General features: G+C 40.3%; 7 protein-coding genes and 3 long non-coding RNA genes across 12 annotated transcripts; 6 read left to right on the forward strand and 4 right to left on the reverse strand.

Annotated features, from left to right (window-relative positions):
* Positions 1–4474: 4474 nt before the first annotated feature.
* On the reverse strand, positions 4475–25247 carry LOC124258974 (E3 ubiquitin-protein ligase RNF34-like). Of its 2 annotated transcripts, none has more exons than XM_046693039.1 (7): positions 25148–25247; positions 22530–22709; positions 19916–20209; positions 18557–18643; positions 15645–15855; positions 14239–14271; positions 4475–6310 (listed from the first exon to the last, which is right to left on the reverse strand). In XM_046693039.1, exons 2-7 carry the CDS (start codon positions 22650–22652, stop codon positions 6048–6050), a joined length of 1011 nt encoding a protein of 336 aa, XP_046548995.1. In that variant the 5' UTR covers positions 22653–22709; positions 25148–25247; the 3' UTR covers positions 4475–6047. The 2 variants fall into 2 exon arrangements, with proteins under 2 accessions (XP_046548995.1, XP_046548996.1); XM_046693040.1 differs by having other exon boundaries at positions 25145–25247.
* A 4800-nt stretch (positions 25248–30047) lies between these two features.
* Positions 30048–40340, forward strand: LOC124258969. The gene is made up of 3 exons (XR_006893719.1): positions 30048–30289; positions 39559–39876; positions 40277–40340. It is a non-coding gene; the product is annotated as an uncharacterized LOC124258969 (long non-coding RNA).
* An 11-nt stretch (positions 40341–40351) lies between these two features.
* LOC124258968 (semaphorin-5B-like) lies at positions 40352–49793 on the forward strand (the record flags this gene model as incomplete). The annotated part of the gene is made up of 5 exons (XM_046693035.1): positions 40352–40499; positions 43687–43959; positions 46248–46445; positions 48637–48709; positions 49395–49793. Coding segments are annotated over 5 exons (1002 nt in total), but the record flags the coding sequence as incomplete, so codon positions are not given.
* Positions 49794–91735: 41942 nt separating this feature from the next.
* LOC124258961 lies at positions 91736–95259 on the reverse strand. Its single transcript, XR_006893717.1, has 3 exons — positions 95122–95259; positions 94483–94659; positions 91736–91837 (listed from the first exon to the last, which is right to left on the reverse strand). It is a non-coding gene; the product is annotated as an uncharacterized LOC124258961 (long non-coding RNA).
* On the forward strand, positions 91846–106268 carry LOC124258959 (A disintegrin and metalloproteinase with thrombospondin motifs adt-1-like). Of its 2 annotated transcripts, none has more exons than XM_046693027.1 (7): positions 91846–91943; positions 101335–101667; positions 102292–102510; positions 103285–103557; positions 103982–104188; positions 104618–104696; positions 105242–106268. In XM_046693027.1, the coding sequence occupies exons 2-7, from the start codon at positions 101352–101354 to the stop codon at positions 105450–105452; spliced, it is 1305 nt and encodes a 434-aa protein (XP_046548983.1). In that variant the 5' UTR covers positions 91846–91943; positions 101335–101351; the 3' UTR covers positions 105453–106268. The 2 variants fall into 2 exon arrangements, with proteins under 2 accessions (XP_046548983.1, XP_046548984.1); XM_046693028.1 differs by having other exon boundaries at positions 104624–104696.
* Positions 106269–112062: 5794 nt separating this feature from the next.
* LOC124258965 (A disintegrin and metalloproteinase with thrombospondin motifs adt-2-like) lies at positions 112063–157060 on the forward strand. The gene is made up of 6 exons (XM_046693033.1): positions 112063–112378; positions 153619–153837; positions 154596–154868; positions 155422–155628; positions 156064–156136; positions 156667–157060. The coding sequence occupies exons 1-6, from the start codon at positions 112063–112065 to the stop codon at positions 156875–156877; spliced, it is 1299 nt and encodes a 432-aa protein (XP_046548989.1). The 3' UTR covers positions 156878–157060.
* A 4821-nt stretch (positions 157061–161881) lies between these two features.
* LOC124258967 (A disintegrin and metalloproteinase with thrombospondin motifs adt-2-like) lies at positions 161882–184402 on the forward strand. The gene is made up of 6 exons (XM_046693034.1): positions 161882–161960; positions 162060–162197; positions 163085–163306; positions 164069–164314; positions 172191–172217; positions 184251–184402. Exons 1-6 carry the CDS (start codon positions 161882–161884, stop codon positions 184400–184402), a joined length of 864 nt encoding a protein of 287 aa, XP_046548990.1.
* On the forward strand, positions 172802–174240 carry LOC124258960. Its single transcript, XM_046693029.1, has 3 exons — positions 172802–172976; positions 173412–173484; positions 174012–174240. Exons 1-3 carry the CDS (start codon positions 172808–172810, stop codon positions 174220–174222), a joined length of 453 nt encoding a protein of 150 aa, XP_046548985.1. The 5' UTR covers positions 172802–172807; the 3' UTR covers positions 174223–174240.
* Positions 184403–205112: 20710 nt separating the features above from the next.
* Positions 205113–221649, reverse strand: LOC124258971. The gene is made up of 13 exons (XM_046693037.1): positions 221548–221649; positions 220957–221008; positions 219485–219590; positions 217736–217921; positions 215678–215807; positions 215152–215275; positions 214427–214530; positions 212742–212880; positions 210298–210466; positions 209686–209810; positions 207457–207577; positions 206648–206767; positions 205113–205346 (listed from the first exon to the last, which is right to left on the reverse strand). The coding sequence occupies exons 1-13, from the start codon at positions 221588–221590 to the stop codon at positions 205245–205247; spliced, it is 1521 nt and encodes a 506-aa protein (XP_046548993.1). The 5' UTR covers positions 221591–221649; the 3' UTR covers positions 205113–205244.
* A 38935-nt stretch (positions 221650–260584) lies between these two features.
* LOC124258977 lies at positions 260585–264343 on the reverse strand. The gene is made up of 2 exons (XR_006893723.1): positions 264028–264343; positions 260585–263977 (listed from the first exon to the last, which is right to left on the reverse strand). It is a non-coding gene; the product is annotated as an uncharacterized LOC124258977 (long non-coding RNA).
* Between the last annotated feature and the right edge of the window lie 22190 nt (positions 264344–286533).

Raw genomic sequence — 286533 nt, forward strand, 5'->3', positions numbered from 1 at the left:
CTAACCCTGAAGAATAAGTTTTGTAAGAATAACTGCAAGTCAAACTGAATAGTCTGACCAAAATTAGATGTATAAACGCATTTGACCATATGAATCTGCAACGTGATCTTCTGCAAGTGAACAAAGAAAAATGTGATCATCCCGTTTCTGATGTATCTTTAGGTAATGCAAAAAATAATCACCTCAAACCTGCCTCCTATTGAATAAAGAGAGAATTTCCCATGTTTAAGCAGCCAGGAAGTTTAAGTGTGAAGGTTCTCTTTCCACCAGAGAATGGGAGATGGGTGGTCGTGTGTTTAAAGTGTTAGCTCATTGCACGTAAGACCAGGGTTTGATTCCCAACATGGTATCCCCTGGGTGACTTGGCCGGAATACTGGAAAATGTTCTGCAAAACTTATTCTCTCTCACACAGACACACAAACACACAGACACTCCAACAGACAGACACTCCAACAGACAGACACACAAACACACAGACACTCCAACACACAGACGCTCCAACACACAAACACACAGGCTCTCCAACAGACAGACACTCCAGCAGACAGACACACAGACGCTCCATCAGACACACAAACACACAGACGCTCCAACAGACAGACACACAAACACTCCAACAGACAGACACTCCAACAGACAGACACAAACACACAGACACTCCAACAGACAGTCACACAGACGCTCCAACAGACAGACACACAGACACTCCAACAGACAGACACACAAACACTCCAACAGACAGACACACAAACACTCCAACAGACAGACACACAAACACACAGACATCTCCATTCTCTAAATATCCTTGACCTCCACTACAATAACAGTGTTTTAAGCCATATTTGAAGTTTTGGAAGTTGGGGATTTCAGTTACCAGAATAGTGAAAACTTTCAAACTCCCTTTATATGTCTGAATACAAGGTAATGTTTTGAAGCCACAGATTCCAGTAATTCGTCTGTCTCTTTACAAATGTGATTCCCACTAAAGACCAGTGAGACGCTGAATGCCATCGTACAAAGCAACCATAACGCTGCGTCAGCCGTAAGTCTATGTTGCAGTATTGGAGTTACGATCACCTTAGCGCTACGATCGCTTTGTACAATGGCATCCAGCTCTAAGGTGACCGTAACTCCCATATCTTAACATAGACTTAAGGTAGTCTTAGCGTTAAGGTTGTTTTGTACAATGGCATCCAGCTCTTAGGTGACCACAACTCCCATATCTTAACATAGACTTAAGGTAGTCTTAGCGCTAAGGTTGTTTTGTACAATGGCATCCAGCCCTAAGGTGACCACAACTCCCATTTCTTAACATAGACTTAAGGTAGTCTTAGCACTAAGGTTGTTTTGTACAATGGCATCCAGCTCTAAGGTGACCACAACTCCCATATCTTAACATAGACTTAAGGTAGTCTTAGCGCTAAGGTTGTTTTGTACAATGGCATCCAGCTCTAAGGTGACCGTAACTCCCATATCTTAACACAGACTTAAGGTAGTCTTAGCGTTAAGGTTGTTTTGTACAATGGCATCCAGCTCTAAGGTGACCGTAACTCCCATATCTTAACATAGACTTAAGGTAGTCTTAGCGTTAAGGTTGTTTTGTACAATGGCATCCAGCCCTAAGGTGACCGTAACTCCCATATCTTAACATAGACTTAAGGTAGTCTTAGCGCTAAGGTTGTTTTGTACAATGGCATCCAGCTCTAAGGTGACCGTAACTCCCATATCTTAACATAGACTTAAGGTAGTCTTAGCGCTTAGGTTGTTTTGTACAATGGCATCCAGCTCTAAGGTGACCGTAACTCCCATATCTTAACATAGACTTAAGGTAGTCTTAGCACTAAGGTTGTTTTGTACAATGGCACCCTGTACATCAAATATTAAAGAAGGTACTGAATTTTGTCCAATTTTGTTTTAAGTCACTGTTTGAGGTAGATATCTTTTCATCCAGTGAGAGAGGAGTCCAATGACATTTTCTGGAATACTCTGTTCTCTTCAAGTGAAATGTCTTTCCCCCCTTAAAAACACCTCCTACCTTGCCACCCCAACCAATCCCACAAACCCATCCCACAAACCTACCCACCAATACAGAGGTTATTAAACTTGGCCCTACATTTCACAAATCCTGTGACCACTTGCACAGATTCTGGCGAGTTAAAGCCAGTGAGTTAAAGTCAGCCATAAGACTGGCACACATACTGAAGCAAACAATCTGAAACAGGGGCCTTATTCTCGAAACGTTCGTAGCCCTAAGAATTCTTAACTTTGATCGTAGCCAATGTGTTAAGAATGGGCTTAAGAAGTTTGTAGGGTTACGAACGTTTCGAGAATAGCTAGCCTGGCTACTAAGGATAAGTGGAAACAAATGAAACTAACTGCAGATAATATAGGATTAGGAAAATACACTGTTTACAAATGGACTGAAAAATATAAGAGTACTATTATGCTTCTTGCTAAGGTATATTTCATATAACATTCTAGCAATACTGGTAACAAACTTGGAGTGATGTAAATTCCTCAATAAGATCACAGCTATCTTATACAGTCATGTTCTTTGTCCAGTGTCTTGAATCAGGTGTATATTTCATCATTGAAGAGAGATATCGATAAAAGGAATTACGTCATAATGCTTTGCAGACCAGTATGACATCATATACTATGACATCACAATCAAATGACATCACTAATATCTTTGCTATTGAAGCAGGTCAGCTGAGCATTTCCCGAAAATGCAGTCTAAGTAAACTTAGCTCAGTATTATTCGTTACGCTGCTATACTGAGTCTAACAAAACTTAGTAGAAGGTCGTGGTCAGCTAACCTTTGAGCAACCTATGACCATCCAATCAAATCTTGAGAGATGGCGAACAGATTTAACCAATCAGACAAGCGACTACTTGTTAGGGTTAAGGAGGGAATTACAAAACGTTTTTGGATTTTTTTCTTCCATGGTCAGCTGACACTGATTTATCAACAAAAGCGAAAATCTGCATAAAACACAGATATTTGACCTGCAGTATATATGCTTATGGGTTTCTAATGACATGGTTACTATTTGCTTATATTTTTGCAAGACAGTTTTCAGCTGACTGTTTATTCATTAGCGTGTATCACCGGAAGCCATCATGTGAAAAATAGCAATCGGAATCGTTCGAGTTTTGGAGGTAAAAGGCTCAAACAGTGCGTGCGAATTTTAACTTTCATGATTTGGTAAGCTCTGTTCTGATTGGTCAATTCAAAAAGTTAGCCTACGCGACCTTCTACTACGGTTTATTAGAATCAGTATAGCAGTGTAACAAATAATACTGAGCCTAAGTTTACTTAGACTGTTCGTTTGGGTTAAGCTAAAACTGCAGTTTTCTGTAATCACGCAGAGTTACGGAATTTTCACAAGAGACTAATATTGTACTAATTATATCATCCATAACATTTATTACCTGTAGGTCACTTGGATAAAAAAATCTTTCAGAGGTCGGAATATATACAAACACTAAAATCTGAGCAGCTTTATCTTGAAGAAATGTATCAAATTTCACATCTTCTGTACTCATCAGGAGCCAGTATAGGCATCATAATTCAAACTGTGGTGCGGTTCACAAAATCTCTCCAACAGCAAAATAATTTCAACAGCACCATAGAGCAAGTAATCAGATCAAGAAAGAGTAGATTGTCACAAATTATGTCGTTCCAACTCATTGACTCAGAGGAGCCTGATCACAAAGATCATAAACACCAACCATTGTATTTGACTTAGAGTTGGGCGCTTACCGTTACATACTCTAATTCCAGAAGTCTTTGACAACAGCCAATCACAAAAAGGTTATACTGAATCCACGGCTCATTAACATAATAAGTTGTTTCTCACTGAACATCAAACAAAACTGATTCTAACATATTTGTTTTCAATATTTTTAAAGGAAAAACAAGGATTTTGCATAATTCTTAAAAATAGGTATTCATAAAATTGGAATGCTTTGAATAGCATCCACAAGAAGAAAGATAAGGACTACATCATCTGAATATTTTTTGAAACCCATGAAGTTGGATTCCATACATACAATACTATACAATTATAGACTCTTGTAGAGGTCGATATCGGTTTTTATTGACCTGAGTAAAACAATATTGTATTGTTTTTCTCAGGTCAATAAAAACCGATATCGACCTCTACAAGAGTCTATAATTGTTTTATTATATAATGAAAGAGAAACAGGTTTTAACATAAACTTTTAATGCACACACTGTGCCATCTATCCAAGTGATATGATTGGCTGAAAAGCGCGGGAAGCCCCTTTGTACGGGATTCCTTGTCTATTTTTAGTAACCCAAGTCAATATCGTAATTTATCAGAAAACTCAAGTCAATATCGTGTTTTGTAGTCAATCATGTGACGGTCTTTTGACCAATCGTGGTACAGGAAAAATACTACCTATATAATAAAACATTTTATACACCGTCGTCATGGTTGAGCAACTGGGCCAGGGTCACGATGCACAAATGTTTGTAGCGCTATGACATTTGCAAGCCTATAATAAACTATAGAGTTACAACAGGTCGTAACGTTACGAACGCTTCGTGGATCGGGACCCTGGAGAATCAGATATCTGAATACTAGGAGCCTTTACATGTTTATAAATGGCCAGGACATGCAAAAAACTGACAATATAAACTCAACAAAATCTATCACATATCTATCAAAATCTATCACATATCTATCAAAATCTATCAAAATATCACATATACATATGAAACACTATATACTTCACTGGTTCCTACACCAGCGCCAGCTCTAAAAACAACAGAATAATGTGTAATGTGTGGTAGGTGAAAAATCACACAAGGTTTATATATAGCATATATTTGTCTATAACCTTTTATAGTACATAATATTAGCCAGTTGTCATCTGTGAAGCAATTCAGAAATTCATGCAGTTCCTTATGCAAGTCTGAAGACAAAAGGCTTCAGTTGGATTGTTTTAGATTTAGACAGTTCATTTTGTTTATGCTGCTGTACAAATATTTGGTAGCACCACGTTTTCTAGCTAGTGTTAATACATGTACACCCCATTCTCCAGTAACACCCTATCTCCAGTAACACCCCGATCTCCAGTAATACCCCGATCTCCAGTAACACCCCTATCTCCAGTAACACCCCGATCTCCAGTAACACCCCTATCTCCAGTAACACCCTATCCCCAGTAACACCCCTATCTCCAGTAACACCCTATCTCCAGTAATACCCTATGTCCAGTAACACCCCGTCTCCAGTAACACCCCAGGTACTCCCGGTGACAAACAGCGTTTCATATCTTTTCGAATGGTCTCGTAATTGTCAGTTAACAGAAAGGAACTGATAATCCTTGCAGGAATAACAATTTTGCCGATCTAACCATCCCCAAATTAACCAATTATTACGACTGTCAACAGCTTTGACAGCCAAGCATGGTTGTACCTTGGTCCGGTCTAATAAAGTCATATTTGGCGGTTACGCAATTTGGAACCAGAACTGGTTCTTGAAAATACTGCCACCGAAAATCTGGTACCGTATCGCATATCGCAAGTTGCCGTGCGCAAAGGAAGCCGGGAACCAGCTTAGTACCGGAAGTAGCGCCTCACGAGACTTACAGGCCTTATAAGGACATATCTCGGATCTAAACTAACAATGACAGGGTTCAGGCACAACTCGGCACCTTGGTGCTGTGGACGCCCTTATCATCTCAGTTACGAAGATGAAGATTGCACCTAGTTGCAGTGTATGGACATAATGGATGGAGCATGTCTGACGTCAAGGATGTTTTATACCTTGGCTCGCATAAACAAAATAAATATATATTCAAAATATTGAAGAAACAACATACTTTTATCATGCTCATGAATTATGACGACAAAAGTCCATTATTAGTCTCCCAATGAAGAATTTCTAATACAAATGATAAAATACTTAAATGCCATGCATCTTCGTAATACTCCACGACAAAAACCTTTGATAACTCAATTCATCCGAATAGATTTGTTTGTAAATGTGATGACAGCAAAACTTGTCACACATTATAAAATAGTTGATGATGGTCGGATTAGTAATGACTGGCTGATGATGAAAGTTGTTCTGTCTCCAAGGCCACGATTAGGGCTATGACCGAACGCGATGTGGACAACGCAGCACCACATACTGTCGGCACATGGGACATTCAGCGAGACGCTGTCGCGGGAGGTGCATGTGATCATGTGACCACATTCCAACAAAACACAGTCAATAGTATTGTCCATGCATATCTTACACAGGTCCTGCTCCGAACTGGCAGTCGTTCCTGCTGAAATGGAAGAAGCAGCCATGACATAGTGAGTGAGTATTATATTACGCCGCTTTTAACAATATTCCAGCAATAACATGGTGGCGGACACCAGAAATGGGCCTCACACATTGTACCCATGTGGGGAATTGAACCCAGGAATTCAGCGGAACTAGCGAACACTTTAACCATTAGGCTACCCCACCGCCCCACATCACATGACAAATGCCACACACTTATCATTGATGGATACATACAAGTAGGACGACTCAATATATATACTTATATCTACCAATCAAAGGAAGAAATGCCAGACTTTTTCCTAAAACTACATTTAATCTGTTAAACTATCAAATGATAGTATGTCATAGTCATATATACAATTACAGAATGGTGATGAGGTCAATACCTGTTTTTATGGACCCGCGAAAAGCAATAACAAGTCCATAATTGTTTTATTATGTAATTACTGAAAAAAAAGCTTCTAAAAAGCAAAACATGTCCATTTACTCAAGAAAAGTAATTTTATTTTCGCTACAAACCAATAACGTTATGTCAACAATACTGTGACATGTAAACAATAGAATGATGTCATAGCTTGATGCTTCACATAAACAAAATCTATTTTTAGTAACTCAAGTCAATATGAATTTTGGTCGGACCTGGGTTGGAGTTAATAGGCTTTTCTGTCGACGGTCACATGACCGCCTCTAGACCAATCAGACAGCCGGAAAAATATGCATACATAATAATAAATAATATCTCTATTCAGAAGTACACTTTACAATTTTAAAAGTCATAGTTGAGACCCATATTCAACTGGAGCATTTACAGACCCAGTATATGCTGAACAAAGACTAAGGGTGCTTTGCAAACTGGGAATCTCTTAGAGTTAGCAAATGAATCACTTATCCCAGGCTTGCAACAGCTCGAGGTGTTTCTCACTCTTCCAAAATGGCGGAGTGATTACTGTTTGCCCTAATGAAGAATGTATTAGAAGAGTCTCGAGTGATGAACTTAGATTGTTAATGACTACATTGAACCTGTGGAACAAACTGAGGATGCTTGGATGTAAGCTGTTTTTGCCAATTTCCTAAGTTAAACTTTTCAAGTCAAACGATTTTTGTTCAGCCATCAAATTCAAATTTCCCAAAGCCACCTTTTGGGTTGGAAACGAAGTGACCTCATCAAACGATTGGTGCGATTGCAAGCGTCTGAAAGTTAGCTCTCCGTTGTCTGGTGAATCGCTGTACATCGCTTGCAAGTGATTGGTTGTTGCAATGCACCCAAAATGTACCAGCAATAGCATCAATGACCCAAGCAAATCAGCAGGGCTCCAGATAAGGGAAATAATTTAGTAAAATCTAAATATTTTTTATATTTGTATACTTATCCTGCACTACTTACTTCCTGCACTTATTGCTTACGGCTCGAAAAGCGTGGCTTGCCAGACGATGTCAAAAAGACGTAGAACTGCAATCACTTCCTGGTCTCGGCTGCTTACTCGTCTGCCCATGCGTCACCGGAAGGTGACGTCAGCCACCTCAGATTATTGCTTAGAAATCCCACAGATGGCAAAACTAAGCGGGGAGGTAGCTGATAGCACAGGGTGGGCCCTTATCATAAGTAGTGCAGGATAAGTATACAAATATAAAAATATTTAGATTTTACTAAATTTTTAACTAATCCTGCACTACTTACTTCCCGCACTTTATCCGACAGGCTGGAAGGTGGGCGTGTCATCTGAGGGATCGCTCGCTTACGTAATAGCAGCCAGCTCAATCCGTAATCCCGTGCTCGGAAGGCGTTGATAACGCCTATAACAGAGAGCGAATTAGCGAAAGTGACGATCAGGTAGCGGTAATTCGCAAATAAGACTTCGTCTTAAATGAAAAGAACCCACTAATTTTAAAGCTGGCGAAGCTTAAGGAATGCAGCAAAAGCATGGACTTGAAAAACAAGGATAACTCCTTAACTGACATACCTAGTTGTTTGTGAAGAAAACAACTCATTCCCCACATGGTGGTCCGTGGAAGGAAACACAAGGCAGGAGGGTCACTTTCTTGGGGAATGGCGAGTTGCTGAGCAACCACCAATGGTCGAAGCTGTGGACATCATTAACGCCCTTGACAGCCATGTCACGCAAGTAATGACTGGCAAACACTGTGTCCGACCGCCAAAACAACCTTGCATAATGGATGACACAGTGCAATTACTGTGAAGTGCCATAGTCGAAAACAAATGCCTCAATCTCGTGGGGATGAGAGGACGTGGGAGGGGTCCAGCCCAGCCGCTTTATACGCCTGAAGAATGGTTGTTCTTAACCATAAGGCAATAGTGTTTTGCTGACATCTGACTGCGGACCGGACAGTGGAAGAAATAAACGTTTCCTTGTACCACACGAACGCCTTTGGTGCGCGATCAATGTAAGTTTTGAGGCATCGAATCGGACATAACAGTAATTCCGCGATCGCCTTCAGAGCCAACAATAGATGATAATGGCGGGATGGAAAACTGGCGATCAGGGTTGTCCTGGTAGTTGGTTTTAGCAATGAAATCCCAACACATACCTAAGTGCACAGAACCATGACGACGGCGCTCAAACTTGATCCTAGTCACGTCAAGGCGTGAACCTCACTCCTCTAGCCGCGGTAAGCTAATGACAACAGAAATGCCGTCTTCCTGGATAAATCAGCGAGGGAAGCGTTATCAAGAGGTTCATACGGTGCACCCACGGAGATGGTCTAAAACAGTGTTGAGATTCCATGCCGGGCGATCTAAACTTCAACTTCTGGTCTTCAAGTCGGAATGAGCCGAAGCATGGCCTGTAATTCTGGGATTTTGGAAATCCTTCTGTCAGTGGGAATCGCTAAAACAGAGCTAATTGCCGCCAAATGCGTTGGCAATGGTGCCTCCCTTCAGACGCCTGGACGTTAGGAGATAAAGTAAGAAATCTGCTATGAACTGAGGAAGTCAGCGGATCCTGCTTCTTAGTAAAACAAAAACGTTCAAACGACTGCCACTTGTCGCCATACAAATGTCTAGTAGAAGTTCTGTGCGCCCGTCGCAATGGCTTTGGCTGCTCTAGCCGAAAACCCTTAGCACTCAGTGCTTTCTGCAAATGGTCCATGCGTGCAGATTGAATCGGTCTGGAGCCGGATCGCGAAGACGGCTGTGAGGGTGCACTAGAACGTTCCTCCCGCGGGTAGAGGGAAGGGATCTCCTACCACTAGACTTTGTAGAACGGAAACCAGTTCCTGGCTGGCCACCAAGGCGCGACCAAAATTAGTCGTAAGTAAGCAAGTTGTCTCCCTTGACTTTTGCGAGAACTTTGGGTAATAGAACTGGTGGCGGAACGATAATGCGCGTGAAGTCCCCTCCCATGATAGGCTGAGAGCATCCACCGCCCAAGCCGCTGGATCTGGGACTGGGGACACATACACTGGCAGTTGATGGTTTTGGCTGGTGGCAAACAGATCTATGTTTGGATAACCCAGTGCGTGACTTAAAAGAGTGAAGGCCTCCTTGTGTAGCATCCACTCCGCGGGGAGCAACTCTGTCGGTCTCGAGAGCGCGCCTGCTAGTATATTGCGGCACCCGAATATGCCGAACTCTCAACAGAATGTGGAGATCGCCGACCAGTTGAAAGAGCCGAAATGTCTGATCGAGGAGAAGCTGTGAGTGTGTCGACCCTTTGCCTTCGATGTATGTACCATATGCGACGCGTGGTGTTGTCTGTAGCCACTAGAAGACAAGTTCCTCGTGAGTCGATGTGCCCAATGATGAATAGCGAGGATCACGGCCTCCAACTCCAGACTGTTTATATGCCAGTTGATGTGTTGACCGACCACAGGCCGGAGGCTGTCTGGTCGTAAGTGAGCTTCCAACCCTGCAGGGAGGCGCCCACTAACAGTTGGCAATCCGGAGGCTGCTCTGTCAAAGAGACTCCTCCTAAGACGCTCAATGGGCGCAGTCCACCAAAGAAGATAGCGATGTAACTGAGGTGGAAGGCAAAACCGTTGATGAACGCCTGCCCGGATTTAATGTATGGTTGAAGAAAACGCTGCAGAGGACGGTTGAAGACGCCTCTGCTGGTAAGATCCTGCGCCGACGCCAACAATCCCAGAAGTGACTGCCACTCTCTGAGGGACAGAGGTTGGGAGAGTGCACGACGGGAATCAGAGACTGAATCTTGTCCCACCTGTCCAGGGAATCTGAACTAGGTTCTTGTCCGCCTGGAAATGGCCTCCGATGAACGCCAGAGTGTGAGTCGACAAGCCTCGATTTGTCCAAGTTGACCAGCCACCCTAGTTGGCGCAACAGACGAAGGGTGAAATCCCGCTGTTGTATAAGAAGTAGACGGTCTAACAGGTGCATAAGGCAATCGCCCAGGTACGGTCGAAATTGATGCCCCTCAAATGTAGATACCGGGAAATAGGAGTTGTGATACGCGGTGAACAACCACGGGCCGCTTGAAATTCCAAATGGGAGGACAGCCCATTGGAAATGTTGATTGTTGAAAATAAAGCGCAGGTACTTCCTGTCGCTGGGGCGTATTGGAACATGGAGGTATGCATCCTGTAGGTCCAGGCTGATGAGAAAGTCGCTGACGATACCATAGATTTGAGGTATTCGAGGGACGCCATTCGAAGTGCGGAGGACGCTCCAGGAAAGTCTCGCTGAAATAGGACAGATTGTGAATCATCCTCATTTTCGGACCCTTTCTTCGCACTAAGAATATTGGAGAATAAAACCCTGGTGTTATGATGGGATACGGAGGAGTTCGATGGCTCTTTTCTCCAACAAAATCGCTATGTTCTCCGCTAGAAGGTTGTGTTGAACCTGAGAGTGATTGTGCCGGAGCGGAACATTGTCAGAGGTGGATCGGAGAGGAGGGGAGCCAAACCCCTGCCTCAATATATCGGGTGACGATGGATCCTCTAGGATGGACCAATTTTCCCAAAAGATCCCTATTCTCCCACCTACCGGTGTAGGATAAACTGGGACGACTGGAGGTGGAGTGTCCAGTCGCATGCGGTCCCTCACTTCACTTGCCCTACGCCTCGCCGCCTCTGGGCGGAGCACGGCGACGCTGATATCCACCCCTGTCTGATCTAGGCTTGGCACCACGCCCCTGCCACGAGACGGCGCTGAGTTTCTGGCACTTAACAGACGGTCGCCGAGGCTGGTAGGTGTTGGATGACGCGGAGGCAGGACGCTGTCCCTTTGAAACGCTTTCAAGGCAGTCTCCCCTTTGGCAAAATCACACACCTGCCGATAAACATCATGAATGGCATCGCTAAACAGTGACGACGATGACCAGGGTTGGTGGAATAATTTCCGCTGAAATTCAATCCCATGAAGAAAAGGAGAGGAAGCCTTGTCGATTTAATTACGCACGCTGCTGGCAAGCCCGACCTAAGGTGTTCACGCAGGTCAGTGATCACTTTACCCTGCCATAGCATCATAGTTGTAAGATGATCCAGTCGATCCGGATTTATTTCCTTAAGATCCTGAGTGATGGCATCAGTCGCTGACGCCAATGCCGATATAGGGCGGAGCATACGCTTAAGCTCTAAGTCCAAAGCCGCCGACCCTTTGTATCCTGAACTTTATAGGAGGACACAGAGGAAGAACCTGTCACACGCTTCATTTCCTCATCCACCTTAGTCACTGTCTGGGCAAAGTCCAAGCCATGAATAGGATAGTCATCACGACGCACTCTAGGCTTTAATAGTTGGGTTGAGAGACATTCCCGCCAAATCTTCATCAAGGGTAGAGAGAATCTCTGACCGCTTCATGTGCTGGTAACATTAAGGAAGGCGAGTCCCAAATAGTAAGTGACTTTGCAACATCAGGGCCTGGTGAAGGGACTGAGGCTATTAAACGATCAGCAATCCAGTCAAACACGCGGATCAAAGCCAAGGTGATTAGAGCCCGCGGTCTTCCTCATAGTCTGGGGCAAAGTCCCTCTCAGAGGACGGTGAACTAAACGCAAAGGGGAACGGCTACGGCAGACGACGCCTTTAGCAGAAGACGCTTTACTACGAGGTCTCGACCTATGTTCGCCTGTCGAAGACGTGGACGAACGGGAGACGTTAGCGAGGCACAGGAGCAGACAAAGTTGACAAGATAGGCACCGATGCTGGAGGGGGCAGAGGCTCAAATCGCCGGAGGTGGCAAAGGTGGCAAAGGCGCTGGAGGCTCGTGAGGGGAGAGAGGCTCGATGTAGCTGGTGGCATAAACGCATAGGCGCTGATGTACCGGGCTTGACCTGATAGTAAAGTCAAGAGAGTGCTGAGCGTGGATACATCAAACTGCTGGTGGTCGATGGCGCTTTGCATCATAGACTTGAGGCATTGAAACCCCGTGATGTGGTTGATACGCATAAGGCGCCTGCCCCGGAACACTGGCTGGGGTGTCTGATACGGCGCAAACTGCTGGCCCATCGGTCGCTGTGGAGATGACATCGGCAACAGCGAGGAGGTGAGGGAGTGTGCTGCCGAAGCGCCAGGCCGCCGATCCAAGCGCCGACGGCTGCAAGCCAAGCCGCCAAACGCTGCCAAACACCCGCGACATAAGCGCTAAGACATAATCTGAATGCTGGTGACAGGCGATTCGCTGACACAGTTGACGCCGCAACACTTGACGACGAGTGGTCGCCAAGACCGTGTCGAAGTAGTAGACATACTCTTCCGCCTCTGTTGTCCCAGGCTTCTTAACAACCTGTAGATAAACGGAGAAACTCTTGGGTGATAGCACAGCGCAGCTGGCACATTTATGGCCAGGGTACATTGAGTAGTACATTTCAAACATCGGGATGAGGGTCTTTACGAGACTTCCCACCTCGACAATGTATACAACTGGCGCTGTACATAGATCTGCAATGAAGCAGAAACCCAGTAAACGCACATACAAAGTAATGAATATAACAGCAAAGTTGAGAACAAAAGTCTCAAAATAACTGAAAGTTTAAGAGACCATAATACAGGCACAATAAATATACCACTATTATATGGTATAGTATATAAGCCTGAACCAAATGAAACACAACGACGTATCAAATAATGCAAAGTGTTTTAATGGCGAAGTGAAAGTGTGATGACGGGACCGTATAAACGAATCCACATCACTACACAGAACTACTGAATGACAAAAAGAAAGTGAAAGATAATACCTACACTTTCGTGAGAGGTACAAAAACAAAATACACACAAAGTCAGTCTTTATTAATGCTTCACAAAATATAATCCCGTAGGATACAAGTTGAGCTGGCAACAACACGTCTAACGAAGCGTCCGAAAAGCAATAATCTGAGGTGGCTGACGTCACCTTCCGGTGACGCATGCGCAGACGAGTAAGCAGCCGAGACCAGGAAGTGATTGCAGTTCTACGTCTTTTTGACATCGTCTGGCAAGCCACGCTTTTCGAGCCGTAAGCAATAAGTGCAGGAAGTAAGTAGTGCAGGATTAGTTAAAAATTTAGAAAACGTAGCAGATACTCGCACCACGGCAATGGTGCACGGTCTTAGAATCATTTACGGACGTATTTATCAAAAAAAAGTATTGTTTATTGACCTGTTTACGCAAGACTAGCAATGTTGTGGTGCATATATGAAACGAAACACAAGATTACTGATACTCCATTAAATTCCACTCAGTACTCTAAATGTACTCTTAAGGTTTTCCAGTACTCCTATATTGAAAAAATAAGGAGTAAGTACTCCTGATGTTGAAAAATTGTCTGCATCCTGAAGTCAGTGAGTGAGTATGGTTTTATGTCGCTTTTAGCAATATTCTAGCAAAATCATGGCAGGCAACACCAGAAATGGGCTTCACACATGGTAACCATGGGAGGAATCAACCCAGGTCTCCAGCATGAAAAGTAAATGCTGTAACCACTAGGCTACCCACCAGCCCTAGGCATCCAAGTAAACTATTAATACTTACTTAATTTATCTGCATTCTCTCTCATCTTGTCAGCTGTAAATAGAAGAAAGAAGTGTGAGAAGGTCGCAAACAATGACCAATATACAGATCCATAGCTCTGTAGCTGTCATGGTGTCACTCAAAAATATTCAAAACCATTTCCTATCCAACATATATTCTATGCCGAAAACATGTAACACAGTATCCTAACCACTCATAGGCGGAACCAGACAGGGCTGCCCACCCCATCTTTTGTCCTGCAAGTTTATAGTTTAATAAAATGACCATTGAAACTCTTGTGAAAATGGATGAAAAGGAACTGTGCACCTCCCCACCCCCACCCTTTCTGAACTATGCAACGCCCCCTCTCAAAAAGCTGTATCCGATCCAACCACATAACAGTTTGGGACAATGCTGAAATGCTGAGATGCTGAAACGCATTTGGGGAATCAAACCCAGACCTGTGGCATGATGAGACAAAGTTTCAACCACAAGGCTACCCAAGCGCCGCCATCTATTGCCTACTGTCTGTAGTCTCCAGTAGTGATGATGCTCGGTTAAGTCACATCAACATGCAATCCCACCTGGTACCCATTCTCAGATGCCATACTCACTAACTTGAATAGACACCACATGTTATCACAAACCATCTCAAATGTATATTCACATGACTGGCGTCAAATGGTGTCACACATGAAGATGTCATGTCCACAGATTTGTCGTTAACAAATTTAACTTGATTGCGAATGTCTGAGAACTTATTTCATGATTCAGTTTCAGGAAGAGTTAATTTTGGATACTTTGTTTGCATGGTGGACACATGCTGTTGCTGCATTTACAATTGTTCTACCTACAGAATGCAACCATAATCTGGGCTGAGTTACTTCCCTTTATATTACATCCATGTTTACATCTTGTTTGTGTTATTTATTTGCCTTGAATCTGAATAAGTTCACTGAAAAAGACTTGAATTTTTGCATATAAATATAAAACAGAATTTCATGTGTAGTTAGAGTATAATTCCAGGATTTTTAAAGTCATTTTCAAGAAAAATGCTGATTGTTGGCCTTTTCAAGACAAACTCTACAATTCAAGGCTTTCCTAGTCACCATGGATGTGAGTGAGTGAGTGAGTGAGTGAGTGAGTGAGTGAGTGAGTGAGTGAGTGAGTGAGTGAGTGAGTGAGTGAGTGAGTGAGTGAGTGAGTGAGTGAGTGAGTGAGTGAGCGAGCGAGACGAAATATGGTCTTATGCTGTTTTCAGCAATATTCCTGCAATATCACAGCATCAGACACCAGAAATGGGCTTCAGACATGGAGAATTGAGAGCAGGTCTTCGGCATAACCAGGGATCTTTAACAAATAACCTGACCACCCACAATGTGAACCCAGCTGTCCTGGGGACAGAAAACACTGCGTTCCCCAGTTACCTTTGTCTTTGTTTAACTGCTCTTCATTCCACAGCCGCTTCACTCGTTCAGTGAGTTCCGACTTTTCACAGCACCCCTTGTAATCGACAAAGTTATTTGCAAGGACCTCTTTCAGTTGCCTGACTGTCAGCGTGTCGACCTCCTCCACAGACGAAATATTATCCAGCCTCATACGGGGAACTTGATCTAATACTGGCGAGTCCTGCAATACCTGAGGGTAAGAGATTCATGGCAGTGTTTGAACCCTGCATTTGATTCAGTAGGTATATATGACCTAAGTCTGTCACAGCAGAGTGACTACTAGAACATCTTGAATGAATGCATCTTGTAAAAAACAATAACAAGTATCCAAGTTTGTTGGCTGTCTACCTCTCAATATTTCAGCTATAAGATGGCAGCCTGTAAGATTTTTGCTGCAGAGAATAAACTATGAGGCGAATATGAAACATGTGAGTGGATAATTGTAACTATATATTCTTGGATACGTTTTGTTCATGCTGACAACATGTCATGGTAAACATGTGTTCATTTATTGCAATGATGAGTGACCACATAAATTAAATATGTGAGGTGAAAGTGGGTTTAACGTCGTGCTTGAGAATATTTCGCTCATATGACGACGTGCATGCGTGTGTATGTGTGGCTGCTTGTACTAGGCCAGACTGAAGCTGGTTTTATAGTGCTAGCCCACTGAGATACCATGCCGCAGTGAAGCATGAATACCCCACTCAGACACATTATACTGACTCCGAGCCGACCAGTCCTTGTTGTACCCATTAATGCTGAGCGCCAGGCAGGGACCAACAAGTACCATATTTTAACATCTTTTGGTATTACGCGGTCGGGGATCGAAACCACGACCTTCTGCTCTCTGGGCAGACGTTCTAACCACTACACGGAGGCGGTCAATTAAAATATGGAAGAGTGTTGGATTCATCCTGCTGGGCTTGGATACATTTAACTTTGCATCTCTAACTGATATAAGTTCACATTTCAGTAAAAACTCCCCTATTTAAGAAACTCATCAACTTGCAATTGCGAATAATGAACTGAATTGATGAAGGGATACGGTTCAATTCACAGAATACGCGAGTGAATTATAACAGCCCCAGTCTAAATCCATATTTTGAGCAACAATCCATGCAGTCAGGTCACGACGACATGCAATCAACCAGTTTACCAAGCACGACCAGCAGATCCATTTCATTGCTTGTTATGGTGATCATAGGTCGCTGGGACGTTTTCTAACCCAGAGTCTCTACAGGGAAATACTGAAGTATGATATGTGTTACCATAGGCCATATCCAAGCTGACTACACCACCATCTCATTAAGGGCTACTACAGATTACCAGTCATCAAACTTTAGGGTCTTTTCAAGGCCAAATCAACAATTTTAGGGCCCTTTAGAAATGCATATAAAACATCCAGACAACTTTTGTGTGTGTGTGTGTACTTACACCTCATATTGCAAATGGAGGTGTACTGAGAATTTTGAAGGAGTACTGACATGTTTTCGTGTGAGAGAGTTGGTGAAGTGGTTTGTCTGGACGATTCATCGATCACTATTTCCAACAATGGGTGCAACTTCTACCAGCTCTTTTCAGTCACGGTTTGTAACTTGTACCCGCCCTTGTGGCCACTGGTCGCATAACCAAACGTAATAGTTCATTGATTAATTCCTCCACTAATTTCGTCGATGAAAATGTTTCTGATCCCGATTTAGACCCACTGTTTCCTCGTTATTTGTTGACATGTTGGATGCTAGCCCCGATTCTATGACGTTTCGTCCTACTTTATTTTCGCATAATCGATAGATTTCTGTTGTTTTTGTCTATTACTTTTCAAATGAATTGTAAATATTCTAATGGTGTATGTTACTGCCTTGCATATGATAATACCGACACAATGTATGCACAGTTCTCAGTAACAAAGTGATATTTTAAATTAGTGTAAATAAATTTGAAGATGAGTGAGAAATAACAGAGCGACTGTTTGATGAGCGAAATATCTGGTCCGACAGTGTAGGGTTTAGCCAATCGAAAATTAGTGACGCCATATTGTTGCATGGCAACGCAAGGGTGAGGTGAGGTGAGGTGAAATTGGGTTTAACGTCGTACTTGAGAATATTTCGCTCATATGACGACATGAATGCGTGTGTATGTGTATGTGCGGCTGCTTGTACTAGCCCAGACTGAAGCTGGTTTTATAGTGCTAGCCCACTGAGATACCATGCCGCAGTGAAGCATGAATACCCCACTCAGACACATTATACTGACTCCGAGGCGACCAGTCCTTGTCGTACCCAATAATGCCGAGAGCCAGGCAGGGACCAACAAGTACCATATTTTAACGTCTTTTGGTATGACGCGGTCGGGGATCGAACCCGCGACCTTCCGCTCTCCGGGCGGACGCTCTAACCACTATACCACGGAGGCGGTCTGGCAACGCAAGGGATTCTCACTGCTGGGGTTTCCTCATGTGTCAAATCGCGTTTGGCAAAAGAAACTCTTGACACCAAGTATTGATCCGAAATAGATTTCCATTTGCACGATACGACCAGAAATTAACTGTTAGACGTACAAAGGTATTTATGTGCGTACATGATGCGTTTGAAATCTTACTTTGTGTCATACCTCATTGATTTTGAGGCGAACATTACGCCTGATGCCCCTTATCTGTAGCCCTGTATAAGTGGTTGAAGAAACACAGGGTTGATCGATTGTGGGGCCGACAAAGGGAGGTAACTATTCGCTACATCATGGCACTGGGAAGGTTTTGTCTCATGATGGCAAATTAATTAACACACATTGCCATTGCAAGGTATATTCTATTTTCTATAACTTGACAAATTTTGCTAAATTAAGGTCTTTAAGGTTCAAATCACCATTGCTGATGGGAGTATACCCAGTACCTGCATGGGCTCCTCTGTGGGAGTGTCTCCATCTGTCTGTGTGTCTGTTGGTGGCACATCTGGCACAGTATCTTCTCTCATCCGCTCCTGTGAACAAATAAGGATGCAGACAAATTCATCTTTAAAACAAGACAAACAGTAATACAGCTATCTCATGCCCTTCCTCCTTGAGTTGACAGATATACGCCCCTCCCTCTCTACTCAATACAAGCACGACTTACCACCAGCTGATGTACAAGTCTCTCATGCTCCGCCTCCTTGAGTTGATGGACAGATATACGCCCCTCCCTCTCTACTCAATACAAGCAGGACTTACCACCAGCTGCTGTACCAATCACTCATGCTCCGCCTCCTTGAGTTGATTGACATATATACATCCCTCCCTCTCTACTCAGTACAAGCAGGACTTACCACCAGCTGCTGTACCTGTCTCTCATGCTCCACCTGCTAGTTGATAGACAGACATAAATCCCTCCCTCTCTACCAAATGCAAGCAGGACTTACCACCAGCTGCTGTACAAGTCTCTCATGCTCCGCCTCCTTGAGTTGATTGACAGATATACATCCCTCCCTCTCTACCCAATACAAGCAGGACTTACCACCAGCTGTTGTACCAGTCTCTCATGCTCCGCCTCCTTGAGTTGATGGACAGATATACATCCCTCCCTCTCTACCCAATACAAGCAGGACTTACCACCAGCTGCTGTACCAGTCTCTCATGCTCCGCCTTCTTGAGTTGATGGACAGATATACATCCCTCCCTCTCTACCCAATACAAGCAGGACTTACAACCAGCTGCTGTACCAGTCTCTCATGCTCCGCCTCCTTGAGTTGATTGACAGATATACATCCCTCCCTCTCTACCCAATACAAGCAGGACTTACCACCAGCTGCTGTACAAGTCTCTCATGCTCCGCCTCCTTGAGTTGATGGACAGATATACATCCCTCCCTCTCTACCCAATACAAGCAGGACTTACCACCAGCTGCTGTACAAGTCTCTCATGCTCCGCCTCCTTGAGTTGATTGACAGACATAAATCCCTCCCTCTCTACCCAATACAAGCAGGACTTACCACCAGCTGCTGTACCAGTCTCTCATGCTCCGCCTCCTTGAGTTGATTGACAGATATACATCCCTCCCTCTCTACCCAATACAAGCAGGACTTACCACCAGCTGCTGTACAAGTCTCTCATGCTCCGCCTCCTTGAGTTGATTGACAGATATACATCCCTCCCTCTCTACCCAATACAAGCAGGACTTACCACCAGCTGCTGTACAAGTCTCTCATGCTCCGCCTCCTTGAGTTGATTGACAGATATACATCCCTCCCTCTCTGCCCAATACAAGCAGGACTTACCACCAGCTGCTGTACCAGTCTCTCATGCTCCGCCTCTGAGTTTGAGACAGATCCTCGGCTGTAGTGGAGTATCACAAGGTCAATGAGGTCATGTTTTTCACGGCACATATTGGTAGGAATATTGTGGCTGTCAAGGAAGCATCTCATGTCCTTGACCTTCCACTCTTGCAAGATTTGGCGGCTAAAGTTCCCAGAGACAATAATTCGGCACTTTTGACATTGTCTATCACGTTTATTTGCTTCTTTTGGCAGACACGTTGAGCAAAATTGACGTTTACAATCTCTGCACATTTTCTGAAAAAAAAAGAAAAGAAAAACAAAACATTAGAAAAGGCAATGACTGTCTGATGGATTATTTCATATTTGGTGTACCTATTTACACCATTACCTAAATTACATATTGTTATGAGAGTGTGTTTTTTGTCATTTGTAATATCACATTGATTAAGTGATAGTTATTATGGGTCACAATGTTTAAAGTTTTGAGTGTGGGTTTTGGCTCACATCTCGCATCATATATGTTCAATGGCAATAGTATTTGTAGCGGAACACCTTTTTGATAGCGCTTCAGAGTTGCCTCCCTTGGCAAGTATTTGTTTTGACTTCTGGCTTTCATCATGTCATGTGCTCGAGAAAATCCCGCATCGTTCTGCGAGAATAATGATGGAGGCTAGCTTTGCCAGAATGCTCGAGAACTGTGTAAGAGCTATATAAAGGCTGGTAGTTGAGTTGTGCTGCACGGGACTTTCACATGACTGGATTTATACACATCTGTCTGACATCATCAAGTTGTTCAACGTGCTTGTCTATTCAACTGCTGCCATTGTAAACAACCTTCAATCAGTATATCTGTTCTGACTGTAAATGTCAAGACTCTAGTGAGTTAATATTTTATATTTGTGACCCAATAGTTTATATTTGTGACTCAATTGCATTGTACTAGAAATCTGTATTGTCATTCATTGTTTGTTCAATATATTATTGAATATTTTAGAATTGTCTGTGTTCTATTTTGCTGGTTCAAAGGGGACGCTTAAACCTTTTGTCACAGTAAATTATTAACCGTAAGAATATTTTATGGAGGGAGAAAAAAGCTCTTTGGGTTGTTGTTGAACTCATGTAAAACTCACATACAGCGATTAGTCAGGTCAGTCAAAGTAGAGATCCATAATCTACTGATCATGTTGGACATTTCATTTATTTCCAATTTCATATAGACTACTGAAACATACAACATTATGGAGGACAACTTATTGTATATTGCATAGAGCGATGTTTCGATGTAGATTCTTAGTTATCAAGCTAAAATAACAGTGAAAGAATCTACATGGAAACGTCGCTCTATGCAATAAACAAGAAGCTGTCATCCATAAAGTTGTATGCTTCATTTTAACTAACCAACTTCTAGAATGTTGATCAAACAATCAGATAAACTATCCTTATTACAAACACACCTATAATGAACTACAGATATAACAAATACAACTAGAGATCCCTTTGAGATTGATATAACTGTAGTTTACATTATTATTTACATAACATTTATTTGCATGTTGATATTTATCTTAGATGTCGATTCATAGGCGGATCCAGGAATTGTCAAAGGGGTCTTTAGTCATTTTCAAAACGGTGGGGGTGGGGTTCGAACCCCCTGAACCCACCCCTTGGATCCACCAATGCGGTTAGTGTCATGTTTGTTTGTACATGTATTTCATTATTTTGATAAACAAATTACTTCTTACAGCTCAAGAAATAGTTAAGATATGGTTACTGGGGCTTTTGGAAGGGACATAGAAAGTACATGTAAGAATCTTGTCAGTTCATCAATCTAAATCTTGATAATGGGGAACATGTCAACAATGCTAAACTTTCAAAATATCATTTCTTATTTATATTCTCTACATTGAATAAAAAAATAAGTGAGTTTATGTTTCCATCTTTCTGACTGAGAGTAGCAGCACCAGGTAGGAATGAGGTGTTAGAAACTAAAGTAGAAATAACATTTAACAGTTCTGGGGAGTGTTCAATATTAAGGGGCCCTTTGGGCCTTCAAGTGCAGAGTAATGCTCATGATGTCAATCACTGGATTGTCTGGTCCAGACTCGTTTATTTACAGACTGGAATATAGCTGGAATAACGCTGACTGTTGCATTAAGCAAGAAATAAAAAACTCCAGCTTTAATTTTAACATTTGGGTAATTTATGTTATTTGTTTTTGATTGTTTGTGTTTAATCCCAGCACCCAGTAATATTCCAGCTATATGGCACCTTTCTGTAAATAATCATGTCTGGACAAGACAATCCAGTGATGAACAGTATGAGAATCGATCTATGCAATTGGAAATATGATGGCATGTGTCAAACCAAGTCAACGAGCCTGACCACCCGACCCTGTTGGTCGTCTCTTATGACAAAGCATGGGTTGCTGAAAACAAATTCTAACCCGGATCTTCACAGCAGACAAGCATGGCTTGCTAAAGACCAGTTGTAACACGGATCTTCATGGGGGGTCAAACATGGGTTGCTGAAGACCAGTTCTAACCCAGATCTTCACAGGTATGTTATGTAAGTTAAGCAACCACAGAGTTGAACCGTGAACACTGTTTGTACATACCTTCCGTTTGAAGATTGTGAACTCCGTAGCACATGATTCACATGCCATGGTTTTTGACAAGACTTCCTGATTGGTTACAATTGTCCCTTGATGTTGCTGGCCTCCCACGGCTCCCGCCCCCATCCGACCACGCCCGCGTCACCCACAGAGCATCAATGCCCACAGCTTAACACACCAGTCCTGTATAAGAAAAAACAAATGTCTACAAATGAGCAGATAACCACGGGATTCGAGATATGGTGAACCCTCGAAGGAGTAACTCTAGGAAAACCCTCAGTCAACTTTGACCAATCAAAATACAGAATACAAGGGTCTCTGAGCCAATGATATAGCAGCTTCTTAAAGTATGAACCTTCATGATCTGACTGACATCCTTGACTACAATGTCATGGCTGTTCTTATTACGTTTTAGCGGAGACCACATAACAGAGGGTATATGGTCTCTGGTTTTAGTGTAGTAGAAATAAAACAAAATTCTTTGTTTTTGACAGGAAGATGAAATTTAAATGGAATGAGCACGGTCACTATTATTCTCTATCAGGAACTGTCAGTTTATATTATTTTTAAGACAGAAAATCAGATAAGCTTCCTTGAATTCTTCACTTCTTCATACTGACAAATAACAGACTATGCTGATTGGTTGACATGACAATATGAAGTCCTTGCTGGATCTGACTCAGTGACTGATAACGGTGTATCAAACATAGCCTGTCCCATCGTCCTTGACGGTCTATTTTTGTAATGGGTGGTCTATTAAATAAGTAAGGCTGTCCTTTGGTCGGGGGAAATATTTGAAAAAATAAACTTAACTTGGCTTGAACTTTGTCTTATCTATTATTTATCATTGTTTTAGTTTTTTTGGACTGGCTATGTTTGTTCAGGACTGATCACTTTTTTGGACTATTTTATTCACTGCTGATAAATGTGCTGATAAGTTGAGTATCAGGTCCGATCCTAATGATTAAAAATAAGCATTGTTTCAGCAAAATAGTGACAGAGATTGTAACTCAGTAGCTTTGTGATGCCTTCTAATACAGAAAAGTAAAAGTAAAATGGTCAAAATCATTATTACATATAATAAATATATTTTAAAAGTGCAGCATATTTATTGTCACAGAAGACATATTGTCACAGAGTGAGTGAGTGAGTTAAAATTCATAGTCACATCAGCAGTATTTCGGCAATATCGTGACTAGAACACGTCCTACATGATAACCGAAGACAAATTAATGAGATAAGTGGTTTTATGTTTCCCCCAACCTATGTGAGAATCGAACCCGGGTCGTCGGCATGACGAGCGAACGCTTTAACCACTGGACTAACCCACCACCCTAACAGGATATGATACAAAATGTGAATTATGACATCCCTCAGTATACTTCACATGTTTTGCAGCACACAGTGACAACTAAATTGCGACATTTTATTCCAGAAATATTTCCAAGTATAAACAATCAGAGTAGTTTGAAAATATTTATTTCTTACCACCTGCCATTCAGATCTTAACGACCGCCTCTGTGGTGTAGTGGTTAGAGCGTCGTCCGCCCGGAGAGTGGAAGGTCGCGGGTTCGATCCCGACCGCGTCATACCAAAAGAAGTTAAAATATGGTACTTGTTGGTCCCTGCCTGGCGCTCGGCATCAATGGGTACAACAAGGACTGGTCGGCTTGGAGTCAGTATAATGTGTGTGAGTGGGGTATTCATGCATCACTGCGGCGTGGTTTCTCAGTGGCCTAAGCACTATAAAACCAGCTTCAGTCTGGGCTAGTACAAGCAGCCGCACCTACACATACACATGCATGCACGTCGTCATATGAGCGAAATATTCTCAAGCGCACGACGTTAAAACCCAATTTCACCTTACCTCAGATCTTAACTTTGAAACTACAAATTTTCCAGGAAGACATTTACCTTTAACAAATGATCATTTATGAATATAAACACACGCATGTAACCAGGGACAGTTATTGGAAAGTGCAATTGATATCAATTTCATATTATTCGCTGGGTATTGGCAAAATAGTTTGGGTATTGTAGTGGACTGACCGAGCTATTGCACACCTGTTTGTGGTTATCACTAGCCGAGATCTGTGAAATGGCCCTACACAGTCAAGACATAACGCTGATCATGGTTGAGGGGGTACAAAATAATAATATGCATACAATTATAAACATATATCGACAGTGACTAAATATCGGTGATGATGAATGTAAAGTGACTTTACCTGCCTAACTAGGTCTGCGTCTAAATACCCTACTATTGACCAAAGAACCCTCCCTGGAATACAACTTACAGACAACCTGTTCAGTGCCAAATGTCTATCCTGTCAGTACCACCTTGCTGTAAGTATCTCATCAATATTTGTATCAAGGTGTTCACAGGTGAAAATAGCTCATGGTGCTTGAATAATTTAGTATATTTCTGCTAGGTCACCGTGATAATTATTTTGTCAAGTTTGTGATTGTAATCACATGATCAGTAATCGATGATAAAGCTGGTCAAAATAGAAGACAATCGTCAAAATGGGGGGTCGAGCCAAACATCTAAAGTTACGACTCCGGTCTGGATAATTTCATCCTCTAAACACTACGTGAAGAGTAAATATCAGACATATTACCAACAATATCTATTCAATCGTCAGTCCACGGTCGGTGTGTCGTCTGTTTCTTCCGTCGCTCTAGACCTAACAGGAACTTGTATTCACCATTTTGACTGATTGACGTCACGCAAAAGCGAGAGTTGTCCTCCCTTGACAACCAAAATGCCCCATCTAGACTTGCCGCGGGTCTTATCGCCTTGTGAAAGTTTTATCGACTCTAGCGTTGTTATAATATCGATTCTTGTTATGTGCGAAAATATGACAAACCATTCAGAACACGCGTAATGGTTGCAGTGCTTTGATAAAAAATAATCCCGACTACTTAATTCGTTTATGGCATTATGTTATTGTTTAAAAAATCATGAAAAATATATATCGTCATATTGAAAGAACGTATCTAACAGAATTGTGCTGTCTAATGTGAAGTGTTTGATAAGAATCATGCGATTGACGGTGAGAGATTCAAATACACGCACATTCGTTTGTTGACATAACGGTTGTCACTGGTCCAACTGAGTGTATTTCTGATGATCTTGCGGGCTTGTTGTGGTGATTGTACGTGCGCTTTCAACAGTTTGCGGAACTAAAATTATATATCGCTACGAGCTTCAAAACAATAATATTATATCTGTATACATGTAACAAATCAACTTTAATCTTTAACATTGGGCATATATTTCACTTTTCTGGGAATATTTTAGTCTGACTTTTTGGGTAGACATTCATATATTTTCCAGCGAATTCATTTAAAATTCCACTTGGGGTATGACAGCAAGGTTACACGTATGTTCAGTTATTTTTGAGTTTCTGCTTTGGGATTTAATGTCGCGGTGTTTTTTTATAAATCTTATTCAATAAAAGAAATCCCATTTGTGATTATTAAACCCTTTTCAGAAATATAATAGGAAATATAAGGTGAACATGTAATAATTACGTCAGAATATGTCTTTAACAAGAGAGAGAGAGAGAGAGAGAGAGAGAGAGAGAGAGAGAGAGAGAGAGAGAGAGAGAGAGAGAGAGAGAGAGAGAGAGAGAGAGAGAGAGAGAGAGAGAAACACTTCATTGGAGGAGTCTTCTGAGGAAAAGGGGCGAGTGGTGACGAATGTCATTCCCATTCGTCACCACTCGCCCTTTCCGTAAACGCCAAGACGACTCGTCCCCGTCTCGATGCTTGTTATGTGCGTAAATACATCGACAGGGGCGAGTCTTCTTGGAGGTTACGGAAAGGGGCGAGTGGTGACGAATGTCATTCCCATTCGTCACCTCGCCCCTACCGTAAACGCCAAGAAGACTCGTCCCCATTCGTCTTACTCGCCTCTTTCCGTAAACGCCAAGAAGACTGGCCCCGTCTCGATGCTTGTTATGTGCGAAAATACGACAAACCAATCAGAACGCGCGTAAATGAGTGCGGTGCTTTGCTATAAATAATCCCGAGTACTTAAATCGTTTATGGCATTGTGTCATTTTTGTAAAAAAAATTATGAAAAATATATATCGTCATATTGAAAGTACAAAGAAAGTAGCTAACAGGGTTTTGCTGGCTATTATGAAGTTTTTAATAAGAATCACGCGATTGACGGTGAGAGATTCAAATAAACGCACGCGCGTTTGGGTGTGTTGACATAACGGCTCTCATGGGTCCAACTGAGTGTAATTATACTCGCTACGAGTTTCAAAACAATAATATCGCATTTGTATGTGACTAATCAACCTTAATCTTTAACATTGGGCTTATATTTCACAGCTCTGGGGATATTTTAGTCTGACTATTTTTACTAGTCATTCATATTTTTTCCAGGTGTGTGACAGCAAGGTTACACGAATGTTCAGCTTGAGAAATATTTTAAAGTCATTTTTGAGTATCTGCTTTGGGATTTAATGTAGCTGAAAAATATTATTTTATTTGTATATTCAATAAAAAAAATTCCCATTCGTGATCATTAAAGCCTATTTAGAAAATTTACGTAATTAGAATATGTCTTTAACAAATATGTTTTTCTCCTTCTTTTAGTTGTATCAAAGAGGTTAATAAAATAAAAGTTGAACAACAAAGGGAATAACAAACATCCCTGTTTCAAACCTCGGCTCACCTCGAACCAGGAAGTAAACGAGTCATTCACTCACACACTACATTTAACTTAAATTTAATGCCTCTGGAGTTATCAACCTCATTTCTGTTCCCCTTCTTGTGAAGTGGGAAGATATTACTCTGTGACCAAGAAGAGGGAAAATCTCCAGAGTTAAAAATACAATTAAAAGTACATGCAAATAAGGTAGTGAAATATGGCCTCCGTGTTTCCACATTTCAAGATTCGGGGCATGTGAGAGGTCACCGATTTGCGGTTCTGGTCAGTATGTGGATCAGTACAGGATTGAAACACCCGTTCTAACTTCTGAACTGTTCAGCAGTGATACCCATTGTAAAACATTGACTTTGACTCTTTTTATAGCGTCTTGTGATTATATTCGAGAGAGGGCCCACGTGAAACGTTAGTGTATTTTTGACGATCTTGTCTTCGAGATTGTACGTGCGCTTTCCAACATTTTTTTGGAAATATAATTATAAATCGCTTCAAAACAATGATATTTTATTTATATATAACTAATCAGCTTTAATCTTTAACATTGGCCTTATATTTCACATCTCTGAGGATATGATAGTCTGACATTTCTTCAGGTCATTCATATTTTTTTAAACGTATTCATTATCAAATACGGGCGGTGGGGTAGCCTAGTGGTTAAAGCGTTGGCTCGTCACGCCGAATACCCGGGTTCGATTCCCCACATGGGCAATGTGAAGCCCATTTCTGGTGTCCCCGCCGTGATATTGCTGGAATATTGCTGGCGTAAAACTAAACTCAGTCAGTCATTATCAAATACCGCCAGGACCATGGCAGAAATTTCTGCTTTGGGACTTAATGCAACTGAAAAAGATTATTTTATTGGCATATTCATTAAAACAAATCCCATCTGTGATTCTTCAACCCTATTCAGAAATACACATTTGGAAATATAATGTGAACAGCTGGTAATGATTACATTAGAATGTGTGTTTAACAAATACTTCCCCCTTTAGTTGTAGGCGTTTTAGAGGTTTAATTCGTTAAAATAATTAAATAAAAACGAAAACAGGAACATCCATACAATATACGAGTGCTGGCTGATATTAAGTACCATTGGAATCAAACGTCATCATCGTTAATGGGGTGTGTTTGTTCGTTTAACAATATTCCAGTTGTATGGCGGCAGCTTGCGAAAGGAGGGACGTTGGGTAAAAGCAATGGATAAGCCTTGGCGTTGAAACTAAAGATGTCCGAACCACCTTTAGCAAGACTAGACTAGATGTCTATATCAACTAATCCAAAAGCTGCTTTCTCGAACTTTACACAACTCGCTTCAAGTGAGTGAGTGAGTGAGTTAAGATTTTAAGTCACATCGGCAATATTTCAGCCATATCGTGACTACAACAACTCGCTTCAAACTGACAACTTCCATTCAGGAAAAGTTTTGAAATTTTTGGACAAAGTATATCGACTGTATGAATTTAACTGAACGGTAATTTCCAATAATTATAAAAAAACAACCTAAATGAATCTTCGTTAAAATCTGCAACACAATGTTTCTACTTTGTATAAGATAGATTCAGAATTGCTTCCTAGTTTGTGCTATTTATGTATCCAATGACATCTCATCGTCATTATCGCCGTCCGGTTTGTCAGCACCGCCGAGGGGAAACACTTGAATAACTTCAACTATTTTTGACGATCTTGTCTTCGAGATTGTACGTGCGCTTTCCAACATTTTTTTGAACTATAATTATAAATCGCTTCAAAACAATGATATTTTATATATATATAACTAATCAGCTTTAATCTTTAACATTGGCCTTATATTTCACATCTCTGAGGATATTATAGTCTGACATTTCTTCAGGTCATACATATTTTTTTATCGTATTCATTTATTTTAAAATACCACCAGGGCCATGGCAGAAGTTTCTGCTTTGGGACTTAATGCAACTGAAAAAGATTATTTTATTGGCATATTCATTAAAACAAATCCCATCTGTGATTCTTTAACCCTATTCAGAAATACACATTTGGAAATATAATGTGAACAGATGGTAATGATTACATTAGAATGTGTGTTTAACAAATACTTCCCCCTTTAGTTGTAGGTGTTTTAGAGGTTTAATTCGTTAAAATAATTAAATAAAAACGAAAACAGGAACATCCATACAATATACGAGTGCTGGCTGATATTAAGTACCATTGGAATCAAACGTCATCATCGTTAATGGGGTGTGTTTGTTCGTTTAACAATATTCCAGCTGTATGGCGGCAGCTTGCGAAAGGAGGGACGTTGGGTAAAAGCAATGGATAAGCCTTGGCGTTGAAACTAAAGATGTCCGAACCACCTTTAGCAAGACTAGACTAGATGTCTATATCAGCTAATCCAAAAGCTGCTTTCTCGAACTTTACACAACTCGCTTCAAACTGACAACTTCCATTCAGGAAAGTTCTGAAATTTTTGGACAAATATATCGACTGTATGAATTGAACTGAACGGTAATTTCCAATAATTATAAGCTGGGGTTAATAGAACTTAATACTGGGTTGCAAACGCCAGAAAAGGACTCCCGTTCATTTCCGCAGTCCCGCCAGCCTCCCTCCGGTGTTCAATCCAACCAAGTTGGAGATGGGACTTGTCCCATGGGGAACCCGTCTAAGAATATCTTTGACTCAGCAACTCTACTCACTAACGCTAATAAAGTTCGACAGTTGGAAGACTTTTTTCAGAAAACAAACACTAAATGCATCTTCGTTAAAATCTGCAGCACAATGCATCTACCTCGTATAAGATAGATTCAGAATTGCTTCCTGGGTTGTGCTATTTATGTATCCATTGACATCTCATCGTCATTATCGCCGTCCGGTTTGTCAGCACCGCCGAGGGGAAACACTTGAATAACTTTTCCTGCTAATGTAGCATATAGTGAATCTCAATACTGTTTGACAGGGGCTTTCGAGTAACTTTTGTTCGCTTTCAGAGAATTTGTTTGTTCGCCGAAGATCTCTGAGAAGACAAGTTGTAGAATTTTTAAAGCCTAAATTGTAGCTGGGATCCAAGAGTGCGCGGACGTCGGAGAACACTGACCAGGTGAGAATGTTTTACGTAATACGATGACCCACGTTCTGTAATCTCCCACTGTCCTATTGTCTTGCCCATCTTGTTACAGGATAAATAGAGGGCATAGTGGAGGGGACAAGTATTATTATTATTATTATTATTGGATATTTATATAGCGCACATATCCACGCACTAGTGCATGCTCAAGACGCTGGTATTTTTTTCCATCGATCATTGGACGTCAATCTCAACGGCACATCTTATTATCAATCTCAACTCCCTGGGGAGCATACAACTCTTGCTACCACAAGGCGCACAGAGTTATTGCGGCTTTCCCATCCTTATGAGGTACCCATTCACAGCTGGGTGGACTGGGACACATAGTCACAATACTTGTCCAAGTTCACTGCACGTTGCTGTACCCGCAACTAGGTGTTTGCGCGTATTCATGTGGCCACCATCTGGTCATATACCAACGGATTCGTGGGTTCTTTTAAGTGCACAGGGTTGTGTACTGTACACTAGAGGTTATGACAACATTGAGAGAGTCTGCACACAAAGTTGACTCCAAGGATTTTACACCCGGTCACAGGTGGGCTCGATCCCGGCACCTCATGCTCGGTGGATCACTAGCCTAGCGGTTCGGCCAGCTCGCCCATCACACCCCCGAGTAAGACTAAACGAGCATAGACATGGGAGGGTTCAATGATGGAAGGACAATAAAGGGGACAGCTTGATAGAAGTGATGGATAGGCCTTGGTGTTTAAACTGAAAGGATGGTTGACGACAAAATATTAAGCGTAGGAACAGAAATCCCTGAACGTGTTCCAACAATACTGCACACACAAGAAACACAGAATGGAGTTTACTGGACGCTAACACACACCACTACTGACACTCCACTAAATAATACCCAAACCTCCATAGCCTTAGGTATATTTCGAACCGCATATAACCCTACTTAACCCACTTGTACAAATATAAACACAAACCACGCACAACACACATAAAAAAGAAATAACAGATAAATAAATACAATTACCAGCATTACCACCTCCCCCCGTTCTTCCTACCACTTCTGGCAAATACCAGAATTCAAAATTCATACCTAAATAAAACAACGGTCATAATCACACCTTTTTTATTAAACACTGAATAGCCTGATGGGACACATGAATGTCGGGGAGTGCACGTAAAATCTATAAATCATCATCATCGTAATGGGTACCGCTTTTGAAGTGTTTTGATTGTTTAACACTATTCCAGCTGTATGGCGGCAGCTTGTTGAGTGAGGGACGCTGGATGAAAGCAATGGATAAGCCTTGGCGTTGAAACTAAAGGGGTTTAATGTAAAGTGTAGAGGATAGACGTGGAAGAATGAATTGTGTGGTAGGAGGGTATTGTTCGTTTGCTTACAGTATTTAGTACACGTGTGCGTTTACAACCACAGGGGCGTGTCTCGCTTAGAAACACCGTTAGGAAGGCATATAGGTATAAAGACCCCACCCTATTACCGTATGAAAGACACCTATATGTCTTCCTAACGGTGTTTCTAAGCGAGACACGCCCCTATGTTTGTAATCGCACACATGATACTAAATACTGAAAGGAAACGAACAATGTCACCACTCGCCCTGTTCGCAACCCCCAAGAAGACTTGTCCCCCTTTCGATGCTTGTTATGTGCGAAAATACGACAAACCAATCAGAACGCGCGTAATGATTGCGTGCTTTGATAAAAATAATCCCCGGTACTTAAATCGGTTATGGCATTATGTATTAATATATCATGAAACTATACTCTTCAAAAAAATAAACTTGACATTGGACAAATTTGAATTTTAGGAAAATATTTGACACACACCAATCCATGTTGAATCCCAGCCTGTGGGGGAATGGTTGCCGACGACAAAAACGTTTGTAAAAAGAAACGTTTAACAAAAAAGTTAAATGCTCGACCTCACGTTGCACGTGTTTGACAGGTCTTCCTCCAGCAATGTTAGTTGTTACCTCGGCCTTCTCGAACACCGGATTTGTTCCCTTTTGAACATCTATGGGATACTCTTGATTGACGCTTACGCCAGCGTAATCCGCCACCTCAGGCACTTCAAGAACTGCACACAGCACTTCAGCAAGAGTATCAAAACATTCCTGAAGACAACATTCGGCATCTCCTTTCTTCTATGGGTCACCGCTGCCAAGCTGTTATCGATGCTCATGGTGGTCACAACAGATACTGACATTTTACTCTGATCAAGTGGCTTTAATAGCTCTCTGTGGTTTTTTCCAAACGTTTTCTGGATAATCATGTTTTGGAAATTTGTAAAGTGATGATTTTACTGTAACTGATCAAATGATGTCATGTTTGAATCAGTTATATGCACTCAGTAAGTAAACTCCAAAACAGCAGTGCAAGTTTCTTTTTTTGAATAGTATATATATATATATAGCGTCATCTTGAAAGAATACATATACAATTAACGTAGCTAACAGAACTGTGTGGTCTCGTGTAGTTTTTAGTTAGGATAATGACATGGATGATGAGAGATTCAAATGCACGCATGTGCGTTTGTTTACATAACGGCCCTCATGGTTCCAATTGAGTGTATTTCTGACGATCTTGCGAGCTTAATTTTGAGATTGTACGTTCGCTTTCCAACATTTTCAGAAAATGTAATTATAAATCGCTACGAGTTTCAAAACAATAATAATATCTCTACAAGTAACTAATCAGCTTTAATCTTTTACGTTGGGCTTACATTTCTGGGGATATTTTAGTCTGACTTTTTGGGGTCATTCTTTTTTCCCCAGCAAATTCATTTTAAAATTCCACCAGGGATATGCCAGCAAGGTTACACAAATGTTCAGTTTTAAAAGTATTTTAATTTCATTTTCGATTATCAGCTTTGGGATTTCATGAAGCTGAAAAAAGATTATTTTATCTGCATATTCAATAAAACAAATATATAGAAATATATATTTGGAAATATAAGGTGAACAGCTGGTAATAATTACGTAGGATTGTCTTTAATAAATATGTTTTTCTCTTTCTTTTAGTTGTATCAAAGAGGTTTAATTTAAAATATATAAGTAAAACAAAATCAGCAATACAATGTGAGGATGCCTCGGTCATATTATGTACCATTGGAGTTATCGTTCTTGTTTAAAGTAGTTCTGCTGTTCATCCTTTCAGAGGAGCACGAGTGCGCATCCCCTCTGGATCCGCCCCTATTGTTGCTTCCCCTGTGGTACTCTCGCTGAGGTATTTACTCACCAACATTTACATTCTCACATCGAACAGGCCAGCTCTCATCGGTACCTCGTATCTTACTGTAAGATGCATGTACCCGTATCCGCTCATGCTTGCGGTTCAACTGTACTTGTCACTGACACCATTCTGTTTTGAACAATACGAATCAATAACATTACTAAATATTAATCTGTACGAAAATAGTTTAATTAACTAAATAATACTAAAACTCCGTAGGGAAGCGGAGGATGTGGACTTTTCTACAATTCTGTTCTGAAAGAATTATGTGAGACAATCGAGTCCACCACCCTCCCTCTTCCCTGAAACGTTATCAATTCAAATGGGAGGACATGGTTTGATTAACATGGAGGGTCTTCATGACAGAATTTGATTGTGCACTTTTGCACACATTTACTAACCTGATGATCTTGTAAAGCATGTCAAATCTCATGATGAAAACTAGTCATCACATGAAAATACAGCTATCTAAAAAGGGCCAAGGATGTTGGACAGACGCCAAAACTCTGCAGTGCTGGATGTTACAGAAACTGAGTGTCAATCAAGTTAAGTGCAATATCAGATCAGGACGACCGCTGCACCTAGTTTACTTGTGTGTGATGAGGAGAAGAGCAGCCCTGTTGAGTCCTTTGTTTGGATGAAGTCGGCTGGCCGGAAAAGGAAAACAGAAGGCTTTCTGTTTGCTGCTCACAATCAGTCACTCCCCACTCGTAACCGTCATTGTGTTATTTTACGTCAAAATGTAACTATACTGGACCACAAAAGAAATGTCGCACCGATAGCGGTTTCTTTAGAGCACACACTTTAGTTCACTCCAGTTAACAATCAAATCGGAGGACTGAGGTCTAACTTGACAATTACGGTTAACACATTTTCGGGAATAACATTTAGAGGTCACACAAACAAAATCACTAAAAATGGTACCATTTCAGATATCCTAAAGTCAGTATCGTGTGTGGCCTCCATGCGCATCGATGAAAGCGTTGCATCGTCTGTACATGGAATGAATTAGCCTGTTGATGAAGGCCATAGGCACTTGGGTCCATACTCTGTGAAATGCCTGATCGAGTCCAGCCGCAGTTGTCGGCCTTGGTTTGAGGCCATTCAATCTTCTTTGAATCTCGTCCCAAAGGTGTTCTGTTGGAATTCAATCCGGACTGAGTGCGGGCTATGGTAGGGTTTGGATGCCATGTTGTTTTAGGAAGTCCAATGTTGCTCTGGACGTGTGGGCACGACCGTTGTCTTGCTGGAAGATGTGATTTCTGTAACGTCCAAAATGTGTCAATATAGCGAGCAGCTGTCACGTCATTTCCTCATCCTGGACCAAGATTCTGGAACACCACAGTGTCAACTAACTGGTTCAGACTGACTGCACCCCACACTATGATGCTTGGACCACCCCACTAGTCTCTGTCAAGAATACACTAATTGGAAAACATTTCCCACGCCTTCACCATTCTCTCACTCCGCCATCGACTGTCGAAACACAATATCAGCTTTCATGAGAAAACACCAGTTCTCCATTGTCGATAACGCCAATTTCGATGCTAAGTTGCCCATTGCAGTCTGTGTTTCGGCGGTGATGAGGGGCGAGGACAGGACTACGATAGGGTCTGTGACAGCAGTGGTTTCTTCCGCGCAAACGTCGGCGCACTGTACCGGCACTGATGGGTCTGTTGTTAGTCCCAGTAGTATGGCGTGCTGTATCCGTCGCCCTGGGGAAGCGATCCTGTAGATGGTGGCGCACTATCTGTCGGTCTTGTTACTGAAGGTCGCCCATTGCGTGGACGGTCTTGGATGCTGTTAGTGACCCGATACCATTCCTGCAGTCGGTAGATTGTCCTAACATGAACATTCAAATGATTGGCACCCTCCGAGCAGTCTGGACATCTTGCAATCGTCCCAAGACGTGCATCTTCTGTTCTCTCGTAAATCATGGCATGGTGATTGTGCCAAAACAAAAAACTGATTTCAGGCGAATTTGGGACCGCTTTCTATGGTAGGGTTGTCACAACATGCACGTGCATTTCATTTTCACGAATGTCATACGGAACCTTTTACCATGTCTGCCTTTTCGGTGCGTTTGGTCGATATGCTTTTTAATCAGAAAACACACTGATGTTGGTATTAACTGTCAATTCGGATTGAAAAACATGTTACCAAAACGTTACAATCATAATAAAAACACCACCTAGCAAGAACAAAATTTTGCAGTTGGTTTTGAAAAGCGACGTTTCTTTTGTGGTTCAGTATATGAAACGTAGATTGTATGATGAATTTTATGAGACTGTCCAACACCTTGTTAGTGGATGCCCAGTACTGGTGCAGACACAGTATTGTAAGCAACATAATGCATGACTTTCTAATGACGTCTATGGAATAGGCCCGTATACAGCCCAAGACACATCCAAGCCAACATACCGGCTCTTGTCCTTTTTGACAAAACAAATGGAATTATACATATCAGTGAGTTTTTAGTGAGTATTTGACAGCAATATGTATTTGACAACATGGCAAATATGCGAACCTCGCCTTTGACCTCGCTTGCAACACAAGCACACTGTTGTCCGACTTCCCTTTGTTCTTAGAACCCTTGGTTTGGTACCTCCTAAGTGCCAGGGTTCTCCACCGGGAGCACAATCCTTCCGATACTCTGGATAATGCAGAAGGCTGCATTGATGTCAAACAGTTTGAGAATCATATTGCCGAAACCGGTCTTCTTGAACAATTTTTTGAGGATGAAACTTCAGCACAAGAAAGGTTTACGCTAATCTTGATTCCGTGGACGACAAGTTAAAATTCTTAGCAACAGCCCCTGTCAAATACTGAATAAACATGGTCTTTTAAGGACAGGAAAACTTAAATCCCGAGTTGTGTCCAGTTGGAAACAATGATTAAAACAAAACATGAACGGCGAGCAGCAGAAAGAAATGTCGCCAGACTAAACTTGAAGCTTTGAGACAGATATATTGAGCATCAAGAATCAAACTGAATATCATTATTCGTCAGAAAAAGCTCCAGAAAGACAGTGATGCACAGCTAAAAGAATTCAAGACAACTGATTGCCATCACAAAGAAACTAAGAAGTCCCAAGTCGATTGAACGGTCTAGGACTGATACAAAGACTATGACAAACTCAGTTGCATCCTTTTTGATACAAAGAAGTGGAAAATATGAGAAATAACGTTATCACTGAATCGGAGAATGATTTAATGGAAATTGATATTCAATTTTCAAGGTAACCTCAGCTATTATTCCAAGCTACTTGGTCCATGGAGATGAAATCAATAATTGATGCCGGGCGCAGCAAACCGTGTTGCATGGATCTTATTCCTGCTTTGATTTTGACAGGATGTGTAGAAACTAGTCCTGCAGTCTCATATTTGTTGGACTCATCATGGCTGGAATAATCCAAACTATCTTCAAGCACAGCCTTCATAACTCCACTTCTAAAGAAGATATCGTTAGACACAAGTGTGCTCAAGAACAATCGTCCTGTGTCTAACTTGCCTTTTGTGTCAAAAGGACAGTGGACCAAACCATCCTTTTAACACCCCCAGCAGACTCTTTGGCAATTAAAGATACATCCTTATCCAGTGGAACTGTTGAACCTTCTGATCAAGTTCACTGTCTGGGAGTAGTCTTTGAGAAGACAATGTCATCAGAGGAACAAGCACTGACAGTCGCCAGATCAATAACTTGTTGGTGGGACCACAAAGTTCCTTGTTCACAACTATGTTCTGCTTACTCCCAACTCTATCACACAGTTCTGCAGTTACTCATTTACAGCACTGCCGTCTGTATCATTACCATAACTAAATCCATACAGCACACCACACCAATACTATAGTGCTTTTCTGGTTGGAAGTCATGTGCAATAGAACTTAATTATTATAATCGATTATGGTTCCTTTCTTTCGAATAAATGCATGTTAATGAATGTTCATTAAAATACATAGCAAAATAGTGTCAGACATCTCTCACATGCATATTCATACCACTTTGTTTAACCGAAATTGACATGATTAAGGTATAAAGACATTGTCATCCATAAAATCCATGATAATGTAACAATAAACAATCTGCACTGATGTGAGCGTGGTAGCAGTGGGGCATTAAAGGCTCCAGATGATGTAAACAGATTGAGGATGTTGTTCAAAATGTCAACCAATGATTAGCTCAGCTGAGCTTGCGTTACCGGATAGTTCTTGTCGTAAGCCTCGTTCCCTCTCATCGGAAACCTTTTCTATTCTAAAGAAACAGATGGCCGGCAGTAGTGGCCTCAAAGAGGTGAAGGTGCCTAGCATGTATCGACACACTCGCTACTGACCGTGTGAACTTGCTTCTGTAAAAATCCAGTCGGACAACTAAATCTCCACGGTCACTGGCCCGACTGGTTAGTGAATTTTCATAGGGTCAGTTTGTAAATATATCACTCTCTCCGACTTGTTAAGTTATAATACACTTTTAAATCATGCAAGATTATGGTCTGATATTAGCAGCTGAATGATGAAATCCGTGTCTATATTCAAATTCGGGCTAGTGAATTATTTTGTGGGCTAGTAACTTTCAGGCATATCTAGCCCGACAGGCTAGCAAAATTTGTAAACTATTTCGCACACTGTTCTGAACCATACCTTAAGTGAGTGAGTTTGGTTTTACGCCGCCTACAGTAATATTCCACCAATATCACGGCGGGTGACACCAGGAATGAGATTCACACTTGTATCCATGTAAGGTATCGAACCCGGGTCTTCAGCGTGACGAACTTTAACCACCAGGCTACCTCACCACACCGATCCATACCTTGAAACATGTCTTTTCATGTAATAGCCTTTCGTTCGAGGTAGAACACTGATACTCTGTGGTTATGGCAAGTCACAACAACCCTTTGCTTTCGAGTACATAATATTCCAAAGTTGATTTGATGAATGTGTAAACCGCTGTGGCAGTGGCACTGGTGGTGGACTGTGTAAATCAAGGAGGCTTATAACATTTTACCATTCCCCACCCTCGATAATCTCCAGATACTACCCTGGATGCATCTACGGCTCGGCCCGATGATTTAACTGCCTCTCTTGGTTGGCTCCGCATTTTCACAGTAGACAATCAGATAAACTGCCGTTACAACCGAGCTTGCAAGTGTCAACAAAGATAGCGGTCGTAACCGCGAAAGTTTGTTCGCAGTGGGACTCAGATTTTGGGGAAAAACATACAGACAAACTGACAGGTCTGAAACCTTTAAAAATATATGCAAGAACTCCTTCTACCTCTTTCAGAGTACCTCTGCAACAATATATTATTGTGTTGCCAAGTTTAATCGGTTAGATAAATTAAAAAAGCGAAAGTGAGTTGTGATTGGTACGCTCAACCTCCCAGCGTAGACCGCTGATTGGATAAAAAGCCAACCAAGGGAGGTAATAAAATCATCGGGCAGAGCCGTAGATGCATCCACGGTCTTTAGTCCGTTTGGCTCAAAAGCGGACCGATGAATTGCAATCTAACTCGAAAACTAATAAACATAACATACTCAATGAAACGATGAAACGATGATCATAATCAAAACATCATACCCACTCTGTGAGGTTTTTGCAGAATTTTTGTCCTAAAAATAATAAAGTTGTTTAACAAACTATCATTAAAATATTGACACAGTTCACTGTTTGTTACGAGGGAGGAGTGCAGAAAAAGGGACAGCCAGGTGTTCGAGAAGCACGTTCACAGACAAAGTTATTTATTCATTAACCTGTGCTGTGCCGTCTCCATCCGTTCTCGAACACCTGGCTGTCCCTTTCTCTGCACTCCTCCCTCGTAACAAATAGTGAACTGTGTCAATATTTTAATGATTATGATCAGCGTTTCCGTGAGTATTTTATGTTTATTAGTTTTCGAGTTAGATTGCAATTCACCGGTCCGCTTTTGAGCCAAACGGACTATAGTGGAGAGTTATCGGAACGTATACCCAGGAGATTATCGAGGCTAACCATTCCCAAGAACCTGTGGTATGTATATGTTCTCCTTTTATCTATCAGAGATGGATCTAGTGAAGGTGTGTATGGCCGTGGTGCTGCCTCTGATGGTGTACTGTGTGTGTGAACCCGGGCTTCAGGCCTGTGAGTGGGAGTCTTGGGGTGTGTGGAGCTCCTGTACCAGAACATGTGCTGGGCTGAGAACCAGAACACGGAAGATGTGCTGTGGAGTTCATGTTCCAGACTGTATCGGTAAATGTCGCCGACCCAACACGTCTGTGGAGACAGAGCCATGTGCGACACACTGCCCCAATGGTGGAAGTTACATTGATGGCTACTGTCACTGTCCTCCTCTCAGATATGGAATTTGTTGTGAACGAGGTGAGAGTTATAGGTTAATAATCAGGTTTTCGATTTCACATTAAGTTTATTTCTTGTTTACCGGGGCCTGTTATTGCCAATGTGAATTTTTAATCAGTGATTTGAATAACATTACGTCATGTCTGGTGTCTTTGGTAGTGATATTACAAGGCTTTGAATTCTTCTCATGTGTTGTTCAAAAAGGTCATTGCAATAAAGATGTTCATTTCTTGTTCATAATTGTCCATAAAGACTTTTAGAATGTTTGTCAGTAGATATACAAATTCTGGGCGAATTTTGTCTTATTTCAAACTATTCTTGAACTGAGCTAGTGGACACACCACAACGTCAGATAAATAATAAGCGATGTAGGAATATCTGTAAAATTTGTGTACCTGTTTATTTCATGACATGTTTACAGACGAGACGGCTGCGCGTGGTGGCTGTGCCCGACACTGCACGTGGCTCAACTGGTTGTCATGGGGGAGACTGCAGCACAGGCTGTGGCTGTGGAACACGAATCAGGAAAAGATTGCCTTGTGGTCGAGCAGGACTCAGCTTTTCTGAGCGTATAGAGGATTGCAACTTCCGGGAGAAGAGTACTGAAGAGAGGGTCTGCACCACACAGTGCACCAACCTGCCAGGTAAGAGTTGGTACTGGGTGTATGGGAAATTTCAGCAATCCAATAGAGTGAATCCAACAGTCACGATTTCCATTAAAGTGTATGTCTATCTCAAATGCGATGCCTTTTAGAAAGTGGTCAAATGCAACAGATATCAATTTTGGGATTACCGCTGATTTTATGTGATGGCGAGTGTGAGTGCGAATCCCGGATGGGACTCGACCCGAAAAGGTACTGTTCTCTGTTCTTAACGTAGACAGTGTAATTCCAGATATAACAGATGTTCAATAATTTTACCTGTATTTTGGAACAGATCTCACTCCGAGCAACCTTTCACAAGAAGGGGTGTTACAATATCTAAAAAATAACATCTTTTTAATATATTCACATGCAATAGTTGCGACACAAACAGCAAACAGAGTCAGCGTTTTTTCCAGAATGAAATGTTATTACAATGTACATGGACAGGCAAGGTACAATAACGATTAACAGAAAGTGCGCGTGGCATAATATATGCAGAAGAGCCAGCGTGTAGCCCTCGTCACGAGGAAGACCCAGGGTTCGATTCCCTACATGGGTTACAATGTGTGAAGACCAGTGCTGGTGTCCCCCCACCGTGATATTGCTGAAATATTGTTAGAAGCGGCATAAAATTACACTCACCCACTCACTAACTCACTAAAGATGGGCGTTCACCAGTAAGCTCACACGGTCAGTAACGAGTGTGTCCACTTGAACGTGCATTCTAGCACGACATTGTGTGATACTCGATTCTGATTGGCTGAGAGCTCATCAAAACCGTACTTAAATGGCAGTTTATGACCGCTATTAAAGTGACCGATTCACCGCGTTTGAATACAACGAACTCGTTGACCCTATTCTTTGTAAACAAACATGTCGGACATCGTTTATTTCTATCTCGGCAGCATCTTTGGTGTTTTTGAAGTACTGACTGACTGAGTTTAGTTTTACGCCGCTTTTAGCAATATTCCAGCAATATCACGGCGGGGGACACCAGAAATGGGCTTAACACATTGTGCCCATGTGGGGAATCGAACCCGGGTCTTCGGCGTGACGAGCCAACGCTTTAACCACAAGGCTACCCCACCGCCCCTGTTTTTTGAAGTAAAGAGCGAATTGTTTGAAGAAGAATTTCTTGACCCTAATAACAGTGAAGAAACTACGAAGATGGAAAATCCGCCAGCAGCGCAAAAGCGGCAGTATCTTCAAACCGGGTCCAGATCTACGTATGTTGACGCCGACAACACATGTCGGCCCACACGTCCTAACCTGACCTCTCCCGTCCCGGCCGTAATGCCCAGTCCTTCCATTTCCACCGTCCTTGTATCCCACATAAAACGTGGCATGTTAGGTCTTTTCCAAATTGGGAATAGTAGGGTGGTTATCAACAATTATTTCCGTGAATAAAGTTAGCGGCGACTAAACTTAGAGAGTTCACGGCTTGAATTTGGGCGAGTCGATTGTCATACAGTAGGGGAGATCAATAATTCGTTTGAGAAAAATCAAATAATTGTACTTGCTCACAGTATAAACTGTATTTCTTTTATTTATGTATGCTACTTGTCACAAATACAAGCATTCTGGTTTCTGAAATATAGCATTAATGTTGTTGAAAATGTCTTATTTTGTTCATTACACAACCTGTCCCTCAAAGGGACGATTCCAAGCAATTTCCAGGAAAAAGGGCCCTTCGCGCCTTGCAATTGTGTTCTTGCGCGCCAAACAGTTCGGTTTTAAAACACTTATCAGTCGTGCTTGAATGAAGATAAAGCTACTCTGTTTTCAATTTTGCGGTCCTTTATCGTTGAATTAAGACCACTAAATGTTTAATTTAAATTGATTCATGCAGAAGCCACCATCGCCTTATTGAGGCCAATGGACATTGATGAATGTCTTCAACTTGATTGCTTTGTTGGAAACATTACCATAAGTGACAGATTGTGTTTTTATTGACGTTGCATCGACGAGCAACGTGGCAAAGGACGAACAGAGAATTGTTTACTGCACTTCTTCAGACTCTGAGTGAAAATGACAAAAAAATGTCATGTTGTCTGGTCTTTCAAACCGAAATTTGCTGGCCATATTTCTCAAATATGTCCTCCTTCTTGGAAATTGCGAACATCAACTGCTCGTTTGCATTTTTTTGACCGTGGACTCCTTTTCTGGTTAAAGAAAAATCATTCATAGCATTACCAATATAACGATTCCACGTCACAAGAGCTTTTGCCTCTGGGTATATTTCCTACAGCTGATCTTCAAATCGAAACGAGTGTCGCCTCTGGAAATCCAACACACACGAATGGCTAAAAAAGGTTTTCTTGTTACCAATATCATTCTTTTGATCGAACGCCTGTGTAAGCTGGCGGCCATCCCTTAAAATGAGTGTTTTTCATGATCACGGCTATTTTCTCATAATACGCCCATCAACGTGGACTACTATATCATTCAGATGATTGATACGTTTTCAAAATGAACTGTTTACTTGCATTTAATATGCATATTATAGTCGCCGAAAGGGAAGTTGGGAAAGGCTACGAAAATACGATTAATGTGCAGCAAGTAGGGATGACCGCTAAACAATGTTCTCATTTAGGGACAGTTCATAAATAATGGCTAGGGTGGGGATGGGGGGATGATGATGATTCTTATGGAGAAGCATGTACAATGTGAATGCCCCCCACCCCCCCCGCTTAAAGTTTATGTACAAAGTAAGTGACCCCGCCCTGCATGTCATGTACAAAATCAATGACCCCCCCTCCCTTCCCAAAATGTTTTAGCATATTTTTAAAAGAATTTTATGTGCAAAATTGATGACCACATCCCCCTAGTACATGTGTACAAAATTGATGACCCCCCTGCCTCTCCAAAACAAAATGGGTGACCCCCTTAAAATCATCATCCTCCCATTAATTATGAACGGTCCCTTACACAGAGTTCGTGAGTAAATCTTTATTAAAAGTGAACAAAAATATTACTTTAATTCATTTTAGATACTTAAGTATTGAACATGTTATTATTGGTTGGTGTGGTTAGTAAATCCCTGACGGGGTCCATTCCAACGATTTAGCACCGGATCCAAGAGGTACTGTACTTGAGGTTGACGTTCAGGATTTTGACGGTACCTTGTGTTTTTCTAGTGCTGTGTTGACTTACTTATACTTACTTTTACTGAATATTTATCGTACAGATGGCCAACCAAGCTGCTCTTTATGTTCATGGAACACATGGCAACAGTGGAGGGGCTGTAGTAAAGATTGTGGTGGAGGTTACAGGTCAAGGTCAAGGTCACCATGTTGCTGTGAAGGTCAGGACGTCGAGGACTGTCTGTCGGACTGTGGACTGTCTGAAGAGGACACACTTCAGTCGGATGCTTGTAATGACGTATGTTACAACGGCGGTAGTTTCTCCAACAGCATGTGTAATTGCACACAGGGGTACTCAGGCCAGTGCTGTTCTGAAGGTACATCTTTATGTTTGAATCTGATTAAGCGCTTTAGTGAAGAATCTGACAATGCGCTTTAGTGAAGAATCTGACAATGCGCTTTAGTGAAGAATCTGACAACGTGCTTTAGTGAAGAATCTGACAATTTTAGTGAAGAATCTGACAATGCGCTTTATTGAAGAATCTGACAATGCGCTTTAGTGAAGAATCTGACAATGCGCTTTAATGAAAAAAGTACTGTGTATTTCACTTATAAAAGGACTTGGCGCTGAGAGAAATGTGAAAAACATTATGCGTGGACACATAACAGTTTGAACAAGTACTGGTACTGACAGGTCAAATGTCGTGATTCGGACATCATGGATTTGAACCATTTTGGCCTCAACGTGAAGAAGCACGATTTACTTGCTGAAATCTATGTAAATATCTGTATACATTCTACACTCCACAATGTATGACGATATACGATACCCAGCCTTGGTTTAGCAGAAACAGATTTATGACCAGATAGGTTAATGCTGTTTTGTTAAATGCCCATGCAGATGTTGATGGTACAGAATGCTGTTTTGTTAAATGCCCATGCAGATGTTGATGGTACAGAATGCTGTTTTGTTAAATGCCCATGCAGATGTTGATGGTACAGAATGCTGTTTTGTTAAATGCCCATGCAGATGTTGATGGTACAGAATGCTGTTTTGTTAAATGCCCATGCAGATGTTGATGGTACAGAATGCTGTTTTGTTATTACCCATGCAGGTGTTGATGGTACAGAATGCTGTTTTGTTAAATGCCCATGCAGGTGTTGATGGTACAGAATGCTGTTTTGTTAAATGCCCATGCAGATGTTGATGGTACAGAATGCTGTTTTGTTAAATGCCCATGCAGATGTTGATGGTACAGAATGCTGTTTTGTTAAATGCCCATGCAGATGTTGATGGTACAGAATGCTGTTTTGTTAAATGCCCATGCAGGTGTTGATGATACAGAATGCTGTTTTGTTAAATGCCCATGCAGATGTTGATGGTACAGAATGCTGTTTTGTTAAGTATCCATGCAGGTGTTGATGGTACAGAATGCTGTTTTGTTAAATGCCCATGCAGATGTTGATGGTACAGAATGCTGTTTTGTTAAATGCCCATGCAGATGTTGATGGTACAGAATGCTGTTTTGTTAAATGCCCATGCAGGTGTTGATGATACAGAATGCTGTTTTGTTAAATGCCCATGCAGGTGTTGATGATACAGAATGCTGTTTTGTTAAATGCCCATGCAGATGTTGATGATACAGAATGCTGTTTGTTAATATGCCCATGCAGGTGTTGATGATACAGAATGCTGTTTTGTTAGAGTGCCCATGCAGATGTTGATGGGTACAGAATGCTGTTTTGTTAGAAGTACCCATGCAGGTGTTGATGATACAGAATGCTGTTTTGTTAAATGCCCATGCAGGTGTTGATGATGATACAGAATGCTGTTTTGTTAAATGCCCATGCAGGTGTTGATGATACAGAATGCTGTTTTGTTAAATGCCCATGCAGGTGTTGATGGTACAAGAATGCTGTTTTGTTTAAAGTACCCATGCAGGTGTTGATGGGTACAGAATGCTGTTTTGTTAAATGCCCATGCAGGTGTTGATGATACAGAATGCTGTTTTGTTAAATGCCCATACAGGTGTTGATGATACAGAATGCTGTTTTGTTAAATGCCCATACCCATGCAGATGTTGATGGTACAGAATGCTGTTTGTTAAGTACCCATGCAGGTGTTGATGGTACAGAATGCTGTTTTGTTAAATGCCCATGCAGGTGTTGATGATACAGAATGCTGTTTTGTTAAATGCCCATGCAGATGTTGATGGTACAGAATGCTGTTTTGTTAAATGCCCATGCAGATGTTGATGGTACAGAATGCTGTTTTGTTAAATGCCCATGCAGATGTTGATGGTACAGAATGCTGTTTTGTTAAATGCCCATGCAGATGTTGATGGTACAGAATGCTGTTTTGTTAAATGCCCATGCAGATGTTGATGGTACAGAATGCTGTTTTGTTAAATGCCCATGCAGATGTTGATGGTACAGAATGCTGTTTTGTTAAATGCCCATGCAGATGTTGATGGTACAGAATGCTGTTTTGTTAAATGCCCATGCAGATGTTGATGGTACAGAATGCTGTTTTGTTAAATGCCCATGCAGATGTTGATGGTACAGAATGCTGTTTTGTTAAATGCCCATGCAGATGTTGATGGTACAGAATGCTGTTTTGTTAAATGCCCATGCAGATGTTGATGGTACAGAATGCTGGTTTCAGAAGTGACTGATGGAAACTGCTCCAAGTGTTCATGGGGAGGGTGGGGAGGCTGGAACACCTGCGACACATCCACCAGAAAGGTGTCCAGGGACAGAGAGCCGTGCTGTCGTATTGGACAGAACAACAGAGGGTGTTTTGATGAATGTAAACTTGAAACTAAGGGAGCCAAGCAATGGAAGTCGTGCCCCTTTCTTAATGGTGAGAAAATCCTCAACATTGTGGAGTAGAAACTAAATTATTTCAAGCTTTCAAGCATCAACGTAATATAGAGAGGTAAAATTACTAAAACAGTGATTTGATTCTTTGATGTTAAGACATCCTGCTAGATAATGGAATCAATGTGGATTTAATCGAAAATTAGGAGTCATTGTGAATAAGATAATGTATATATGTAAAGTCTGTTGATTCTGCTTCTGAAACCAACATATTGGGGTTATTTCTCTTATCTTGCTATAGATGGTATAAAGCTTCGGTGTGATATTGCATAGTTACCTATTGTTTAAAGCCACACTCAGCAATGTGTCAGCTAAATGATGGCGATCTGTGAACAGACCAAGCAATCCCGTGATTGGTATCATGAACCTCGATCTGCAAAATAGTGATACGTAAGTCAGCGAGCCCGAAAGGCACCTCTTACGACAGGCATGGGTTGCTGAAGACTAATTCTAATCCGGATCCTCATGAGAGACAAGGTTGGGTTGCTGAAAAACATTCTTATCCGGACCTTAATGGGAGACAAACATGGGTTGATGAAGACCAATTCTAATCCGGATCTTCAGGGGAGACAAGCATGGGTTGCTGAAGACCAATTCTTATCCGGACCTTAATGGAAGGCAAACATGTGTTGATGAAGACCAATTCTTATCCGGACCTTAATGGGAGACAAACATGTGTTGATGAAGACCAATTCTAATCCGGATCTTCAGGGAGACAAGGTTGGGTTGCTGAAAAACATTCTTATCGGACCTTAATGGGAGACAAACATGGGTTGATGAAGACCAATTCTTATCCGGACCTTAATGGGAGACAAACATGGGTTGATGAAGACCAATTCTTATCCGGACCTTAATGGGAGACAAACATGGGTTGATGAAGACCAATTCTAATCCGGATCTTCAGGGGAGACAAGGTTGGGTTGCTGGAAAACATTCTTATCGGACCTTAATGGGAGACAAACATGTGTTGATGAAGACCAATTCTAATCCAGATCTTCAGGGAGACAAGGTTGGGTTGCTGAAAAACATTCTTATCCGGACCTTAATGGGAGACAAACATGTGTTGATGAAGACCAATTCTAATCCGGATCTTCAGGGAGACAAGGTTGGGTTGCTGAAAAACATTCTTATCCGGACCTTAATGGGAGACAAACATGTGTTGATGAAGACCAATTCTAATCCGGATCTTCAGGGGAGGCAAGGTTGTGTTGCTGAAAAACATTCTTATCCGGACCCTTAATGGGGAGACAAACATGTGTTGATGAAGACCAACCCTTATCCTCGGACCTTAATGGGGAGACAAACATGTGTGTTGATGAAGACCAATTCTTATCCGGACCTTAATGGGAGACAAACATGTGTTGATGAAGACCAATTCTAATCCCGGATCTTCAGTGGAGACAAGGTTGGGTTGCTGAAAAACATTCTTATCCGGACCTTAATGGGAGACAAACATGTGTTGATGAAGACCAATTCTAATCCGGATCTTCAAGGGAGACAAGGTTGGGTTGCTGAAAAACATTCTTATCCGGACCTTAATGGGAGACAAACATGTGTTGATGAAGACCAATTCTAATCCGGATCTTCAAGGGAGACAAGGTTGGGTTGCTGAAAAACATTCTTATCCGGACCTTAATGGGGAGATAAACATGTGTTGATGAAGACCAATTCTAATCCGGATCTTCAGGGAGACAAGGTTGGGTTGCTGAAAAACATTCTTATCCGGACCTTGGGGGAGACAAACATGTGTTGATGAAGACCAATTCTAATCCGGATCTTCAGGAGACAAGGTTGGGTTGCTGAAAACATTCTTATCCGGACCTTAATGGGGAGACAAACATGTTGATGAAGACTAATTCTAATCCGGATCCTCATGAGAGACAAGGTTGGGTTGCTGAAAAACATTCTTATCCGGACCTTAATGGGAGACAAACATGGGTTGATGAAGACCAATTCTAATCCGGATCTTCAGGGGAGACAAGCATGGGTTGCTGGAGACCAATTCTGACCCGGACCTACAGGGGTTGCATAGTGACCTACAGTTGCGTCAGTGTTCCTTTTTCAAAAATACAGTTTAAGTTTAGCGAGAACATTAAGTAATAGGCAAACGTTCTGAAGTTTTTCGTTCCAAAGAGTGCGGGCGTTCATGCTTATGTTACTGCTTTGTGTTCCAGACCCGGCCCAAGTTCACGTCATGTACGCTGTCATCGCCTCCGTGGTTTCAGTCATCGTCACGTCGCTGATCTGGTAGGCCTACCTGATACTATTGTAATAGAACAGACATTTTAACATAATTAGTCCGTATGACGCGACGTGAAGGGATTTACTAAATACTAAACACGATCACGCCTATGTAGAAAGTACGATGTGAATCGGGATTCATCTGGAGCACACGTGACCAGCGACGGTTATCTCAGTTTCAACGACGTTGGCATGCTAACAACGTTGCAGACGCCACAATGTTGGTCCACACACAGAACATGAAAGCAGTCAAGTAAATCACACCTGTATGGCTGGCAGAACTTATACCATTAGCCAAAGTAATGATCCTCAAAGTGTCAGCATCAGGAATGACGCTCAACCCACGTGTGTAGCGCACCAGGTCTTGCTCTTTGTCTTGAACACTTTCCTTTGTTCTGATACTTGGTATCAATATCTATAATTTATGATCCCCTTCTTTTCAAGAGAAGAGTATATTTTTATAGTCCTGTGCAGTATATAGACAGTTCGATGCTATTGACATGACGACAAATATACCTTCAGACGTCTTACTGTCTTCAGCAAAGCTGTTACATTTCATCAAAATGGTCAAGCAATATATATATATATATATATATTCCAAATCGGGGCAGTCGAGAACTTAGTGTGGGTGTTTGGAAAGAAACACATTGTCACAGGTATGGACATGGAAAATGTCTTTTGTGTATTGCAGGACTGCTTGCTACTGCGCACATCGAAGAAGAAACAAAGATGGATCCCGACCTTTCAACGATGCTATGGATCTGACGACTAGCGGTCCTGGTGCTGGAAACATTTACACTAACAGTGGGGTCCTGGCAGCTCTGGGGACCTCTGGGGATAGAGATGGTGATGTTGCTGGGAAGATCCAACCAGGAGACGGAGGAATCCGAAGACAAGGAAATCCGACCTTGAATGGAGCTTGGGCGAGAGACATCGCCGGAGATTGTTCCACTTATGAGGATCTCTATGATTCAGTCGAAAACATCTACGTCAATAATTAAATGGAGTAGAGAAGATGAACCCGTGAAGATCCGGGATAGAACTGGACTTCAGCAACCCATGCTTGTCTCCAGTGAAGATCCGGGATGGATTTGGTTTTCAGTAACCCATGCTTGTCGTAAGAGGCGACTAACCCAATTGCATAGATCGATGCGCATGATGCAAAGCACTCGATTGACTAGTCCAGTCTCGAGTATTTACAGACTGCGGCCATACAGCTCGAATGGTGCTAAGTGTGGCGTTAAACAACAAAGAAACACACAAAAAAGAGAAGATGAACTGTGCTGCTTGTAAGATATTCATCTTTGCAACAGAGTGAGTTTAGTTTTACGCCGCACTCAGCAATAGTCCAGCTATATGACGGCGGTATGTAAATAATCGAGTCTGGACCAGACAATCCAGTGATCAACAGCATGAGCATTGATCTGTGTAATTGGGAACTTACTACTAAGCTTGTTCAGCAACATTGAACTTTACTCAAAACATTCATTATCAGTATTATTATGTATGTATGCATTTACATAGGCATTCAGTATAAACTATACTTCGTATGTATATCGTTATCATCATCCATTTTATAATTTTTATATTATGCAAATCTTGACGAGAGACTGCAGAATGATGTACAGTTGATGTCTTAACTGGAATCTCTCGTTTAGCGGACAGTGTTTGTTTGTTTTCGACAAGTTGCATTTTTCAGATCATGTCACGAGGAAATAGGTCAATCTACGTGAGTGAGTGAGTTTAGTTTTACTCCGCTTTTAGCTATATACCAGCAATACCACGGCGGGGGACACCAGAACTGATCTTCACACATTGTACCCATGTGGGGAATCGAACCCGGGGTCTTCGGTGTGACCAGCGAACGCTTTAACCACAGGGCTACCCCACCATCCCAGGTAATTCTACGACCCATAGATATTCAAACACTCAGTAATTTAAAACGATATAATTTAATGGACAGACCGTCACATTCGAATTCAACTGAAGTGGAAGTAAATGTACCAATGGGTCATGCACTAGAAAGCTGAATTTATAGATCCAGTGCCCCTCGAAAGAATCCTAGCCCTAGGATATTTAACTTTGATCCTAGGGACTAGGATAGGTGTCCTACCTTATTCTCGAAAAGTATCCTAGCGCTAGGATATCCTAACTTAGGACAAATGGTAGGTTAGGTTCTGACTTGTCCTAAGTCTATCTTACTGGAAGTCACCATGGCGGTTCTTGTTTGTTCACCAATTTTGACGTTGTCAAACAAAATAACTCGCCTAAATTACATTTGAATTTACAACAGCACACAGTTTGGATAAGTTAAGAGTTTTTTGTGTGTTTATATTATCAATTTATCGGTAATGAATAGACACACTTGTTGCAATGCACATATTCTTTAGATCTACAAAAGAGATTTGTTCAATTCTTACCTATTCTCGGCCTTTTTAATCACAACATTGCTCTTTTCTGTCACATTGCCGTGAAATGTCAATGTCAAGGCCAAATTGATAGGAGAAGTAACTCCTGTTTATTTCCTAGATGAATTTTCAGTTTGTGAGATGACGCATAATGAGAGTTCAAGTCATGATTTTCATTAAAAACAAATAAAATGAAAATATTTTTTTCACATATCTTATTGCTTTTTTTGGCAGACTTTCAAACTCTGAAGTAAAAATGTTATCTCCTTGTCAAATAAATGAATTTTCAAAAACTTCAAAACTACTATAATGTGATGAAAATATCGAATATATTAACATATAACAATACTTTTTTCTGGAAGTATGGTAATTCGAACAAATAGATGTGAAAAATCTCATTAAATATTTTAAATCTATTCAAGTACTAATTCACTCTATTTTTCTGGATACAAGATGTGTATTTTAATTATAACTATAATTAATTATAATTTCTTCTAGATCTACTAAGTCCACCAAAAGCTGAATTTCACTGCTTTCAAGCTTTTACTTCGATTTCTAGTCCATTTATCTTGTAAAACGAGATTGTAGTTATTTTTTTTGTGGAATGATTCATGGGTAATATTTAGGGGAATCCCCAACTTAATGAATGTTTTTCTATCTCACCTACTGAAGAGCTCGCTATCCTAGCAAGGATAGGTAGCTCAAGTTATTACAGGGATAGGGTCGTTTCGAGAATGGGTTTTATCCAAACGGTAGGATGTCCAAACTCCTGTCCTAACTTGTTAGGATCTGTCTTAGCTGGGACACCTTGGAGAATAGGCACCCAGGTTGTTAAGATCTACCACATCGATCAATAAAACCAGAATGATGTAAATGTGATGGGATTTATTATTTCAAATCTGTCCAATGGTCGGGTGTTTGAACTGTCAATTGTTCTATAGTCGACCTCCTGTTGACAGTGCTTTACTGAATTGATTGTTTGTGATAAATATCTAAATTTGTCAATTGGAAGTCTCTATTTTATACGTACAATTTAGAGAAACCTGGTGTGCGAAAATCAGCGTGCTTTACTGAATTGGGTTTCAGCGTGAGGTTTTGAAATATTTAGTCGCCATCAATTCAATAAAATATGTCTCTGATTTTCAAACACACTAGGGTTATCTCCATTCTATGACCCATTTAAAATCGAACTTCCTCGCTCTGCGGAAGACACTGCGTAATCCGGCATGGGACGAGAGGCGAATTGAACTCGTCTGTGAAGGGGCGGTAGGTGCCGTTCGTATTTTTTAACATTACAACATAACAATATTCTGTCCAAAGAAATCAAACTACTGTTTATTCAATGCAATTATGTAATACCCGAGATCTTGGTTTTTCCATCCCAACTCCACACGACTAAAACCAGCCTATTGTTTTGTGTGCCGTGAAACTGTACCCCCCTGGCCACACTATAATGGAATCGTCTGACCTACTTATTTTCTTCGAAGTAGACAGTTACGCAACAGTTTGAAATGGCGGACGAGCCAGTGTTTACATTTTGCGAAAGGTTGAAATTTGAAGTGACAGTGGACAATACTTGACTGACTGTTGAATCTGAACCCTGCAGAATCGAAGAATAGATCCTTTCCTGATCAACCTACGACCTGTAACTCATCAAAGACTGTTGATTTTTATGACCGGCCGATCATGATTTCACGTACTGCCTCCACCCCGGCATGCGACAAAAGAGTCACAGTGCTGCTGCTTAGTGTACATGCGACTAACTTGTGATTCCTTGGAACTTTGTTTCATCGTTTGGGACTGGACTGTGTCCATTCGTTTTCAAAGTAGATGAACATAACAGTGACAACCAAGGAAGCTGGCAGAGAGCAGAATTATTCTGTGAACGATGCAGCGGGATATGATGGAGTATGACTATGAGTGTCATAAATGTGGTGTTTCGCCAGACCCTTAGATCTATCTTGCAAATTTCCCATTCTAAACGGAATTAAATATACCATTTACCAGGTAGGTAAATATTTACTAATGTTTTGCTGCATATTTTGTATAGATAGGGATGTATTTTACAAGGCTTTCTGATTTATATGTTAGATATTGTTTTGTTTATGTTTGGGGCTGTGTATTGTAATTGAGTTTGAATATTTTTATAATAGAAGGTAATATGATAGTGAGGTTCCCTCATAATTGTAGGGGAAAATCATATAACTGTATTTTTCGAGTTTAATAAATGTTTCATCAGCATTTCCATCACGTCTGTTGTGTTGATATTAGTCATGTTGGTGGTCAAGCTGAAGTAGTGGGGCAGTGTTCTATACGTGCGCAGTGAAGCGCAATGAAATCAAACGCATTTTTAATCCAAAAATTTCCAATTGCCTATGTGTAAAATTCGAAAGTCAGCGTCAAAATCCATGGAGTTGTTGTTATGATCCGCCATCATTGTGGTCAAACGGAAGTAGTTCTCACAATAAGATTTGTTAATGCGCGGTGAAGCGGCCCAATCAGATGAGCGTCAATCAATCAGATTGATGCGTCTGATTTTTCTGAACAATTGAATGTAGTATTTTCTTGATTCATGGTAGAATACATGATTGCATGTATTTCATATTATGAACTTACATTCCAAATGCTTTTTACTATTTTTACTCTCTGTAGAGGATGTTTGCTATGAATTTATACCCAACCGCACGATAAAAGAATCGCATCATTATGGAAAATGTGGATTGTATTGTAGAGCACGTGTTAATTTCTGAATGTTGTATGTAAATGATTTGATAGTTAAATGTATCAAAAGATACTTAACACCATCATTAACTTCATTATATCTGGTAAGCCATTTCCACATTTGTTTGCGAAATAAGCGATGTCATCAATTGTTTTAAAGACATCTTGAATAAACTAGCGATTGCTGGAATAAACTTTAAGAGACTTAGAAATCAATACGAGATATCCCAATTATAGATAATAGATATCTACAATAAGATTAATGATATCAGGAAAGTAATGACGGATATGTTGAAGTGATTTAATGATATCCCGAAAAGACTTGCCCATATCGTAAATTAGATTAATGATATAATGCCAGGATTTAAAGATATTATGTGATGTGCGATAATTCATGTTTTGTAATGATGTCAGTTTTCAATATCTGATTTCTTGCAATGAAATACAGATTTTTATAAATTAATTATTGATATCTTGAATTGATGCTATTATCAACGACTTCCACATTTGTTATATATTTTCAGAAACATCGTCTGTAAATTGGTGATTTAATATTTCTAATAATGACGTGATGACATGCGACATTTGTCAGTTTGTTCCCGAGTAGTGCATAACTTGCAGTCATTTTCGAACGGGGAAGAATCTACGGATGTCGCCGGGAATATTTGAAGATGCATGTAAACCATTTCTGGCCATTTTGGGACCGAAAGAATTCGTCTGCGGTCTTTCATTTTACAGATATCTAATACAGATATCAATAATTGATGTCAAGATATCTGCAGAATGATTGATGACATCTTATATTTGATTTCTGAATTCTGTCACGGCGAAAATATACTATATATTGAGTCAAGTTGAATTTTTACCTATATTGATACCATTAATACATATGTCGCTGACCATTGAGAAAAATTGCAGCTCCCTCAAATCATGCACCTATCATTACATCACTTACCAGGTCATCTCACATGTGTTACCTCTCATTACACCACTCATCAGCTCTTATCTTGCTTTCATGTAACATACTTTTAATTTCATCGGTCAATGACGGTTTAACAAGTTTCCGTTTCCGACAACTGGAAAAATATTACCCACTGCCACGGTAACCGCTAGGGTGGGTATTGCAGACAATTTTCATATTGCGATATATTGCGATGCGAAAGCATATCTTGTGATATGTATTGCAATATATTGCAAGAAGTTAATGCTTGAATTATAAAGCAAAAACACAAGAAAAGCACTATTCTTGATTAAGCTTTAATAAAAACTTTTAATTTACTTTACCATTGCGTATTTTACATACCGCGTTACTCTTATCAATAGTTCCATCTACCGTGAACTTTTCAACCCAAAATGCTGCCATACTGAAGCCTCTGCCCTTGTATTTGGCACCACAATAAATTGTTCGTTGTTGGGGGTCGCCATTTTACAACAAACGCGTGACTTCCGGTGTGAAAACGGAAATATCCGAAGATTTCCGAAAGTTACGAAGTTTTCCTGAATGCAAATACCGGTTTTCGATCGACGTATTGCAATACGTATCGTTTTCTATATCTGAACTGGTATATACCGGTAAACCGGTTATTTTGCGCAACCCTAGTAACAAATCCAAGCTCTCCGCCGAGAAGCTGAAGTGCTAACAATCGTATGACGTCATAATATGACGCATGCCGTGCCCGGAGTTCGAAAACCGTTCGATCAGCTGTCTTTGTGTTCACTTTGTACAGATTTATTTTACCGACTTTCACTGCTTTATTTAAGATATTTTATGCATTGAGTGGTTTGCACACTCGGTTTATGCATAATTAAGAAATAAAAAGCAGTTTTATGCTTGTCTGAATATGTTTCACTGATGTTAAAAATCCAGTCGAGAGGAAGACGCCATTTTGTTTCCATGTCATATAGTCGGTAGCGATCAATAACATAAAATATAACGGTGTTTTGTACATTTAACATGGCGTAAGATATAGTATGACCAGAAATTATTGAGAATTTTAGGAATATGTTTAATTGGATATCTAGTATATAAACAACCTTGACCAGCTATCAAGTGCTTGGTTTCATTCAAGAGAGACAACTCCGTTAATCCTTTTCATTAGTTTGTGAAGAGTTATCTCCCTTTGTTTACTTGCTAGCAAACGACATTTTCAGTGATCCTCAAGAATAGATGATTTGAGAAGAGGAAGTTGATTTTAGAGTATTATAACGAGGACATCAGATCAGCTAAAGTGATTTCAAGTAGAACAGGCATCCTTTGTCCACTGTTTATCGTGTTTCGAAAATTATTGCAAATGGATATGGCACCAGGGAGGCGCAGGTAGGCCCAGAAAATTGACTGTCGGTGACAGGAGGCGGCTTGGTATTCTTGTTTCTAAAAACAAACGAAGGAGTTTAGAAAACTTAAGGCTGGATATGATTGATAGAGGAACTGTGGCTGTCTGTAAGGAGACAATTAGAACTGAGCTGCATGCAATGGGTTGGCAGAAAAGTCGAGGAATTCCATCACCGATCATGAAACCTGAACAAAAAGGAGCGAAGGTTGAACTGGTGCTTACAGCATAGAAATTTTAACTGGGACGATGTGGGATTTTCTCAGATGAAAGTTCTGTGTGGCTGTTTCCTAATACACTGAAAGTCTGGACCAAACATACTGAAAAACCCTTGTATCAGCGCCCAAAGTGCAGTCCGGAAATTTAACGTGTGGGGTGGCATATCTGTGTTAGGGGCAACGCCCCTCTGTGTATTTCAGGGGATATGAACAGTGAGCGGTACACAGATATTGTCGAGGGACATTTACTTCCATCTGCTCTCGTGTTCTATAGAATTCCTTTTAATTTTCCAGCAGGACTCACCAGGTCATCTCACATCACGTACCTCTCATTACATAACTCACCAGGTCATCTCACATCACGCACCTCTCATAACATAACTCACCAGGTCATCTCACATCACGTACCTCTCATAACATAACTCACTAGGTCATCTCACATCACGTACCTCATTACATTACTCACTAGGTCATCTCACATCACGTACCTCTCATAACATAACTCACTAGGTCATCTCACATCAAGTACCTCATTACATTACTCACTAGGTCATCTCACATCACGTACCTCTCATTACATCACGCACCAGCTCATCTCACATCACCTACCTCATTACATAACTCACTAGGTCATCTCACATCACGTACCTCATTACATAACTCACTAGGTCATCTCACATCACGTACCTCATTACATAACTCACTAGGTCATCTCACATCACGTACCTCATAACATAACCTACCAGGTCATCTCACATCACGTACCTCATAACATAACCTACCAGGTCATCTCACATCAAGTACCTCATTACATCACGCTCCAGCTCATCTCACATCACGTACCTCATTACATAACTCACAAGGTCATTTCACATCACGTACCTCACATTACATAACTCACCAGGTCATCTCACATCAAGTACCTCATTACATAACTCACTAGCTCATCTCACATCACGTACCTCTCTCATTACATAACTCACCAGGTCATCTCACATCAAGTACCTCATTACATAACTCACCAGGTCATCTCACATCACGTACCTCTCATTACATAACTCACTAGGTCATCTCTACATCACGTACCTCATTACATAACTCACTAGGTCATCTCACATCATGTACTTCATTACATAACTCACTAGGTCATCTCACATCACGTACCTCTCATTACATAACTCACCAGGTCATCTCACATCACGCACCTCTCATCACACACCAGCTCATCTCATATCACGTACCTCATTACATAACTCACTGGGCCATCTCACATCAAGTACCTCATTACATAACTCACTAGATCATCTCACATCTCGTACCTCATTACATAACTCACTAGGGTCATCTCACATCACGTACCTCCTCATTACATCACACACACCAGCTCATCTCACATCACGTACCTCATTACATAACTTACCAGGTCATCTCACGCCTCTCATTACATCACTCATCAGGTCATCTCACATCACGCACCTCATTACATAACTCACTAAGTCATCTCACATCAAGTACCTCTTATCACAGACAAGGTCATCTCACATCAAAGTACCTCATAACATAACTTACCAGGTCATCTCACATCACGTACCTCTCATCATCACACACCAGGTCATCTTACATCAAGTACCTCTCATTACATAACTCACTAGGGTCATCTCACATCACGCACCTCTCATCACACACCAGCTCATCTCACATCACGTACCAGATTACATAACTCACCAGGTCATCTCACATCACGCGCCTCTCATCACACTCCAGGTAATCTCACATCACGCACGTCATTACATAACTCACCAGGTCATCTCACATCACGCATCTCATTACATAACTCACTAGGTCATCTCACGTCAAATTACCTCATTACATAACTCACCAGGTCATCTCTCCACATCACGTACCTCTCATTACATCACACACCAGGTCATCTCACATCACATACTTCTCATCACGCACCAGCTCATCTCACATCACGCACCTCTCATTACATAACTCACTGGGTCATCTCACATCACGTACCTCATTACATAACTCACCAGGTCATCTCTACATCACGTACCTCATTACATAACTCACCAGGTCATCTCATCACGTACCTCTCATTACATCACACACCAGGTCATCTCACATCACGTACCTCTCATCACACACCAGCTCATCTCATATCACGTACCTCATTACATAACTCACCAGGTCATAGCACATCACGCACCTCTCATCACACAACAGCTCATCTCACATCACGTACCTCTCATCACACACCAGCTCATCTCACATCACGCACCTCTCATCACACACCAGCTCATCTCACATCACGCACCTCTCATCACACACCAGCTCATCTCACATCACGCACCTCTCATCACACACCAGCTCATCTCACATCACGCACCTCTCATCACACACCAGCTCACCTCACATTACACATCAATCATTCACCTCACTTCAACAACATCAGACATAAATCATTTCACATCACACACACCACGAACCCATTCATCTCATCTCACATCACATCACTATCTGCCTTTGTATTGAACAATGTTTGCCTCGTATCAAAAAAAGGTACAAAAGACACAGACATGGCGGAGCGATCATGTTTCTTTATACTGCAGACTACAAGATGCTGCTTCACAGAGGAAGAGCGGCAGTGGTTGTAACAAGACCGGATGACCGAAGGATGTAGAGGTGCACCTTCCCCCATGTGGTGAAAAAGGTGTACTTATCACTTGCAGGCGGGGGAGCAGCTCCTAGGAAGTGGAAACCATCGTCAACAATCATCATTATCACTAGATATCTTCATCATCAACAACATAGCCACAACCAATTATCATTATCATAAACCACCACTCAGAAACAACCATCCTAATCATAAGCCACCAGCATCATTAAGAACAATCTCTATAATTAACCACCAGCGTCAACAACAATCCTAATCATTATCCAGCATTATCAACAACAACCATCCTAATCATTAACCAGCATTATCAACAACAACAATCCTAATCATTAACCAGCATTATCAACAACAATGATCCTAATCATAAACCAGCATTATCAACAACAATCCTAATCATTAACCAGCATTATCAACAACAACAACAATCCTAATCATTAACCAGCATTATCAAGCAACAACAATCCTAATCATTATCCACCATTATCAACAACAACAATCCTAATCATTAACCGGCATTATCAACAACAACAATCCCTAATCATTAACCAGCATTATCAACAACAATAATCCTAATCATTAACCAGCATTATCAACAACAATAATCCTAATCATAAACCAGCATTATCAACAACAACAATCCTAATCATTATCCACCATTATCAACAACAACAATCCTAATCATTATCCACCATTATCAACAACAACAATCCTAATCATTAACCGGCATTATCAACAACAACAATCCTAATCATTAACCAGCATTATCAACAACAATAATCCTAATCATTAACCAGCATTATCAACAACAATAATCCTAATCATAAACCAGCATTATCAACAACAACAATCCTAATCATTTATCCACCATTATCAACAACAACAATCCTAATCATTATCCACCATTATCAACAACAACCATCCCTATAATTTGCCACCACCATCGGCATCAACAATTCTTATCATTAACCACTATCAACAACATCGAGAAATGAACATTTACCACAACCATCAGAAATAATCATAATCATAAACTACCATCATTATAATCAACACCTACCAAACATAATCATTAACCACCATTACCAACAACAACCATCCTAATCATTAACCACCATTAACAACAACCATCCTAATCATTAACCACCATTATCAACAACCATCCTAATCATTAACCACCATTATCAACAAGACTCCTATTCACTACCCACCATTATCAACAACAGCCATCCGTATCATTAAACACTAACAACAATGACCAAAATCAGCAAATCGACATAACAGGTCATTATAATCTAAAATAATCCGATCATCGTATTTCTGAACAAATTCCAATAATAACACTCACACGTGAATATGTTGACGCACTTACACAATCGAGACTAATTTCCTGCTCCAATAAAATACAAAATAATAAATGAGAAAATATATGTATACAACACAGCACTCATACCTGCAGCCAGTTCACTGGTAGCCATATAGTTGTAGCCCCATTTGGAACACTTGTCCTGAATGAAGGGATGTTGCAGTTCAAAGGCGCTTTGACTGGCGGCGTTCAAGATAGCACCCACTGTCTGGTAGCTTTTCTCTACTGTCGTGTCTAGTACTGTCTGAAAGAGTATAAGTACAACCGTTTATGTACCACATGAATGTCTGTCTGATCGTAGTGGCCTCTCCCGGCGTATAGTATTAAACCCGTAAAGATCCTGTTTAGAATTGGTCTTCAGCAACCCAACTAACGGGATCAGGTGTTCAGGTTCGCTGACTTGGTCGACACATGTCATCGTATCCCAATAACGTAGATCGATGCGCATGCTATTGATCACTGGATTGTCTGGTCTAGACTCGTTTTTTGAGAGGCCACCGCCGGAATGTTGAGGGTATTAGAGCGGAATAGTGAGTGAGGTCTGGGTATGGATGTGCACACCCCTCCTTTTGACAAACAGAAGAAGAAAATGTGACATATCATTTGGTGACGTGTTAAAAACAAAACAATGAACTGACTTATGCTTTGCACTCTTATTTATTTTTATGGAATGTGACGCTCTGTTTCAACAGCTGTAAGACCCCACCCCGTTTCAAAAAGTTACATCCGAGATCGAACATTACTCACCAGCGCCTGTAAGGCGGTACTTGTTTCATTGAACGTGCCTATGAGGGCAGGTGCCACGTCGAGTAGGAAGCAGGTTTTGCCAATATCCCTTCGTAGCTTGACTGCGAGCTTAGCCTGAAAATAAAAAAACAATTCAAAAGATGGTTTAACTACATTTGATATATTGGTAGCGCTGTGCCACATTCTGTGAGTGAACATGCAGCTGTGGTCAGCACAGTCCACCTTTATCAATGGTTGAGAAAAATGAAACACACGAAGTCAGCGCACAGTGCCACATTGAAACCACTGAGTGATATCAGGTAATGGACCCAGTAAGTTTGACCAGACAATGAATCCAGTGAGTTTGACCGCACAGTGAATCCAGTCAGTTTGACCAGACATGATTCCAGTAAGTTTGACCAGACAATGAACCCAGTCAGTTTGACCAGACAATGAATCCAGTCAGTTTGACCAGACAATGAATCCAGTCAGTTTGACCAGACAATGAATCCAGACAGTTTCAGTTTGACGAGACAATGAATTCAGTCAGTTTGACCAGACAGTGAATCCAGTCAGTTTGACCAGACAGTGATTCCGGTCAGTTTGACTAGACACTGAATCCAGTCAGCTTGACCAGACAATGAATCCAGTCAGTTTGACTCAGACAATGAATCCACTGTTTGACCAGACAGTGAATCCAGTGAGTTTGACCAGACAATGAACCCAGTCAGCTTGACCAGACAATGAATTCAGTCAGTTTGACCAGACAATGAATCAAGTCAGTTTGACCAGACAATGAATCGAGTCAGTTTGACCAGAAAGTGAATCCAGTCAGTTTGACCGGACAGTGATTCCAGTCAGATTCACCAGGCACTGAATCCAGTCAGCTTGACCAGACAATGAACCCAGTCAGTTTGACCAGACAATGAATCCACTGTTTGACCAGACAGTGAATCCAGTGAGTCTATCCAGACAATGAACCCAGTCAGTTTCAGTTTGACCAGACAATGAATTCAGTCACTTTGACCAGACAATGAATCCGGTCAGTTTGACCAGACAGTGAATCTAGTGAGTTTGACCAGTCAATGAATTCAGTTAGTTTGACCAGACAATGAATCCGGTCAGTTTGACCAGACAGTGAATCTAGTGAGTTTGACCAGTCAGTGAATCCAGTGATTTTGACCAGACAATGAACCCAGTCAGCTTGACCAGACAAAGAATTCAGTCAGTTTGACCGGACAGTGAATCCAGTCAGTTTGATCAGACAATGAATCCGGTCAGTTTGACCAGACAATGAATCAAGTCAGTTTGACCAGACAATGAATCCAGTCAGTTTGACCGGACAGTGAATCCAGTCAGTTTGACCAGACAATGAATCCAGTCAGTTTGACCAGACAATGAACCCAGTCAGTTTGACCAGACAATGAATCCAGTCAGTTTGACCAGACAATGAATCCAGTCAGTTTGACCAGACAATGAATCCAGTCAGTTTGACCAGACAATGAATTCAGTCAGTTTCAGTTTGACCAGACAATGAATTCAGTCACTTTGACCAGAGAGTGAATCCAGTCAGTTTGACCAGACAATGAACCCAGTCAACCTGACCAGACAATGAATCGAGTCAGTTTGACCAGACAATGAATCCAGTCAGTTTGACCAGACAGTGAATCCAGTCAGTTTGATCAGACAATGAATCCGGTCAGTTTGACCAGACAATGAATCAAGTCAGTTTGACCAGACAATGAATCCAGTCAGTTTCAGTTTGACCAAACAGTGAATCTAATGAGTTTGACCAGTCAATGAATTCAGTGAGATTGACCAGACAATGAATCCGGTCAGTTTGACCAGACAGTGAATCTAGTGAGTTTGACAAGTCAGTGAATCCAGTGAGTTTGACCAGACAATGAATCCAGTCAGCTTGACCAGACAATGAATCCAGTCAGTTTGACCAGACAATGAATCAAGTCGGTTTGACCAGACAGTGAATCAAGTCAGTTTGATCAGACAATGAATCCGGTCAGTTTGACCAGACAATGAATCCAGTCATTTGACTAGACAATGAATCCAGTCAGTTTGACTGGACAGTGATTCCAGTCAGATTGACCAGACAATGAATCCAGTCAGCTAGACCAGACAGTGAATCCAGTCAGTTTGACCAGACAATGAATCCAGTCAGTTTGACCAGACAATTAATCCAGTCAGTTTGACCAGACAATGAATCCAGTCAGTTTCAGTTTGACCAGACAATGAATTCAGTCACTTTGACCAGACATTGAATTCAGTCAGTTTGACCAGACAATGAATCCAGTCAGCTTGACCAGACAGTGAATCCAGTCAGTTTGATCAGACAATGAAACCGGTCAGTTTGACCAGACAAGGAATCCAGTCAGTTTGACCAGACAATGAATCCAGTCAGTTTGACCAGACAGTGAATCCAGTCAGTTTGACCAGACAATGAATCCGGTCAGTTTGACCAGACAATGAATCCAGTCAGTTTGACCAGACAATGAATCTGGTCAGTTTGACCAGACAATGAATCCAGTCAGTTTGATCAGACAATGAATCCAATCATTTGACAAGACAATGAATCAAGTCAGTTTGACCAGACACTGAATCCAGTCAGATTGACCAGACAATGAATCCAGTCTGTTTGACCAGACAATGAACCCAGTCAGTTTGACACAGACAATGAATCCAGTCAGTTTGACCAGACAGTGAATCCAGTCAGTTTGACCAGACAATGAATCCAGTCAGTTTCAGTTTGACCAGACAATGAATTCAGTCATTTTGACCAGTCAGTGAATCCAGTGAGTTTGACCAGACAATGAATCCAGTCAGCTTGACCAGACAATGAATCCAGTCAGTTTGACCAGACAATGAATCAAGTCGGTTTGACCAGACAGTGAATCAAGTCAGTTTGATCAGACAATGAATCCGGTCAGTTTGACCAGACAATGAATTCAGTCACTTTGACCTAGACAATGAATCCGGTCAGTTTGACCAGACAGTGAATCTAGTGAGTTTGACCAGTCAATGAATTCAGTTAGTTTGACCAGACAATGAATCCGGTCAGTTTGACCAGACAGTGAATCTAGTGAGTTTGACCAGTCAGTGAATCCAGTGATTTTGACCAGACAATGAACCCAGTCAGCTTGACCAGACAAAGAATTCAGTCAGTTTGACCGGACAGTGATTCCAGTCAGATTGACCAGACACTGAATCCAGTCAGCTTGACCAGACAATGAATCCAGTCAGTTTGACCAGACAATGAATCCAGTCAGTTTGACCGGACAGTGATTCCAGTCAGATTGACCAGACACTGAATACAGTCAGCTAGACCAGACAGTGAATCCAGTCAGTTTGACCAGACAATGAATCCAGTCAGTTTGACCAGACAATGAATCCAGTCAGTTTGACCAGACAATGAATCCAGTCAGTTTCAGTTTGACCAGACAATGAATTCAGTCACTTTGACCAGACAGTGAATCCAGTCAGTTTGACCAGACAATGAATCCAGTCATTTGACCAGACAGTGAATCCAGTCAGTTTGATCAGACAATGAAACCGGTCAGTTTGACCAGACAATGAATCCAGTCAGTTTTACCAGACAATGAATCCAGTCAGTTTGACCAGACAGTGAATCCAGTCAGTTTGACCAGACACTGAATCGGTCAGTTTGACCAGACAATGAATCCAGTCAGTTTGACCAGACAATGAATCTGGTCAGTTTGACCAGACAATGAATCCAGTCAGTTTGATCAGACAATGAATCCGGTCAGTTTGACTAGACAATGAATCAAGTCAGTTTGACCAGACACTGAATCCAGTCAGATTGACCAGACAATGAATCCAGTCAGCTTGACCAGACAATGAACCCAGTCAGTTTGACCAGACAATGAATCCAGTCAGTTTGACCAGACAGTGAATCCAGTCAGTTTGATCCAGACAATGAATCCAGTCAGTTTCAGTTTGACCAGACAATGAACTCAGTCACTTTGACCAGACAGTGAATCCAGTGAGTATGACCAGACATTGAATCCAGTCAGTTTGACCAGACAATGAATTCAGTTAGTTTGACCAGACAATGAACCCAGTCAGTTTCAGTTTGACCAGAGAATGAATTCAGTCACTTTGACCAGACAGTGAATCCAGTGAGTTTGACCAGACATTGAATCCAGTGAGTTTGACCAGACAATGAATTCAGTTAGTTTGACCAGACAATGAATCCAGTCAGTTTCAGTTTGACCAGACAATGAATTCAGTCACTTTGACCAGACAGTGAATCCAGTGAGTTTGACCAGACAATGAACCCAGTCAGTTTGACCAGACAATGAATTCAGTTAGTTTGACCAGACAATGAATCCAGTCAGTTTCAGTTTGACCAGACAATGAATTCAGTCATTTTGACCAGACAGTGAATCGAGTTAGTTTGATCAGACAATGAATCCGGTCAGTTTGACCAGACAATGAATTCAGTCATTTTGACCAGACAGTGAATCCAGTCAGTTTGACCAGACAATGAATCCAGTCAGTTTGACCAGACAATGAATCTAGTCAGTTTGACCAGACAATGAATCCAGTCAGTTTTGACCAGACAACGAATCAAGTCAGTTTGACTAGACAGTGACTACCAGACAATGAATCCGGTCAGTTTGACCAGACACTGAATCCAGTCAGTTTGACAAGACAATGAATCCGGTCAGTTTGACCAGACAATCTATCACCCGAGAGATCACAAACTGGTCCCAGTCAGTCAATCCACACTATGAACCCACTCAGTCAGATTACACAATGGACCCAATCAATCGGATCACATAATGGACCCAATCAGTCAGATCACATAATGAACCCACTCAGTCAGATTACACAATGGACCCAATCAATCGGATCACATAATGGACCCAATCAGTCAGATCACATAATAGACCCAATCAACCGGATCACACAATGGACCCAATCAGTCAGATCACATAATGGACCCAATCAGTCAGATCACATAATGGACCCAATCAATCGGATCACATAATGGACCCAATCAGTCAGATCACATAATGGACCCAATCAATCGGATCACATAATGGACCCAATCAGTCAGATTACACAATGGACCCAATCAGTTGATCACACAACGAACCCATTCAGTCAGATAACACAATGGACCCATTCAGTCAGATAACACAATAGACCCAATCAATCGGATCACACAATGAACCTAATCAGTCAGATCACACAATTAACTCCAACCAGTCAGATGACATCTGATAACACAATGAACCCAATCAGTCAGATCACACAATGAACCCAAACAATTAGATCAGACAATGGGCAGATCAGGCCTGAATCCAGTAAACCTGATCAGACAATCATTCCGATCAGTTAGAGGAGACAGTGAACCCACTCCAGTCAGATCAGACACTGAAGCATCCTTATGAGTCAGACGACGATCATATGATACAGTGGACACGCTCCGTCTCTCCTCCCCTCATATACACTACCAGCACGCCTTACCTGATTGAATTCCGTAAAGGTGCGGCTCCTAGTGATGCCTGACCCGACCAGATCCTTGGTTCGGGACATCAAACCGATCCCAGATAACGCATCCCAGATGTACGCGTACTGGGTGATGTTGAGGGTGGGGCTCACTACCCGCAGCCACTCAGCGCTTGTGGAACCCGGCTGAAACAAGGGAATTTAAGTCAGTGACTGAGCGTTATTTTACGCCGTTTAAATACACATACAGCCATATCACAGCAGTTTGTGAATATTGCGGCGTAAGATCACTCCCATCCCCCACCCCACCCCTCTCACAGCAGTTTGTGAAGAGCCGTGTTTGGGTAGGCACGCATTCCGTGGAGATACTCACCTTGTAATACCTGGACTTCACCCGTGAAGTTATCTATATGGAAATTGTCTCAGGGAACAATGATCATGAAGTCAAATTAACATTGAGCACAAGTCTGAATATATTCTATACCACGGCCGCTTTAGCACCAGGATGGGTTGTAGCGATAATAATATTTAATATATACATTCGTGTGTGATTTCCTGTCCTATGTTTTGACTTCGCGTTTGAAGAAAGAAAGAAACAGACAAATCATCACATTTTGAAGATCCTACTTCCTATTCGTGTGGTTGATGAACAATTTGTCTGGCATTCTGTGTATTGCCCTACTGGCGCGTTTTAGTTGTTAACATGCACGTTCGAATGAACAGTGAACTCCTCGCCAGAAATAAACAGCTATAAGAATGGCATGCCCTCGTCGTAATGGTTTAAATGGTCAGAGAAAGTGGTTTTGTGGAAGACAATTCCGAGGTGTTCACCACGAATGTAAAACTAGTCCGTCTGTGTTAACATGATATTATCAGTAGCAATACAATGTGAACACCAGCGCTGCGATCATGTTACCGAGTTCTCGTCCGCTAAGTATGCCGCATATATCGCGTAAACTTCATATTTAGTCAATTTCTGTGGATATTTATGTTTTGAATTAACAAAGCTTCATATTAGCTCGGTGTCAAGTTATATTCGCTTCATCGTGGTAATACAACGACAAGGTGCAGTAATGTTCACAGCATGTACGCCGTCGTCGCCTCTGTGGCCTCAGTTATCATCATGTCGCTGGTCTGGTAGATGTTCCGGACACTGAAAACATCACCAGTGTTGTACCGGAATAGAAGAGGACAAAACTTGTCTTACAATCAGACCGTATAGCACAGTATGTAGTTATGTACGAACTATAAACAGAACTATAAATATTTTAGTAACAGTCGTAGTGATATTGGACAACAATAACACATATACTGCAAATCTAGATAGCATTTACGGTTATTGAATTTTGGACAAAATTTGGTATCTGTTTGCACAGATATTAACACTTTATGATGTCAGTAGTCCCCATCCCACTTAATGTCGGACTAGACTAACACCGGTTGTACTTAAGTTAATGCTCACTTTTAATGAAAACGTTAACGTATTTTTGAGGTAGCAGACTGAGACAGTTATATCTAAAGCAGGAGTGGTGTCATGAATGATGACATGCGTACCTAGCCAACTTGCTCTGAAGGTTACCCTCACAAGTTAGGCAAGTGGACAAGGCGTCGCAACTGAGATTAGAGGGTAATTGGCTCAAATCCACCACAGAACTAAGACCTTTATGGCAGCTAGATATCGAATTTCAAACAAATTTAACGAATTATAGGCACTAGGATATGACGGACTGAGGTAGAAATCTTTCTCCCATTATTCACATACACTTTCAGGGCAAACGCATTTCCTTTCTCCAAAATCAGCCCCGTACACCGTTTATCCAGATCAAACAAAACAGATAAAGCATTATACATGATAAATAATTACCGCCATGGAATCAAAGTATTCGTAAGACAATTTGTTTCAGAATACGATTTTACAAATGGCAAATTATAATGAATCCGTTATTTCCTACTGTCAGCATATGTGTACCACGTTCAGACTTACCCGTGCCGGCCACTGAGACAAACCGTTTCCAACCAGACACACGAATACCGCGAGGCAAGGAAGTAACCCATGATGACTGGGCTTCTTGCTAACTTGCAGACAAAATAACGTGTTTGTGTATGGCAAGAGACTGTCCTGCTCTTATATACTGTGTAAATGCGTCACAGTTTTAATTTTCGCCACGAATTTATCTTGAAGCATGACGGAGAAGAGTAATTATCAACATGAATACCAAATCTGTATTTTTAATGAAGTCTATATTTTGACCTGAAGGAAATAGAACGACTAAATCCAGAGCCGTACGATAATCTTGACTGTGATACAATGCTGTAGACAAATGATGTATGCTTGAGGTAGTCGAAAATGTCATATAGAAGTTTAAAAAAGTTACACATTTAAAATCACGTGGAATTGTAAATTACTGAAAACAATAAAACGTCTAACATTTGTCATGAGTACGTTACTTTGGAACACATGATTTATCATATGATAAGTAGTTATTTTGAAACATAGATCTAATTTTAGGACATCGATGTCACAACGCATGATGTTAACTTATATTCCAGCGATACTTATATATAAATAATTTTGATCCAGCGGACCATGCGTTCACAAACACACAATTCAATACACGGAGTGGTCTTCCTTGTGTGTGCAAGAGCCCTGTGATCGTCCAGGGCTCCTTTCACGAAGCAACCTTTACTAAAGGTTAACCTTAACTCCCATTCTTTAAAATTGCACTAAGGTTACCTTAGTGACTTACGATCACCTTAGTGCTTTGTGAAAGGAGGCCCAGGTCCGCATCGATTATGCAACTATCCCATCGACTCTGCTTTTAGTGGAGATGCCCTACGGTTATGGAAAGGGTTTTGTCGCTTTTATTAATTTTGAAAATACGAAAATTAAGACATCACTATCATTCATTCATAAACTCACTCACTCACACACTCACTCACTCATTGGAGAAACAAATCAAAGGATTAATCTTTAAATCGAACACTTATTCATTCTGGAGCTACGTTTATAGATGAAATGAAAGCCTTTGCTTTAATATTAAGCTTGCAATCAATACTAAAATATTTGTAAACATTTCAGATTGTAAACAAGCAGGCCAAGGCGGCTTCACTAGTCTCCGATAAAGTTGGCAAATATTCTTTGAATTAAACATTGATTTATGTGACGGTGCAGGGTATTTTTTTAACCTTTCACATTAAATTTTAGGCTTGGCACATTCATATGCATGTCAATTAGGCCTGTCAGATAACCATTGAACAACCACGGTATAGTAAATCCGACAATTGGTAAAGAATCACAAAGATGCAGCCGGTCCACTTTTTTCGTGAGTCTTTACTTGAACCTCTCCTGTAGAAAAGTGTGCTAGATATTAGATATTCATGACACAATCCGAAGTTAAACGACGATCTTCGAAAAAGCTATGTTCTGATGCACACAGGTTTGTGGTCACTGTAAATATACATAAGTGAAAAAGCATTCAGCAATATTCCAGCTCTATGGCGTTGGTCGGTAAGTAAGCGAGTCTGAGCCAGACAGTCCAGTGTTTTACATCATGAGCATCGATGTCAGTAATTGGACGCGATGACATTCCTTGTTGAAGACCACTTCCAACCCGGATCTTCCAGGGTTAGAAGAAATGTTGTGCTTATCCCAAGATGGCAATTGGACATACTATGTTCGTCATCAGCTGTACGAATGTGTTGACAGTCACTGATCATCTGCAAGGTTGCCTTCCAAAGGTTAGTTCGCCACGTTCTCGTGTGAAGGACCAAAACTACATTATTCAAATCCAAAGCCACAAACATTACTGTTGATTATTCGCTGTAGTTTGTTGACGTTGACTCAGGATTTAGACGTCAGATTTTCCAGATGTAGTACAATGTATGCCAGGAGCATTGCATCTAAATGTTTTAGTTTCTTTGATGCAGGGATGATGTTTTGCCATGGATCACATGCAAGTGTTTAGTTAAGGTTGGGCTAAACATATTTTATTTATGGTTCCCTATTTCTTTTACATTTGTGGGACTGTGTGTTCATCAGCAGGGCGGTGGGGTAGCCTAATGGTTCCAAGGGGACGGGTTCGATTCCCACATGGGTACAATATGTGAAGCCCATTTCTGGTGTACCCTGCAGAGTTGGAATATTGCTAAAAGCGACGTAAAACTAAACTCATTCACTCAAACAGCAGCGTGAGTGAGTGAGTTTAGTTTTACGCCGCACTCAGCAGTATTCCAGCTATATGGCGGCGGTCTGTAAACAATCGAGCCTGACCACCCCATCCCACTAGTCGCCTCTTACAACAAGCATGGGTTACTGAAGATCAATATTCTAACCCGGACCTTCACCGGTCAAATTACAACACGATGGCATATACAAGTTGTAGAAATCTTGACAATCTTTTATTCAGGACATGTATCATATTTTTGCTTATATTTTTGACATGTTAGGCCATTTGAAAAAATAATCACTGATCAAAAGATGCGGATATTGAAAGCATTGTGGGATACCACAGATACTTAAAATGTCTTTGATGGAATTTAACCAAGAAATAAAATACCCTTGTGTACGTAAACTTTACTTATCATGTAATGTTGCATAAATGAGGCAATTGTATTGATAGGATGAGAACAAGATACTTTGCACCAGTATGCTTTAGCACGTTTATCTATTTTGTTGCAGTTTAGAATTTGTCGTGATAAAGGCTTGTGAGTCCCCTTTAAACCAGCAAAATGAAAACACAAACGAATCTATAATATAAAATAATTCTTGTAGATGTACTGATTGAAGTGTGTTGACAGCTGTTGAAAGTTCAATGTAGACGAGACCTTTCGAGTGGTCGGTCTTGAAACGTCGATGTTAGCAGACAGATGAACGTAAATCGAAAGTAGTCACCCGAGATACATCTCAACAAACCATCCCTGATACACCTAGGATACATGCCACACCACAGTCCCCTCATAGCTTACAACATGACACCGAAGACCGGAAGAAAAACAAACGAAGGGGAGGTAACTCCTTAGCTTACTCTTAACAGGTGAAAATACATAGCCTAAGTTCAAGGTGTGAGTTCAAATCCACACTCAGCGCTTTAAACCTTTTGTGACCCATAACGACTAAATCTTAATTAATGTGACATTACAATTTAACAAAACACACCCTCGTAATAATTTGTATGCGCAACGGTTCCCTCCCAAATTCATCGTAAAACCATCTAGTTGGATGTTGACAGACCAGACTTAATCGTAGATCGTAGATCGTCACGAATTGAACCAGAAAATTTGCACGAATCCTCATCAATTTTCACGAATCCTCAAATCCTATCAACTCGTGGAGACTTTGTGGGATTCCTGGTCTGTGTGTGGAATAGGGGCATTAAACAGTCTTCTCACGTAATTGTTTCATACATCGAGATAATATATTATGTTCAATAGTATCTACCAAAAGGGTATATTCCCAGGAGAAATGGCCTACAGGAATAATAACAATACCTTTTCACAGAATGGTGAAACTTCTGGCCCCGACAACTACAGAGTAATAAGCCTCCTGAGTATTCTCAGCAAAGAATCTTCACGTACATTCTGAATCAGAGATGTGCCGAGTAAAAACTCTGAGTGTCAGTCAGGTTTTCGTAAAGGTTATTCAGTGGTTGACAATTGTTTCCTTTTGCATTCTATTATACAGCATCATCTTCACGCAAAGGTGGTAAATTCTATATAGCGTTTGTTGATTTCTCGAAAGCTTTCGATTCTGTTCATAGACATTTACTTTGGAAGTTATTATATAAACATGGTTTGAGTTGTAAAATGGGTAAAATGCTAGAGTCTATTAACAACAATGTAAAATCCTGTGTTCGTTCAAGTAGTGGGTTTATCTAGTGTATTTGGTTGTCCGATAGGAGGAGACAAGGGTGTATGCTCAGCCCCCTTTTGTTTCAGATTTATACATGAATTAGTTAATGTAACTGGAAAGAGAATGTTCAGCTACATCCAGATGTTATTAATATATTTTCCTTCTCTTATTGCCGATGACCTTAGTTTGTTTAGGACCAGTGTGAGAAGTCTATAGGTTAAACTAGACATTCTCAGCAGGTATTGTTCAGAATGGAAATTGTCAGTCACTAAAACTAAAATTGTAGTTTTTAAGAATGGAGGCGGCTTTATCCTCGGTTCGAAAAGTGGTTTTATAATGGTAGTGTTGTTGAAGTTGTTTCATGACATTGTTATCTTTGATTGTATTTTAGTAATAAGTTACTGTGGTCGAAAGCGTTTGACCATATTTCTATTTAAGCCAGAAAAATGCTGTCATTACTTCTCAGTAATTTGTCACTTTTCGCCATTTCTTACGAGGGGGGAGACACTTGCTGGTAGAACAGCCAGGTAATCAACAAGCGTGTGCAGTGAAATTTCAATGTCAAATGTGGAACTTGCACACCTGGTTGTTTTACCAGTAAGTAGAGGGGTGACTGTGTGGTCATGTAGAGTGACATCATTGCCTCTCTCACGGGGTGTATTAGGGAGACACTTTCAACCAAGTACTCGTACAGAAGTTTCTTAAATGAATATCGGTCAACATATTTAGGACCGTTCATAATTTATGGCTGGGGGTTGAGCTGGGGTGGAGGTGATATTGATTTTGATGTAGGAGAATGTACAATGTGACTGACCCTCCCTAAAATTTATGTTCAAAATATGTGACCCACCTGCATGTCATGTACAAAATCTAAATTATGAACGGTCCCTTGGGGGTATTCCACTCGCTTCTCTGTAATGGACATATGCAGTGTTTTACAACATGTACAAATTGACTGTGACCTGTAAGCCACAATCAATACACTTTAAAAAAGGTTTACGTAGTAATACCAAAACACCCGGTATGTACTTTCTTGTGAACATAAATCCTACATGCCCCAACACAAAAGTATTCTGCTTTTATCTCCAAACGACGAAGTTGTGTTACAGCGATGCCACTTCACACAACTCACTGAGTCATTTCCCATCGCATCACACATTGTCAAATCCACCCGCATGGGTTGAATATTGTTTGTCAAATCCACCCGCATGGGTTGAATATTGTTTGTCAAATCCACCTGCCTGGGTTGAATGTTGTTTGTCAAATCCACCTGCCTGGGTTGAATGTTGTTTGTCAAAACCACCTGCCTGGGTTGAATGTTGTTTGTCAAATCCACCTGCCATTATTCAATAATGTTTGTCAAATCCACCTGCCTGGGTTGAATGTTGTTTTTGTCAAATCCACCTGCCATTATTCAATAATGTTTGTCAAATACACTTGCTGAATTGAATATTGTTTGTAAAATGTAAATCACACTGACTCTGCTGTCGTCTCGTATCAAATGATGGTACAAAAGAAATAGACAAGGTTGAACAATCATATGACTTTATACTAAAGTCTACAGGATGGTGCTTTACAAAGTAGGGGCAGCGGTGGTGGTAGTGGTGGTTACAAGACCAGTTGACCGAAGGATGTAGAGGTGCACCTTCCCCATGTGGTGAATACTGTGAACTTATCACTTGCAGGCGGGGAGCAGCTCCTGGGAAGTGGAAACCATCGTCAACAATCATCATTATCAGAAAACATCATCATCTAAAAAAGTCATCACCTAACCGCCACCACCACAACAATCATGCGTATCATTAAACACTGACAACAATGAACGAAAACCGGCAATCGACATAACAGGTCCCTAAAATAATCCCATCATGGTATTTTCGAACAATTTCCAACATCATTAACAATCATCTACACGAATTTCAAAAGTCACATGTGAATATCTCGACATTACCTACAGAACCGAAATAATACTGTAATGAAGACATATCTATTTTAAGACGGTCCTTTAAACATTGTAATAAGAGCTATACTTGTGTTTATGCACAGACTTGGTCTCGTCGCTATATTGCTGAAATAATGTCTATGCGACGGAAATGTTTAATTCATTAACTCACTGGAATAATGTCCACGCGACGGAACAGTTTCACTCACTCACTCCTAATTACAGAGTAGGGGCGGCGGTGGTGGTTACAAGACCGGTTGACCGAAGGATGTAGAGGTGCACCTTCCCCCATGTGGTAAAACTGTGAACTTATCACCTGCAGGCGGGGCATACATAATAATAAATAAGTAAATAAAACACAACACAAGTACCTGCGGCCAGTTCTGTGGTCGCCACATAGTTGTAGCTTCTGTCAGAACATTTCTGTTGAATGTAAGGATGTTGCAGATCAAAGGCGCTTTGACTCGTGGCGTCCATGACCGTTCCAACTGTCTGGTAGCTTTTCTCTATGGTGGTGTCTAACAATGTCTGAAACAGTATAGACAGAGTAGTTTATAAACCACTCAGAGCAAGTCAAGCTTCTATATCTCATTCCAACATCAAGACTGTGAGATATGGACAGCGTTCCTTCTCATGTGCAGCAGCATTAGCCAGGAACAGCCTCCCAGAACCAATCAAGAAGATCTCCAGATCTGGTGTCTTCCAGACGTCATCTCAAGACCTCTCGCTTTCAACGGCTCTTAACTCTTTCTATGTGCCTGTGCGCTTCGAGTGAGTGAGTGAGTTTATTTTTACGCCGCACTCATCAATATTCCAGCTATATGGCGGGGTCTGTAAATAATCTATTCTGGACCAGACAATCCAGTCATCAACAGCATGAGCACTGATCTGCGAAATTGGGAACCGATGACATGTGTCAACCAAGTCAGCGAGCCTGACCACCTCGATCCCGTTAGTCGCCTCTTACGACAAGCATGGGTTCCTGAAGATCAATATTCTAACCCGGACCGACAAAAGAAACTCTGTTTGTGCTAAAAATGACAGATAAAAAGATACGCACAGGCCAAAATAGGAAATGTATTGAACGTATTTTAGTGTTCATAAGATGATTCAGCTTGGACTTGGATGAAGGAATTTCGACGCATGGATGAACATATGTATTGTTGCCATTGTCAGCATTAATTCCGTTCACTCACTGGACATGTGTGGACAAAGGGGCGTTCAGGTCCTGGTGACACACCCCTTGCAGCCGTCAGTGCTCGACACCGATGATCCAGTGATCAACAGCATGAGCTTCGACCTATGCAATCGGGATACGATGACACGTGTCAGCGAGCCCGACCACCCGACCCCGTTAGACGCCTCTTATGACAAGCATGGGTTGCTGAAGACCATGTCAAAGCCGGATCGTCACGGGTCCGTTCCATATTGAGATAATAGGAATTCGAGGAATGAAATTACAAGGTATTGTTGTGAGCTGGCCACCTGTTTGTCGCCTCTTGCGAAACTCTAACTCTGATCGTAATAGGTTGCATAGTATTGCATATTCCAACTACAGAATAGCGAGGCAAGCATGGTTTGCTGAAGACCGATTCTTACTTGGATCTTCACTTTCTCCACAAAGCGTATATTTAAGTTTGAACATTACTTACAAGCGCCTGCAAATCGGTACTTGTTTCATTGAATGTGCCGATGAGGGCAGGTGCGACGTCGAGTATGATGCAGGCTTTACCGACAGATCTTCTCAGCTTGATGGCAATCTTAGCCTAAAATTGATCACAATCAGAAAATGGTTACACGTCCATTCCCCTTTCGTTCTAGGATTCCAAACCCTATAAAACTCCTTACAGATATATTTTTGAGTCCAGTAAATGCACACACAAAGCCATGTCTCAAAGATTAAACATAATCGTAAATAATATCGATGGCTTTCGTATTAAAGAAAGTATTTGAGACGAGTGGAAGAAATACCTTATGGATCTCAAAACCTCAAAGGATGCGTTCGAATTCTTACAATCTCAGAACCCAGTCAGTTTTGTTACAACATCTCCTAATTTTCAATTTTGACACATCTATCCCACATGTCAAATCTAAGGAAATAATTCAGTCCTTGATCTATGGGGCATACGTAAGTAAACGTAGTCAGCAAACATATAGTCAAATATATTTTTAAGAAGTTCAGTACTATTTGTCTAAACTGGAAACACATGTCATATGAAGTTTTTGAGAACAAAGTATGTTCAGTTCTGGATTTCTTTCATGATAGAATATAGCAAGAGTTCGGGGTGACATCCAGAAAAGAAATAAGACATCTCCATGGGCAATGATTTTTGCTCCTTCCTTGCCAATATGATTCTCTATGCACATGAATCATAATTGATGAAATATTGAATTGGCAAAAATCGAAGCAAGGCAATTTGACCAAGAAATCCATTTTGGTTTATCGATGATCCGACTTCGTTCAATAAAAATCAAACAGTCTATTCCATCCCACTGATGTACCCAAATGAAGACCAGTGAGTGTTTCACATTTAGATCTATGCATGGAGATTCACAGTGACAAAACTCTTTTCAAGGCTGTGTCAGTCAGATGAGACAACGAACCCAATCATTCAGATCAGATACAGACCCCAATCAGGCAGATCAGATACATAGCCCAATCAGGCAGATCAGATACAGAACCTACACTAAAGCAGATTAGACAATAAACCATGTCATCATTGGCCACCCCAGACATTGACATTGACATTCTTCACGTGTAAATAATGAAAAAATGTTTTGGAAAATGTCGCGGGTTGGTCCCATTCCTTAATGGTTAACACTGACTGTTTGAATTGTAGAAAATGTGTGTTCTTGGCTGCCCAATTACTGAAATAAACCTATCTGTCTGCCTATCAATGTTTGGTAATTAAAAGCAACTTACCTGGTTGTATTCCGTGTAGGCGCGGTTCCTACTGATGCCAGTCCCATTCAGCAGCTTGCTTCTAGAGATAAAACTGATCCCAGAGTCAGCGTCCCAGATGTAGGCAGTCTGAGTGACATTGAGGGTGGGACTCACCACCCGCACCCATGAAGCCTTTACCGAACCCTTCTGAAACAAGCGAAGACTTTGTGAATGATTGGCTGTTATTTTACGTACTTACATGTACAGTCACATCACAGCTGTTTGCGTATTCACGCACATTTGCACCATGTATCACCGGGACCTGACTTTCTTCTTTGAGTGGCATTTAGAAGTTTGGAAGTACAATATGAACCAACTTTTGACTAACAACTTCTTTTACTTCGTGAGTGCGACGTTTCGATACAGTTCCATGTACCGTTGTCAATCAGGAAGGATATTGGGTTTCTGTGGTTGGGCATTGGGGAAGATATTGCTGATCTGGTGTCAACTTTTTTGACCGGGTGCTAGTTGCTCATTCCTGCTTGACAACGGTATAGTCCTTTTGATAAGGGTCTTACCTCCCTGAATTATTACCTTCCTTTGTATACTCTTTTGTTGTGAAAACAGTGTGACCTTAATTCCGGCGAGCAATAAGGCCACTTCTAATGATCACCAGTCAAAAGTGAAAACGTGTAACAGACATTATTGCTGTGTGTGTTCCAACTATGGTTGGGAAATAGAGAATGGCAAGGTGATTAGCCTTCATAGATTTCCAGCAGATAAATCGGTCCACGCTGCATCGCTGCAAAGAATAAAAAAGCGTGACCCCAAACTTTAAGGCCAATCTGAAGAATGATCGTCTCTGTTCTGCCCACTTCAAAAACGGTGTATTTGTGAAAGGAACTGTGAGGATTGCTCGCCAGTGCCAAGGGGGTAATTTAGCCAAGGAGGTAATACCCTTATCGTAAAGGACTATAGGAATTTGTATTGACACGTAGCACTCACGACATACAAGAAGTTGTTATCCATAACGTTTGTTCAAAAGTGCATTTCTAAGTGACCAATCTGATCACCACCACACACATTTCGCTTACACACAATCGAAAACAAGGCGTAAAGCCATCCAAATCTTTCTCCTCTTCTGTAACTGATGATATATTTTACTTTTGTTGATATCTGTATAAGACACAGATATACAGATATCTCCTTGTATTTCAATATGAACACAATCAAATGTATTCGTGAGACAGTTACCACAGAATACGATTTTAAACATGGCTGTCATATATGGACATATATGTTTAGGCTTGCTTAATCTGAATACGCATTTCGACAATTACAAACAGCAAGCTGAGAGAAAACAGGTAGATAAGCGTGTCCGTTATAAAAGTAGTCTACTGTACATGCCTATATTTGGTTAGGTCACATACGTATTCCATTATTTCTTACTGCGAGCATATGTGTACAGTGTGCGAAATAGTTTCCCGGTGAGCTATACTTGAAAGTCAGTGTCCCACAAAATCGATTCACTAGCCCGAAGTGTGAATGTAAACACGGGTTTCATCATTAATATATTTACAAAATGACCCCATGAAAATTCATAGTTTTCAGCCAGTCGGGCCAGTGAGTGTTGAGGATTTACTGGCCCTGCTGGATTATTATTATCCACTGGCTAGCGGGCCAGTGGCTATTTCGCACACTGTATATGTACCAGTTCAGACTTACCAGACCGCTCCACTGTGCAACACCATTTGCTAGCAGACACACGAATACCACGAGGCAGGGGAAGTAACCCATGATGTCTAGGCTTCTTGCTAACAGTAGTTTAACGTAAGTATTTTGTTTCACCGGACACAACCATGCTCTGTTCTTTTATACTGTGTAAATGCGTCATGGGTTTAGTTTTCGCCATGAATGTCATTTTAAGTATGACAGAAAAGAGGAATTATTTTAAAACGAATACCAAATCATTCCTATGTGCTATTATTTATGTCTTTGGACCATAGGGAGTCTATATTTTAACCTCAAGGAAAAGGTAAAAGAAATACCAACGTCAAGTAAAAGATTGGATGAAAATGTCTCCTGCATAAAATGGACCATTCAGCGTCGCCGACATGAGATTATGTTTCGGGCTGTTGCAAAAGTGACATGGAAGTTGAAGAAATTTACGCATTTAAAATAAAATCACGTACACCGCCAAATGTTTGTCACGAGAATGTTATTCAGTTTGAAACTCGTGATTTATCCTATGAAACGTATGCATTTTGAAACTTGATGCAAATTTTATGCATGAATGTCACGATGCATCATGTTTACAAATCTTTGAGGAAATATATCTTTTACAGCAATTTAATGCATTCATCACAATCTGAATTTGGTCGAGAATTACGATGTAACTAATTTTCATTCATTCACAACCAAATCCATAAATCCATAAATCCATAACCAGTATTCCTTTTTAAGGCAATGGGTGAGTGAGTATGGTTTTATCCCGCCTTTGGCAATATTCCAGCAACATCACTGCGGGGACACTCAGAAACGGGCTTCACAAAGTGTACCGATGTGGGGAATCGACCCGGATCTTCGGAGTGACGAGCCAACGCTTTAACCACTATTCTACCCCACCGCCCCTTTTAAAGCAATGAGAGAAAGAGATCTTTTGTTAGGCTGAACATTAATTCATTCTCGCCCCAAGATTAGATTGTACCAACTCCGTTTAAGCATATTCGAAAGATAACAAATTCTATGACTCTATGTAGATTTTGATCTGACCATATTATGTGATATTTAAGTTATTTACAACAAAAAAGATTTTCAACTACGCTTTTGTTGTTTATTTACATGGCTTCGTAAATAGTTTATATTTAAGTATTCCAGTATTATAACTATTTAACCTAGCTATGTTTCTTCGTCTATTTTCAACCTCAGCCCTACCAATGTATTTCACTGTTTCCGATCTGTTGATAGGGCGATATTCGTTTCAGAAGCGAATAAACTTTTAAACTGTCTATATGTGTTATATCTAGAACTGTGTTCTATAGTACTGTTAGCTAACATTGATGATAAATTGTTTAAACAGTTTAAGAAATCCAACTTCACCGCCAACACACTGATCAATCCATACGAATCAAAAATTCATGTGAAACAAATTTGATAAAGTACGTACGGCAGAAACATAAGCTTGATATCCACAGTTATAGTATATACGCATATTATAAGCTTTCTTATGGATTTTATCATTGTGCATATGTTTAATATCCACAGTTATAGTATATACGCATATCATAAGCTTTCTTATGGATTTTATCATTGTGCATATGTTTGATATCCACAGTTATAGTATATACGCATATCATAAGCTTTCTTTATGAATTTTATCATTGTGCATATGTTTAATATCCACAGTTATAGTATATACGCATATTATAAGCTTTCTTATGGATTTTATCATTGTGCATACGTTTAATATCCACAGTTATAGTATATACGCATATTATAAGCTTTCTTATGGATTTTATCATTGTGCATATGTTTAATATCCACAGTTATAGTATATACGCATATCATAAGCTTTCTCTTATGGATTTTATCATTGTGCATATGTTTGATATCCACAGTTACAGTAAATACGCATATCATAAGCTTTCTTATGGATTTTATCATTGTGCATATGTTTGATATCCACAGTTACAGTATATACGCATATCATAAGCTTTATGGATTTTATCATTGTGCATATGTTTGATATCCACAGTTACAGTATATACGCATATCATGCTTTCTTATGGACTTTATCATTGTGCATATGTTTGATATCCACAGTTATAGTATATACGCATATCATAAGCTTTCTTATGGATTTTATCATTGTGCATATGTTTGATATCCACAGTTATAGTATATACGCATATCATAAGCTTCTTATGGATTCTATATTGTGCATTTCTGACAACTTTAAGTTGTCGTAAAATATACAATCACATTGGGTGTTCGGTAACAACGTTGCTGAGAAATTTCTTTGCAAGCAGGAAAGTACTCAGTTTCATTGTTGCCTAATCTGTTTTATACCTTTACACCCTCAGAGCCATTAAAAGAATTGGTTGATTTTTTGTGTCGAAAAACGTCTCAAAACAAGGATGGGTCAACCATACCAAGTTTATACAAATGACGCATAGAAAACTGTTTTCCCTCTTCATCACAAAATGTGAGTGAGTTTAGTTTTACGACGCTTTTGAAGCAACAATTCACAGCGGGGGACACTACATAATTGGGCTTCACCACATTGTATCCATGTGGAGAATCGATCCCGGTCTTCAGCGTGACGAGCGAACGCTTTAACTACTAGGCTACCCCATCGCCAGCTGCTTTGAATGAAATGTAAGACCTTTTTACCTTTTTATAAAACTATTTTACGTTTCTCGATAGACGTCAACCTTTTCAAATGCCACATTTGCCATGTCCAGATTTACCTTCAGGACTCCAAGCATCCTCATATATACTTGAAGTAATGAGGTGTTTCTGTAACCCTGATACTTCATCAGATGCAACAAGAACATCACCTACATTAAGGAGTGTTACACATGAATGGTGAACAGTTATGGATGTGGAACATCTGTTTACGAGGAGAACATTAAAAACAGATATTGTTCATATAAGACCCATGTGGGAACGTGTCACCTTGGTATGACCTTTTGTTTTGATGTTTGTGGTGAAATGAAAGCTCAGGGCACGTGTCACACAATGCAGATTCATAACAGGTTAATGAATGATCTCGTGTTTACGCGAGCCGGTGTAGGTAGTTCAACCATCAGATCGACTCCTCAACCCTCGGTTCGGTCCGGCGTTTAATCAGTCTGAGCTTTCTCGATTTGTTTGTTTGGAAATGAAACCTGACTTTGAATTGATTCCGGTTTGATTAATCGTCAATGACAGTACATCACCGTCGGAGTAGGATATTTAAGCGTTACAGGCTTGTTATGTGATTCTGCAGTGAAGCGTCCTTTGTGTCCTGCTAACCGGCCGCACTGAACAACATTTTACATCCACACTCCGCCGAAAGGCAACAACAGCAAAGCCGCTAGCAGCCATATGATGTATTATTATTATGTCATTGTTTCGCATTCTCATCCTCCTTGTACCCGTGAAGATCCGGGTAAGAATTGATCTTCAGCAACCCATGCTTGTCGTTAGAGGCGAATTTGGTCAGGCTTGTTGATCTTTAGTTGACACATACGTCACCGCATCCCAATTAGGTAGATTGACGCCTCATGCTGTTGATCTACTGAATTGTCTGGTCCCCAGGCTCGATCATTTACAGACCGTCGCCATATAGTGGAATACATTAGCCGAGCGCGTAGTTTAACTAACACACAAACCACCCTTCTTGTTTACCAGTGCAGTCGGTTTCTGGTGACAGCCGTCATACATCTTTCATCACTGATTTCGGTTATCTGTTAATGGCAAACTTCGTAATTGAATCGAGGCTCATCCACCCATGCTGTCGCTAACATTAATTTTAAACTCCGGAAAAATTCCTTCCTGGTTTCCGCGCCTTGCATTTTCTTTCTGCTGTATGACGTGCAGTCCATGGCAGCAATATTATACCGTCCACGGAGTAAAGGTGCCGCATATTATGCATGCAGTATTTGTGGGCGCGTGACACAGTGTTTGATGTGGAGTGCTAGATGCGATAGCCATTGAGGAAGTGGCCATTTTATATGTGCAGAATATTCTTCTCAATATTTATATTTGCAACGCATGTGATGCTTTGAATATATTAACATGTCAACTGGTGAAGTTTATAACCACAGGTTCTCTACTCCCCCACATACAGAGAGTACAGCCCTCAATTATTATAATTACAGCTCGAGGACGCTTGCATAATAGTAATCAGTACAGTGTGCGTGGAACCAAATTTATGCTTAGAATCTAACTCCTGTTTTGTTTGTTGTCCAACGCAGCACTCTGGGGCAATATTTTCCTTCAGCTTTACAGTGTGGACAGCGGTCTGCTAGTAATTACATAATAATATCATTCTGGACCTGGATAATCCAGTGATCGACATATCATGAGCATCAGCTGGGATTAAGATGACATTCAGTATACTCAATCCCGTTAGCCGCCCTAACAAGCATATAGCATTGACTGATCTCCACTGTGTCTGTGTGTCGTGTTTTATTAGAACCGTGATGTTTAAAGGGGCTGGTGCTATGAGCACATGGCCTTGAACAGTAGTCAAATGAGAGTGACCTCCCTTAGTATGTACAGCTAACCTGCAACTAATAATACTATTAATAATACTATGTTTGAGTGATGAATCTCAGTTCCACAGACGCTGTACATATGTTACAATGTTCTGGAGTCAAGAGTAATCTGGAAGGGAGTCAGCTGGATTAATAATGCGCGGTACAGAAACTTCTGGAACATAATACAATCCAACCTAATGACTGGTTATAATGTCCCGCAGGTAACTTTCATATCAATTTTGGAAACTGATTCGTTGTCTGACTTTGTTCAGGTTGGCCTTACTCACTGCTGTTATGTTTAGCCACGCAATGTGACTCATGAATGTTGTCCAGCTGTCTAGTCATGGACCACACGTGTAATGGTGCTGGGCTTCACCGCATTAGCATTGCATAGATATAAAGGGGGCAATCCAGACATCAGATTGTTCTGTATTAAATAAACTTATCATTAGCATACTGCCATGTATCTTTCATATCGAAAACTATTAGTGACATTGTTGCCTTTTATCTCTGATATCGCAAAAATATTCTTACATTTATCAGTGTTTGGCATACATTGTGATCCTGCTTTACGTTACGGAGTTCACAAAATATGTTTGTGAGAATTATATTGCCGACATGATGGTTTAATCGCCACCAAATGAGCACGTGACTTCCTCTGAATATGCTTAGCATGCATGTTTCTATTGATGGTGAATTATACATAATTATACATAATTGATGAATACAATATGGCTTTGGGAAAGTTGTCAGATGTAACATATGGTATATTTGGGGAGACAGTTTGTAAGTAACGTAAAGATCGAAAAGTACTTTGGGTAGTTGAGAACCATCCTAGATTCGAACACACTCTCTCTCAGAGTGAGCGCCAAGCAGTCTGCAATCTAGTTCTAATAGCTTCCAGAAAATGGTCTAAAAACTGGCACAGATTGTAGTGCCCTTTAGATCGCTGACCTATATTAAACATGGTTTTTGTGAATATATTTGGTACGCATTCTATTTTATACATAGTGTGTGGAAATATGTTGTATATTCTATGTTAAACACATTGTATGAGTGTGGAAATATGCCATCATTCTATTTTATACATAGTGTGGAAATATGCTGTACATTGTATTTTATACATAGTGTAAATATGCTGTACATTCTATTTTATACATAAAATGGGTACAACAAGGACTGGTCGGCTCCGGAGTCAGTATAATGTGTCTGAGTGGGGTATTCATGCTTCACTGGTGCATGGTATCTCAGTGGGCTAGCACTATAAAACCAGCTTAAGTCTGGGCTAGTACGAGCAGCCGCACATACACATACACACGCATGCACGTCGTCATATGAGCGAAATATTCTCGGCGTGCGACGTAAACCCAATTTCACCTGACCTTATACATAGTGTGTAAATATGTTGTTCCCATTTTATTTTATACATAGTGTGTGGATATGTTGTACATCTCTATTTTTATACATAGTCTGTAAATATGTTGTACATTCTATTTTATACATAGTGCGTGTAAATATGTTGTACACTTTATTTTATACATAGTGTGTAAATATGTTGTACATTCTATTTTTATACATAGTATGTAAATATGTTGTACATTCTATTTTATACATAGTGTGTGAATATAATAATATAATGTTACACAATAATGGACATTTAAGCGTTTGTACGCACTTGTGCATGCTCAAAGCGCTTAGACATTATTATCAACTCAAGCTGCCTGTGAGGCGCGATGGAAGGTTCCACAGGACTTAACCGACCTGGTACCCATTCACTGCTGAACAGAGACAATTTTGAACAAACTCACATGCCTAAGCTGAGACCACATGCGTTACATATGTGCTTCGTTATGGGCATTGCTAAAGTCGTAGAAACACTCAGGAGTCACGCTCACCCATCCAAGGACTGTCCGAGACGAACGTTTGCGTAACGTTAGACTGATGTGTGGCCTGGGCTCTAGCCACACAAGACCACAACGACACCATATGTGTATGTGTGTGTTGCATAGTATATAATATTCATAGTGTATGATATGTGTGTTATATCATATATTACACATAGTGTGTGAATATCTTGTGTATTAATATTATATACCGGAGACCGGGGTCAATTGTAACAAAGGGCAATTACTCTAAAGCGTTTTCGCTCAAGCATAGTGTAGGTGAGTAGAGTTATTTCCTTTTACTTTCCTGCGGTACTCATCCAGGCGTTTTTCATCTGCTCGCTTATGGCGAGATACAGTTGACGAAAAATCGTTTTTTCACATAGGTAGGTAATTTTTCACAAACGTATTAAACCGTTCTTAATGCAGTAAATGTGTTTGATGAAATTAACTTTTCAAGTGTAAAGTTTAGATATTACGACATATTTGGAAGTAGTCATTGCATTTGATACGTAATAACTTTGTAAAGACATGATAGTGAACTTGAAACGACACTGAGGTTTAAAGCCAAGAAGCCAATGTACTAGTTAGTACCGATTAACCTTTGTGAGCGGTCGTCTGGGATCGAACTACAAGAAGTTAAGTAATAAGTGTTACAGTTGACTCCAGTCTCCCCTATAGTGTGTGAATATCTTGTGTATATGTCACAATATCGCTGAAGTACTGCCGATGTGATTAAAATCTTAACTCACTACCTCCTATTAATATTTATGTAACACAATACACATAGTGGGTGAATATCTTGTATATCATTTATGATATATCGAGAGTGTGATATCATTTATATTACGATAACATACATAGTGGGTCAATATCTTGTATATTCTTTATTTACTCATAGTGGGTGAATATCTTTTTATATTCTATGGTATATTATGACACAAACGGATGCCATTGTATAATCCAGTTTTACTCGAAATAAAACTGCAAACAATATATACTGGACAAAGTATGTTAGGGATATTGGTTTTTTATGAGATTAATATTTTATCAGTGTGTGTCAATGAATAAATAGATCATTATTCATAATTTCAAATTTACGTATATCCCTAACTGATTTTGTCCAGTATAAGGCCATACCCAGTCCTGACTGTCCGCCAAACGTTAGCATTTCCATTCAGTATCGATGACATTACCCTAACATGTCAACATAACAAAGTGTATGTTATGATGATGGAACGTCTCCGACGTCAACGTTTTTGGCTTTTCATCTGACAGTTATGACGGGTTGTGATGAAATGTGTTTAAAAACATGAATGTATTTTTCCAGTTTTACCTTCATCTGGGAACAATGGAACACCTTAAGCTTGCGTCATGTATTTGAATGGTGAATGGCTATTTTGCTTCCAGCTCATTATGTAACTAGACCATATGGTGTTCTGCGCATGACACAACTTCAGGGCATCCCATGAATCAGAGCATGAATTAGTTATGTGTCGTTCGTTTAAAACAGGGTATTCTTTTGTGTTCAAGATATTGAATGCATTAACCATTGAATTGGTATAGTGAGGTTGAACAATTTATCAATCCTGAGACATGAAAATATGAAATTCCGAATATGACAGACGGACACTCTCAGCAAAAGATCTAAACATTCAATTTTCACGGATGTAAGTTCGCGGCTTCTAGTGAGTGAGTGAGTATGTTTTTACGCCGCTTTTAGCAATATTCCAGCAATATCGCGGCGGGAGACACCAGAAATGGGCTTCACACATTGTACCCATGTGGGGAATCGAACCCAGACGCTTTAGCCATTAGGCTACCCACCGCCCACCCGACATACAGTAGAAATGAAAACACACAGTGATGTTTAATGATCCATAGCGAACTTACTGGTAAATAGGCCCCGGAACGCTGTGGTGTCACCAGAGTAATCCTGTGTTAAATGTTTACTACTTTAGCCACTCATTTGTCATGTCCCAAGACTCTGTCACCAATACATCGCAAACATAAGTCAAATCATGTAAGTACCAGCACAGCCATTTCCAGTGGAATCTCTTCTGTTACGAACTGGCCTGGGACTGACTCATTTGTCCGGATTGCAAAGTAGTCAGGAGTAGACAACTTTGTCCGTTACTATCCCCACTGCCAGGATGGGGTTACCTCCCTTTGGACAACCAACGTCTTGAATCGCTCTACTTTGTTTTTCATTTATACTCAATATATTGTTTATACTTTCATCGGAAAAAGTCTGTTAACATGAATTGATTCAGCCTCTGTAAATTTCCACGTAATACAATGTTTTCAGTCATTAACCATTGTGAACAGAATAACAGAGATGTTTATTCAACGGACTGTTATTTTAGTCAGCTACGTCCGGATTGCATTGTTCTCATACAAGTGCATTGTCGGGACTGTTATTTTAGTCTGTAATCCGTAACTGAGAGAGTCCGGATTATAAAGCACGCTTTAATGATAAATTAAGAACAATTTGGCCGGGACTCAGAGAGAAGTCCGGATTATGGAGAAAATCGGATTACACAGAGTCCGGTTTTGACAGATTTCACTGACAGGTGTATTTGATATTCATCAGAACATTCCAGCATACTGTTCATGGACTTGACTTCACAACATATTTTATGGCGAGAATTACGCTTTCCGCGAATCTGTGATGTCATAAGTGATTGTAAGTGATCCATTCATGCAATATTCAGAGCTCCTTCCTCTTTATACAAAAGCAACATGTTTGTGAGGATGGTCAAGCAACTGATGTTCAATAGTGACTTATCGATTTCGCGAATATCTGGTGTCATAACCGATTTTCAGGGATTCATTCATATAGATATAATTGTCACCAAAATGACTGTTCTTGCATTCACGTTCAACTGCAATCGTTGCAGATAATCAAATGATATTTTTCAGTTGTTAACATTCTGCATTGACTTGGAACCTGCACGTCTAAGTCATCCTTAACTTTCTTTCTAAAATGTGACCATATGCTGACGTCATGGAATGGATACAACAACAACAATGTTCTTTGGTTGACCTCTTTATTTGCATCCCACACTTCACAGTCAACATGTATGATGTACAACATAATGGTGGGGAGAATGTCATATGACCTGCTTGGTTTGAGAAATAAGCAAACGTTTTAGAAAGCGACGTGAAAGTATTCATGTGTTATAATGAAAGTGAGTCTGACGTAAATACGGTGAACTACCGTTATAACGAACTCAGAGGGAACACGGAGATTAGTTCGTCATTCGGTACAACCAACACACGGATGTAACGAACTGTTTCTGCCCTGGCCACTTTCTGTATATTTTAGCCAAAACTACGGCTACAAGTCAAACCATTCATTACACAACAGTCTCGTTTCCTGCTGACTGGGTTTCGTCCTATTGCGCAACATAGTATAATAACCAGTCCAGAATGTTGAGACCAATTCATTCAACTAGATACATATAATATTAGTCAGTATTAGTTGGTACATCTAAGCACTTGTATATTGCAACGCTACGCTTCGTTTAATTCTTACAAACACGTCGTGCAGCGTGCACTGTTGTACAGCGTGCTCTGACAAACGGAAATCTGGAAATCGTGGTAATCTCAAAACGAGGCTCTGCCGCTAGAAAGGTTTGGCGATCTGGTACGGACTCGATATTATATCAATCGCATTGTGCGTTACAAAACTACACTTAATTAGCACAAAGACTGACCTACTGAGTTTGGCTTTACGCCGCTTTTAGCAATATTCCAGCAGGGGACAGCGGGGACACCAGAAATGGGCGTCACACATTGTCCCGATGTGGGATTCGAACCAGGTCTTCAGCGTGACGAGCCAACGCTTTAACCATTAGGCTACCCCACCGCCCCATGTAGCACAAAGAACACATAACAGGTGTAACCAGTGAGCCAGATGAAATGTGAATCATTTTACGACCTCATCTAACATGGGCAGTCTGTGACGTCTTAGTTAAAGTCATGCTGACAACCCCTCGCCATAAAATATAGAAATACGATGTTATTAAAGTTTTCTTACGTAACAAAGAATTGGAAATCAGTGTTACCACAGTTGTTTGTGGAGTCTCTTTACACTTTCACACGAGAAACTTCGGATCGGCTGAAAAGTAGGTCATTGTTTGAATAGATTAATGAGACTCATGTTTCAGTTTGAACGAATTAATATTCGTGTTCCCGTGAGTTCGTTGTAATAGAAGTTTATTATAGTATTTCGGCTAAAACATACAGTCAGTGGCCAGGACAGAAACAGTTCGTTATATCCGTTTTAAAAGAGTGCTCGGTGTACACGTAGTATACTACATGCGTTAGTAAGTCTGTGTCCTTGTGAATTCTTTTTTTCAACACGAGCAAATTTTTGATAATTTCATTGTCAGATGTATATGTACTGAATATGTCTACCTGTTCCACAACAGGTACATCTGGCACAAAGCGGAAATACTGCCCCATTTCGATTAAAAGATACAGCCAGTGACCAGGAAGAAAACTAGTTCGGTATGTGTGTTAGTTCGTCATAAATGTACTTAACAGGACTCGCTGTCTCAAACGAACCGTCAGCCACGTTGTGTCATAGAGATAGGTAGATTTTTCACCTTCTCAATATTCAGTTCAGGTACATATCAACATATCCTCTAACCTCTGTGTTTTACAGGTTCTTGTAGATGTGTGTGTTCGGGAACAGTAGAGCTCATATAAGAAAATTAACACCGAATGATTGGTTGGTTGGTTTGTTGTCTAACACCGTACCGCACCGCCGCGGTCTGTAATAATCGAGTTTGGACAATCAAGTGATCAACAGCATGAGCATCGATCTATGCAACTGGGATACGATGACATGTGTCAACCAAGCCAGCGAGCCTGACCACCCGATCCCGTTAGTCACCTCTTACGACAAGCATGGGTTGCTGAAGATCAGTTCTAAACGGATCTTCACGGTCACAGAGCACAATAAAAAACACTTGTAACACGATTACTCTTGTTGCCAACACAGGGTGATCATCAAGGTTATCGGCTCAACAATGTGATCATAAACTAGCCACGGTTTCGGGTTCGTTTTTAGATATAGCTAGAATACAATTTTATACTTCATTATCCTTTTCATCAGAAACATCGCTCATAAGGTCAAATTCTAAAACTGTTTTGGCGCTGTTGCCACATAAACACAAGTCATCACATCACATACATACACTCAGTTTATACAAAAATATAACCACCTGTCATTCTCATGACAACGCATTCAATGTGGATCTGACGTAGATGGTGACGCTTCCTCTAACCGTAAGAATTGTTAATGGAAACTTATCAAGCGTGTCTGTCATATCTGAAAAGTAAAAAAGCATAATGTCACTGATTCCTTTGAATAGCATTCTCTTTGCTTAGATTTTAAAGTATTTAAAGGCATGTGGAGTATATTTACTATTCAAAATATAGAGTGAGAGAGTTTTAGGTCGCTTTTAGCAATATATCAGCAATATCACGGCAGGAAACACCAGAAATGGGCTTCACACATTGCGCCCATTGTTCTTTATCCTACGACTATAAGTGATTACATTCTACCAAGAAAAGAAATGTTTTGTTTTCTAAATAAATAATGCAGTTGTTGAACATAGTAAGTTGGTAACTATCTGAATAAAAAAAACATTCTGTGTGGATACAGATTATGTCATTGGGCAAAACTACTTCTTGGATACACTTACCAGTCGCAGGTTCGGTTGCATTGAGGATATCCATTTTCAGACATTTTCTGGCAAGATAAGGACTGGCAGACTGAAAGGCTTCTTTCTCTGAAGTTGTCATCGCAATGTCAGATGTCATTGCAAATTGGCCGATTTCAACAGTCTCGTTTAGCCTCTGTTTCTGAGTAAAAAAAGAGTGATTGTCATGAGAAAAATTTAAGATACCAATAACACAGGGATACGCATTTTCAAAAGTGAGTGAGTGAGTGAGTTTAGTTTTACGCCGCACTCTGCAATATTCCAGCTATATGGCGGCGGTCTGTAAATATCGAGTCTGGACCAGACAATCCAGTGATCAACAGCATGAGCATCGATCTACGCATCTTCATAAAGCGTCAATATATCAATGTTTATTTTCTATTTTATAGAATCAGTCGTCAAGTGACCATTTTCGTATGAATGCTTTCAACGGCAACGTTTTGACACAATATGTAAGTTACAAATAACCCCCGAAATAGGAACCATTGAATCAATATAAATGGATTTATGAATATCAGCGATGACACCGGGTGTTGACAAGCTCACCTTCCCTGGCCAGTATGTCATTCATGGTGGTATTGAAGTCGTTGGTGATGTTTCCTTGTAAAACGATGCACTTCCGTCTGCCTGACACGTAGGCCTTAGTCACCATCAAGTCCTGTAGGATGTAAATTTGTCATTTCCATATATTCAACACTTTGATAATACAGCAAACATTTGGGTACAGCCCTGCAGCCCAGACACTCGGAGGTCGGAGTCGTCAGGTAGATATGCTCTTGTTTTCTCCTAATCGGTAATATAGGACTTGTGTTGGAACTAGTAAATGAAAATTAAAGAGTGTGATAGAGAGAAGTAAATATACGTACATGACACTTAACTGCGTCATACCACGAATCCGAATTTAATATCTCAGCTAATGAACTTAATATTATGATTCGGGACTTTTTTGTCAGCTTTATATAATGTTACTCTTTCAAACATAGCGTCAAAGCACTTGTGGCTCATTCGTAGTGAAAACGGTTTCAGAATTATTCAGATAAAGTTCAAAGTACATGGGCTCGTTTGTTAAAGTGATGTCATTTGGGCTGTCGAATTTATATCAAGTTATAAATAGTTTGGGACTAGCTTTGCGCTGCTACTAAAGATATTGTCGGACAAGTATTCCTTATTGTAAGTGTTTAAGAATGAACAGTCTAAACTGAGGTCACTATTTCACATAATGATGTTTTTTCTGTGATATAACTAAATAGAGGATATTATATGAGTGCCCATGTCATACTATCTTCACGACACAAGTGCCTAAATGTTGGTATTTCCCGAGCGATAGCCGATATTTAGGCACGAGTGTCGTAAACATAGTATGATATGGGCACGAATATGATATTCTGTTTATTACCGAGGTTGTCAAATTGAGGAAAATAAACCTAAATCTACTTTCAAACATAGGCTGGCTACCCGCCGTCACCGCATGTAGAACGCAACGTCACGGAACAAACGTGACGTCATAGCATTGTTCATGACAATATTTTCGCACTCGTAGGTACGAAAATAATGTTCACATCACACATCTGGTTGACGCGTAGTGATATAACTAAAATAATGTTCACATCACACATCGGGCTGATAAATTAAAGGATGTATAGAGTAAAAAGTCCCTAAGGACATAAATAATTTAGGAAACATTTTGAAACAAACATGTATTTTCAAAGAAAACATACTAAACTCAATGAGAGTAACAAAAACATATAATTAAATAAAGCAAGCATTAAAAACTACAAAGTAAAGCCATTAAGTCTGAACAAAGCTCCTACTTTGATGTTTATTATGGAACAAGTCATACATGCTCGCCTCAGGTTAAGGCGTTATGATTTAGGTTAGAAAAAATTTATTCGACATCTCTTTCCTCTGTTGTTATCAGTGTCAAACATATTTCCACTACTTTCCTGTTTGGCCTTTATCACTTTATCAGTATTATTGTCTGAAAGGATATGATCTCGATTTTGTACTTCTCTGAGTGGCATTTTTAGAAGTTATATAAAAAAGAAACTGATACAAAACTTCTTCAATCTGTGTATGATTTTATCTTGATTTGAGATAGATTTAAACCGCCGTACTCTTGACGTGTTACTATTTCGTTCCCGCAAGCTGTGTCTCTGTATTCCCTGACTCTTTATCTTACTTTCATGTAAAATACTTTAATTTCATTGGTCAATGACGATTTATAAAAGAACGTTTCCGTGTTACTCCTCCCAGGAGGATGACAACTGGAAGAATTATTACCCGCTGCCACGGTAACCGCCAAACTCTCCGCCGAGAAGCTGTATCGCTAACAATCGTATGACATCATAATATGACGCACGCAGTGCACTGAAGTCGAAAACCGTTCGATTAGCTGTTTTTGAGTTCACCAAGTACACATTCACTGTTTTATTTAAATCATTTTATACATTGCATCGTTTGCACACTAAACTTAAACATAATTAACCATTTTTATAGCAGTTTTAAGCTTGTCAGAATGTTTGACTGATTCGAAAAATCCAGTGGAGAGGCAGACGCCATTTAGTATACATGTCATATCGTCGGAAGCGAGCTTATCGATCTTCAAAATAAAATACAATGATATTTTGTACACTTTACATGGCGGTAAGATAAATAAGTCGTAAACTTCTCCCTCGGGAAATGCGGTCTGATGTACGCCGCTTTGTAGCAGTGTTATTCCTCGCCTACAGGCTCGGGTGACACTGCTACAAAGATACGTACATCAGACTGTATTACTGTTTAACATATAACATTTTTATATCCCTTTTAATAAAATATAACTCGTTAGTATACCTGAAATATTGTTAACATTAAAACACCAAACTGACGCTTAGCGAACCCCCCCCAGAAGAAAACAAAACAAAAAACAAAACAAAAACAAAACAAAACAAAAAAACGAAACAACAACAACAACAACAAAAAACAACAACCCAAAAACAAAACAACAACAACAAAAAAACCATCCCAACTGTGCAAAATGACAGTGTGATCAATTGTGACTAAGGACCAGTCGTGAAGATCCGGGTTACAATTGATCTTCAGCAACCCATGCTTGTCTAAGAGGCGACTAACGAGATCGGGTGGTCAGGTTCGCTGACATGTCATCTTATCCCAATTGCATAGATCGATGTTCATGCTGTTGATCACTGGATTGTCTAGTCCAGACTCGATTATTTAAAGACCGCCGTTATATAGCTGGAATACTGCTGACTGTGGCGTTGAACAACAAACTAACCAACCGCCTAAGGCTCCTGGTGTACTCACACTGCTATAGTCGATGTAGGAGTAGGATCGGGTGATGTTGAACGCCGTCAGCCGTCTGTCAGAGGATCGGAAGAATATTCTCTCTTTGGATTTCAAAATGGCGGCCGCTTCTTTAACAGTTACGTTGATGTCTAGGTCACGTGACCATCTGCTCCTTAAAACCTGTGCCCGGCGTCGCTGCAAATACACAGACAAGTCATTTGTGGATGTTTCATATTAATTTACATTTGTATATACCCTCCATACATAATATTCAAATAAAACAATATGTTCACTGAAAGAATAGAACTGTCATTCCCTTCACCCCCGTACCCTGAGATGCCAGATACATTGTGATAATTACCGACCAAGAGTGTCATGATTTCATGACATCCTTTGTATTGCGCGTACACGCACGCGCACACATGCGGTCACATACACACGCATTCGCATAAATACAAAGACATACATACATACATGCGAGCGCACACACGCACGCACGCACGCACGCACGCACGCACGCACACACACACACACATACATACATACATACATACATACATACACGAACGCACTTCATTCAGATGAATTCATTTTGGTTAGAAATGGCTGTGGTGAAGCTATTTCTCGGTGGTGGCTATTCCACACCGTAATCCCTACACGTTTGTGTGCAGATATCTCCGATGGAAACCTCTGATACAAAAATAGCTCCTTGAAACACACGCGCACATACAATAATCAACTCTGCCAAGGTTCCTGATAGGACGAACTCAACTGGTTGAGGTTTGTGAGTCATTTCCGAAGTGAAAGGATTGCGAATTATTGAAATACATAAAGCTCTGTACCTGTTGCCGTGTTTAACCTTGACCCATACAGCTGCACAAGGCAAGCCCCAGAATGACGACCAGTGTTTCAGTGACCCTCATGGTGATATGTGACAGACTCCAATACAACCCTGAGCCTGTGTTTAACATTTATAGCGCCCGGGCTGGACAATGCCGTTTGTTTCGATGACCATGGGGCAGTTATGTCACTGACGGATCTGACACAGATTGATCAAAGGCTCTCCTGACGTCAGTTGTGTTTTCGTGAACATTGATTAATGTATGCACGCGGTGAGAGCCAGGTTCATTTACATCCGTCATCTTGTCTCATAGCTGCCCTATTTGGTTCCATCAATGTCTTCACCCTTGTTAAATTTATTATTTAAAAGTAGATAAGTTCCTCTTCGGATTATTTGTCCCAGACGAAGAAATGGCGGATATTGTCGCCAAAAAGATAAGATCGCAAATTCCTATTAGAATTGGACAATACAAACAGAAATTGATCCGTCCGCTAAATACATACTGTAAATCAATAAAATAATGCGAGGTACTTATTAATGCGAAAAATGCGACTATATATGAAGCGCCTTATTAAATATCGCATTATTATATTGTCCTTTGCACTCGATATCGTTATTACTAGTATTTGGGTCATGATAACCCAGTGAACAAAGACGAACGATTGATTCACAAAAATTCCTTTATTGGCATAATAACATCGACATTATATTATATCAACAAGTAAAACATATTATGGGGAAGAAAAATTGAGCGTTAATCATTTAAGTTGTAATACAATCTTTGAATAAACAGTCTAGTTTACATTGTTTGAACTCACTGGACCACGTCCAGCAGACTTGCCAACTGCCATCCACGTAAGTTTTACCTCACGATTTCTGCCTACCTTTTCAATTGCGCTCTGTATCAGAGCATGAACAGGTTTCATGACGCTAACCCTGAAATCAACACGTTTGTGATCGTCTTTTGTATCTACATCTCTATGATTGAAATGGAGAAAACAATTGATCACGAGTAGGACTAATGGTTTGAACACGTTTTAAGTAGTGCTGGTATTGGCATACAACCTGCGATACGATACATTACGATACTAACATTTTAGTCACCTCGATTTATTGCCAAAGTATCGTGCACTTAAGCTGCAATACGATGCGAATCCCGATACAAGGGTGGCGATAAGATACGTATCACAATATTAAAATTTTTAAGTCTAACACCAACTGTAAAACACATTAAGATAAAAACAAAACTATTTTAAAATTCGTCAAATTGCGCCAGCGGTTTTTTAATGTTCATTGAGAAATGAGATAATAAGGTTTATACACTGACTTTGTGAAAGTTAATAAAATGGGATCGCTATGTTTGACACAGTTCCTGACGCAAGAATTTCCGAGAAACTTATGAAGGGAAAATAAGTATGCATATATTTTAATCATCAAACAAAAGTGACAGATATCGCTATTTGGCAATATTCAAAGTAAAACATCGATGTATCGTGTCCCATTTGAAGTATCGTATCGGGATATACGACAACGTAAAACTTTGTATCGATTCACTTTATCGGCGGCCCATGGATCGATGCATCGATGTGTATCGATGAATCGTCACACCAGTAGTTTTAAGTTTTCAAGTTATCATTGTACATGTGATTGAAGTGAAGAGTGATTGAGTGAGTGAGTCGGCTTCAGACATTGTACCCATCTAGTCAATCTTACTTGGAGTGACAGTCAATTGTTCAATACAGAATAAATCAAGCCATACAAACATGTCCATAGTAATAAAAACTGTGACCATTGTCATGATGCTAAACACGTGATGCTAAATGATGCTAACACGTGCTCTCGAAAACCGTTTATAATTACACTGTACGGATATAGACGTAATACTGTAAAACATGCATGTCGTTTAACTGATGAGATTATGAAAGCTAATTCTGTAAGCATAGCCACATCATGCCTTGGGTCTCCAACATTGGGACAACCTTTCCCTAGTTAGACAATACGTCGCTTAATTCAGTCAGTGTTACTTGTTTACGTGTATGATTGGCATCGGCAATATGTAGCTCGAGGGTTTCCGGATTGCGCAACGTGTCAAACACATGGCCGACTTGTCAGTGATTTGCCGCGTACAGGCAACACCGTGAAGGATTGTATCTCGGTGGGCTAGCATTCATTGTAAAATCAGCATTTGTCCAGCAGCAGCAGCACACACACACATACACGCAAGCACGCAGAGACAGAGAGAGAGACAAACACGTACATATACACACACGCACGCACGCGCGTGCACACATATACTCTCACACACACTGACACAGAGACAAGAATTCTCAGCACACACACACAAACACACATATATACCCCACAACATCCCCCATACACCCCCGACCCCATACCAACACCAACCCACCCACCACATCCCCCTACACGCATACACCCACCCACAGCCACACCCATATCAACACACCCACCCCACAAACACACAAACATACACACGACCACACAAACACACACATCCGAGACCCAAACCCATACCAATATCCCACACCCACCCCCACCGACCCCCACACACATACACACACACTCCCCACCCTCCACATCTCCTCCAACCCCACCCCACCCCACCTACACACCCATATCCACACACCCACACCCCTTCCACACACACAGGGACACACAACACACAGAGAGAAACACATACATCCCGAAGTATGGACGAAGTATGGCAACTAACGGGGTCGGTGGCACATGTCATCGTATTCCAATTGCGTAGTTAGATGCTCATGATGTTGATCACTGGATTATATGGTCCAAACTGCTGGAATATTGCTGAGTGCGTTAAACAACAAACAAACACACTGACAAAATATAGATATGGATCTTATTCAACAAGGAAACAAAACCTTGTCGTTTAATGCACAGAGCGACGTTACCATGTACACTCTTCAAAAAAAGAAACGCATAGGTGATTTTGAGAATTGTTTTACTCATGTAGCTGCGGCAAAAACCATACAAATGTACTATTACTTTACAAAACGTCATCTTTGCGTAATTGTAAACAGCTGCAGTGCCAAAAACGCGGCAATTTTAACCCACACCCTCATCCTCAGAGTCTGGCATCTAATCGCCAACACACAATTAGCTGCCTGACTCTGAGGGTGTGGGTTCGAATCCCGGATGGGACTCAAGCCAACAAAAGTACTAAAATTTGTACTTTACTAAGAAAGTGTAATCCCAAATGTAACATTATGTTATATTTGACCACTTTCTAAATGGCATTGTGTATTCACAGCTTTCGGCTGTGGGAGTCGTGCCAATTATCAGACGCTTATCAGAGGGGTACACAAAGTCCGCAGTCTAGACTACCAGTTGTCCGACATCTTTTTTTGTGGAAGCCGCCGTGGCTAAGTGGGTTAGATGGCTGACTTTGTGTGTTAGCGATTTGGTGCCTGAATCTGAGGATGTGTGTTCGAATTCCGGATGGGACTCATGTCAACAAAAGTCTTGCAATAGCCTCAAAGACTGCACACCCCATCCCTATTTGAGAAGAATTTCCGACCAAACTGTCAGGAATCGATTACGTGAAAGGGGGATTCAATCAACAAGGCCATTTGCTTCCCTTGTTATGAGAGACTTCTATTGGCGCATTCGCGTGCGGTGGTGTCCGGAGCTGGAACCTTAGAAACTGGAAGCGAGTCTGGTTCAGGGATGAATCACGATTTCTTACTGGCGAGATGGAAGACAGCGTGTTCACCATCGACGCTTTGCCCCTAATTGCATTCGAGACGTCGACGTATTCGGTGGAGAGATTGTCATGGAGTGGGGTGTGACATCCAGCACATAAGGATCTGATTTAGTGCTGGTTCAGGGGAAGTTGACAGCAAATCTGTACATCAACGAAGTCCCTGCACGTCACATGCTTCCGATTATGGACCGACAGAGGGAGTTGTTCCAGCATGACAACGCTACTTCACATACAGCACGTGTCACGGTCCGCTACCTTGCCAGTTCTAACGTCAAGGTCTTGTCATGGCCTTCCCGATCACTAGATTTAAACCCGATAGAACACATGTGATGAACTCGATCGACGTGTACGTCAACGTCAAAACACGCCTCAGACACTTCCACAACTCGCCATCGAATTGCAGAAAGAGTGGCCAAGAATTCTATGTCTGTGCCGAGACGGTGCCGAGCAGTAATTGCTGCCAATGGTGGTCATACAAAGCATTGACTTGGACGCCATCTTGTGGACTCAAGTAAACAGAAATACAACAATAAAAGCTGTTGTTGTGTTGGCGAACTCTTTGTCTATGCACATGTGAATTTACACCCTTTTAAACAGTGAAATCTTTATTTTTGAAGAGTGTATATTTTTACACCTTAGTTTGATAAATGTACAGGATAAGCTAAGAACGCCGGTCATTGAAATGCAAAAGAAATAAAAGGTTGTGTGTGGTTTTGTGCATAGAGCCTAGATCGCAAATCAGTTGAAGTTAAGCAACGTTGGTCGCGGACAGTCTTTGGATGGGTGATCGTGTTTGGCAACTTGACTGCTGAGAGTTTCTAGGACTTCATTCCTGCCCCACAACAAAGCACACGTGACAAATGTGGTCTCACCTTAAGCAGGTGCGTTTGTTCATGAACTGCCTCTGTTCACCCAGCAGTGAATGAGTACCCGGTGAGATAAGTCATATGACGGTTAACCTTCTGGCACCTTGGCTTATCCGGGGTAATAATGCGTAACCGCTTTGAGCATACACAAGTGCATGGAAACAGGCGCTTTATAAATGGTCATTATTATCATTACAAGAAGTTGTTATCCATAAAACTGCGTGTTTCCTTATTTACTCACAAACTTGTAGAATGCCGATTAAACAGTTAGGATGTTTTTTGGTTTTTAAAAAAATGTTTTTATTGGTTCCCAAGATTAAAATATTACAGATATACAAAACCGTATTACATACGGCTTAAAGTAATATGGCTACATGATGTACAGGTGAGATATAACGTATTAATATTTTTATAAACATGCATAATTCATTAAATAGGTAATGTATAGATAATGTCAGGCACAAATTAATACATTTTGAGTCATCTAAGTACTGGGGAGAGAAGGTCCATTTATGATGGAAATTATTTATTTATTATTGTTTTTGTTGATATATGATTTTCCACAAAGAATACTTCTTTTAGAGTTTTTATATATAAAGTTAGATTTGGAAGCATATTTTTAATACTGCATAAGTAAATATGTCTCTTCGAAGCAATGATTATGTGATTTAGTAGTCAAAGCATGTTTTTTGATAATTTCAATGAATGTGGATAAAAATTGTTAAGCCATATTTGTAGGTTTATCCAAAAGGTTTGAGTCTCCTAACATTCCTAGTACATAATGCCTTGTAGAAATCTATATTGAAAGTCTATAAGCTTTGTATCTTGCAATCCCTTTCTATATACATGTACTGTGCTTTTGATTTATCTAAATTTATTTTCGAACCTGACATTTTATAAAATGCATTAATTGTGTTGATAGCAACATATAAACTGTCCTCAGTTCCATCCAGAAATAGTTCAGTATCATCATTGATATTGATCCAGTTTATATTCCTTATCATTGATGACAATACCTTAATGTTTTCATTGTTTCTTTAACAGTTAGGATGTTATTAACATTGATTATTTGTCCACGGTGGTGGACTGAGTACCACCAATAAGTACCACTATTGACGATATTTCCGATTATCGATCATCGAAAAGCCAGCCCTATTCCACCACCGTGGCCTGTCTCTATATTATGCTCAGGATGATGTCATGGAAAAACATGTCACCACTCACCAGTACTCATAGTTACGTCTCCGATATTCTCGGTAATCGATCCATATTTATTTATCGATTATCGATATCTAAGATCTATACTGATAGATCTGTGAATATGTAATACATGTATACCCAAATAACCAGCATAACATCAGTATTATGTTTATATCATTATTGTATGTCTTCGACAAAACGTTTCCTCCTATTTCCTTAAGATATTCAATGTCCTGAGATGGGTCTGGTGAAGGTGTGCATCGCCATGGTGCTGCCTCTGGTGGTGCACTGTGTGTGTGAACCCGGGATTCAGGCCTGTGAGTGGGAGTCTTGGGGTGTGTGGAGCTCCTGCACCAGAACATGTGCTGGGCTGAGAACCAGAACACGGAAGATGTGCTGTGGAGTTCATGTTCCAGACTGTATCGGTAAATGCCACCGACCAAACACGTCTGTGGAGACACAGCCATGTGCGACACACTGCCCCAATGGTGGAAGCTACATTGATGGATACTGTCACTGTCCTCCTCTCAGATATGGAATTTGTTGTGAACGAGGTGAGAGTTATAGGTTAATAATCAGCTGTTCGATTTACCGTGGAGTTTAGTTCTCAAGTCACCAAGCCCTGTTTGTTGCTAATATGGATTTTTAATGAATGATTTGCAGCTTTGCATTTATCTTGTGTACCAGTCAGCATCTGTTTGTTTTAGATGAAATGTCTATGATGTATAATCTATATGACAAATATATTTATCTATATTACGTCTGTGTGTGTCAGCTCCACACGTGGGTCATACCCGCATCGTATACGGACAACAACGGTATTAGTACGACCTCGCGAAGATGCCCATATTTCATCATGTACACAGAATAAGCTCAACATCGTTCATAAATTCTCTTCTCTAGTGCCAACCAATGTACGGAGAACGTGTTTGTTTACCCTGTTCACACTACACAAAGCGGCAGTGAAATATTATTGGAAACACATAACATAAGGTGCTTTAATGCAAATAATCTGAATAGCTATTATCTTGAAAATGTATGCGGTAGCTAATGCAATGTACTAATGCAAACCCAAGTTAGGAGAATGGTTAGTTGAGCTAAAAAAAATGAAGATCAGATAAACACCAATGTAGTAGCTACAAGGTTACCCTAACAAACATCCTATTCATGTTTACCAGACGAGACGGCTCCGTCTGGTGACTGTGCCCGACACTGCACGTGGATTAACTGGTTCTCATGGGGAAACTGCAGCACAAACTGTGGCTGTGCAACACGAACCAGGAAAAGATGGCGCTGTTGTCAAAGGGGGTTGAACAGTACTGAGTGTACAGCTGATTGCAACTTCCGGGACAAGAGCACTGAAGAGAGAGTCTGCACTAAACACTGCACCGGGAATGGTAAGGGGTGGGGTCATAGACTGAAACAGTTATACTGTATGTGTCACATAATATCCTAAGCGTTTGTCATATACAGGTCGAATTATTGATTTATTGAGACCTTAATGTTAACAATAATACAAAGAGGTTGTTTATTCATATATTGTTATCCTTTCTTACTGCTCCAACTTCTAAATGTCCCTCAAACAAGCTAATACAAAGACCACCAGGCATTGAAAGTTAAGGCCATGCTGTCAGTGTGTTGTAAGTGAGAACTGTCATATGTATATATACATGGTCACGATCTAAATGAACATTTGGTTGAAGCCTTCCTGAAGGCCACACTATGAAGAAATATGTAGTAGACAGTGCGAGAGACATCGTATGGCAGTCATCAAATGGTTACCACAGTCAACCGCGTTCCTGCTACAATTCACCATTTCGCGTCAATTTGTGCAATTTGCTTACAGTTTATCCCTGCCGTCTCTAATATGCGAGGTGCCATGCTTGTCGTAAGAGTCGACTAACGGATCGAACTCGCTGACTTGGATGACTCGACAACAATGACATTAACAATAGTATGGGAATATTGACAAACGTAATGAGTGCATTTAATAAAGTGAAACGACTAAACCCTTTCCACATCCATAAGAAATCTCTGCTAAATGTCGATTGTACAATTGTGACTATGTTATGAGCATATATTTGTTTCAGCAGTATTACAGCTGTATGACGTTGTTGTAAACCAGTAACAAATGAAACATATCAAATCCAAGAATATATATCTTCACGTAGACCAGAGTCAGACTTGCCAACTATGTTCCTGGAACAACTGGCAATCATGGAACAGTTGCAGCCAGACGTGTGGAGGAGGACAAAGGTCAAGGTCACGGTCACCTTGTTGCTGTGAAGGCCAATCCAATAAGGACTGTCTGTTTGACTGCCAGTTGTCGGAGAACGACTCAGTTCAATCCGAGAACTGCAGTGAAGTTTGTTTCAACAACGGAAGCTTCTCAAGCAGCATCTGCCACTGTGGACAAGGCTATTCTGGACCTTGCTGCACTGATGGTAGGATGCTTCTTTATCTTTTGATTGCTGAGTATGGATCGGGTGGTCAGGGATGCTGACATGGTTGACACATGTCATCGGTTCCCAATTGTTCAGATCGATGCTTATACTGTTGATCACTGAATTGTCTGGTCCAGATTCGATTATTTACGGACAGCCGCTATATATCTGGAATATTGCTGACTGCGGCGTAAAACTCATCTCACTTACTCTTAGATGTGTACGTAGTACACGAAAGGTTGTCACTGATATAGAATGAACTCCGACTGTGTCCTAAACCACACAACGGCAAGGAACAGCCAGAATACATAGTGCTCATGTGAAAGGTCTTCTTCGCCTCGAGGACTATGAATAGAATTCGTATCCCTTCATTATGGCTTTTTTTTATAGAATTTTGAATGAAACCTTTCTAATTTCATTTCAGAGGTAACTGATGGCAAGTGTACAAAATGCACCTTGGGGATGTGGGGACGGTGGGGATCTTGCAATGACTCTAAGAACGGGGAGGTAACGAGAAGGCGATCCCTCTGCTGTCGTGTGGGGCAGAAGGAGAACGAGTGTGACGCCCAGTGTAAGCGAGAGAGACATGGAACTGTCGACGTGAAACAATGTGACCTTTTTATAGTGAAAGGTAGGTCAACTGTGAAAGAGTTTAATATATTAACCATGAACGCCGTCACTCTTATCATGGTCGTGTCAGATGGTATAAGGGGTGGTGGGGTAGCCTAATGGTTAAAGCGTCCGCTTGTCACTATGAAGACCAGGGTACAATTCCCCACATAGATACAATGCCTGAAGCCCATTTCACGTTTCCCTTGCGGTTTTATTGCTGGAATATTGCTCAAAGCGGCTTAAAACCATACTCACTCACGCAGATGGCACGACTGTCGTGTCGGACACACTGTTAGTATATACCCTATATGTTCCGTACTACCATTCCAGAACAGAGTCAACATAGATCATCTGAAGTTCCTGAAAGGCATTTAAATGTTGGACGAACACTGTATACTTCAGGCTGTAATGGCATATTATTTAATGCGATGTATATATTGGTTAACAGTTTCAGATTCAACCCAACTTCACTTTATGTACACCATCATCGCCTCTGTCGCATCCGTTGTCTTCACGTCGCTTGTCTGGTAGGTATGATTCTGAAATGTGTACCTTTCCGAGTGAGTGAGTGAGTGAGTGAGTGAGTGAAAAGTTTATGTCCATTGTATGATTCCGACTATGTTCCGACACTACTGTCATGTGTGTGAGTGAGGGAGGGAGGGAGAGAGAAGGGGGACGGCTCAAGGAGGGAGTGGGCTCCACGCATTGTTCCCATGTACCCATCTGACTTAATATTATTCAATTCGAATATGTACTTAATGAATCTAACAATACAAAAAAATTCAAAAGATCCCACGGGCATAAGAAATGTGTATGTCTGTTGTACGATTTTGACTAAATTGTAATCATAAGCCTTGTTTATTGACTGATATACATGAAGTCAGCTGCGCCAGACGCTGTAGTTAACGCAAACCTCACAACTGATTTCAATCCAGACAAAGCCTCCAAGTCTACAAATACAGATACAGATACAGAGCGTCCTACTGACGAAAAGACAACACAAGGCAATATCTCAATGTAAAGTAAAATATAAGAGATGCTTCTTTAGATAATACGAATATTCTTTTTTTAGGACTGCTGCTTATTGCATCAGGAACAGGAAGTGCAGGGGGCCACCAGGCCAGCAGGGATCATGTGATGTCAACAGTCCAGCTGAAATGGACATCTATCCCAGTCTACAAGCTGATCGGAGAGACGTAGCTCGTAACGTCAACCAGAATACATGCTGTGACAGTGATGCATGTGAGCCCGTGTATGAAAGACCACAAGACCTGTTTATGTAATGTGCCCATGTTGGTGTCCCCTGCCGTGACATAGCTTGGATGTTGCTAAAGGCGACGTAAATCTCAACTTGCTCACTCACTCACTTTTATGTAATGCCGACTATTTTTTCGGTTAAACGTTCGGTTATAACTTGTTAAACATTTATCAATCACAACACGGCTCGGATCAGAATATGGAGGTTTTGAAGGTTTTCGCCGCCGTTGTTCAAATCCCAATTGCGTAGAGTGATGTTGCTCATTGGAATGTCTGGTCCAGATTCGATTATAAACAGACCACCGCCTATAGCTGGACTATTGCTGAGTGTGGCGCTAAACGAGCAACAGACCATTTTCCGTAAGAAATCTCTGCTAAAAGCAGGACGTGATGTACAATTCCGACAGTGTCTTGAGCCACACGTTGGCATGAGGTAGCCAGAATGAACTTCTGTCATAGCACACATGTGGAAAGTCTTCTTCGCCTCAAGGGTTATGTTGTCTCAATACAGATTGTGTCAATGTGTTTGTCATGTTTTCGTTTTGGGTATGATAATAGTACCAAAAGGAGGTTCAGTGGTTAGATATAATTATTGTGGACCTTTCTTGACACCGAACCACGTGGAAGTTCATAGATGATGTTTAGTACTTCAGAATGCTTTGGGACGATGCATATCCGTTGTTAGGAACAAACAGTGTAATTTTGGGGTAGTTGCGAGGTAAGTACTATGAACCGTTTTCAAAGGGAGGTTACTCTAGTCTGTGCAACTTCGTGTGTGTTTAGACTGTCCGGTCAAGTTGTTTCGTAACATGACTACAAAATAAAGGCCGCTGTGAAAAGCTTTTTCAGCTGTTTTTAATTCGGAAAATCCTCTACGCCACTACGGTCTTTGAGTGCAAGCAAAAAACAAATGTGAACTGTCTGGCTGTCGTGTCATTACGTTATGGGTGTATTTACAAAAGCGAGACCACAGCAAGGAATGAGCGAGTGAGTATGGTTTTACGCTGCTTTAGTCATATCCAAGCAACATCAAGGCGGTGGACACCAGAAATTGGCTTTGCACATTGCGCTCAAGTGGGGAATCGAACTCGGATCTTCCATGTCACGAGCAAACGCTGTAACCATTGTGCTACCCCACCACCCAGGAAGGAAGGGAAATAGTTTAAACACATTCTTACGCGAAAAGTAAGATAAACTAAACCCTTCAGTCGTAGCATTACGTTTAATTCACGAATAATGTTAATACAAAGTTAATCAAAATATGGTGATTATGATTTAAGTACCATACTATCGTTGAAATATTTTATAATTTTTATCTTCTCAGATTCGTTTCGATATTTCTGTAAATATAGATATAGAGCAACCTTCCTAAATTCTATTAAGAATGAAAGTTAATCTTTCAGACACGGAATTTTGAGACACATGTGCTGGACCCAGCAAGTTATCTATCTTCGTTTTATAGATGTCTTTGTTAACTCGATTTACGATTTGTCTTTTGCATTTGTTATGCTGTTAACCTTGCCTACTTGTTACATAAGTAATGAATTGTCTTGTCCTTATCAATGTATACAGCTTGCTTGTTCAGCTTGACCTGAGCTACTCTACATATGCATGACCCAGGAGGTCATATGGCACAAACGGCAGGTCGAGTTAACCTCATTAAATAGGGGAGCAGAGAATGTTAAACGACGACCTTGTCTCGGCTGTTGGGACATGTTGACACCTGACAGAGATGCACCCCTTCACAATAATAGACCCAACCAGCTTTGACACGGTCATGCAAAGCATTAGTATTCACTTGATCAGGTCAAGCTGAACAAGCTGTAGGTTGTTGCTGTTCTTGTTTCCAACTTGTGCCCTTGTAATCAGCGCATATCAAACACCATGTTCAAACCAATTAGGGACCAACCACTTTCTCTTCCTCACACAGAAGTTTTATTACCCCAAAACACCTTTTATTTCCTCACCAATAAAATGTCCAGTGCACGTTCCGTTTTGAAAAAACCCCCCGAAATCTTACTATTTCTCTTAGAGACATTGCATAGATATGTGATCAAGTACAGTGTTAACAAAATAAGAATAATATACCAATAATGATCACGTAACACAGAAGATAAAGCGTGTATAATGAATAGACATTTTCTTCAGCGACAAGCCGGAAGTCAAGAAGCGTTTGTGCATAATATGTCCTTCATTGTTTCTTACAAAGTTTCGAGGCTGTTTTTGTGTGTCTATTTTGAGGATTCTGCCAAGAACGGGCAAACAGATCCATAAAATGCCTTTGTAAATAATGAACAGGTTGTTATCAAAACAATTGTCTTCGCTTTCACTGATCTTTTAACTAACAATTGTAACAAAAACATCAGTGACAATTCCGAAAGCCAATTTTCAGTTTGTCTATTTGACTTTGTACTCAACTCGCTACAAATATCCTGTTCAACATTCACCACATTCACCACATATATTGTTTATAATCTCTGTCATCTTTAGAGGTTTTTTATTTACATGTTAGTTGTTATTATCCACCCACCACCTTTATGTGTCAATACCTTTTACTTTTACAATGTGACCCATGCCTTCAGCATGTTTCACCGCGTTGATTTATAGGCTGTTTGCCATTCACCATCGATATTTATCTCTGTTACACTTGCCAATGCAATGTATCGTATAACATCACAGTTTTAGTAGTTTCCGTTTATGCAGATTAGAACAATATCTGTTGGGCACTGTTTACAATAGTTTTGGTTAATTGTGTTTCATTTTTGTATCAACTATTTTCATTTCTGATAATTAAACTACTTGTATTCCTTAAACACGTGGGTTTTCTGATTTGTTCTGGAATCACGGCTGTATGGACAATGTGTCTATAAGGAATCAATTGTCTACATTACATATACTTTTCTTCGTAGCAGTTAGGTCATGTAGGCAACTTATATAGATGTGATATGTTGGCTTGTTTGACAGTACAGACGGTGATATTTTTTCAGAACAAAACATATTTTCGCACTATTCATATCAGTTTGTTTTCATCCCAGCTACGCTTAACTGAGAACAAATACGCTGTTTGCTAGACTACAGCTGTATCTGGAGAGGAAGTGAGAGCGTGTGTTTGGACGACGTTTAGATCCGGGTTTGAATCGATAATCAGCAACCCATGCTTGTCGTAAGAGTCGACTAACCGGATTGGGTGGTCGTATCCCAATTGCATAGATTGATGCTCATGTTGTTGATCACTCGATGGTCGGGTCACGACTCGATTATTTGCAGACCGACGCCAAATAGCTGTAATATTGGCGAGTGCGGGGTTAAATAACAAACAGTTATAACACAGTTATTTTACCTGTAGGTCATTTATCCATGGATAGGGTGGCCGGTATTTTATCTGTTCATGGGTGTATTTGTTACTCTCATTGTGAAAGATTAGATTCAGTTTGAAGACAGGTGTCACGTGAGAAAGTCAAAAGTGAAATCAGATATTTACATGTAATATACATTCTATATAGTTTCTATTCCACACCAGCTTGATGTTGTGGCTGACATGTATCAGGAAATGCTAAAATAAAACCCAACTGTCGATTATCAGCCAAAACTGTTTGCGTAAAAGGCAAGATAGCGGTATTTGCAACACTGTACATAAATCTTCTGTTCTGTTAATGAACACTAATAATACAGTTGATATTTGCCAACTGGGTATGTATATTCACCCTGCGATTGCATACAAAAAACACCGTCTGTACACAGTGTGACTGTATGCCATTATTGTCATCTGACTTTATACTATAGTCCTGTGGCTTCTTCAGTGCTGGAATAAAAGCGACTTGACATGTACCAAGTCAACGAGCCTGACCACCCGATTTCCGTTAGTCACCTGTTACGACAAGCATGGTTGGCTGAAGACTAATTCAAATGTAATAGGACTTTCTGAGCCACAGTGCTTGATATAGTGAGTGAGTGAGTTTTAGTTTTACGCCGCACTGAGAAATATTCAAGCTTTATGGCGCGGTCTAGAAATAGTCGAGTCTGGACCACACAATCCAGTGATCAACAGCATGAGCATCAATCTACGCAATTGGGAACCAATGACATGTGTCAACAAGCCAGCGAGCCTTACCACCTGATCACGTTAGTCGCCTCTTACGACAAGCATGGGTTACTGAAGGTTCATTCTAACCCGGACTTTCAGATAGAGTCCCTGTAGTTATATCTTTGTTCAAACAGGTTAACGACAGACTTTCCTTGTATACAGTACTTCCTTGTTTCGATAGATATGGGTATTTTCCTCATCGCTGTGAAGTTACTGACACATGTCCAGGCTACAGAACGGCCAGAAGCAAGTATGTTTATGAGTTCGCCAGCTGTTACAAACACCCGAGGCAAAGGGTAGGATAGAACACACAGGCTGATAACAGGCACTGGGGACTATTTTAAACATTTAAGCACTTTGAATTAATCCCTTGGCCCAAACTGATGTGTTTTTTTATGTAGATGAAAATTATACAAAGGTAGAATAAATGTTTTGATTACTTCTGTGGCTAAGTCGTCAGACAACTGTTATACGAGTGTATCACATTTGTATGGGACAAACTGAGGTAAGGGTTCCCAAATCAAAACGATTACATGTATTTCCAATTCAAACGAAAACGAAAATAACTCCGTTTCTTAACTTCATTTTTACATGTTCTTGACATATGCCAGATCCTAACTCAGTAGAAGGTACTCATGATAACATCCTCCCAAAGTAACGAGGTCACATTTACAACAGTAGATGTATACACGTGCGATAAATGATTTAATGGATATAGCACAAAATCAAACTGATTTAAACGTCAACGGTTTCATGTCTTGCATAGACCATCCTATTACAAATGTGATTTGTATTTAAAAAGGCTTCAAAGGAAATGCCCTATACGTATGCATTTGAAGGTCTATCATGTTCGTGATATATACATAATTAAAAGTGTCAAGCATATGCTGTAATTTGACCAAACATTGAGAAACATGTTCTACGATTTAAAAATATAGTGTAGAGTACCGAATCCTCCCGACACATCTACGTGCTCTAGGTGTTCAAAATTTTTCCCCATTCGATAATCAACTTACACAACATGCAAGATAGCAACAATGATCAACAATTAACTAGGACAGACGTGAGTGATAAAGTTAGGAAATACCTTTAGTAAACGAAAAAGAGTTGGTGAGAATGATTTTACGTCGCTTTTAGCAATATACCAACAATCGGCTGGGGACACCAGAAAAGGGCTTCCCACAATGAACGCTTTAACCACTAGGCTAACGTCACTGCCCCATAAACGATAACGAAAAGCAGAAAGAGTAATTTAAACATCTCTTGATCAGAGCACAAGTGACATACACGATAACAACAACGAGGTTAAAAAGGTACAAAAAGACAAATTTGATAGCATACACAATCCTAAACAAAAAGCAACCAATCGGCGTGAATAAAATGTTTTTCACTGCCAGGCATTAGATTATATGAGGGAAAAATACATTTCACGGATGGAATACAGAATGTAAGATTTTAGAACAAAAGATTTTAGGAATCATTCATGGAATCTCGGGCGTATTTTGAAGGAAAGAATCTTTAACTTCTTTGCATCACCTCAAAAGCGAATCCTAAGATGGTAACATTCATCTCACTGCAACAAGAGTCAAGTGTATCTAAGGAAAGAATGATTTCCACACAATTGCTGGTCGTCTTGTAACATGGGATGTAATGTGAGACGATAAGCAAGATTTAGCTCCCCTAGCGGGTCAGAACATAATGGAAAGGCCCACAGATTTGTAGTAACCAGTAGTACTTTCCAGAACACCGTCTAAACATTAAGTCCAAATATAGCAGACCACTGTAACCCCCGCCCTAGCTACAATGTTATACACGTGGAACATTGGCATTGTTTCCCAGTGAACAACACTGCCACACATCCGTACACTTATCTCGAGTTTGTGGTCTGACGTTCTCTGCCGTGATATTCTGTTGCCGTCACGTTCTACGTTGTATTCATGTGGACGCTACACTGACGTGCGACGTCACGATCCGAGCATTCCCTTAACCCATTTTCTATCATTGTTGCTTGTCGTGACATGATCTAAACTATGCACATGCTACACTCCGAACGAACTAGCCTTTTACAGAGAGCATTTGAAGCAGTCCTGAATATTGTTTGTTACTTCAGCAACATTTGTTTTTAAAAATTTATTGGATTTTGTTCACATCAAGTTTCATAAATGCATGTGTTTTAAGGCACGTAATGCTTACCCTTCTGCTAACACCCGGTGTCATCATTCAGTGGTCCGTTCGTGTGATTTGTATGACTCTTTTGGTCCTTCACAGCAAATGGAATCGACTTCTCATGATAGTCAAAACTTGGTAATCTGTTTCACTGACTTTGCATATTTTCAGTTGAGGATAAAAGGCAACATATCTGTGTCATAAATAGTATCCACAGAACACTATAAACACAAATCTGATACGAATTAGTCAGCATCCCTAGGAAGAAAGCCATGGATATTCAGTGAGATCAAATAAGACTAGATAAAGCGAAAGATAAAATGTTTTCCTCATTTGAGGGAAAGTGTTTTCATTGTCCGATAACGAGGTTAGGTCACAATAACGACATGACCCTCCTGAAGGTGAGCATCGCCGTGGTGCTGCCTCTTTTAGTGGACTGTGTGTGTGAACCCGGGCTTCAGGCCTGTGAGTTGGAGTGTTGGGGTGTGTGGAGCTCCTGTACCAGAACATGTGCTGGGCTGAAAACCAGAACACGGAAGATGTGCTGTGGAGTTCATGTTCCAGACTGTATCGGTAAATGTCGCCGACCCAACACGTCTGTGGAGACACAGCCATGTGCGACACACTGCCCCAATGGTGGAAGCTACATTGATGGCTACTGTCACTGTCCTCCTCTCAGACATGGAATTTGTTGTGAACGAGGTGAGAGTTATAGGTTAATAATCAGCTTTTCGATTTACCAATGAAGTTTGTTTCTTATGTTACCTAGCCCTGTTACGTCATGCCTGGTCTCTTTGGTCGTGAGATTATAGGGCATCGTAGGCTTGTTTGAGTTGTTATGTGCTGTGAGTAAAGGTCATTGTAGTAAACATAGTAACTGCTTGTTCATAATTCTCAATAATTACTTTTAGAATGTTTGTCAGTACATTTCTGAGTGTGTTTTTGTCATATTTCGAACTATTCTTGAATCGGGCTTGTTGGAAAAAGAAGGCGCATCTTCCCGTCATTCATGACAGACCATAAGATTGGATACAGTTTAGGATGGTAGACAACAGACGGAAGACAGCGGCAGCCATGTTTATAGTGGTTGGGGAATAATGGTCGAAATGGTACAAGTTGATGGTAACAACGTGACAGAACGCACACCGGAGCCGAGTGGCCAATATACATGGGGTGGAGATCCGCTCTGTCACTTGCAGATGTTGGACGGTGATTGTTCATCGACGCCTAGGCCGACGCCACGACTAGCAGCTCAATCCGTCAGCTTCTGTCGATGATCTGGGCCAAAATCCAAGACTGGAGACCGTATCTCCGATTCGTCTCTCTGACTGATTTTGTCAGTAAGGCCTAATACATAAGGACATTACGCCTTGTTGGTCAACCCACTCACAATGCAAATGTACAAACGTAAGATCCGATAGCATTGAGACTTAACGGTTCAGCCCGGAAGGGGAGTTATGATAAGATGGGATACACCGAATGTTTGCTGAATACATTAAACAGACAAAGAATAGACATAGAATTTCGGTGCACTTTGGACATAGATTGAAACAAACAGGTCGTTTGAATAGAAGAAGTTTGAAAGAAATGAAATTGTTTGATCAATGACAATGCTAAATAGTATAGGCTGGGCTGCAAACGTCCTGTACCGGAATATTTCATGACATGTTTCACAGACGAGACGGCTGCGTCTGGTGACTGTGCCCGACACTGCACGTGGATGAACTGGTTCTCATGGGGAAACTGCAGCACAAATTGTGGATATGCAACACGAACCAGGCAAAGATGGCGCTGTTGTCAAAGCGTGTTGAGCAGTACTGAGTGTACAGCTGATTGCAACTTCCGGGACAAGAGCACTGAAGAGAGAGTCTGCACTAAACACTGCACCGGGAATGGTAAGGAGTGGGGTCATAGACTGAAACAGTTATACTGTATGTGTCACTTAAAATCCTAAGCGTTTGTCATATACAAGTCGAATTATTTATTTATTGAGACCTTAATGTTAGCAATAATACAAAGAGGTTGTTTATTCATATATTGTTATCCTATCTTCCTGCTCCAACTTCTGAAGGTCTCTCAAACAAGCTAATACAAAGACCACCAGGCATTGAACGTTAAGGCCATGCTGTCAGTGTGTTGTAAGTGAGAACTGTCATATGCATATATACACCGTCACGATCTAAATGAACATTTGGTTGAAACCTTCCAAGAGGCCACACTATGAAGAAATATGTAGTAGACAGTGCGAGAGACATGGTATGGCAGTACTCAAAATGTTACCACAGTCAACCACGTTCCTGCTAAAATTCACCATTTCGCGTCAATATGTACAATTTGCTTACAGTTTATCCCTGCCGTCTCTAATATGCGAGGTCCAATGCTTGTCGTAAGAGTAGACTAATAGGATCGGGATCGCTCACTTGTTTGTCTGGACAACACGCAATAATGACATTAACAATAGTATGGGAAAATTGACAAACGGAATCAGTGCATTTAATAAAGTGAAACGACAAAACCCTTTCCACATCCATAAGAAATCTCGACTATAACATTGTGACTATGTTATGAGCATATATTTGTTCCAGCAGTATTACAGCTGTATGACGTTGTTGTAAACCAGTAACAAATGAAACATATCAATTCCAAGAATATAATATCTTCACGTAGACCAGAGTCAGACTTGCCAACTTTGTTCCTGGAACGCTTGGCAACCTTGGAGCAGTTGTACCCAGACATGAGGAGGGGGACAAAGGTCAAGGTCACGGTCACCTTGTTGCTGTGAAGGCCAATCCAATAAGGACTGTCTGTTTGACTGCCGGTTGTCGGAGGATGACTTAGTTCAATCCGAGAACTGCAGTGAAATTTGTTTAAACAACGGAAGCTTCTCAAGCAGCATCTGCCATTGTGGACAAGGCTATTCTGGATCTTGCTTCACTGATGGTAGGATGCTTCTTTTTCTGTTGATTACTGAGTATGACTCAGACACCTGATCATACTGTTAATGCCATAAAGAGCATCCTAGATGTGTGCCCGTGAAGCTCCGGGTTAGAACGATCCTACAGTAACCCATTCTTGTCGTAAGAGGCGTCTAACGGGATCGGGTTGTCAGGCGCACTGGCTTGGTTGACACATGTCATCTGTTCCCAATTGCTCAGATCGATGCTCATACTTGATCACTGGATTGTCTGGTTCAGACTCGATTATTTACAGATCTCCGCAATATGCTGACTGCGGCGTAAAACTAAACGCACTCACTCCTAGATGTGTACGTAGTACACGAATGGTTGTCATTGGAATAGAATGAACTCCGACTGCGTCCTAAGCCACACAAGGGTAAGGGACAGTCAGAATATTCTTCTTTCATATTGCTCATGTGGAAGGTCTTCTACGCCTCGAGGGCTATGAATAGAATTGTATTCTTTCATTATGGCTTTATATTTATAGAAGTTTGAATGACCTTGTGACCTGTTTGTAGTGAAAGGTAGGTCAACTGTGAAACAGTTTAATATAATAACAATGAACACCGTCACTCTTATCATGGTTGTGTCAGATGGTATAAGGGTTGGTGGGGTAGCCTAATGGTTAAAGCGTCCACTTGTCACGCTGAAGATCAGGGTTCAGTTCCCCACATGGATACAATTCGTGAAGCCCATTTCACATTTCCCTTGCCGTTTCATTGCTTGAATATTGCTCAAAGCGGCATAAAATCATACTCACTCACTCACTCAGATGGCACGACTGTCGTGTAGGACACACTGTTTGTATATACCATATATGTTCCGTACTACCATTCCAGAACGGAGTCAACATAGATCATCTGAAGTTCCTGAAAGGCATTTAAATGTTGGACGAACACTGTATACTTCAGTCTGTAATGGCATATTATTTAATGTGATGTTTATATTGTTAACATTTTCAGACTCAACCCAACTTCACTTCATTCACACCATCATCGCCTCTGTCGCATCCATTGTCCTCACGTCGCTTGTCTGGTAGGTATGATACTGCCATGTGTTCCTCTCCGAGTGAGTGAGTGAGGGAGTAAGTGAAACGTTTATGTCCATTGTACAATTCCGACTAAATCATAATGTCACCTGCGGAAGACGCTGTAGTTACGAGGGACAGTCAAAAAGTGATCGGCCTGACCTTGTAAATGATACAAATGCAGCTGTTTTTATGTTTTATTTTTCTACATATTATCTGTCAACCTCAAGCAAATTGGTTTTGCTACATTCCAGCCTTACGATCCCCATTTTGTTTGGTACCCCCCAAAAGCGCAAAATCTGCAATAAATGCACCACAAACTTCAGGTAACAAAATATGCAAGAAACATTTTGTCTGTTTGAGATAGGCAGACGTCCGCTAGAATCGAACTTAGATATTAAAGTGTATAAAAAAGCAATTTGAAAGTACAATCGCTTGTGTTTACTGAAACAGCTTGTTTTGGAGATACTACCTACCCCCTTTCAGACGACGACAAGGACATAACTTATTCTAATGTTTTCACTTTTTCACACATGATGCTAAAGGTTCAAAGTAAATACTGAATGGTCACACAAGTGTCAACTCTCAGTATATTGTAAACAGGGCCAGCTTGAATATCTAGACACAATGTTTTTGAAAGATTAGAATTGGGGCGTCTTTAAAAGAAACAGCCCCCGACTAAATATGAATCAAGCAATCGAAAGCTGCATTGTTTCTAGAAATATTATACCCCAATGTGTTGTGATGACTAATATCTCGTTAACCACATTACTCACATATGTGAATTTTTTTTATATGGCCTCGCTAATGATTCCTACAAACTAAAATGGAAGCTTTCCAAAAACATTGGACATCGAGAATATAGTTAGGCCGACTACGTTTTGACCGACCCTCGTACCACAAACCTCACAACTGATTTCAATCGAGACAAGGACTCAAAGTCTACAAACCAAATGTGCTGTTTTAGATAATGTCAATATTCACTTTTCAGGACTGGTGTTTATTGCATTAGGAACAGGAAGTGCAGGGGGCCACCAGACCAGCAGGGGTCATGTGATGCCAACAGTCCAGCTGAAATGGACAACTATACCAGTCTACATGCTGACGGGAGAGACGTAGTTCGGAACGTCAACAAGAATACGTGTTACGACAATGATGCATGTGAGCCCGTGTATGAAAACCCACAAGACGTGTTTATGTAATGCGCCAATTTTTAGGGTCCCATGTCGTGACATAGCTTGAATGTGGCTAAAGGCGGCGTAAAAATGCAAATACTCTTAGGTTTTAGATGAAGTTTAGCTCTGTAGAATGCTTTGGGACGATAAATATTCATTGCTTTGAACAAACATTGCAATTTGGGGGTAGTTGCGAGGTAAGTATTATGAATAATCGTTTTCAAAGGGAGGCTACTCAAGTCTGTTCAACTTCGTGTTTGTTTAGACTTCCGGCAAAATTGTTTCGTAATATGACTACAAAATAAAGACCGCAGTGATAAACGAAACAAAAGCAATTTTTAATTCAGAAAAGCCTCCACGCCACTACGGTCTTTGGCTGCAAGCAAAAACAGTGAAACTGATCTGCTGTCTGTCTGTCTGTCTGTCCTGTCATTATCCTTTGTGGGGTGCTGGCAAAAGCGAGACCACAACGGGGAAAGGCTGAGTGAGTGAGTATGATTTCACGCCGCTTTTAGCAATATTCAAGCAATATCACGGCGTGGGACATTGCAGTCAAGTCGGGAATCGAACTCGTATCTTCGATGTAACGAGCAAACGCTTTAACCACTTTGCTACTCCACCGCCATGGAAGGAAGGAACATAGTTTACACACATTCTTACTTAAATAAGATAAAATAAACCTTATAGTCGTAGCATTACATTTAATACACGAATAATGTTAAATCAAGTTAATCAAAATAAGGTGCTCACGATTTGGGTAATTGAATGACATTTGTATAATTTCTCTCTTTTCAGCGTCGTTTCGTTAGTATATTTTTAATGTTGATAGCAGGATCTGAATTCGGATTGTCACTGTCTTTGTAAATATATGGAGCCACCCTTCCTTAATTCTATTAAGAATGAAAGTTAGTCCTTCAGACACGGATTTGATGCACATGTGCTGGACCCACCAAAATATCTATCTTGGTTTTGAGAAGTCTTTGTTAACTCGTATTTGCGTTTTGTCTTTTACATTTGTTATATTGTAAATCTTGCTTACTTGTTATATAATTAATGCATTATCTTGTCCTAATGTATAGGTTGTTGGTGTTGTTGTTTCCCACTTGTGGCCTTGTAAACATCGGATATCAAACACAATGTTCAAACCAAATAGGGACCAACACTTTCCTGTTCCTTCAGAGAAGCTTTATTACCCTAAAACACCTTGTATTTCAGCACCAATAGAATGTCCAGTGAAAAAAAAAAGGAATCATATTATTTTTCTCAGACAGATATCCATCATTGCTTAGATATGTGATCAAGTATAGTGTAAACAATATACCAATAACATACCAACAATGATTATGAAACATTGAAGATAAAACGTGAATAATGAACAGACATTTTCTTCAGAGACAAAGAAGCGTTTTTTGCATAATACTCATTGTTTCGTGGCTGTTTTTATGTGTCTATTTTGAAGACTCTGCCAAGAAGGTGAAGACAGATCCATAATTATTATTACAAACAATAAACAGGTTTTTATGGAATTGTCTTCGTTTTCACCCATCTTTTAAGAACTTAAGAGACAGTCCTGTTTAACTAACAATTGTTTCACATAAACATCAGTGACAATTTAAAAAGGCAATTTTCAGTTTGTATATATCACTTTGTATTCAACTCGCTACAAATATCCTGTTCAACATTCACTAGTTATAATATATGTTTACATTTATTGTTTATAATCTCTGTCATGTTTAGAGGCTTTTATGTACATATTGATTATTAATATCCATCCACCACCTTTGTATGTCAATACCTTTTACTTTTGCAATGTGACCCATGACTTCAGCATCTGTTTCACATCTTTGTTGTATAAGCTATTTGCTATTCACCATCGATATAATCGCTGTTACACGTACAAATGCATCAACAATGTATCGTATAGCATAATAGTTTTATTTGTTTCCGTTTATGCAGATTAGAACAATATCTGTGGGGAACTGTTAACAATAGTTTTGGTTACATGTGTTTCATTTTTATCAACTATTCTTATGCCTAGATGTCTCACAATAAAACCGCTTTTATTCCTTAAACACTTGGATTTTCTGATTTGTTCTGGAATCACAGCTGTATGGACAATGTGTCTATAAGGAATCAAGAGTCTATATTACATATCCCTGTCTCCATGGCAGTTAGGTCAAGGACAACTTGCAACTTCTATGATATGTTGGATTGTTACACAGTACATTGTTTCAGAATAAAACATATTTTCGCATTATTCATCTTAGGAGTTTTTTTCATCTAAACTATGCTTAAATCAGAACAAATAAAGTGTTTGCTAGACTACAGCTGTGTCTGGAGAGGAAGCGAGAGCATGTGTTTGGGCAGTTTAGTTGTAGATCTGGGTTTGAATCGGTCTTCAGCAACCCATGCTTGTCGTAAGGGGCGACTAACCGGATTGGGTGGTCGTATCCCAATTGCATAGATTGATGCTCATGCTGATCACTCGATGGTCTGGTCACGACTCGATTATCTGCATACCACCGCCAAATATTTGGAATATTGCTGAGTGCGGGGTTAAACAACAAACAAACACAATTAATTTACCTGTAGGTCATTTATCCATTGATACGGTGGCGTGTATTTTAATAATTCATGGCAGTATTTGTTTCTTTCATTGTGGACTTTGTATGTATATATACACACATATACATACATACACACATATACATACATACATGCATGCATGCATGCATGCATTCATACATACATACATACATACATACATACATACATACATACATACATACATACATACATACATACATACATACATACATACATACATACATACATACATACATACGCACACATACAGACACAGATACCCTGCATACAAGACCATTTAACACAATTCAAACAATACAATGAAATACAATACAGTCATACAATACACGGTTGCATACGTACAGCTTATACAATACATAACATTCGTACACCATGTGATACATTCATCCAGCATTAATGAATGTAAAATATTAACATTTTAACTGAAGATGCAAGCTGTGTATAACCCTTTAGATAATGATTGACGCCGTTTAAACATGCTTGTTACTGTATCACGGTGATGGACTATGTCTGGTGTGTTTAATACATAGATGCGTAAATTTAGTAACTGAAGATGAGTTGTTGAAGGGTGGAAATACATCAGATTGTTGCATAGTTGAGAACAAGTCGTATCGAAGGTCGTTGTACATATCACATTCTACAAGGAAATGGATTTCACTTTCTATCTTATCCGGGCAGATGTGACACGCCCTAGCGTCGAGAGGTACTGCGGGTCGACTGTACCAGAGGTTTTCTATGTTTAATTGCAGGCTGCCACAACGAAGAAGTGCGAATATCTTTCTTGAATATCGGGGAATGGGTCTACACAAAAAATTAGCTTCAGGCTTCAAATCTTTCTGGGTTAGGCGGTATGTGCGAAGTTTATTTCCGTTTGGGTTGACATGGTCATTCCAGAGATCACAAAACCAACTGTATTCAACTGTATCCATGATATGAATCTTTCGTCGAAGTTGTGTTATGTTTACTGTAGATTTGTTAATTTGCTCATAAACATTGAGTTTTTCTAGATTGCTTAAAAACATTTTTTTCCAGAATCACTTCTATGGAGAGACCAATCATGGATACAACTTGGTAGTCTATGATGGGGCATACTCTTCAGGCGTTCCAGGAATCTGTATATTTCTAGTCTCTGGTTGGTTACACTGGTGGTCCACCTATGTCACCCCTTGCAGCAATATCAGAGGTACCAACAAACACAGTTAATTAAGATGCAGGTAATCTATCCATTGATATGGTGGCCTGTATTATACTAATTCATGGGTGCATATGTTTCTTCCATTGTGGACTTTGCCGATTAGATTCAGTTTCCAGATATATACTGCGAGAAATAACTAAAGGATCACAGGAATATGCAAGCATTCCTTTATTTTCCACTTTTCATCACCATGGCGCTATTCAAAGCTGGTGATGAAAACTGGAAAATATTGAAGGAACGCTTGAATTTTCCAGTGATCCTCTATTTGTTTCTCTCGGTATATGAAGACAGGCGTCATGTGAGGAAGTCAAAAGTGAGATCAGATATTCACACGTGATATATTTTATATCATTTCTCTTCTACACCAGTTTGATGTTGTGGCTGACATGGATCCGGAAATGCAAAATGCAGACATACTTCTGCCCTTCTGTTCTCTTAATGAACACTTATAATGCAAGAAATATTTCCAAACTTGGTATGTATTCAGTACTGTAATAAAAGAGACTTAACAACAATCAAGTAAGCGAGTCTGACCATCCAGTCCGGTTAGTCATCTGTAACGACAAGCATGGTTGGCTGAAGACCAATTCTAACCTGGATATTCACGTATATATTTCCTGCAACATACATATAAGAGGACTGTTCTTAGCCACAGTGCTAGATGGAGTCCCTGTATGTTTATAATCTCTGTCACATTAAAAGTTTTTTATTTCCATTTTAGTTATTATTATACATCCACCACCTTTGTGTGTCAATACCTTTTAGGAAGTTACTTTTGCAATGTGACCCATGACTTCAGCATCTGTTTCACATTTGTAGATTTCGCTGTTCAAAATGATATGTTAATGATTGAATATAGAGTCCTAATTCAAATAGGGATATTGAAAAGATTAAGAGCATAATCAGTGCCCCGAATCCATATCACTGCAGTTTGTAAACACTCAACGCTGACTCATGAAACAAATGTTCAAAGCATGACCATATGTCATTGACATACGTCGACTCACAGTTAGCTCATATCCATCTGTCAAAAGTCGTATTTAGCAATCCGTTTTGGAATGGTATTGCCATAGAAACGAGTTATAGCATAAGACGTTGCCACATTTGTTTAAAATTCCTTTGCCTTGCTGTTTGAGTTGAGGATATAATATTGCTTCAACGATAACGCAGTACAGTGTACACAACACAAATATTCACAGATAGATTATATCGTCATATTGTAACAAAGAGGTTAACGACAGACTCGCCTTGTATACAGTACTTCCTTGTTTCGATAGATATGAGTATTTTCCTCATCACTGTGAAGTTGTTCACACATGTCCAGGTTACAGAACGGTTCGCCAGCAGTTACAAACATCCGATGCATAAGGAAGTATAGAAGACACAGGCTGATAACAGACAATTTTATACGAGTCTTTCACATTTGTATGGGACAAACTGAGGTAACGGTTCTCATATCAAAACGCCTATTTCCACGAAATCGAAAAAAAGGGCTTCCCACAGTGAACGCTTAACCGCCAGGTTACCCCCACTAATTTAAAATCTCTTGGTGAGTGCACAAGTGGCATACACGATAACAACAACGAGGTTGAAATAGTACAAAAAGACAAATTTGATAGCATACACAATCCTAAGCAAAAAACAAACATACTGCGTGAACAAAATGTTTTTCACGGCCAGGCAAAAGATTATATGAGGGTAAAATCACGGATCTTATCACGGATCATAGATTTCACGGATGGAGTAAAGAATTTTAGATTTTAGAACTAAAGATTTTAGGAGAAGACAGGACAAGATTTTATTAGGTCAAAAACCAAAATAATACATTTCATTGACAATATATTGATCTTCAGCACATGGCAGGATTATGCACACTGTATAAATTGGTATTAATATGCAATGATTATGACACTGTCAAAGAGTAAGGGTATATACATGTAAAGTATACACTTATAAGTATTCATGTCTATTTCTTTCAGTCATAACATAATAAATACCTTTGGCAACGTTAAACATAACGTTATCATTTTCACTTTTCAGCACTCCGACAAATTTAAACATATTTGCATTTTGAAGGAGGGTAAAGGATAAATAACGCTGATGTATTTCCTTATATTAAAGACAAATAAGTAATACATGATACTCGTCTTCAATGTCCTGTTGACATATCAATAAATGGTATGTTCGGTGCACTCCATCTACCTTTCTCAATAATAAGCATGTGAGAACTAAGACGAAAACGTGTCATGGCAATTCTGTACTTTTTAACGTCAATATTAGATAAATATTTCTCGAAGCAAAGAGTTTCCTTAATATAAAGATACAATCTGGTTTCACTTAGAGTTGACAACTGGTGTTTCCACATTTGGGAATATATATCTCTAACCCTCTGTGTAAATCCTTCCACAAAAGCATCGCTATTGGAACAAACTGAGCAACCCACACATAGCCAAAAACCGAACCTATGTTTCATGAAATTTTGATTGTACCCTTTCAATGGCATCGGCTTCCATAAAACCCCAAACCTCACAGCCATAAGAAAGAATGGGGCACACAACTGATTGAAATAACTGACATTGTACATCAGAAGTAATATATGCAATTATATTAAATATTTGATATAAAGAACCAATTGCATTTTGACCTTGGTCCGACAAAGCTTTCTGAGCCGGGGAAAAACTTCCACCTATTGAAAATATTTGACCAAGATGTTTAAAATTACTGACAACCTCAAGATTTGAACCATTATATGTCCAAGTTTCCATCTTTGCCTGCCTACCTCATTTGCGAAAAATAACAATCTTAGTTTTTTCAGTATTAATATTCAATCCCCATTTTGAACAATAATATACACATCATATCCAAACCATCTTGTAACCCTTAAATACTATTACTGAAGATGACTATATCGTCGGCAAATAACAAGAGGAGCAAATGCACATAAGAAATAACAACACCCAGGTTGTCAACAGTAGATAATTCATCTACCATACCATTATAAATAACGAAAACAATATTTGTGACAAATTTTCCCCATGTCTAACACCAATGGACGACGTAAAAAAGCTCGAATGAACATTACCGGTTAGCTTTGCACAAGACTTAACTTCTTTATACATAATTTGGGCTAAATTAAAGAAAAATGAACTAACTCAAAGTTTAAATAACTTGTATCAATGTGCATGTCAATTTACATAATCAAATGCTTTTCGATAATCAACGAAGGCACAAAATAAGTTCTTAATTGCAATATTGATAAACCCATGTAAAACAAACATACCATCAACAGTGCTATAAGTTTCCCTAAAACCAGTCTGTTCCTCAATTATCAAACTCTACATTTCACACCAAAAGTAATTCTTGAATTCAATAAAGAAGTAAACAGTTTGCTGAGACATGACAATAAAGTTACACCTCTATAATTGTCCGGTATTGACTTACTACCCTTCTTATGAACAGGAACGATAACTCCCTCAGTCCAACTGGACGGGCAATACCATATTCTAAAACTAACATTGAATAACTTAGAACTGGAAGTAAAAGAAATTCACCATAAATAAAAAACTCGTTCACAAAACCATCAAAACCTGCAGACCTGCCCATCCCAAATTTCTTAATAGCATTAGAAACCTCATTTGGACTAATTTCGACACCCATTTCCTCTCTACCCATCTCTGTATATTACCAAAATCAGTCTCCCTTGCAACATCGTTATCTATGTCTGGGACTATCTCAGGATTGAACAAACTTCTAAAGTGATCCTCAAAGTTACAATTACCAATACTACTTGACTTCTTTCTGTGGTGCTTTACGGTTTTCCAAAACTGCTTAATGTCCGTTTTGCTTAATCGTGATAAATCATTTGCTGCTTTCTTTTTGTAACATTTAACCTTTATTCTACAACATCTTCGATAAGCAGATCGACATCCAACCATATAAACTCTATTCTATCAATGTCACTACCAGATAAGGTAAACTTAGCCTCTGCCTCTTTGAGGTTTGACCTCAGCTCACAGCACTCGTCGTCGAAACAACACTTGTCACGTAGAGCACGTGCACCCGGGTTGATCACATGACCACTACCGGCATGTAACAAAACATCATTGATCACAGTTGTCAATATCATTCTTGTCAATATTTACATCATCTAAAATATGATCTTGGCTTTGTGGAACATCCTTTGAATAATCATCCTCCAGCAATTTCTTAAATTCTTTACACTTGCTATCTTTCCACTTGTTTCGATCTCTAAATTCACCAGTAGGCTCCGCTGTTTGTGAATAATGAACAGCTTTAAACACAAATGTAGAGAACGGTGATCTGAAAATTCAGAATTCTTTCCAATTGTAAAATGATTAATCAAAGGAAACGTATCAGTGGTTGACAAGAAGTAATCCATAACACTTTCACCCTGACGGCCACAAAATGTGAAATTACCGACATCATGATCGTTACCGACTCGTCCATTCACGTTTCTTAGCTGCAATGTTTTACATAATTCTAATAGTCTACTTCCATTTTCATTAACAATTTTGTCCTATGATACACACTTTAATGGAACTCCAATATTATCCATAAACGATGTCTCGGATTCAATGTCATCAACAACATAGTCCTCTGGAAGAGGAATATAATCAATGTTTCTGGTATCCTCCTGTTCAACATTGTCAGGTTTTTCTCCGGTACGGCTGTTGAGATCGCCCATAATTGTAATGTCACCAATTGTTTTATGTTCAGCAACATGTTGAAATAACAGTTCAAAAGTATCTAAACCCTGATACACGTTTCTCCTACTAGAATTCGATGGAGTTATATAAACAAAGAACAAATAGAGACCTTTCTCCAACTGAAAAGTTACCTTGTCAAAACGAAAAATCATGATGTCCTCACAATCACTATGTATGATAGCGTGTTGTGTATATACGCCACCATTCCACCAGAGTTCCTGCTGGCCCCTCTCCTTCTCTGTCTGTGTTTACTGTAAACTTCATATCCGTCCACATTCACTTCACTCCTCTGGTTTGTCCACGTTTCCGACAGCAGAATCACATCATGTTGTTTTATTTTACTTGCAAAATCCACGTTCTCCAACTTGTCAACTAAGTTACCGTTCACGTTCCAGGCTGTGAACGACACGCCCCCTGGACTCCTGGACATCCGGTCCTAGTGGTTCCCTCATCCTTTGCGAAGACGTCAATCTCACGAACAACTTTAAGTTTTCACAATATACAATCACATTCGCTGTTTGGGTAACAACGTTGAGAAATTTCGTGCAAGCAGGAAAGTGCACAGATTCATTGTTGTCTAATCTGTTTATACCTTACACCTCAGAACCATTAAAAGAATTAGTTGAATTTTTGTGTCGAAAAACGTCTCAAAAAACAAGGATGGGTCAACCATACCAAGTTTATACAAATGACGCATAGAAAACCGTTTTCATCTTCATCACAGATGTGAGTGAGTTTAGTTTTACGACGCTTTTAGCAACACCACAGCGGGGGACACCATAATTGGGCTTCGATCCCGGGTCTTCAGCGTGACGAGCGAACGCTTTAACTACTAGGCTACCCCATCGCCAGCTGTTTGAATCAAATGTAAGACCTTTTTTACCTTAAGTTTATAAAACTATTTTACGTTTCTCGATAGACGTCAACCTTTTCAGAATGCCACATTTGCCTTGTCCAGATTTACCTTCAGGACCCAAGCATCTTCATACAATTCTGAAGTAATGAGGTGTTTCTGTAACCCTGATACTTCATCAGATGCAACAAGAACATCACCTACATTAAGGAGTGTTACACATGAATGGTGAACAGTTATGGATGTGAACATCTGTTTTACGAGGAACGTTAAAAACAGATATTGTTTATATAAGACCATGTGAGAACGTGTCACCTTGGTATGACCTTGTTTTGATGTTTGTGGTGAAATGAAAGCTCAGGGCACGTGTCACACAATGCAGATTCATAACAGTGTAATGAATGATCTCGTGTTTACGCGAGCCGGTGTAGGTTGTTCAACTATCAGATCGACTCAACCCTCGGTTGTCCATGTTTAATAAGTCTGAGCTCTCTCGATTTGTATGTTTGGAAATGAAACCTGACTTTGAATTGATTCCTGTTTGATTTTTTTAATCGTCAATGACAGTACATCACTGTCGGAGTAGGAAATTAAGCGTTACAGGCCTGTTATGTGATTCTGCAGTGAAGCGTCCTTGAATCCCAATGGCCGCATTGAACAGCATTACATCCACACCTGCTGAAAGGCAACAGCAAAGCGGCTAGAAGCCATGATGTATGATTATTATGTCATTGTTTCGCATTCTCAACTCTTCTTGTACCCGTGAAGATCCGGGTAAGAGTTCATCTTCAGCAACCCATGCTTGTCGTTAGAGGCGACTTGGTCAGGCTTGCTGACTTGGTTTACACATGTCATCGTATCCCAATTAGGTAGATTGATGCTCATGCTGTTGATCACTGGATTGTCTGGTCCAGGCTCGACTATTTACAGACCGTCGCCATATAGCTGGAATATTGCTGAGTGCGGCGTTTAACTAACAAACAAACCACCCTTCTTGTTTACCAGTGCAGTTATTTCTTTTCACACAGCCGTCATATATCTTTAATCACTTACTTGTTATCTGTTACCGGCAAATTTCGTACTGAATCGAGGTCATCGACCTACGTTGTCATAACATTAACTTTAAACCCGAAAATTCCTTCCTGGTTTCTGTGCCTTGTATTTTCTGTTGTGTGACGTGTGCAGTCCATGACAGCAATATCATAACGACCCCGGAGTGAATTGGTGCTACATATTATGGTGGCAGTATTTGTGGGCGCGTGACACAGTGTTTGATGTGGAGTGCTAGATGCGATAGCTATTGAGGAAGTGTCATTTTATATGTGCAGAATATTCTTTCTCAATATTTATATTTGCAATGCATGTGATGCTTTGAATATATTAACATGTCAACTGGTAGTTGAGAGCTACAGGTCGCTCTACCCCCACATACAGAGTACAGCCCTCAATTATTATTAATACAGCTCGAGGACGCTTGCATAATAGTAATCAGTACAGTGTGTGGAACCAAATTATGCTTAGGACCTAACTCCTGTTTGTTTGTTGTTCAACGCAGCACTCGGCACTATTTCAGCTATGTGAGAGCGGTCTGCTAGTAATTACATAATAATATCATTCTGGACCTGACAATCCAGTGACTGACATCATGAGCATCAGTTGGGATAAGATGACATTCAGTATACTCAATCCCGTTAGCCGCCTCTAACAAGCATATAGCATTGACTGATCTCCACTGTGTCTGTGTGTCGTGTTGAAATACATCATGTATTCCCGTTAGCAAAGCTTCAAACATAGCTTTTTGTAGGAGTTATAATTCTGAAAGTGACGTTTGAGCTATAATTCTGGACGTGACGTCTGAGCTATAATTCTGAATGTGACATCTGAGCTATTATTCTGGACGTGGCGTCTGAGCTATAATTCTGGACGTGACGTCTGAACTATATACTTCTGGATTTGACGACTGAACTATAATCCTGAACGTGACGACTGAACTATAAATCTGAACATTACGTCTGAACTATAATTCAGAACGTGACGTCTGAGTTATAATTCTGAAAGTGACGTTGTAGTTTATTACGTCAAACCTCAACTCATTGTACTCAATCGCAATGTGAAACATTGTTCCTGTTCCTGTGCTAGTTACTGTATTTAGACTCGTAATGATATTACAAGCAAGAGATTCGTGTTAGAAAGCTTTATTAGGAACTGTGATGCTTACAGTGGCTGGTGCTATGAGCACCTGGCCTTGAACAGGAAGTCAAATGAGAGTGACCTCCCTTAGTATGTACAGCTAACCGACAGACAGACAGACAGATTTATTCAGTATAAGGCCTTTGGCCCAAAATACAGACAATATAGGGTTACAAAATATCCCTGCGCATAATACATATTTACATACATTTCATAGCATAAAACAGTACAAATGCATGATATGAATATATTATATATTACTTTGCCTTATTTGTTGTGCTTTAAATAAAAAGATTGAAGTGTTATGCAAAATATCATAATTATGAGAAGCGATTATAGAATTAAAGTTATGTTGAGAGGTAGTATTGATGTATTTACCAATAAGTGTATTACGGAAAAAAACTATAAGCTTCACAGATTAGAAGTACATGATATTCATTTTCAATCAAATACTTTTTTTGGGGATAAACAGAGAGGACAGAGTCTTTCTTCATATGGTGTAGCTTGATGTCTTCCAGTGTTGACAGCTATTCTAAAGTTACTGCATCTGAAGCGCGATAAGATCCTTTTTAAGCGAGATGGAAGTGATGAGTTCAGATAGTATTCAACAGTCAGTAGGGATTTATATTGTTTATATGACCAAGAGTCAGATAGGTTATTAACATTTACACTCCAGGTTTGTTGTAGATTGTCAAATAGTCTCTGCTTAAACATTGATAAGAAAATGTTTTTGTCTCCAACATCTTGGGAAATCCATGCATATCCAAATCCAAATCTGAATAAAATATTTTTAATATTAGTAGCATAAGTGGTGCGTCTCATATCATCAAGGGCAGTGAGCATCCTGTAGCACTGGTGGGGAGTCTCTCTCAGGGCCCATTTGTATTAGCCTACACCAGTACTTGACAGCTCTTGTCATATATGTAAGCTGCAGTTGAGCTCTACCACACTCACCTAGCACCATTACATTACATGTATTCTTTGACACTTTGAGAAAAGATTTGCACATTTTCACATGAACATCTTCAATTATTTTGCTGTAATTAAATCCCCAAATTTCAGAGCCATAGCACAGGATAGAAGTAACAATACTGTCAAATATTTTGAACAAATCTTTACAAGGAATATGACCAAGTGTCCTCTGATATCTGTTTATAGCCACCACAGCTTTAGAACTCTGGGAAGCTAAAGAAATTTGAGCCTGTGTCAATATCAGTTTGGGTGTATACATAATGCCTAAATATCTGTAGAAGGGTACAACTTCAATGTTTTCGCCATTATAGGTCCACTTTTCATAACTTCTGAGGGGTCCTCCATTTCTAAAGACCATGACTTTCGTTTTCTTCAAGTTCACTTTCATTCCAGTTTCTAAGCAAAATAAGTTCAGAGCATCTATTTTCTTTTGGAGTTGAATGGCTGAATAAGCTACAGATGACACATTATCTGCAAACATTATGGCAAAAACATTTTTAAAATCTTGTGAGATAAAAACACCTTCTCCTCCAACATCTTCCAGTTGTTTTAAAAGCTTGTTGATGAATACAACAAATAGCTGAGGGCTCAAAATACAGCCTTGGCGGGTGCCAATATTACACTTGAAGTAACCTGTTAATCCTCTTGAACCCCTCACACAGGCACACAGGCTCAAATACATAGAGATGAGAAGATTATAGAATTTTCCCTTTATTCCCACATCCTTCAAACTTTGTAATAGAATATCATGTCTTATAGTGTCAAATGCCTTTGAAAAATCCACAAACAGGCAGTAAAATCTCCCTTTCTTTTTTCCGGTATATTCCTGTATCATTGCTTGCAGATTAAATATATTGTCAATAGTTGAGTAGTTTGATCTGAAACCTGCTTGTAGCTCATCAATAATCATATTGTCTTCACAGAAAGTCTTGAGTCTCCAGTTTAATATAGAAGTAAATATTTTACACATAGTATCAATTAATGAAATTCCCCTGTAGTTGTTAACATCATTCTTATCTCCAGATTTGAAAACAGGGCAAATAATACTTCTGTTCCAAGCAGGAGGAAATACACCACTGTCAAATATCTGATTGAACATGGCTGTAATTGTGGGTAAAATAGTACTTGTTGTATTTTTAAAATATTCCGTGACATATCCATCAGGTCCAGGTGATTTATTATTTGCTAACTTTTTTATATGTTGTTCAACTTCTTGGCAGCTAATAGGTTGATTTAATTCCGCCCTGGTACCACTGTCATCTTCATCTATAGTAGGAGGTAAAGAAGGTGGATTTTCTGTTTTGAGGAGAGAAGAAAAGTGATCTGTCCATTCCTGGGTACTGATTCCATCTGGCATGTGTGATTGTCTTCCCTGTTTCAGCAATTTCCAGAAAATTTTAGGCTTTCCTCTAGCATCAATTAGTTTTTGTTTCTGTTTGTCCTGGTAAGATTGTCTCTTGATAACAAATGCTTTCTTGAATTTAGTGCGTAGCTCCCTGAATATGTTAAAGTCCAAGTAATGGTCTCTATGGCCCCTCAGTGCGCGATAATTCTCATACTTTAGGTATTCAAGTTCACTGTCCCACCAGGGAGGTTGGCTGTATAATTTAGACTTGGAATTATGGTTAGAACTAGTGAAGTAGACTCTCTTGTTTATAGATGCTGCTTCTTGATAAACATCGACAAGTAAACATAATGCAGTGTTCACATCTGTTGGTTTTAGGTGATCAATTTCATCCTTTAATAGATAAAATAACTCTTTAAACTTAGATTTAAACACTGCACTGTTTTCCTCCTTCCAGAGATATCGTGACCAGGGAGTTGCTTCATTGACACTTGTCTCACACTTGTCAAGGATTTGCATATCATTTAAACCTTGATGTTTGAAATGAAACCTACAGAAGACTGAAAAGTGATTTGAGTCATCTCGTGTACCAATACCAAAGTCCGAGATAAATGGATATAAGCTTTGCGAGGCTATCATATAGTCAACAGTGCTGGCCCCATTATGTGTGATACATGTATATTCACCTTGCTTGTCTTGATGACATCTCCCGTTCAAAATATGAATGCTGAATAATTTACACAGTTCAATCAGCTTCTTACCAAAATTATTACAAGTATCTGAATCCTTGTTGTTCCTGGGAGCTGCAAAGCTGTCAGTAGGGTAGTCATCAATGCCTTGCTGTATGAAGTCAATGTTATCTTCCGGTATGTAGTCAAGGAATGTTTTAGTCCTAGCATTCAAGTCATCGGTTAAGAAAAGTTCTTTATCTGGGTGGTCATAAACTATCTGAGTCAAATAATCCTCCAAAACAGACATGCCATCTTCATCAGTATCCTCATAGATGGGAGAGTTTTCAGGTGAAAGATATGTCAGAATCAGTACTGTATAGTTTACACTACCTAATCTCGATGTTTTGAACAGGAAAACCACAGTATTTTTTAAATGTTCATACATTCTAGTTAAATATCCCCCATTCAGCCATGATTCTCTGATGAAAATTGTTACGCCACCACTGTGTCGACCAAATGTCTTAGTTTTTATATGTGCACTGTTACATGATCGAAAACCGAACAGAAAGCTTTTAAAATCATCTGCGCTACGAGCAAAAAAATCATAAAAGGCAATCAAGTCATAATCAGCGCAAAAACGTTTTACCTGCGAATCTGGGGTATCATGTTTATGTAATCCTTCTATGTTCCATGAAAGAATGTCAAATGTGAGGCCGTGGCCACTTCTTCAAGTGTTTTGTTTTGAGACGTCGGCATGGGAGTTGCCTCCCCTTGGAGTGGGCGTTTCCCTGTTTCCGGGTCCAAACAAATATTCCCATGTGCGCTTATTGCCTGTTGGTTGTGAGCTGTGTGGTTGATCGCGTGAAATATTCTTGACGGATTTAGACATTTTGTCATACACGAATACTTCCCCCTCAACTATCAACTTGTTTAGACGCATTTAGGTTGTTTTCCCGCATCTTGCGCTTTCACAAACCAAGGCGATAGTGCTCGTCGATCCTCGCGCACTGACTGTGGAAAATCTTCTGTCACTCGTGTCCTGGCTCCTCGTTCCAGTGATTCCCGGGCTTGTTTGAAGATACTGCTCTTGTCCTTTGTCAGCAGGAATTTTGCTATAATAGGAGAATCATTTCTTCTCGGGTTTAGTCTGTGTGCACGTATGATTACCACATCTTTGTTGTTATCCATGTGTAGCTTCTCACCAAAAACGTACGTACTTTTTCTTCCGATTCATCCCAAGTTTCACCTTTTAGATCCCGGAATCCCATGAAACACGAGATTATTTCGGCGTTCCCTGCATTCCATGTCTTCTATTTTGTCTTTCAGCTGAATAACTGAGTCCCGAAGTTGTTGATTTTCTTCGCTCAATGCATGTAGTTGATAATTGACCTCATTCACTTTGGCCGCCATATTGCCTACCTTGTCATTCACACATTCAAACTTCTCATTCATGGTTGCCATACTCGTTTTTAGGTCTCTTAACATTTTCATAATTTCATTTTCGCTCGTTTGCACTTCGATTGAGCCGCTTTCACTCACTGATAGTGTAGTTTGTTGTCTCGTGGTCGGACCAGGTCCCGGGTTGGACTCGACGTCCCACTCACAATCAGCAGACAGCTCAACATGATTAAAAGTCTGATGCACATTTTCATACCTTTCCCTCCGATTGTAAGGAATGTAGGTCTTCTTTTTTACTTATTTGGCTGTGTAAAACGACCGATTTTGGCCCGATATTGAGTTAATGAGATCCCCATTTTGGAGAGCGATGTAAAACATGTCCTCTCGTTACACGGATATGCGCAGACTGTACAGCTAACCTGCAACTAGTAATATTAATAATAGTATGTTTAGTGAATCTCATTTGGCCAGACATACATATGTTACAAAATTCGGAGTCAAGAGTAATCTGGAAGAGTCAGCTGGATTAATAATGCGCGGTACAGAAACTTCTGGAACATAATACAATCCAACATAACGACTGGTTATAATGTCCTGCAGGTAACTTTCGTATCAATTTTGAAGCGATTCAAGGTTTGGCTTTGTTCAGGTTGGCCTTACTCACTGCTGTTATGTTTAGCCACGTGACTCATGAATGTTGTCCAGCTGTCTAGTCATGGACCACACGTGTAATGGTGCTGGGCTTCACCACTAGCATTGCATAGATATAAAGGGGTAATCCAGACATCAGATTGTTCTGTATTAAATAAACCTATCATTAGCATACTGCCATGTATCTTTGATATCGAAAACTATTAGTGACATTGTTGCCTTTATCTCTGATATCGCAAAATATTCTTACATTTATCAGTGTTTGGCATACATTGTGATCCTGCTTACGTTACGGAGTTCACAAAATATGTTTGTGAGAATTATATTGCCGACATGATGGTTTAATCGTCACCACATGAGCACGTGACTTCCTCGGAATATGCTTACATGCATGTTTATTGCTGGTGAATTATACATAATTATACATAATTCGATGAATACAATATGGCTTTGGGAAAGTTGTCAGATGTAACATATGGTATATTTGGGAGACAGTTTGTAAGTACCGTAAAGTTCGCAGTACTTTGGGGAGTTGAGAACCATCCTAGATTCGACACACTCTCTCTGTAAATATGCTGTACATTCTATTTTATACATAGTGTGGAAATGTGCTGTACATTGTTTTTTATACATAGTGTGTAAATATGTTGTATATTCTATTTTACACATAATGTGAGTATGTAAATATGCTGTACATTCTATTTTGTACATAGTGTGTAAATATGATGTTTATTCTATGTTACACATAATGTGAGTGTGTAAATATGCTGTACATTCTATTTTATACATAGTGTGTAAATATGTTGTATATTCTGTTACACATAGTGTGAGTGTGTAAATATGTTGTACATTCTAGTTTATACATAGTGTGTAAATATGTTGTATATTCTATGTTACACATTGTGTGAGTGTGTAAATATGCTGTACATTCTATTTTATACATAGTGTGTAAATATTTTGTATATTCTATTTTATACATAGTGTGTAAATATGTTGTATATTCTATGTTACACATATTGTGAGTGTGTAAATATGCTGTACATTCTATTTTATACACAGTGTGTAAATATGGTGTATATTATATGTTACACATTGTGTGAGTGTGTAAATATTCTGTACATTCTATTTTATATATAGAGTGTAAATATGGTGTATATTCTAAGTTACACATTGTGTGTGTGTAAATATGCTGTACATTCTATTTTATACATAGTGTGTAAATATGTTATATATTCTATATTACACATAGTGTGTGTGTGTTAATAGTTTGTACATTCTTCATAGTATGTAAATATGGTGTATATTCTATGTTACACATAGTGTGAGGGTGTAAATATGCTGTACATTCTATTTTATACATAGTGTGTAAATATGCTGTACATTCTATTTTATACATAGTGTGTAAATATGTAGTATATTCTATGTTACACATAGTTTGAGTGTGTAAATATGATGTACATTCTATTTTATACATAGTGTGTAAATATGTTGTATATTCTATGTTACATATTGTGTGAGTGTGTAAATATGCTGTACATTCTATTTTATACATAGTGTGTAAATATGCTGTACATTCTATTTTATACATAGTGTGTAAATATGTTGTATATTCTATGTTACACATTGTGTGAGTGTGTAAATATGCTGTACATTCTATTTTATACATAGAGTGTAAATATGTTGTATATTCTATGTTACACATTGTGTGAGTGTGTAAATATGCTGTACATTCTATTTTATACATAGTGTGTAAATATGTTATATATTCTATATTACACATAGTGTGAGTGTGTTAATATTTTGTACATTCTACATAGTGTGTAAATATGTTGTATATTGTATGTTACACATAGTGTGAGGGTGTAAATATGCTGTATATTCTATTTTATACATAATGTGTGCATATAATAATATAATGTTACACAATAATGGACATTTAAGCGTTTGTACGCACTTGTGCATGCTCAAAGCGATTAGACATTATTATCAACGCAAGCTGCCTGTGAGGCGCTGGAAGGTTAACAGGACTTATCCGACCGGGTACCCATTCACTGCTGAACAGAGACAATTTTAAACAAACTCACATGCCTAAGCTGAGACCACATGCGTTACATGTGCTTCGTTATGGGGCATTGCTAAAGTCGTCAAAACACTCAGGAGTCACACTCACCCATCCAAGGACTGTCCGAGACGAACGTTGCGTAACTTCAACTGATGTGTGACCTGGGCTCTATGCACAAGACCACCACACCACCATATGTGTATATGTGTTGCATATTATATAATATTCATATCATATATTATACAGAGTGTGTGAATATCTTGTATATTATATATAGTGTGTGAATATCTTGTGTATATGTCACAATATGGCTGAAGTACTGCCGATGTGACTTAAAATCTTAACTCACTCACTCCTGTGTATTTATGTTACACAATACACATAGTGGGTGAATATCTTGTATATTATTTATGATATATAGAGTGTGATATCATTTATATTACATAAAATACATAGTGGGTCAATATCTTGTATATTCTTTATTTATACATAGTGGGTGAATATCTTTTATATTCTATGGTATTTTATGACATAAACGGATGCCATTGTATGATCCAGTTTTTACTTCGAAATAATACTGCAAACTACATATACTGGATAAAATATGTTAGGGATATTGGTATTTTTATGATTAATATTTTATCAGTGTGTCAATGAAAAAATAGATCATTATTCATAATTTCAAAATTTACGTATATCCCTAACTAATTTTGTCCAGTATAAGGCCATACCCAGTATTGACTGTCCGCCAAACGTTAGCATTTCCATTCAGTATCGATGACATGTCCCTTAACATGTCAACATAAGTGTATGTTATGATGACCGGAACGTCTCCGACGTCAACGTTTTAGGCTTTCATCTGACAGTTATGACAGGTTGTGATGAAATGTGTTGAAAAACATGAATGTATTTTTCCAGTTTTACCTCCACTGGGAACAATGGAACACGTTAAGCTTGCGTCATGTATTTGAATGGTGAATAGCTATTTGCTTCAGCTCATTATGTAATAGAACATATGGTGTTCTGCGCATGACACAACTTCAGGGCATCCCATTAATCAGAGCATGAATTAGATATGTGTCGTTCGTTTAAAACAGGGTATTCTTTTTGTGTTCAAGATGCAATGCATTAACCATTGAATTGGTATAGTGAGGTTGAACAATTTATCAATCCTGAGACATGAAAATATGAAATTCCGAATATGACAGACGGACACTCTCAGCAAAAGATCTTAACATTCAATTTTCACGGATGTAAGTTCGCGGCTTGGAGTGAGTGAGTGAGTATGTTTTTACGCCGCTTTTAGCAATATTCCAGCAATATCGCGGCGGGAGACACCAGAAATGGGCTTCACACATTGTACCCTTGTGGGGAATCGAACCCAGACGCTTTAGCCATTAGGCTACCCACCGCCCACCCGACTTACAGTAGAAATGAGAAAAACACAGTGATGTTTAATGATCCATAGCGAACTTACTGGTAAATAGGTCCCGGAACGCCGTGGTGTCACCAGAGTAATCCTGTGTTAAATGTTTACTACTTTAGCCACTCATTTGTCATGTCCCCAGACTCTGTCAGCAATACATCGCAAACATGAGTCAAATCATGTAAGTACCAGCACAGCCATTTCCAGTGGAATCTGTCTATTGCGGACTGGCCTGGGACTAACTCATTTGTCTGGATTGCAAAGTAGTCAGGAGTAGACAACTATTGTCCGTTACTGTCCCTACTGCCAGGATGGGTTACCTCCCTTTAGACAACCAACGTCTCGAATCGTTTTTTTTTTTTTTTCATTTATACTCAATATATTGTTTATACTTTCATTGGAAAAAGTCTGTTAACATGAATTGATCAGCCTCTGTAAATTTCCACGTAATACAATGTTTTCAGTCATTAACCATTGTGAACAGAATAACAGAGATGTTTGTTTATTTAACGGACTGTTATTTTAGTCAGCTACGTCCGGATTGTCGGGACTGTTATTTCAGTCTGTAATCAGTAACTGAGAGTCCGGATTATAAAGCACGCTTTAATCATAAATTAAGAACAATTTGGCCGGGACTCAGAGAGTAGTCCGGATTATGGAGAAAATCGGATTACACAGAGTCCGGTTTTGATAGATTTTACTGACAGGTGTATTTGATTTTCATCAGAACATTCCAGCATACTATTCATGGACTTTACTTCACAACATATCATATGGCGAGAATTACGCTTTCCGCGAATCTGTGATGTCATAAGTGATTGTAAGTGATCCATTCATGCAATATTCAGAGCTCCTTCCTCTTTATGCAAAAGCGAAATGTTTGTGAGGATGGTCAAGCAACTGATGTTCAATAGTGACTTATCGATTTCGCGAATATCTGGTGTCATAACCGATTTTCAGGGATTCATTCATATACATGTAATTGTCACCACAATGACTATTCTGGCATTCACGTTCAATTGCATTCGTTGCAGATAATCAAATGATATTTTTCAGTTGTTAACATTCTGCATTGTCTTGGAACCTGCACGTCTAAGTCATCCTTAACTTTCTTTCTAAAATGTGACCATATGCTGACGTCATGGAATGGATAAAACAAACACAATGTTCTTTGGTTGACCTTTTTATTTGCATCCCCCACTTCACAGTCAACATGTATAATGTACAACATAATGGTGGGGAGAATGTCATATGACCTGCTTGGTTTTTAGAAATAAGCAAACGTTTTAGAAGTCGACGTGAAAGTATTCATGTGTTATAATGAAAGTGAATCTGACGTTAATACGGTGAACTACCGTTATAACGAACTCAGAGGGAACACGGAGATTAGTTCGTCATTCGGTACAACCAACACACGGATGTAACCAACTGTTTCTGCCCTGGCCACTTTCTGTATATTTTAGCCAAAACTACGGCTACAAGTCAAACCATTCATTACACAACAGTCTCGTTTCCTGCTGACTGGGTTTCGTCCTATTGCGCAACATAGTACAATAACCAGTCCAGAATGTTGAGACCAATTCATTCAACTAGATACATATAATATTAATCAGTATTATTTGATACATCTAAGCACTTGTATATTGCAACACTACGCTTCTTTTAATCCTTACAAACACGTCGTGCAGCGTGCACTGTTGTACAGCGTGCTCTGACAGACGGAAATCGTGGAAATCTCAAAACGAGGCTCTGCCGCTAGAAAAGTTCGGCGGTCTGGTACGGACTTGATATTATATCAATCACATTGCGCGTTACAAAACGACACTTAATAAGCACAAAGAACACATAACAGGTGTAACCAGTGAGCCAGATGAATTGTGAATAATTTTACGACCTCATTAAACAGGGGCAGTCTGTGACGTCTTAGTTAGGTCATGCTGCCAACACCTCGCCATAAAATATAGAAATACGATGTTATTAAAGTTTTCTTATGTAACAAAGAATTGGAAATCAGTGTAACCATAGTTGTTTGTGGAGTCTCTTTTCACTTTCACACGAGAAACTTCGGATCGGCTGAAAATTAGGTCATTGTCTGAATAGGTTAATGAGACTCATGTTTCAGTTTGAACGAATTAATACTACCGTTCATTGTCTTGAGTATTGAATTTTTTTAGATCCGGCAACTTACAAATTTAGAATTTAACATCTTCCCTGTACTTGTACCACAGTGTATCCGGACCTTTGTATTTAAACGTCCAAAATCTTCTGTTATTAGATCGTTATAATCGTAGTTCGTAGTTTCGATTAAAAGATACAGCCAGTTCGGTATATGTGTTAGTTCGTCATAAATGTACTTTACAGGACTCGCTGTCTCAAACAAACCGTGTTTAACACTACAAGTCACCCACGTTGTGTCATAGAGATAGGTAGATTTTTCACCTTCTCAATATTCAGTTCAGGTACATATCAATGCACCTATCTCGAAAATCCTATAACCTCTGAGTTTTACAGGTTCTTGTAGTTGTGTGTGTTCGGGAACAGTAGAGCTCATATAAGAAAATTAACACGGAATGATTGGTTGGTTGGTTTGTTGTTTAACACCGTACCGCACCGCCGCGGTCTGTAATAATCGAGTTTGGACAATCCAGTGATCAACAGCATGAGCATCGATCTATGCAACTGGGATACGATGACATGTGTCAGTTAAATCAGTGAGCCTGACCACCCGATCCCGTTAGTCGCCTCTTACGACAAGCATGGGTTGCTGATGATAGTTCTAAACGGATCTTCACGGTCACAGAGCACAATGAAAGACACTTGTAACACGATTAATCTTGTTGCCAACACAGGGTGACCATCAAGGATATCGGCACAACAATGTGATCATAAACTGTGTAACTGTCTACGGTTTCGGGTTCGTTTTTAGATATAGCTAGAATACAATTTTATACTTCGTTATCCTTTTCATCAGAAACATGCTCATAAGGTCAAATTCTAAAACTGTTTTGGCGCTGTTGCCACATAAACACAACTCATCACATCACATACATACACTCAGTTTATAGCAAAATATAACCACCTGTCATTCTCATGACAACGCATTCAATGTGGAGCTGACGTAGATGGTGACGCCTCCTCTCACCGTAAGAATTGTTAATGGAAACTTATCAAGCGTGTCTGTCATATCTGAAAAGTAAAAAAGCATAATGTCACTGAAGAGACATGCATTGTTTATAATCCACTGAATCCTTTGAATGTGGAGTATATTTACTGTTCAAAATATAGAGTAAGTGAGTTTTAGGTCGCTTTTAGCAATAAATCAGCAATATCACGGCGGGAACACCAGAAATGGGCTTCACACATTGCGCCCATGTGAGGAATCGAACCCGGATTTTCGGCGTTTCAACCACTAGTCTACCCCACTGCGCCTACAAAATATAGACCACGAAGTAACTATTCTCTTTTCCCTCTCTATATTAAGCGGTTTCATTTGTTCATTTATCCTACGACTATAAGTGATTACATTCTACCAAGGAAGGAAATGTTTTGTTTTCTAAATCAATAGTGTGGTTGTTGAACATAGTAAGATTGGTAACTATCTGAATAAAAAAACATTCTGTGTGGATACAGATTATGTCATTGGGCAAAACTACTTCTTGGATACACTTACCAGTCGCAGGTACTGTTGCATTGAGGATATCCATTTTCAGACATTTTCTGGCAAGATAAGGACTGGCAGACTGAAAGGCTTCTCTCTCTGAAGTTGTCATCGCAATGTCAGATGTCATTGCAAATTGGCCGATTTCAACAGTCTCGTTCAGCCTCTGTTTCTGAGTAAAAAAAGAGTGATTGTCATGCGAAAAAATTAAGATACCAATAACACAGGGATACGCATCTTCAAAAGTGAGTGAGTGAGTGAGTGAGTTTAGTTTTACGCCGCACTCTGCAATATTCCAGGTAAATGGCGGCGGTCTGTAAATATCGAGTCTGGACCAGACAATCCAGTGATCAACAGCATGAGCATCGATCTACGCATCTTCATAAAGCGTCAATATATCAATGTTTATTTTCTATTTTATAGATTCAGTCGTCAAATGACCATTTTCCTATGAATGCTTTCAACGGCAACGCCTTGAAACAACATATAAGTTACAAATAACCCCCGAAATAGGAACCATTGAATCAATATAAATGGATTAATGAATATCAGCGATGACACCGGGAGTTGGCAAGCTCACCTTCCTGGCCAGTATGTCATTCATGGTGGTATTGAAGTCGTCGGTGATGTTTCCTGGTAAGACGATGCACTTCCGGCTGCCTGACACGTAGGCCTTGGTCACCATCAAGTCCTGTGGGACGTAAATTTGTCATTTCCATATATTCAACACTTTGATAAAACAGCAAACATTTGGGTACAGCCCTACAGCCCAGACACTCGGAGGTCGGAGTCGTCAGGTAGATATGCTATTGTTTTCTCCTAATCGGTAATATAAGACTTGTGTTGGAACTAGTAAATGAAAAATAAAGAGTGTGATAGAGAGAAGTAAATATACGCAAATAAAAATTAACTGCGTCATACCACGAAACCGAATTTAATATCTCTGCTAATGAACTTAATATTATGATTCGGGACTTTTTGGTCAGCTTTATATAATGTTACTCTTTCAAATATAGCGTGAAAGCACTTAGTGAAAACGGTTTTAGAATTATTTAGATCTCATTGTGTACAAGTACATGGGCTCGTTTGTTAAAGTGATGTCATTTGGGCTGTCGAATTTATATCAAGTTATAAATAGTTTGGGACTAGCTTTGCCCTGCTAAAGATATTGTCGGACAAGTATTCCTTATTGTCAGTATTTAAGAATGAACAGTCTAAACTGAGGTCACTATTTAACATATTGATGTTTTTTTCTGTGATATAACTAAATAGAGGATATTATATGACGTCACATCACTAAGACACAGTGATATTTTTCCCTAGGGCATCGCATGAAAAATATGAATCCCGATATTTTCGCACTCGTAGGTACTAAAATAATGTTCACATCACACATCTGGTTGACGCGTAGTGATATAACTAAAATAATGTTCACATCACACATCGGACTGATAAATTAAAGGATGTATAGATTAAAAAGTCCCTAAGGACATAAATCATTTAGGAAACATTTTGAAACAAACGTGCATTTTGAAACAAATCATACTAAACTCAATGAGAGTAACAAAAACATATAATTAAATAAAGCAAGCATTAAAAACTACAAAGTAAAGCCATTAAGTCTGAACAAACTTCCTACTTTGATGTTAATTATGGAACAAGTCATACATGCTCGCCTCAGGCTTAGGCGTTATGATTTAGGTAAGAAAAAGTTTATTCGACATCTCCTTCCTCTGTTGTTATCAGTGTCAAATATATTTCCACTACTTTCTTGCTTGGCCTTTATCAATCAGACAGACCGAGTATTATTGTCTGAATGGATATGATATCGATTTTGTACGACAATCCACATAAAAAAAGAACTTCTCTGAGTGGCATTTTTAGAAGTTAGATAAAAAAGAAACTGATACAAAACTTCTTCAATCTGTGTATGATTTTATCTTGTTTTGAGACAGATTTAAACCGCCGTACTCTTGACGTGTTACTATTTCGTTCCCGCACGCTGTGTCACTGTATTCCCTGACTCTTTATCTTACCTTCATGTAAAATACTTTAATTTCATTGGTCAATGACAATTAAAAAAAAAAGTTTCCGCGTTACCTCTCCCAGGAGGGTGACAACTGGGAGAATTATTACCCGCTGCCAAGGTAACCGCCAAACTCTCCGCCGAGAAGCTATATCGCTAACAATCGTATGACGTCATAATATGACGCACGCAGTGCACTGAATTCGAAAACCGTTCGATTAGCTGTTTTTGAGTTCACTATGTACACATTTATTTTACCGACTTTCATTGTTTTATTTAAATCATTTTATACATTGCATCGTTTGCACACTAAACTTAAACATAATTAACCATTTTTATAGCAGTTTTACGCTTGTCAGAATGTTTGACTGATTTTAAAAATCCAGTCGAGAGGCAGACGCCATTTTGTTTACATGCCATATCGTCGGAAGCGAGCTTATCGATCTTCAAAATAAAATACAATGATATTTTGTACACTTTACATGGCGGTAAGATAAATAAGTCGTAAACTTCATCCTCGGGTAATGCGGTCTGATGTACGCCGTTTTGTAGCAGTGTTACTCCTCGCCTACCGGCTCGGGTGACACTGCTACAAAGATACGTACATCAGACCGTATTACTGTTTAACATATAACATTTTTATATCCCTTTTAACTCGTTAGTATACCTGAAATATTTTTAACATTAAAACACAAGAGTGACGCGTAGCGAACCCCCCCCCCAAAAAAAAAACAACAACAAACAAAAAAAAAAACACACACAAAAAACAACAACAACAAAACAACAACAACCACAGTGTGATCAATTGTGACTAAGGACCAGTCGTGAAGATCCGGGTTACAATTGATCTTCAGCAACCCATGCTTGTCTAAGAGGCGGCTAACGAGATCGGGTGGTCAGGTTCGCTGACATGTCATCGTATCCCAATTGCGTAGATCGATGTTCATACTGCTGATCACTGGATTGTCTGGTCCAGACTCGATTTTTTTAAAGACCGCCGTTATATAGCTGGAATACTGTTGAGTGTGGCGTTGAACAACAAACTAGCCAACCGCCTAAGGCCCCTGATGTACTCACACTGCTGTAGTCGATGTAGGAGTAGGATCGGGTGATGTTGAACGCCGTCAGCCGTCTGTCAGAGGATCGGAAGAATATTCTCTGTTTGGATTTCAAAATGGCGGCCGCTTCTTTAACAGTTACGTTGATGTCTAGGTCACGTGACCATCTGCTCCTTAAAACCTGTGCCCGGCGTCGCTGCAAATACACAGACAAGTCATTTGTGGATGTTTCATATTAATTTACATTTGTATATACCCTCCATACATAATATTCAAATAAAATAATATGTTCATTGAAAGAATAGAACTGTCATTCCTTTCATCCCCCGTACCCTGAGATACCAGATACATTGTGATAATTACCGACCAAGAGTGTCACATACACACGCATTCGCATAAATACACATACATACATACATACATACATACATACATACATACATACATACATACATACATACATACATACATACATACATACATACATACATACATACATACATACATACATACATACATACATACATACATAAATACATACATACATACATACATACATACATATATACATACATACATACATACACGCACGCACTTCATTCAATTGATTTCATTTTGGTTAAAAATGGCAGTGGGGAAGTTATTTCTCGGCGGTGGCAATTCCACACCGTAATCCCTACACGTTTGTGTGCAGATATCTCCGATGGAAACCTCTGATACAAAAATAGCTCCTTGAAACACACAAGCACATACAATAATCAACTCTGCCAAGGTTCCTGATAGGACGGACTCAAGTGGTTGAGGCTTGTGAGTCATTTCCGAAGTGAAAGGATAGCAAATTATTGAAATACATAAAGCTCTGTACCTGTTGCCGTGTTTGACCTTGACCCATACAGCTGCACAAGGCAAGCCCCAAAATGACGACCAGTGTTTCAGTGACCCTCATGGTGATATGTGACAGACTCCAATACAACCCTGAGCCCATGTTTAACATTTATAGCGCCCGGGCTGGACAATGGCGTTTGTTTCGATGACCAGAGGGCAGTTATGTCACTGACGGATCTGACACAGATTGATCAAAGGCTCTCCTGACGTCAGTTGTGTTTTCGTGAACATTGATTAATGTATTCGCGCGGTGAGATCCAGGTTCATTTACATCCGTCATCTTGTCTCACAGCTGCCCTATTTGGTTCCATCAATGTCTTCACCCTTGTTAAATTTATCATTTAAAAGTAGATAAGTTCCTCTTCGGATTATTTGTCCCAGACAAAGAAATGGCGGATATTGTCGCAAAAAAGATAAGATCGAAAATTCCTATTAGAATTGGACAATACAAACAGAAATTGATCTGTCCGCTAAATACATACTGTAAATCAATAAAATAATGCGAGCTACTTATTAATGCGAAAAATGCGACTATATATGAAGCGCATTAATAAATCTCGCATTACTATATTGTCCTTTGCACTCGATATCGTTATTACTAGTATTTGGGTCATGATAACCCAGTGAACAAAGACGAACGATTGATTCACAAAAAATTCCTTTATTGACATAATAACATCGACATTATATTATATCAACAAGTAAAATACATTCTGGGGAAGAAAGATTGAGCGTTAATCATTTAAGTTGTATTACAGTCTTTGAATAAACAGTCTAGTTTACATGGTTTGAACTCACTGGACCACGTCCAGCAGACTTGCCAACTGCCATCCACGTAAGTTTTACCTCACGATTTCTGCCTACCTTTTCAATTGCGCTCTATATCAGAGCATGAACATGTTTCATGACGCTAATCCTAAAATCAACACGTTTGTCATCGTCTTTTGTATCTACATCTCTATGATTGCAATGGAGAAAACAATTGATCACGAGTAGGACTTATGGTTTGAACACGTTTAAAGTAGTGCTGGTATTGGCATACAACCTGCGATACGATACATCACGATACTAACATTTTAGTCACCTCGATATATTGCCAAAGTATCTTGCACTTAAGCTGCAATACGATACGAATCCCGATACAAGGGTGGCGATACGATACGTATCACGATATTAAAATCTTTAAGTCTAACACCAACTGTAAAACACATTAAGATAAAAACAAAACTATTTTAAAATTCGTCAAATTCCGCCAGCGGTTTTTTAATGTTCATTGAGAAATGAGATAATAAGTTTATACACGGACTTTGTGAAAGTTAATAAAATAATAATCATCAAACAAAAGTGACAGATATCGCTATTAGGCAATATTCAAAGTAAAACATCGATGTATCGTGTCCCATTTGAAGTATCGTATCGGGATATACGACAACGTAAAACTTTGTATCGATTCACTTTATCGGCGGCCCATGGATCGATGCATCGATGCGTATCGAAGACTCGTCACACCACTACTTTTAAGTTTTCAAGTTATCATTGTACATGTGAGACACATGAAGAGTGATTGAGTGAGTGAGTCGGCTTCAGACATTGTACCCATCTAGTCAATCTTACTTGGAGTGACAGTCAATTGTTCAATACAGAATAAATCAAGCCATACAAACATGTCCATAGTAATAAAAACTGTGACCATTGTCATGATGCTAAATGATGCTAACACGTGCTCTCGAAAACCGTTTATAATTACACTGTACGGATATAGACGTAATACTGTAAAACATGCATGTCGTTTAACTGATGAGATTATGAAAGCTAATTCTGTAAGCATGGCCAGATCATGCCTTGGGTCTCCAACATTGGGACAACCTTTCCCTAGTTAGACAATACGTCGCTTAATTCATTCAGTGTTACTTGTTTACCTGTATGATTGACAACGCACATTGTAAGTCTCGACATCAATCACGAGCGGCATATGTAGCTCGAGGGTTTCCGGATTGCGCAACGTGTCAAACACATGGCCGACTTGTCAGTGATTTGCCGCGTACAGGCAACACCGTGAAGGATTGTATCTCGGTGGGTTAGCATTCATTGTAAAATCAGCATTTGTCCAGCAACAGCACACGCACACATACACGCAAGCACGCAGAGACAGAGAGAGAGACAAACACATACATATACACACACGCACGCACGCGCGTGCACACATATACACTCACACACACTGACACAGAGACAAGAATTCTCATCACACACACACAAACACACATATATACCCCACAAATCCCCATACGCACCCGACAAGCACCACTCCCCTACGCATCCCACAACATCCCCCATACACTCCCGACCCCATACGAACACCCACCCACCCACCACATCCCCCGACACGCATACACCCACCCACAGCCACACCCATATCAACACAACCACCCCACAAAGACACACACACGACCACACATACACACACATTCGAGACCCACACGCATACCAATATCCCCACACACACACACCCATTTCCCCACACCGACCCCACACATACACACACTCCCCACCCTCCACCCCCCACATCCCTCCACCCCACCCCACCTACACACCCATATCCACACACCCACACCCCTTCCACACACACAGAGACACACAACACACAGAGAGACATACATACATCCGAAGTATGGATGTATAGCATCCAAGATAATGGGAATAGTGCCGAAAAGGGTCCTGAAAACTAGGAGCATATACCTTCGTGTTATATCTACATTGTAAATCCTCGCTTCATCTGACAACATCCACCCCCCTGGAGATTCGGATTAGAATTGGTCTTCAGCAATCCATGCTTGTCATAAGAGGCAACTAACGGGGTCGGTGGCACATGTCATCGTATTCCAATTGCGTAGTTAGATGCTCATGATGTTGATCACCGGATTATATGGTCCAAACTGCTGGAATATTGCTGAGTGCGTTAAACAAACAAACAAACACACTGACAAAATATAGATATGGATCTTATTAAACAAGGAAACAAAACCTTGTCGTTTAATGCACAGAGCGACGTTACCATGTACACTCTTCAAAAAAAGAAACGCATAGGTGATTTGAGAATTTTTTTACTCATGTAGCTGCGGCAAAAACAATACAAATGTACTATTACTTTACAAAAGGTCATCCTTGCGTAATTTTAAACAGCTGCAGTGCCAAAACGGGGCAATTTTAACCCACACCCTGATCCTCAGAGTCTGGCATCTAATCGCCAACACACTATTAGCTGCCTGACTCTGAGGGTGTGGGTTCGAATCTCGGATGGGACTCGAGCCAACAAAAGTACTAGAATTTGTACTTTACTAAGAACGTGTAATCCCAAATGTAACATTATGTTACATTTGACCACTTTCTAAATGGCATTGTGTATTCATAGCTTTCGGCTGTGGGAGTCGTGCCAATTATCAGACGCTTATCAGAGGGGTACAGAAAGTCCGCAGTCTAGACTACCAGTTGTCCGACATCCATTTTGTGGAAGCCGCCGTGGCTAAGTGGGTTTGATGGCTGACTTTGTGTGTTAGCGATTTGGTGCCTGAATCTGAGGATGTGTGTTCGAATTCCGGATGGGACTCATGTCAACAAAAGTCTTGCCATAGCCGTGAAGACTGCACACCCCATCCCTATTTGAGAAGAATATCCGACCAAACTGTCAGGAATCGATTAAGTGTAAGGGGGATTCAATCAACAAGGCCAGTTGCCGCCCTTGTTATGAGAGACTTCTATTGGCGCAATCGCGTGTATATTCTTACACCTTAGGTTGATAAAGGTACAGGATCAGCTACAGAACGCCGGTCATTGAAATGCAAAAGAAATAAAAGGTCGTGTGTGGTTTTGTGCATAGAGCCTAGATCGCAAATCAGTTGAAGTTAAGCAACGTTGGTCGCGGACAGTCTTTGGATGGGTGATCGTGTTTGGCTGCTGAGAGTTTCTAGGACTTCATTCCTGCCCCACAACAAAGCACACGTGACAAATGTGGTCTCACCTTAAGCAAAGGGGTTTGTTCATGAACTGCCTCTGTTCACCCAAAAGTGAATGAGTACCCGGTGAGATAAGTCATACGACGGTTAACCTTCTGGCAGCTTGGCTTATCCGGGGTAATAATGCGTAACCGCTTTGAGCATACACAAGTGCATGGAAACAGGTGCTTTATAAATGGTCATTATTATTATTACAAGAAGTTATTATCCATAAAACTGCGTGTTTCCTTATTTACTCACTAACTTGTAGAATGCCGATTAAACAGTTAGGATGTTTTTGGTATTTTATTATTTTTTATTGGTTCCCAAGATTAAAATATTACAGATATACAAAACCGTATTACATACGGCTTAAAGTAATATGGCTACATGATGTACAGGTGAGATATTATATATATAATATTTTTATAAACATGCATACTTCATTAAATAGGTAATGTATGGATAATGTCAGGTACAAATCAATACAGTTTGAGTCATCTAAGTACTGGGGAGAGAAGGCTCCATTTATGATGGAAATTATTTATTTTTTTATTTTTTGTTGATATATGATTTTCCACAAAGAATATTTCTTTTAGAGTTTATATATGTAAAGTTAGATTTGGAAGCATATGTTTAATATTGCATAAGTGAATATGTCTCTTCGAAGCAATGATTATGTGATTTAGTAGTCAAATCATGTTTTTTGATAATTTCAGTGAATGTGGATAAAAATTGTTAAGCCAAATTTGTAGGTTTATCCAAAAGGTTTGAGTCTCCTGACATTCCCAGTACACGTGACACACACTCTCACTTACATCTTTGCAAAAACAACACAAACTGTTGTCAACTTTTTTCATTTTAACCAATTCCTTTTTTGTGTAAATAATGCCTTGTAGAAATCTATATTGAAAGTCTATAAGCTTTGTATCTTGCAATCCCTTTCTATATACTGTAAATATATTTTTCCAATCAAAGTCAGTTTCAGGAAATAAAAGTTGCCATTTATTACAAATGTTTGGATATTTATCAATTCAAATAGGTTTATCATAAATAATTCTGCAGCCTTTTGATGCTTTTACTAAATTTATCTGGTTAACATTCAAATTACTGACTGGAATAGAGAGACAATGCTTTAAAGTATGTTTCCAAGATTCAGGTAATATGTTCTGTAAATATCTGAAACTAAAAAAGTACCTTTGATATGATACTTTTATTTTAAAGATTCTATTGATAGTAATCCATACTCATCACATATATACAGTCGATCACGTGATCTTTGCATCGAAGTTTTCTTCATATGCAGGGTTTCACATTGGCTTCAAGAATTGAAAAGACACCTTTTAAACCACAGTTCTAACGATACTTGAAATGCCACGATTGTCACATGTGCAACGTGAACGTGCCGTTGGCATGTTGCAAGCGGAAGATCAGGTATTGACGTTGCAAGAGCAATGGGATGCAGCCGTCGTACTGTGTATGACTTACGATGTCGTCTACAACAAACTGGCACCACTTCTGATCGCCCAAGGTCGGGTCGTCAAATCGTCCTACGTCACCTACGTGACAGATTTCTGCCGGCTACACGAACCAGGGCTGAGATGTTTAGAGGTCGACTGTCCTCACAGACCATTCGAAATCGGTTGCGGGCTGCCAATCGCCATTCTCGACGTCCATATCGTGGGCCAATATTGACGCCGTTTCGTCAACGCCAACGTCTGCTGTGGGCCCAACGTCACCTCCGATGGACCCAGAGCGACTGGAATCGAGTCGTCTTTAGCGATGAATCCAGGTTTACCCTCAGATTAGCGGACGGTTGGCATAGATTGTTGTGTACAGGAAGTCGACAGATTCGGGGGCGAAAGTTTCCTGGTGTGGGGTGCTTTCTGTGGGAACAACCGTTCCCGACTTCTGGTCATCCGTGGAAACCTCACAGCTGCTGCTTACCGCGACCAGGTGCTCACTCCTGAACTCGTTCCTTTCATAGCGGCACAAGGCCCAGGTCTACAGTTCCAGCATGATAATGCTCGGCCGCATACAGCGACGTTGACACGAAATTTCCTTCAAAACGCTGGAATCAACGTCATGGACTGACCCTGACCTTAATCCAATAGAGCACGTTTGGGATGCACTTGGGCAAAGGCTTCATGGTCTTAGGAACCAACCTCAGAATTTGCAGGAACTTGCAAGAGCAATGGCACAGAATCCCCAACCACGTGTTCACAAGCATCAGGCAGTCGATGAGGAGACGGTGTTTGGCAGTGGTGAATGCGCGGGGTGGCCATTCACGATACTGAACAGAGAAATTTCGCATTTTTATTCTTGTGACTTGACATTCTGTTTACATATGTTTTGGAAGGGCGGTGTAGCCTAATGGAACTGATTATGGCACTGTCAGTGTATCGAGTACATCACACAGATCTCAGCAATGACATAATAACAATTTAACCATCTTACCATCTCTTGTTCTTTTATAGTGCCCTGAAGAAAGAATGTGAAGTTTCTTTTTTGACTCAGTATATATCCCTAATATTCATAATCTCTTTCTCTGCCCATTTCTTCATGAAATATGTAGAGTTTTAGAAGTTGTGATTGAACCATAGTGGTTGGAATGGAATTTCATTAATGTTATTTGGGTCAACATAATGTTGTTTTTGAAATAATTTCCATGTTTTTAACACATCATGCCAAAAAGGGTTTTCAATCTCAGTAAAAGTATCAGAATTTGCTCAAAAATTAAATATATCTTTGAAAGGTACATTGCATGGGTTTTTATTTTCACATTATTTAAAACATAATCTTAAGGTTGATATTTTCAAAGCATCAATAAATCTACTTGTATCAATCATTCTCATTCCTCCTTCTTCATATATATTTTTTAATAAACTCCTGTTTATTTTATCATTTTTATCATTCAAATGGATTTAAAAATAGTTTTTCAAGCGAAGTAATAAATTCTGCTGGTGAGTTGGGCAAAGAATTGAAAATATGAACTAGTTTGTAGAGATTGCTAGGGTTTTTATTACTGTTATTTTATCAATGAGTGTTGAATGTCTTTTTCTCCAAAATGCTAAGAGTCTATTAATTTCTTCCAGTCTCTTTCTAGTGTTGATTACGCATAGGTTCAAATTCAATACCTAGTACATCAAATTCACCAGTTACCCATTCAATTTTCAGGTCATTACATATTTTATTAGTAGATTTAGCTTTTGATCCAATCCAGATTGCTTTTGATTTATCTAAATTTATTTTCGAACCTGACATTTTATAAAATGCATTAATTGGGTCGATAGCAAAATATAAACTGTCCTCAGTTCCATCAAGAAATATTTCAGTATCATCAGCGTATTGATCCAGTTTATATTCCTTATCATTGATGACAATACCTTAATGTTGTCATTGTTTCTTTAACAGTTAGGATGTTATTAACATTGATTATTTGTCCACGGTGGTGGACTGAGTACCACCAATAAGTACCACTATTGACGATATTTCCGATTATCGATCATCGAAAAGCCAGCCCTATTCCACCACCGTGGTCTGCCTCTATATTATGCTCAGGATGATGTTTTGCGAATAATCCATGGAAAAACATGTCACCACTTACCAGTACTCATAGTTACGTCTCCGATATTCTCTGTAATTGATCGATATTTATTTATCAATTATCGATATCTAAGATCTATACTAATAGATCTGTGAATATATAATACATGTATACCCAAATAACCAGCATAACATTAGTATTAACTTTATATCATTATTGTATGTCTTCGACAAAACGTTTCCACCTTTTTCCTTAAGATATATGTCCTGAGATGGGTCTGGTGAAGGTGTGCATCTCCGTGGTGCTGCCTCTGGTGGTGTACTGTGTGTGTGAACCCGGGCTTCAGGCCTGTGAGTGGGAGTCTTGGGGTGTGTGGAGCTCCTGTAACAGAACATGTGCTGGGCTGAGAACTAGAACACGGAAGATGTGCTGTGGAGTTCATGTTCCAGACTGTATCGGTAAATGCCACCGACCCAACACGTCTGTGGAGACAGAGCCATGTGCGACACACTGCCCCAATGGTGGAAGCTACATTGATGGCTACTGTCACTGTCCTCTCAGATATGGAATTTGTTGTGAACGAGGTGAGAGTTATAGGGTAACAATCAGGTTTTCGATTTACCATGAAGTTTGTTTCTCATGTCACCAAGTCCTGCTTATTACAAACATGTATTTTCAATGAATGATTTGCAACATTACGTTTATTATGTGTGCCAGTCGGCATCTGTTTGTTTTAGATGAAATGCCAATGATGTAGTTGTGGTAAGTCACGCAGAATAATCATATTAACAATGCCGCTGTTGATCATAACTTTGTAATAAACATAACTGTCATTGTAATCTACGTTACTGAAATGAACGTAAACTAATTTGTATAAATTGATCATCAACTTACTATACATATGCTTTTTAACGAAGTGTTACTGGAAATATATTTCACATACGTTTTATCTGTATTCTATTTTGATAAACAACAAAACTTGGCCATTATACAACTTGAATACAAATCTTGTAATCTACGTTACCGTAACACCACCATATCTATATAAAATTGAGCAAAAGTACTGGTGAAATGTTTCTATACTATTACACAGAGCTATATTAATAGATGCAAAAGTGATTAACAGTTTCTGCGTTTCATTCATTATTTAAAGTACAGACAGTACAGAAGCACAGTGAAAATACATCCAAACAGTAATCACGTTACCTGCTTAGTTTGATGTAGAATATCAACAATGATAATCCAATTAAAAGTAAACAATCATATAATGTTTAGAATAGTTCATACCATAACTCTAGACCCATAAAACTGTCTTATCTGTGTTGTAGTAGCGAAACAAAGTATACCCCTAACAAACGTCCTTTAGCACCCACCAAAAGTTTAAAGTGTAATGGAAGAACAGTAATTTGTTTGAAAGTTTAAAAGAAACGTATTGAAAAGGTTTGCTCTATGGCAATGCTAAAAAGTGTAAGCAGAGCTGTAAAAGTTGTATACCTGTTTATTTCATGACATGTTTACAGACGAGACGGCTGTGTCTGGTGGCTGTGCCCGACACTGCACGTGGATGAACTGGTTGTCATGGGGAGACTGCAGCACAGACTGTGGCTGTGGAACACGAATCAGGAAAAGATTTCCTTGTGGTCGAAAAGGGTTGAGCTTTTCTGAGCGTATAGAGGATTGCAACTTCCGGGACAACAGTACTGACGAGAGAGTCTGCACTAAACAGTGCACCAGGAATGGTAAGGAGTAGGGCCATAGACTGACACAGTTATACTGTCAGGGTTACTTTACATCCTGAGCGTTTGTCATATCAAGTCGAATTGTTGGTTTGTTGAAACCTTTATGTTAACAATAATTCAAGGTTGTTTGTCCATGCATTGTTATCTTCTTTTGGTGTTCCAAGTTCTAAATGCCTTTTAAACAAGTTAATGCAAAGACCGTCAGACAGTGAGAGGTAAATACCATCTAGTCAGTGTGTTGTAAGTGAGAACTGTGAGATGTACATGGTCACGATCTAAATGAACATTTAGTCGAAACCTACCAGAAAGCCACACTGCAAAGGAAATATGTAGTAGACAGTGCGAGAGAAATGGTATAGCAGTGATCAAAAGTTTACCACAGTCAAGCACGTTCCTGCTACAATTCAACATCTCGCGTCAATTTGTACAATTTGCTTACAGTTTACCCCTTCCGTCTCTAATATGCGAGGTCCCATGCTTGTCGTAAGAGTCGACTAAAATAGGATCGGGGTCGCTCACTTGGTCTGGACAACACACAATAATGACATTAACAATAGTATGGGAATATTGACAAACGTAATCAGTGCATTAAATGAAACGACAAAACCCGTTCCACGTCGATAAGAAATCTCGAATATGCAATTGTGACTATGTTTTGAGCATATATTTGTTTCAGCAGTATTACAGCTGCATGACGTTGTTGTAAACCAATAACAAATGAAATATATCAATTCCAAGAATATACTATCTTCACATAGACCAGAGTCAGACTTGTCAACTTTGTTCCTGGAACAACTGGCAACCATGGAGCAGTTGTAGCCAGACGTGTGGAGGAGGACAAAGGTCAAGGCCACGGTCACCTTGCTGCTGTAAAGGCCAATCCAATAAGGACTGTCTGTTTGACTGCCGGTTGTCGGAGAACGACTCAGTTCAAACCGAGAACTGCAGTGAAGTTTGTTTCAACAACGGAAGCTTCTCAAGCAGCATCTGCCACTGTGGACAAGGCTATTCTGGATCTTGCTGCACTGAGGGTAGGATGCTTCTTTACGTGTTGATTGCTGAGTATGGCTCAAACATCTGACCATACTGTTAATGCCACAAAGAGCAGCCTAGATGTGTATCCGTTAAGCTCCGGGTTAGAATTGGTCTTCAGTAACCCATGCTTGTCGTAAGAGGCGACTGTCGGGATTGGGTGGTCAGGGATGCTGACATGGTTGACACATGTCATCGGTTCCCAATTGTTCAGATCGATGCTCATACTGTTAATCACTGAATTGTCCGGTCCAGATTCGATTATTGACGGACCGCCGCTATATATCTGGAATATTGCTGAGTGCGGCGTAAAACTAATCTCACTCACTCTTGGAAGTGTACGTAGTACACGACTGGTTGTCATTGATATAGAATGAACTCCGACTGTGTCCTAAACCACACAAGGGCAAGGAACAGCCAGAATACACTTCTTTCATAGTGCTCATGTGGAAGGTCTTCTTCGCCTCGAGGGCTATGAATAGAATTCGTATCCCTTCATTATGGCTTTTTATTTATAGAATTTTGAATGAAACCTTTCTAATTTCATTTCAGAGGTAACTGATGGCAACTGTACAAAATGCACCTGGGGGATGTGGGGACGGTGGGGATCTTGCAATGACTCCAAGAACGGGGAGGTAACGAGAAGGAGATCCCTCTGCTGTCGTGTGGGACAGAAGGAGAACGAGTGTTACGCCCAGTGTAAGCGAGAGGGACATGGAACTGTCGACGTGAAACAATGTGACCTGTTTATAGTGAAAGGTAAGTCAACTGTGAAACAGTTTAATATAATAACGATGAACGCCGTCACTCTTATCATGGTCGTGTCAGATGGTATAAGGGGTGGTGGGGTAGCCTAATGGTTAAAGCGTCCGCTTGTCACGCTGAAGACCAGGGTTCAATTCCCCACATACATACAATGCGTGAAGCCCATTTCACGTTTCCCTTGCGGTTTTATTGCTGGAATATTGCTACAAGTGGCATAAAACCATACTCACTCACTCAGATGGCACAACTGTCGCGTCGGACACAGTATTTGTATATACCATATATGTTCCGTACTACCAGTCCAGAACAGAGTCAACATAGATCATCTGAAGTTCCTGAAAGGCATTTTGATGTTGGACGAACACTGTATACTTGAGGATGTAGTGGCATATTATTTAATGCGATGTATATATTGGTTACCAGTTTCAGATTCAACCCAACTTCACTTTATGTACACCATCATTGCCTCTGTCGTATCCGTTGTCTTCACGTCGCTTGTCTGGTAGGTATGATTCTGACATGTGTACCTTTCCGAGTGAGTGAGTGAGTGAAAAGTATATCTCCATTGTACGATTCCGACTATGTTCCGACACTACTGTCATGTGTGTGAGTGAGGGAGGGAGGACGAGAGAAGGGGGAGGGCTCAGGGAGGGAGTGGGCTCCACACATTGTTCCCATGTACCCATCTGACTTAATATTATTCAATTCGAATATGTACTTAATGAATCTAACAATGCAAAAAAAACTTCAAAAGATCCCACGGGCATAAGAAATATGTATGTCTATTGTACGATTTCGACTAAATCGTAATCGTAAGCCTTGTTTATTGACTGATATACATAAAGTCAGCTGCGCCAGACGCTGTAGTTAACGCAAAACCTCACAACTGATTTCAATCCAGACAAAGCCTCCAAGTCTACAAATACAGATACAGAGCGTCCTACTGACGAAAAGACAATACAAGGCAATATCTCAATGTAAAGTAAAATATAAGAGATGCTGCTTTAGATAATACGAATATTCTTTTTTTAGGACTGCTGCTTATTGCATCAGGAACAGGAAGTGCAGGGGGCCACCAGACCAGCAGGGGTCATGTGATGTCAACAGTCCAGCTGAAATGGACAACTATACCAGTCTACAAGCTGATCGGAGAGACGTAGTTCGTAACGTCACCCAGAATTCATGCTATGACAATCTTGCATGTGAGCCCGTGTATGAAAACCCACAAGATCTGTTTATGTAATGCGCCCATTCTGGGTGTCCCCTGCCGTGACATATAGCTGGAGTGTTGCTCAAAGTGCACCGACGACCTCCAAATCATCGTATCCCAAATTGTTTACATCGATGCTCATGATGTTGATCACTGGTCCAGATGCGATTAACTACAGAACGCCGCCATATAGCTTGACTATTGTTGAGTGAACACGCGGCAGAACATTTTCCATAAGAAATCTCTGCTATAAGCAGGATGTGCTGTACAATTCCGACTGTATCTTGAGACACATTTTGGCATGAAGTAGCCAGAATGAGCTTCTTTCATAGTGCTCACGTGGGAATCCTTCTTCGCCTCAAGTGTTATGTCAATGTGTTTGTTATGTGTTCGTTTTGGATGAGATAATAGTACCAAGAGAAAGTTTGGCTGTTAAATATAATTATTGTGGAACTTTCTTAACACTGAACCTCGTGGAAAGCAAATACTATAAGTTTATAGATGAAGGTTAGCTGTCCAGAATGCTTTGGGACGATAAATATCCATTGTTAGGAACAAACATTGTTATTTGCGGGTAGTTGCGATGTGAATAGTCTTTTTTTAAGGGAGGCTACTCTGGTTTGTGCAACTGTGTGTGTGTTTGTGTGTGTTTTTGTGTTGTTGTTTTTGTGTGTGTGTGTGTGTGTGTGTGTGTTTAGACTGCCCTGCTCAATTCACGTTTTAATAACATGATTACAAAATAGAGGTACAAGTGAAGAACAAAACAAAAACAGGTTGATCTGTTTTTAACTCGGAAAAGCTTCAAAACTGTTATCTTTGGCTGCAAGCAAAACCGGTGAAGCCGATCCCGGTGTCTGGCTGTCCTGTCATTATCCTTTGTGGAGTGCTTGCAAAAGCGAGACCACAGCCAGGAAGGGGTGAGTGAGTGAGTATGGATTTACGCCGCTTTTAGCAATATTGAAGCAATATCACGGCGTGGTACACCAGATATTAGCCTTACACATTGCAAACATGTGCGGAAATCGAACTCGGATCTTTAGCATCACGAGCAAACGCTTTAACCACTAGGCTACCCTACCGCCGTAGCAGTCCAAAAACATTCTAAAGTTAAACTCAATAAACGTTTAAGTAAGACGAAATAAACCTGATAGTCGTTGCAGCATCAAATTTAAACACGAGTAATAAAGGTAATGAAAATATGGTGGGGTGATCGATTGACTCGTAACATACTATTGTTAAAACATTATGAGAACATCCATATTTTCAGCTTCGTTTCGGTATGTGTTATTTGTTTTTGAGATGTCTTTGTATACTCGATTGATCATTTTTCTTTTAGATTTGTTATGTTGTTAATCTTGCTTACTTGTTACATAATTAATGATTTTTTTACAAAAACGTCAGTGACAATTCCAATTTTCAGTTAGTCTATTTGACTTTGTATTCAACTTGCTACAATTTATATCCCTATATGATTTATACATCACCACGTTGTAATACTGGTTTACATTTATTGTATATATCTCTTTATATTTGCAGGATGTTTTGATTTTCATTTACTTTAAATTTGCTTTGAAATGTGACTTTGATATGTGACTTTGAAATGTGTCGTATAAGCTATTCACAATTCACCATCGATATTAATCTATGTTACACGTGCCAATTCATTAAAAGTGTATCGTATAACATCTCAGTTTTAATAGTTTCCGTTTATGTAGACGAGAACAGTATCTGAGGGGCACTGTTAACAATAGTTTTGGTTATTTGTGTTTCATTTTTATCAACTATTATTATGCATACATTTCTCAGGATTAAACTACTTTTATTCCTTAAACACGTGGATTGTCTCATTTGTTCGGGAATCACAGATGTATGGACAACACAGGCAGCTTATATAGGTATGATATGTTGGCTTGTTTGACAGTACAGACGGTGATATTGTTTCAGAACAAAACATAGTTTAGGATTATTCATCTCAGTTTGTTTTCATCTAAGCTACGCTAAAATGAGAACAAATACGATGTTTGCTAGACTACAGCTGTATCTGGAGAGGAAGTGAGAGCATGTATTTGGACGATGCTTAGATGTGGATCCGGGTTTGAATTGGCCTTCAGCAACCCATGCTTGTCATAAAAGTCGACTAACCGGATTGGGTGGTCGTATCCCAATTGCATAGATTGATGCTCATGCTGTTGATCACTCGATGGGTCACGACTCGATTATTTGCAGACCGCCGCCACGTGGCTGTAATATTGCTGAGTGCCACAACAGTTTGCGTAAAAGTAAAGATAACGGTATTTGCAACACTGTCCATAACACTCGTTCTCTTTCTGTCCTGCTCTGTTAATGAAAACTAATAATACAAGTAACATTTGCAAACTTGGTATGAATATCCACCCTGTTCTTGCATATAGAAAACTGTACACATTGTGATTGCATGGCATTTTCGTTATCTGACTTTGTACTATAGCCCTGTGTCCACTTCTACCAAATCAGCGAGCCTGACCACCCGATTCCGTTAGTCACCTGTAACAACAAGCATTGTTGGCTGAAGACCAATTCTTACCCGGATCTTCACCCATACTGACTGACTGACTGAGTTTGGTTTTACGCCGCTTTTAGCAATATTCCAGCAATATCACGGCGGGGGACACCAGAAATGGGCTTCACACATTGTACCCATGTGGGGATTCGAACCCGGGTCTTCGGCGTGACGAGCCAACGCTTTAACCACTAGGCTACCCAACGCCCCTCTTCACCCATACATATGAACTGTTCTTAGCCACAGTTCTCGATAGCTGATTCTCCGTGTAGCTGTATAGTAATTCAAATAGGGATATCCAAAAGAGTATTAGCGTATTCAGTCCCCCGAATCCATGTTGAAAGCATGACCATATGTCACTGACATACGTAGACTCATCACAGTTACCCCACAGCCCGTTGACAATAGTCGAACTTAGCAATCGGTTTGGAATGGTATTGTCATAGAAACGAGTTATAGCATACGACATTTGAATTACTTTGCCTTGCTGTTTGAGTTGAGGATTTAATATTGCTTCAGCGATAGGTATTACAGTGTACGTCACACAAATATTCACAGATAGTTTATATCATCATGTTGTAAGTAAGAGGTTAACGACAGACTCTCCTTGTATATAGTACTTCCTTGTTTCGATAGATATGGGTATTTTCCTCATCACTATGAAGTTATTGACACATGTCCAGGCTACAGAACGGCCAGAAGCAAGTATATTTATGAGTTCGCCAGCTGTTACAAACATCCGATGCAAAGGGTAGTATAGAACACATAGGATGATAGCAGGTCAGCTGATAGCAGGGACTGTTTGAAACATTTAAGCACTTTGAATCAAGCCATTGGTCCAAACTGATCTTTTTGGATGTAGATCTATACGTAATTATATAAAGGTAGAACAGATATGATTACCTCTGTGCTAAGACGTCAGACAACTGTCATACGAGTATTTCACATTTGTATGGGACAAAGTGTCGAGGTAACGGTTCCCAAACTAAAACGCCTATTTCCACTTCAAACAAAAACGAAAATAACTTCGTTTGCTAACTTCATTTTTACATATTCTTGTATACAACAGATCTTAATGCAGTAGAAGGTACTCTTCATAACAGTTTCCAAAGTAACGATGTCACATTAGCAACAGTGAGGTTTACATAATTTAAAGCATATAGCACAAAATCAAACCTACTGAGACGTCGTGGCTTTCATAGTCCACCCTATTACGATGTGATTTCTGTTAAAAGAGTTTAAAAGGAAATGCCTTATACGTATGCATTTTAAAGTCTATCATGTTCATGATATATGCATTATTAAAAATGTCAGGCATGTGTTGTAAATTAACAAAATACTGAATAGCATGTTCTGCTACTTAAACATAAACTGTACAGTACCGAATCCTCAAATCTATTTTCACGGCCAGACAATAGAATATATGAGGGAAAAAATCACAGGTCATAGATTTCCGGTTTGGATTAAAGAATTGATTTTAGGAATCATGGATGAAATATTGGGTGGATTTTGAAGGAAGCAAAATTTAAGTTCTCTGCATCGCCTCAAGCGATTTCCTAAGATGGTAACATTCATCTCACTGCAACAATAGTCAAGTGTATCAAGGAGAAGAATGATTTCCACACAATTGCTTGGTCTTCTTGTAACTTGGGATGTAATGTGGGATGAGCGGCAAGAGTTTTTTTCCCTAATATACCGAAGAAAACGACACTCCACCTTCCTGGGTCAGAATATTGTGGAAAAGCCCATAGGGTTTTATAACCCTATAGTACTTTCCAGAACACTGTCTAAATATTGCACAAGACTACATGTAGCAGACCACTGCAACCCCCACCCTCGCTACAATATTATACACCAGGAACACTGGCATTGTTACACAGTGAATGACACTGTCACATATCCGTACAAATGTCTCGAGTTTGAGGTCTCATGTTCTCTGCCGTGATATTCTGTTGTCGCCATGTGTCATATGGTATTAATGTGGACGTTACATTGACGAGCGACGTCACGATGCGAGCATTCACTTTCTGCCATTGCTGCTTGTTGTGGCATGATCTAAACTATGCGCTTGTTGCAATCCGAATGACGTAGACTTTTGCTGAGAGCATTTAAAGCGGTCCCGAATTTTCGTTTTTTCTTCAGTGATAATTTCATGAATCCGTGCCATGATTTGTAAATGCATGTTGTTTGAGGCACTTTATTTGGTCCTTCACACCAAATGGAATCGATTTTACATGATAGCCGCACTTGATATTCTGTTGCACTCATGTTTCGTATTTCCCGTTGAGTATGAAAGGCAATATCTCTGTGTCATAAATAGTATCCACAGAAAACAAACTATACAGGCACATCTGATACGAATTGGTCAGCATATCTCGAAACAAAGCCATGCCTACTCAGCGAGATCAAATAAGACTAGATAAAGCAAAAGATCAAATGTTTTCCTTATTTGATGAGATTGCTTTCATTCCTCGATAACGGGGTTTAGTCACAACGACATGACCCTCCTGAAGGTGAGCATCGCCGTGGTGCTGCCTCTGGTGGTGGACTGTGTGTGTGAACCCGGGCTTCAGGCCTGTGAGTGGGAGTCTTGGGGTGTGTGGAGCTCCTGCTCAAGAACATGTGCTGGGCTGAGAACCAGAACACGGAAGATGTGCTGTGGAGTTCATTTTCCAGACTGTATCGGTATATGTCGCCGACCCAACACGTCTGTGGAGACGGAGCCATGTGCGACACACTGTCCCAATGGTGGAAGGTACATTGATGGCTACTGTCACTGTCCTCCTCTCAGATATCGAGTTTGTTGTGAACGAGGTGAGAGTTATAGGTTAATAATCAGGTTTTCGATTTACCATGAAGTTTGTTTCTCATGTCACCAAGCACTGCTTATTACTAACATGTATTTTCAATGAATGATTTGCAACATTACGTTTATTATGTGTGCCAGTCAGCATCTGTTTGTTTTAGATGAAATGTCAATGATGAAGTTGTGGTAAGTCACACAGAATAATCATATTAAAAATGCCGCTCTTGATCATGTAATTAACGTTACTGTCATAGTAATCTACGTTACTGAAATGAACGTAAACAAAATCAATTTGCATAAATTGATGATCAACTTACTATACATAGGCCATTATACAACTTGAACACAAATCTTGTAATCTACGTTACCGTAACACTACCGTATCTATATAGAAATTGAGAAAAAGTACTGGTGAAATGTTTCTATACTATTACACAGAGTTACATTAATAGATGCAAAAGTGATTAACAGTTTCTGCGTTTCATTCATTATTTAAAGTACAGACAGTACAGAAGCACAGTGACAGTGAAAATACATCCAAACAGTAATCACGTTACCTGCTTAGTTTGATGTAGAATATCAACAATGATAATCCAATTAAAAGTAAACAATCATTTAATGTTTAGAATAGTTCATACCATAACTCTAGACCCTTAAAACTGGCTTATCTATGTTGTAGTAGCGAAACAAAGTATGCTCCTATGGGAATGAGGTCACGTAGATTACACAAACGTCCTTTAGCACCCACCAAAAGTTTAAAGTGTAATAGAAGAACAGTAATTTGTTTGAAAGTTTGAAAGAAACGTATTGAAAAGGTTTGCTCTATGGCGATGCTAAAAAGTGTAAGCAGAGCTGTACAATTTGTATACCTGTTTATTTCATGACATGTTTACAGACGAGACGGCTGCGTCTGGTGACTGTGCCCGACACTGCACGTGGGCCAACTGGTTGTCATGGGGAGACTGCAGCACAGACTGTGGCTGTGGAACACGAATCAGGAAAAGGTGGCTTTGTGGTCGAACAGGACTCAGCTGGTCTGAGCGTATAGAGGATTGCAACTTCCGGGACAAAAACAGTACTGACGAGAGAGTCTGCACTAAACAGTGCACCAGGAATGGTAAGGGGTAAGGCCATAGGCTGAAACAGTTATACTGCTACGGTTACTTTACATCCTGAGCGTTTGTCATATCAGGTCGAATTGTTGATTTGTTGAAACTTTATGTTAACAATAATTTAAGGTTGTTTGTCCATGCATTGTTACCTTCTTGTACTGTTCCAACTTCTAAATGCCTTTTAAACAAGTTAATGCAAAGACCGTCAGACAGTGAGAGGTAAATACCATCTAGTCAGTGTGTTGTAAGTGAGAACTGTGAGATGTACATGGTCACGATCTAAATGAACATTTGGTCGAAACCTACCAGAAAGCCACACCGCAAAGGAAATATGTAGTAGACAGTGCGAGAGAAATGGTATAGCAGTGATCAAAAGTTTACCACAGTCAAGCACGTTCCTGCTACAATTCACCATCTCGCGTCAATTTGTGCAATTTGCTTAAAGTTTATCCCTTCCATCACTAATATGCGAGGTCCCATGCTTGTCGTAAGAGTCGACTAATAGGATCGGGGTCGCTGACTTGGTTGACTCGTCAACACGCAATAATGACATTAACAATAGTATGGGAATATTGACAAACGTAATCAGTGCATTTAATAAAGTGAAACGACAAAACCCTTTCCACATCCATAAGAAATCTCGAATATACAATTGTGACTATGTTTTGAGCATATATTTGTTTCAGCAGTATTACAGCTGTATGACGTTGTTGTAAACCAATAACAAATGAAACATATCAATTCCAAGAATATATATCTTCACGTAGACCAGAGTCAGACTTGTCAACTTTGTTCCTGGAACAACTGGCAACCATGGAGCAGTTGTAGCCAGACATGTGGAGGAGGACAAAGGTCAAGGTCACGGTCACCTTGTTGCTGTGAAGGCCAATCCAATAAGGACTGTCAGTTTGACTGCCGGTTGTGGGAGAACGACTCAGTTCAAACCGAGAACTGCAGTGAAATTTGTTTCAACAACGGAAGCTTCTCAAGCAGCATCTGCCACTGTGGACAAGGCTATTCTGGATCTGCCGCCACAGACGCTGCAACAGCTCGCCGTTGCACTGCAGGAGGAGTGGAGAGCCATTCCCCAGGAAAGAATCCGGCGTCTTATCCGTTCTTGTCCAAGGAGATGCCGTGCAGTGATTGCAGCGCGTGGTGCTCATACGAGATACTGAGAAAGACGCCCCCCCTGGTGACCAACTGGTGTCTGTGAGATGACTTTTGAAATGACAATTTTAAACATGCCCATCTGGGTTATTATTCTGCCAAATTTCAGACTTCTGTCTTAAATAATAAAAATGCCGTGTCGTCCTAAAACTTCAGATCAAAATCTCTAAAATACAGGGGTTGCGTTTCTTTTTTGACAGAGTTTATTTCTTTATATTCGTAGGCTGTTTTGATTTTCATTTACTTTAGCTAGTTATTGATATCCATCCACCACATTTGTGTGTCAATACTGTTTTGGAATTTGCTTTGAAATGTGACTTTGATATGTGACTTTGAAATGTGACTTTGATTTGTGACTTTGAAATGTGACTTCAGGATCTGTTTCACATGGTTGTCGTAAAAGCTATTCACAATTCACCATCGATATTAATCTCTGTTACACGTGCTAATGCATTAAAAAATGTATCGTACAACATCTCAGTTTTATTGTATCCGTTTATGAAGACAAGAACACTATCTGTGGGGCACTGTTAACAATAGTTTTGGGTATTTTTGTTTCATTTTTATCAACTATTATTATGCATACATTTCTGAGAATTAAACTTCTTTCATTCCTTAAACACGTGGATTGTCTCATTTGTTCGGGAATCACAGATGTATGGACAACACAGGCAACTTATATAGGTATGATATGTTTGCTTGTTTGACAGTACAGACCGTGATATTGTTTCAGAACAAAACATATTTTCGCATTATTCATCTTAGGGTTTTTTCATCTAAACTAGGCTTAAACGAGAACAAACAAGTTGTTTGCTAGACTACAACTGTATCTGGAGAGGAAGTGAGAGCATGTGTTTGGACAGTTTAGTTGTAGATCCGGGTTTGAATTGGTCTTCAGCAACCCATGCTTGTCGTAAAAGTCGACTAACCGGATTGGGTGGTCGTATCCAAATTGCATAGATTGATGTTCATGCTGTTGATCACTCGATGGTCGGGTCACGACTCGATTATTTGCAGACCGCCGCCACGTAGCTGTAATATTGCTTAGTGCCACAACAGTTTGCGTAAAAGTAAAGATAACGGTATTTACAACACTGTCCATAACACTCGTTCTCTTTCTGTCCTGCTCTGTTAATGAAAACTAATAATACAAGTAACATTTGCAAACTTGGTATGAATATCCACCCTGTTCTTGCATTTAGAAAACTGTACACATTGTGATTGCATGGCATTATCGTTATCTGACTTTGTACTATAGCCCTGTGGCCTCTTCTACCAAATCAGCGAGCCTGACCACCCGATTCCGTTAGTCACCTGTAACAACAAGCATTGTTGGCTGAAGACCAATTCTTACCCGGATCTTCATGCAACATAAGAGAACTGTTCTTAGCCACAGTGCTCGATAGGGTCCGTGTAGCTGTATAGTAATTCAAATAGGGATATCAAAAAGAGTATGAGAATATTCAGTTCCCCGAATCCCCATCACTGTAGATTGTAAACACTCAACACTGACTCAGGAAACAAATGTTGACATGACTCTATGCCATTGACTCACAGGTACCTCACACCCCGTTGTCAATAGTCGTATTTAGTAGTCGGTGTGGAATGGTATTGTCATAGAAACGAGTCATAGCATACGACGTTGCAACATTTGTATAAAATTACTTTGCCTAGCCATTTGTGTTGAGGATTTAATATTGCCTCAATGATTACGCAATACACAACACAAATATTCACAGATAGTTTATATCATCATGTTGTAACAAAGAGGTTAACGACAGACTTTCCTTGTATATAGTACTTCCTTGTTTCGATAGATATGGGTATTTTCCTCATCGCTGTGAAGTTACTGACACGTGTCCAGGCTACAGAACGGCCAGAAGCAAGTGTATTTATGAGTTCGCCAGCAGTTACAAACATCCGATGCAAAGGGTAGGATAGAACACACAAGCTGATAACAGGTCTTGGGGACTGTTTTAAACATTTAAGCACTTTGAATCAAGCCCTTGGCCCAAACTGATCTTTTTGGATGTAGATCTATACGTTATATGAAGTTAAAACAGATATGACTAGCTCTGTGCTAAGACGTCAGAAAACTGTCATACGAATATTTCACATTTGTATGAGACAAAGTGAGCTAATGCTTTTCAAATCAAAACAACTATTTCCACTTTAAACGAAACCGAGAATAACTTCGTTTCTTCATTTTTACATATTTTTGTTATAACAGATCCTAATTCAGTAGAATTCAGCCTCCAAAAGTAATGATGTCACATTTACAACAGTAGGTGTTTACATGATGTAATGCATATAGCACAAAATAAAACCGATTGAGACATCAAGGGTTTGGTGGCTTTCATAGTCAACCCTATTACGAAAGTGATTTGTGTTCATAAAGGTTGAAAAGGAAATGCCCTAAAGTCTATCATGTTCACGATATATACATAAATAAAAGTGTCAAACATGTGCTGTAATTTGACAAAATACTGAGAAGCATGTTCTAAAAATTAAAAATAAAGTGTAGAGTACCGAATCCTCCCGACATATCTACATGCTTCAAGTGTTCAAAACAATCAACTTATGCAAAATACACGATAGCAACACTGGTTAAGAATAAACTTGGACAGGCGTTCGTGATAAAGCTAAATAACGTTAATATAACGAAAAAGAGTTAGTGAGTATGATTTTACGTCGCTTTAAGCAATATACCAGCAATATCACGGCTGGGCTTCCCGCAGTGAACGTTTTAACCACTAGGTTACACCCACTGCCCAATAAACGAAAACGAAACACAAAAGTAATTTAAACATATGTTGATCAGAGCACGAGTGACACACGATAACAACAACGAGGTTGAAACAGTCCAAAAAGACAAATTGGATAGCATACACAATCCTAAACAAACAGCAAACAAACGGCGTGAGCAAAATGTTTTTCAGGCAGTAGATCATATGAAGGGAAAATGACGGATCATAGATTTCACGGATAGACCGACTAAAGAATGTTAGATTTTAGAACAAAAGATTATGGAAATCATTGATGGAATCTCGGGCGGATTTTGAAGGAAACAAAATTAACTTCTCTGCATCATCTCAAAAACGATTTCCTAAGATGGTAACATTCATCCAACTGCAACGAGAGTCAAGTGTATCTAAGGAAAGAATGATTTCCACACAATTGCTGGTCTTCTTGTAACTTGGGATGTAATGTGAGACGATAAGCAAGATTTAGCTTCCAGAACACTGTCTAAATAGTAAGTCTAAATATAGCAGACCTACTGCAACCCCCACCTAGCTACAATGTTATACACGTGGAACATCGGCATTGTTACCAAGTGAATAACACTGCCACACATCCGTACACTTATCTCGAGTTTGTGGTCTGACCTTCTCTGCCGTGATATTCTGTTGCCGTCACGTGTCACGTTGTATTCATGTGGACGCTACATTGACGTGCGACGTCACGATGCGAGCATTCCCTTAACCCATTATCTGTCATTGTTGCTTGTCGTGACATGATCTAAACTATGCACATGCTACACTCCGAACGAACTAGCCTTTTACAGAGAGCATTTGAAGCAGTCCTGAATATTCTTTGTTACTTCAACAACATTTGTTTTTATTAAATTTATTGGATTTTGTTCACATCAATTTTCATGAATCCATGCTAAGGTTTGTAAATGCAAGTGTTTTAAGGCACGTAATGCTTACCCTTCTGCTAACACCGGGTGTCATCATTCAGTCGTCCGTTCGTGTGATTTGTATGACTCTTTGGACCTTCACATCAAATGGAATCGACTTCTCATGATAGTCAAAACTTGGTAATATGTTTCACTGACTTTTCATATTTTCAGTTGAGGATAAAAGGCAACATATTTGTGTCATAAATAGTATCCACAGAACACTATAAACACAAATCTGATACGAATTAGTCAGCATCACTTGGAAGAAAGCCATGAATATTCAGCGAGATCAAATAGGACTAGATAACGCGAAAGAGAAAATGTTTTCCTCATTTGAGGGAAAGTCTTTTCTGTGCATATAACGAGGTTCAGTTACAATAACGACATGACCCTCCTGAAGGTGAGCATCGCCGTAGTGCTGCCTCTGGTGGTGTACTGTGTGTGTGAACCCAGGCTTCAGGCCTGTGAGTGGGAGTCTTGGGGTGTGTGGAACTCCTGTACCAGAACATGTGCTGGGCTGAGAACCAGAACACGGAAGATGTGCTGTGGAGTTCATGTTCCAGACTGTATCGGTAAATGCCACCGACCCAACACGTCTGTGGAGACAGAGCCATGTGCGACACACTGCCCCAACGGTGGAAGCTACATTGATGGCTACTGTCACTGTCCTCCTCTCAGATATGGAATTTGTTGTGAACGAGGTGAGAGTAATAGGTTAATAATAATCAGCTTTTCGATTTACCATGAAGTTTGTTTCTCATGTCACCATACCCTTTTAGTTACTAACTTACTGTTTTAATGCAGCATTACGTTTATCATGAGTACCAGTCAGCATCTGTTTGATTTAGATGAAATGCCTATGATGTATAATCTATATGACAAATATATTTATCTATATTACGTCTGTGTGTGTCAGCTCCACACGTGGGCCATACCCGCATCGTATCCGGACAACAACGGTTTCAGTGCGACCTCGCGAAAATGCCCATATTTCATCATGTACACAGAATAAGCTCAACATCGTTCATAACTTCTCTTTTCTAGTGCCAACCAATGTACGGAGAACGTGTTTGTTTACCCTGTTCACACTACACAAAGCAGCAGTGAAATATTATTGGGAACACATAACATAAAGTGCTTTAATGCAAATAATCTGAATAGCTATTATCTTGAAAATGTATGCGGTAGCTAATGCAATGTACTAATGCAAAGCAAAGCTAGGACAATGGTTAGTTGAGCTCCAAAAAATGAACATCAGATAAACACAAATGTAGTAGCTACAAGGTCACCCTAACAAACATCCTATTCATGTTTACCAGACGAGTCGACTGCATTTGATGGTGGCTGTGCCCGACACTGCACGTGGACGAACTGGTTGTCATGGGGAAACTGCAGCACAAACTGTGGATGTGGAACTCGAACCAGGAAAAGAGGGCGCTGTTGTCAAAGCGGGTTGAACAGTACTGAGTGTATAGCTGATTGCAACTTCCGGGACAACAGCACTGAAGAGAGAGTCTGCACTAAACACTGCACCGGGAATGGTAAGGGGTGGGGGTCATAGACTGAAACAGTTATACTGTATGTGTCACATAAAATCCTAAGCGTTTGTCATATACAGGTCGAATTATTGATTTATTGAGACCTTAATGTTAACAATAATACAAAGAGGTTGTTTATTCATATATTGTTATCCTTTCTTACTGCTCCAACTTCTAAATGTCTCTCAAACAAGCTAATACAAAGACCACCAGGCATTGAAAGTTAAGGCCATGCTGTCAGTGTGTTGTAAGTGAGAACTGTCATATGTATATGTACATGGTCACGATCTAAAGGAACATTTGGGTGAAACCTTCCAGAAGGCCACACTATTAAGAAATATGTAGTAGACAGTGCCAGAGACATGGTATGGCAGTACTCAAATGGGTACCACAGTCAACCGCGTTCCTGCTACAATTCACCATTTCGCGTCAATTTGTGCAATTTGCTTACAGTTTATCCCTTTTGTCTCTAATATGCGACGTCCCATGCTTGTCGTAAGAGTCGACTAACGGATCGAACTCGCTGACTTGGTTGACTCGACAACAATGACATTAACAATAGTATGGGAATGTTAACAAACGTAATGAGTGCATTTAATGAAGTGAAACGATAAAACCCTTTCCACATCCATAAGAAATCTCTGCTAAATGTCGATTGTACAATTGTGACTATGTCATGAGCATATATACTAGTCAACGAGTCAAAAAAGAAACTACACAAAATATAATTTGAAAACTAATGAATAATTTTTCTCTGATGATACATATATGTATCCGAAATGGGATCCCTATCTTTCGACTCTAGAAAAACGTTAGCAAAACCCACTCAAACCCAGCCATTCGTCGTGCAATGACGTTAGTGCCAAATCAGGTTTTGCACGTGCAGTCGATCACGTGATCTTCGCTTCGAAGTTTTCTTCATATGCACGTGTTTGCATTGGCCTCAAGAATTGAAAAAACACTTTTAAACCACAGTTCTAACGGTACTTGAAATGCCACGATTGTCAAATGTGCAACGTGAACGTGCCGTTGGCATGTTGCAAGCGGGAAGATCAGTTATTGAGCAATGGGATGCAGCCGTCGTACTGTGTATGACTTGCGAGGTCGTCTACAACAAACTGGCACCACTTCTGATCGCCCAAGGTCAGGTCGTCAACGTGTGACGTCACGAGCAGAAGACCTTCAAATCATCCTACGTCACCTACGTGACGGCCGGCTGCCGGCTACACAAACCAGGGCTGAGATGTTTAGAGGTCGACTGTCCTCACAGACCATTCGAAATCAGTTGCGGGCTGTCAATCTTCATTCTCCACGTCCATATCGTGGGCCAATATTGACGCCGTTTCATCAACGTCAACGTTTGCTGTGGGCCAAACGGCACCTCCGATGGACCCAGAGAGACTGGAGTCGAGTCGTCTTTAGCGATGAATCCAGGTTTACCCTCAGATTCGCGGACGGCAGGCATAGAGTCTGGAGACGACGTCGTGAAGGGTATGCTAAATGTTGTGTACAGGAAGTCGACAGATTCGGAGGCGGAAGTTGCATGGTGTGGGGTGCTTTCTGTGGGAACAACCGTTCCAGACTTCTGGTCATCCGTGAAAACCTCACAGCTGCTGCTTACCGCGACCATGTGCTCACCCCTGAACTCGTTCCTTTCATGGCGGCGCATTGCCCCGGTCTACAGTTCCAGCATGATAATGCTCGGCCGCATACCGCGATGTTGACACGAAGTTTCCTTCAAAACGCTGTTCCCCTGACCTTAATCCAATAGAGCACGTTTGGGATGCACTTGGGAGAAGGCTTCGTGGTCTTACGAACCAACCTCAGAATTTGCAGGAACTTGGCGCTGCCTTGCAAGAGCAATGGCGCAGAATCCCCAACCACTTGTTCACAAGCATCAGGCAGTCGATGAGGAGACGGTGTTTGGCAGTGGTGAATGCGCGGGGCGGCCATACATGATATTGAACTGAGAAATTTCACATTTTTATTCTTGTGACTTGACATTCTGTATACCCATGTTTTGTAACGGCGGTGTAGCCTAATGGAACTGATAATGGCACTGTCAGTGTATCGAGTACATCACACAGATCTCAGCAATGAAATAATAACGATTTCACCATCTTACCATCTCTTGTTCTTTTAGAGTGCCCTGAAGAAAGAATGTGAAGTTTCTTTTTTCACTCAATATATTTGTTTCAGCTGTATGACGTTGTTGTAAACCAATATCAATTCCAAGAATATACTATCTTCACGTAGACCAGAGTCAGACTTGCCAACTTTGTTCCTGGAACGCCTGGCAACCATGGAGCAGTTGTAGCCAGACATGTGGAGGAGGACAAAGGTCAAGGTCACGGTCACCTTGCTGCTGTGAAGGCCAATCCAATAAGGACTGTCTGTTTGACTGCCGGTTGTCGGAGAACGACTCAGTTCAAACCGAGAACTGCAGTGAAATTTGCTTCAACAACGGAAGCTTCTCAAGCAGCATCTGCCACTGTGGACAAGGCTATTCTGGATCTTGCTGCACTGAGGGTAGGATGCTTCTTTATGTGTTGATTGCTGAGTATGGCGCGACACCTGATCATACCGTTAATGACACAAAGAGCATCCTAGATGTGTACCCGTGAAGCTCCGGGTTAGAATTGGCCTTCAGTAACCCATGCTTGTCGTAAGAGGCGACTGTCGGGATCGGGTGGTCAGGGATGCTGACATGGTTGACACATGTCATCGGTTCCCAATTGTTCAGATCGATGCTCATACTGTTGATCACTGGATTGTCTGGTTGAGACCCGATTATTTACGGACCGCCGCCATAAAGCTGGAATATTGCTGAATGCGTCGTAAAACTAATCTCACTCACTCTTAGATGTGTACGTAGTACACGAATGGTTGTCATTGATATAGAATGAACTCCGGCTGTGTCCTAAACCACACAAGGGCAAGGAACAGCCAGAATACACTTCTTTCATAGTGCTCATGTCGAAGGTCTTCTTCGCCTCGAGGGCTATAAATAGAATTCGTATCCCTTCATTATGGCTTTCTATTTATAGAATTTTGAATGAAACCTTTCTAATTTCATTTCAGAGGTAACTGATGGCAAGTGTACAAAATGCGCCTTGGGGATGTGGGGACGGTGGGGACCTTGCAATGACTCCAAGAACGGGGAGGTAACGAGAAGGAGATCCCTCTGCTGTCGTGTGGGACAGAAGGAGAACGAGTGTTACGCCCAGTGTAAGCGAGAGAGACATGAAACCGTCGACGTGAAACAATGTGACCTGTTTATAGTGAAAGGTAAGTCAACTGTGAAACAGTTTAATATAATAACGATGAACTCCATCACTCTTATCATGGTCGTGTCAGATGGTATAAGGGGTGGTGGGGTAGCCTAATGGTTAAAGCGTCCGCTTGTCACGCTGAAGACCAGGGTTCGATTCCCCACATGGATACAATGCGTGAAGCGCATTTCACGTTATCCTTGCCGTTTTATTACCGGAATATTGCTAAAAGCGGCATAAACCCATACTCACTCACTCAGATGACACAATTGTCGTGTCGGACACAGTCTTAGTATATACCATATATGTTCCGTTCTACTATTCCAGAACAGAGTCAACATCGATCATCTGAAGTTCCTGAAAGACATTTTAATGTTGGACGAACACTGTATACTTCAGGATGTAGTGGCATTTTATTTAATGCGATGCATATATTGGTTAACATTTTCAGATTCAACCCAACTTCACTTTATGTACACCATCATCGCCTCTGTCGCATCCGTTGTCTTCACGTCGCTTGTCTGGTGGGTATATATGATTCTGAAATGTGTACCTTTCCGAGTGAGTGAGTGAAAAGTATATGTCCATTGTACGATTCCGACTACTGTCATGTGTGTGAGTGAGGGAGGGAGAGAGGGAGAGAGAGAAGGGGGACGGGTCAAGGAGGGAGTGGGCTCCACACATTGTTCCCATGTACCCATCTGACTTAATATTATTCAATTCGAATATGTACTTAATGAATCTAACAATGCCAAAAAATTCAAAAGATCCCACGGGCATAAGAAATGTGTATGTCTATTGTACGATTTTGACTAAATCGTAATCGTAAGCCTTGTTTATTGACTGATATACATAAAGTCAGCTGCGCCAGAGGCTGTAGTTAACGCAAAACCTCACAACTCATTTCAATCCCGACAAAGCCTCCAAGTCTACAAATACAGATACAGATACAGAGCGTCCTACTGACGAAAAGACAATACAAGGCAATATCTCAATGTAAAGTAAAATATAAGAGATGCTGCTTTAGATAATACGAATATTCTTATTTTAGGACTGCTGCTTATTGCATGAGGAACAGGAAGTGCAGGGGGCCACCAGACCAGCAGGGGTCATGTGATGTCAACAGTCCAGCTGAAATGCACACCTTTACCAGTCTACAAGCTGATCGGAGAGACGGAGCTCGTAACGTCAACCAGAATACATGCTGTGACAGTGATGCATGTGAGTCCGGGTATGAAATACCACAAGACCTGTTTATGTAATGCGCCCATGTTGGTGTCCCCTGCCGTGACATAGTTTGGATGTTGCTAAAGGCGACGTAAATCTCAACTCGCTCACTCACTCACTTTTATGTAATACCGACTATTTTTTCGGTTAAACGTTCGGTTATAACTTGTTAAACATTTATCAATGAGAACACGGCTCGCATCAGAACATGGAGGTTTTGAAGGTTTTCGCCGCCGTTGTTCAAATCCCAATTGCGTACATCGATGCTCATGATGTTGCTCATTGGAATGTCTGGTCAAGATTCGATTATAAACAGACCGCCGCCTATAGCTGGAATATTGCTGAGTGTGGCGTTAAACAAGCAACAGACCATTTTCCGAAAGAAATCTCTGCTAAAAGCAGGACGTGTCGTGTCCGACAGTGTCTTGAGCCACACGTTGGCATGAGGTAGCCAGAATGAACTTCTGTCATAGCACACATGTGGAAGTCTTCTTCGCCTCAAGGGTTATGTTGTCTCAATACAGATTGTGTCAATGTGTTTGTCATGTTTTCGTTTTGGGTAAGATAATAGTACCAAAAGGAAGTTCAGTGGTTAGATATAATTATTGTGGACCTTTCTTGACACCGAACCACGTGGAAGTTCATAGATGATGTTTAGCACTTCAGAATGCTTTGGGACGATACATATGCATTGTTAGGAACAAACAGTGTAATTTTGGGGTAGTTGCGAGGTAAGTACTATGAATCGTTTTCAAAGGGAGGCTACTCTAGTCTGTGCAACTTCGTGTGTGTTTAGACTGTCCGATCAAATTTGTATCGTAACATGACTACAAAATAAAGACCGCAGCGAAACGCTTTTTGAGCTGGTTTTAATTCGGAAATCCTCCACGCCACTACGGTCTTTGACTGCAAGCAAAAAACAAATGTGAACTGTCTGGCTGTCGTGTCATTACGTTATGGGTGTATTTACAAAAGCGAGACCACAGCGAGGAATGAGCGAGTGAGTATGGTTTTACGCCGCTTTAGCAATATCCAAGCAACATCAAGGCGGTGGACACCAGAAATTGGCTTTGCACATTGCGCTCAAGTGGGGAATCGAACTCGGATCTTCCATGTCACGAGCAAACGCTTTAACCTCTATGCTACCCCACCATCCAGGAAGGAAGGGAAATAGTTTAAACACATTCTTACGCGAAAAGTAAGATAAACTAAACCCTTCAGTCGTAGCATTACATTTAAATCACGAATAATGTTAAAACAAAGTTAATCAAAATAAGGTGATTAAGATTTAAGTACCATACTATCGTTGAAATATTTTATAATTTTTATCTTCTGAGATTCGTTTCGATATTTCTGTAAATATAGATATAGAGCAACCTTCCTAAATTCTATTAAGAATGAAAGTTAATCTTTCAGACACGGAATTTTGAGACACATGTGCGGGACTGCAGCAAGTTATCTATCTTCGTTTTATAGATGTCTTTGTTAACTCGATTTACGATTTGTCTTTTGCATTTGTTATGTTGTTAAGCATGCCTACTTGTTATATAAGTAATGAATTGTCTTGACCTTATCAATGTATACAGCTTGTTCAGCTTGACCTGAGCTACTCTACATATGCATGACCCAGGAGGTCATATGGCACAAACGGTAAGTCGAGTTAACCTGATTAAATAGGGGAGCAGAGAATGTTAAACGACGACCTTGTCTCGGCTGTTCGGACTTGTTGACACCTGACAGAGGTGCACCCCTTCACAATTATAGACCCAACCAGCTTTGACACGGTCACGCAAAGCATTAGTATTCACTTGATCAGGTCAAGCTGAACAAGCTGTAGGTTGTTGCTGTTCTTGTTTCCCACTTGTGCGCTTGTAATCAGCGCATATCAAACACCATGTTCAAACCAATTAGGGACCAACCATTTTCTCTTCCTCCCACAGAGGTTTTATTACCCCAAAACACCTTTTATTTCAGCACCAATAAAATGTCCAGTGCACGTTCCGTTTTGAAAATAAACCCCGAAATCTTATTATTTCTCTTAGAGACAATGCATAGATATGTGATCAAGTACAGTGTAAACAAAATAAGAATAATATACCAATAATGATAACGTGACACAGAAGATAAAGCGTGTATAATGAATAGACATTTTCTTCAGAGACAAGCCGGAAGTCAAGAAGCGTTTGTGCATAATATGTCCTTCATTGTTTCTTACAAAGTTTCGAGGCTGTTTTTGTGTGTCTATTTTGAGGATTCTGCCAAGAACGGGCACACAGATCCATAAAATGTCATTGTAAATAATGAACAGGTTGTTATCAAAACAATTGTATTCGCTTTCACTGATCTTTTAACTAACAATTGTAACAAAAACATCAGTGACAATTCCGAAAGCCAATTTTCAGTTTGTCTATTTGACTTTGTACTCAACTCGCTACAAATATCCTGTTCAACAGTCACCACATTCACCACATATATTGTTTATAATCTCTGTCATCTTTAGAGGTTTTCTATTAACATGTTAGTTGTTATTATCCACCCGCCACCTTTATGTGTCAATACCTTTTACTTTTGCAATGTGACCCATGCCTTCAGCATCTGTTTCACAGCGTTGATTTATAGGCTGTTTGCCATTCACCATCGATATTTATCTCTGTTACACTTGCCAATGCAATGTATCGTATAACATCACAGTTTTAGTAGTTTCCGTTTATGCAGATTAGAACAATATCTGTTGGGCACTGTTTACAATAGTTTTGGGTATTTGTGTTTCATTTTTATCAACTATTATCATGCTTACATTTCTGATAATTAAACTACTTTCATTCCTTAAAAACGTTGGTTTTCTGATTTGTTCTGGAATCACGGCTGTATGGCCAATGTGTCTCTAAGGAATCAATTGTCTACATTACATATACTTGTCTTTGTGGCAGTTAGGTCATGTAGGCAACATATATAGGTATGATATGTTGGCTTGTTTGACAGTACAGACGGTGATATTGTTTCAGAACAAAACCTATTTTCGCACTATTCATATCAGTTTTCTTTTCATCTAAGCTACGCTTAACTGAGAACAAATACGATGTTTGGTAGACTACAGCTGTGTCTGGAGAGGAAGTGAGAGCGTGTTTTTGGACGACGTTTAGATGTAGATCCGGGTTTGAATCTATATTCAGCAACCCTTGTTTGTCGTAAGAGTCGACTAACCGGATTGGGTGGTCGTGTCCCAATTGCATAGATTGATGCTCATGTTGTTGATCACTCGATGGTCGGGTCACGACTCGATTATTTGCAGACCGACGCCAAATAGCTAGAATATTGCTGAGTGCGGGGTTAAACAACAAACAGTTATAAAACAGTTATTTTACCTGTAGGTCATTTATCCATGGTTAGGGTGGCCTGTATTTTATTTATTCATGGGTGTATTTGTTTCTCTCATTGTGAAAGATTAGATTCAGTTTGAAGACAGGTGTCACGTGAGAAAGTCAAAAGTGAAATCAGATATTTACACGTAATATATAGTTTATATTGTTTGTATCCCACACCAGTTTGATTACAGGAAATGCTAAAATAAAACCCTACTGTCGATTATCAGCCAAAACTGTTTGCGTAAAAGGCAAGATAGCGGTATTTGCAACACTGTACATAACACTTCTGTTCTGTTAATGAACACTAATAATACAGTTGATATTTGCAAACTGGGTATGTATATTCACCCTGCGTTTGCATACAGAAAACACCGTCTGTACACAGTGTGACTGTATGCCATTATTGTCATCTGACTTTATACTATAGCCCTGTGGCTTCTTCAGTGCTGGAATAAAAGCGACTTGACATGTACCAAGTCAGCGAGCCTGACCACCCGATTTCCGTTAGTCACCTGTTACGACAAGCATGGTTGGCTGAAAACGAATTCTAACCCGGATCTTCATGCATACATGTTAGAGGACTTTCCACAGTGCCAGATAGAGTGAGTGAGTGAGTTTAGGTTTACGCCGCACTGAGCAATATTCAAGCTATATGGCGGAGGTCTGAAAATAGTCAAGTCTGGACCAGACAATCCAGTGATCAACAGCATGAGCATCGATCTGCACAATTGGGAACCGACGACATGTGTCAACCAAGTCAGCGAGCCTGACCACCCGATCTCGTTAGTCGCCTCTTACGACAGGCATGGGTTACTGGGAGGTTCATTCTAACCCGGACCTTCAGATAGAGTCCCTGTAGTTATATCTTTGTTCAAAAAAGGGATATCGAAAACATTGGAAACACATTCATTGACCCGAAATACCCATCACTGCAGTTTGTAAACACTCAACGCTGATCCAGGAAACAAATGTTGAAAGCATGACTATATATGTCATTGGCTCAAAGGTACCTCACAACCATTGTCAATAGTCGTATTTAGCAGTCGGTTTGGAATGGTATTGTCATAGAAACGAGTCATAGCATACGACGTTGCAACATTTGTTTAAAATTTCTTTGCCTTGCCGTTTGAGTTGAGGATATAATATTTCTTCAACGATACGTATTGCAGTGTACATCACACAAATATTCACAGATAGTTTATATCGTCATATTGTAACAAAGAGGTTAAGGACTGTACTTTCTTGTATATAGTACCTTCCTGTTTCGATAGATATGGGTATTTTCCTCATCGCTGTGAAGTTATTGACACATGTCAAGGCTACAGAACGGCCAGGAGCAAGTATATTTATGAGTATGCCAGTAGTTAAAAACATCCGATGCATAGGGTAGGATAGAGCACACAGGCTGATAACAGGCATTGGGGACTATTTTAAACATTTAAGCACTTTGAATTAAGCCCTTGGCCCAAACTGATGTGTGTTTTTATGTAGATGTACATTATACAAAGGTAGAATACATGTTTTGATTACCTCTGTGGCTAAGTCGTCAGACAACTTTTTTACGAGTGTATCACATTTGTATGGGACAAACTGAGGTAAGGGTTCCCAAATCAAAACGACTATTTCCACTTCAAACGAAAACGAAAATAACTCCGTTTCCTAACTTCATTTTTACATCTTCTTGTCATATGCCAGATCCTAACTCAGTACAAGGTACTCATCATAACATCCTCCCAAAGAAACGAGGTCACATTTACAACAGTAGATGTATACACGTGCGAGAAATGATTTAATGGATATAGCACAAAATCAAACTGATTTAGACGTCAACGGTTTCATGTCTTTCATAGACCATCCTATTACAAATGTGATTTGTGTTCAAAAAGGCTTCAAAGGAAATGCCCTATACGTATGCATTTGAAGGTCTATCACGGTCGTGATACATACATAATTAAAAGTGTCAAGCATATGCTGTAATTTGACAAAACATTGAGAAACATGTTCTACGATTTAAAAATATAGTGTGGAGTACCGAATCCTACCGACACATCTACGTGCTCTAGGTGTCCAAATTTTTCCCCCTTCGATAATCAACTTACACAACATGCAAGATAGCAACAATGATAAACAATAAACTAGGACAGACGTGAGTGATAAAGTTAAGAAATAACTTTAATAAACGAAAAAGAGTTGGTGAGAATGATTTTACGTCGCTTTTAGCAATATACCAACAATCGGCGAGGGACACCAGAAATTAGATTCCCACAGTGAACGCTTTAACCACTCGGTAAACCCCACTGCCCCATAAACGATAACGAAATGCAGAAAAGTAATTTAAACATCTCTTGATCAGAGCACAAGTGACATACACGATAACAACAACGAGGTTGAAATGGTACAAAAAGACAAATTTGATAGCATACACAATCCTAAACAAAAAGCAACCAAACGGCGTGAACAAAATGTTATTCGCGGCCAGGCAATAGATTATATGAGGGAAAAATCAGGGATCATAGATTTCACAGATGGAATACAGAATGTTAGATTTTAGAACCAAAGATTTTAGGAATCATTGATGGAATCTCGGGCGTATTTTGAAGGAAAGAAACTTTAACTTCTTTGCATCACCTCAAAAGCGAATCCTAAGATGGTAACATTCATCCCACTGCAACAAGAGTCAAGTGTATCTAAGGAAAGAATGATTTCCACACAATTGCTGGTCGTCTTGTAACTTGGGATGTAATGTGAGACGATAAGCAAGATTTAGCTCCCCTCGCGGGTCAGAATATATTGGAAAGGCCCACAGGGTTGTAGTAACCAGTAGTACTTTACAGAACACTGTCTAAACATTAAGTCTAAATATAGCAGACCACTGTAACCCCCGCCTAGCTACAATGCTATAAACGTGGAACATTGGCATTGTTACCCAGTGAACAACACTGCCACACATCCGTACACTTATCTCGAGTTTGTGGTCTGACGTTCTCTGCCGTGATATTCTGTTGCCGTCACGTTCTACGTTGTATTCATGTGGACGCTACATTGACGTGCGACGTCACGATGCGAGCATTCCCTTAACCCATTATCTGTCATTGTTGCTTGTCGTGACATGATCTAAACTATGCACATGCTGCACTCCGAACGAACTAGCCTTTTACAGAGAGCATTTGAAGCAGTCCTGAATATTCTTTGTTACTTCAGCAGCATTTGTTTTTTTAATATTTATTGTGTTTTGTTCACATTAATTTTCATGAATCCATGCTAAGGTTTGTAAATGCATGTGTTGTAAGGCACGTAATGCTTACCCTTCTGCTAACACCCGGTGTCATCATTCAGTTGTCCGTTCGTGTGATTTGTATGACTCTTTTGGACCTTCACAGCAAATGGAATCGACTTCTCATGATAGTCCAAACGTGGTAATCTGTTTCACTGACTTTTCATATTTTCAGTTGAGGATAAAAGGCAACATATCTGTGTTATAAATAGTATCCACAGAACACTATAAACACAAATCTGATACGAATTAGTCAGCCATGCCTATTCAGCGAGACCAGATAAGACTAGATAAAGCGAAAGATAAAATGTTTTCCTTATTTGAGGGAAAGTGTTTTCATTGTCCGATAACGAGGTTCGGTCACAATAACGACATGACCCTCCTGAAGGTGAGCATCGCCGTGGTGCTGCCTCTGGTGGTGGACTGTGTGTGTGAACCCGGGCTTCAGGCCTGTGAGTGGGAGTCTTGGGGTGTGTGGAACTCCTGTACCAGAACATGTGCTGGGCTGAGAACCAGAACACGGAAGATGTGCTGTGGAGTTCATGTTCCAGACTGTATCGGTAAATGTGGCCGACCCAACACGTCTGTGGAGACACAGCCATTTGCGACACACTGCCCCAATGGTGGAAGCTACATTGATGGCTACTGTCACTGTCCTCCTCTCAGATATGGAATTTGTTGTGAACGAGGTGAGAGTTATAGGATAATAATCAGCTTTTCGATTTACCAATGAAGTTTGTTTCTTATGTTACCTAGCCCTGTTACGTCATGTCTGGTCTCTTTGGTCGTGAGATTATAAGGCATCGTAGGCTTGTTTAAGTTGTTATGTGGTGTGAGTAAAGGTCATTGTAGTAAAGATAGTCACTGCTTGTTCATAATTCTCAATAATTACTTTAAGAATGTTTGTCAGTAAATTTCTGAGTGTGTTTTTGTCATATTTGGAACTATTCTTGAATCGAGCTTGTTGGAAAAAGAAGGCGCATCTTCCCGTCATTCATGACAGACCATAAGATTGGATACAGTTTAGGATGGTAGACAACAGACGGAAGACAGCGGCAGCCATGTTTATAGTGGTTGGGGAATAATGGTCGAAATGGTACAAGTTGATGGTAACAAGGTGACAGAACGCACACCGGAGCCGAGTGGCTAATATACATGGGGTGGAGATCCGCTCTGTCACTTGCAGATGTTGGACGGTGATTGTTCATCGACGCCTAGGCCGACGCCACGACTAGCAGCTCAATCCGTCCGACTTCTGTCGATGATCCGGGCCAAAATCCCAGACTGGAGACCGTATCTCCGATTCGTCTATCAGACTGATTATGTCAGTAAGGCTTAATACGTAGGGACATTACGCCACGTTGGGCAACCCACTTACACATGTACAAACGTAAGATCCGTTAGCATTGAGACTTAACGGTTCAGCCCGGAAGATGGGATACACCGAATGTTTGCTGAATACATTAAACAGACAAAGGGGATAGAATTTCGGTGCACTTTGGACATAGATTGAAACAAACAGGTCGTTTGAATACATTAAGTTTGAAAGAAATGAAATGGTTTGATCAATGACAATGCTAAATAGTATAGGCTGGGCTGCAAACGTCCTGTACCGGTATATTTCATGACATGTTTTACAGACGAGACGGCTGCGTCTGGTGACTGTGCCCGACACTGCACGTGGATGAACTGGTTCTCATTGGGAAACTGCAGCACAAACTGTGAATGTGCAACATGAACCACGCAAAGATGGCACAGTTGTCACATAGTGTTGAGCAGTACTGAGTGTACAGCTGCATGCAACTTCCGGGACAAGAGCACTGAAGAGAGAGTCTGCACTAAACAATGCACCCTGAATTGTAAGGGGTGGGGTCATAGACTGAAACAGTTATACTGTATGTGTCTCATAAAATCCTAAGCGTTTGTCATATACAGGTCGAATTATTTATTTTTTGAGACCTTAATGTTAACAATAATACAAAGAGGTTGTTTATTCATATATTGTTATCCTATCTTCCTGCTCCAACTTCTGAAGGTCTCTCAAACAAGCTAATACAAAGACCACCAGGCATTGAAAGTTAAGGTCATGCCATGCCATGTTGTAAGTGAGAGCTGTTATATGTATATATACATGGTCACGATCTCAATGAACATTTGGTTGAAACTTTCCAGAAGGCCACACTATGAAGAAATATGTAGTAGACAGAACGAGAGACATGGTATGGCAGTACTCAAATGGTTACCACAGTCAACCACGTTCCTGCTACAATTCACCATTTCGCGTCAATTTGTACATTTTGCTTACAGTTAATCCCTTCCGTCTCTAATATGCGAGGTCCCATGCTTGTCGTAAGAGTCGACTAATAGGATCGGGGTCGCTGACTTGGTTGTCTGGACAACACGCAACAATAACATTAACAATAGTATGGGAAAATTGACAAACTTAATGAGTGCATTTAATAAAGTGAAACGACAAAACCCGTTCCACATCCATAAGAAATCTCGACTATTACATTGTGACTATGTTATGTGCATATACTTGTTTCAGCAGTATTACAGCTGTATGACGTTGTTGTAAACCAACAACAAATGAAACATATCAATTCCAAGAATATACTATCTTCACGTAGACCAGAGTCAGACTTGCCAACTTTGTTCCTGGAACGCCTGGCAACCTTGGAGCAGTTGTAGCCAGACATGTGGCAGACAAGGTCACGGTCACCTTGTTGCTGTGAAGGCCAAAGCAATAAGGACTGTCTGTTTGACTGCCGGTTGTCGGAGGAAGCCTCATTTCAATCCGAGAACAATCCGAGAAATTTGTTTTAACAACGGAAGCTTCTCAAGCAGCATCTGCCACTGTGGACAAGGCTATTCTGGATCTTGCTGCACTGATGGTAGGATGCTTCTTTATGTGTTGATTGCTGAGTATGGCGCGACACCTGATCATACTGTTAATGCCATAAAGAGCATCCTAGATGTGTACCCGTGAAGCACCGGGTTTGAACGATCCTACAGTAACCCATGCTTGTCGTAAGAGGCGTCTAACGGGATCGGGTTGTCAGGCGCACTGGCTTGGTTGACACATGTCATCGGTTCCCAATTACTCAGATCGATGCTCATACTGATGACCACTGGATTGTCTGGTTCGGACTCGATTATTTACAGATCTCCGCCATAAAGCTGGAATATTGCTGACTGCGGCGTAAAACTAAACTCACTCACTCATGGATGTGTACGTAGTACACGAAAGGTTGTCATTGGAATAGAATGAACTCCGACGGTGTCCTAAACCACACAAGGGTAAGGGACAGCCAGAATATTCCTCTTTCATAGTGCTCATATGGGCTATGAATAGAATTGTATTCTTTCATTATGACTTTCTATTTATTGAATTTTGAATGAAACCTTTCTAATTTCATTTCAGAGGTAACTGATGGCAAGTGTACAAAATGCACCTGGGGGATGTGGGGACGGTGGGGACCTTGCAATGACTCCAAGAACGGGGGAGGTAACGAGAAGGAGATCCCTCTGCTGTCGTATGAGACAAAAGGAGAACGAGTGTTACGTCCAGTGTAAGCGAGAGAGACATGGAACTGTCGACATGAAACAATGTGACCTGTTTATAGTGAAAGGTAGGTCAAATATGAAACAGTTAAATATAATAACGCCAAACGCCGTCAGCCTACATTATCCGTACTTATTAAGGTCGTGTCAGATGGCATAAGGGGCGGTGGGGTAGATTAATTGTTAAAGCGTCCGCTTGTCACTATGAAGACCAGGGTTCGATTCCCCACATGGATACAATGTGTGAAGCGCATTTCACGTTACCCTTGCCGTTTTATTACCGGAATATTGCTAAAAGCGGCGTAAACCCATACTCACTCACTCAGATGACACAATTGTCGTGTCGGACACAGTGTTAGTATATACCATATGTGTTCCCCACTACCATTCCAGAACAGAGTCAACATCGATCATCAGAAGTTCTTCAAAGGCGTTTACATGTAGGACGAACAATATATACTTCAGGACGAAATGGAATACTATTTAGTATGATGTATATATTGGTTAACAGTTTCAGATTCAACCCAAATTCACTTCATGTACACCATCATCGCCTCTGTCGCATCCATTGTCCTCACGTCGTTTGTCTGGTAGGTATGATACTGCCATGTGTACCTCTCTGAGTGAGTGAGTGAGTGAGTGAAATGTGTATGTGAAATGTGTATGAGTGAGTGAATTGTACGATTCCGACTATGTTCCGACACTGCTGCCATGTGTGTGAGTGAGTGAGTGAGTGAGTGGAATGGAGGGAGTGGGTTTCCAACATTGTTCCACTGTATCTCACGCGGGCCTTGTAGGTGAGTGACATACTATTATTCAATTTGAATATTTATTCAATGAATCTAGCAATACCAAAATTAAATATCCACGGTCATAAGAAACGTTTCCGTCCACTGTACGATTCCGACGAAATCATAATGTCACCTGCGCCAGTCGCTGTAGTAACCACAAACCTCACAACTGATTTCAATCCAGACAAAGCCTCCAAGTCTACAAATACAGATACATGGGGTCCTACTGACGTAAAGACAATAGAAAGCAATATCTCAATGTAAAGTAAAACATAAGAGATGCTGTTTTAGATAATGTCAATATTCCATTTTCAGGACTGGTGCTTATTGCATCAGGAACAGGAAGTGCAGAGGAACACCAGACCAGCAGGGGTCATGTGATGTCAACTGTCCAGCTGAAATGGACAACTATAACAGTCAGCATGCTGACCGGAGAGACGTAGCTCGCAACGTCAGCCAGAATACATGCTATGACAATGATGCATGTGAGCCCGTGTATGAAAACCCACCAGACCTGTTTAAATAATGCGCCCATTTTTGGTGTCCCCTGCCGTACCATAGCTTGAATTTTAATAAAAGCGGCGTAGAACAGGCGTAAAAAAGCAAATACCATAAGGTTATAATAGATGAAGTTTAGCTCTGCAGATTGCTTTGGAATAATAAATATCCATTGTTGGGAACAAACATTGGAATTTGTGGGTAGTTGCAAGGTAAGTACTATGAATAGTCGTTTTCAAAGGGAGGCTACTCTAGTCTGTGCAACTTCGTGCGTGTTTAGACTGTCCTGCCAAATTGTTCCGTAACTACAAAATAAAGACCGCAGTGAAAACCAAAACAAAAGCAGGGTGAACTGTTTTCAATTCGGAAAATTCGCCACTGCGGTCTTTGGCTGCAAGCAAAAACAGTGAACCCGATCCCAATGTCTGTCAGCACTGTGCTGTCATTATGGACTGGTTAAAAGCGAGACCACAGCGAGGAAAAGCTGAGGGAGTGAGTATGGTTTTACACCGCTTTTAGCAATATTCAAGCAATATCACGGCGTGGGACACCAGAAATTAGCTTTGCACGTTGCACTTGAACGCCCGTTCTCGTTCCTCTGGTGACAATATTGGCATTGCAAAATAAACTTTACTTGCGGAGGTACAGCTAAAATGAGAACGGTTTTTTGCCAACGGTCATTTATACCCCTTATCAGCATGTTTTACGCATGCTATTTGTGCTTTTCATGTGTGTTGTGCATGAATTTTGTTGTTGTCATATGATGTGTTCCATGATGTGTTCGGGCAATCCGTTCTTTACCGTACAGCATTATTTACTGTCTTTTGTGTTATTAACAACATTTTCAACGTTCATTTTCACTCTCAAAACAATCCTATTACCATATTTCAAACTTTACAGATGGTGCGTTTTCAATGATGTTCAGTATATCAGGTGAGTGAGTGAGTGAGTGACATGGCACTTGCAGCAAGTAAACTCACCGTAAACACAAAAGGATTCAGTGCGCATTTCGGAAATCCAGTAATCGTTCCGTATTATGGAATATTTTGTATGAGAGAAATAGATCTACAGACTTGGATATCAAACACAGCTGTTATGAAGAATACTTTCTACTGAATTAGGATCTGTTATATAGTTATATATCAAGTATATGTAAAAATGAAGTAAGGAAACGGAGTTATTTTCGTTTTCGTTTGAAGTGGAAATAGTTTGGGAACCGTTACCTCAGTTTATCCCATACAAATGTGAAATACTCTTAGCCACAGAGGTAATCATATCTGTTCTAACTTTATATAACGTATAGATCTACATCAAAAAGATCAGTTTGGGCCAAGGGCTTGATTCAAAGTGCTTAAATGTTTCAAACAGTCCCCAAGACCTGTTATCAGCCTATGTGTTCTATCCTACCCTATGCATCGGATGTTTTTAACTGCTGGCGAATTCATAAATACACTTGCTTCTGGCCGTTCTGTAGCCTGGACATGTGTCAATAACTTCACAGTGATGAGGAAAATACCCATATCTATCAAAACAAGGAAGTACTACGTGCATGGAAGTACAGTCGTTAACCTCTTTGTTACAATATGACGATATAAACTATCTGTGAATATTTGTGTGATGTACACTGTAATACGTATCGTTTAAGCAATATTAAATCCTCAACTCAAACGGCAAGGCAAATTAATTCTAAAATGTTGCAATGCCGTATGCTATGACTCGTTTCCATGACAATACCATTCCAAACCCATTGCTAAGTACGACTATTGGCAACGGGCTGTGAGGTAACTGTGAGTCTACGTATGTCAATGACATATGGTCATGCTTTCAACATTTCTGTCCCGAGTCAGCGTTGAGTGTTTACAATCTACAGTGATATTGATTCGGGCACTGAATATTCTCATACTCTTTTTGATATCCCTATTTGAATTACTTTACAGCTACACGGACCCTATCGAGCACTGTGGCTAAGAACAGTTCTCTTATATGTATGCGTGAAGATCCGGGTAAGAATTGGTCTTCAGCCAACAATGCTTGTTGTCACAGGTGACTAACGGAATCGGGTGGTCAGGCTCGCTGACTTGGTAGAAGTGGCCACAGGGCTATAGTACAAAGTCAGATAACGAAATGCCATACAATCACAATGTCTACAGACGGTGTTTTGTATATGCAGAAACAGGGTGGATATACAAACCAAGTTTGCAAATGTTACTTGTATTATTAGTTTTCATTAACAGAGCAGGACAGAAAGAGAACGAGTGTTATGGACAGTGTTGCAAATACCGTTATCTTTACTTTTACGCAAACTGTTGTAGCACTCAGCAATTTAAAGTACAGCACCACAAACTTTAAAAATACGTCATAATGCCCTTTTACGTAAATTTATGTGATTTTGTTCGAAACCACCTTCTCGAAACAATGCCCTATGACGCCGGCATAGCAACACGGTTGTCCAGCTCAGCGAGTGCGTATAAGTTCCACTCACTGGTGTTTCATCTCTACTAGCTATGTCATTGCAAAAGCCCAACGATATTGAGAGTTTCCAGTAGTTGTATACCGGCGGACGGCAATTTCTTGCAAGCACCGGTTTGAAATATTTTTCTTTTTTTCACTAATACGCTCATATTCACTTGTATTACGGGGTGCTGAGGTGTTATATTTTGTGTATTTTTGTATTTTGTATTTTTTTAATTTAGTGAGAATGCGTTAAACCGGTCTATATTATATATATTCTGTTATTAGCAATTTTGGTCAATGTAATTATTAAAATTAAGTAAATATATTTTAAATTTCGTTTTCTACGTAACTATTAGGTCTAAATGATTTACCAATGTGAACTGACATACATATACATTTTTTTCATTCTGTAATTTGCAATACTTACAGCTCGTGGCGGCGGTCTGCAAATAGTTTTGACCCGACCATCGAGTGATCAACAGCATGAGCATCAATCTATGCAATTGGGATACGACCACCCAATCCGGTTAGTCGACTCTTACGACAAGCATGGGTTGCTGAATACCAATTTAACCCGGATCTACAACAAAACATCGTCCAAACACACGCTCTCACTTCCTCTCCAGATACAGCTGTAGTCTAGCAAACAACTTGTTTGTTCTCGTTTAAGCCTAGTTTAGATGAAATAACCCTAAGATGAATAATGCGAAAATATGTTTTATTCTGAAACAATATCATCGTTTGTACTGTCAAACAAGCAAACATATTATACCTGTATAAGTTGCCTGTGTTGTCCATACATCTGTGATTCCCGAACAAATGAGACAATCCACATGTTTAAGGAATGAAAGTAGTTTAATTCTGAGAAATGTACGCATAATAATAGTTGATAAAAATGAAACAAAAATACCAAAAACTATTGTTAACAGTGCCCCACAGATATTGTTCTTGTCTACATAAACGGAAACTACTAAAGCTGTGATGTTATACGATACAATTTTAATGCACTGGCACGTGTAACAGAGATGAATATCGATGGTGAATTGTGAATAGCTATTACGACAGCGATGTGAAACAGATCCTCAAGTTACATGTCAAAGTCACATTTCAAAGTCACATATCAAAGTCACATTTCAAAGCAAATTCCAAAACAGTATTGACACACAAAAGTGGTGGATGAATATCAATAACTAGTTAAAGTAAATGAAAATCAAAATAGTCTACAAATATAAAGAGACATATACAATAAATGTAAACCAGGGCCTAGATTTTCAAAGCTCTCTTAACGCTAAGATAGTCGTAAGTTAATGTTATTGTATGGCACTTACGATTATCTTAGCGCTAAGAGACCTTCGAAAATCTAGGCCCAGTATTACAACGTGGTGATTTATGAACACTCTCAATATAAGGATATATATTGTAGCTAAATGAATACAAAGTCAAATACACAAACTGAAAATTGGCTTTTCGGAATTGTCACTGACGTTTTTGTAAAAAAATTCATTAATTATGTAACAAGTAAGCTAGATTAACAACATAACAAATCTAAAAGAAAAAGGATCAATCGAGTATACAAAGACATCTCAAAAACAAATAACACATACCAAAACGAAGCTGAAAATATGGATGTTATCATAATGTTTTAACAATAGTATGTTACGAGTCAATCGATCGTCCCATCATATTTTCATTACCTTTATTATTCGTGTTTAAATTTGATGCTGCAGCGACTATCAGGTTTATTTCGTCTTACTTAAACGTTCATTGAGCTTAACTTAAGAATGTCTTTGGACTGCTCTTCCTTCCTGCCTCGGCGGTAGGGTAGCCTAGTGGTTAAAGCGTTTGCTCGTGATGCTAAAGATCCGAGTTCGATTTCCGCACATGTTTGCAATGTGTAAGGCTAATATCTGGTGTACCACGCCATTGCTTGAATACTGCTAAATGCGGGGTAAACCCATACTCACTCACTCACCTTTTTCTGGCTGTGGTCTCACTTTTGCAACCACTCTACAAAGGATAATGACTGGACAGCCAGACAGCGGGATCGGCTTCACGGTTTTGCTTGCAGCCAAAGATAACAGTTTTGAGGCTTTTCCGAATTAAAAACAGATCAACCTGTTTTTGTTTTGTTCTTCACTTGTACCTTTATTTTGTAATCATGTTATTAACACGTAAACTTGGCAGGGCAGTCCGAACACACACACACACACACACACACACACACACACACACACACACACACACACACACACACACACACACACACACACACACACACACGCACGCACGCACGCACGCACGCACGCACGCACGCACGCACGCACGCACGCACGCACGCGCACACACAGACCAGAGTAGCCTCCCTTTAAACACGACTGTTCACAGTACTCACCTCGCAACTACCCCCAAATAACAATGTTTGTTCCTAACTATGGATATTTATCGTCCCAAAGCGTTCTGAAGAGCTAAACTTCATTTATAAACTTATAGTATTTGCTTTCCACGAGGTTCTGTGTTCACACAATAATTATATCTAACCTCCAAACCTTCTGTTTGTACAATCATCTGATCCAAAACGAAAACATTACAAACACATTGACATAATCTGTATTATGCAAATGATACAACATAACCCTTGAGGCGAAGAAGGACATCCACGTGAGCACTATGAAAGAAGTTCATTCTGGCTACCTCATACCAACGTGTGGCTCAAGGCACTAGTCAATAGCAATATGGCAGTGGTATGTAGTTAATCGAATCTGGACCAGTGATCAACATCATGAGCATCGATCTTCACAATTGGGATACAACGATGTGGAGGCCGTCGGTGCAAAAAATATCCTCAGAACCTCCCTATTGTGATTCGAGCCGTCTTGTACTTGACTTGAGTTTAATATGATATCGCCGAACGTTTAACCGACAAATAGTCGGCATTACATAAAAGTGAGTGCGTGAGCGAGTTGAGATTTACGTCGCCTTTAGCAACATCCAACCTATGTCACGGCAGGGGACACCCCGAATAGGCGCATTACATAAACAGGTCTTGTGGGTGTTCATACACGGGCTCACATGCATCATTGTCACAGCATGTATTCTGGGTGACGTTGCGAGCTACATCTCTCTGGTCAGCTTGTAGACTGGTATAGTTGTCCATTTCAGCTGGACTGTTGACATCACATGACCCCTGCTGGTCTGGTGGCCCTCTGCACTTCCTGTTCCTGATGCAATAAGCAGCAGTCCTGAATAAGAATATTCGTATTATCTAAAGCAGCATCTCTTATACTTACAGTGTGATATTTCTTTCTATTGTCTAAGGGACAGTAGGACCTCAGTATCTGTGTTTGTAGACTTGGAGGCTTTGTCTGGATTGAAATCAGTTGTGAGGTTTGCGGTAACTGCAGCGTCTGGCGCAGGTGACATTATATATATCAAATAAACGATATTTACGATTACGATTTACTTGGAATCGTACAATAGACATACACATTTCTTAGGACTGTGGACTTTAGGGAGAATATTTGGTATTGCAACATTCATTAAGGACATAGTCGAATTGGATAATATTATGTCACTCACTTTGCTTGGCGAGGTACACAGACAGGTGACAGACTACCTACCAGACAAGCGACGTGAGGACAATGGATGCAACAGAGGCGATGATGGTGTACATGAAGTGAATTTGGGATGAATCTGAAGTAATATAAACACAATTTTACCAATTATGCCATTACGTCCTGAAGTGTATATTGCTCACTGGGCAATCAACTTGATTTTATTGAATTAATAAAACTAAGATTTCTTTGATCACAGCAGTCGATAGCATGATGTAGCATTTCAAGCGTTAGATGATCAATGTTTACATGACACGTTTATAGGACTTGCTCCTTCATCATGCATTCAAACGTCGTATTAAGAAAAAAGAAGTTGCTATCCATTAAACGTTTAATTAATTTCATCATTGTTCGTCCAATTTCTAAACGATTTTCAAGAACTTCAGATGATTAATGTTGACACTGTTCTGGAATGTTAGACTGGAACATATACAGTATATACTAACACTTTTACCGGTCAAAACAATTGTGCCATCTGAGTGAGTGAGTATGATATGAAAGCAATATGCTTTAGCAATGTGACAACGGATGACATCAGAAGTGGGCTTCACGCATTGTATCCATGTGGGAAATCGAACTCTGGTCTTCAGCATGACAAGCGGACGCTTTAACCATTAGGCTACCCCACCACCCCTTATACCATCTGACACGACCATGATAAGACTGGTGGCGTTAGGCGTTATAGTATTTAACTGTTTCACAGTTGACCTACCTTTCGCTACAAACAGGTCACATTGTTTCAGGTCGACAGTTCCATGTCTCTCTCGCTTACACTGGGCGTAACACTCGTTCTCCTTCTGCCCCACACGACAGCAGAGGGATCTCCTTCTCGTTACCTCCCCGTACTTGGAGTTATTGCAAGATCCCCACCGTCCCCACATCCCCCAGGTGCATTTTGTACAGTTGCCATCAGTTACCTCTGAAATGAAATTAGAAAGGTTTCATTCAAAATTCTATAAATAAAAAGCAATAATGAAAGAATACAATTCTATTCATAGCCCACGGGGCGAAGAAGACCTTCCACATGAGCACTATAAAAGAGGAATATTCTGGCCGTCCCTTACCCTTGTGTGGCTTAGGACGCAGTCGGAGTTCATTACTACTAATGACAACCATTTGTGTACTACGAACACATCTAGGAGTGAGTGATTTTAGTTTTACACCGCAGTCAGCAATATTCCAGCTTTATGGCGGAGATCTGTAAATAATCGAATCCGAACCAGACAAAACAGTGATCAACAGTATGAACATCGATCTGAGCAATTCGGAACCGATGACATGTGTCAACGAAGCAAGTGTGCCTGACCACCCGATCCCGTTAGTCGCCTCTTACGACAAGCATGGGTTTCTGAAGGTTCATTCTAACCCGGAGCTTCACATGTACACATCTAGGCTGCTCTTTGTGACATTAACAGTATGATCAGGTGTCGCGCCATACTCAGCAATCAACACATAAAGAAGCATCCTACCCTCAGTGCAGCAAGATCCAGAATAGCCTTGTCCACAGTGGCAGATGCTGCTTGAGAAGCTTCCGTTGTTTATACAAACTTCACTGCAGTTCTTGGTTTGAACTGAATCGTTCTCCGACAACCGGCAGTCAAACAGACAGTCCTTATTGCCTTGGCCTTCACAGCAACAAGGTGACCGTGACCTTGACATTTGTCCTCCTCCACATGTCTGGCTACAACTGCTCCATGGTTGCCAGGCGTTCCAGGAACAAAGTTGGCAAGTCTGACTCTGGTCTACGTGAAGATAGTACATTCTTGGAATTGATATGTTTCATTTGTTATTGGTTTACAACAACGTCATACAGCTGTAATACTGCTGAAACAAATATATGCTCATAACATAGTCACAATTGTACAATCGACATTTAGCAGAGATTTCTTATGGATGTGGAAAGGGTTTTGTCGTTTCACTATATTAAATGCACTCATTACGTTTGTCAATATTCCCATACTATTGTTAATGTCATTATTGTGTGTTGTCCAGACAACCGAGTCAGCGATCCCGATCCTATTAATCGACTCTTACGACAAGCATGGGACCTCGCATATTAGAGACGGAAGGGATAAACTGTAAGCAACCTTGCGGTGTAGCCTTCTGGTAGGTTTCGACCAAATGTTCATTTAGATCGTGATCATGTACATCTCACAGTTCTCACTTACAACACACTGACTGGAGGGTATTTATCTCTCACTGTCTGACGGTCTTTGCATTAACTTGTTTAAAGGTATTTAGAAGTCGGAACAGCAAAAGAAGGTAACAATGCATGGACAAACAACCTGTATGTATCATTGATAAAATAAATGTCTAAATAAGCCAACAATTCGACCTGTATTTGACAAACACTCAGAATTTAAAGTAACCCGAACAGCATAACTGTTTCAGTCTTTGACCCTACCCCTTACCATTCACGGTGCAATTTTTGGTGCAGGCTCTCTCTTCAGTTCTGTTGTCACGGAAGTTGCAATCCTCTATATACTCAGACCGGCTCAACCCTCTTTTACAACAAGGATTTCTTGTCCTGGTTCGTGTTCCACAGCCACAGTTTGTGCTGCAGTCTCCCCATGACAACCAGTTGAACCACGTGCAGCGTCGGGCACAGCTACCAGACGCATTCGTCTCGTCTAAAAACATGTCATGAAATATACAGGTACACGACGTTTGCAAGTCTATACTATTTAGCATTGTCATAGTGCAAACCATAGGTAAGTGGGTTTGCCCAACGTGGCGTAATGTCCCTATGTATTTAACCTGACTGACATGACAAGTCAGTGAGACGGTCTCCAGTCTGGGAGACGGACCCAGATCATCGACAGAAGCGGACGGATATAAGCGGCTAGTCGTGGCGTCGGCCTAGGCCGTCGTCCTACCAACGACTACGTCGGCGATGAATATTCGACGTCCAAATTCTGCACGTGTATAAGTGGCAGAGCGGGTTTCCAATTTTTCAATTTGACCTGAGAATTTTGTCTTCCGTCTGTTGTTCACCATCCCGAACTGCACCCAATCTTATGGTTTGTCATGAATGACGGGAAGATGCACCTTCTTTTTCCTACAAGCCCACTCTAGAATTGTTCGGAACACGACAAAAAAAACACAGAGAAATTTACTGATAAACAATCTTAAAGTAATTATAGAGAATAATGAACAAGCAATGACTATCTTTACTACAATGTCCTTTACTCACAGCACATAACAACTTAAACAAGCCTACAATGCCTTATAATCTCACGACCAAAGAGACCAGGCATGACGTAACAGGGCTAGGTAACATGAGCAACAAACTTCATTGGTAAATCGAACAGCTGATTATTATACTATAACTCTCACCTCGTTCACAACAAACTCCATATCTGAGAGGAGGACAGTGACAGTAGCCATCAATGTAGCTTCCACCATTGGGGCAGTGTGTCGCACATGGTTCTGTCTCCACAGACCTGTTGGGTCGGCGACATTTACCGATACAGTCTGGAACATGAACTCCACAGCACATCTTCCGTGTTCTGGTTCTCAGCCCAGCACATGTTCTAGTGCAGGAGCTCCACACACCCCAAGACTCCCACTCACAGGCCTGAAGCCCGGGTTCACACACACAGTACACCACCAGAGGCAGCACCACGACGATGCTCACCTTCAGGAGGGTCATGTCGTCATTGTGACTAAACCTCGTTATCGGACAATGAAAACACATTCCCTCAAATAAGGAAAACATTTTATCTTTCCCGTTATCGAGTCTTATCTGGTCTCGCTGAATATTCATGGCTTTCTTCCTAGGGATGCTGACTACTTCGTATCAGATTTGTGTTTATAGTGTTCTGTGGATACTATTTATGACACAGATATGTTGCCTTTTATCCTCAACTGAAAATATGAAAAGTCAGTGAAACATATTACCAAGTTTTGACTATCATGAGAAGTCGATTCCATTTGCTGTGAAGGTCCAAAGAGTCATACAAATCACACGAACGGATCACTGTATGATGACACCGGGTGTTAGCAGAATGGTAAGCATTACGTGCCTTAAAACACATGCATTTACAAAGCTTAGCATGGATTCATATCAGCCTGTGTCTTCTATCCTACCCGATGCATCGGATGTTTGTAACTGCTGGCGAACTCATAAATACACTTGCTCCTGGCCGTTCAGTAACCTAGACACGTGTCAACAACTTCATAGTGATGAGGAAACTACCCATAAATCTATCGAAACAAGGAAGTAATGTATACAAGGAAAGTCTGTCGTTAACCTCTTGTTACAATATGATGATATAAACTATCTGTGAATACGTGTCTTGTGTACACTGTAATGCGTTATAGTTGAAGCAATATTAAATCCTCAACTCAAACAGCAAGGCAAAGTAATTCTAAACAAATGTTGCAATGTCGTATGCTTTGACTCCTTTCTATGACAAAACCATTCCAACCCGATTGCTAAATACGACTATTGACAACGGGATGTGAGCTTACTGTGAGTCGACGTATGGAAATGACATATGGTCATGTTTCAACGTTTGTTCCTGAGTCAGCGTCTACAAACTGCAGTGATATGGATTCGGGGCACTGAATATGCTCTTAATCTTTTCAATATCTCTATTTGAATTACGATATACCTACAGGGACTGTATCTAGCACTGTGGCTAAGAACGGCCCTCCTATATATATGTTACAGGAAATATATGCGTGAATATCCAGAATAGAATTGGTCTTCAACCAACCATGCTTGTCGTTACAGATGACTAACCGGACTGGATGGTGAGACTCGCTTTCTTGGTTGTTGTCAAGTCTCTTTTATTACAGTACTGTATATACATACCAAGTTTGCAAATATTTCTATCATTATTAGTGTTCATTAAGAGAACAGAAGGGCAGAAGTGTGTGTTCATTTTACATTTCCGGATCCATGTCAGCCACAACATCAAACTGGTGTAGAAGAGAAATGATATAAAAGATATCATGTGTAAATATCTGATTTCACTTGTGACTTCCTCACGTGAAACATGTCTTCATATATTTGGAAAGTGAATCTAACTGCAAAGTCCCGAATGGAAGAAACAAATACACCAATGAAACACAGGCCACCATATCAATGGAAAGATTACCTACCGGTAAATTAACTGTGTTTGTTTGTTGTTTAACCCCGCACTATTAACCCCAGCTATTTGGCGTCGGTCTGCAAATAATCGAGTCGTGACCAGACAATCCAGTGATCAACAGCATGAGCATCAATCTATGTGATTAGGATAAGACCAACCAATCCGGTTTGTCGACTCTTACAATAAATAGCAAGGGTTGCTGAAGACCAATTCAAACCCGGATCTACAACAAAACATCGTCCAAACACATGCTCTCACTTCCTCTCCAGATACAGCTGTAGTCTAGCAAACAGCGTATTTGTTCTCATTTAAGCGTAGCTTAGATGAAAAAAACCCTAAGATGAATAATGCGAAAATATGATTTATTCTGAAACAATATCAATGTTGTACTGTCAAACAAGCCAACATATCATGCCTACGTAAGTTTCCTGCATCACCTAGCTGCTACGAAAACAGGTATATGTAATGTAGACAATTGATTCCTTATAGACACATTGTCCATACAGCTGTGATTCCAGAGCAAATCAGAAAAAAACATGCGTTTAAGGTATGAAAGTGGTTTTATTGTGAGACATGTATGCATAAGAATTATTGATAAAAGTGAAACACCTTATAAAACAAAGGTATTGACAAACAAAGGTGGTTGATTGATATTAATAACTAAACTGTATTTCTACCATGACTTCAGTAAATACTGGATTGCGATTGTTTAATTAAAGTCATTCAGAGGTATGTAATCGCGTTATACGGGTCTCTGAATTTCCGATTATACATGGTTTACGGTAATGCACTATTTTTGTCTGCCCACCAACATGGCGGACACCAAACAACCTACATGTGCATGGACAAATTAGAGCAATTTTGCTGTTGGAAATTACACATATGTCTTTAAAGATGGATTTAGCGATGACGGGCTCGACTCACTACTTGCGTAAATCACACAATAGGTGTTTATACATACAAACATACTTCGAAAACATAGAAACAAATATTCAGTCGCACAAGATCAAACATCGTCTGCTTTCCGAATAAAAATTCAGCAAGAAAAATATGTTTACGTTGATTCTATGTTATGTCAAAATAGATTGGGCAATAGACTTGTACATAATTTTTTTTCAGCTTTCGTGAACGATATCGCCACTGATCTTGATCCGGTAACGGAGGATGCGTTAACATTGAACGCCGAAGAAACTTAAAAGCCTTCCGTCCACATAAATGAACAGTAACTGTTGGGTTATCAATTCAAACAAAATGATATATTTATGAGAAACATGTACGGTTTCAAATTTAGCGGTAGTAAAAAACACAATTACAGAATCTACAATATTCACTTAAAACCGTTCTGTTTAGCCCAACAGAAGTCTAAGTAGTCTATTAAAATGTAATTAATTACCTTACGCGTTCGGTTTAAAATCAAATTTAGAGCTATTATAATTTCGTTATATACCTCCGATTTTCCCACACAGTATGCTTATTTCCTAAATATAAAAACAATATGAAAGATATAATAACCAATAAATATAAAAAAATATACTGATTTAAAAATGAAACTTCACATTCTTTCTTCAGGGCACTATAAAAGAACAAGAGATGGTAAGATGGTGAAATTGGTATTATTTCATTGCTGAGATCTGTGTGATGTACTCGATACACTGACAGTGCCATAATCAGTTCCATTAGGCTACACCGCCGTTCCAAAACATGGGTATACAGAATGTCAAGTCACAAGAATAAAAAAATGCGAAATTTCTCAGTTCAATATCGTGTATGGCTGCCCCGCGCAGTCACCACTGCCAAACACCGTCTCCTCATCGACTGCCTGATGCTTGTGAACACGTGGTTGGGGATTCTGCGCCATTGCTCTTGCAAGGCAGCGCCAAGTTCCTGCAAATTCTGAGGTTGGTTCCTAAGACCACGAAGCCTTCTCCCAAGTGCATCCCAAACGTGCTCTATTGGATTAAGGTCAGGGGATATCGATGGCCAGTCCAGCGTTTTGAAGGAAATGTCGTGTCAACATCGCGGTATGCGGCTGGAACTGTAGACCTGGGCCATGAGCCGCCATGAAAGGAACGAGTTCAGGGGTGAGCACCTGGTTGCGGTAAGCAGCAGCTGTGAGGTTTCCACGGATGACCAGAAGTCGGGAACGGTTGTTCCCACAGAAAGCACCCCACACCATGCAACTTCCGCCCCCGAATCTGTCGACTTCCTGTACACAACATTGGGCATACCGTTCGCGACGTCGTCTCCAGACTCTATGCCTGCGGTCCGCGAATCTGAGGTAAACCTGGATTCATCGCTAAAGACGACTCGATTCCAGTCTCTCTGGGTCCATCGGAGGTGACGTTGGGCCCACAGCAGACGTTGACGTTGATGAAACGGCGTCGATATTGGCCCACGATATGGACGTCGAGAATAGAGATTGGCAGCCCACAACCGATTTCGAATGGTCTGTGAGGACAGTCGACCTCTAAACATCTCAGCCCTGGTTCGTGTAGCCAGCAGAAATCTGTCACGTAGGTGACGTAGGACGATTTGACGGTCTTCTGCTCGTGACGTCACACGTGGACGACCCGAACTTGGGCGATCAGAAGTGGTGCCAGTTTGTTGTAGACGATCTCGCAAGTCATACACAGTACGACGGCTGCATCCCATTGCTCTTGCGACGTCAATAACTGATCTTCCCGCTTGCAACATGCCAACGGCACGTTCACGTTGCACATTTGACAATCGTGGCATTTCAAGTACCGTTAGAACTGTGGTTTAAAAGTGTTTTTGTACTTGGGGTGTTTGATGTCAGCTGTTTACAAGGGCACAAGTGGGTAACAAGAACAGCAACAATCTGTACATTGGTAAGGACAAGACGGACAGTATTTATTTAGTATTATTAACTTAAAACAGTCTTGGTTTTCATCAATTAGTGAATCTCCTTAATGTATATTTTACAAGGAGTTCAAAACTCTGTGAAATGTTGAAAGATATTTGTGTTGTGATATCCCTATGCATTTAAGAATTGTTATATCAAGGTTTAGATGCAGTAGTTATATAATTGGGGTTCTATCACAGGGTACCTTATAGGCTTATTTCTACGTAATTCCGATCCAAGCGCCTAGTATAAAATAGTGATTTTCGAGCAGAGACATAGCAGAAGTTCAAATAAAAAAATAGCAAAAGCCCTCTGCAGCCACAGCCCTAGGAGGGAGAAATTGTGTGTTTTGACTAGAGACCAGCCTGGTCACTGATCTGATGTTTGTGGTGCGCTGGTATTCTTCCGTGGAGTTGTGGTCGACTGCGCTCTCCCTGAGAGCTTCGTGTGGTTTTATTCGAACGGCAGGCTTCGAACCTCAGTGACAGAGTTGCGCATCTCTGTACCTTGATCGTACCACAGCAGTCGTTCTACTGATCCACAGAGGACCTGAAGTGCTCGGTTTAACGGGTCTATCCTGAGATTGCATCATTCTCATAAACCGGGCTCTGTCTATAGTAGCGCAAAGGATGTCTGAAACCCGTGTTATGACGTCATTCCACATCCGCTTCAATGAGATCGCTCACTTCGAACACGTTTTGTAGCTTTTTTCACCTCGAATCAATGTCTCATAAAATACAAACACGATTCCCGTAGGTAGCTTGAACAACGCTGAATATGATACATTAGTCAATGGACGCTGAAAACATGTTTAGAAGCCACAATATGCTAAGTTAGAATTGGGTTACATAAGCTCGCAAAGCGTATGAGCAATATATAGCGTGAATGCACTGCCAATTACAGAGTGAAACTGCTGGTCTAAAGGGAATTTGCTGAACTTCAGACCTAGAGTGTTATGTTGACATCTACAAAGCATCGATCGCCATATTGCTTCTTAAGTCGGTTGTAGTAGAAATCGTACATGAGATGTTTGGATAATTCGAGGATGCTAATCCCCACGTAGACGTGTCGGTTGAGTTTGATTGTTCATGTGCAGCGCTGCCAAGTCATTACCGAATAGTTTGCTTCAGGTGAATGCTTGACTGGCGATCAGTTTTGTGTGTCTATTTTGAGGAATCGGCCAAGAAGGGGAAGGCAGATCCATAAAAGATCATTGCAAACAATGAACAGGTTGTTATCAGAACAATTGTCTTCGTTTTCATCCATCTTTTCAATGCAAGTTAAGAACGTCAGAGGCAGTCCTGTTAAACCAACAATTGTGACAATTCCGAAACCGTATGTCCACTTTGTCTAGTTCCTGAATTTGTATCGAGCCCGCTACACTTTATTTCCTTATACTGATGGTGTCCTGTTCAGGATTGACTGAACCAGGTTTGGTTTACATATATTGTATATAATCTCTTTTTCACATTTGAAGGCTAGTTTTACTTTCATTTACGTTTTAGTTATTGATATCCATCCACATCCACCTTTTTAAAATTCGCTTTGTTATGTGAAGTATGACACATCATTGTTATAAAGGCCATTCACAATTTACCATCGCTGTAATCTCTGTGACACGTGCCAATGCATCATGAATGTATCGTATTACTTCATAGTTGTAGTTGTTTATGCAGATTAGAACAATATCTGTGCGGTACTGTTAACAATTGTTTTGGTTACTTGTGTTTAATTTCTATCAATTATTCTTATGCATACATTTCTCAGAATTAAACTACTTTCATTCCTTAAACACGTGGGTTTTCTGATTTGTTCTGGAATCACGGTTGTATGGACAATGTGTCTATAAGGAATCAATTGTCTACATTACATATACCTGTCTTCGTGGCAGTTAGGTGATGCAGAAAACTTACATAGGTATGATATGTTCGCTTGTTTGACAGTACAGACGGTGATATTGTTTCAGAACAAAACATTTTTTTTCGCATTACTAAACATACTTATTTTTTCAATTCATTTTCATTTTAAATGCTTATGTGAGAAAAAAATAGCTGTCTGCTTGACCTCAACTGTATCCGGCGAGGAAGTGAAAGCATGTCTTTGGACAATGTTGAGTTGAAGATCCGGTTCGAACTGATCTTCAGCAACCCATGCCTGTCGTAAGAGGCGACTTACGGGATCGGGTGGTCAGGCTCGCTGACTTAATGGACAAATGTCATCGTATCCAGTTGCGTAGATCGATTGTTTAAAGGGCACGATAGCTGTATTTGCAACACATACTGCATGGAAGACCGTGGATTTAATATATGCACTCGCACAATACTTAGCGTTTTCAATATATTATTGACTATAAGGTGTCATTAAAATTAACAGTCATTAACATCTGTTACCTATTTTGCGACATTGTGACATCATCAAAGATGGCTGACCCTCGTTTGATGTTTCGCTACAAAACATAGCTTTTGTCATTATTTAAAGTATTCACTTGAGATGAGTGCAGGAGCGTTAGCTTCATTATCTAAAAGTAATGAATGGTTACTGAAGATAAGGTTACTTGGCAAATTGCTGTATTCACTGCTCTTCTGACAAGCATGGGTTACTGACGAGGATATTCTCATTCATTCTCTCGGTACAGGTAACATTCTCGGAGTGAGCATGGACAGGCAGGAAGCTAAGGTTACATGGAAAATTAGGAATTGAAGAATTTATAACTGTAACTGACGAGTGGAAAATGATTCGGTATAAGGAAACGAAAGAGAATTGAATAAAGGAATAATGTCATTCATAACAGTTACATTTAGGACTATTCATATAGGGGTACATTTTGTATGTGTTTCACTTGGCCATCGCTTTATGAAAGTAAAGGAATATTTCAAGGTCTACACACCACGTTCATTTCAAGGTGAATTCAACAATGCTCACTGTACATACTGTTACGGTTTAGAAATTACCGTGATAAAAGGCTTGTCAGTCCCCATTAAACAAGCAAAATAAAACACAAACGAATTGATAATATTCAATTATATATTGAATGAATGATAAAGAAGGTTACAGTGAATGCCAGTACAGCTTTCTTATGCAATACGATTGGGTCACAAATCTAAAATATTAACTGAATGTCTATAGTCACCAAGGTCTTGATATTCCCCGTAAAAATAGATGTACTCATACTGGTTGAAGTTTGATGACAACTGTTGAAAGTTCAATGTAGACGAGGCCTCTTGACCGGTGTTGAAACGTCGATGATAACAGAAGATGAGCGTAAATCCAAAGTAGTCCCTCTCGTACATCTCAACAACTATCCCTTATATACATATTACACAGTTCTGGATTTTTCTAGTAAAAGCTATGCCAAACCACAATCATCTCGGCGCTTCCAGAATCAGACAGGAAACAAAACAAAAGAAGGCAGTTTCTCAACCCACTGTTAACAGGTGAAATTACATAGCCTAAGTTCAAGATGCGAGTTCAAATCCACATTCAGCCCTTTAGACTTTTGCGACCCATAACAACCAAAAGTTCATTCATGTGACATTATAATTAACAAATGCACATACTCATAACAATGCCCCTATAACTATACACACATTTCAAGCCAATAGATTTTAACACACAAAGATTCATAGATCACAACAATCATCAAAGTACTTTGTGAGATAGGGTATCACCCTCTGACATATATTTGCAACCAAATCAATATCAATTTCTATAGGTAGATGAAATGGATCAGCTTTTCGTCCTTTGTAATAAAACCCCCACGGTCTGAGAGTTTTTCTTCCTTTTACACGAACGATAACGTCTTGAGATGATATCTGCAGACGGTTTCGAAAGTCCTTTACCCACAAACAGTTGCCTGACCAGCGGCATGCCACAAGTGTCAAAGTTCTGTGCAGTGTGCGAACATCCTGTGATTGACTGGGAAGTACTGTTTTCTGTCCGCTTGGTAACGACACTGGGTAAGCGATGAACATCGTCAGTAGTCGGGGCAATCAAGTCTGTGTTGTCCAATGGGGTACAATGATTGCTTGTGTTGTCCTTTTTTCTTCTATCTTCTGTAGTACCTGTGGCATCATGTGTTGAGAGGAATAGTGAAACAGTCTTTGGCAGATGCCCATGAAACCACACAAAAGTTTTCACCTGATACTTTTATCTACAAGCCAACATATCAACCTCAGGATATGCACTCAGTCTTTCACATAATCTGCTAATTTTTTCAATATTCAATTTCCCTTCTCAAACTCTCATACTCAACGTTGCCTGTTTTTCTTGTTTCTTATTAGTTACTGTGGAATGGTTTGTACTCAGATACATGATATGGCGGTTGTGTTGTCACTTACGACCTTGACACTCTGACATCTTACTTCACATCTTAAGTTCCATACGAAAACAGCATATAACTCAAGGTGCTTGATATAATGGCTTTCTTCCTCAACTATCCTCCATGTTTTGCTATTCGACAGCCTTGTCGTTAAAGCATTCACTCATCACCTAGAAGGCCCGGGTTCGATTCCTGACATGGGTACAATGTTGAAGCCAACTTATGGATATTGCTGGAATATTAGTAAGAATCGGCGTAAAACCCAACTCACTCACTCTCTCTTCGTTAAGTCTGTAACGTTTTCATCCAGGATTTTTTTCCCTTCCAGACAAATATTTTTTTTCTCTCTTTCACTAAAGAATTAGGTTATGGGGAAGGAATGCACTGGTGTCCTCTCGTATCATGTCTACAATTTCTAGGACAGAGGTAAAACATTCCCAGTTTTCATAATAACCTGCCAGTATACCAGCCTGAAATTGTTAAACTTTGCTTTCTACGTATCTATGTTTGAGGAATCAGTCACTTGTTCGGTGGCTGTGAATTCCCGTAGATCTACTCTTCCCCTCCTTTCCGCTTTGAGAACTTGTATTTGTTGAACCCTCCGTTCGTTTGCTTCTGTTGATGTCCTAAAAGAGGCATTTTGCATCCTTCCCGTGGAGTTGCTCCGCTTTCATCATGTTTCCAATCTTTTTCTTATGTCGTTTACATTTGTCAACAATTTATTCAAATCACCACCCAATTAAAAGAAGATTGTTAGGGGATCCTCCTGGGCACACTCTTCACACTCACAAAAGCAAACATTCTCTTCATAGGTTGCAGGACGTAATAAGGCGATTGTGTCGGAAATATCGACCTAAAATATGGTATAGAGCCAGCTATCCTTACTTTAAGTGCAGCGTGTGCACATTTAGACACACAAATCCCACATTGATAATTAATCTCTGAATACTAACCTTAGATGGTCAGACTGATGGCATATGAGCCACTATGCACACTGGAAGTTGTCATTGTGCACATGTTTTGTCTGAAGTCGTCGTTTGTCGTTTCCGAGGGAGTTTTTGGGAACCGTTACTTTATGACACGACCAGTGTGAGTTCACATAGTCAATAATGTAATGTTTCATTGAGCTTAACAATGTCAAAATTAAAACACAAAAATGGTTTTGAATGAACCAGAGAACAGTTGCGATCAGTAGAAATGTTATTCAGTCTGAAAGTACATCAACCTTTCCCCAACACCCTGCTGTACTTGCTCCTTGAGGGAGGCGTCCAAGACGACAGGGTGGGGCAGCCTGTCGGAGTGTGAGTACCGGAACCGGTTACCTGCGACAATAGATGTGTTGATATCATTCCACACTATGTATTATAGTTCAGATCAATGCATTTGAAAACCATCGTTAACTCTCAATATTAACTCGAGGTTTATATTATTAAACATTTAGTCTAATAAATAAGTAAACCTTTCACTCTGTCGTCCAGTTTGATAGCGGATTTGTGTCTAGGTACATTTTATTAAAGGCCACATGCAACGTAAAACACAACTTTGCAGATTCTGATACTCTTCGGTATGGACTTACCGAAACAAATCATCAAAAATGCAAATTCAACATATAAAGTTGAAAAATAACGCGATGAAAAAAAACGCGCGAAATCGTAGTTTAAACGATTTACTAATTTTTTCCCAAGCGCTTGGGGGAATTGAAGTGGTTTCAACCGGGGTGCGCTCATAGCACATGCGCAGTGAAATAGGTTCGCGGAGCTTGGAAGCGGGTTGTCCGGTGAATATTCGGTGAAGGCTTTGGTGTGAGCTATTTTTCTAATGTTTTGTTGATATTGCACAGGCGCGAGCTTTTTATATGTTATTACAGTAGATTACTGATTTAACTGTTTATATAATTTCATTTGTCTATTTCACCAATGTCATTATTTAGCGTTGACAGAATTTCTAACTGTGATATAGATATGTCGTTGTCACAGACAAAACTCAAAGTATGTTTTATTGGCACCGATGTGTCTGCCTGCGCGCCTGCTAATGACAATATTCAATACACAATTTCAATCAATGGCCACATGCAATTTGAACTTAACACCTATCACACTATACACCATAAACAAAACGCATTGATTTATGGCCCGAGTTCGGTCTCTGTCACATTATGTAATTACAGAGACAGGCAGGTGTGATACTTGAACACATGACATGTTATGATGTCTGTTGATTGCAAAATGTTATACACAAAAAAGAGCATGTATTACAAAACCCAACATATCTATATATACACCCACAATGAGTGATAATTGTGTTTTAATTATGTTTGATGTTTTGTTTGCATTTGACCTTTAACATAATCATAAGGATAAGTTATAATTCATTTCCTGTATCCCCATCATATTTGTATGCTTTTCTTTGGTTCTGCTATGCTGACGCTCATAAACGTTTTATAGGCAAAAGCGCAAAGGCACACATCCATAATATCATTTTACCAATGATAATTATTTGTGTGGAGCATCCGGAGATTGTCAATACAAACAACTATAAATGCAATTACATGACCAGCTTGATAAAACGATGGGGCCAATGCAAGGGCAGATACAGTGCACTGTATGAATGTAAAGTAGCTTGCCTGAACAGTAGCCTTGAGGTCGTTGATACCAGCAGCAAAGTCAGGTACATTTGTATTAGCCAGCATGACATAGTAGTCAGCATGGCTCTCCATCTTCTCGTCATATATGGCCAGGAACACCTGTCACGGAAGTTGACCATATAGTTGCAACACGCCAACAATCACAATGAATGTTGTTCAGCGTCTAACGGTGAGTGGGTGGCTTGGGGTTTAAGCCGCTTTTAGCAATATTAGTCAATATCATGACGGGGGACACCAGAAATGGGCTTCACATATTGTACCCATGTGGGGAATCGAACCCGGGTCTTCGGCGTGACGAGCGAACCCTTTAACCACTAGGCTACCTAACCCAAGCCAAGAACGTTGTACAACACGAATATAATTCAGGATTAGTTGAAGTACAGGATAAATGTTGTGGTGTCAAGTATTTTTGTTTAATTCCGAATAAACAACACCAATATTACATATGTTAAATATAATTATTTCACATGTCATATAAATGCATTAATAAGGAGGAAAATGCTTTCAAGTGCTAAGGCAAGACCTCATCCCAAAGATAACCAAACTGTCTTGAATTGGTTCATGTCCCGTCGGATTTACGCTCACATCCCAGCATTTCCTTGCAGTAAGGTAGCCTAGTGGTTAAAGTGTTCGGTCGTCAAGCTGGTTGAGTAAGGGTACAATGTGTGAAACCTATGTCTGGTGTCCCTTTCGAGATATTGCTGGAATATTGGTACACGCACGCGTAAGACACGACTCATTCACTCACTCGGAGAAAACCAGCACGTGGTTTATTCAAGGCACAGTACCTCATACGACCCTACTGGCAGGGATGGTGGTACCCCGATGCTCCCATCAACAGGATGGTCCTGTCCAGCAGTCCATCGTCTCACGTCAACATTGGGCAGTGAAGCGGAGTAAAATCTTCCGCTACAACATATATACATACTATAATGTTGAAACTCTATCAGTTTGATAATGTTCACATCCTTCGTGTAAATACATTTCAGAACAGTGTATGCATCTCCCTCATGTTAATCAATTGAATCGTGTAACGTGAGGGCTAATTCTATGATTTCGGGCTGTGTCCAATGTGTTTGGGCTGAGTGAATTGTGTTGGGGCTGTGTGATATTTGTTGATATGTGTTGGGGCTGTGTGATATGTGTTGGGGCTGTGTGATATGTGTTGAGGCTGTGTGATATGTGTTTTCGCTGTGTGATATGTATTGTGGCTGTGTGATATGTGTTTTGGCAGTGTGATATGTGTTTGGCTGTGTGATATGTGTTGAGGCTGTGTGATATGTGTTTGGCTGTGTGATATGTGTTGACGCTGTGTGAAATGTGTTGATATGTGTTGGGGCTGTGTGATATGTGTTGAGGCTGTGTGATATGTGTTGAGGCTGTGTGATATGTGTTGTGGCTGTGTGATATGTGTTGGGGTTGTGTGATATGTGTTGTGGCTGTGTGATATGTGTTGAGGCTGTGTGATATGTGTTTGGGCTGTGTGATATGTGTTGGGGTTGTGTTATATGTGTTGAGGTTGTGTGATATGTGTTGGGGCTGTGTGATTTGTGTTTTGGCTGTGTGATATGTGTTGAGGCTGTATGATATGTGTTTGGGCTGTGTGATATGTGTTGGGGTTGTGTTATATGTGTTGAGGCTGTGTGATATGTGTTTGGCTGTGTGATATGTGTTGAGGCTGTGTGAAATGTGTTGATATGTGTTGGGGCTGTGTGATATGTGTTTTGGCTGTGTGATATGTGTTGAGGCTGTGTGATATGTGTTTGGGCTGTGTGTTGTTGGGGCTGTGTGATATGTGTTGGGGCTGTGTGATATGTGTTGAGGGGATATGTGTGATACGTATGTTGTGTGTTGGGGTTGTGTGATATGTGTTTGGGCTGTGTGATATGTGTTTGGGGTTGTATGATATGTGTTGAGGCTGTGTGATATGTGTTGGGGCTGTATGATATGTGTTGGGGTTGTGTGATGTATGTGTTGGGGTTGTGTGATATGTGGCTGTGTGATATGTGTTGGGGCTGTATGATATGTGTGTGTTGTGATATGTGCTGTGTGATATGTGTTGTGGTTGTGTATGTGTGTGTTGTGGCTGTGTGATATGTGTTGTAGCTGTATGATATGTGTTGTAGCTGTGTGATAATGTGTGTGATATGTGTTGTAGCTGTGTGATATGTGATAGCTGTGTGATATGTGTTTAGTGTGTGATATGTGTTGTGGCTGTGTGATATGATATGTGTTGGGGTTGTGTGATGATGTGTGTTGAGCTGTGTGATATGTGTGATATGATATGTGTTTGTAGCTGTATGATATGTGTTGGGGTTGTGTGATATGTGTTGTAGCTGTGTGATATGTGTTGAGGCTGTGTGATATGTGTTTGGCTGTGTGATATGTGTTGGGCTGTGTGATATGTGTTGTAGCTGTGTGATATGTGTTTAGGCTGTGTGATATGTGTTGTAGCTGTGTGATATGTGTTGGGGCTGTGTGATATGTGTTGTGGTTGTGTGATATGTGTTGTGGCTGTGTGATATGTGTTGTGGTTGTGTGATATGTGTTGTAGCTGTGTGATATGTGTTGTAGCTGTATGATATGTGTTTAGGCTGTGTGATATGTGTTGTAGCTGTGTGATATGTGTTTAGGCTGTGTGATATGTGTTGTGGCTGTGTGATATGTGTTGGGGTTGTGTGATATGTGTTGTGGTTGTGTGATATGTGTTGTAGCTGTGTGATATGTGTTGTAGCTGTATGATATGTGTTGGGGTTGTGTGATATGTGTTGTAGCTGTGTGATATGTGTTGAGGCTGTGTGATATGTGTTTGGCTGTATGATATGTGTTGGGGCTGTGTGATATGTGTTGGGGCTGTGTGATATGTGTTTGGCTGTGTGATATGTGTTGTGGCTGTGTGATATTTGTTGGGGCTGTGTGATATGTGTTGGGGATATGTGATATGTTATACGCACTCGCGACTCGCGTGCAGGATACTGAAGCTGAGTAAAATCATGAACTAGGAGCGGTAAACACACCCAGATTTCGCTTTGAGAACGAGCCTGACGGTCCAGGGTTTGTAGGGAGCTGCGTAACCTGTGTTACCGAGAACCAGGTGGAAACACAGGATTCCTCCATGGGCTGTCTTTGTAGGAAGCACCGCCTGAAACAGTAACACACTTCGTCAGCAAAAGGAAAGCTTCATCGTTGACATGGAAACCAAGCATTGCGCACTGATTAAAAATACATCAAAACAGCACTTCAGAGTATATGTCTATGACGTTGGGTTCTAAGGATATTCAAGACTGTGTATTCTTTTCCACTGACCTTCTATATCTATATCTGAATTTATCTCCGTTCGGACAATGTATTTTTACAAGACGTATTATGTACAAATGTACCGCTCAGTATGTGAGGAAATGAAGGATGTTTAAATGGCAGTTGTAATATTAAAACTATTTATAGACTGGTCTATAAAATCTACAGCGCATGTAGCTTAACAAGCGTTTTTCACCATGTCCATTTTCTTGAAGACGAAAATCGGTTGATGAATTAAGCACAGATCAGATTATCCTGGAGTATTAAGGGATGTATTTGGCCTGAAAAGACATCGACAAACGCATTACGTAGGAGATCAAAAACAAACACACCTGTTTTAGAGATAACCTGTACCCCAGGTCCCTGTGTATTTTAACAAAACAGCCCTGAGATTTCCAGTCGCCCAACACTTCAGGGGAATAACCCTTGTTGATAAAGGACCAGTGGAATTCCTTCAGTTCCTTCAAAGCAGTTGGACAATCACTCCGGTGACTACCATGTCTGGAACATAGGTATATAGGGCCAGACAATCACTCGGGTGACTACCATTTTTGGAACATAGGTATATAGGACCAGACAATCACTCCGGTGACTACCATGTCTGGAACATAGGTATATAGGGCCAGACAATCACTCGGGTGACTACCATGTCTGGAACATAGGTATATAGGGCCAGACAATCACTCGGGTGACTACCATGTCTGGAACATAGGTATATAGGGCCAGACAATCACTCGGGTGACTACCATGTCTGGAACATAGGTATATAGGGCCAGACAATCACTCGGGTGACTACCGTGTCTGGAACATAGGTATATAGGGCCAGACAATCACTCCGGCGACTACCGTGTCCGGAACATAGGTATATAGGGCCAGACAATCACTCCGGTGACTACCATGTCTGGAACATAGGTATATAGGGCCAGACAATCACTCGGGTGACTACCATGTCTGGAACATAGGTATATAGGGCCAGACAATCACTCGGGTGACTACCGTGTCTGGAACATAGGTATATAGGGCCAGACAATCACTCGGGTGACTACCGTGTCTGGAACATAGGTATATAGGGCCAGACAATCACTCGGGTGACTACCGTGTCTGGAACATAGGTATATAGGGCCAGACAATCACTCGGGTGACTACCATGTCTGGAACATAGGTATATAGGGCCAGACAATCACTCGGGTGACTACCGTGTCTGGAACATAGGTATATAGGGCCAGACAATCACTCGGGTGACTACCATGTCTGGAACATAGGTATATAGGGCCAGACAATCACTCGGGTGACTACCGTGAGCAATATGTCAGCACCCAGTTGATGGTTCAAAGCAATGAGACGAAGATGTTACGACAGTCCAGACGTGGAGAGCTCCAAGAGAAGGAAGAGGAGGGAAAGAAAAGAAGAACTTCCTCAGAGCAGCCACCAGAAGGTGGCAAGACCAAGAAGCGCAAAACTCGGGCTGACGACACCTGAGCTTATTGGCAGATATTTTTGCATGTCTGTTGTATAACATATTTCTGGTTAGCACGGAGTAATCTCCCTTGAACACACTCAAACTGGAACATAGGTATATAGGGCCAGACAATCACTCGGGTGACTACCGTGTCTGGAACATAGGTATATAGGGCCAGACAATCACTCGGGTGACTACCATGTCTGGAACATAGGTATATAGGGCCAGACAATCACTCGGGTGACTACCATGTCTGGAACATAGGTATATAGGGCCAGACAATCACTCGGGTGACTACCATGTCTGGAACATAGGTATATAATATCTATAGGACCAGACAATCCTAAGGCGAAACCGAGAAATACAATTTAAAACAAACGTAAACAGTGTCTCCTGAATATGGTTTTACGCCGCTTTTAGCAATATCACGGCGGGGGACACCAGAAATGGGCTTCATACATTGTACCCATGTGGGGAAGAATACAAATGACGATATGTTGAATAGATATACTGTTTCCAATTTACATTTATATGGCTTGTGTTGGGGACATGGGTGACGAGTCGTCATTGACGTCAAATTCGCTGGGAAGTGTTGCGTCCTTCAAACACGCAAGAAACCTATCCCGATTCGTCCCCAACATGTGCTTGAGGGTTTCACCAAAGTTGCTCATATCTGCCACCGGCATCACTCTTTCTCTCTCACAGGTCTTGATATAGCTGAGTGAGAGAGTTGGGTTTTACGCCGCTTTTAGCAATATTCCAGCAATATCACAGCAGGGGACACCAGAAATGGGTTTCACACATTGTACTCCCGTGATGTAACTCGAGTATTGTTAGAAACGGAGATAAACCCAACTCACTCATTCACTGTGAGAGGGTCTCCTGAGTGAATGGCGTTTCATTTAAAACTAGGGGCGGGTAGCCTAGTGGTTAAAGTGTCCGATCGTCACGCCGACGGTTCGGGTTCGATTCCCAACATGGGTACAATCTGTGAAGCCCATTTCTGGTGTCCCCCGCTGTGATATTGCCGGAATATTGCTAAAAGCGATGTAAAACCATATCACTCACTCAATCACTCAGTTAAGCTACATCGCAGCGGGCAGCATATCAAATGTTGATCATGAAGACCAGTGGTTGATAGCACGAGCACAGATGGTCACTGTAAGGATACGCTAACAGTCAGTCACAACTGTATCCACTTTATACTCACGTGACAAGCACGGAATACTGGGGACATTTACAAAAACATGTGTTTGATAATCTATGGACGACATGAAAATCGTCACAATAACTACATAGTCTGCTAACTGATCTTACTTCAGTGGAGCTCTTCCGCATGTCTCGCCTCCGATGGGAACATATTCCGTGTCACGAGCTAGATACGACTTTTCTGCCGCCACGTCATCGTATGTACCAACATCATCGTCGCTGGCCAGGAAACAGTCGTTATGGTGACCTAAATGACCATTCAATATTTTTCGTGGAAATATTTTTAGAGATGACAAAACTTTATGGATGATTAATTTCTTTATTTTCTCAATAGCGACGTTTGGTGTAGATTCTTATACCGTTTTCAAGCAAGCTATACCGAAACGTCGCTATTGTGAAAGTAAAGAAATTGACCATCCATAAGGTTTTGTCATCTCTATACCACCGACTTCTCAAATAAGAAATATGTTTAGAGACGATTGTAGTTTAGTTATAAACATGTGCATACTTTTCTATCTGAGTGAGTATAGTTTCACGCCGCTTTTAGCAATATTCCAGAAATATCACGGCGGGGGACACCAGAAATGGGCTTCAAACATTCTACCCATGTATGGTATCAAACCCAGTTCCTCAGCGTGCAGAGCGAACGCTTTAACCATTAGGCTACCCCACCGTCCCACTTTCTATCTGTATTTAGGACGTCCAGCAAAAGCAATCGCTGGCATTCTAAAAGAAAAAAATGATCTGAGATAGGGAATAGGTGAACGAGCGGCAGTACAATTGTGTGTTCGACGCTATACAGCATGATATCAACTGTATGATGGTGGTCTGTAAATAGTCCAGCCTGGACCAGACAATCTAGTGATTGATATCACGAGCATCGATCTACACAATAGGCAAACGACAAAATGAGGATACCAAAATTATCTGTACATGTACTTCAGTAGTTTTACTTCGATTTAGATTGACTGACTGACTGACTGAGTTTGGTTTTACGCCGCTTTCAGCAATATTCCAGCAATATCAGGGCGGGGAAACCAGAAATGGGCTTCACACATTGTACCGATTTAGATTGATGCCCCGAGAGAGCTCATAAACGTTATCCTACTTATTCAAGCGTGCTATTCTTAAAACAAGGTGTTTGTAGAAGACGTCAAAGTTTATACAGATATTTAAGAGCAATAATCAGGGATTCGAACCCATTACGTGTTGATCGGAAAATTGAGGAACCTTAAACCACTTGTCCTGACGTGCACTAGGTACAAAGTTACAGAAAGTAGAATTTAATACAAACAAGTACTAGCCAGTATAGACAAGTACTAGCAAGTATAGGCAAGTACTAGCAAGTACAGACAAGTACTAGCCAGTATAGACACGTACTAGCAAGTACAGACAAGTGCTAGCAAACATAGGCAAGTACTAGCAGGTATACGCAAGTACTAGCAAGTATAGGCAAGTACTAGCAAGTATAGACACGTACTAGCAAGTATAGACAAGTACTAGCAAGTAAAGACAAGTACTAGCAAGTATAGACTAGTACTAGCAAGTATAGACAAGTACTAGCAGGTATACGCAAGTACTAGCAAGTATAGACAAGTACTAGCAAGTACTAGCAGTAAGTATAGACAAGTACTAGCAAGTATAGACAAGTACTAGCAAGTATAGACAAGTACTAGCAAGTATAGACAAGTACTAGCAAGTATAGACAAGTACTAGCAAGTATAGACAAGTACTAGCAAGTATAGACAAGTACTAGCAAGTATAGACAAGTACTAGCAAGTATAGGCAAGTACCTGTTCTTCCAGCGTGTGTGTGTCTCTCCACGTCAGCCAGACTGGAAGGCGTGTTGCTGTTCCAAAGCTTCATCTTGTAGTGCGGAGTTCGAACTTGGACGGGGCTATGAAAATGATATACCATGATGCGATATAACAGCTGTCAATTTCATACAATAAGCTACATGATATATCAAATTAATGTAAAATAAATATTATCTTCTATAGCTTTCATGTCATGAAATGATGTGGTATGGGTACACTATCGTATAAAACATAATTATATCTTGACGAATGAAAGCCATTATATGAATGGTGAAATCATTTGTCACCATAAGGAACACACACACTTACACACACACACACACACTTACACACACACACACACACACACACACACACACACACACACACACACACACACACACACACACACACACACACACACACACACACACACACACACACACACTAAAATAGAAACACCGAACCAAACAAACGTAAAGGAAAAAAAACGAAAGCGAAAAAACAATAAGGCAACAGGCGATAACGTTTGTGGGTTTCATATGCTAATTGCAACTATACCATATTTCAGATTTATATCTTTTAATTAAAGCATGGCGAACGTTTACACACAATACAATAGTTTTCATGGCCTTTCAGTAGAACGGTACATCCTATGTCTGTTCACGAAACGGTAATGCTCACGAACAAAACCTTGTAACACGTCAATCATTTGTATCTACATTGAAGTTGGCGAGTTGTCGATAATGGCGGTGAGAACATCTCTACGATCCTGCCAATTTCGTGCTGACAGCCCATTGGTCAAGTGGTTGGGATTTCCAAAATAGGTCGTGTAGTACCACTCGCCTGTCATCAAAACAAGAAAGTAAATGTCACTTTTATTGTCGTGGGTCACATTTTCCGTTCGAATAGAAAAAAGAGCATGACTGCCTTGAAATCGCTTGAGGCTGTGCGAGTTCAGAGGAACACAACACAATGTTTTGGCAAACTTGTTTTCAGTGCGTAAATAGGATGCCATACACTGACTGAATCGAAAATCATCACCTCCAAAAATTGAAGCACTTTTCACTCTGTTAAACTACCAAATTATTAATATGTGATCTGTTATATTACAAAACTTCGATTGAAAGCCTTCATTGGAAATTTTCTCCTGTAATTATTATTATGGTACCAGAGATGAAAACATATTTCAGAAAGTGAAAAAAACGAACGATTGTGTATTATGAAATCTATAATTATATTGATTACCCCAAATGCCGATGAAGCCCGCTTGTATGACTGATATGACGCCCTCATATGTTTTCCATATCGGTCCCAGCTGCCTGATGTGCTCCAGCATCCACTGTTTAGTTGCGTCACCGTAAGGGGCGGTATTGCGCTGTGGGAATGAGGGACACTGATACACCAACAGTCCTGGGTTTCTACAGTGTTATACACATGGTATGTGCTTGCATCTTTACGATATGTTTCGTCGAGCGCAACTGAAATAGCGAACGCGTTGTAACTGCGTATGTGCATATATAAATTATCTCCACAGTGTACAGCAAGGGTATGGTCAGTGTAAATAGATCTGAAGTTTGACCCGTGTCAATAGGTCTGAAGTTTGATCCGTGTTAATAGGTCTGAAGTTTGTTCAGTGTTAATAGGTCTGAAGTTTGATCCTTGTCAATAGGTCTGAAGTTTGATCCTTGTCAATAGGTCTGAAGTTTGATCAGTGTCTGTAGGTCTGAAGTTTGATCCGTGTTAATAGGTCTGAAGTTTGATCCGTGCTAATAGATTTGATCCGTGTAAATAGGTCTGAAGTTTGATCCTTGTCTATAGGTCTGAAGTTTGATCTATAGGTCTGAAGTTTGATCCGTGTTAATAGGTCTGAAGTTTGATCAGTGTCTGTAGGTCTGAAGTTTGATCCGTGTTAATAAGTCTGAAGTTTGATCCGTGTCAATAGGTCTGAAGTTTGTTCAGTGGTAATAGGTCTTAAGTTTGTTCAGTGTTAATAGGTCTGAAGTTTGATCCGTGTTAATAGGTCTGAAGTTTGATCCGTGTCAATAGGTCTGAATTTTGATCCGTGTTAATAGGTCTGAAGTTTGATCAGTGTCAATAGGTCTGAAGTTTGATCCGTGTTAATAGGTCTGAAGTTTGATCAGTGTTAATAGGTCTGAAGTTTGATCAGTGTCTTTTAGGTCTCAAGTTTGATCCGTGTTAGTAGGTCTGAAGTTTGATCCTTGTCAATAGGTCTGAAGTTTGATCCTTGTCAATAAGTCTGAAGTTTGATCAGTGTCTGTAGGTCTGAAGTTTGATCCGTGTTAATAAGTCTGAAGTTTGATCCGTGTCAATAGGTCTGAAGTTCTATCCGTGTCAATAGGCCTGAAGTTTGATCCGTGTTACTAGGTCTGAAGTTTGATCCGTGTCAATAGGTCTGAAGTTTGATCCGTGCTAATAGGTCTGAAGTTTGATCCGTGCTAATAGGTCTGAAGTTTGATCCGTGTAAATAGGTCTGAAGTTTGATCCTTGTCAATAGGTCTGAAGTTTGATCCTTGTCAATAGGTCTGAAGTTTGATCCTTGTCAATAGGTCTGAAGTTTGATCAGTGTCTGTAGGTCTGAAGCTTGATCCGTGTCAATAGGTCTGAAGTTTGATCCGTGTCAATAGGTCTGAAGTTTGATCAGTGTCAATAAGTCTGAAGTTTGATCCGTGTTAATAGGTCTGAAGTTTGATCCGTGTTAATAGGTCTGAAGTTTGATCCGTGTCAATAGGTCTGAAGTTTGATTCGTGTATATAGGTCTCAAGTTTGATCCGTGTTAATAGGTCTCATGTTTGTTCAGTGTTTTTAGGTCTGATGTTTGATCCTTGTCAATAGGTCTGAAGTTTGATCAGTGTTAATAGGTCTGAAGATTGTTCAGTGGTAATAGGTCTGAAGTGTGATCCGTGTCAATAAGTCTGAAGTTTGATCCGTGTTAATAGGTCTGAAGTTTGATCCGTGTTAGTAGTTCTGAAGTTTGATCCGTGTTAATAGGTCTGAAGTTTGTTCAGTGGTAATAGGTCTTAAGTTTGTTCAGTGGTAATAGGTCTGAAGTGTGATCCGTGTCAATAGGTCTAAATTTTGATCCTTGTCAATAGGTCTGAAGTTTGTTCAGTTTTATCAACACCATGTTCAATGTGACCTCAATGTGTTCATTGTGACCTCACCGTGTCCAATGTGACCTCACCGTGTTCAATGTGACCTCACCGTGTCTAATGTTTTATGTCCGTTTTCAGGGCTACCTCACCGTATTCAGTGTAACCCACACCCGTGATCTACGTTACCTACACTGTGGCTGGTGTAGCTGAACCTCAGAGCCACGGTCCAACCGGCATCCTTCACAACTTCAAGGTCATCCCGTATATGTCTGAGGAAGGTGCTGCTGATGGCGGAATGTACAAACGAGTCGAGAACATAGATCCTCAGTCCGAGGTTTACCCAATCATCTTGCCGGACTGTGTCCAAGTAGTGCACCTGCAACGAGGCTGATGACGTAATTAAACGTTCATCAATCACCTACAATCGCCTATATCTATCCGTCCATCATCGTTAGCTTAAAACGTCAATGCCAGAGAATTACCAGTCTTCATTTTCCAGATACTACTGGACGTATAGAGCACAATTGCCATGAAAATATTAGAAAACTAAGGATCGCTGAAACTCAATTATGACACCAGGTGTTCATGAAGTAGAGAGCATCTGCCTCTGATACAATTTCTACAAAACATCTGTCCGTCAATGTGTATATTCATTCACACCAAAAATCTATTCACCCAGCCAGCACATTCATCCATTAGGCACCCGTAAAGATCCGGGTAAGACTTGATCTTCAGTAACCCATGCTTGTCGGAAGATGCGACTAAGGGGATCGAGTGGTCAGGCTCGCTGACTGGTTTGACACATGTCATCGTATCCCAATTGCGTAGAATGATGTTCATGCTGTTGATCACCGAATTGTCTGGTCCAGTGCGACGTAAAACAACACCCAACTACACTGCGTATAGCTCGTATATGGCCTCCATGATGATATTGCTGAAGGAATGTGACTTCCGAACATTGATGTCGAGTTATGATGAGTCGGGATTTGTCTGGTCCAGATCCGATTATTTACAGACCGCCGCCATAGCTGGTGAGTGAGTGAGTGAGTTTAGTTTTACGCCACACTCAGCAATATTCCAGCTATATAGCGGCGGTCTGTTAATAATCGAGTCTGGACAAGACGATCCAGTGATCAACAGCATGAGCATCGATATGCGAAATTGGGAACCAGTGACATGTGTCAACCAACTCAGCGAGCCTGACCACCCGATCCCGTTAGTCGCCTCTTACGACAAGCATGAGTTACTGAAAATCAATATTCTAACCGCCATAGCTGGATTGCTAAGTGCGGTGTAAAACTAAACTCACTCACTCAGTCATCCATTAGGCATAAAACAAGTGCTCACTATATCAATCATGGATCGGATTATCAACATTGTATTATGGTGTGGCCATGTGGTCAATGCGTTTGCCCACCAAGTAGACGACAAGCAATCATCTCTTCCCTTGGGTTCAGATTCTTGATCTCTTTCAATGTGTTCTGAGACATAGATTTAACAACGGTGTAGCATACTCACCCACTTACATGATTAACTGGCAGTTCAACCCGGTAAAGTAGAAATGTTGAGACTAAATTTGCCCCATTGCTCATAAATACATTTCAACAAATCGTTTTTGTACACGTGCATTCAAGCATGCAAGACTCGCTAGTGCACGATTTCTATTTATCAAAAGAGCAAGTTTGTTTGTTTGTTTGTTGTTTAACGCCGCACTCAACAATATTCCAGCCATATGGCAGTCGTCTGTGACTAATCAAGTCTTGACCAGACAAACCAGTACTTAACAGCATGAGCATCGATCTGCACAAATGGGACATCTGTCTACCAAGTCAGCGAGCCTTACCAGCCAATCCCGTTAGTCGCCTCTTACGACAAGCATTGGGTACTGAAGACCGATTTAACCCGGATCTCCCGGATATACGGACTTGATTCAACTGACTGTGAGAGGTGAGAAGTGACTTGATGTGGTCTCCAGATGTTGGTAGAAGCCACGACCCGGGTTCTCTATGTGGGCATCCGATGTATGGTAACTGACAGCGTGGTACCTGAAGCAAGGTATAGGTAATTTTATTTGTTTTACGCCGCATATTTTCAGGAAAAGCATGGCATGTCAGCATGATGACTTGGCGCCACAGGCCCTCGTGTCTTTGCGAGGATTAGACACATATGCTTTTTGTGATGACCCCCGACTCGAAATACTTCACAGTACAATACATCATGATTTATTGTACTGTGAAGCATTTCGAGTCGGGGGTCATCTCAATTCTTTTATATTATTTTTGAAATCTTTAATCCTCGCAAAGACACGTGGGCCTGTGCTTGACGCATGTGTCAGAGTTTTGCCAATTTGACTAGACCTTCAGATGTGATGCTAACATGATAAGCGCTCATTTATCATACATAACGATAGGTCGGGTATATTTTGTAGTACCTGTACAGACAACGGCCCTAACAGTGTCCAAAGTCTGTACAGGACTTACACGTACACTTTTCCAATGTTTTTAAATATATGGCCATGCTACTCTAAAACCAACACTTCCTTATTGATATTTGACTAAGAAAGTTTGGAACTCTCAAAGGGCGGGAGCATCTCGAGTCATTTCAGAGGCCCAGTAGTGGTGCTTCTCACTAGCAACGCTGCCCAGTAATGGTACCACAAGTTATATATTTAACCCATATAGGTGTATGTTAAAACTGAATGAAACCTGATTTGAGGTCAAAGGTGTATACCTTTAATATATGTTTTGGAAAATACCGAGTAATGTTTCGATATGTACTTCATTTTTAGTTGCAGTTAGCGGCACATAGAAAAAAATATTTTGGAAAATCATGCTAATTAAAAAAATTAAATAATTTGAGCGATGTTTAGCTGCCGTGATATTAACGAAGGATTGGGATCTCAAGTTCAAACATATTTTCTTCTACGATTTTAAGAACCATAACTTTTGTTTGAATGTGTGTTCAGATGGGTCTGGAGTTCAGCACTGCTTCTATGAATGATTATGTACCCGGATAGTAAAAACTGAGGGATGAAATAAGACTCAACAGTAAAGCCTCTAGAAAATTATCATGACACCCCGACTCAAGGTAGTAATTAGGAAAGAGTGTCATCAGTAAGTTGTCAGAGTTTCTTACTCCTAAGAACTGAGGGTTCAAATGAGACTCATCAGTAAATTGTCAAAGTTTTAACCTTCAAACCTTCATTTTACACATTCACTGATGTCCTACCAGAGAATGTATGTCATGGAACACCATGAAAATCAGCAATTTCATAAAATCCCTTGAAATTTTAGGGAATACATGAAATGCCTGGGGGTCACAATGATTTCACGAAATCACTCACTCTTTTAGGGATTACGTGAAATCCCTGGTTTCACACATTCCTTGTAACATATACACGTGTTGTCTTACCCACTTGGAACCTTTGCAATGTTGCTACATGACGAACACACGCTGAACCCTCCTGAAACATGAAATGCTGACTCATCATAACTCGCCATCAATTTTCGTAAGACACATTCCCTTGTTTTAGTCATTGAGAAGTTTTTGCTTTTTTAAAAGTCTTTGAATGGTTTTTCGCCGCTTCTAGTAATATATAAAGAAAATCAAGGACACCATTTACGAGCTATACATAATGTTGTTGGTTGTTGTTTAGTTTTACGCCGCACTCAGCAATATTCCAGTTATTGGGAGGCGGCCTGTAATTATCGAGTCTAGACCAGACAATCCGGTGATCAACATCATGAACTTCGACCTACAAAACTGGGATATGATGACATGTTTCAACCAAGTCAGCGAGCCTAACCACCCGATCCCGTTAGATACCCTGTGTGCCTATGTTGGAAATGGAACCCTATGTCGGCTTTCCATATAATCACAAGGCTAACTCACCGCAGGGTTGTTCGTTAGTAAACAAGCCTTTAGGATTTGATACTTGCGCTGTATTGGATGGGTGAATATAGAACACCACTTTAATTCAAAATAACATACTCAAGTGCTTACCTTTAACGCTGACACAGAGCACGAGCCAGCAGAGTATGGTCATGGCTGTATGTGTTCAGGATGAATCAGTATCGTGAATCAACACACATATGGCCGAGATTCTCGAATTGCGTGTGACCGAAATGGAAACCTTATCAGACATTAAGCTGAACTTCGGACTGACCTACATGTATGTGATTTCACATTCGTGCAGCAGGAATTTGATTTGTCACGGAATTGCAATCTTAAAACGCTTTATATATACACTTGCCAAGGTCGGTCTTTCTGTTGATGTATGTGATGTTAAAACACGAGAAGAGCTTTTTAAAGTGAAAGTGCAACGTGCATTTCGTGATTTTCATCTTTATAGTCTGCAAAGTCAAGGCTTGCACGTGGACTTACAATTTCACGAAATTAAAGCATTCACACTCTTTACTACTGTTTAATACACTTATGAATTTATTTGATGAAATAGAAAAAGAAAAATGTCGAAATTTATTAGTGTCAATTTACATGTATACATGTGCAGGGTATAAATACAATTGTAGTAAAATCATATCTGACATCAAACACCCATATCTGACATCGAAAACCCATATCTGACATCGAACACCCATATCTGATAACGAACACCCATATCTGACATCGAACACCTATATCTGATTTCGAACACCCATATCTGACATTGAACACCCATATCTGATATCAAACACCTATATCTGATAACGAACACTCATATCTGGCATCGAACACCCATATCTGACATTGAACACCCATATCTGATAGCGAACACCCATATCTGACATCGAACACCCATATCTGGCATCGAACACCCATATCTGACATTGAACACCCATTTCTGACATCAAACATCTATATCTGACATCGAACACTCATATCTGGCATCGAACACCCATATCTGATATCAAACACCAATATCTGACATCGAACACTCATATCTGGCATCGAACACCCATATCTGACTTCGAACACCCATATTTGATAACGAACACCCATATCTGACATCAAACACCTATATCTGACATCGAACACCCATATCTGATATCGAACACCCATATCTGACATCGATAACCCATATCTGACATCGAACACCCGTTTGATATTCACTATAATCCATTAATCGTAATTCATAAAGGTAGGAGGGTTACGTTTCTTTTGGCGTCTAATGTATATTATCACTGCAGGGGTAAGTCAGCTATGTGGATCACAATTTCAACACCTTCCACCATCACACGCGTCAAAACGTCGAGAAACTGTGCATGACTATCCGGCTTCTTACGATAACATGCTCAAGGCATGGAATAATGCACCAGAGATTGGTTTCATGAAACACTTGGGGTTGTGATATTGCCATGATAGTATATTGTATTTTTGGTTGGCATATCCGTTGTTCCACACAATAGGCATGTCAAGGGTTGCTGTGCTTGTTCTTCTGTTCTAGAAGAAATAACACATTGGCTGTTCTGCATTTTTGTCTTTATCGCTGGATAAATTCAAACTTGTATGTAGAGGCACAGTTGCAAATCAAGTACCAACAATCGTGTATATTTATATTTCTAATAATCTTTGATTATCATCATGTATTGTTTCTTAGCAATAATATTTATTTCAACGAAACATCAAAAAAGAATTTTGTGGTTATCGATTATTTAATTATTTTTTTTCATATTTCCAACTATCATCAGTACAGTATAACAGCAGTCTGATCAAGTCAAGACAAACTTTAGTCTGTAGGGCGGTGGGGTAGTCGAATGGTTAAAGCGTTCGCTCGTCATGCCGAAGACCCGGGTTCGATTCCCCACATGGGTAAAATGTGTGAAGCCCATTTCAGGTGTCACCTACCCTGATATTGCTGGAATATATTGCTAAAGGCGGTGTAAAACTAAACTCACTAACTCACTCACTCACTCACACACTCGCTCACTTTAGTCTGTAAGTTCACAGTTGCTGAAATAATCGATGACCTGTCATTAAACGGCTGCTTCATTGTCGGTGTTGACTTTCGCCCGTGATCTACGACTGTCGTGTGTGTGTTGATGACAGGTGGACTCATTGTCTTAGTCCACTACGATAAATGAAACATCGACAAAAATATCCCGGAGGCAAAACATGTACCAAGATGATAACAAGCCCAAACATTCAGACACCAATTAATACGTCGAGGTTTCTGGGCGATACAAATGTTAAAAACATATTATTAAAAGACCCTTGTGTTGAACGCGCGGTTATCTCGAGTGAGTTAGTGAGTTTAGTTTTACGCCGCACTCAGCAATATTCCAGCTTTATGGCGGCGGTCTGTAAATAATCGAGTCTTGACGTTCCAGTGATCAACAGCATGAGCATCAATCTGCGCAATTGGGAACCGATGACACGCGTCAACCAAGCCAGCGAACCTGACCACCCGATCTCGTAAGTCGCCTCTTACGACAAGCATGGGTTACTGAAGATCAATATTCTAACCCGGACCTTCACGGGTTGATTATCTCGAAGTCTAAGCTTAATCCTAGCGTATTCTATATTTAGTCATCATTTAGCAGCTGCGTCGGGCTCGGAAAAGTAATTAAGGTCCCCAAAACACTGACACATCCATTTTTACATTATCCACTTACGTACACCATATACCTCTAACGTACACCGTATACCACTTACGCACACCGTATACCACTTATGGACACCGTATACCACTTACGTACACCGTATACCACTTATGTACACCATATACCACTGACGTACACCGTATACCACTTACGTACAACATATACCACTGACGTACACCGTATACAACTTACGTACACCATATACCACCTACGTACACCGTATACCACTTACGTACACCATATACCACTGACGTACACCGTATGCCACTTACGTACACCATATACCACGTACGTACACCATATACCACTTACGTACACCGTATACCACTTACGTACACCATATACCACTTACGTACACCATATACCACCTACGTACACCGTATACCACTTACGTACAACATATACCACTTACGGACACCATATACCACTTACGTACACCATATACCACTTATGTACATCGTATACCACTTACGTACACCATATACCACTTACGTACACCATATACCACTTACGAACTGACAATTTATTTGGAGCAAGAGGATCAAAGGTATCTTTTGCCACTGCAGACATACCGATATTTCTTTGATTGTAGGAATTTAGAACACATATCACTAGCCAGACACTCGCAAGTTCCCAGCTAACACGCAACATTTCCGCAACGTTGTGAGAAGCTTGTAGATTGGTAATGTCATGATACAACTTTGTCACCAGGTTATGTCATTATGTCATTTTATAACTTTATGTCACAAGGTAATAACAACGTTGCCGAGTTACGTTGAGAAAATGTTATGCTTTGGGGTCCGTCAGCAACACCTTCACACAACACACGACCAAAACGACGTGCAAATGGACAAATTAACATTTAAGTGAATTTTGCTTCATTTCTTATGTACTGTTCACTTCTGGGAAAACTATTCAACTATTGACGTAAAATTGAACATTAAGACAGCGTAAAATACGGCAGCATCAAATAACTTAACATTGTCAGGCCACAACGTTGTGACAACGTAAATGGGAGTTCATAAAATTACGTTGTGACAACGTTATGACAATGTACAATTGTTAACTGGGTTGGCACAGGAAAAGCAGATGAAAACAGCTCAGTGAGTGAGTGAGTTTAGTTTTACGCGAGCCTGACCACCCGATCCCGTTAGTCGCCTCTTGCGACGAGCATAGTCGCCTTTTGTGGCAAGCATGGGTTGCTGAAGACCTATTCTACCCCGAAAACAGCTTAGCCTCCATAATGACATTATGAAGGCTGGGTGGTTTTCCTCTGGTTTTCCTATGTTCATATGAACATTCTAAACTGCAGGGCAAATGTACCAATATACACTTGAAAATTGGATTTGACCAGCCAATTAGAGACCAATATCAAAACGTTAATTGTTACTCCTATCAAATACAACACAACCAAATATCGTCCTGTTCTGATTTGCAGACAGCTCTTCTGGATCATAACTTTGGCTAATCATAAATTCATGAATTGTGCGTTCAGTGTATATTCAGTGCACGGATGGACAATACTGACCCCCGTGGTGTCAAAACCTGCATGTATGTTTGAATGTGTAGGAACATGAGTGATAACAAAAAAGTGTGATACATGCGGGTTCATTGGAATACATGGCATGCAGAGAGACGGCCAATTACCGCTATATAACAGTACGGCATTTTCCCAATACAACACACGTCGTATCCTGTTGACTTTTCTTGCATATATTTATAAGCTATTCAAAACAAACCACAACGATATCGCCATTTCCTTGTTGGCTTGTCGATCGTCAAACGTCCATCCATCACCATTAACAAGTCAGTCAAAATGACATCAAAGTGTCCATCAAAGAGAATTTCACAGTTGCCGTTTCACGTGCAAACACAGTAAACAGTTTCCTGTTGGCCTCCGTTGCACCTTCAACGACCTGGCCCCTTTATTATGCCTCATCTGTTATTCATAGGAATCTAATTTAGACAGAAGCATAAAATGACGGCAATCCGTTCAGAGAATTACGACCAAGCTTGTACTATGAGTTTATGAATGCAGCTCGCTTGTCACATAAACAGTGTCATAAAAGTGTACATGTATTTTCATGCATGATCATTAGAAAATGTCCTATTCAACTGAGTGATCTTTTCAATTCTTACTGTTTAATTTCAAAAAAAATGTTCCATGAACACTATAGCAACACACGTTGAATGAATTTCACTTAATACACCTGGTTTCTTTAACAAGTTAAAGTATCAGATTTGGGTTATATTTTGACCTTTGACCACTCTTTAGTTACGGACCAATGTGTTCTCCATATCTCGAGGTCAACTAGTGATAAAAGCGTTCGCCTGTCACGCTGCAACCCCGGGTTTGATTTCACCCCACGGTAACTTCAGTGTCTAAAACATACAATAACAGTAACACACGTACCCACAGTTTTAATATACGTAACAACAGTCTCCACACACGTAACCACAATCTCCATATACGTTACAATAGTCTATACACTTGGCAACGATCTCCATGTACGGAATAACAGTCTCTATACACGTAACCACAATATCCATATACGTAACAACAGTCTCTATACACGTAGCAACGATCTCCATATACGAAACAACGATCTCTAAACACGTAACAACAGTCTTCATATACGTAACAACAGTGTTTATACACGTAACAATGGTCTTCATATCCGTAACAACGGTCTCAATATACGTAACAAAGGTCTCAATATACGTAACAACGGTCTCCATACACGTAACCACAATCTGCATACACGTTTCCACAGTCTTCCCTCATAAAACAACAATCTCCATTGACATAGTCAAATTCAAAACTAATGAGTGAGTGAGTGAGTGAGTGGGAATTTAACGTCACATTGGCGCTTTTTCAGCCATATAGCCACGTGGGAAAGTGCATACATTTACACAAGTGAATCAGCTAATTTATTCTGTTATTTCAAAGGTTGGGTGTTTAGTTTTCCTTCTTATAATTTTTATAACTTATTATATTTAGCCATTTCATCAAGAAGCTACCTGTATTATTTGTGGATCTGTCTTCGGTTCAAAAGACTTTCAAGCAAATGGAAAGAACAGATGAGCGTGCTGTCATCATATCAAAAACAATTATAATCTATACAGCTACTACTTCCATTATGTGTCTAACTCACCTATTAATGTTTTAACAGTAATGGAGTCTGGGTCAGACAATCCTGTGATTGACACCATGAGTATCCATCTATACGATACAAGGACACGTGTCAGTGAAGTCACCAAACTGACTACCCGATCCCGTTAGTCGCTTCTTACGGCAAGCATGGGTTGCTGATAACGAGTTTCAAACTTGACCTTAACGAGTTAGTTAAAAGACCGGTATATTTATCTACCGTACTTGTAATATCTTATGGCCTATTTGAATGTACATGTTCTAGCGTTAATCTAACGCCAATGGCGTAGACTGAGGCTCATGCTGTTGTCTGACCCAGACTCGATTGTTCACAAATAGCTGGAATATTGCTGAGTGCGACGTTAAACAATCAAGCAGCTACTACTATTAATCTAACGATACAGCAGTGAAGTATTTTAAATGTTGAAGGGACGTAACGAATGCATGCAAATCTGCATTTATGAACAACATAAAACATAAATAATTTTTAAAAGTGTCACGTTTTATCAAGGTAAACTTGCGGGAACGCTCATTTTTCTAACATTTGAAAGTAGTTGTTAGGAAATGACTCAATGAATAATGAGTGAGTGAGTTTAGTTTTATGCCGCTGTTAGCAATATTCCATCAATATCATGGCAGAGGGACACCAGAAATGGGCTTCACACATTGTGGGGAATCGAACCCGGTTCTTCGGCGTGACAAGCGAACGCGAACCACTAGGCTACCCCACCACCCGACTCAATGTATGATCCACATGTTGGTACACAGCCTCTTAATATCAGCATTTCAGATTTATTAAACTGTTGCAAGTAATACCAAATTGTGTTAAATACAACTTCTAGTTAATGACTCAACTGTGCATATACACAGACTTCAGATTATAACTCACTCAACCCAACAGATCGGCATTGACGTGATTTAACATTTTCAGCTTTACACAAACTGATATGTTTAGTATTTTTAGGTTCCCGACTATTTGAAGTCAATTACTTTACACGATTCATAAGTCACAATCTTCCTACTTGTCTCTCTCTGTAAAAATATTTTAGACAGTTTGGGTGTCCGAATGCTTTGAGGATAATGTAATGACAAACGTCATTATGTGGGGCGGTGGGGTAGCCTAGTAGCTGAAGCGTTCGCTTGTCAAGCCAAAATACGCGGGTTCGATTCCCAACATGGGTACAATGTTTGAAGCCCATTTCTGGTGTCCCCCGCCGTGATATTGCTGGAATATTGCTAAAAGCGGCGTAAAACTAAACTCACTAACTCACTCTAGGAATATGCAAATTCAATCGCACATTCTAGACAACGCCAACGTTCTGCAATGAAAAAAGAGTGAACAGATAGCCTTGTAGTCAGTAAAAAAGTATTTATTCATTTTCAAAATAATTAGATACCTCATTGCATTATAACTATTAGCTTCTAAAGACATGTGCGATAACTAAACTGATATCTTCTAAGATACTATGATGAGTCGTTTTTTGCTTCTGGTTTAGAAACAGCGCGGATTTCTAGAATACTTTGAATGTAGGAGAGCTGTGTCTTGATTACAGAGATAAGGTAGACTTCAGGTAGACTGTCACTTTGCCGCTGATAGACAAGAACGTCACGGGGTCCAGATCTGTTACGCCATCACCTATAAAACATTCAACACCACATTCGTAGCAAGGTACGTCTATACACATCAGTCGTGGGTGAGGTGGTGGACAGCGGGAAATGAATACAGAGAGAGAGAGAGAGAGAGAGAGAGAGAGAGAGAGAGAGAGAGAGAGAGAGAGAGAGAGAGAGAGAGAGAGAGAGAGAGAGAGAGAGAGAGAGAGAGAGAGAGAGAGAGAGAGAGAGAGAGAGAGAGAGAGAGAGAGAGAGAGAGAGAGAGAGAGGAGAGAGAGAGAGAAAGAGAGAGACAGAGAGACAGACAGAGAGAATATGGCATTATTCAGTATTAATAGATTAACACATATTTCTCCAGAGTGATGAAGGAATTGAGCAACATTGTTCATTGTTAATAGATTGACACATTTCTATGCTGATGAAGGAAAGGCGCAGCGTTATTCATTGTTAACAGACTGACACATTTTTTACAGATGAAGGAAAAGAGCAACATTAATCATTCAGTTTGTTAATAGATTGTCATATTTTTCTACTGATGAAGGAAAAGAGCAGCATAATTCATTGTTGATAGACTGACACATTTCTCTATTGATGAAGGAAAAGGGCGGCATTACACACTGCTAATCGATAGACACACACACACCAGACCAAATGGTTCCGGTTCCACCCTTTATGGTTTCAACATTTATCGCCACCTTGTTGGTGCCAGTGGTTTACCAAAATGGTAAATGTTTAGAGCCTGTAACACTGCCAGCTTTAATTCCACATGTAGCTGTCATGCTCCATATAACTACCTGTGAAGATCCGGGTTAGAATATTGATCTTCATATAACTAGATTACTGTCCAAAACGTCGTTCAATTCAACTCACTACGATTTCGACCTTAAAGAATATTATTTCCGTAGCAATAAATATACATGAACCCAAAAAACCATGACAGTTAAGAATGCCTGGAACGTGAACCTCACGCAAAAGGCAGCTCGATACCTACTGTGCTCTATGAGAACACACGATGATGTAAGAATGAAAACAGCAAAGATTGATTTAAATAATATAGATAAAATATGTTTGATATCTCACCAGTTTGAACTGCAGTCGTGGTGTCGATGATGATGGGTGGTGCAGTGCGTCGTCCCTGGCAGATCTGGTACAGGTTTGGTGAAGTTGTGTTGAAAGCTGCCAACTCCGCATCTGTCATCTTGTCATTGGTCTTCATCGTGTATTCGTCATCGTTATCTGGGGTTGATACTAGCTCAGATGTCTATAACGATAAAAAGATCCTATCAGTGGACACTGAGTGAGTGAGTGGGTGGCTTTACGCCGCTTTTAGCAATATCTCAGCAATATCATGGGGACACTAGGAATGGACTTCACACAGTGTACTCAAGCTGGGAATCGAACCGGATTCTTTTGGCGTGACGAGCGAACGCTTTGACCACTAGGCTATCGCACCGTCCCTCACTGGTCATCGACGAAAGATGAGATAAGACAACTTTATTATAACATATTGTGTCGCTTGAGAACACGTGAAACATATTTTGATACCACAATGTTAGATTTACTGGTAACCTCCATTACAATTCACCTTTGCTACTAAAAAAAATCGTTAGCTTTGTCAGACACCAAACACCTTTAGATGCAAACTGTGTGGGTGTCGGGCGAACACTTGCTCGGGCGAACACCTGTTGTCATCTGTGATTTTCAGTGAACCATGCCATGTGTATAATTTCCAAAGCTATTTTCTCTTTCCGCCCTCCGGAATAATCGAGAGTGGTTCTTATCTGGCGTTGACGTTTAAATTCATTCATAACAGAATTGCATGAACGTGTATACATGCATGTGTGTAATGGAACACCATGAAAATCGGTAATTTCATGAAATCCCTTGAAGTTTAAGGGAATACATGAAATCCCTGTGGGTCACAGTGATTGCACGAAATCACTGACTCTTTTAGGGATTATGTGACATCCCTGGTTTGACACATTCCCTGTAGCATATACACTACTTCAACAACACCGTCAGCGGTCAAGCCTTACAGACATGTGTGACATTGTCTCTAGTGGTAAGGTGTTAATGGGTTGGATGTTGTTTAACGCCGTACACAGCAATATTCCAGCCATATTGCGGGTGCGTTAATGATCTTATAGTGCTTTTGCTTTTTATCCTGTTTATTTCAAAGTAGCGTCTGTTTTCAGGAAAATGCGGAAGTTATGTTATTGGCATGGGTAAATATATTTCTGCCACCATGTAATTTATCATGCATGCCCCGAAGTAACTTGAGTCGGTTTTGGCTCAATCAAAAAATCCAAATTCCAAAAACATACTGGTACATCTAGGTAGTAGATGTTGTATGTACTGAATGGTTAAAATGTGTACCCTGCCCGATTAATTATCTAAACCTTAGTTTCCTGATCTAGGAGTAGTTCCATTATAAGCTGAATATATTGAATTTATTTCGAAGATGAACTTACATTTCTGGCTGAGATAGAATTGATGGCTGCACTGAAGTCTGAGATGGGGAACACCAGACAGACTTTGGTGTCGTTAATCCTCACGCGAGCTGCAGCCACACCCTGGAAGGAAAAGCACACTTGTAATGATCTTGCCTCAAGTGGTTTCCAAGTGTAATTGAACTGGATCAAAGTGGTAGATAATGGGGCTGCTACCATTTTTAGAATCAGCACCACTGTAGCTTGTATCTATCATTTTATATCCACATGGTTACACACAACAATATTTGTATTCAGTAAAACTGCGAAAACAATGATATAAAAATGAACAGAATTGGTTCTGTAGAGAATGAAGATTCTGAGTGGACATATTGAATACTCTCCATAAACAGTTAATTTGCAGTTAACTGTATAATATTATACTACTCAGTTTTATACAAATTCAAGTTCTAATGTATTAACTACTCCCAATTTACAACTGAGGTCAAGCTTGAATATTTTCTGATCCAACTTCCTAAAAACCTCTCAGAGAAGTGTCTTACCTCAAACTGAGTGAGTTAGTTTAATTTTAAAGCCACATTAACAGCATTTCAGCCATATCGTGACTAAAACAAGGTCTAAATACATAATGGATGCATTTAGATGTATCTCTAACGCTGTGTGATAGTATTTTCATTACATTATAAAAGTGAAAACAATTACGTTTGGAAAATCATAAGCTGAAAAGGCGGATGAGATGTTAGAATTCTTGAGAGCTCTGCCGAATGAAGCTAAGGTAATGAATTCCTCTGTCCTGTTGAACTGAGCTAACTCTCTCACGGTGATGTTGTCGTCCACCATGCGAAACCACTGTCGTCGTTCGACGCCACCTCCAAGCTGGAAAACGGTGCAAGAAAACTCATAAGTGAATGTATAGTTAAGTAAAAATCGATAACAGGTGAGAATTAAATAACAAATAAGATAACAAATAAGAATTTCTAAATGGTTATAACGTTATAGATGTATGAATATTATGCTTCCAAATGACTCCAGAATGCTCGTTGTCAGTAAATTCATCTTAACATGATCATCTTCATGATAAACCCTAATAATGGTATTTTTTTTTTTTTTTCTGTGTAGTGAATATAATAACTTACCTTAACATCTACTTGTATGAAATCAGTCTTATACGGAACTAGATATACTATAGGCATAACACGCATACAATCCGTTATTGATTGATCTAATTTGTGAGTGAGTGAGTGAGTTTAGTTTTACGCCGCACTCAGCAATATTCCAGCTATATGGCGGTGGTCTGTAAATAATCGAGTCTGGACCAGACAATCCAGTGATCAACAGCATGAGCATCGATCTGCGCAATTGGGAACCGATGACATGTGTCAACCAAGTCAGCGAAACTGACCACCCGATCCCGTTAGTCGCCTCTTACGACAAGATAGTCGCCTTTTTATGGCAAGCACATGGGTTGCTGAAGACCTATTCTACCCCGGATCTTCATGGGTCTGTGAATGATACATCGGACACTATTTCAGTTACAACAAGACATCTTAGATCTGATGTACAAACAAAACGCTTGGCAGACGATCACAGATCACAAAAGACTGGTAGTTTTTACATATTAAGCATAAAATTATTTATAGAGGCGTACAAAGATGTATTTATCGAAAGATCTCACCGCGGCAATCATTGGGATTTCTCATTAGCCCTCCTCGTCCAAGTGGACGGCCTCCACTCGCTCCTGGTCTTCGCCGTACCCATGATGGAGGACCTCGTCTACCAGGTCTTTGTCCTCTTGCCGTAGGTCCTCGACCACCCGGTCTTTGTCCTCTTGTAGATCCTCGCCCGCCCTGTCTTTGTCCTCTTCTAGGTCCTCGTAGACCCTGTCGTTGTCCTCTTGCTGTAGGCCCTGACCCGCTCAATCGGCCCCCTCTTCCAAGAGGTTCTCTTATCGGTCCGCGTATGGCCAGCCTACCACGCCCTGTCCAATCTGGTCGCGTTAGGCCATTTGTACTTGTTCGCCTCCCATCTCTATTCGCACATGCAAGGCAACTCAAGGCAGCTAGCAAAACAAGCGTAATCTTCATGTCTAACTTTGCAGTCAACTATAACACAGTGACAGACTCTATCATCTGTAGACGAAATACAAATGTAACTGATAGCGATAAACCTGGTTTATATAGGAAAAGGAGTTGGTGACCTGCGGAGATTTATTGGATCTGATATGCATGATTGAGTACACAAACAAAGGTGACGTCAACATAGTCATTCATCTCCGAGCTTTGTCGTGAAAATCCACCGTAGATCCTTTGCATTTACAATGCCATAAACAGATTGATATTGTGGGGTCATGTAGAGTTTCAAGCGGAACAGCAAAGGGAAAGGTTAAATAAAAACAATTTACTGTATTCCTTAAGAGACATTCGTAATTCAAGGAACTGGCTATTCTATTGTCAGGCAGACACAAATCCATAAACCTTCTTGTCATATTTGTTCCGAATATCTCCTTTTTATAAAATATCGACAGATGTGAACTTGTCTCTACACGAGATAACACTCTCGATCATTGTTGATGTTACAACGAACAGTTCAAGTATAAAATAATAATGAACGATACAACTCAAACGTTTTCACCGCGCCTGTAAGAAAATTGAAAATGACTCAGGAGAAGTGGAGTGAGTGAGTGAGTTAAAATTTAACCTCCCCTCGGCAATATTTCAGCTATATAGCGACGAGAAAGGTTGTGCATAAACAATACATACGAGCTGTTAAATCCCAGTCATCGAAGGACTGTAAAATAACTAGAGTATCACAGATGGTGTCTAAAACTAGCATGTAAATCTAAAACTATTTTATTTACGAAGACAATACAAAATATAACATGCTATAGGTCGCCAACAACCAATTATTAAATGATAATTTACATTATGAAAAATAGCCTTAATTGTTCTGACACTGAAATATTTATCCCTTGGGAGAAGTAGAAACGTCTGCGAAAACATATAATGCATCCAAGTAATGTTTTCGAGAACATGAGGATGGAAAGGGGGATAAGCTTTTAAAATGATTTATTGTTTTGTTAGTTTCGATATCCATGGCGGTTTAACCTTTGAAGATTGATTGTTTTGATAGTTACGATCAACGTCGTCCCTCCTTGTATGGTGGCCTAAGTCTTCTTGCTAGCAATCTGTGCCCATGTACATATTGTGCTGATCATATATGATATACAATAGACTCCCTCTAAACCGACATCGCTCGGGACCGGTGAAAAATGTCGGTTTAGAGGGATGTCGGTTTAGAGGGAGTTTTTAGAAACTCAATCCAAAATTAGTTCTGTAACAATTTCTGCTTGACCTCCAGAGTTAACTCGGTCCTTGCTCTCTTAGAAGGAGGGGTAGTTATTGCGACTTGTAGTGCACTTGAACTGAAGTAACTGACCATGACGTCTTATTATACTATAATATGTGTTGGTGACACTGACTGGCAATACTCATGCTAAATTGAGATGATCTCATATAAGTTGTTCACTGGTCACGAGGGGGGCATGGGTTGATGTACCCTTGATGTTTGTTTATGTTCCCTGAGCTCGAAGGCCTCGATGTTGGTTTATGTTCCCTGAGCCCGAAGGGCGAGGGGAACATAAACAAACACCGAGGGTACATCAACCCATGGGCCCCGAGGGACCAGTGAACAACATATTTATCTTTCCGAACACCTTAATGTTAATTTTGAATTGTTTGAAGCATGGGTACAAATCTTTTTGTAGCCATTGCCAGATTTTGCTGACAAGAAAAACAGAGTTTAGAGATATCTCCCTTCCATCGATTTGCATTCGCAAAACATCGGTAATTTCCGTACATCATGGGTGATTCAACGTTATTGGAGATAAATAATTACTACCACAAAGTACAGAATGAGTTGCCATTGACAGCGGGGTACACTGAAATGTTACTCGCTTGTAAGCGGGGTACATTGATAAATAATAGAAGAGCGCTCAGCCAATCAGAAAGCGACATGTATATGTGAGGGAAGATAAATGCCAATGTCAATGAATCACAAACACTTAACTTTGTTTATGTTATTGGCTATATCACTGTACCTAAGGTCAAGTCGAAGTCAAAGATGTTTATTGTACAAAAGGCCTCCGGGCCATATACATTGGAGTTATACATATACCTTATACATATGGTGCAATAAGTAGTAATTAGTGATCCAAACAGCAAATCATGATACAGGCAGTAAATTATGTACAAGTAGTGAAATACGATGGACCTACAACCCTTTTTATCAGATTGTTACGTTTAATAAGAGCATAATTGATATAGTACGACAGCTTTATTATTACATGCTGGTCAGTTGATGAAAGAAGTAGTTTAAATGCTAATGTAGGTGGCTTACATAGATAATATTCAGCTATATATTTCGTACGCAAATCTTTATACAAAGGACATACAAGTAAAAAAAATGGATTTCATTTTCTACATCTATATTACACAGAGGGCACATTCTCTTGCATCGTTCAATATAAAAACGTCTTCCTTCGTTTACCATTATGCTGATCAAACCTAACCTAAAACGTATAAATGGATATCTTAATTTCTTTGATGTTAAAAACGACAGATATTTCTCCGGCTGGATTCGTGATTTGTATATTCTATAAGAGTCGTACCGTGAACTATTATGTATTACTGAATACCATACTTGATTAAACATATTAAGACTTCTTTCTCGAAACTGAGTTAAAAACAAACTTGCATCACCAACTGACTGACTTAACCATACATAACTATGTGAAAACAGAAGATTTCTTACCATAAGATGCCCACGTCACTTTACCAATGTTGTACAAATGAACAAGCATGTTATAAGCCTTTTTGGGTAATCTATATTTCTTGCATACACAATATCTTAAACCAGAATTTTATACATCGAATATGAGCATTTATATACAGGGGATACCTCCCACATTCACCGTACACCATACAGTTCGGTGTAGAGGGTCCTACACTTAAAAATTTCTTACAGGCAATCAGATGTATATTTTCTATGCATTCATATCGCTGGAATCCCCACATCTCGGATCCATACAAAAGAATAGGCTGAATTTGACAATCAAATAGACAATCAACGCACGTTACCAGCATCCTAACATGGCGGCAGGTAAGATCGCCTGGCGATTATTCTCCTCGAATTAGCAGAAAAAGTCGCTCATACTGTTAATGTAGCAGCAGTACACATCTGTGTAAAACATAAGAACTGATATTTGTGTCTCCTTTGTGTTTAAACATAATTCGACAATTTCTGTTTACCGACTAAAGCAAGACAGTATGCGTTACCAGCATCATTCATTGCACGTTACGGACATCCAGACTTTGAGTTACCGACATTCTCGCGCGATTTTAAAAATGCTTATTCTTCAACACATAGGCATTAATAAGCAAATTCAGTGCATTGAATGTATTTCCACCATCAAAGTTTATCAGTGTGCTAAATAATGTTCATTGTATACACGTGGAAGGCTTCTAATTCGAGGGGAATATTCGCCAAGCGATCTTACCTACCGCCATGTTGGGATGCTGGTACCAGCACAACCTTAGGTGAGTGAGTGAGTGAGTTCAGTTTTACCCCGCACTTAGCAATATTCCAGCTATATGGCGGCGGTCTGTAAATAATCGAGTCTGGACCAGACAACCCAGTGATCAACATCATGAGCATCGATCTGCGCAATTGGGAACCGATGACATGTGTCAACCAAGCCAGCGAGCCTGACCACCGATCCCGTTAGTCGCCTCTTACGACAAGCATGGGTTACTGGAGGTTCATTCTAACCCGCACTTTCACGGGTAGCATCACCTTAGGTACAGTGTATATGCAGGTATATGTATAATGTTAGAATGTTCCAGATCAGTGTGACAAAAGCAATGCAAAGTATAATGTATACAACACTCGTGCGAAAAGTATAATACAAGAAATGTGGGTATGATAGTGCATGTTTGTTTATGATAATTGAAAAACCTACCTGTTTGACTGCTGTATATTGATGCATTATATTTGTGTATATGTATTGTATGCGCACAAACAAACAAACACATGTATTTTTTGTACTCTGGGCCATGAGGCCATTATGCGAAATAAACTCTCTCTCTAGAACCAGGGATGCTTGTTCTGACGGCAACAAGAGGTGAAACAATTCCCGGTTACACCAAAACAATTTAATCGGTTTAACGTTCCCTGATATGGGATGTCGGCTTCCTACAAGATATATTCTATAAGAAGACCCATGTAAAGAAGTAAAATATAAAGAAGTAAATATCAAGCATTCTGATCACACAGAGTGAATCAGTCCGAAGAACTACCAAAACAGATGTACACATTTTATCAAAGTGACTCAGAAGCAGTTCCACAGGGAGTTGTTTCCAGTCACCTCACAACCACTGGCGCCTAATGGCGGTATCCAGTAAATATTCAGTCCAGTGATTGATATCATGAGCATTGCCCTGTCAGCGAACCTCATCATCCGACCCCGTTAGTCGCCGAACTTCAGTTCTATCCCGGATCTTCACGGACATGTGTGTCTGTCTGTCTGCCTGTCCTCCCACTACATGTGTGTCTGTGTGTGTCCTCCCACTACATGTGTGTCTGTCTGTCCTCCCACTACATGTGTGTCTGTCTGTCTGTCTGTCTGTCCTCCCACTACATGTGTGTCTGTCTGTCTGTCTGTCTGCCTGTCCTCCCACTACATGTGTGTCTGTCTGTCTGCCTGTCCTCCCACTACATGTGTGTCTGCCTGTCTGCCTGTCCTCCCACTACATGTGTGTCTGTCTGCCTGTCTGTCCTCCCACTACATGTGTGTCTGTCTGTCTGCCTGTCCTCCCACTACATGTGTGTTTGTCTGTCTGCCTGTCCTCGCACTACATGTGTGTCTGTCTGTCTGCCTGTCCTCCCACTACATGTGTGTCTGCCTGTCTGCCTGTCCTCCCACTACACATGTGTGTCTGCCTGTCTGCCTGTCCTCCCACTACATGTGTGTCTGCCTGTCTGCCTGTCCTCCCACTACATGTGTGTCTGTCTGTCTGCCTGTCCTCCCACTACATGTGTGTCTGCCTGTCCGCCTGTCCTCCCACGAAATGTGTGTCTGTCTGTCTGCCTGTCCTCCCACAACATGTGTGTCTGTCTGTCTGCCTGCCCTCCCGCTACATGTGTGAGTGGGACATAGAAATAAGTCAGCAAATGAACACGTTACCTTTTCCCTCACAACAAAAGCGATTCCACATCCACAAGAAAATCTCTTTTACTATTTCGATTACGTATCATGAGTATGTGTTTATGAATCGCTATCACACTGTGACGACACCACGCAGGAGTGGAACATTCTTGTCTGTAATGAGGATTTTACAGAGCTTCAGAGGAAATACGAACATAAGAAAACATTAACATTGGGCCGGCCCATGGGCGGGCGAGTTTAAATTTTGAGTTTTCGAAAAACAATTTGTTCAATTTTTCATCCTTAGCATATATTCATAACAACTGCATGTTTAATTTTGTCGAATCCCTTGTCAGAAAGTGTCCACAGTGCGGAGAGTTTCTGGACTTTTGTGAGTCCAGAATTAAATTGTGACGTGTTTTGTACTTTTGGAGAATAGTTAACATCGGTGTGGGGTTGTTGGGATTTGACTTTATTTGATCTGTCGTATGATACAATTGTTTATTACAACGTGTGAAACATAACGTATATGGATCTCATGTAACGCATAGCGTTGGCTTATTGAACGACGTGATTTTTATGTGTGTAGATATCCTTTTCCCTTCGATGCATTTATTCCATGCAAGAAAGCTTTCATCAGTATGTACAGTAAACACAACTCTATCAAACGAGTGAGAGAGTGAGTGAGTTTAGATTAGCAATCAGCAATATTCCAGCTGTATGGCGGCGGTCTGTAAATAATCGAGTCTGGACCAGACAATCCAGTGATCAACAGCATGAGCATCGAACTGGGAACCGATAACATGGGTCAACCACGCCAGCGAGCCTGACCACCCGATCCCGTTAGTCGCCTCTTACGACAAGCATGGGTTACTGAAGATCAATTCTAACCCGGACCTTCACGGGTTCTCTCAAACTAAAGAATACACTGACTGACTGAGTTTGGTTTTACGCCGCTTTTAGCAATATTCCAGCAACATCACGGCGGGGGACACAAGAAATGGGCTTCACACATTGTACCCATGTTGGGATTCGAACCCGGGTCTTCGGCGTGACGAGCCAACGCTTTAACCATTAGGCTACCCCACCGCCCCTAAAGAATACAACTGACATCCAAAAACATACATTATCATAACAATTTGCAACACGAGAAACACCTTCAAGTATTTCCAACGTAAACTTTTGATTGCTTATTCTTGAGTTTGATGTGAAACCAAAATGCTGCAACTTCACTTTACCCTTTGTTTAGGGCTAGTTTAGCCCCCACAACGTCTTTCTGTTGACGTAGTGTCGTAAATTCACTCGACTCCCGCCACTCGACTCCACTCAAATAACCCGTCATTTATAAATGGTATCTGACAGATACTCGCTTAGTAAACTCTATATCCCCAACAGCATGAGAAGCCCGTATCCCCAATAGCATCAGAACCGTTTATCCCAGTAGCATCAGAACACTTTATCCCTAATAGCATCAGAACCCTTTATCCCCAATAGCATCTGAACCCTTTATCCCCAGTAGCATCAGAACCCTTGATCCCCAATAGCATCAGAACCCTTGTCCCCAATAGCATCAGAACCCTTTATCCCCAATAGCATCAGAACCCTTTATCCCTAATAGCATCAGAACCCTTTATCCCCAATAGCATCAGAACCCTTTATCCCCAGTAGCATCAGAACCCTTATCCCCAATAGCATCAGAACCCTTTATCCCCAATAGCATCTGAACCCTTTATCCCCATGGTATCAGAACCCTTTATCCCTAATAGCAGCAGAACCCTTTATCCCCAGTAGCATCAGAACCCTTTATCACCAATAGCATCAGAACCCTTTATCCCCAGTAGCATGAGAACCCTTTATCCCCAACAGTATCAGAACCCTTTATCCCCAATAACATCAGAATCCTTTATCCCCAATAGTATCAGAACCCTTTATCCCCATAGTAACAGAACCCTTTATCCCCAATAGCATCAGAACCCTTGATCCCCAATAGCATCAGAACCCTTATCCCCAATAGCATCAGAACCCTTTATCCCCAATAGCATCTGAACCCTTTATCCCTAATAGCATCAGAACCCTTTATCCCAAATAGCATCAGAACCCTTTATCCCCAGTAGCATCAGAACCCTTTATCCCCAATAGCATCTGAACCCTTTATCCCCATAGTATCAGAACCCTTTATCCCTAATAGCATCAGAACCCTTTATCCCCAGTAGCATCAGAACCCTTCATCCCCAGTAGCATCAGAACCCTTTATCCCCAATAGCATCAGAACCCTTTATCCCCAGTAGCATCTGAACCCTTTATCCCCAACAGTATCAGAACCTTTTATCCCCAATAACATCAGAATCCTTTATCCCCGATAGTATCAGAACCCTTTATCCCCATAGTATCAGAACCCTTTATCCGCAATAGCATCAGAACCCTTTATCCCCAAAAGCATCAGAACCCTTTATCCCCAATAGCATCAGAACCCTTTATCCCCAATAGTATCAGAACCCGTTATCGCCAATAGTATCAGAAATATGTATCCCAATAGCATCAGAACCCTTTATCCCCAAAAGTTTCAGAACCCTTTATCCCCAGAAGTGGTAGACCCCTTTACCCCCAATAATATCAGAACCTTATATCCCCAATAGTATCAGAAATATGTATCTTCAATAGTATCAGAAACCTTCATCCCTAAAAGTTTCAGAAGCCATTAACCCCAGAAGTAGAAGACTCCTTGATCCCCAATAGTATCTCCAGTCACATCATATATCTTCATTCCCAACAGTATCAGACACATTTATTTCCAATGGTATCGTATCATAAGTTACACCTCAACATGTCGCCGAATCTCTCGCTCCCAGAAGTGCCTGCACAACATTCTTGCAAGCCTCATCATGGCGACTGCTTCGACCGCCACATCAGTAAGAACCTCGTCAGCACATTTTAGCAATTTTAATGAGGTATTGTTGCAGAATGTCTCTTTACACGGCTGGCAGGGGTTGTCTGTCAAGTGATCACCCTGCAATAACTATATCCCAGGTATATGATTACATTTTATACCAACACAAGATAGTTCAAATACACGGTAGACCCTGATTATATACACGCTGATGTTTGCAACCTTGAAAAATGATCTTGTTTATAGCTGTAACATATGTTATATTTGGGATTACACTTTCTTAGTAAAGTACAAATTCTAGTACTTTTTGAGTTGAGCTCCATCCGGGATTCGAACTCACACCCTCAGAGTGAATCCCGGATGGGGCTCAACTCAAAAAGTACTAGAATTTGTACTTTACGAGGAAAGTGTAATCCCAAATATAACATATGTTACATTTGACCACTTTCTAAATGGCATTGTGTAATCATTGTTTATAGCTGTAGTTGTTTAAAGGGACACTGATCTGGAACAATGGTTAAGGGGTGGAGGAACGTTTATTCCATATGTGAAAACACGTACAACCTGAAACAATACATGATTCATTAGGTACAACGCCATACTATATACAAGTCACGATAACTAATCTCTTATCATTTCGAAACCTGGAATATAATCAAACAGCTCAAGCTAAGATAATACTTGCATTCACATATACGCTATCCTTTCTCTCTTTCATTAATTCAATCAACTAACCTCCAAACATGCAACCATTCACTTATAGGGAAACTAGAAACACTTTAATGAAACAATCGGCTGTGATGTACTTCCTGATGTTTCCTATGGATCTGAGATGAAAGTAACATGATTTGCATATTCTGTTGACTCGTCCTGCAGTGAAAGGTCTGCGCCAATCCAAACTCCGAGGTCTTTCACAAGTCTCGATGTAGACACTTGTGCTGAGCAAATTGTGACTTCATTTCTGAGATCAGTTAGGTGATGCTTTCTGCCAACAAGTAGAACCTCTGTTTTTTCATCATTGAGCTTTAGTGTTTGGCCGTTCATCCATGATTTTATTCCGGCAGTGCAGAGTTTTAGTTGTTGGACGGCTGGTGATTGTAACGCAGGTGTGAAAGGCTTCAAGAGTTGGGTATCATCTGCATACGAATAGCTCGAGATTTTGAAGCTGTCGATGACGGATTGAAGCTGAGAAAGGGGAATTGACCTAGGACGGAGCCCTGAGGTACACCACACGAGAGAAAGGTCATGCTGGAGAGTTTATCTGCGACTGATACAAGTTGAATCCTGTCTGTGAGATAGGACTGAAACCATGTCAAGGCTACACCATGAATTCCGGCGTGATGCTCAAGAATGTCTCATGACAGTATCAAATGCTGCACTTAAATCTAGTAGGACCAAATATACTGCATTTCCTGAGTCAACTGCCCATCTGAGGTCATTCACGACTCTTAGTAACGGTTGAGTGATGTGGTCTATATGCAGACTAGAATTTATTCAGAATGTTATTTTTCAGACAGATGATTCATGAATCTCTTTGTAACTGCTCGTTCAATCAGTTTCGACAGGTAGGGCAAGTTAGAGACCGGGAAGGAATCTTTCAGGACAGTTGAGTCATGGTTCATGTTTTTTATGTGCGGTTTGATGATAGCAGTCTTCATGTTGTCCGGAAACACACCCTCCGATAGACTCTTGTTGAGGATGTCTGTGATGACGGGCAGCATAGAGGTCATATGATCAACAATCAGTTTGCTTGGCATTGGATCACTCAAACAGGTTGTTACATTTGATGATCTGATCAGGAGTCAAACTTCGTGCTGCGATAATGGTTCAAACTTGAACAGGGTTGTTCCAGTGAAATCAGACTGAATGCCTTGTCTTTTGACTTCACTGTTTCCATGAAAGAGAGTTTTAATGTTTCGGACTTTGGATTCAAAATAGCTGTTAAAGTCATTTGCTAATTTAGAGAAATCATCTGAATCTGGGAGAACACATTCTCTATTTATGCCCAAGAGAGTATTCATAAAATTATGAAGAATTCGTGGCTTGCTTGAAAATTTCATACTTTCTTCTTTGCAAAATTGACGTTTGGAATGTTTAATCATCTTATTGACCTTGCTCCTGTAAGATTTATAAATCTGCTGATCGATTTCAAGCTTTGACCTGCGCCATTTTCGTTCTGCTCGACGTTTTTTTTTTTACATTTGGCACTGTGGATGTCTTCAGTGTACCATGGACAGCCTATCCTCTGGAGAAAGCATCTGGTTTTGGCTGGAGCATGCCTGTCTAAGATGTCCTTAAGAGTCCGATTATACAGCTCAGTCCTTTCGTGGATGTCTGGCGGAGGGTCCAAAAATAGTGTAGAAAGCATTATGTCATTGCTGAGTTTTTCCTTGTCAATAGTTTTCAATTTTCGACAAGTATTAATTATTGGCATTCTGACAGAAGTATGAAAGTTTAGCGACAATGAAATTACACTATGATCTGAAATTTGTTTGTCCTCAACAGATATGTTTTGAATTAGATCTTCATCATCCAGTGATGTGACAACCCAGTTCAGTATATGACCTGATCTGTGAGTCGGTACCACCACATGCTGCTTGAGAGAATGGGAAGAAAGCAATGCCGAGCATAGCTTGCAGGAATGGTACTGCTACATCCGAATATCGACCCGATAAGTACGCTATCGGGTTATCCCTGCCCAAACCATGACATTACGATACCCCATAGAGTTTTCATTCTGTCCTGTCACGCTAGTACGGTGGTCTATTCTACTGGTTGTACTAATGATTAACATTTGAAACTTCACGCTGCACTTTGGGATCCCACATACATTTGATGCAGTTAAATCTACATCTAACCTGGCACTAAATGAAAACACAGTACGTTTACCTCCTAATTATACATCATTTACAGTTTGTTCAGCTTGACCTGATCAAGTGAATACTAATGCATTGCGTGACCGTGTCACAACTGGTTGGGTCTATTAGTGTGAAGGGGTGTACCTTAGTTAGTTGATTGTCAACATGTACGAACAGCCGAGACAAGGTTGCCGTTTGACATCCCAGTGTCGAGAAATCGTCAGCAATGTCCTAACTTTCTTAAAAAAGGAGGCTTTAATTGGTTTAATGTTTCCGATTTGGGCTTTTAGGCAGCGAGCAGCAGTAGCATCTGTTGTTTCCAGTGCAACCCTGGGCCGAATAGAACAAGATATGTAAAAGCTCGACCAGACAGGGTTGTGTCACGTTTCGCAGTACAGAAAAGAGAGACAGTAGGCGTAACCGCCCAAAAGATGTGGATAATTTTGTTGAAGGTATAATTAGGAGAATAATGGATAATTTGTATTGTTAAGAAAGAGACAACATTATCCACATTGTTTACATTCCTTCAGGAAACAATAGATTTTCAGGGAAGCAAAACAAACTACATGAAACATTGAACAGAATGGGATACAGATGGAGGAAGACAAAAACAAATAGGCATAAACTGATGGAAACATGGAATGTTGTTCCCAAACGTATGGCGTATCTCAGAAACATAAAACGGCTCCGTGAAGAGGGACGACATATAGTCTACATTGACGAAACATGTCTTCATTCCAACCATGTAGAGAGTCAATGTTGGCAGCAGGATGATAATGACAGCCTCAGTTTAACACTTCTTCTGGAATTGGTCAGAGACCCATAATTGTTCATGAAGGTTCTAAGGATGTTTTTGTGCCCAATGACCGGTTAATATTCAAAGCCAAGCAGAAGTCTGGAGACTATCACGATGAAATGAACATTGAAAATGTTTCTAAATGGCTGCGAGAAAAACTGATACCCAACCTTCCCTCAAGATCGGTGTTTGTTATGGACAATGCACCTTACCACAGTAAGATTATAGATAAATGCCCCACAACTGCTAACAGAAAGGGAGAAATACAAGTATGTCGTGCATATATTGTGGTTGAGCATAGGGGTTCGAGACTCTTTACTCGTGGGTTCGAATGTTTTTGAGGGTTTTAGATAAACACACGTTAAACCAATGTCACCTTTAACATTGATAATAAATTTATACACTTGATGAATGTAGGGTTCACAACTTAATTTCATCTCAGAGTAAAAATCATAATACTTCCCATTAATTTATTTTTAGAAGTAACAGTGAAAATAACCTCATAAACAACTAAGTTTTCATGTTCATAATGGAAATAAATCGAGTTCTCTTTCAACAGAAATGGCTGCAGAGGCGAAACATTGCGTTCACGCAAAACATGTTAAAAGCAGAGTTATTGTAACTTGCGAAATCAAGCAACACAGTACAGCTATATCATGTGGACTATATTTTCATGAAACACGGTCACACAGAAATCTGGCTACCCCCATACCACGCAGATCTGAACCCAATCGAACTTATATGGGCGAATGTGAAAAGAATTGTAGCTGCTAAAAATGTGAAGTGTACTATTACAGGTGCTAAGAAATTCGCAGAGGAGAGGTTTCTTGAAATCGGTGTGAACGAGTGGACTGATTACTGTGCGATGTTGAAAAATTGGAAAACGACAACTGGGACTGAAATATTGCAGTTGAACATGAAATAGAAAAGTGATAATTGAACTGGGTGTAGAGAGTAATAGCGAGAGTGAATCGGATTGTGAAAGTAACTGAGGTCTGTACGTTGTACAGTCAGTACACCAAAATAGATAGCATATGACTGTATAAGCAATTCAATTAAAACATGAAAAGATTGTTTATTCAGAAGTGTTGTTTTCCGGGACAAGTTCTGTAACGAACCCATGTATGCATGCCTCTCACGAACGCAACATTAATAAGATTCTCTGTTCCCCTATTTAATGAAGTTAACTCGACCTGCCGTTTGTGCCATTTGACCTCCCGGGTTATGCATATGTAGAGTAGCCCAAGTCAAACTAAACAAGCTGTACCTATACTTTGAAACAGGCAGGTGACATAGAAATCAACGTCTTCTTTTGAAGAAACAGAATGGAATTAACTGCATGCATTTGGGCTGGTTTATCTCATCGAATTAACAGAACTCAATCCATTGTAATGAAAATTCGTCTGCGTAATTGCGGTGTTCCACGAAATTGGCTTTGATGTTCAGTTTCTGCTCCCACTCTAGTCCTCTTGGCAATGTCTATTATCGGTTTATTATTCGTAACGGTAGCTATAGGGTAGCTATTGTCGCTAATGGGATTGGCATCCATCTAAATGGACAGCTGTGCACCGCATCATCGTCAATTAACATTTTTTATGAATTTTGAATCTATAGCTTAACCAGCTCAGAGCGACAGCTGTGTACTATCATCTTCGGCCAAGACAAACAGATTATTGATCATACATATACATATTGTGAGAGAATGACAGTTTAGGAATCAACAATGTTGAAAATACCACCATGCGAGGGGTATTCAATAAGTTTTGCAATTTGAGCATTTGTGTTTACACAAACAATGTCAACTTGTGGCAGGTGTAACACGTGTCATAACATCACGTTGACACGTGTCATTACAAGTTCCAGACACAACAATAAGTTAGATATGATGGCTTCATTCACCTGGGGGTGGTCACAATCATGGATGCACTCAAACAGGAACAACGCGCTGTAGTATGATAAGGAGGGACGCAAAGCAACCCCTCCAAAACATTTTTTTGTAAAATAACAATAAAAATAATAATAATAATAATAAAATATGAAATGTTGATTATGTAATGAATTTAAAAAGACTCTCCAACACCTTGTCAGTCCATCCATGGTACGACCCTGAACATGTCCAGGGCGTCATGGAAAATGATGCTTTTAAACCTTTGTGGAATAGGCCTATATACAGCCTCAGAGGAATTCCTGCCAACAAACCTGATCTTGTCCTTTTTGATAAAGCCAATGAATTTATTTATATCATTGAATTTTCCGTCCCTTTTGACAGCAACGTGATTGCAAGATTCAGGAAATGCATGATAAATATGCGGATCTCGCCTTTGAAATGTCTCGCTTGCATCCCAAGTACACTGTCGTCAGGCTCCCCATTGTTCTCGGTGCCCTTGGATTGGTACCTCCTGGGTGCCGTTCCACTAACCGATCTTAACTAAGATCAATCTTAGCAAGTTACGCCAATTTTACAATCGTCTTAGCTAAAAGTTAAACCCGTTCCACTAACCGATCTTAGGCCGATCGTAGCCGGTCCCGATCTTACGATCCGATCCAAGCTTAGATCGAGACTCTTTCGTGCCGGAGATAGAGGAATGCGAGGCACGAGTTATCTCCCTTTGCATAGTCTAGCAAATGATGGAAGTAGTTTACGAACCAACTGAGTGAGTGAGTGAGTTTAGATTTACGCCGCACTCAGCAATAGTCCAGCTATATGGCGGCGGTCTGTAAATAATCTAGCTAAGATGCATAGCGTTCACTAACATGAACGTTCATGTTAGTGAACGCTATGTATCTTAGCTATAAATAATCGAGTCTAGACAATCCAGTGATCAACAGCATGCGCATCGATCTGCGCAGTTGGGAACCGATGACATGTGTCAACCAAGTCAACGAGCCTGACCACCCGATCCCGTTAGTGGCCTCTTAGTTAGTGGACAAGCATGGGTTATTGAAGTTCAATATTCTCACCCGGGCCTTCAAGGGTATTTTGTCCAACCAAGTGTAAACGTGGAGAAAAAACCAAGAGCTAAATAATAGGGTAGTGAGCACCTTGGTTTCAGGTGCAAGTGCGTGTGAACGCTGGGTATCAAGCATAATATAATAATAATAAATGCATATTTATAGTGCGCCTATTCCACATCCTTGGGCATGCTCAAAGCGCCGTGTACAGATATTTTACACGAGAATATTTACAGCCGAGATTATAAGTAATATATTGAGAACAGGTTTTAAGTCTGGACTTTAAAAATGTCAATTGTGTCAGAGCTTTTAATATGTGCCTGAACCTTGTCAATCAGAATAAACAAGGCGTGACGAGGCTTGAATAACACGCGGCCTGCCTTTAGAATCTCCCACCAAATATGCGCAGTGAAATCAAGCATATTTGTATCTTTTTGCTTCAGAACATTGTTCACTTCACGGCTGTCCCTATTCTTAACCATGACGTTGCAATATTGTTGTACAAATGTGTTACACCGACTCGCTCGGTTGTTCCCATGACGACAGTGGTCAGACTGGCCTGACATTTGTAAGGCTTCAGTTGTTTACATCACAGAAATATACAAATTCATTTCATGGGGGATTTTAGGGGACGCTCACGGTGAAATGCTCGCTCTTATTTTTCACATAGAATAGGAAAGCCACCATTTTGGTTTCTCTACGATTGATTTTAGCTTTCCTAAGTTGGTCATGAGCAACTTAGACTTTGAATCTTAACTTTACGATTGACTTGGGTAAGATTGGTTAGTGGAACGGTATGCCGATCTTAACGTCACGCTAAGATTGGGATTTTAGGGGTTTACGACTGGCATAGGGCTAAGATCGGTTAGTGGAACGGCACCCTGATCTCTTGGCGCAGATCAGGAGAGTGTCCGGGTTCTCCACCGGGAGCACAGCCCTTCTGACACTCTGTATAATGCAAAAGGCTGCAGTGTTGGGCAGCCTTCATATTCTCCGGAAAGTTCTTGGTGGGTTCGACAAGGCAGAGTTTCCTGGGAGAAGTCCCATTCGCTGTCTGGGCTGCGTGTAGAAGGGGCGAGGGCCCTGAACTGATGATGAGTCTTACCAGCCTGACTGTGCCAGGATCACCCGAACCCTCGCTGCTGCATTTTCATCTTTAATCTGTAAAACATAAAATTAATATAAATAAATAAATAAATAAATCAGAATTTAAACAAATTCATAAACGCACGTAAAGTGACAGGTGAGGATGCTCCTAACTTTTCCACAGTTTGCTGTTGGTGTCTACATAGGGTAGGGTGTCTATAGACCATGACCTTCAGACGACACCCAACCGGAAACCATGACCGCTAGAAAGAATAATTTTGTCTGACCGACGAATGAAAGTATCTGAACATTCTAAGGAATTCCGACCCGTAAAGGTCCGGGTTAGAATGAATCTTCAGTAACCCATGCTTGTCGTATGAGGAACTCTTGAAACCATTATTCATGAGCATCTTGGTATGTCAAAGGTATCTGCAAGATGGGTACCTTGAAACCTCAGCGCTCAAGATCGCCATCAGAGAACTACAAGTTTTTTTCGTCTAGTGACAGGTGATGAAACATGGATCCAACATTGCGACCGAGAAACTAAATTTGAATCCCTACCCCACTTGGAGAACCCCACATCTCCGCCGCCGAAGAAGTTTCAAACTCAACCATCGGATGGGAAGGTAATGGCCACCATATTTTGGGACGCAACAGGTACATCACTGATTGATTATATTCCACCACAAATAGCAATCAATGGGCGGTGTTATGCTAATTTAATGAAAGATTTGCGAAAATGTATTCGCCAGAAACGCCGTGGGATGTTAACGCGTGATGATCTACTATTGCATGACAACGCTATGGGTTCACTAGTTGAGAATTGCACAGGCCGTCAAACTTGAAAGTGGATTCGAACAGTTAAATCACCCACCGTAAAGCCCAGATCTATCCCAGGGGGACTATTTCCTGTTCCGGCAAATGAAATCTGCCCTACGTGGAAGAGGCTTCCAGGATGAAGAGGACTTATATATCTCCAGTGACGTCACTCTATTGTTCTAGCGAGACAGTATTTCTTGTCATATCCCGATGCCCCGTCGATTAGGGGGCATTACTTCAATATCGACCCTCTGCCCGGGGATTTTCTGAGGAATGGCCCTTGACTTTGAATTATTACTTGTTTTGAAGACTGATACGACTTTGTCTTGCCATCACTGAATGCGATCGTAAAATATGATATTGTTGAAAACTTCCAACATGATGTAGTGCCGACACCAGGTTTCGAACCCGCAACCCTTCGCTTACTAGCGTGGCAATTTTAGCCACTAGGCTACGGTTTTCTATAAAAGTGGTGTTGAAAGTTTGAAGGACAAATTGAATAAGTGTATTGAAGTGAATGGAGACTATACTGACAAAAAATATAAGTGCAAACTTTTTCTGTGACTTGGTCTTATACTGAAGTTTCAAAATATATTGAACGCCCCTCGTACGCTTCCTCAGTCACGAACCCAGTTTGAAACTTAGCAAAAGTTCAACATGCATCCAAAGTACCAAGTTGTCCGACTCCCAATTGTTCTCGGTGTCACAGGTTTGGTACCTCCCAATCTGTTGACGGTCATTGTTGCCAGGACCACAGGGCCTCTGACACTCTAGGTAATGCAGATAGGGAGCAATGTACCGGGGCCTGCATATTCTCACGAAAATTCTTGAGTTCGACAAGGCAGTGCTCCCGGGGGAGAAGTCCCATTCGTTATCTTGACTGTTGGTTAACGGGAAAGAGGCCCTGACCTGATGATGGGCTTAATCAGCCTGACTGTATATACCTGGATCTCCCAAACCCACTCTGCTGCATTCATTATTTAAATCTGAAAAGCTAATATTATAAGAATTTGTCATTTGATACATACATTCTAGCTTCATTTCACTCCCATCTGGTTTTAGATGGCGGGATAGCCTAGCGGTTAAAGCATACTTTGGTTAAGCCGAAATAGGGTTTGACTCCATACGTGGATACAATGTTTGGAGCCCTTTTTTGGTGTGCTTAGCTGGAGTCATAAGGCGTAAGACCATATCCAGTTACCCACACACTGAGTGAGTGAGTTAAAATTTATAGTCACATCGGCAATATTTCTGCCAAATTGTGACTTGAAAAGTTATAAATTCACAATAAACGCAATTAAATCATAAAAACACTGTCGACAAATGACAGTAAAAAAATAGATTATCACAGATAGCGTATTAAAACGAGCCTGTAACTTTCTGATTAAAAATTATTATTGACAATACAATATAGAAACGGACTAGAGATCACCAACAACTGACAGTAGACCACCATGCTAGGGACTACACCCTGATGACTTGATTATGACATAATATGTATTAAATATGACTATAATATAGTCCAGTAAGATTAGTGGAAAAAATCATTGAACCTCAAAGGTATTGGTAAAGAAATGGTTTTGTGTTTATATCATTAACAATAGTTATGTAAACAATATATAAAAAGTCCTCCCTTCAATGTTGGTGCCAAGTGGCTTTTGGGGACAAAGACTATGAAAAGTAGTATTTTCCCTTTTTTGTTTTGGTATCCGAAAATATGTCCAGAAAATGGTATTAAATCTTGCAAAACATACAACTGAAGTGTACAAAATAGTAAATGATGAAAATTAGAATTGAATTTATCGAATTAAAATTTATGACATGAGGTTTGAACTTGGAATTTGGACACTCCAGGGGCACTGGAAGCGAGTAAATGAGAGTTATCTCCCCTTTGTTTACAATCGATTGAAGTAGCAGAATTGAAAGGAAAGGTTCTATCTTTTATAAAACTCTTACCTAGATGAGGCTATAGTTAGCCTAATAGATAAAGGATTAAGGAGACGGCTAAAAGCTACAGTGAAAAGAGATGAGGAGGAGGACTGAGGTGATTCAGCTCCCATAATTTGCCCACAAAACTATATACATATCGGTCGTGTAAGACTACGCACCTTGGACATTCTGTACTCAGATTTAATAGAACTTGAAACATGCCAGAATGATAGATTAGGAAAATATGATACCATTTATATTTTCTATGCTATTAATTTTAGAACAATTCCAAAAGGTGGTTGAAGGATGAGCCTGCTATCTTTTAACTTTAACTGGCAACTACATACTATTATGTGAGCAGAATTGAGTGAACCCTAGCAAACATTTATAGTATAACTGGTATTTTTTTTATCTGATTTGAACTCTCAGCAACATTTCAAAAACGGACTGAAATCTATATGAAAACTTGAAATTGATTCACACAAACTGGATATATAACACATATTCCTAATGAAAAAAATACCAATCGTTTTCTTAAAATTGGAAAAATCATTAACTTAGGCTCCTTGTAGTGAGTGAGGTTAGTTGTTTTACGCCGCACTCAGCAAATAAGTAAATAATCAAGTCTGGACAAGACAATCAACAGCATGAACATCGATCTATGCAATTGGGATACAATGACATGTGTCAACCAAGTCAGCGAGCCTGACCACCAGATCCCGTTGTCGCTTCTTACGACAAGCATGGGTAACTGAAGATCAATTCTAACCTTGATCTTCACGGATGACAGGCTACTTGTTAAAAGCTCTACAAAGGATTTCAAAGTACAACCAGTATTATCCTTTTTACTGTCAGTAAAATATAATATTGGTATTTTTTAAAATGAAATTACTAAAGGACAAATACTTTAAGTATTTCAAATGCTATAATAGTAGTCGGTGCATGCTTACTTATCATGCATCTGAAAATTTTGCTTAGGAAACGAAAAGATTTCTGACTTACACAGGGATGACTATATATCCAATGGTATTACATATCGTAGGGGGTAAATGTCATGAAATCATGTACAGTGGACTCTGTATAATCCGACCCTCACTGGGACCGGTGCAAAATGTCGGATTATATAGAGCGTCGTGGATAATTCAATGCCTCCTTGATTGAATACTTTTCAAACAGTACCATACATTGTAACTGGCTTATATCATGAAATTAATGCTTAATAGCTATTTTCTTGGTAAATAAAAGGAAAAAACAACAATTTTTGTATTTGCATGTATATGTATATCATTGGATTTATCATACAGGGTGGCTAGGTATTTATTGCCTACAGTGACTATTCCAGTTAACACTACTGACTCATTGGTTTTTGATCTCACCAAATTAATTGATCCCTTTTCTCAGGCCATTCATCCTATGCTTGACAAAACATACCTAGGTCCTCACATTGACCACTCAACTTGTAAAAACAAAGGTACAGGCGTTCTCACGCAGCTAATTACCTCCCATTTAGCAAGTGCTGGGACCAAAGTCATTACCAGTAACAGGATGTTAGTTGTCAACTGGCCATTGACAGGTTGATTGGCTATTTTAGTCCAATATGCGGAGAGGATGTTGGATTGTTCAGAATAATAGTGTCATTGGGACCAGAAAATGGTGTCGGAATTCGGAATGTACAGATGTCGGATAATTCAATCTTTACATGGTGATAATATAGAAGAACGCTGCCGGGACCCAAAAAATATGTCGGAATTCACAGATTGTCGGATAATTCAGATGTCGGATTATACAGAGTCCACTGTACAATTCGATGTACCGGTAAGTGGAAATGTATCGCAAGTACTGTTGAATCGAATCAACTCATCCAACCACATATCAAATATTCAAGTTAGCATGTACACAACCCTTCAAATTATTGGCCATCCTTTACTCAGAATATCTTCTTTTATTGTTAAGTTTTGCTTGGAATAGCATTCTCAACAAGCATGATCCTTAAAATTTATTCAAATTTACAGAATATGAGACCAAGGGTATCTCTGTCACCCCATTCAAAAGCCCTTAATGCTCAGGGTCACCATCACTATAGGCAGTGTATGAAATAAGCCAAAACCCAGCCAAACATCTGGGCTGGTAACTTCAAAAACTTACCAGCCCAGAAGAGACCAGTCAGTGCCATTGGGCTGGCTAGCTGTAAAATTAGACCGTCCGGCAGAAATCTAGCCCATCTCGGGCGGTCGGACGGGCCTTATTTCATTTACTGCTGTAGTTCAAGCCACCTGATATGTTAATCAATCTCGTGTTCAGTTATTCCTGTCTCTAGTTACAGAAGTAGGAGCTAATATAAGTGCAACTCTTCCGAAAATGAGTGTACACAGGGTCAGTTCATTCAAATTGCAACAGATAAGGTAGATCAACCTGAGAACATGGATAAGGCTACTGTGCCCACAGTTGCAGTGGCATGTTAACTGTACATTTATAGCAATTTGTATCTTGTAAAAATCCATTCAACTAGGGTCAAGACAAGGGTTAAACATTTATTGGTTATATGAAGCCAGATTTTTAAACCGTATACAAAAACAGAAATATCTTAAATTGCACGACGTGTTCACACATGTTACTATAGCATTTGATACTTGAAAGAAGCATCACTGACGCAATCTCTGAAATACGAGATCACTATACAGTGAAATATCCAATCATTCTATACAATGTGATCCATAGTTTGGTATATATAGCAGGTGTATCACCCTAAGTCAGTGTTCCGGCGGCCACGTTGACGCAGACTCTTCACAGAGTAACCTGGTGAAAAACATGAAGGTCTCTGTTGTTCTGCTGATTGCCCTCACCTTCCTAGCATGTATGCATTCGTGTCGCGGAGTTACGGGTCGTCAACAGGAAGTAAGCGGCTTGGAAGAGGTCACTAACGGGAATACGGAGACTGATAACGTGCAATTGTCTCTAGGAAGAAATGATCAAACTTTGTCCAAAGCTGGTACTGGAGGAAATGGGGCAGCAAAGATCAAACGTCCTGCAACAAGAAAGAGGCCAGGGAAGGGCAAACGTCCTGCCAGTGGAAAAAGGCAGGGAAGTGCAAACGTCCTGCCAGTAGAAAAAGTGTGAGGGAAGGGAAAACGTCCTGCCAGTGGAAAAAGGCGAGGGAAGGGCAAACATCCTCTAACAGGAAAGAGGCAAGCAAAAATCAAACGTCATGCACAGAAGCAAAAGGGTCAACCAAAAGGAGTGAGTTTGAAAGGCCTTTCCAGTGAGCTTCTAACGACGTATAACATGCACGTTTGTGTATAATGCCGTCGCATGTAATGTCCGTGTCACCTGCGCTATAGGCGGAAGATGAGTTCGGTTCTAAATCCATTATGCATGGTTCGATTATAACGAATTTGAAAGGCCTTTCCAGTGCGCTTCTAACGACGTATAATATGCACATTTGTGACGTTGTGCAAAAAGTACAAGACATGTCCGTGTATAATGCCCCTTGTAATGTCCGTGTCACCTGCGCCATCGGCGGAAGATGAGTTCGGTTCTAAATTCATTATGCAAAGTTCGATTTTTAATATCTATAACGCATTTGAAAGGCCTTTCCAGTGTGCTTCTAACGATGTATAACATGCACGTTTTTGACGTTGTGCAAAGGTACTAGACATGTCCGTGTATAATGCCGCATGTAATGTCCGTGTCACCTGTGCTATCAGCAGAATATGAGTTCGGTTCTAAATTAATTATGCGTTGTTGGATTTTTAATATCTATAATGCATTTGAAAGGCCTTTCCAGCGCGCTTCTAACGACGAAGATGAGTTCGGTTCTAACTTCATTATGCTAGGCTGGATTTTTAATATCTATAACGCATTTGAAAGGCCTTTCCGGTGCGCTTCTAACGTATAATATGCACGTTTGTGACCTTGTGCAAAGGTACTAGACATGTACGAATATAATGTCGTCGCATGTGATGTCCGTGTCACCTGCGCTATCATCGGAAGATGAGGTCGGTTCTAAATTCATTATGCATTGTTGGATTTTTTATTTCTATCATGCATTTGAAAGACCTTTCCAGCGCGCTTCTCACGACGTATATGAACGATTGTGACATTGTGCAAAGGTACTGGACATGTCCGTGTATAATGCCGCCTGTAATGTCGTGTCACCTGCGCTATCGGCAGAAGATGAGTTCTGTTCTAAATTCATTATGCGTGGATTTTTAATGTCTATAATGCATTTGAAAGGCCTTTCCAGCGCGCTTCTAACGACGTATAACATGCACGTTTGTGACCTTGTGCAAAGGTACTAGACATGGCCGAATATAATGCTGTCGCATGTGATGTCTGTGTCACCTGCGCTATAGGCAGAAGATGAGTTCTGTTCTAACTTCATTATGCTAGGTTGGATTTTTAATATCTATAATGCATTTGAAAGGCCTTTTCCGTGCGCTTCTAATGACGAAGATGAGTTCTGTTCTAAGTTCATTATGCGTGGATTTTTAATATCTATAATGCATTTGAAAGGCCTTTCCAGTGTGCTTCTAACGACGTATAATATGCAAATTTGTTACGTTGTGCAAAAGTACTAGACATGGCTCAGAGGCAACTTGGCAGTAAGCAAGCCCAAACGGTGGTGGTTTTCTGCTGGAAGCAGAACGAAAACGGGCAACCTTTAGAGGAGAGGCGATGGTGGCGAAACGTTGGCTGGCGCAGGCAAACCAGTTCGAATCTCGGCAGTGGCTCAGAGGCGACTTGGCAGTAAGCAAGCGCAAACGGTGGTGGTTTTCTGCTGGATGCAGGACGAAATGCTGGTGTGGCATAGGAGTGAAGGGGCGACCCTTAGAGGAGAGGCGATGGCGGCGAAACGGTAGCTGGCGCAGGCAAACCAGTTTGAGTCTCGGCAGTGGCTCAGAGGCAACTTGGCGGTAACTGTGCATGATTTGCTGGGTCAAATCTTAGCAATTCCCTAAGGTGTGGCATATAGGAAAGGAGAGGTCTATTGCTGTAGTGTCATCCTCTCTCCTCTAAGGGTTGCCCCTCAAGTCCCATGCAACACCAGTATTTTGTCCTGCTTCCAGCAGAAAATAACCACCGTTTGCGCTTGCTTACTGCCAAGTCGCCTCTGAGCCACTGCCGAGACTCGAACTGGTTTGCCTGCGCCAGCTACCGTTTCGCCGCCATCGCCTCTCCTCTAAGGGTCGCCCCTTTACTCCTATGCGACACCAGCATTTCGTCCTGCTTCCAGCAGAAAATAACCACCGTTTGCGCTTGCTTAGTCCGATTGCTGTGGACGTCCAACCAGGTGCCCCATGTCGACCCCGTGACAATCTCAGGTGCTTCATGCCCGTGGCAACATTTTCATATATGATATGCGTGCATATGTTTCTTTCTCCGGGTGCGAGACGATTAGTGCAAGCGGAATGCAAGATCAAACCCCTTTGTGATATGAAATCTGAGCTGTTTTGGCTCCCGTCACATGCATGGGGGCTTAGCTTCGGGGGGCTTTAAGGGTGGGAAAACGTGACGACACCCGCACGTGTTGCACATGACGTGAAAGCTAAGACACGGGGGCTTTCGATCCATAGTAACAACAAAACCCTGTGGTCAATGTGCGAAACATAACAAGCACCTGCAGCGTGAAATACTGCCGTAAATTGGGTCAAATCGGGCTTAAAAGCGCCCCGGCTTCGAACCCGTTAAAGACAGGTCACTTCTGATGATACCACCAGTTGGCCCTGGGAACCAGCTTGACGTCGATGTGCAACATGTCAATGGGTTGTGTATAGTCGTCGTCCACGCGACCTTTAAACAACAGCACCAACCGTTTCTGGCCCCTGATATAGGGCCTCTCAGACCTGCCTCAATCATGAGATGCATATCTAAATCAGTGAGCAATTCTAGACGTACACTCCCCATTTTCAGCATGGCATCCCACCCAAGGCTTGGCAATGTATAATAATGAGCGGGGTCTAACTGATAGTTTTCTAAGGAGGTTTGTCTAAAATTTAGAAAGACATCAGCTAGCAACAATACATCTGTTTTCATGTACAAGTCATGGTACTCACCCATTGACTTTAAATTGAAGATTTTCCAAACGTTTTGAGCATATGAATAGTCATCCTCTGATATAGAACTATCTGTCAGTTTGTTATAAAAGTCTTCCTTTGACGGAATGAAATTGTAAGGATATATTCCCTTTGGCAGGAGTAATATATGTTCTTTTGGTCATTAGGAAACTCCCACTTCAGTTATTTGAACTTGGAAGTACCCTCAGCTCGGAGGTTTTCAACTAATTCAAGCGATGCATTTAAAAACTGAAGAGAATCAATGGATCGTAATTTCCCTACCGAGAAGGAAATATACTTCTCCATGTTATTTGCCAGACATTGAAGTTTTTGTTTAAGTGTTTTGTCTAAATATTTTAGAAGAAGATGACTGTCATAACCTCTCAAATTATGAAATACTACAGGAATGAAAAATTATCATATTCATTTTGTTTCCCTTTCTTTTTTGTAAACTGGTATTGCAGATTGCAGTTTTGATGAGCAGCTCCACGATAATTATATCCAGGAGCCAAATGATCATGGTCGCGGACTTCCCATGCTTGCTCAGTGAAGGGTTTAGAACATATATGACATATGTTTTCCTTTTGAAATGCTTTCTCATCGGCTTCACTTAACTGCATTGGTTCCACTACTTTCAATTTATCCCCAATTTCTGTTCCTTCTTTAAGCAAGCAGTCAATGAAATGTAAAATGACATTAGGGCCTCTTTAAACAACAGCAGGTTTACTATACGGAGTATGAGAACTGACAACTTTGTAACAGAAACCAGAGGGCACATGATTTTGGTAGCATGAAGTGTAGGATGTGCCAGGGTGTGGACTACAACCACTCACTTTACGTGTAATGGACTCAAAATCAGCATATATGATGAAAGGTACTTCAAGCTGTTTCTGAATGCTCTTGAAGTTTACCCATTTTTCTTCCTCTTTCTCTGGCAGTCTTATCCTTTGCATCGAATAATGTGAACAGTAAGGTAGGTGGTCATCTAACAAATCCTTTCTGCTAAAACCATGAAGACATCGTCTACAATAAAATCTTGCCCCATCACGTTTGGTTCGATCCCCCATTAATCTGCTAAAAGTTTTAATCAGAAAAAAAATGTCTCTTGTCATTTTGACCTATGAGCAGTAAATCAACATTGATGGGAGATTTAACTGTGCTAGCACGTAAAGGGAATACACCCTCACCTCCTTCATACCCAAAAACATGAACGCAAATTTGATTTAACTTTTCAAAACTTGATATTTGCGACAAAGAAATTGGCATATCTAATCCACTAAGGTCTAACTCAGATTCATGTGGAATATAGTGACTAACCCTATGAGGATTGTGTCTGACCGGGTGTAGAGCTGCCAACACAGACCACACAAAACACTTACTATCCTCATTATGAATGTTTCGGGATAGCTTTTTTATCAGCAAGGTATTTGGGGAGAGGAATGTAGCTACTTGCTGATAACGGTGTATACTCAGCTGTATTGACTTCCAATTGTACAATTTCATCTAGAATCCACCCACTACCCTCTGCTTGAAACTCTTGCATGGAGGTATACAACTTCTGGTAGGCTTCAGCTATTTGTTCAGCTAACTGAGCTTCGATAGTGTGATCCTTAACACTGGTTCAGCCAAAATGCTTTCATTGCGTTCATCATATTTTATACATTTAAGTCTTAAAATTAGGAACCATTTCATACCGTTTTTTCTCCTTTAAGAAATCAGGTAACAGTGACTCAATATTTGTCTGTTTATCTGCAAAAAACTGCAATATATCAACATTATTCGATACAGTTATTGTCACAGCACCCTCCAGCGCCCTAACTTGCCCTCCCTGGTTTCGTCTCGCCTCATACTTCTCTCTCCGTCTTACACAGCTGTCACACTGTTCTACACGTCGGCTGAAGAAACGTTCGGGGAGAGGCCGGTGACACTGTTTACACTCTCGACCTTTGTATGAACATTCCTGACAGAAGCGCTTTCCAGGAAGTAAACACTTATGATGCCCACAAAAGTTGCAGGTCTCATATCGCGCAACGGCCACATTATTCACCCAGTTTGGTGGTTGAAGGCAGACACGCTTAACCCGAAGATGACCTACTTCAGTCTCAGCCGACCGCTTCCATCTTGCTCTACAAGTGTGCGCTTTGTAGTAATCCATGCGAGAAAACGAGTATCCACACTGCGCACATGATATTTTCTCATTTACCTGTACAGTTCTTGTATGTCGAAGAAGATTTCTTTTGCTTGTAAAAGATTTGTTACAGTTATCACATGTATGAGTAAGTGATGTGGATGTGTTCTTGCAGTTGTTGGATAACTTGTTTCCTAATAGATTGATAGGATTGATAAGTTCACAGCCAGGTTATTTGAACAGCTATTGGCCGTTGCCCATGCCTCATGTTCATGCAGGGACTGTACAGAGTCTAGAAAACGTTGCCTCTCCTCCATTCTGAATAAAAGACAAAAACAACAACCAAAAGTGTAGATGTTAAAAACAAATAAACTTAAATATGTTGATAGTTTAATTAGATAAAACAAACTTACAACACTATCCATGGAGCAACTTTCAGCTCGCACTTCACTTGACGTGACACTGACCGACTCCGTGAATGTTCTTGCAATAGCTGCATAAAGAACGCAAACTTGAATGTCTTGTTTTCTGTTTACTGATCCATTGCCATTGTTACACTTCTTCGCACGCATAATAAGACAATAACTCATAGGTGTGGACCGTCAAAACAGTCAATTATTCCCTTGGATACAAATCTGACACGCATCGCACCCGTCCATTTTTTCTCTAGAGCACACATCGTCACCACCCGTTCAAGGGAAGCAGCTCCAACCTGCTACCAACGCTAGCCGCTAAATAAAAGTGCGATTTCGCCGGCTACTGTTACACTCCCCTCAAAATTAGAACACTTATCTAATTTTCCATAAAATGAGAGAAACTACAAATTGTCTCGAAGAAACAACCTCTTCTACATACTTAATTCTATCATAAAATTAAGACAATAATTCTAGACTCTTACTCTGGCATAAGCAATATGATTGCAATAACACATTACACTGTTAAACGCTGATGAAAGAAAATCTATGACCAGCTTTAAGACAATAAAATTATCCTAACTTGAAAATGATGCATAACATTAATCAGTTCATGTGAGGTTATACTGCCAAGATATTGTAAGCAGTAAATGTCCATGTAAAATAATGGCTCCAATATACTTGAAGCATTAAATGTTCATTTGATATCACATAAACTCCCTACATGGATATCATTTGAGTGTCTATTTGGCACTTGTATTATCTTCTGATTCAAGAATCAGAACAAGTTTCTGAATAGGTCTCTCGAGATAGCTGATCTGTTCTGTACGTCTTCATACACTGGACAGAGATGCATCTGCTACAGCAACCTTTACCCTGCGCACCATGTTGTCACTACCATGAAATACTTCGTCCACACGAGCTAGCTTCCATGAACACCGTGGTACATTCTCATCTTTACCTAGCACAATGTCACCCTTTCGAAAGTCTCTGCGTGGTCTCAGCCACCTCTGACGTGCCTGTAAATTCTGTAAACATCTTCCTTCTGAAATATACCTGGAGGCGGTAGGATGATACTAGTCTTACTAGTCAGCAAATGATTTGGTGTGATTGGTTCCAATTATTTTGGATCATTGAGAGTTTCAACAGCAAGAGGTCGACTGTTGACAATCGCCATGACTTAAGCCATCAATGTTTGAAGTCCTTCATTGTCCAACTGCTGGCTGTGTGCACTCATAAGTCCAGACAGCACGTTTCTGATACTGCGAATCTGGCGCTCCCACACTCCCCCCGTGTGACTGGCGGATGGAGCATTCATCTTGATGGTGAAGTAGTCACAATCTCTTCTGAGCAAGAATTATTTCACATGCTCATGATTGAAGTATTCACTTCTAGCACCAATAAAATTAAACACATCAGCTGACGAATTGGTCCACGAACTGCAATAAATCTGCGCAGAGCATTAATGAATGAGTCAGTTGATAGTGAGTTCGTCAATGTGCACGGCTCTACATAAGAAGCAAGTGAATACGGCTCCATATTTCTTCCGATCCTTCCGGCCTTCTAGAACGGTCCGAACATGGTGATTCCACAATAGCTAAATGGGGGAGCTTGTTCCAACCTGTCGGCTGGCAAATCAGCCATCTTCTGCTCTTGGCAGCCCTACGCAGTTTTCTACATGGAACACACTTCAAAATTGCATATGTTACTTCAGATGCACAATTGATTATCCAGTATCCACTGCTGTGGATCCTGTTCATAGTGATTCCACGACCTTGATGTCCAGTAAGTTCATGATAGTGCCTGATTACCATGTTCGTCATATGATGCCTCTTTGGGAGGATCACCGGGTGTTTCAACTCATATTCCCAGCTGGCATTCCCTAGTCTACCTCAAACTCGTAGGATCCCTTTCGAGTCCACAGATGGGGCTAACTTATTAACTGGGCTAGTACCACTTACATTTCTGAGTGCATGCTTACGCTTCATACATTCATTCTAGTCTCTCACTTTCAGACGACTTCTCCATAGAGTACAGAGCTCTCAATTCACAAGAAAACACTTCTTCTTGAAAATGTCTAATGATTACACTCTCTGCTTCCATCAAGTCACTAACACAAATAGAATCTACTACTGAACACTTGGAAAAAAATTCAGGTGTGAGTTTGAGCAATTTTTGCTTCCATTTCAAACACAGTGCAATAACCCTTTTAACTCTTTCCCAACTCGAGATTCTTTCAAGATATTGCAGATCAAAAGTGTATACGAGAAAGTTTTCACAGCTTTCACTTCTGGGTCATCAGATGACCCAGCAACACTTTCATTTGTAGCATTTGAAAGACACTTGTTCCATAGTCCAGTGAAACATGAGGATTCCATCAGTTTCCCAGGTTCGATTCCTCTCGACGCAATATCAGCCAGGTTTTCTACTCCATACACATGTCTCCACTGGCTCGGACTGGAATGTTTTCAAATAAACTGTACCCTGTTGGCTACAAACACGTGAAATCTACTGGATTCATTGGCAATATACCCTAATACTACTTTGCTGTCAGTCCAGTATACTTCTTCAATGTTGTCATATCTTAGTTCACGCTGGAAGAACTGACTCACTCGTACTGATACACAAGATGCTGCGAACTCTAAACGGGGAATAGTCACAGTCTTCATGGGACAAACACGAGATTTACCAGTAACAAATGCACAGTGTACATTATCAGAATCGTCAATCATTCTGAGATGTGATACCTGTCCATACCCTGTGGTACTTGCATCTGAGAAATGGTGCAGTTGCATGGATTCTACCTTGCCTACATTTGATGACTTATAACAACGAGGTGTCTCTACATCTTTCTAACAAGAAGAGCTTACTTCGCCACCTTTCCCATCGGGATCGCAAATCATCTTGAAGAGGATTATCCCAGGCTAACTGACACTTACAAGTCTCCTGCATGATTTGTTTTCCAGTCAATAACACCAGCGCAGTCATTCCCAGCGGATCATGTATCGGGTTCAGAATAGACAGGACACTCCGTCACACCAAGGGTTGATCCTTCAAAGTTATCCGAAATCTGAATGATCTCCTTTGCCACATCCTTTCTTGGAATGGCAGACAGCACTTCCGTAGAATTAGACACAAATTTATGAAGTCTGAGGCCTCCCTCTTCACACAACTTCTTCGCACTGTCTATCAGATCTAAGGCTTCACGCACAGATGAAACAGACGTGAATCCGTCATCAACATAGAAATCATTCTGTATGAACTTTGCTGCAGCGGTTCCATGCTTGAATTCATAATCTTTCGCAATTTCCTTAAGGGCGTAATTGGTGCAACCAGGCGACGAGGCAGCACCGAAGAAGTGTGCACACATTCTATAGTCAATAGGGTTCGAGTCAAAACCATCTTCCCACCAGAGAAAACGTAAATAATCTCTGTAGTGTTCTGCTACGACAAACTGATGAAACATGGCTTCAATGTCACATTGAATAGCTATTTGTTCCTTTCAGAACCTGCACAATACACCAATGAGTGTATTAATAAGATGTGGACCCTTTAACAAATTATCGTTCAGTGATACACCATGGTGCCGAGCACTAAAGTCATACACTATGCGCAGCTTTTCGGGTTTCTTGGGTCGATATATAGATTCCATGATGAGGCACATACCACACATTGTTGACCTCATACAATGGTGCTTTCTCCGCATATCCCTTTTGAATCATAGTGTCCATAAATGAACGGTAATCATGTGCATATTGTTCATCTCTCTGCAAGCGACTTTTCAGTTGCATCACTCGCTGTAGGGCTGATGCTCTATTATCAGGCAATGTGGGTTTACCTTTCTTGAATGGAAGCAGCATTTCGTAATGAGCGTCAGACCTCTGATGTATGCCATTCTCGATCTGTGATACGAAACTACGATCTTCTAACGATATGGGTGGTTCGTTAGAATGTCTCTCATGGAAGTCCATTTCCACCATGTGCACTACGTCAATTGGAGTAATCACTTCCTTAACCGAAGTTTTCATGGAGAAATGCACACACTCCGAATGGAAAGATGAAGAATGTAAATCTTCTGACACTTCACAGGACAATAATCTGTGACTCACACTGATAACGTCAATGCCAACTTGGTCCTGATTGAGGATTCCTATGATACCCCAGCCTAAGTCTGATTTCTGTCCATACGGTTCACTTTCTGTGGTAGGAGCAATGACTTCCCCTGGAATAAGAGCATGCGAACAGTTGTATCCAATGAGCAGTCCAATCTCTATATTCTGCAGTTCTAGCAGCTTATCAGCAATTCTTTCCAGATGTGGCCATTGTCTTGCTTTCTCTGGACTTGGAATGTGTACACAGTGTTGGCTGGAATGATGGCTCTTGAATATGTTGGTGGAAGGGGAATCTGAAGATTGCTATCATATCCTCTCACAGTTAAGTCACATATTTTCCTACTTTCCACAAGTTCGTCCTTTGCCGACATTGTTGACAACATCAACTTCACTTCAGGATCACATACATTAAGAGCATCACAGGTCTGGTCTAGGATGAAGGTGGTATCTCACTGAGTATCTAGTAATGCATAAACTAGCCTTTCAACTTTTGGGTTATCCTTGTGGGATACCCACACGGAGAGGATCATTGAACACTTATCACCACGTTCACTCGCACATCGATGTGCAAAACTAGATGACTTTGCGGGGTTTTCAGATGACGAAGGTTGTGTGGAATCCTTCTTCAACTTGACACCATGTAACATAGTAGGATGAAACTGCGACACCAACACTCTCTCTATCGATGTCCAAACTTAAGACATGCAAAACATAGATTATGTTGCCTTATAAAGGCTTTCCTCTCTTCTAGAGATTTCGTACTGAAATGCCTGTAGTGATCAAGATCGTGGGCACATTTGCAGTATGTACAAGTCATTTTATTGGTCCCACTCTCTTGTGTGGCAAACGTGGTTCTTCTTTGAGGCATCCTGTCTCCAGTTTCTAGTTTCTTAGATTGTTTCTTGGACAATCTTTGTATCAACACCCGGTCACACATTATGTCTGCCTCTTCGGAAACAAAGTCTACGAATTTCCCGAAAAGAGGAAAGGAATCATAGTTTCTCCCCCAACAATACACTAACCTCTCGGGTAATTTGTCTACTATCATCGCATTTTCCTTTTCGTCATTCCAGATTTTGAGACTGTCAATATTGTCCATCGCATTGTGACACTGAAAGAGGTAATCCGATAACTTCCTCAATCCCACACCACCTCTACCCTCTATCTTTGGCCAATATTCTAACTTGTCCCTAAAGGCTTTAGCCACATGATATGAAGTTCGAAATCTTTTGTCTAACCGTAGTTTAGCTTGCTGAAAGGCATCGTGTGTGTTTATCAAGAGGTATCCTGCTACAGCGTTCCTAACTTCTCCAGAAAGATACTTGTTCAAGAAGTATATTCTCTCACTTTGAGGTATACCACGCCTCTCTATTAAAGATTCAACTGCACATTTCGAGCCTTTATACTGGAGAGGGTCCCCTGAGAACACTCCTCGTTCCGGTGCTGGTAGACGTCCAAGGTTTATAGTTTCCGCGAATGACTTGGTCAGATTCGCAAACTCGAGTGACATGTCACTTAATTGTTTCTGAGGTATAAAGTATGTTGCCTCAGCATTCAGTTTAGTTGAAGCACGCTGTTCAAACCTATCCTGTGAATTAACAGGGTGAATGGGTGTTTCTGTTTCTGGCAACAAGGGATAATTTTTCATATAATCTTGAACATAGTCTTCAGCAGTCTGAGGTTTCTCCAGTTTGTGCACTTTACCATCATTCACAATAACTTCCTCGCCATACCTGAGAGTTCTTTCTGCATCCTTTAAAACAACAATTTAAATCTAGCCTCTGCTACGTCAAGTTCCTTTTATAATTCAAGTTTACACAATTCACGTTTCTTGCTATTTTCAAGATCAACGTACTTCATTTTGATTTTGACTTCTGCCAAACTTGCAGCCACTTCAGCACGCATCGAAGTCATACTACACCTACTACCACGACTAGCATGACTTCCGCCAGCTCCGCTTCCCGCCTTTTCGGACATAATCGCACGTGGCTTGAATTTCACACGAATTACGATTTTCAATAATGTCACGTCAAAAGTTCATCATATTCATTCAAAATGTTACAAATACGTACTGCTCACTTCCAAGAATATCCTCACTAGCACGAATATCCAATGAATAGATGTTTTGGCCTGTTTTGACTGTAGCAACTTTCAGCTCGCACTTCACTTGACGTGACACTGACCGACTCCGTGAATGTTCTTGCAGTAGCTGCATAAAGAACGCAAACTTGAATGTCTTGTTTTCTGTTTACTGATACATTCCCATTGTTACACTTCTTCGCACGCATAATAAGACAATAACTCATAGGTGTGGACCGTCAAAACAGTCAATTATTCCCTTGGATACAAATCTGACACGCATCGCACTGTCCATCTTTTCTCTAGAGCACACATCGTCACCACCCGTTCAAGGGAAGCAGCTCCACCCTGCTACCAACGCTAGCCGCTAAATAAAATTGCGATTTCGCTGGCTACTGTTACAATCCATATTAGTTATAATCGGGACTTGATATGATAGTTGACACTTCAAAATATGAAGAAAAATTCAAAAATATGTAACTTCTAATATTTATATTTTCCAGCTAACTATATATTAAACCATTTACCTTTAAGAAAGTTACCTGTCTTGTGAACAGCGTAGTAAGATTGAGTGTAGACACGACAGGACCGTCCGTCTAGACTCGCTCACAAGAGTGAAATGATATGAGTATGGGGGGAAATAACCTCTTATATAAAGACAAAAAACATGCGGCTATATCCGGTCACGGCTAGCCAGTTCTGGTTACAAAACGTATACTATGTCTGGGCTTATATCACAAGGGCGAGTCACACAGCGAGATGCTGACCTATATTATAGCTCGGGTCTTTCCCTGGCTAAATATAGATTCGGTTTTGCACCACAACATGCAATATTAGACACCTATTGTGGTCACGTGACTCTCATTGACCAATTAAAAGAGGGGCTCCTTCGGCTCCTGTTCCAGAACTGTCCTTTTCCTTTCATCATCTTTCATCATCTGAGACGACAAGTTGTAGATGTTTTAACGCTTAAATTGTAGCTGGGATTCAAAACTTGAGCGGACATCAGGGGAATACTGACCAGGTGAGCATACTTTACATAATACGATCGTCCATGTTTTCCAATCTCCCACTGTCCTGTTGCCTTCTCCACGTTGTTACCGGGTAAATAGATGGCATAGTGAAGGGGGCAAGTAAGACTAAACGAGCTTAGACATGGGAGGGTTCAATGAAGGCAGAACCGCAAAGGGGACTGTGGACACATATCGCAACACATAAACCTCATAACTGAACACAACCTAAATAAGCTAAATCAAAACAACAACCCATCCAGTATCTTTGCACCTAAATTAAAAATTACTAAAACACAATAATAATAATAATAATAAGAGACAACTTGTCATAGCATAATACCGCAGCAGTAAAATGCCGTAAAAATTAATAATATATATTAGCCATGCAAAAAAAATGCAATTTTTACAATGTAAACAATATCTACTTTGTACAGGGATACCTTCATATCGACCTGTTTCAATTTTAATTGGGGCCTCACCACAAATAAACTTGGCAATAGCCGACCTGTAACCTATTGGCAGGTTCCTCAAAACATAGCCTTCTGTTCTATAATCTTGTTTAAATCACTTATAAACTCTTTATTTGTTGAGACCACTTTTCCCCTGTACCTTATATAACTTAGCATTTCCAATTTATAACACAGTCATTCACACACATTTTGTACATAGTCACACACACAAGATTTAAGAATTACATTTGGAACATTGAACAAATAACCCAAACCAATATCATGAAACTGCTTTCGTACCCTTCTATTCCAACTTTTACATCCATTTATAGCAAACCTTTCAGCCCAATTCTAAACATACTTATTAACACGACTTGGCCTATTTTAAATTCGGCATCATTGTCTTGACACACTTTTCTATAGTCTGACAATAGGCGGTATCCAACCCAAATCTCCATTGATTGCAACATTAGAGGCATATTTACCAAGTCCTAAATAATATCTAATGTTGTCATGTAATTTGGAATAAGTCTGGGAATGCATACTGCCTAGAGCCTTAATTTGGAAATAAGCAGTCCCAGGGCTCTGTTTGCCGATTTCGCTGCCGTAAATCTAAGTGGTCTGTAAGGAGTGCACTTTGGTAGTTATTACTATTAACAACGTCCAAAACAATATATATTGTCAACATTAAAAACATACTTCGATTTCTAAAATGGACAATCTTTGATTTTTCGTTATTAATCTCTAATATATTTGAATGACATCATGTATTAAGAGCATCTAACGTATAACAGCAATCAAGCTCCTCTTCACTTTCTGCTAACAGAGCCAAGTCATCTGCGTATGCTAGGGCAGCAATGGTCAACTCATCTGCCTTCACATCTACATTAAGACTAATAAGAGTATTTAACAAATCACTAATAAAATAAAAGTTGAACAACAAAGGGGATAACAAACATCCCTGTTTCAAACCTCGGCTCACCTCGAACCAGGAAGTAAACGAGCCATTCACTCACACACTATAAACTTCCTTGTATAAAGATTACATAGAGCTGTTAAAATGTTACCGCCAATACAATGTTCAGAAACCTTGTCCCATAGGATACCTCTATCAATGCAATCATATGCTTTTTAAAAATCTATGAATGAGACAAATGTTGATTACTTTTTTTCTGTTTCCAATAATATATCTGAATGTTTGAACGTGGTCGGTAGTAGAACGATTCGGTCTGAAACCATTTTGTACATCGTGCAGAATGCCTTTAGTTTCAGTCCATACTTAGAGTCGTCTATTTTACACACTGCAATACAATTTACAGATGGAACTTGTCAATGATTTCAAACAAGCTTATCTTGTCACTGGAAAGCACATGCTCATTACCGTTTTCTATGACTCGTTCTTCGTTTAAATTACCATTCAATAAAGTGCGAAAGTCTGTCTTCCATCTCTGTAGTACTATGTCATTATCTGTACACACAGAACCATTTGTCAACAATTGACATTGGTACAGACTTACGCCTCTCAGAGCCTACACCCACCCATCCTATTTGTCTCCAGAATTCATTGTCATGATTTGTGCAAAATTCACCTAGACTCGTCAACCTCTCCTTTACATAAGCACGTTTAACCATTAACAATACCAAGTTACAGTAAAAAATTAAAAAATATACTCAAATAGCCCGCGCTCGACAGAGCGTGCGACCTGTTTTGATGAATACAGGGTGTGTGTTGAAAGTACATCGTACCACAATAGAGACGGGCTATGTCGACATGATATACGTAGGAATGTAGGAAAAATGTACGTCTAGCTGGATCAATTTCATCTTGAACGGTCTACAAGTTGTACGCCATGAAAGTGAGACAACCTGTTTGTTTAGAAGAAATAGATAAGATTAGACAATCAGCAAGCTGGCAGTGTAGTTTACATTTAGCGCGCAAGAACGAGGTAGTCATGTCACCCTGCATTGACTATAATGCTGAATGTAGCCGAACTTCAAATCAACCGCGCTTGGCAGAGCGTGCGGCATACTTTCTCTAGCTTTCTATTCATACATCAATGAAAGGTGCCACTTGAAACTATTTGTAAAGAATTATTCAGCCCTGTCCCGGCTGGGATAGTTAAACCCGATGTTTAAATGGTATTTCATGCTAGTTTTTGCCCTTTACATGTAACGTGATGAAAAGTTTAACTTTAATCGTGTCAACTAAAATATGTATACAGTTTTACTTCAGAGCGTGATATTTTAAAATAGATGGTTTGAAACATAACTACATGTATATCATTTAGAAAACTGATTAGTGCAACACCATGAAGGTAGGTTTGTTGGGAAGGAGACAGAAGCAATCTATGTTATTGGCGAGCAACGTGTTTCATGTTTACAATAGTCTCCTCATCCTCTCAACCCAGCAGGCCACCCCCAAGTCTCCTTAGAAATAAGCAAGTCAAGATCAGTTTGTGAATAAACCATTCCTCTGAAGGCTCCTTTTCAAGTATCCACGGTTATACATGAATATCAGCCTGCAGTGAATCGGGCAAAATTTCCGTTTGAAACGAGCGGAAGCTGACTTGAAACGTCAACAGTATAAAAGAAAGCTTGAACCCTGGTAAACTGGACACTTGTATTGGATCATGATGGGAGTGACTACCTGTCTGGTCTGTGGGAAGAGGTCTACACGAAAAGATAATCTACAGACACATTGGAAGCAGATGCACGCTCCAAACGTACCTCCTCCTCTGGATAATGATGCCCCTCCTGTAGGTAGCAACCCTCTTCAAGAGAGACACCTACCTCTTCCTCAAGAGAGACACCTACCTCTTCCTCAAGAGAGACACCCTCCTCCTCAAGAGAGACACCTACAAGCTCCTCAAGAGAAACATTCTCTTCCTCAAGAGAAACACCTACCTCAAGAGAGACACCCTCCTCGCCAAGAGGACCAGCAACAAGAACGGTTCAGGTTCCTGATTCCCTCCAATGTTCTTGTGGTCGGACCCAGTGGCTGTGGAAAGTCTGTGTTTACCTCTCACATGCTCCGACATGGCCTTATCCAACCTACACGCATTGTTTGGTGTTATACTCAATGGCAGCCTTATTTCAGGACATCACGGAGCAGCTGCCTCAGGTGACCTTTGTAAAAGGAATTCCTTACGATATCTTGGACGAGGATTACTTTGATTCTGGCCAACGGAACGTGTTGGTCCTGGATGATTTCCTAGCCGAAGCAAAGCACGACACGCGTGTTTCGCAGCTGTTTACTCAAACCTCCCATCACAAGAATGTATTGATATTTCTCTTGGTACAAAATCTGTTTCCGAGAGGTAAAGAATCGAGAGACATTGCTTTGAACACACATTATGTCAGCCTGTTTTCATTCCCCCATAGATAAACAGCAAATCAAACTCTTCACTCGTAGAATTTTCCCCGAACATATGGATCACTTTATGGCCATGTATGAAAAGGCTGCTGAAACACCCTATGGGCAACTCACCATTGATCTAAAACCTACCACCAAAGATAAGGAGCGACTGCAGGTCAATCTCATAAACGAGGAAAACGGGCGAGTCAAAGCTCAGTGTGAACCTGATCTGCCTAGGGACAAGTTGACTACAACAGAATCTCTGGACAGTCCTCTGACTGAAGAAGAGAGACTGCCCCAACATCAGCTCACTCAAATTGAAACCGATTCAGACACGAGTAGTGAGATATCGTTGACTATGGCCACGGCTCGTGCAGATTGCAGGGTGCTGATAGATAACATGCACGATCTACAGCTACATATCAAACATTGGTGTCCGGACAATAACCTTCAACCTAAGAGAAAGCGCGCCAGACTCGAGAGTGATGATAATGATATTGACTATGACGACCTAGCATCTTCCCAGAAAGGCAGTGGTCTTGCCGTCAAACCTCCTCATGGGAAGCCAACATTCACTGATATGGAAGCCGAGGAGTGGCAAAATGTACGCTTACAACGCATCTGGAAGCAGGTGTACGACATGTTTCAGGACAAGATGAAACTGCAGAGGAAACAGTACAAGCGACAGGGACAAACGCAAGAATGGATTGAGAGAAGACTGAAACTGGGGTGGGAAGATCTACTGCGTAATACTCTCATCTTTGCGTGGGAATGTACCAAGTACTTTAAAGAGGCACCCCTGTTTCAAAACATGCTACACAGCCTGGGAGATATGAATCCTTCCACGGAGCAATCCGTTCTCAAAAATAAAATCAAACTCCTCCTGAAACCCAAGATGAAAGAGATCCTGTCTTTGATAGATATGCCGGAAATAGAAAGTGAGACTGAATCTGATAGCATTGCAGAGGATAACGACGGTGATGACGAGGAAGATGACATGGAGGAGAATGTTTGAGAACATAAATACCGGTCATTAGTATATCAGTCTAACAGTGAGAAGAGAATGCCGAGTCAACGCCGCACGTCTAGTTTGATTCATATTTTGAAAACGCCTCATAAACTGAGGCGCTTGAACGATGAGAAACGCCGAATTTCCCTCTACGTGAGAGGGGTTGTGAAACTGGGACCCCCTGGACGGAAATCGTTAAAGGCAGTGGATAAAACATAGGCTATAGATAACCATTCAACCATAAAACAGCATGGGAAAGGTGAACTGAATATTCAACAGTGCGAAATGTGTTTCAACACATGGACTTGCTGTTTAAACAATCGCGCCTTGAAACAGCAGCAAATGTATAGAGTGACTGAACTGTTGATTTCAATGTTCCAGAGTGAATCCTATTGTCTATTCGTATATCACAGCTTTGTATTGAACCGATAGACTTGAATCAATAAATGATGTGAATGAATTGCTTGTTTTGTCGGTTTTTGCATAGAATATTATCTTCATATACCTCGATGATAATATATGTAGTCATTAGACAGACATCGACACACACTTCACAGATCTACAAACCTCCCATTCATACCAATACATCTACAAAAGTAATGTCATCATGTAAATTGTGAGTTAAACGCGTATTTACCTTTACAAGAAAGAGTGCATTCCGCACAAACGCTACACCCTCCTGTTATCAATGTGTAACTGTTTACAGTCTGAAAAAATGTTATGTTGACCCTAGACAAGTGCGCGGGCGAGTTCATTCATCAGAAATCTGTTATTTACGACGTGTTTATAATATAAGCTGCTAACCACACTCATAGTCATGTTTCATGAAGTGGTTAGAGCGGTAATTGATCTATTGAAAGCTGAGTGAGTGAGTGAGTTTGGTTTTACGCCGCTTTTAGCAATATTCCAGCAATATCACAGCGGGGGACACCAGAAATGAGCTTCACACAATATACCCATGTGGGGATTCGAACCCGGGTCTTCGGCGTGACGAGCGAACGCTTTAACCACTAGGCTACCCCACCGTCCCCTATTGAAAGGTGTCATACATTCATGTTCAGATATACGTATAAAATCTACACGCACATACATTCCTACATCATTCAAATGTATTAAATGCCGGTAGCATTAACTATACACACACACAACAGCAAAACAAAGGTTGAATGAGGGGGGTATATATCATGTAACTCAAATAACTCCCTTTCCAAATAACAAATGTACAACACATCTTCCCTAATCTATCATAAATACGGTACACTGGTCACACAATGTATGAATGGGAAGCTTCACTGGTAGGCCAATCTAATAACGTCCTACTATGGGTCCGAAACCAGGCCTGTGAATGCTTTCAACGATGTTTTGGGTCGTTGTCCTGCTGGAAAATCCAAAAATGACCATAGAACACGTGAGCAGATGGAAGCAAATGTCCCTCGAGAATATCTGTATACCGCTCACTGTTCATATTCCCTTCAAATACACAGAGGGGCGTTGCCCCTAACACAGATATGCCACCCCACACGTTAAATGTCGGACTGTACAGAACTTTTATCTGAGAAAATCACATTGTCCCAGTTACAATTTCTATGCTGTAAGCACCAGTTCAACCTTCGCTCCTTTTGTTCAGGTTTCATGATCGGTGATGGAATTCCTCGACTTTTCTGCCAACCCATTGCATGCAGCTCAGTTCTAATTGTCTCCTTACAGACAGCCACAGTTCCTCTATCAATCATATCCAGCCTTAAGTTTTCTAAACTCCTTCGTTTGTTTTTAGAAACAAGAATACCAAGCCGCCTCCTGTCACCGACAGTCAATTTTCTGGACCTACCTGGTGCTCAATGCCATATCCATTTGCAATATTTTTCAAAACACGATAAACAGTGGACAAAGGGATGCCTGTTCTACTTGAAATCACTTTAGCTGATCTGATGTCCTTGTTATAATACTCTAAAATCAACTTCCACTTCTCTAAATCATCCATACTGAGGATCACTGAAAATGTCGTCTGCTAGCAAGTAAACAAAGGGGGATAACTCTTCACAAACTAATGAAAAATGATTAACGGAGTTGTCTGTCTTGAATGAAACCAAACACTCGATAGCTAGTCAAGGTTGTTTATGCTAGAAATCCAATTAAACATATTCCGAAAATTCTGGTCATACTATATAACCGTGGTTTATTCACAAGACTGTGAGGAAGTCTACTGTACAACACTGAGTTGTCCCTCAGTGCTGCTTGTGTACATTTCAATGTTAGCAAACGACTGTGAGGCAGGCTAGATTGTATACTGTAAACAGTCTGAAGCGAACTAGTTTTAGATAAACTACATCTAAGGATGTCAAACGGATGACTATAGCACATGTGCAACTCGTGTTTGTTTTATAGCGACACTGACAACCACGCAACTACTTAAACTATAGTATCATACTATACAAGTCACTGTATCATTCAGATATTGAACATTGCTACACATCCTTCAATTCAGATATTATGCACGCACCTGCGGGTTGCATTGACTACAGCGCTCAGTCATGCGTGTCCTCACTGAGCACTCAGTACAGTTTGTGAAGCTTTGGTACAGTCTGATCACGCTCTCTAAAATGCGATGCTATGTACAAGTCTAACGATAATTACTTATTTTCAAATCGTCACTGATATTTTGCGAGTATGTTTATTTTAGTTTTAGTAACTCTTTTCTATCATTATATTGTATGAGTTGACCACATTATACGCATTTTGAAAATGGAAATGTATAAACTATGTGCTCTCTGAGATTAAGGATGAAGATCGTAAACATGAAACACGTTGCTTGCCACTAACATGTCTGATAGATTGCTTCTGACTTTTTCCTGACACTAATCAGTTTTCTAAATGACATAGACTAAGTTATGTTTCAAACCATCTATTTTTAAAATATCACGCTCTGAAGTAAAAGTGTATACATATTTTAGTTGACACGGTTAAAGTTAAAGTTTTCATCACGTTACATGTAAAAGGAAAATCTATCATAAAATAGCATTTAAACATCGGGTTCAGCTATGCAAGTGGCATCCGTGAAGAGCCACCTCCTCGTGGTGGGTGCTGGGTAACACGCACTAGGCGCTCTTCAACCCACGTTGTGGACCCGGGGGTATATTTGGTGCACCAACCCGTTTGCCGTGGGTTGCGCCCCTGTGTCGGTGGAGGACGGGATTCTGGTGGTTGAGGGCACTGGTTCCAGGAATGTATATAGGCTATATGTATATGTCATTGCACAAATTTGATTTGGAATTGTTTTAATTTCGGTCTTGGCCTACTTGTTTATCTAAAACGTTTGTAATTTTGAAATATACTGTTATGAACTTTGCCTAGAGTCTTATGCCCAGAAGGCGGTGGCTCATGGGCCAATCTGGTGGAATTATTAATCTTTAAATTCTCCTGCTGGAGTATATCATCCGGGTATCCTTGGTGCTGCAAGTTGGAAATCCACTTGTTTTTAGCATTGTCCTTGTGATACTCCGTGGTGGGTGGGAAGCTCGGATGATGAAATCTTACTAACTAACCATGGCTTACGAACACCCCAACCCCCACCCCCAATAAAATGACCAAGCGTCAACTGGACACTGATCCTGTTGAAACTGACCTCAGACTGCCCAACTCAATTGATTACTGGCCACGTTTTCTTTTGCTTGAAACTATTGACAAGACACCTTTGAAGTTGAATCCTTTTGCCGTAGCTAAAGGTATACAATGCATTGCCGGTGACGTTAAGAACATTAAGCGATTACGTTCCGGTGCTCTGCTGGTTGAGTGTGCAAAAAGGCAACAAGCCACCAACCTTATGAGTACTGATTCTTTTGTCGGCATTCCAGTCACGGTCTCTGCTCACAAAACACTCAACACGAGCAAAGGAATTATCAGGGATCGGGATCGATTGTTTGCTGACATGTCAGAACTTGACATCGTCACCGAGATGAAGGATCAAGGCGTACTTTATGTCAAGCATTTCACAACCCGTAGAAATGATGCAACTATAAAAACAAATACGTATCTATTTTCTTTCTCTTCTCCAAATCTTCCAAAATGACTAAAAGCAGGATATTGTAACATCAACGTTGAAATGTACATTCCAAACCCTCTTAGATGCTTCAAATGCCAAAAGTTCGGTCATGGGGTTAATACTTGCACATTGTCTGTTGTGTGTGCTCACTGTGGGGAAAAGACACATACAACAGAAGATTGTGACAGTAATGTTAAGAAATGTGCAAACTGCACTGGTGACCACTCATCATTCTCTAAAGAGTGTCTGTAAGCATCAAATGGAGATGAACAAAATAAAATTCACCCGAAACATTAGTTTTGCGGATGCCAAAAAACTGGTCCAAAGCTCTGAACATAAAGAAAGCTATGCTTCCGTAGCCAAAACATCGTCGGAAGCAACAAGAGTAACAAAATGTTCTGCCAGCTGTCGAACCAATTTGACTTGGGTTACATCAGAAGCTCCTTTGATTTTCTCATCTACAATATCTACTCAAACGCCAGAATCACCTCCCTGTACGTCTGGAATCCAATCAGTAGCATCCTCTGATCGTGAGTCATCTTCTCAATCAACACCTAAATCTTCACAAATCGTTAAAACCAAAGGCAAAAAGCCAGATGCTTTGAAACAACTAAGTGGCAGAGCCCCAAAGGGGTCAGAAAATAGAATTAACTTGTACAACAAATATGGATCACTTGAGGACATGGACGTGTCCGAAAACGTCCGCTCTAGGACACACAGCTTGTCGCCATCGAAAACGGTGCGGGGTATATCCCCAATTAATCCGCCTAAAAGATAGGTCTATCTAACAATATCGTGCAGTGGAACTGTAGAGGACTCCGGACAAATTTTAATGAAATACAGCTATTAATCCGGGATTTAACACCATCAGCGTTCTGTCTGCAAGAGACGTATCTGAAACAGACAGATAATTTTAACTTACGTCAGTTTGTAACGTATCATTATTTTTCCCCTCCAGGAGATAGAGCCACTGGAGGTTCTACTATCCTTATACGACAGGATGTTATTCACAGCCCTGTTACACTTAACATTAATCTCCAAGCTGTTGCAGTGCGACTTACTCTGGGTGTAGCATTTACGTTATGCTCTCTGTATATTCCACCTTCATCGAACCTTCAGCTGACTGATCTTCAATCACTCTATGATCAACTCCCAAAGCCATGTGTTATTATGGGTGATCTAAACGGTCACAACCCACTCTGGGGCAGTACTAACACTAATACTAAAGGCAAAATACTGGAAGATTTCATTTCCAATAATGACCTGTGCATATTTTATGATGATTCGAGCACCTATCTGCATCCTGCAACTGGCACTTATTCTTCTCTGGATTTGTCTCTTGCAGATTCTAACCTCTTGACTGAATTTGATTGGTCTGTTCATAATCACCTTTGTGGAAGTGACCACTTCCCAACTTTCCTTTCAGAAATAACTCCATCTGATTCTCCATCGTATACAAGATGGAACTTTTCGAAGGCTAATGGTCTTTATATCAAACTATATGTAAATCGATATTGCGACCTGAATGTTTCAGTGATATAACTGATCCCATTCAAACTTTTGCTGACGTTTTAAAGCAAATAGCTGATGAGTGTATACCAAAGTCCTCTACGACTCCACATGTACAAAAAACATGGTTTAATACAGATTGTAGACAAACCAGAAAAGCGAGGAAAAAGGCAAAGCGTTATTTCCGCCATCATCCAACTGTCCATAACTTAAATAAATTTAAAATACACAATGCAAAGGGCGCGTCGTACCTTTAAACAAAACAAACGAAAATCTTGGAGCAAATATGTCTCAAAAATTAATTCACGTACGCCAATGTCTAAGGTATGGAACATGGTTCAAAGATTTAATGGCAAAGGTTCAAAATCTGCTGTTCACCATCTTAAAGATGGTGATAATTTAATTACTGACAAGTCTAAAATTGCAAATAAAATTGGCGAAACTCTTGCCAACAATTCATCATCGGCAAATTATGTCCCTGAGTTTCAGAGATATCAGAAACAACAGGAAAAGACCAAACTTAATTTTGAATCAAATAACGGTGAATTTAATAACGAAGTGTTTTCATTACATGAGCTACATACTACTCTTGAGCAAGCTCATGACACTGCAGCGGGTGATGATAATATACATTACCAGCTACAGAAACTCTTACCTGAACCAAGTCTGATGACACTTTTAGATATCTTTGACCAAATATGGACGTCTGGAGAATTTCCTCCTTCATGGCGTAATGCAATTGTAGTCCCAATATCAAAACCTGGCAGGGATCATACAGATCCGTCTAATTACAGACCGATATCTCTAACTAGCTGTGTCTGTAAAACCATGGACTGACTGACTGACTGAGTTTGGTTTTACGCCGCTTTTAGCAATATTTCAGCAACATCACGGCGGGGGACACCAGAAAGTAAAACCATGGAACGTATGGTGAATAATAGATTAACTTGGTACCTTGAAACCAATAACCTTATAACAAATATTCAATGTGGTTTCAGGAAACATCGTAGTACCATTTATCATTTGGTACGCTTAGAATCCTTTGTTAAGAATGCTTTAGTAAATAAACAACATGCTGTATCAATTTTCTTTGATCTTGAGAAAGCTTATGATACGACCTGGAAGCATGGCATTTTGAAGGATTTACATGATTTCGATTTGAGAGGCCGTTTTTTGTTGGTTACCCAGCCACGTTGGCATTTCTGGGAATACCCTGGCTAATCTTGCTGCTACGGCAGCACTCAACAAATCTGTGACGCCACTTCTTATTCCATATTCTGATTACAAAGCTAGCATTAGAACTTACACCCGGGATCTGATGCAGAAGAAGTGGGACACCCAAGTAGGTATTAACAAATTACATGAAATAAAATCCCATACTCGTTACACCTACTTGGGTTGTCAATCCAGATTTGAAGAGGTCATCATGCGACGATGTCGCATTGGCCATACAAGATATACTCATGCATACCTATTGAAAGGTGTGGATCCTCCGGTTTTTTCCCTTGTGATGAGAGAACCACGGTCAAGCATGCCCTGCTTGACTGTGATGAATTCTCCATCATAAGGGATAGATATTTTAATGTCAAAACAGTAAAGGACCATTTTAGTAATGTTAATTATCATTTAATCATTGATTTTTTAAAAGAGATATATCTGTTAAATGAATTTTGATATATGTTTTGTAAATAGATAAGGTTTTATAATTGGTAGTTTAGATTATCAACTTCGATTGCTAGTGGCTGTACCCTCAAAGGGGGTTGAAGTATTGTAAAATTATTGTCCTCCTTAGAGGGTACGTAAGTCCTAAAACATTTAGAGTAAAGTTAAGCTTGCCACGTTTTTAATCGTAGAATATGTGTGCTTTTAATTTATGACTAGATTTCTCTTCTGTCGCCAATGGCTGAAGGGATGGTGTAAATCCAACTAGGGTCCATGCAGGTAGCAAATTAATGTAAGTCCCCATGGTCCCTGGTATGGTGATCTACCTTCAGTTATTGGCGATTTATAGCCCATTTTAATACGGTATTGTTTTTCCCCTATAGTTAAAACGTTTTAGATTTAATTACTAGTTTTACATACATATATGTGGTATTCTAGTTGTTTTACTGTCCTTCGTCGTCAGGTTTTTTATAATATACATATATTTCATTTCAATATCAAATGTTCTCGTCACAATATTGCCGATGTGACGTAAAATATTAACTCACTCACCCAGCTATGCAAGTGGGCACAGGACTGAATAATTCTTTACAAATGGTGTCTGTCGAGCGCGGGCTATTTGAGTACATTTTTTATTTTTTACTGCTCAATTCAAACTGGGCTGAGAGGTACTACCTGTCTATTCAGGACAGCACGCTGTACAATAGCTCTAGTCATAGCTCTATCCATCACACTTTGCTTTTGTTTTTCACATCTTATAAAGGGTTTCTTACAAGATTGCATAACTGCATTAAAACATCCACCTTTCATTGACCTTTCCTAACCTATGACGACCTGGCTACATTAACATATTCATGAATTCTCGTGCATACATTAACGGATCAACCGGATCAACCAAAAGGGGTGTCTGCTACCACATATAATACTACTCACGTTTCCCCATGAGAGACGGATGTCCACCCGGGACAGCCACATTTGAAAAATACCCAAAATACAAAAAATGTATAACATTTCCATTCATCCCATCTTAACACATTCTACAATACATATCCACATTCACACCTCTTATATTACACCGTAGAGATTGGGAATTTAATCTAAGAAGGCAAATATTTCTTCTACCTGTTACTTGGTTGACAGAATTTGCGTAATATTCAACATTCAATTGCAAACGTCACTGAATTTCTTTAAAGTACATGAAATGAGAAGATTGATTTATATTACCAAAAATACGCTGTTTATCACAAACAATTATTCTGTTCTTAAAACTATACATAAACTAGGAAATATCACCAACATCCTGACTGTAAAGCCGAACCCATTGGAACCTAACAAATATTTAACAGAAGTAGCCCACGTTACTCTACCCGCTAAATTTAGTTTCCTCATAAATAAATAACACTGTTTTGGATAACGATCCTCGGACAGCTATAACACCAATAACTTATACATCTGAAGTAATACTCCAAATATATATCTACCATAATCTGCTAAACCTCCATTACTAGAAACCTGCTTACCTACACCAAGAACATACTTGCAAAAGTAGTCTGAAAGATTTCAACCGATTCCTCTCCTCGAACCCCCAGATTTCAGATCCATGCAATAACACAGGTTTAACCTTACTATCACACAACTTGAACATTAACTTTACAGGTATACTTGGATATTTTATAAACAAAGATTTCAAAGCAAAGATTGCCTTACAAGCTTTAGTAACAAGGGTAATGTGAGTACACTTTGTCCCAGACAAAAATAGAAAATAGAACACCACGATAGGTGTAATATGTTAACTAATATGTTTTAACTGGAATACCTTTATAAAACCACTTCCTATGCGAACGAAGAAAACCGCCTTTACTAGCATCTCCGTGTTATCCATATTCACGTCTAAACCCCAAGAGCTACAATACTTTTGTAATACACTCTCGAAAAAAAGAAACGCAAAACCCAAATATCAATAAAAATTTGGTGTTATTCAAGGACGATGTAGATCAGCGGAAAACAAAGATACATGAATGAAATGTTGTGGGCAATGCATTGCTATCTTGTCCATATTTCATGAGAATAACAGTCATCACAGTCATTACTGCTGTCCACCAGGTGGTGTTGAAGTCAGTACCTCGTATGACCACCTCCAGCTGCTACCACTGCCCAACACCTCCTGGGTACAGATCGAATCAGTCGTTGGATGTTTTGTTGTGGAGTCCTTCTCCATTCCTCCTGCAGCATGTGGAACAACTGTTGAAGATTCTGTGGTGGAATACGACGTCGACGTACCCGTCTATCGATCTGATCCCAAAGGTGTTCGATTGGGTTTAGATCCGGGGATCTGGAGGGCCAGGGAGGGTATTGATGTTGTTATTGGCCAGGTAGTCCACGGTGGCACGTGGCGTTGTCCTTGTTGGAAGAGCTGCCGCTGACGTCAGCAAAGTGAAGGACGTGTGGACGGAGAATCTGGTCGATGTATCGATTGGCCCTCAGATTGCCTTGGACAAGCACAAGTTCCGATCTGCGGGTGTATGAGATCTCTCCCCACACCATAACACTCTCTCCACCGAATCTGTCCACCTGTCTGATGCAGTTACGAGCAAACCGTTCATAACGTCGTCTGTAGACACTGTCTCTACCATCACGTCGCCTGAGGAGATAACAGGATTCATCGCTAAACCATATACGCCTCCAGTTTGCCAGGTTCCATGGCAGCACCGTGTTACTCCATCTCACTCGTCGACGTCGATATAGTCGTGTCAAGGAAGGGGCAACTTTTGACGTTTGGCACGTATTCCTACTTCTCGGAGACGGTTCCTGATTGTCTGATCGGACACTCTTCGGGCTCCAAACTGTTCTTGTGCTGTGTCGCGGACGGTACGATGGCGGTCACCTAGGTGGGTTACCAGGATGTACCGATCTTGGGCAGGTGTGGTGACTCTAGGTCTTCCTGATCTTGGACAGTCATTTGTCGAATTTGTTTGACGAAATCGATCCCACAATCGAGTTATTGTGCTGGGATGAACGTTGAAGATCCTTGCCACCTCACTCTTTGATTCGCCAGCTTGCAATCGTCCAATTGCCTGATTTCGATCGGCAGCGTTGAGACGTCCCATTTTCGTGTACAGTACAGCAAAGATCGTGGATGAAATTGTGAGATTCATTTGGGTCTTTCATAGTCACATGCTGTACTCATGCTTTGCACGTGAGAAACAATCATTGTGCCTGATATTCGTGCTGCATGACATCCACGCACATCATGACAATCCTGATTGATAAAACCGTTCAAAATCATTTTTGGTTGCGTTTGGTCAAGCATGATCTTCTAAAACATTCCAGAAACAACGTGCAACCCTAAAAAAATGTTTGAGTTTACATATGTGTACAAAACTGTACGTATCATTCTTGAATTTCATTTTGCGTTTCTTTTTTTGAAGAGTGTATATCAATCTTCCTTTTGCAAACCCATAACTGTTATCAAATAAATTAAGATCATGTGCATACAACAATAACAATAAATCGAAATAGTCTGAACTACTAAAGATACCCCTGAGACCTGAATTCTGTAACATACCTTGAAATTCTGTTATAAACATCGCAAAAGAAATGGGCTCAAAACCTAACCTTGCCGGACACAACATCGACGAATGAGAGAGTCGAACAGAAGCCAAAATCTTAAAACTGAAAATAATTACCCCAAATACTTGGTTTAAAAAGCGAATACCACAATCATGTTCTATTGACTGAATCGAAGGCCTTTCGAAACGATATTTTCGAAGAAGACACTGTCAAGTGAAAATAGTTTCTACCGTATTATAGCCTTTACGAAATCCAGGTCGAGCTTCTTGAATCTTATACCAACGTTTGAAGACGATTATTAATGACGATACAAAATAATTTACCCACAACATCAATAAGCGAGATGCCACGATAATTATCAACGCTATCAACACTACCATTCTCATGCTGGGGAACTATAATACCTTTCGCCCGTTCCTGTGGATATACACCGGAGCTGAGAACATGATTATAAATCAACACCAAATAAGGCGATAACAAACATTTAAACAAATGATCATTTCAGTCTTAATGCCATCTGGCCCAGCAGCGTTCCCACGCTTCAAGTCTTTTACTGCTGCTTCAAGCTCCTCTGGAGAGATATCACTGTTTAAAATACAGTCAACATCATTATTAATGTCAATATCAATATCACGACCAACACAATCCAATCCATCAATATTGTCAAACAATGGTTTAGCAAAATCAATCATCTCATCGTTGACAGCTAGCCTATATCAGTTATATTACATACACTCGTATAGGTATACTAGTCTGTCCATTGTGTCCACGTTTTAAACCCCATTTTGTGCCAAATTTGGATAAAATATTAATATTCCTTTGTAAACCTATAACTGTGTCAGAAAATAAACATAAATAATCAGCATAAAAAAATAAAAAGAGCTCTAAAACTACCACTTTTGTCAGACGATGTAAGATCCTCCTCGAGTTGTTTTATTATTTATATACATAATGAATAATAATGGTCTGAGTATACTTCCTTGGCGTACACCACAATTGAAATATTCTGACGTTTTTTCTGAAACATTACAACTTCATAGTTTTACAGGAATTGATTTAATGAACACATCACGCACTATTAAAAGCATTTTACCACGAATATTGTTGTGAGCAAGAATATACCATAATAGATCTCTATTTACACAATCAAATGCTTTATAAAAATCGAAATCAAAATCTAAACAATAAAATCGACCATTAGACTTAGACAAGTATTGTTGAATTAGAGCCTTGAGAGTGAAAAACATTATCAACAGTTGAATAGCCTGAGCGGAATCCAGCTTGACATTATGGATTTAAATCATACACATCAACAAATGATTTCAGTCTTTCATTTAAAATATAAGTAAATATTTTCCACATATATCCACGAGGAAAATGCTTCTATAGTTATTAACCTCATTTCTGTTCCCCATCTTGTTAGGTGGTAAGATATTACTCTGTGACCAAGCAGAGGAATCTCCATCTGTGATTCTTTAACCCTATTCAGAAATACACATTTGGAAATATAATGATTACATTAGAATGTGTGTTTAAAATACTTCCTCCTTTCTTTTAGTTGTAGGTGTTTTAGAGGTTTAATTCGTGAAAATAATTAAATGAAAACGAAAACAGGAACAGCCATACACTATACGAGTGCTGGCTGATATCAAGTACCATTGGAATCAAACGTCATCATCGTAATTGGGGTGTTTGTTCGTTTAACAATATTCCAGCTGTATGGCGGCAGCTTGCGAAAGGAGGGACGCTGGGTAGAAGCAATGGATAAGCCTTGGCGTTGAAACTAAAGGTGTCCGAACCACCTTTAGCAGACTAGACTAGATGTCTATATCAACTAATCCAAAAGCTGCTTTCTCGAACTTTACACAACTCGCTTCAAACTGACAACTTCCATTCAGGAAAAGTTTGGAAATTTTTGGACAAAGTATATCGATTGTATGAATTGCACTGAACGGTAATTTCCAATAATTATGAGCTGGGTTAATATAACTTCATACTGGGTGGCAAACGCCAGAAAAGGACTCTCCTGTTCATTTCCGCAGTCCCGCCAGCCTCCCGCCGGTGCTCAATCCAACCAAGTTGGAGATGGGACTTGTCCCATGGGGAACCCGTCTAAGAATATCTGACCCAGCAGCCCCACACAAACGCTAATTATTTTCGATAGTTAGAAGACCTTTTCAGAAAACAAAACCTAAATACATTCGTTACAATCTGCAAACACAATGTTTCAGATAGATAGATTCAGAATTGCTCCCTGATTTGTGCTATATTTATACATCCAATGACATCTCATCGTCATTATCGCTGTCCGGTTTGTCAAAGCACCGCCGAGGGGGGAAACACTTGAATAACCTTTCCTGCTAATGTAGCATATAGTGAATCTCAATACTTATTGACGCAAGCTTTCGAGTAACTTTTTGTTCGCTTTAAGAGGATTTGTTTGTTCGCCGAAGATCTCTAAGAAAACAAGCTGCAGATTTTTTAACGCCTAAATTGTAGCTTGGATCCACGAGTGCACGGACGTCGGAGAAAACTGACCAGGTGAGAATTTTAGGTAATACGATCGTTCACGCTCCCTAATCTCCCACCGTCCCATTGCCTCGTCCACGTTCTTATCGGATTAATAGAGGGCACAGTGGATGGGGCATTATGACAACGAGCTTAGGTATGGAGGGTTCAACGAAGGCTAAGAACCGTAATAAATGGGCAGTTTCATAGAAGTAATGGTTACGCCTTTGGCGTTGAAACTATAAGGATTGTTGTCTTTAGCCGCATTTAGAAGTTGTATAATATAGCCTGAGATATTTGTTATGGATTAAACTGTTCATTTCCCTGATGAAGTTCACCTGATGAAGGAATCTGTAATGATCCTGAAACGTTGTCAGGGAAATAGAAAAAGAAGTTAATCCATGAAATAAATATGTAAAAGGATTGTTCGACAACAAAATATTAAGTGTAGGAACAGAAACGCCCGAGCGCTGTCCAGCCATACCGCACACACAAGAAACAAGACGGAATGGTGCTCCAGACTTCACTGACACAAACACACACCTAACTCTACCAACATCCCTAAGTCTACTAAATAACACCCAAACCTTCATAGCCTTAGGTATATTTCTAATCGGAACGGTCGCATGTAATCCTAGCACCCTTCCTCCGTTCCTCCTACTACTTCGACAAATATCAGAATTCAAAATTCATACTTATATAAAATAACTTTAAAACCCCCTCTCAGTTTGTCTCTATCTTTCGGTCATC

This window comes from Haliotis rubra, unplaced genomic scaffold (genome assembly GCF_003918875.1).
Source record: "Haliotis rubra isolate DU_JTF1 unplaced genomic scaffold, ASM391887v1 Scf704, whole genome shotgun sequence".
Lineage (NCBI taxonomy): Eukaryota > Metazoa > Mollusca > Gastropoda > Lepetellida > Haliotidae > Haliotis > Haliotis rubra.

Bases quoted from the DNA above. Each gene is read 5' to 3' on its own strand.
- LOC124258974 (XM_046693039.1), bottom strand. From the start codon at position 22,652: ATGGGGGCGGGAGCCGTGGGAGGCCAGCAACATCAAGGGACAATTGTA. The intron at 20,210-22,529 runs GTATGTACAAAC...TTTTTTTTTCAG, and splicing joins TCACAATCTTCAAACGGAAG to AAAATGTGCAGAGATTGTAA. The intron at 18,644-19,915 runs GTAAGTCCTGCT...ATTTGTTCACAG, and splicing joins GACTGGTACAGCAGCTGGTG to GAGCGGATGAGAGAAGATAC.
- LOC124258967 (XM_046693034.1), top strand. From the start codon at position 161,882: ATGACCCTCCTGAAGGTGAGCATCGCCGTGGTGCTGCCTCTGGTGGTG. The intron at 164,315-172,190 runs GCTATTCTGGAT...ACTGTGGACAAG, and splicing joins CATCTGCCACTGTGGACAAG to GCTATTCTGGATCTTGCTGC. The intron at 172,218-184,250 runs GTAGGATGCTTC...ATTTCATTTCAG, and splicing joins TGGATCTTGCTGCACTGAGG to AGGTAACTGATGGCAAGTGT.
- LOC124258960 (XM_046693029.1), top strand. From the start codon at position 172,808: ATGTGGGGACGGTGGGGACCTTGCAATGACTCCAAGAACGGGGAGGTA. The intron at 172,977-173,411 runs GTAAGTCAACTG...TAACATTTTCAG, and splicing joins TGACCTGTTTATAGTGAAAG to ATTCAACCCAACTTCACTTT. The intron at 173,485-174,011 runs GTGGGTATATAT...TTCTTATTTTAG, and splicing joins GTCTTCACGTCGCTTGTCTG to GACTGCTGCTTATTGCATGA.
- LOC124258959 (XM_046693027.1), top strand. From the start codon at position 101,352: ATGGGTCTGGTGAAGGTGTGCATCGCCATGGTGCTGCCTCTGGTGGTG. The intron at 102,511-103,284 runs GTAAGGGGTGGG...ATCTTCACGTAG, and splicing joins TAAACACTGCACCGGGAATG to ACCAGAGTCAGACTTGCCAA. The intron at 104,697-105,241 runs GTAGGTATGATT...TTCTTTTTTTAG, and splicing joins GTCTTCACGTCGCTTGTCTG to GACTGCTGCTTATTGCATCA.
- LOC124258971 (XM_046693037.1), bottom strand. From the start codon at position 221,590: ATGACCATACTCTGCTGGCTCGTGCTCTGTGTCAGCGTTAAAG. The intron at 217,922-219,484 runs GTCAGTTGAATC...GCCTCGTTGCAG, and splicing joins GTCACTTCTCACCTCTCACA to GTGCACTACTTGGACACAGT. The intron at 215,808-217,735 runs GTAGGTAACGTA...TCATTCCCACAG, and splicing joins TCAGCTACACCAGCCACAGT to CGCAATACCGCCCCTTACGG.
- LOC124258965 (XM_046693033.1), top strand. From the start codon at position 112,063: ATGACCCTCCTGAAGGTGAGCATCGCCGTGGTGCTGCCTCTTTTAGTG. The intron at 112,379-153,618 runs GTGAGAGTTATA...ACATGTTTACAG, and splicing joins TGGAATTTGTTGTGAACGAG to ACGAGACGGCTGTGTCTGGT. The intron at 156,137-156,666 runs GTAGGTATGATT...TTCTTTTTTTAG, and splicing joins GTCTTCACGTCGCTTGTCTG to GACTGCTGCTTATTGCATCA.